Genomic DNA, 288,358 nt, shown 5'->3' on the forward strand with positions numbered 1-288,358 from the left:
AACAAATTCCTCAACTTCACGACAACTACACCGCCGAGAACAGGATCTCATCTGCAAAAAAAACAAATTCTCAACTTCACAACGACAACTACACCGCCTAGAACAGGATCTCATTTCCAAAAAAACCATCCTCTGTGATGAAATAAAAGATGAAGTGACGCGCGATCACGTGATGCGTGGCTCGCACACGAGACAGATAAAACCGAGATGCTGCGCAGTCGGTGGGATTGTCCCTGGGGCATTGTCATTGAATGCGTTGGTTCACTTGGTGTTCGTTGAATGGTGAGAATTGAGAGTATATCGGACTCCGTGCTTTTGCTGGCTAATCGTTGTTATACTTTACGGTGATTGACTGCACATGTATTCCTTTTGTGTTTGTAGAGACGGCTTCAATCAAGTGAAATAAAGCCTTATACTCCGAAGGTTTTTCTCTCACATTCATTTCAATTTATTTCACTTGATTCCTTCGGCTGCCTCAACCGACTACGGACAAGATCTACAAGCCGGAGAGGTTTGATGTGGACCCGAACGCCACCGACTCGGAAATAAAGTGGTCCCATTGGTACCGCTCCTTTTCACACTATCTGACCATCATTGAAGAGGGAGCCAACAAACTGGCCGCACTTGTAAACCATGTCTCGCCAAGTGTATTCAGGCTCTTCTCGGAGTGTAACACTTATGACGCAGCAATCGACGTGCTGCAGGCGCTCTACGTGAAGTGCAAGAACGAGGTATACACAAGATATCTTCTCACCACACGCAGGCAAGAGGCCGGTGAGACAATCGCTCAGTACTTGCAAGCTCTGGACGCAGTTGGGCAAAGACTGCAATTTCCGGGCTGCAACTGCTGAGGAACATCGAGATGAAGCGACCCGAGAGGTTTTCATCCAGGGGCTCAGGTCAGCCCCCATTCGGCAACGCTTACTGGAAAAAGCACAACCCAATCTTGAAACGGTTGCCGACCAGGCCCGAGCTATGGACGCGGCCCAGCAGCAATCTGAGTCATATGGGACACCGGTGTTGCTAATGAATGCTGCTACAGCGGAAACTCAAAGAACTCCCCGGGATACCTCCGACACTGAGGATGGAGATAATCCCGAGGAATCGGACACCCAGACCTCGTTGAACTCCTCGGCAACTACTTCGGTTGGTAAATGTTTCTTTTGTGGGTATAAAAGACACCCCCGTAGCAAATGCCCCGCCAGGGATGCCACATGTATGAACTGTAACAAGAAAGGGCATTATGCCATTATGCCATTATCTACTCTCAAAAGAAAGTAACAGCAGCTTCACCGGGGAATCTATCCAAAGTTATCATCAACGCACGAATTAACGGGCATATGGCTGAGGCGCTGATCGATACCGGAAGCTCTGAAAGTTTCGTAAACAGCTCACTAGCGAAAGACAGAAAATGGAAGATCCACCCGACAGACAATATGGTATGCATGGCCTCCACATCACTACAGTCCAGTGTACGAGGGTACTGTAATGTTGAGCTGGACGTAAATGGCTACACGTATCAGGATGTAAGGGTACTGGTGCTTCGTGACTTATGCGCAGATGTAATTTTGGGTCATAATGTCCTCAAGCAGCACAGGAGTGTCGAAATACCCTTTGGAGGAAAAAAACCTCGTCTAATTCTAAATGCTCTGACCAGAGCGGAGGTATCGTCCCCCCTGCTGTTTGCTAACTTGTCGCCGGACTGCAAACCGATAGCGATCAAATCGCAACGATATAACACCGCCGATATGAACTTCATCGCTTCTGAGACTAAGCGATTACAGGAAAAAGGTATTGTAGAACCGAGCGATTCGCCATGGCGCGCGCGGGTATTGGTGACCACCAGCCAGAACCATAAGAAACGAATGGTTGTCGATTACTCTCAAACGGTCAATCGCTTCACCCACCTCGATGCCTACCCATTGCCACGCATAGATGAGATGGTCGAACGCGTGGCCAACTACAAAATATTCCGAACCATCGATTTGCAAAGCGCCTATCATCAATTTCCCATTCGAGAGGAAGACAAACCATACACCGCGTTCGAGGCAGGTAGGCGCCTCTATCAATTTAAGAGGATCCCGTTCGGTGTCACTAATGAAGTAGCTTGCTACCAACGAGTTATGGATGACATCACTTCGGATGAAAACGTCAAAGACACTTTTGTTTACGTGGACAAAGTCACGGTGTGCGGTCAGGATCGGGGGGAACATGATGTGAATCTGGACAGATTCTTGAGCATTGCCAGAAAATATAATCTGACACCCAACTACGACAAATGCGTATTCTCGGCAAAGTCAATTGATCTTCTCGGCTACACAATAGCCGACGGCGCGATTAAGCCCGATTCTGAACGATTGCGCCCGCTCCGTGAGCTACCCCCACCTCATGACCTGTAATCATTGCGCTGGGTGATTGGCATGTTCGCTTACTACGCCAAATGGATTCCCCAATATTCTGAGAAAATACATCCCCTGGTGCATTGCAAAAGCTTCCCGTGAGATGCCGCTGTTGTAAAAGCTTTCCACAGCCTCAAAGATGATATGAGTAATTCAGTGGTATTATCGATCGACAGCTCGGTGTCGTTTGTGGTGGAAACGGATGCTTCCGATCACGCGATCGCTGCGACGCTCAATCAGTCCGGCAGACCCGTCGCGTTCTTCTCGAGAACTCTCTCTGGAAGCGAGCAGAGACACTCGGCAATAGAGAAGGAAGCGTACGCTATTGTCGAAGCCCTACGTAAAAGGAGACATTATTTACTGGCAACCACTTCACACTCGTCATGGACCAGCGATCCGTTGCCTTCATGTTTGATGGCAAAATTAAGAACGAGGAAATCATGAGATGGCGGATAGAACTATCTTGTTATAGTGACGACATTGTTTATCGGCCCGGGAGGGAAAACCCTGCTGCAGACATCTTCTCTCGGGTCTACTGTTCGGCGACAACCGGTTGGGCTTTGCAAGACCTTCATGTGTCTCTGTGCCACCCAGGGGTAACCAGAATGCCACATTTTGTGCGTAGACAAAACCTTCCCTATTCTATCGAAGATATTAAACAAATGAGTGCTTCTTGCCCTGTTTGGGCTGAACTAAAACCCAGATTCCATGGCGCCGCTCCTGGCAGGTTGATCAAGGCCACTTCACCCTTCGAGAGACTAAATATCGACTTCAAAGGGCCCTTGCCGACTGAGACAGACAACAGATACATACTCACTGTTGTTGATGAATACTCAAGGTTCCCATTTGCATTCCCGTGCAAGGATATGATCTCGGGCACTGTTGTGAAATGTCTCTCTGACCTCTTTGCCATGTTTGGGAAACCTTTGTACATACATTCTGACAGAGGACCGTGTTTCATGTTGGCCGAGCTCAAACAGTTCCCATATGAACACGGCATAAGAACTAGTCGAACGACGGGTTACAACCCACAGGGTAATGGGCAGGTGGAATGGTATAATGGAGTCATTTGGAAAGCCGTAACCCTGGCGCTGAGATCGAGAGGACTGGGGCCCGAGTGGTGGGAGGTTACCCTTCCCGATGCCCTGAATTCCATACGCTCTTTGCTCTGTATGTCCATCAATGCTACTCCGCACAAACGAATGTTTACTCACCAACGACGATATACCGGCGGCCAATCGGTGCCCAACTGGCTAACCTATCCGGGTACAGTGTTCATGAAGCGCCCGGTACGACAAAGCAAGTATGAATCGATGGTGGAGAAGGTCGAACTCATTGATGCTAATCCTGAGTATGCTCATGTTCGACTTCCTGATGACAGGGAGACCACTGTGTCGGTTCGCCATCTGGCTCCCGCAGGTACTCCTCCTGCAGGTACTCCTCCCTCTGGTACTTCTCCCTCTGACATTCCCTCCCCAGGTGTTTCTCCCTCAGGAACTTCTCCACCCGAGAATGGTGACGTCGGGGTTGAGGTAGACGAAGCTACCACATTCCACCCGAGAGCGATCGTGGAGTCATCCCCGGCACGAGTCGAGGCTCCCCAAGGGGATCGGAAGCCTCCCTCAAGTGAAACCACCATTTACTCCCGGAGAGGTCGACGGATAAAACCCCCTCGACGACTCGATCTGTAAAGGGGATTATCGGCATCCCTTGATGACACCTTACTATGCTTCTATAACTCAAAATAATCCTCACTGCTTGAAATGGATGCTTCTGTAGTTTAAATAGTTCTCACTGCTTGAAATGTATGCTCCTATAGCTTTGAAGTAATCATGGTGCGTTAGTTGAACCTCTAGTTACATTTTAAAGACGGGGAGAATGTGATGAAATAAAAGATGAAGTGACGCGTCATCACGTGGCGTGTGGCTCGCACACCAGACAGATAAAACCAAGATGCTGCCCGGTTGGTGGGATTGTCCCTGGGGCATTGTCATTAACTGCGGTGGTTCACTTGGTGTTCCTTGAATGGTTCGAATTGAGAGTATACCTGACTCCGTGCTTATGCTGGCGAATCGTTGTAAAAAAAGCAAAGCAAAAAAAAAAAATACCTCAACTTCACAACGACAACTACACCGCCTAGAACAGGATCTCATCTGCAAAAAAAAAATACCTCAACTTCACAACGACAACTACACTGCCTAGAACATGATCTCATCTAAAAATATAAATATTACCTCAACATTACCTTCACAACAACAACTACACCGCCTAGAACAGGATCTCATCTGCAAAAAAAAAAATACCTCAACTTCACAATGACAACTACACCGCCTAGAACAGGATCTCTTCTGCAAAAAAAAAATCCTCAACTTCACAACGACAACTACACCGCCTAGAACAGGATCTCATCTGCAAAAAAAAAAAAATACCTCAACTTCACGACAACTACACCGCCTAGAACATGATCTCATCTAAAAATATAAATATTACCTCAACATTACCTTCACAACAACAATTACACCGCCTAGAACAGGATCTGTTCTGCAAAAAAAACAAATTCTCAACTTCACGAAAACTACATCGCCTCGAACAGGATCTCCTCTGCAAAAAAACAAATTCCTCAACTTCACAACGACAACTACAACGCCTAGAACCGGATCTGATCTGCAAAAAAATAAATTCCTCAACTTCACAACGACAACTACACCACCTGGAACCGGATCTCATCTGGAACAAAATAAAATCCTCGACTTCACAACGACAACTAAACCGCCTAGAACAGGATCTCATCTGCAAAAAAAAAAATCCTCAACTTCACAATGACAACTACACCACCAAGAACAGGATCTGATCTGCAAAAAAACAAATTCTCAACTTCACGACAACTACACCGCCTAGAACAGGTTCTCCTCTGCAAAAAAAGAAATTCCTCAACTTCACAACGACAACTACACCGCCTAGAACAGGATCTCATCTAAAACAAAAAAATCCTCAACTTCATAACGACAACTACATCGCCTAGAACACGATCTCATCTGCAAAAAAAAAATCCTCAACTTCACAACGACAACTACACCGCCTAGAACAGGATCTCATCTGCAAAAAAAAAATCCTCAACTTCACAACGACAACTACACCGCCTAGAACAGGATCTCATCTGCAGAAAAGAAAAATCCTCAACTTCACAACGACAACTACAACGCCTAGAACAGGATCTGATCTGCAAAAAAAAAATTCTTCAACTTCACAACGACAACTACACCGCCTGGAACAGGATCTCATCTGCAAAAAAAAAAAATCCCTCAACTTCACGACAACTACACCGCCTAGAACAGGATCTCATCTGGAACAAAATAAAATCCTCGACTTCACAACGACAACTACACCGCCTAGAACAGGATCTCATCTGCAGAAAACAAAAATCCTCAACTTCACAACGACAACTACACCACCTAGAACAGGATCTCATCTGCAAAAAAAGCAAATTCCTCAACTTCACAACGACAACGACACCGCCTAGAACAGGATCTCATCTAAAACAAAAAAATCCCTCAACTTCACAACAACAATTACACCGCCTAGAACAGGATCTCATCTGCAAAAAAAAAATCCCTCAACTTCACAACGACAACTACAACGCCTAGAACAGGATCTCATCTGCAAAAAAACAAATTCCTCAACTTCACAACGACAACTACAACGCCTAGAACCGGATCTGATCTGCAAAAAAATAAATTCCTCAACTTCACAACGACAACTACACCACCTGGAACCGGATCTCATCTGGAACAAAATAAAATCCTCGACTTCACAACGACAACTAAACCGCCTAGAACAGGATCTCATCTGCAAAAAAAAAAAAATCCTCAACTTCACAACGACAACTACACCGCCAAGAACAGGATCTGATCTGCAAAAAAACAAATTCTCAACTTCACGACAACTACACCGCCTAGAACAGGTTCTCCTCTGCAAAAAAAGAAATTCCTCAACTTCACAACGACAACTACACCGCCTAGAACAGGATCTCATCTGCAAAAAAAAAATCCTCAACTTCATAACGACAACTACATCGCCTAGAACACGATCTCATCTGCAAAAAAAAAATCCTCAACTTCACAACGACAACTACACCGCCTAGAACAGGATCTCATCTGCAAAAAAAAAATACTCAACTCCACAACGACAACTACACCGTCTAGAACAGGATCTCATCTGCAGAAAACAAAAATCCTCAACTTCACAACGACAACTACAACGCCTAGAACAGGATCTGATCTGCAAAAAAAAAATTCTTCAACTTCACAACGACAACTACACCGCCTGGAACAGGATCTCATCTGCAAAAAAAAAAAAAATCCCTCAACTTCACGACAACTACACCGCCTAGAACAGGATCTCATCTGGAACAAAATAAAATCCTCGACTTCACAACGACAACTACACCGCCGAGAACAGGATCTCATCTGCAAAGAAAAAAAAATCCTCAACTTCACGACAACTACACCGCCAAGAACAGGATCTCATCCAAAAAAACAATTCCTCAACTTCACAGCAACAACTACACCACCTAGAACAGGATCTCATCTGCAAAAAAAAAAAATCCTCAACTGCACAGCAACAACTACACCACCTAGAACAGGATCTCATCTGCAAAAAAAAAAAAAATACCTCAACTTCACAACGACAACTACAACGCCTAGAACAGGATCTCATCTGCAAAAAAAAATACCTCAACTTCACAACGACAACTACACCGCCTAGAACATGATCTCATCTAAAAATATAAATATTACCTCAACATTACCTTCACAACAACAACTACACCGCTTAGAACAGGATCTCATCTGCAAAAACAAAAAATACCTCAACTTCACAACGACAACAACACTGCCTAGAACATGATCTCATCTAAAAATATAAATATTACCTCAACATTACCTTCACAACAACAATTACACCGCCTAGAACAGGATCTGATCTGCAAAAAAAACAAATTCTCAACTTCACGACAACTACACCGCCTCGAACAGGATCTCCTCTACAAAAAAACAAATTCCTCAACTTCACAACGACAACTACAACGCCTAGAACAGGATCTGATCTGCAAAAAAAAAAAATTCCTCAACTTCACAACGACAACTACACCACCTGGAACAGGATCTCATCTGCAAAAAAAAAAATACCTCAACTTCACAACGACAACTACACCGCCTAGAACAGGATCTCATCTGCAAAAAAAAAATACCTCAACTTCACGACAACTACACTGCCTAGAACATGATCTCATCTAAAAATATAAATATTACCTCAACATTACCTTCACAACAACAATTACATCGCCTCGAACAGGATCTGTTCTGCAAAAAACAAATTCCTCAACTTCACAACGACAACTACAACGCCTAGAACAGGATCTGATCTGCAAAAAATAAATTCCTCAACTTCACAACGACAACTACACCACCTGGAACCGGATCTCATCTGGAACAAAATAAAATCCTCGACTTCACAACGACAACTACACCGCCTAGAACAGGATCTCATCTGCAAAAAAATCCTCAACTTCACAACGACAACTACACTGCCTCAAACAGGATCTCATCTAAAAATATAAATATTACCTCAACATTACCTTCACAACAACAACTACACCGCCGAAAACAGGATGTCATCTGCAAAAAAAAATCCTCAACTTCACAACGACAACTACACCGCCAAGAACAGGATCTCATCTAAAAATATAAATATTACCTCAACATTACCTTCACAACAACAACTACGCCGCCGAAAACAGGATCTGATCTGCAAAAAACAAATTCTCAACTTCACGACAACTACACCGCCTAGAACAGGTTCTCCTCTGCAAAAAGAAATTCCTCAACTTCACAACGACAACTACACCGCCTAGAACAGGATCTCATCTGCAAAAAAAAAAATCCTCAACTTCACAACGACAACTACACCGCCTAGAACACGATCTCATTTGCAAAAGAAAATCCTCAACTTCACAACGACAACTACACCGCCTCGAACAGGATCTCATCTAAAAAATAAATCCTAGAAGTGAACATAGTATTCTTCTTACATTCGCTTCTGACTTTACCTCCAACTTGTTCACACCTGTATACGCAATTTCCGGTTCCTTCGCAATTATCGATCAAATAACATAAATCACGATTAAAATTTATTTTTTGATGATGCGGGAGATATCTTGATTAAAATCAGTGAAGGAAATATCCACCATGTCTGATATTATTTGGGTCTTTCATGTCTCCGACGATGCCTTTATCTCCCGGCATGCATCATTCCCCATGACAGAAACCGGAAACAAAACAAAAAAAACAGAGGCAAAAAAAAAACGGAAGCAAAATGGTCATGGCCAACGACACAGATTCACAATTGCCAGGGTATTGTGTTGTTTTTGTTGTTTCCTATTCTCTCATGTGCACGCGTTAAGTAATATTCGCAAGATAGAAATAAATTCCAATCGTGTTTATACACCGCACCGCATTTAACAACAACCTGAAGCAAAAGGTCATAGCTTACGACACGGATTCCAAATCGTCAGGGGCATTGTGTTGTTGTTGTTGTTGTTGTTGTTGTTGTTGTTGTTGTTGTTGTTTCCTATTCTCTCATGTACACACGTTAAGTATGAAGCTCACTGCGTTCGTTATTATGGGCATAATAATGTGCTAAGCAAGTTATCATGGGATACCGATAATCCTCCTTTTACAGATCAAGTCGTCGAGGAGCTATTATCGGTCGCCCTCTCCGAGAGTGAATGGTGGTTTCACTTGAGGGAGATTTCTGAACCCCTTGAGAATCCTCGGTTGGTGTCGGGGATGACTCCACGTTCTCTCTCGGGTAATATGTTGGAGCTTTGTCTGCATCAAGCCCAACATTGCCCTTTTCGGGTGGAGAAGTACCAGAAGAAGAAGCACCTGAGGGAGATGCACCAGCGGGAGCCAGATGGCGAACCGTCGACACAGTGGTCTCCCTGCCATCAGAAAGTCCAACATGAGCATACTCAGGATTAGTATCGATGAGTTCGACCTTATCCACCATTGGTTCATACTTGCTTTGTCGTATGAGGCACTTCATGAATACAGTACCAGGATAAGTTAGCCAGTTGGGCACCGATTGACCGCTGGTGTATCGTCGTTGGTGGGTAAACATTCGATCATGCGGAGTAGTATCGATGGACGTACAGAGCAAAGAGCGTATGGAATTCAGGGCATCGGGGAGGATAATCTCCCACTGATAATCCCCAGTCTTCTCGATTTCAGCGCCAGGGTTATGGCTTCCCAAATAACTCCGCTATACCGTTCCACCAGTCCATTACCTTGTGGGTTGTAACTCGTCGTTTGACTAGTTGCAATGCCATGTTCATGTAGGAACTGTTTGAGTTCATCCGACATGAAACACGGACCTCTGTCAGAATGTATGTACGATGGTTTCCTAAACATGGCAAAGAGTTCAGAGAGACATTTCACGACGGTACTAGAGGTCATATCCGAACACGGGAATGCAAACGGAAACCTTGAGTATTCGTCAACAACAGTGAGTATGTATCTGTTATTCGTCTCAGTCGGCAAGGGCCCTTTGAAGTCGATATTTAGTCTCTCGAAGGGTAAAGTAGCCTTGATCAAGTTGCCTGGAGTGGCGCCATAGAATGTGGGTTTTAGTTCAGCACAAACCGGGCAAGAAGCACTCACTTGTTTAATATCTTCGATAGAATAGGGAAGGTTTTGTCGACGCACAAAGTGTGCCATTCTGGTTACTCCTGGGTGGCATAGAGAGACGTGAAGGTCTTGCAAAGCCCGACCCGATGTCGCCGAACAGTGGATCCGTGAAAAGGTGTCTGCAGCAGGGTTGTCCCACCCAGGCCGATAAACAATGTCATAACTATAACAGCATAGATCGATGCGCCATCTCATTATTTTGTCATTTTTAATTTTTCCGTTATTTTTTCCATCAAACATAAAAGCAACGGATCGCTGGTCCGTGATGAGCGTGAAGTGGTTGTCCAGTAAATAATGTCTCCATTTACGTAGGGCTTCGACAATAGCATACGCTTCCTTCTCTATCGCTGAGTGTCTCTGCTCGCTTCCAGAGAAAGTTCTCGAGAAGAACGCTACGGATCGGCCGGATTGATTGAGCGTCGCGGCGATCACGTGATCGGAAGAGTCTGTTTCCACCATGATTGGTACCGTGCTATCGATTGACAATACCACAGAGTTGCTGATGTCATCTTTGAAGCTGTCGAAAGCATTTAAAACAGCGGCGTCTCGCGGGAAGTTCTTGCAATGCACTAGAGGATGAATTTTCTCAGAATATTGGGGAATCCACTTAGTGTAGTACGCGAACATCCCAATCACCCGACACAATGACTGCAGGTCATGAGGAAGGGGTAGTTCGTGGAGCGGGCGCAAACGTTCAGGATCGGGCTTGATCGCGCCGTCTGCTATCGTGTCTCCGAGTAGATCGATTGACTTTGCTGAGAATACACATTTGTCATAGTTGAGTGTCAGGTTATATTTTCTTGCAATATTCAAGAAACTGTCCAGATTTGCATCATGTTCCTCCCGATTCTTTCTGCACACCGTGACATTATCCACATAAACAAAATTGTCTTTTAGGTTTTCGTCTGAGATCATATTATCCATGACTCGTTGAAAACAAGCTACTCCATTCGTGACACCGAATGGGAGTGTCCTGAATTGATAGAGTCGCCTACCTGCCTCGAATGTGGTGTAAGGTTTGTCTTCCTCTCGAATGGGAATCTGATGATACGCGCTTCGCAAATCCATGGTGCTGAATATTTTTGTAATTGGCCACGCGTTCGACCATCTCGTCTTTTCGCGGCAATGGGTAGGCATCGAGGTGGGTGAAGCGATTGATCGTTTGAGAATAATTAACAACCATTCGTTTCTTATGGTTCTGGTTGGTGGTCGCCAATACTTGCGCGCGCCATGGCAAATCGGTCGGTTATATATTACCTTCTTCCAGTAATCGCTTAGTGTCAGAAGCGATGAAGTTCGTATCGGCAGTGGTATATTGTCACGATTTGATCGCTATCAGTTTGCAGTCCGAAGATAAGTTTGCAAACAGCAAAGGGGGGCGGGGGAGGGGGGATACATCTTCGGTGGTCAGAGCATTCAGAATTAGATGAGGTTTTTCCCCACCAAAGGGTATTTCGACACTAGTGTGTTGCTTGAGGACGTTATGACCCAAGATTACATCTGCACATAAATCACAAAATACCAGTACCTTTACATCATGATATGTGTAGCCTTTTATGTCCAGCTCAACATTACAGTATCCTCGTGCGCGAGACTGGAGTGATGTCGAAGCCATGCATACCGTATTAACGGTCGGGTAGATCTTCCTTTTCTGTCTCACGCTAGTGAGTTGTTGACGAAACTTTCAGAGCTACCGGTATCGATCAGCGCCTCAGCCATATTCCCGTTGATTCGTACTTCAATGATAGCTTTCGAAAGACTACCCGGCGAAGCAGCGGTTACCTTCTTTTGAGAGTAGAGGGCAGCTGAAGTAGGATTATTTCTTTTAAGAGTAGATTTGCATACTTTGACATAATGTCCTTTCTTGTCACAGTTCATACAGGTGGCATCCCTGGCTGAACATTTGCTTTGTGGGTATCTTTTATACCCACAAAAGAAACATTTACCAGCCGAAGTGGTTGCAGAGGAATTTGATGAGGTCGGGGTGTCTGATTTCCCGGAATTATCTCCTTCTTCGGTTTCGGAGGTAACTCGGGGAGTTCCTTGAGTTTCCGTGGTAGCAGCATTCATTGGAAAGACCGGTGACCCATACGACTCAGATTGTTGCTGGGCCACGTCCATAGCTTGGGCTCGGTCCACAGCCATTTCAAAATCTAGTCGTGCATTTTCCAGTAAGCGTTGCCGTATGGGGGCAGACCGTAGCCCCTGTATGAATGCCTCTCGGGTTGCTTCATCTCTTTGTTTCTCGGCAGTTACAGCCTGGAAATTGCAGTCTTTGCCTAACTGTCTCAGAGCTTGCACGTACCGATCGATTGTCTCACCAGCCTCTTGCCTGTGTGTGGTGAGAAGATGTCTTGTGTATACCTCGTTCTTGCATTTCACGTAAAGCGCCCGCAGTACGTCGATCACATCTTCATAAGTGTTACACTCCGAGAAAAGTCTACATAAACTTGGCGAGACATGATTTATAAGTGCGGCCAGTTTGTCCGCTTGATGTTCTTCAATGATCGTCAGATAGTTTGGGAAGGTGTGATACCAATGACACCCCCTCATCTCCGCGTCACTGGCATTTGGGTCCGCATCAAACTTCTCCGGTTTGAAGATCTTGTCCATGGTCGATTGAAGCAATCGAAGGAATCAAGTGAATTAAATTGAAATGAATGAGAGAGAAAGGCCTTCGATGAATTAGGCTTTAATTCGCTTGATTGAAGCCATCTCTACAAACACAACAAAAAGGGTACATGAACAATTGATCACAGCGAAGTATAATAACAATTAACTAGCAAACACACAGAGCTAGGTACACTCTCAACTCTCACCGTTAAAGCCTCAGTGGACTACTCCAGTTAACGACAAGGCCCCAGGGACCATCCTTTCGTCAGATCAGTTTTTCAGTTTTTGCCTCACGCACAAGTCACACATCACGTGGTGCGACTTCGTCTTCTTCTTTTTTAATTTCAGCACAATTACCTGAACATTACCTTCACAACAACAACTACACTGTCTAGAACAAGATATCATCTGAAAAAAAAAAAATCCTCAACATTACCTTCACAACGACAACTACACCGCCTCAAACAGGATCTCATCTGAAAAAAGAAATACTAGAAGCAAACGTAGAATTCTTCTTACAATCGCTTCTGACTTTACCTACAACTTGTTCACAACTGTATACGCAATTTCCGGCGACTTCGGCCTGGATTCGGGATCAGCGATCAAATAACGTAAATCACGATTATAAATTATTTTTTGATGATGCGGGAGATATCTTTATTAAAATCAGTGTCAGTGGAGGAAATATACATCATGTCTGATAATATTTGGGTCTTTCATGTCTCTGACGATTCCTTTATCTCCCGGCATGCATCATTCCCCATGACAAAAACCGGAAACAAAAAAAAAAAAAACGGAAGCAAAGGGGTCATAGCCAATGACACGGATTCCAAATTGCCATGGTATTGTGTTGTTTTTGTTGTTTCCTATTCTCTCATGTACACGCGTTAAGTATGAAGCTCACTGCGTTCGCTATTAATGAGCCATTTGTTTGTGTATTATTTAGTAACACCTTATTAATCAGCCATTTGTTTGTGTATTATTTGTAACACCTTACTTATCAGCCATTTGTTTGTGTATTATTTAGTAACACCTTATTAATCAGCCATTTGTTTGTGTATTATTTGTAACACCTTACTAATCAGCCATTTGTTTGCGTAATCTGAAGGAACACCTCATTAACCAGCCATTTGTTTGTGTAATCTTTAGTAACACCATATTGATCAGGTGTCAGAGATCAGGCTGCGGTGCATCGTTTAGAAATGTCAAGATCTCTGACCTTCATTTCGCAGATGATGCAGTCATCCTAGCAGAGACTCTAGATATCCTTTTGGCGGCCCTCGAGGTGCTGAATGAGGAGTCGGAGCCGCTGGGATTACGGGTTTCCTGGGTCAAAACTAAGATCCAGGCTTTCAATGACATCTTGGATGCAGCTATCCTGTTTGTACCTGTTTGTGGTGAGGATGTTGAGGACAGGTAGAGATTCACTTACCTTGGCAGTGACATTCATGTCTCCCCTGGCTGTGAGCCAGAGGTCAAGAGACGTCTGGGTCAGGCCTGGGTAGTCTTGGATTCATTGGATCATGGGGTGTGGCGCTGCCGGTACCTGTGCAGGAGGACAAAAGCCTGAGTCTTCAAGCCCTTCGTGCTTCCACTCTTGCTCTTCGGATGTGACCGAAGGACCAGAGATCTGAGATGGAGACTTCATTCCTTTGGTACCTGGTTTTTTTCGGATAATCCGTGGCTATCTCTCGTCGGACTTTGTGTCCAACGAGCGGTTGCTGAGAGATACTCAAATGAGATTTGTTACCTGCATAGTCCGTGAGCGTCAGCTGCGGCTGTATGGACATGTGTCTCGTTTTCCTGACACTGATCCTGCTCACCAGATTCTCTCAGTGACGGAGCCACCTGAGTGAAGGACACCAATGGGCCGACCATGTGCCTCGTGGTTGCAGCAAGTTGATCAGCATCTCAGGGAGATGGGGATGGGCCAGGCATCTCCCTGAGGGATGGCCAGATGGAGGCCTGGAGTACCGGAGGAAAGTGGATGCAGCGACGCGCTGCTCCAGCTCATACTCCCATAGCTGACCTGACTTTATTTATTTATTTGCATGCATTCATGTCCTATCATTCTTCTCGGGATTGTCCATTTTTCTCCTTCTGTGCCTACTTCAAATAAATATGTTATCCCCAAAGAACACATTTCTTGTGGTGGTGTGCAGTTATACAATTCTCGTGTGAAAACCTTTTTGGTTCTGTTTGGAGTAAATCCCTGGGGGAATTTAAAATTGACAACATTCGCTTTTAAACGACCAGCAAAATTAGCAAATCTAACCGGGGAGCGCGAGGGACTAATTCCACTCAGATGTCTCATATGATTCGAGCCACCCTGTGGGAAACAAATTTTAATCCCATCTTCGACGGTTCAGCATAAGAAGACCCAACGCGACAATACACACCCCGAGCCTGGCACGCTGTCAGCTGGTAAGCCTTCCCCTAAATCCAGCCCCGTTTGGAAGATATTCTGTAAATCTGTTCATTTCAACAATCACCTCTTAAAGCCCTTTATCTCATGGGCCACTCCTACAGGTGTAAGCGCTTCGGAGCGAAGCGCCAGTGAGAGATGAATGCCTCTTTCCCTTGTCGTAATGTTCTTTTACAACAACAGAATAGTTGTACAAAGGAACACAGAACTAGAAACTCACATCAGTGATTGATGATTAATGCAAGTTTTTTATTTTAAGAACCAATCGTCCAAAAAGCAGATTCTCATCATCAATGAAAAAACAATGACCAACCATCAAGTTCCAGTTATATATTGTAACGAACAATGGAAGATAAAAGGTCATTGTAATATTGGAATTAATATGTAATTTGGGTAAGTTTTTAAAGATTTTATTCAAAGTGTTACATTGAATGAGCTTACAACTCCACAGAATGTTAGGATGGATACATTTTATCCATGATGATGATGATGTTGTTTTTCCAGCTTTTTAATTGGTTGTACTTTCTTTTTTTGTCCCGCCACCCCAGTGTTCACCGTGAATTGGAATTATTTCCTTTTTTGTGTCCCATCCATTTCATCATTAAATTCACTATTGTTTATTTACTTCGCTGTGGTTTTTTTTTGAGATGCAGACATAAATTCAGCATTAATAAATTATTGTTTCAGAATGTTAGCGTGCCAAAAACCTGGTGTGCAAATTAAATTAATAATTGTAATTAACCTCCGCAATCGAAGATGGATGGAGGTTACTGTTTTTACCCCTTTCTGTTTGTTTGTTTCTGAACAGTATTACGGAAAAACTCCTCGACGGATTTCGACGAAACTTGGTGGGGGGATTAGGTATGGTCCAAGGATCATGCCATTAGATTTTGGACTTGGTCCAACGTCCAATATGGCAGCTATGGCGGCCATTTTGAAAAAAATATTTGAATTTTTGTTTTGCATTTCTCCATGTTGTAAGTGATTTCCAACCCCCCCCAAAAAAATTTTGTTGGAGAAAAAAAAAAACAACAAAATTTTGCAACATTTTTTCCAAAAAAAATTCGATTTTTTTGGGGCATTTCTACATGTTATAAGTGATTTCCAACAAAAAAACATGCCAAAACTAGAGGGGGAGCACTCGGGAGAGTGCAAAACCTCCGCCGCCAATACTGCTGGGTCACTCAAGTGAACCTTATATCTTATTCATTAAATATGATGTCAACAGTGCTGAGAGTTATAGTTCTTTTCTCCAACATTTTTTTTTGGGAGGGGGGGGGGGGGTTGGAAATCACTTAAAACATGTAGAAATGCAAAAAAAAAGAAATCAAAATTTTGTTGAAAAAAAGTTTCAAAAATTTTTTTTCTGTAACAATTTTTTTTTGGGGGGGGGGGGGAAAACACTTAAAACATGCAGAAATGCAAAAAAAAAAAAAATCAAATTTTTTTTTAAAAAGGCCCCCAAATTGGATTTTGGACCAAGTCCAAAATTTAATGGCATGATCCTTGGACCATACCTAACCCCCCCCCCCCCGCCCACCAAGTTGCGTCAAAATCCGTCGAGGAGTTTTTCCGTAATACTGTTCACAAACAAACAAACAAACCAATGTCACCCCCAGGGTGACCAGTATCTTGCCAAAATGTGAACATGAGTGACTTATTTATTAGATTAAAGTTAGTCAAAAAATAAGGGTTTCGTCGACCTTGATGCTTGACCTTTTTGTGACCTTGACCTTTGACCTTGACCTTTATATTTTCGTATGGTTAATGGTATCTCTCCAGGACCGTTGTACATGAAATATCAAGAGATTTTGATGAGAACTGAGGAAATAAAATTTTCATGAAAAATCCGTTTTTTCATCATGACAGGTCAGGTTCAATCTGTGACCTGCTACAGGTACCATGTAAACCTGTACTAACCTGTTCCATGGTCGGGTTGTCGGCGACTAAACCATCTCCCCCACCAGGTTTTCTGGTGAGGGGGTGTTTGGATATGGACACCCAGCAGGATTAAAAACAAAACCTGTCAAAGGGCGGAGGAGCTCCTTGTGAGCCAACGGCCATCCATATCTAGTGCCCAACTGTGTCTGCGGACGTCCTCCTGAAGTTGGGTTACTTTTTATCAGGAGGTTGGTGGCAGGATTTGCACTCCGGCCACCGTAAAACCCTTCATTCCGCAAAACGCAAAAACGCAAAAAAAATCTGGAAACCCACTCCGTGGGAGTACCTCCTGCGCAGCTTCCCTTCGCAGGGCAGCTCACCGGATGATGGGATTGGGGCAAAGCCTTCGGGACCCCCAATCTTTGATGATAGGAGGGAAACCACGGGGTAACATCCCTGGGTCAGATTGCGGGAGAGTGTGTCGGAGTGGTGCTGAGGTGTCGTCCACCAGACGGCGGTCTCCTTGGGTTAACCTGAGGCGGTCCCTTCGGGTGGGTGCCTGGAATGTCCTATCCCTAAGAGAGGATGATCACCTGTCTCTGTTATCATCTGAGCTCAAGTGTTTGGACATCGGGATTGGAGCTCTCTCTGAGGTTCGGAGACCGGATTGTGGCGAGATAGTGGTGGGTGGTTACACCTACTATTGGTCTGGTCGCTCTGATGGTTACCATACCCAAGGAGTTGCTGTAGCTGTGTCCAATAAGCTGACCCCAATGATAATTGAGGTAACACCGGTCAACGAGCGTATTATGAGATTAAGGATTCGTCACTCCTTCGTTGTCATTTCCCTGGTCTCTGTTTATGCTCCGACTGAGGCGAGTGATCTCACCGTGAAGGATGCATTCTACGCCACACTCGAGTCTGTGGTTGATCAGTGCCCCAGACGAGATACACTTCTAGTCTTGGGGGATTTCAATGCATCGACTGGAACTGATAGGGATGGTTATGAGGTGTGTGTTGGTCCCCATGGGTCAGGAACTATGAACCAGAATAGCACTAAGTTCCTTGACTTTGCAAGAAGTCATGGACTTAGGGTGGCTGGTTCATGGTTTCAGTGCCCACAAGCTCATCGCTGGACTTGGTATTCCAACGCTGGCGGTGTGGCAAAGGAGATTGACCATGTCCTCATTGATGGTCGTTGGAGGATGATCCAGAACTGCAGGGTCTACCGGAGTGCTCAGTTCCTCAATACTGACCACAGGCTTGTTGTAGCAACTCTAAAGCTGCACCTTAAATTCTGGAGAATGGTACCATCCCAGCGTAGGCTGGATGTTGCCAAGCTCAGGGATGAGAGAGTAGCTGAGGAGTTTGCGAACAGGCTGAGTGGACACTTGGGGGGTCTGGGTGCTTTGGGGGGTCCTGAAGAGTTGTGGAGCGCCTTCAAGACCACCGTCCTTGATGTTGCCAGTGGATGCCTTGGAGCTCACCGCAGGGCAAAGAAGAATTTTGTCTCTCAAGGGACACTGGATACCATTGACCAGAGTCGCAGGGCCAGGCTGAATGGCAGAGCTGAGCTGTTCAGGGAGCTGAGGCGTAAAACTGTACGTGCACTGAGGGTGGACAAGGAGGCCTATGTGCGAGGAATCTTTGAGGGGGTAGAGCATCACCTGTGGACAGGTGATTCTCGTCCCGCTTACAGGGGAATTCGCGCATTACGTTCATCCAAGCCCATCCCTCGGAGCACTGCAGTTCGAGCAGAGAGTGGTAAGCTCTTGACAGAGGAGTCTGAAGTGAAGGCCCGCTGTGCCGGTTACTTTGAGTGGTTGTACCAGGCTGATCCCCCAGCTGTCGAGTTGGACGTCAAGGGTGTTACAATCTCTGTTGCTGACCCTCGAATCAACTGTGGTCCACCTTTGCTTGTGGAAACACGGGCTGTGGTGAACCAGTTGAAACGGGGCAAAGCTCCAGGGATCTGTGGCATCCATGCTGAACTTCTCAAGGCTGGTGGAAATGCTGCACTCGTGTCGTTGCATGCAGTTTTGTGCTCTGCCTGGAACACAGGCATCATCCCAACTGACTGGAAGAGGGGCCTTGTTGTCCCTCTCTGGAAAGGGAAGGGTGATCGCCAAGACTGCAACAACTACCGAGGGGTGACGCTGCTCTCAGTGCTGGGCAAGGTCTTTGCTCGCATAATTCTTGATAGGTCAGGTCAGGTCAGGTATGGGAGCATGTGCCAGAACAGCGCGTCGCTGCGTCCACTTTCCGCCGGTACTCCAGGGGCCTCCGTCTGGCCATCCCCCAGGCAGATGCCAGGCCCATCCCCATCTCCTTGAGATGATGGTCAACCTGCTGCAACCATGAGGCACGTGGTCGGCCCACTGGCCTCCTCCACTCATGAGACTCCCTCGCTGAGAGAATCTGGTGAGCAGGATCAGCGTCAGGAAAACGAGCCACATGTCCATACAGCCGCAGCTGACGCTCACGGACTATGCAGGTAACAAATCTCATCCGAGTCTCTCTCAGCAACCGCTCGTTGGACACAAAATCCGACCAGCGATAGCCAAGGATTCTCCGAAGAGACCTGGTACCAAAGGAATTAAGTCTCCGTCTCAGATCCTTGGTCAAAGTCCAAGTCTCGCACCCATAGAGCAAGACTGGAAGTACCAAGGACCTGAAGACTCGGACTTTCGTCCTCCCGCAGAGGTACCGGCAGCGCCACACCCCATGATCCAGTGAATCCATGACTCCCCAGGCCCGACCCAGACGTCTATTGACCTCCGGCTCACAACCTGCGGAGACATGAATATCACTGCCAAGGTAAGTGAATCTATCCACGACCTCAACATCCTCACCACAAACAGACACAGACAGGACAGCAGCATCCAAGATGTCACCGAAAGCCTGGATCTTTGTTTTGACCCAAGAAATCCGTAATCCCAACGGCTCCGACTCCTCATTCAGCACCTCGAGGGCCCCCAAGAGGATGTCTAAAGTCTCCGCAAAGATGACTGCATCATCTGCAAAATCAAGGTCCGAGATCTTGACATTGCCAAACGATGCACCACAACTTGATCTCTCCGACATCCTCCCAAAAATCCAGTCCATACAAGTGCTGAAAAGTGTGGGGGCAAGTACACACCCCTGACGAACTCCAGTAACAACTGGAAATAAGTCAGAGATGGTACCACCACACTTCACAGCACTCTCAGTACCAGAGTAGAGTTCAGACATCAGATCGATCAGTTTTGGTGGCACCCCACGAAGACCAAGAATCCTCCAGAGGACATCCCGATTCACTGAATCGAACGCTTTGCAGAGATCAACATAGGCTGCAAGCAGCCCCTGCCGAAACTCTCGTCTGCGTTCGGTGAGGACACGAAGTGCAAGGATACGGTCAATCGTTGACCTCTTTGGTGTAAAGCCTGACTGCTCTGGACGCTGGTGCTCAAGCAGATGGTGGCGAACCCTATCAAGAATTATCCGAGCAAAGACCTTGCCCGGCACTGAGAGCAGCGTCACCCCTCGGTAGTTGTTGCAGTCTTGGCGATCACCCTTCCCTTTCCAGAGAGGGACAACAAGGCCCCTCTTCCAGTCAGTTGGGATGATGCCTGTGTTCCAGGCAGAGCACAAAACTGCATGCAACGACGCGAGTGCAGCATTTCCACCAGCCTAGAGAAGTTCGGCATGGATGCCACAGATCCCTGGAGCTTTGCCCCGTTTCAACTGGTTCACCGCAGCCCGTGTTTCCACAAGCGATGGTGGACCACAGTTGATTCGAGGGTCAGCAACAGGGATTGGAACACCCTTGACGTCCAACTCGACAGCTGGGGGATCAGCCTGGTACAACCGCTCAAAGTAACCGGCCCAGCGGGCCTTCACTTCAGACTCCTCTGTCAAGAGCCCCCCACTCTCTGCTCGAACTGCAGTGCTCCGAGGGATGGGCTTGGATGAACGTAATGCGCGAATTCCCCTGTAAGCGGGACGAGAATCACCTGTCCACAGGTGATGCTCTACCCCCTCACAGATTCCTCGCACATAGGCCTCCTTGTCCACCCTCAGTGCACGTACAGTTTTACGCCTCAGCTCCCTGAACAGCTCAGCTCTGCCATTCAGCCTGGCCCTGCGACTCTGGTCAATGGTATCCAGTGTCCCTTGAGAGACAAAATTCTTCTTTGCCCTGCGGTGAACTCCAAGGCATCCACCGGCAACATCAAGGACGGTGGTCTTGAAGGTGCTCCACAACTCTTCAGGATCCCCCAAAGCACCCAGACGTCCAAGTGTCCACTCAGCCTGTTTGCAAACTCCTCAGCTACTCTCTCATCCCTGAGCTTGGCAACATCCAGCCTAGGCTGGGATGGTACCATTCTCCAGGATTTAAGGTGCAGCTTTAGAGTTGCTACAACAAGCCTGTGGTCAGTATTGAGGAACTGAGCACTCCGGTAGACCCTGCAGTTCTGGATCATCCTCCAACGACCGTCAATGAGGACATGGTCAATCTCCTTTGCCACACCGCCAGCGTTGGAATACCAAGTCCAGCGATGAGCTTGCGGGCGCTGAAACCATGAACCAGCCACCCTAAGTCCATGACTTCTTGCAAAGTCAAGGAACTTAGTGCTATTCTGGTTCATAGTTCCTGACCCATGGGGACCAACACACACCTCATAACCATCCCTATCAGTTCCAGTCGATGCATTGAAATCCCCCAAGACTAGAAGTGTATCTCGTCTGGGGCACTGATCAACCACAGACTCGAGTGTGGCGTAGAATGTGTCCTTCACGGTAAGATCACTCGCCTCAGTCGGAGCATAAATAGAGACCAGGGAAATGACACCTAAGGAGTGACGAATCCTTAATCTCATAATACGCTCGTTGACCGGTGTTACCTCAATTATCATTGGGGTCAGCTTATTGGACACAGCTACAGCAACTCCTTGGGTATGGTAACCATCAGAGCGACCAGACCAATAGTAGGTGTAACCACCCACCATTATCTCGCCGCAATCCGGTCTCCGAACCTCAGAGAGAGCTGCAATCCCGATGTCCAAACGCTTGAGCTCAGATGATAACAGAGACAGGTGATCATCCTCTCTTAGGGATAGGACATTCCAGGCACCCACCCGAAGGGACCGCCTCAGGTTAACCCAAGGAGACCGCCGTCTGGTGGACGACACCTCAGCACCACTCCGACACACTCTCCCGCAATCTGACCCAGGGATGTTACCCCGTGGTTTCCCTCCTATCAAAGATTGGGGGTCCCGAAGGCTTTGCCCCAATCCCATCATCCGGTGAGCTGCCCTGCGAAGGGAAGCTGCACAGGAGGTACTCCCACGGAGTGGGTTTTCAGATTTTTTTGCGTTTTTGCGTTTTGCGGAATGAAGCGTTTTACGGTGGCTGGAGTGCAAATCCTGCCACCAACCTCCTAATAAGAAGTAACCCAACTGCAGGAGGACGTCCGCAGACACAGTTGGGCACTAGATATGGATGGCCGTTGGCTCACAAGGAGCTCCTCCACCCTTTGACAGGTTTTGTTTTTAATCCTGCTGGGTGTCCATATCCAAACACCCTCCTCACCAGAAAACCTGGTGGGGGAGACGGTTTAGTCGCCGACAACCCGACCATGGAACAGGTTAGTACAGGTTTACATGGTACCTGTAGCAGGTCACAGATCGAACCTGACCTGACGAGAGGCATCATCCCAACTGACTGGAAGAGGGGCCTTGTTGTCCCTCTCTGGAAAGGGAAGGGTGATCGCCAAGACTGCAACAACTACCGAGGGGTGACGCTGCTCTCAGTGCTGGGCAAGGTCTTTGCTCGCATAATTCTTGATAGGGTTCGCCACCATCTGCTTGAGCACCAGCGTCCAGAGCAGTCAGGCTTTACACCAAAGAGGTCAACGATTGACCGTATCCTTGCACTTCGTGTCCTCACCGAACGCAGACGAGAGTTTCGGCAGGGGCTGCATGCAGCCTATGTTGATCTCTGTAAAGCGTTCGATTCAGTGAATCGGGATGTCCTCTGGAGGATTCTTGGTCTTCGTGGGGTGCCACCAAAACTGATCGATCTGATGTCTGAACTCTACTCTGGTACTGAGAGTGCTGTGAAGTGTGGTGGTACCATCTCTGACTTATTTCCAGTTGTTACTGGAGTTCGTCAGGGATGTGTACTTGCCCCCACACTTTTCAGCACTTGTATGGACTGGATTTTAGGGAGGATGTCAGAGAGATCAAGTTGCGGTGCATCGTTTGGCAATGTCAAGATCTCGGACCTTGATTTTGCAGATGATGCAGTCATCTTTGCGGAGACTTTAGACATCCTCTTGGGGGCCCTCGAGGTGCTGAATGAGGAGTCGGAGCCGTTGGGATTACGGGTTTCTTGGGTCAAAACTAAGATCCAGGCTTTCGGTGACATCTTGGATGCTGCTGTCCTGTCTGTGTCTGTTTGTGGTGAGGATGTTGAGGTCGTGGAGAGATTCACTTACCTTGGCAGTGATATTCATGTCTCTGCTGGCTGCGAGTCAGAGGTCAATAGACGTCTGGGTCAGGCCTGGGGAGTCATAGATTCACTGGATCATGGGGTGTGGCGCTGCCGGTACCTGTGCGGGAGGACGAAAGTCCGAGTCTTCAGGTCCTTGGTACTTCCAGTCTTGCTCTATGGGTGCGAGACTTGTACTCTGACCAAGGATCTGAGACGGAGACTTAATTCCTTTGGTACCAGAGCTCTTCGGAGAATCCTTGGCTATCGCTGGTCGGATTTTGTGTCCAACGAGCGGTTGCTGAGAGAGACTCGGATGAGATTTGTTACCTGCATAGTCCGTGAGCATCAGTTGCGGCTGTATGGACATGTGGCTCGTTTTCCTGACGCTGATCCTGCTCACCAGATTCTCTCAGCGAGGGAGTCCCATGAGTGGAGGAGGCCAGTGGGCTGACCACGTGCCTCATGGTTGCAGCAGGTTGACCATCATCTCAAGGAGATGGGGATGGGCCTGGCATCTGCCTGGGGGATGGCCAGACGGAGGCCCCTGGAGTACCGGCAGAAAGTGGACGCAGCGACGTGCTGTTCTGGCACATGCTCCCATACCTGACCTGACCATCATGACGTCATCAAATGACGTCATAGCATCAAACTTTTGACAGATCTGGAAAGCACTTATCAAGCGCTTTCATATGAGGTATTACTCAATATGGTATCTAATATTTCAAAAATTGACTTTGGGGTCAAAAACTTTCGACCTTCAGCGCTAACCATGAAGGTCAAGGCTGATCGCCACCAAAAATTAAGCAGCTGAGTGCCAGACCATGAACTATATTCCCATGAAGTTTGAAGACGATCCGATCAAAATTACTCAAAAAATAAGGGTTTCATCGATTCTCCTGATTTGCGACAAAGTGACCTTGACCTTTGACCTTGACCTTCAAAATTTTATGCGCTGAAAGGGACCTCTATAGGCCTCTGATATGCGAAGTTACAAAAATTTCCAATGGTAACTGTGCTCTGCAGAGTGATCGATACGTGATTACAGACAAACCAAAAAAAAAAAAAACATCAAAAACATATCAAAAACATTAAACAAAAACATAAGCTGACTAACATATCTTGCAAAAACTTCGTTTTGGCAAGATAACAAACAAACAAACAGAAAGGGGTGAAAACAGTTACCTCCATCCATCTTCGAAGATGGCGGAGGTTAATTATAATTGCGGCTGATTTTGGAACTTCAGGTGGATATACCCACGTAAAATCAATTTCTGTCTCAAGGAATCTAGTTATGACGAATGAATTGAGTATGTAAAAGTTAAAAGTAAAAGGGAAAGTTGAAAACTATAACTCTGTGAGCACTGTTGACATCAAATTGAATGACTAGGATATCAGGTTCACTTGAGTGACCTCGCAGTATTGGCGGCGGAGGTTTTGCACTCTACCGAGTGCTCCCCCTCTAGTTTTCCCATGTTCGCGGCACTCATGCCAGCATTCAATTGCACGTCACGCTTCAGGCCTATCCTGCGAAGTTTATCTCCTGCAAGACCACGTCGAGTCCCTTTGGGCAAGACCGGTCATCTTTACAATATATTGAGTCAAGAGAGATCTGGGCTGAAGACCCGGAGAGCCAAATAGCTTTGTGACCTGGGCGGAAGCAACTTTTACAATGAACCACACGTGATGCCGGATCCCTCATACCATTTTTCTACTGCTTTGTGCCATCTTTATATTCCATAAACCTTACAGTGCCCGAAAGGCCCCAACCCAGATCAAGTACAACCCTGTACTTGGCACATACCCAAAATTCTCTGCAACACTTGTATTGCAATTTTTTTATCCTTCGATGTCCGGGTTCAAATTTGAGATTGAGGAAGAGGGGATTTGATGAATAGTGGAGCTATTTCACAATTGCAGGGAATTTTCACTCAATTTGTGGATATTAGTTACAACTTGTTGGCTTCGGGTAAGCAGTTCAGTGTGAATACATGGACAGGATAGATAGAATCGTGTTGCTGTTTGTGTATTAAAAAAAATTGGGAGGAAAAATTAGATACAGCTTCAAGCCAATTTTGCATTGTATTCAGCAAGCAAATCAGAATGTGTATAGAATGTGTTTGTATGTATATGTATATATTGCAACTTTAATTCAAGGTTGATTAAGTATCAATGAGAATTTTGGTTTATTGGGATTCATGAACATCTGCTATTCGAATGTACATTTTTTACAGTGCATACTGGGTAAATTTAATAATAATAATAATAATAATAATAATAATAATAATACAGTACCATTCTTTTCATTCCGAAAATGCACATAGGGCTGCCGAGGCAGTTTCATTGGTAAGAGTACAGTCCTGGATGGGTCGCCACTCCGATGCAGGTTACCCCACATGGTTATTACCGCAATGCACTTGTACTCATTTTGCCGACCTCAGAAGGATGACAGGCTGAGTCAACCCCACCTGGTGGTAATTCAACGGTACAAAAGGGGCTTGAACTCAGGATCCTAAGTTGTGTGTTTATGTGCACTGTGTGTGAGCTCTCATACGAGCCTCGACAAGGTATACAAAAAAAAATAATTCCAAAGCCAACCACCTTAACACTGGGTAAATTTACACAAGGATAATTACAGTATTTATGATAACTTTGTATGCAAATTTGATAATTGCTTGGTGCATCAGGTTCTTGATCAAATTATTTTCCTGATAATACCTGTGTAGTCGTGGGGTGTCGAAGCCACTTGCCAACTACTCCGACAGACTGACTGTAACCAGGAGTGTCGTATTCCGAGTGGTCTGCATTTGGCTCCAGCATAGTCCCTTCCACCGTTTGCCTACCATTCTACTCTAACATACCAGTGTTGCTCATTCCTCAACATTCCCCCATTTCCCTGCTCCGCATCGCAGGTTCATCCCCTTTCTGTCCACTAGTAGCTGAGGTTTGTTTCACATTTACTTGCCCTAATGATTGGCCCGCTTCCGGGGAAGTCTTTGCCTCTTGGTTGGAGATGGTTGGTGAAAGGGGTAGTACTTGACATAATTTCCCAATTATTGTTTCCTTTCGTGGATTATTCAGGCCAGTTGTGACGAGGGAAAGACTTCCTCTTTGTTTTGCTTTTAAAATGTTCTTTGTTAAAACGACTTGAACACTGTTGATTCTGGAATGAGATTTTATATGTCTCTTACAGTTTGATGACGTAGAAAACGCATTAACACACAGAGGGCACTTATACGGACGTTCATCATTGTGTGTTCTCATGTGCTGCCGAAGGTGTGAAGTTTGCTTAAAACCTTTGCCACAAACAGTGCACTTAAGGCGCTGTTCCTGATGAATTTTCAAGTGCGTGTTATAATTTGAGGACCGAATAAAAGTCTTTCCGCAAATTGTGCATTCGTACTGACATTCACCACTATGGATTCTCTTGTGATCCCGAAAGGATGACGACTGAAAGAATGCCTTCCCACAAACAGTGCACTTATAAGGGGGGTCATCATTATGAACCCTCAAATGAGTACGATGGTGTGATGACTGAATGAAACCTTTTCCACAAGTTGAACACCTGTACGGACGCACACCGCTATGAACCCTCAAATGAATATGATAGTTTGATGACCGAATGAAATCTTTTCCACAAGTTGAACACCTGTACGGACGCTCACCGCTATGAACCCTCAAATGAATATGATAGTGTGATAACTGAGCGAAATCTTTTCCACAGGTTGAACACCTGTACGGACGCTCACCGTTATGAACCCTACAGTGACTACGATAGTGTGATAACTGAATGAAATCTTTTCCACAAGTTGAACACCTGTACGGACGCTCACCGTTATGAATTCTCAAATGAGCATTATAGTGTGATGACTGAATGAAACTTTTCCCACAAGTTGAACACTTGTACGGACGCTCACCGTTATGAATCCTCAAATGAGTACGATAGTGTGATGACTGAATGAAACCTTTCCCACAAGTTGAGCACCTGTACGGACGCTCACCGCTATGAACCCTCATATGAATTCGATAGTGTGATGACTGAATGAATTTTTTTTCACAAGTTGAACACCTGTATGGACACTCGCCGTTATGCATTTTCATGTGAGCTGAACAAGATGATGATTGAGTGAATAACTTTCCACAAATTGTGCACTTAAATGAACGCACACCATCACGGATCTCTGAGGGAATATTCAAACGATGTTTGCTTGAAGCGTCGGGTGTCTGAATGGAATCTCGCTCTTGATCACGCGACCCCACGTCATCCTTGGTAGAGGGAATCGTTACGTGCTCTTCTGATATTTCTGCAAAAATCAAAGCGAAAAAACAAAATAAAAGCAGAAATAAATAACACATTTTGACAATCACCAATTCACCTTGTCAGCACGGATAGTAGACTTTGCCAGGTACGCCAACATTAGGTTTCTGCGTTCAACAAAGAGATCTTCATAAGTCTCACACATTTTGCTCATTTTGTATTGCTGGGCAGAAAGCAAAGTTGCACTTTTCATGGACAGGGAAGAGAAAATTTGAAGAGGGGACAAACCCAAATGCTTCTGCATGTCTGCCAATTGACAGCATCTAATTGTCATTCCACTATCATGTCTGACAGGATGGTGCAACTTAGCATCATAGCAGAAAAGATAAAAGGACATTGATGTCCCCTGGAGTTGCTTTTAGCATGAAAACAACAAACAACAGGAGACAGAAGGGTAATATTAGCAGAAGTATTTAAGAATCTGTAATATTTCTATTACAAGCTCATAAATACTATAAATTACCTGTGGGCAATAAGTGAATTCCCAAAGAATCCCAAATTTAACGAGAAAGCATCCCAAAATGCAAAGCCCGTCCGTGTCTGCTTGTACCTGAACCAATCTTGACAAGAACGACAAATAAATAAACCAATGTCACCCGCAGGGTGACCCGTATCTTGCCAAAAGGTGACCACGTGTGACTTCCTTAAGGTCACACTGAGGTGAACAGAGCTGCTATCCACCAGGAGCGACTCCTTGAGGAATATCTGCCTATGAGAGATTCCGATGAGAATCGTTCTACAGAGTAACCATGAAAAATATGTGTTTGCCTCATAATGTCACCAAATGACGTCATAATGTCTCAAGCTTGACATACCTAGAAAGCACTCATCGAGGTGTTCAATTTGAGGTGCGACACGATATGGTTCCTAAAACTTGAAAATTTGACCTTGGGGTCAAATATGTTTGACCTGAGGCATTAACCATGATGGTCAAGGCCAATCGCCACCAAAAATTAATCAGCTGTGCGCCAGACCATGAACTATATTCCCATGCAGTTTGAAGCCGATCCGATCAAAATTACTAAAAAAAATAAGGGTTTCGTCGACTCCCCTGATTTGCGACAAAGTGACCTTGACCTTCAAAATTTTATACGCTGAAAGGGACCTCTATAGGCCTCTGATATGCGAAGTTACAAAAATTTCCAATGATAACTGTGCTCTGCAGAGTGATTTATACGTGATTACAGACAAAAAAAAAAAAATAAACATATGAAGGTCAAGGCCAATCTCCACCAAAAACGAATCAGCTGAGCGCCAGACCATGAACTATATTCCCATGAAGTTTGAAGACGATCCGATCAAAATTACTCAAAAAATAAGGGTTTCGTCGACTGCCCTGATTTGCGACAAAGTGACCTTGACCTTTGACCTTCAAAATTTTGTGCACTGAAAGGGACCTCTATAGGCCTCTGATATGCGAAGTTACAAAAATTTCCGATGATAACTGTGCTCTGCAGAATTTTTTATACGTGATTACAGACAAACAAAAAACCATACAAGCTGACGAACATATCTTGCAAAAACTTCGTTTTGGCAAGATAAAAATTTATCCATCTTATTGATTTGTGTTCTCCGTATTCTCATCATAGAAAATAGGCGCAATAACCTGGGCGCTCAACTGGAAGAATAATTAACCTGAGGAGGAAAAGAATGTGGGCCGGAATCAGAAAAAGGATCCAATGAACCAATGTTATAGCAAATAGCTATTTTGGGGGGCAATCCCCCCTTAAATCCCCTTCGACCCCAATTTTTTTTAATGCCATGAACAAATTTTGGTCCATCACGGGTGATAAAGGTTGTGATGAAGGTTGTGGTCAAGTTTCATTGAAATTGTGTGTGTAGTTTCTGAGAGGAAAACAAATACATATTTTAGGGGGCAACCCCCCCCCCCCCACCCCCGTGAACTCCCTTAGACCCAGATTTTTTTTAAGTGCCGTGATCAAAATTGAGTACATCACCAGTGATGAAGGTTGTCGTCAGGTTTCATTGGAATTGTGTGTCATTTTTGAGAAGAAAGCATATAACACTTTAGGGGCGGGGGCAAATACATATTTTGAGGGGCAATCCCACTGTAGACCCCTCTAGACTCCAATTTTTTTTTTCTTTAACGGTGTGAACAATCTTTCATACATCACTGGTGATTAAGGCTGTGGTCAACTTTCCTCGAAAATGTGCGTGTTTCTGAGAAGAAAGCAAATACATCTTTTTAGGGGGGGAACTCCCCTTATATCCCCTTCGACCCCAATTATTCCATGCAAACTTTATTACAGCATGGTTGATGAAGGTTGGAGTGATGTTTTATCGGAATTGTGTGTGCAGTTTCTGAGAAGAAAGCAAATACCTCATTTGGGGGGAACCCCCCCTGTAGACCGCCTTAGACCCCAATTTTTTTTTTAACGCGGCATGAACAAACTTTGGTACATCACGGGGTGTTGAAGGTTGTGGTGAAGTTCCATCGAAATTGTGTGTGTAGTTTAAGAGAAGAAAGCAAATATATATTTTGGGGCGCAACCCCCTCTCTTACACCCCATTAGACCGATTTTTCTAATGTCATGAGTAATCTTTGGTAAATCATGGGTGATGAAGGTGATAGTGAAGTTTCATTGGAATTGTGTGTGTGTCGTTTCGGAGAAGAAAGCAAATACCTCTTTTGGGGGGGCGAGGGGGGGGAGGAACCAACCTGTAAACTCCCTCTGTAGATCCCCTCAGACCCTGATTTTTTTGGTGCCGTGAAAAAAAAAAAACTTTGCTACATCTAGGGTGATGATGGTAGTGGTCAAGTTTCATCAGAATTGCATGTTTAGTTTCTGAGAAGAAAGCAAGTACATATTATTTTTTGGTGGTGGAGAGGGGGGGGGACCCCTTTAGACCCCCTTATTGTCACATTTTTTTTAATGCCATGTATAAACTTTGGTATCGACATGGTGATGAACATTTTGGTAAAGTTTAACCAAATCTCATCTGTGGTTTCAGAGAAAAAGTTGCAAGTATTTGTGGATGGACAGATGGACAGACAGACGGATGACGCGCCATCCCATGAGCTCCCCAGAACTACATTCCAGGTGAGCTAAAGAAAAAAAAAAAAACAAGAAGTTTTGATGAATTCCTTATCTTTTGAGATGAGTCACTTGGAGTACAGAGCGTGGCGATCTTCGTCGAGGAACCGGAAGTGCAATTTGGGGTTTGGACAACGACAAAGGATTTTCTTTGGGGCTTTCCAGTATTTGAGACTTTCATGGTTTCCAGAATTTGGGGCTTGGAGATCTATAAAGGCATTAATTCCATCCTTCTTCAGAGAAAAAGCCATACTATGTGCAGTTGATGCCAAAAATATTGGCACCCTTGCACTTTTTTTCAAATAATGCACCATTTCTTCCAGAAAATTGTTGAAATTAAATTATATTTTGGTATCCGCATTTGTACTTCTTTTGCTTGCAGTGGAACAAAACAACAAAAAAATCTGAAAATAATGACTACATTTCAGCTTTATTCCTCACAGAAATCCTAAAATGGCATGGACAACATTATTGGCACCTTTCAGAAGTTGTTAGAAATAATTAGATTTCAAGCAAGTGATTCTCCTTTACTTTGGAATTGAACTCACCTGCGTTGAGTTGCAGGTGCCTACAATATAAAAATCACTCATTCAATCAGTTTGAATGGAGAAAAGGAGTCGTTCTGCTGTTTTGTGTCACTGTGTGTACCACAATGAGAATGGAAAAAAAAAAAAAAAAAAAAAAAAACAGATAATTGTCTGAGGAGGTCAGACACAAGATTGTAGTCAAGCATGAACAATCCCAAGGCTACAAGTCCATCTCCAGGGACCTTGATGCTCCTGTGTCCATCACACACAATGTTATCATGAAGATTAAGGCCCATGGTACTGTAGACAACCTCCCTGGACATGGCCGCAAGATAAAACTTGATCGAAGGATTGTAGCGAAGGATTGTTTGAATGGTGGAGAAATCACCTAAATCAACTGCCAAACAGATTCAAGTTGAGCTTCAGACACAAGGTATGACAGCTTCAAGTCACACCGCCCATCACCAGCTCAAGAAAGGGTGTTCTATGGTAGGAGACCCAGGAGGACCCCACTGCTGAGAGAGAGACATAAAAAAGCCCGACTGGAGTTTGCTAAAACACACCTGCACAAGCCAACTTCCTTCTAGGAGAATGTCCTGTGGACAGATGAAACCAAATTAGAGCTTATTGGTGAAGCACATCATCTCATTGTTGACAGAAAACAAAATGAAGCCTTCAAAGAAAAGAACACCTTCCCGACAGTCAAACATGGACGAGACTCAGCGATGTTTTGTGGTTGCTGTGATGTCTATGGCACTGGGTGCTTTGAATGTGTGCATGGCATCATGAAATCAGGAGATTACCAAGGAATTTTGGAGCGTAATGTTCAACCCAATGTCAGAAAGATGGGTCTCCGTCGAACGCCATGGGTCTGCAGCAGGACAATGACCCCAAACACACTTCAAAGAGCACCCAGGAATGGTTCAAGACAAAACACTGGACTGTTCTGAAGTGGCCAGCAATGAGTTCAGATCTAAACCCCATTGAACACCTGTCGGGAGATCTGTAAACAGCAGCTGGGAGAAGGCACCCTTCAAATCTGGGAGAACTGGAGCAGTTTGCACAAGAAGAGTGGGACAAACTGCCAGTAGAGAGGTGAAGGAAGCTCATTCATGGCGTATGGCACAGGAAGGAAGCACTTGACTGCAGTTATTTTGTCCAAAAGAGTGTGCTACCAAATATTCAATCTCGGGTGTCAATAATTTCTCAATGCCATTTCTTTTTATTTTCTCATTTAAAAGGATATACAGTATTAAGTTCTGAATCAAAAACAAAGGTTCTGTAATATTACCGGTGAAACGAAGAATTGTGGAGACAAAATACATTCGTCAATTTCAACTTATTTTTAGAGAAAATTGTGAGTTATTTGAAAAAAAAAAGTGCAAGGGTGCCAATATTTTTGGCCACGACCGTACGTATATGTTTGTCTCAACAGAGCAAACAGGAAATATCTCCTACCTTTTTTAAATTCCATGCACTCGAAATATCCAGGCTCAATTTTCACTCTTCTCACCACTCCTGAAGAACAATATGAACAGTGATTACAAAGAAGAACCTTATGACCAGACATTAATACATAGAAGTGGAATCCTGCTGGATAAGTGTTGGGAGAAAATGGTTCAAAGAAAGAGGGTCTCAGGGGAAACAGGCAGAGGCAGCATGTAAGAATACAGCAAAACCATAGCACGAAGAGTGGAGTTCCAGGCGAAAGGGGAATACAATCCTAGTGAGTGTACAAAAGCTCAGAGGCATAATGTGAGAGAAAACAAGGTCGTTGTGCACACCATGCTTCAACGTCAAAAAAGAAAAGCAGGAGACAACCAACACAGGAAGACTACTCCATTCGTCAGCGAAGAAGAAGGAATCGAGTTGAATGTTAAGCTTACACTTGCATAGGGTGACAAGATCAGGGTTCATGGGAAAATGTGTGCAACCTGTGATGGAAGGGGTTGTGTAAAGAGGCGAGAGGATGTGAGGAGCATGACCGTAAGAGATCCCGGAAAAAAAAACTAGAAGGGCACTCGGCAGAGCGCATAACTCCGCCACGCAATGACTTATCCGCGAGAACATATCGGGCCCAATACATTTGTGAACTCGAAGGTCACTCGGAAGAGCGCACACCTCCGCCATGTAATGCCTGATCCATGAGAACATATTGGGCCCGATACATTTTAGAAATATCATGCTATACAGTACTATATCATTTTTGGCCCTCTCTCTCAATGATGAAGATTAATTTAATAATAAAATATTTCTCGTATCCAGATTCAGATTCGGATCTTTACGAAAATCGAATCAATTCTCCCTTGCCACACACACTACGTGTCCACCAAGTTTTATTCTAATCCGTCCACAACTTTTTGAGATATCATGCTACATATAGTTTTTGGCCCTATCTCTCAATGGTGAAAAGAATCACTTTAAAAAAATAGTAGTCGGATCCGGATCCGGATCTGGATCTTCACCAAAATCTAATCAGTGTGTCCTTATCACACACTGAACCTGTCCACAAAAGTTCATCCAGATCTGTCCACAACTTTTTGAGATATCCTACACACAGACAGATAGAGGCGAAAACATAACCTCCTTCACCTTCGTCAGGTCAGGCCAGATTAGATCTGTGACTTGCTACAGGTACCATGTAAACCTGCACTAACCTGTTTCATGGTAGAGTTGTCAGCGACTAAACTGTCTCCCTGCCAGGTTTCCTGGTGAGGAGGGTGTTTGATATGGACACCCAGGAGGAATAAAAACAAAACCTGTCAAGGGGCGTTGGAGCTCCTCGTGAGCGAACGGCCATCCATATATAGTGCCCAACTGTGTCTGCGGACGTCCTCCTGCAGTTGGGTTACTTTTTTGTTTTAGGAGGTTGGTGGCAGGATTTGCATGCTGGCCACTGTTAAACACTTCATTTCACAAAACATACCACGAAGAAATTTGAAAACCCACTCCGTGGGAGTACCTCCTGTGCAGGTGCTCTCTGCAGGGCAGCTCACCAGATGACGGGATTGGGGCAAAGCCTTCGGGACCCCCAATCTTTGATGATAGGAGGAAAACCACAGGGTTACCTTCCTGGATCAGATTGTGGTGGTGTGTATCAGAATAATGCTGAGGTGTCGTCCAGCAGACGGCAGTCTCCTTGGGTTAACCTGAGCCAGTCGCTTTGGGTGGGTACCTGGAATACTCTATCCCGAAGAGAGGATGATCACTTGTCTCTGTTATCATCTGAGCTCAAGCGTTTGGACATCGGTATTGCAGCACTCTCTGAGGTTCGGAGACCAGATAGTGGTGAGATCATGGTGGGTGGTTACACCTACTATTGGTGGGCCCGCTCTGATGGTTACCGATGACCGATGTTCAAACACTGGAGTTCAGATGATAGGAGACAGGTGATCATCTTCTCTTAGGGACAGGACATTCCAGGCACCCACCGAAGGGACCACCTCAGGTTAACACCAGGAGACCGCTGTCTGGTGGATGACATCTCAGCACCACTTCGCTACACACCACCACAATCTGACCCTGGATGTTTACCCCATGCTTTTCCTCCTTTCATCAAGGAACGGGGGTGCTGAAGGCTTTGCCCCAATCCCATCATCTAGTGAGCTGCCCTATGAAGGGCAGCAACACAGGAGGTACTACCACGGAATTAGTTTTCAGTTTTCTTTGTGTTTTTTTTTGTGTGTTTTGCAGAAGAAGTGTTTTACGGTGGCCGGAGTGTAAATCCTGCCACCAACCTCCTAAAAAAGTAACCCCACTGCAGGAGGACATCCACAGACACAGGTAGGCACTAAATGTGGATGGCCGTTGGCTCACAAGGAGCTCCTCCACCGTTTGACAGGTTTTGTTTTTAATCCTGCTGGGTGTCCATATCCTTACACCCTCCTCACCAGGAAACCTGGTGGGGTAGATTGTTTAGTTGCCAACAACCCAACCATGAAACAGGTTTGTATATGTTTACAAGGTACCTGTAGCAAGTCACAGATCTAATCTGGCCTGATCTGACAAGGTGACGTGACTTTATCAACAGTTGACTAAGTCCACCATTTTGACACACATCATTAGATCATGTGATCGGCATGACCTCTGTAATTTAACATCATGACCCTGTCTTAATGTTATACCTAAATTTGGTGGCATTCTGACGAGTAGGTCTGGAGAAGAATATTTTTACAGGAATTAATGTGATTTTCCCAAAAGTTGAATAAGTCAGCCATTTTGACATACTTCCGGTAAAGTGATCAGCATGACTTCCAAAGTTTCATTGTCATCCCTACCCTGGCCTAATGTTGCAGTCCAAATTTGGTAGCATTCAAACTAGTGGGTCGAGACAAGAAGATTTTGGAAGGAATTTACGTGACTGCCATTTTGACACACTTCTAGTCATGTGATCGGCATGGCCTCCACAATTTAACATCAGGACCCTGTCCTAATGTCGTATCCCAAATTTGGTAGCATTCTGACTGGTGGATCTGGAGAAGAAGATTTTCAAGGAATTTAAGGGATTTTCCCAAAAATTGACTAAGTCGGCCATTTTGACACACTTCCGGTCATGTGATCGGCATCACCTCCGCAATTTGACATCCCTACCCTGGCCTTATTTCGAAACCCAAATTAGGTAGCATTCTGACTGGTGGGTCTGGAGAAGATGTTTGAAGGAATTTACTAAGCTGGCTATTTTGACCTACTTCAAGTCACGTGACTAGAACAAGCTTTACAATCCCTGTTACCATACTCATCTCTCTTTCTGCTCACATGAATCAACGAACAGCCACTAATCCCAACATGTATGAGTATTTTGAGTGTTTGCTGGCACAAAAACAAACAATCATGACACTGCAAATAAGGATTTCCGAAATTATGGGAGTCTCACCAAATCTCTAAACTGAACCTGGATATCCTCCAAAGGCAAGTCCTCTTTTCTGGACCAAATTATTAGTTTTCCATCCAACTTCTCCAATTCCCAAACTTGGCTATTGATGGTCCTGTTAAAGTTAAAATAATTTTGATTGTTGATGGAGTGCTAACACCATGCAGAAGAGTTGCTATTCACTAAGAGGCAGGCATGATCGGCCATACAGTCTCCTCTTGTATCAATCGACCTTGCATTTCCTGAAACTGCCTCTCAGTAACTGAAATCTGCCCTCTCAAACAATGATGGATCTTCCATCTCCTCGAAATCTGATTTAGACTCTGTCTGGGAAAGCCCTCACCCCCAAGTCTTTTGAACTCACCTCCATGTCTCAACCCCACAAACCTCTCCTCTTCCTTCGCTCCCCTAAACCATTTCTACCCCAAAACATCTTTCCATTCTCTCCCCACTCCGCTAATGTATTTCTCTCTTCTATCCTCACTTTGCTTTTTCAAATATTAATTTCCTCAAATGAACTCTGACCCCCAATTACCACGCGTACGTAATAAATAGATACCCCATTTTGAAAGCAAACACATACAGTATATAAATTGGCTCGACAAGCAAGTGAAAGCCATTCCTTTCCCACAACTTACCATCATCCAGGTGTCTTCCCACCTCTTCAGAAACATCAGAATTCACATTCTCTACTTTGATCCTCAGGATTTCAAATCCTTCCACCTTCTCACTGTCCTTCACAAGATCAGCTGTAACATGGAGTTCATGATCTGCAGGTGTATTACAAAAAAATAGATGTTATGCAGATGTTAAAAACATATATAACTATTTCTTGTGCTACAAACACATTATATAAATCAGGAAAAGAGCAATCAGTGATTGCAGACCCGCACCAGGCCTTGTTTTGTGTGGTGTTTGTGTAGTTTTGTGTGGTGTTTTATGTTTGGTGTTTTTTGCTGGTGTCATCAATTAATTAGAGACATAACTAGAACTGCCACTTTATATATGCTGGCAGTGATGACCGGGTACCAAGAAGTACCGCTTTGATCGGACACCTGACCCTGAACGATGACGTTTACTATTATTCAATTGAATTCACAATGGGATTAAAACAAAATCAATTCAAATCAAATGGAAGACCAAATAGGTAAAGTCCTGCATTGGAGTAATCAGAAGGAACCCGAACAAGCAAAACGCAAAGATGAAGTCATCAGGAAGAACCTGGATAGGATTTGGGTTTCAGCTGCTTCTCCTTCACCCTCAAACCCATCCAGGCACAGCCAAGTGAGCCTCATTCAAAAAAATTTTTTTTTTTAACCAAACCAGATGCAAAGAAAAAAACTACTGGATGCCAGACCATGCATCCAATCAGGTTGAAAGTTAAAATATATATTCCCCATCAGCACGAGATCATAGTTGTGAAGTTTCACGTTGATCGATGAAGCGGTTCAAGAGAAATAATTTATTTTAAAGATTTTCGCTCACCCCAATATGGCTGCCATACCATGTGACCTATCAATTATTAATGAACACCCCGGTATCCCCAAGGCTTGGGGAACATGCGTGTGAAGTTTTCCCACGATCTGTCCAGCCATTCTGGAGAAGGTGTTTATAGGTTTTCGGGTAAATACAATATGGCTCAAACCATGTGACCTATGACATCACAGTTGGGAACGTTTGTTCCTCATAGATAGATGGTCATAAAGGTAAAGTTTCTCCATGATCTGTTCAGCCGTTTCAGAGAAGAAGGTTTTTGAAGGTTTAAATAAAATAAAAATAAAATATATGGCTGTCACGCCACTTGACCGATGACGTCATCGATTTTTTTTTCTGTCCACCAATTTATCCCAGGACGACCCTCAAACAAAACAATTTCAGACTGATCGAATGTAGCATTCTACGTATGCTATCATGTCATCATAACGAAGGCACCGATGACATCATTAAAAAAAATATCGTACTTGTTCCCCATTGTGGAGCAACTTGCCATGTGCCAAATTTTAATATTTTTCATGGTGCGGTTTTGTCCAATTATTTTTCATTTTTTTTTTCCAACATGGCTGCCACACCACGTGACCTACGACTACATAATTATCATTAAAACATTCTACATGAATAGTCGCTCCTATGGTGAAAATTCCATGTCAATCCGAAAAGCGGTTGTGCAGAGAAAAACCGGACTCACGTTTTGGTTGGACAAACAAACAAACAAACAAACAGACAGATGAAAAATCGTGCTTCGCACGACACTTGGCGAATTAGTTGACCTTTCCGTGTGGTGGTCCAAGCTGTAATGTCATGGAATGTGTGGTGTTTATTTGTTCGTCCATTAATAAAATGACGCGACGTCACAAATAACGATTATCAGGCGCGCGTTGTCATGGTAACGGCAGCAGATTGAAAATTTTCACAACTCATTTAAAGCCACCATGTGACGTTCAACAACTTATCATCGGTGCTTGTTGCCTTCATTCTGATCGTAGAAAATATTTGAAAATACCGAGGAACATTGCTTTTCAACCAGCTTTACGATCCCGTTGTCAGGTTTGAAATATCTTGTAAAACAAAAATGTATATTTTATATAAATGTGAGTTTTTCATGTTTTTGGTGACCCTGACCTTGACCTTGGGTCAATTTCGATCAACCTTTGTACACATGTTAATATTAGATGCATAAATAGACAGTATAAGTTTCAATATAATAAGTGCAAAACTGTTTGAGAAATAGCCATGTGTGATTCACAAAATTACCCATTGGTTTATAATTAATGGGCGATAATATAAAGTGATGCAGAATCCAGATCCTGATCTTGAACATCACCAAAAGTCACATATCTTTTTGCGCTGTGGATTTCTATCAGCTGTTAAAATTTCTTCCAAATCGGTTAAGAATTGTGACCTGGAGAACGAATAGAATTTTTTTTTTTAATCACACCAATAGCTAAAAACTTTGACGTCATACGCTTGCGAAAACTGTGCATAATTTGTACTAACATGCATTTCAAAACATTTAGATATTCCATTGAAGTTTGTTTTGGCGTCAACAGGAAGTCGCTACGACTTCCGGTCACTGAGTTATGTCCAAAAATGTGTTTTCCGGTTGTGTGATGTCACGTCGCGACGTTTAGTCTGATTAAGACGGGGTTTGGACGCGGACTGTCTCAGGTGGATTGCCTATCAGGTGTAAAACTTTAAGAACGACTGGTCCATCCGTTTGGGCTGTAGACGACCGGACAAACAAACAAACCAACAAACGGAACAGACCAAAATACTTGACAAAATCGAAGATTTCGCCAAGTAACAAACAGATAGACAAACAGACCCAAATGCAATACCCTTTCCTCTGGCGAGGGTAACAAGATTGACCGCACTGTGGTCACACAAAACAACCTGCGACACAAAACACATATATTTCGTCTCCTCTGTACAATCACCTCCCTCCTTCAAGACCCACGTGTCTACGTGGAAAAAGCTGGCTCTGAGAATAAAAAAAATCATTACCCACAGCTCAGATTGCATTCTCTAATCTGTCTCATTAACCTTGTGCCGTGTCTGTACCGTGTTCCAACGCGAATGAATAAGATTACATAGTGAATGAGTAAGATCAAGTCAGCTCGGGCAGTGCTGCTGATTGATGACCTGAGCGTCCCAAACTGATCAAGATGGTACTAGCTCTGCCAGATGGGCAATGGGTCAGAAGTGAGGTCAGGTGAGGTAGTTTAACTGTGGGATCAATTGGGGGGGGGGTGGAGTCGAGGTGGTGGAGATGATGCAGAGAAGGAGGTTGGAAGTGTGTGTGCAGGAGACCAGATGGAAAGGAGAAAGGGCAAGGATGTTGGTAGGAGGATACAACTTGTTGTATGCAGGTGGGGATGGAATGAGTAATAGCGTGGCAATAATGTATCGGAAGAGATCAGCAAACAGGTGGTCAGAGTGGAAATATGGAGTTAAATCAGGAGGGTTGTGCAGCTGATACGGGTGTAAAGGCCCTGAATCATGAGGGTCTGCAGCTGAGATGGATGTAACGATCCTGTATCAGGAGGGTCTGCCGCTGAAATGGATGTAAAGATCCTGAATGAGGAGGGTTGTACCGCTGAGATGGATGTAAAGACACTGAATCATGAGGGTCTGCAGCTGAGATGGATGTAAAGACCCTGAATCAGGAGGGCCTGCAGCTGAGATGGATGTAACGATCCTGTATCAGGAGGGTCTGCCGCTGAGATGGATGTAAAGATCCTGAATGAGGAGGGTTTGCCGCTGAGATGGAGGTAAAGATCCTGAATCATGAGGGTCTGCAGCTGAGATGGATGTAAAGACCCTGAATCAGGAGGGCCTGCAGCTGAGATGGATGTAAAGACCCTGAATCATGAGGGTCTGCAGCTGAGATGGATGTAAAGATCCTGAATTATGAGGATCTGCAGCTGAGATGGACGTAAAGATCCTATATCAGGAGGGTCTGCAAGTGAGATGGATGTAAAGACCCTAAATCAGGAGGGTCTGCAGCTGAGATGGATGTAAAGATCTTAAATCAGGAGGGTCTGCAAGTGACATGGATGTAAAAACCCTAAATCAGGAGGGTCTGCAGCTGAGATTGATGTAAAGATCCTAAATCAGGGGGGTCTGCCACTGAGATGGATGTAAAGACCCTAAATCAGGGGGGTCTGCAGCTGAGATGGATGTAAAGACCCTAAATCAGGGGGGTCCACAGCTGAGATGGATGTAAAGACCCTAAATCAGGAGGGTCCACAGCTGAGATGGATGTAAAGACCCTAAATCAGGGGGGTCCACAGCTGAGATGGATGTAAAGACCCTAAATCAGGAGGGTCCACAGCTGAGATGGATGTAAAGATCTTAAATCAGGAGGGTCTGCAAGTGAGATGGATGTAAAAACCCTAAATCAGGAGGGTCTGCAGCTGAGATTGATGTAAAGATCCTAAATCAGGAGGGTCTGCAGCTGAGATTGATGTAAAGATCCTAAATCAGGAGGGTCTGCAGCTGAGATGGATGTAAAGATCCTAAATCAGGGGGGTCTGCAGCTGAGATTGATGCAAAGATCCTGAATCAGGAGGGTCTGCCGCTGAGATGGATGTAAAGATCCTGAATCAGGAGGATTGTGCCACTGAGATGGATGTAAAGACCCTGAATCATGAGGGTCTGCAGCTGAGATGGATGTAAAGACCCTAAATCAGGGGGCTCTGCAGCTGAGATGGATGTAAAGATCTTAAATCAGGAGGGTCTGCAAGTGACATGGATGTAAAAACCCTAAATCAGGAGGATCTGCAGCTGAGATTGATGTAAAGCTCCTAAATCAGGGGGGTCTGCCGCTGAGATGGATGTAAAGACCCTAAATCAGGGGGGTCTGCAGCTGAGATGGATGTAAAGACCCTAAATCAGGGGGGTCCACAGCTGAGATGGATGTAAAGACCCTAAATCAGGAGGGTACACAGCTGAGATGGATGTAAAGACCCTAAATCAGGAGGGTCCACAGCTGAGATGGATGTAAAGACCCTAAATCAGGGGGCTCTGCAGCTGAGATGGATGTAAAGATCTTAAATCAGGAGGGTCTGCAAGTGACATGGATGTAAAAACCCTAAATCAGGAGGGTCTGCAGCTGAGATTGATGTAAAGATCCTAAATCAGGGGGGTCTGCCGCTGAGATGGATGTAAAGACCCTAAATCAGGGGGGTCTGCAGCTGAGATGGATGTAAAGACCCTAAATCAGGGGGGTCCACAGCTGAGATGGATGTAAAGACCCTAAATCAGGAGGGTCCACAGCTGAGATGGATGTAAAGACCCTAAATCAGGAGGGTCCACAGCTGAGATGGATGTAAAGACCCTAAATCAGGGGGCTCTGCAGCTGAGATGGATGTAAAGATCTTAAATCAGGAGGGTCTGCAAGTGACATGGATGTAAAAACCCTAAATCAGGAGGGTCTGCAGCTGAGATTGATGTAAAGATCCTAAATCAGGGGGGTCTGCCGCTGAGATGGATGTAAAGACCCTAAATCAGGGGGGTCTGCAGCTGAGATGGATGTAAAGACCCTAAATCAGGGGGGTCCACAGCTGAGATGGATGTAAAGACCCTAAATCAGGAGGGTCCACAGCTGAGATGGATGTAAAGACCCTAAATCAGGAGGGTCCACAGCTGAGATGGATGTAAAGACCCTAAATCAGGGGGGTCCACAGCTGAGATGGATGTAAAGACCCTAAATCAGGGGGGTCTGCCGCTGAGATGGATGTAAAGACCCTAAATCAGGGGGGTCTGCAAGTGAGATGGATGTAAAACAGGCTGATAAGCAAGTAAATAATATCAATCGAATTGCTTTGATTTTATTTGATTTCAGACATTTAAACTCGCCATTGGTTCATCCGACCGACCCTGGAATTCGGCTTGTGATCGGAATGTCAGGAATGCGATTCCTCGGGATCAGAGTGATCATAAAAACCCCATTGAGTCTTGTGGATGTGAATACCGGCGATCAAGAGGAAAAGGTTTATTGTACCTGAACAATACTATAGTTCCAATGGGACAATGGTATGACGTAACACTTCGTACGTCATTACGTCATCACCCCCATGGAGTCAGACAAAGGCTTCAAGCTGTTCGGCATCGAGGTCGTGATTTGAAACAATGATGAAGGACATCCGGGTATTAACACGTGTATGGAGTCTGGTTTGGACCTAAAATCAACATTAAAACACAATGGGAGGAACAATAAGTATTCTACAATAGAATCTGAGTCAGTGCGAGTCAAGAATACCGGGATCCATCGGACAACGACGCAACCAGAGAAAGGAGGAGGAACCCGGAAGTGCTCTGGTAGATGCGTTGTCATGGAGATGTGAAGCGTCGTAGAAACCGCGTCCGGAGACGGCAGAAGCGCCTTTCACCTGAGGTGACCTGAGGTGACGCAACGCTGCGCTCAGGGCTAAGAGCAGCGCGGCGAGAACTCCACGCAACGTTCCGAGGAACCGAGAACGGACGGGGACGCGATCGTGAGAGGTCAAGGGACATCACGTGCTCCCCATCTGAAGTGGCAAGCCTTCCCTGAACAACCGAAACGGCGAAACAATCCTTGTATTCAGCTTGTAGATATTTTACACGATGGAAAACAATGGTCGTGCTGAAATTATTTTCAATGCTTGTAATGTTGCGTGATATTTCTGTTATTGTGATTATACACCGCTCCTTCCCAATTCTATATGTAGGCGATGTGCCGATGCGTGACGTCATATCCGGGCGCCGACGGAAGTGGGTGTTGAGTTTTCATTCCGTTTTCTTGTTTGTCTGTGAGTTTTAAAATCGAAGATTTTTCAACCGATCTTCACGAAACTTCACCACATGGGAGAGTTTGGCGTATCGAAGAAGCCCATTGTTTTTGAGGTCAAAAGGTCAACAGAGACCAAAGGTCAACAACTTAGGTGGTATTTCTAAAATCCTCAATTTTCATCCGATTGACTTGAAATTAGGAGAGGATATATATTTCAGGTCACTGAATTCAAGCAACCATTTATTTTAAGGTCAACATAGACCAAAAGGTCATTATAGGCCGAAGGTCAACAACTAAGGTGGTATTTCTAAAATCCTCAATTTTCATCCGATTGACTTGAAATTAGGAGAGGATTTTTATTTCAGGTCACTGAATTCAAGCAACCAATAATTTTAAGGTCAACATAGACCAGGGGTTCCCAAACGCAGGGTCGTGACCCAAACTTGAAACACTCCCCCCCCCCTCAAAATCTCAGTTTTTGAGGGGGGGGGTTCATGTCAAAAGCATTTTCTCTGACATTTTTTATCATAGGTACACTAGGTACCAGTATCATTTGGGTTGCGAGGCAAATGTGATTTCAAATTTTGGGTCATGGACAAAAAAGTTTGGGAACCACTGACATAGACCAACAGGTCATTATAGGCTAAAGATCAACAACCAAGGTGGTATTGTTGCGAATCTGGAAGCCATGACCACACAATATACAGGTCCTTTAGCTCAGATATCTCAGTAAGTATGTTTTTTATAGATAGCCTGGTCTCATGGGTAAAGAAATGTTCGTGCGCTGTGGAGTTATTTAATAGTCAGGTTTTCTTTTCATTTATTTTTACACCACCGAAATCAACTCCGACGGCACCGCATCACCCTCACCGTCACTTTGCTTCCTTCACCGCGCTCTGGCTGACGTCAGGGGTGGGCGCAGCCCCTGCAGAAACATGTTGCTCGACTTCCCGTGTGAAGGGCGGTCCTTTGGAAGAAGGTGGAGTTTGGGGAGGAGCCACATGGCGGCCCTCGACCAATCGGCGTGCAATGGGTGGGGTGACCGTCGCTCGTCCAATCGGACTTCCCTGACTCTGTGAAGGGCGGTCCAAGTGATGTCACCACGCCACCTGGCCAATTGAGGGGTTTGCCACCCGTTTTGGCCAGTGAGAGGGACGGCGAGGATTTTTGTGTGCCAAAACTGGCCAGTGACAGGGTGACGAGGGAGTCTGCGCAGAAGGCCGTCCAGAGTGGAGAAGCGGGGAGGGCGGAGCCCCCCCCCCCTTTCTGCGGGGAAACGAGATAAAAGCATGGACGGCTGAACCAAAATGAAGAGAGATTTCTTCACCGCCCTCGTTGCCGTCAGCCCTGCTCCTCGTCCTCGTCCTCCGAATGATCGCGAGCCTGGGCGACGACCTCGATTCAGCTCAGTTGGGTTCAGCTGCGCTCATCCGTCCTACGGTGACCGGAGCTCCGGGAAGAAGAGGACGCCCAGCTGCGCGTTCACAGCCAGGTAGCCAGCTACCACTGATCTGCAGCCCGTCTGTCCTCCGGGCTGGATATCCAAAAAAAGACCATTGGGGTCCACTTCTGTCTGTGGGTGTGTGTGTCTGTGTGTGGGCCCCGTCTTTAAGTAGTAAAATTGTAAAAGTGCTTTGTGCTGTATATATTTGCATTGCCTTGCTTTATTCGGTTTAAATCTGCTCTTCTGTGATCCCTAGTTCCCCATTATTGTATAAATAAACCCCGTTTGTTCAAGGTTTTCAGCTCGTTCGTGTCCATTCTTGCATTGACTGAGCGTGTCGCGTGTGAAGGATTAGCTGGCCATTGCCGTTGTCACAGGATAATCGGGACCGACGGTTCTTGGCAATTAAACCGCTTGGAATCACACACGGAACGAGCGTGCTAAGCGGCTCGTTTCCTTACGATTTCTGTCGAGGGTGTGAAGACTCGGTAGATCGCCACGTGGTCTCTCGGTATTTTGAAGATTTGGCAAATAACCCTGTATCACGTGGTGGAACTATTGACCCTTCACGGTCCAAAACAAGGACCCGTCGACTCCGGTCTTATCCGGGGCGACTATCTGAATCCCGGGTGATCGGTCGAGCCGACTCGCGGCTCCAACCTGCGGTCATGCCCGTGGCCGACGTCCCGGCCCCGTAACAGTATTTCTAAAATCCTCAATTTTCATCCGATTGACTTGAAATTTGGAGAGGATTTATATTTCATGTCACTGAATTCAACTTGCCAATCATTTTGGTTGCCAATCAATGAAATTATTAATTACTTAATTGTTATCGATTTATTAATTACTTATTTATTTTAGTTATCATCCTGGCAATATCTCAGGCACTTTTTGAGCTCGGAAGTTCAGATTTGGACCTGACAGTGAAGAAGTGATTTGGCTATAAAGGGTATTTTGATTTATTTATGAATCAATTAATCGATTAATTATTTTCTTTCTTGCTTTCAGGGTGATATCTCCGCCATCCTTTCAGCGAAGAAGCTGAAATTTGGGGGCAAAAGTGAAGATGTGCTTTGGCAAACATGTTAATTTTTTATTTTTTGATTAATCAATTAATAGATTAATTACTTAATTATGTATGTATTTAAGAAGTTGCGTGTTGGTGGTGAAGATGGAAAAGTGTATATAAATAAATAAATAATTTAAATTGTGTTGGTGGTTAAGTTAAAAAAAAAAAACAAGAATAAAAGGTTTTTTTCTCATTTTTTTGTGGATAAATGTGATTCCCAAAGGTTATAAAAAGAGACTAATGTGCTTTTTTTCTTCCGTTTGTCTAACATTGTCCACGACCCCGTCCTGTATCCATGGACGGACACACCCTGAGTTTGGACCCAAACTCTGCATATCCACAGATCAAGATCTCTCGGAACCTCTGGACTGTGACTCTAACCATGACTGTTCAACCGTGCCCGGAACACCCTGATCGTTTTGAAGACTGGGATCAAGTTGTTTCCTCTGAGAGTTTTCCTCGGGCCATCACTACTGGGAGGCTGATGTGAGTTTGAGTAGTTTGTGCGGAATCAGAATCTGTTTAAATTCGATGAGCAGGAAAGGGACAGGGCAAGAGTGTGGGTTGGGAGAAAATACCGAGTCTTTGTGTTTAGAGAAACAGAATAACTCATACTCAGCATTACACAAGCAAGATACCCGCCTGTACGTGCCGCGGGATCCAGAACGATTTGGGTTTTTGTTGGATTGGGAGGTGGGACAGTTGACGTGTTCCGAGGACTAGCAAGTCCTGCAGGTGTTCAACGGGAACTTCATGGACCCCGACAAACCTGCTGTTGGGGTTTACAACTATGTTGGTGATGATTGCACCATCTGTGTTGGTGGTTCTGCTTAGTTTTGCTCATTTTAATGATCTTGTTCATTTTGTCGTTTTCATGATTTCGTTCATTCCGTTCAGTTTGTGATGAAAGTTTATTTCATGAAACGTACAAAGTGAAGGTTATTTTGGGTTCAAATTAATAAAATCATTTACTTGTATATATGACGATGTGATTATTGATTAATATTTATATTATAAAAAAGTTTACATAGTTACATAAGTGCATAGTTTATCTTATTTGATGTGAAATGAACTTTAACCAGAACTCTTCACTCTCCTCGTGATACAATCGGGATTCTTCTACTTTTTTTTTACTCTTTTTCTTGTTCTTCTTCTTCTTGTTACCTCGGCCACCAAAGGTGGGTAGAGATTGTTTTCACACCTGTCTATTTGTGATCAGAATATCTCAAAATCTTGTGGACAGGTTAGGTGTGTGACGATGACGGAATGATTAGATTTTGATTAAGATCCGTATCTAGAGATGAGAAATTTAAATGCTTCTTCACCATTGAAAGATTGCAAAAAAATTATAGCCAGCACAATGATTTCAAAAAGTTGTGGACAAGTTGACAGAACCAGGTGGATGGGTTGTTCATGTGACAAGCTCATTCAATTTTGGTTCAGGTCTGGATCCAGATTTGGCTTATCAGTGGGATATAAACCGTAATACTATTCAGAACATCAATGCGATTTACTCAACCGCCCCCCCCCCCACTCCACATATACCTAACATTACACACTGATATTTGTGCACCCAGCTACCAGTGCAGCTCATGGTACTGATCTCTTAGTTGTATTTATTGAATTTTTTTTTTTAATCTGAGTTAGGTGATCTTTTTTTTTTTACGACACCCCTTCACCACACCTTAAAAGGTTTCTTTCCCATTTCAAGAATTGTACAGCATGAGTCTGTGGGCCTATCACTTCGCCACTGCAGACAGGTCAGTGGTCTTCGTCTTCGACCACCTCCTTTCTGGTGTTGCACCCTCTGCTCTTTCCATGCTTTGTCATCCCCCCCCCACACAAACACACACACACACACACACACACACACACACACACACACACACACACACACACACACACACACACACACACACACACACACACACACACGTGGCTCACCATTAATCCCCTTCTGAGTGAAACTCCCAAAATCCAGAATCTCTGCCCACCTTCACTCATTCGTTTCTCTCTTTTTCCACCTGTGGAATCAACTTCCACATTCTCTTCAATCTCATTCTTCCCTCCAGGTCTTCAAGTCAGCTGTTCACTGTCATCTCAGATCATCTCCATCCAAATCCATGATCTTTTCTACCCCCAAGTCCACCTCCTTCCAAATTTCCAGTTTGTCATTCCTGAGAGTTTGCTTCTGTACCCATTTTATTCACCCCATGCATCCCCCCATACCCCTCTTTCCTCTTCACATCCCTTGTTTGTCCAAGTCTTCCTCTTTTACCCTTCAACCTGCTGCTGGTGTTTACCCCCACCCCTTATTTTGACTTTATTTTGTTCTGTTGCATCCTGATCCATTCTGGCTCTTTCATGAGCCTTGACCTTGCATATATATATATATATATATATATATATATATATATATCTTCTTCTTTCGGCTGCTCCCGATAGGGGTCGCCACAGCGGATCATCCGTATGATCCGCATAGTGATTTGGCACATGTTTTACGCCGGATGCCCTTCCTGACGCAACCCTGGTAGCCATATGTATATATATATATATATATATATATATATATATATATATATATATATATATACATACATACATACATACATACATACATACATACATACATACATACATACATACATACATACATACATACATACATACATACATACATACATACATACATACATATATTTCAATCTTTCAAGGCTGCAATTGAACAACTTGAATTGCTTTACAGATGTGAATTCTTAGATGAACAAGATTCCAACCTCATGTAATACCATGATTACTTTACCCACATGGATGATATATATGGTATTGGTTGGCCTGACACGATGACAACTTTCCTTCGCACATGCCGACCAGCTCAGCAACCACATCTGATTTTGTCCCAGGTTCGCCCAAGAGTTTTCAGTCTTTCATACACCTTATTCAGTGGGAACATTTGGAACTCACCAGGTGGATTTAAGTCCAAAAGTTAAGTTCTGGAATACCGATGTAGGATACCCTTGAGGTATGCACACACCTCTGTGCTGTTTAACCTGGGTTTGAATGACCCAGCTATAAACTGCCATCCTGGTGTTTCACAGGCTGGGTGGCGTTAAGCTGGGTATCCCATATTTTGGCATTAGTTGATGAATATTAAAGATCACACAGTGTTCTTCATGAAAAGAAGGTGAGTTATCACTGGCATCCTCTCTCTTGTAGGATAACAAAAGCCCGATTATATATTCTGAATTCCTGCCCTCACCATCTCAGGGAATGCAAAGGCAAATCAACAAGTACAATCCTTGCGTGGAGATGGGTTGGCATTTGTGAACCTCCTTCAGAACATGAGAAAGATGAAGAACTCTCTTTGCCATTCATCGAGCTTGTCCTCGCTTCCCTTTTCATGGCTTGTACTCACTTCCCCTTTTCATGGTGGTGTGTGCTAATTTACACGTGACCATGATAACATTTTAAAAATTAGTTTCGCCCTGAAGGGGATGTGAGATTATTGCAGTGTGTGTGTGTGTGTGAGTGTGTGTGTGTGTGTGTGTGTGTGTGTGTGTGTGTGTGTGTGTGTGTGTGTGTGTGTGTGTGTGTGTGTGTGTGTGTACGTGTGTCCGTGTGTCCGTGGGCCCGTCTAATAAGTAGGAACTGCTGTTAAGTGCAAGTGACTGTGCATAATAAGTAGACGGTTGTAGTTCTTTTGTCGTGCCTTTGTTGCTTGTATAATTGCATACGTTTTTTGCCTTCTTTAATAGCGTACATGCTTTATTATAATAAATGTCCTTGTGTGAATGTAAACCTGTTCGTTGCGTCCATTCCCTCATTGAACTGCCCCATCTTGCACTCGGAATATAGTTGGTTTTAAAAAAGCTGATAAATTGAATCGGGTCCGGCGAGGTCTGGCGATAATACCCGCTCGGTTATCCCAGAATGGAACGGACCGCTTAAGCGGTTCGTGTCCAAGCAGGCCTTCGCCGAGGTACGGTCCCTCGGTAGGTTACCCGCGCGGGTACTTAGGTATATCGATATTCGGCGATTGACCCTATTTCGCGCGGGTAGAATACGGACTGGGCCGTGGTGGGATTAAAAACCTACCGGTGACTGGTTTCTGGCGTTGTTCCAGAAAGTCACGACTGGATTGTCCGTTCGGTGGGCGAAGCGACTGCTATTGGTTAGACGCGGTTGTTCACATGCCGGGCGCGCACGAATTCTACAGCAATATGTCTGGAAGCATGTATACCTGGTTTTACAAAACTGTTGAAAAATCGGTGGAATGAGACCTTACCTGCTGGAGCTTTTTTAACTCCAGTGTGGAACAAAATGTATAGTTCTCCAACTCTTGTGCGAACTGAAGACCTGAATTGGAGACTAGCACATCAAGCCCTGGTCACACAGACATTACTCCATAAGTTTAATTCTTCTGTTCCAATTTTTTGTCCTTTTTGTGATTCGATTGAAAATGTTGCCCACGTTTTTATTGAATGCAAGAGATTGGTACCCCTCTTTCTCTTCCTTCAACAGCTTTTCTATAAATTTAGTTTTGTTTTTTCCTTTCCAGTCTTTATTTATGGAATCTGGGGGAATTATAAAAGTAAACCAGTTCTCTCGTTTTTTGTCTTTTCTGTTGGGCATTGCTAAACTGGCAATTTATAAAACCAGGAAAGCAAAATGGAAGGGGAAAAATGCAAATGTGCTTTTGTGCTTTAAAGGTATGGTTTCGGCATGGGTAAAAATGGAGCAGGCTTATGTTTTGAGCCTGGATATTGTGGGTTATCAGTGGTGCACTGAAGAGGTTTTGAGTTTCTTTTCATGAGGAATCTGTTTGTAAAAGTGTAAAGTACTTGCACTTACTTTTTGCATACATGTATTATTCTGTGGTGGTTTTGACATGAACAGACACCCTTGTTAACCTCCGCCATCTTCGAAGATGGATGGAGGTTACTGTTTTCACCCCTTTCTGTTTGTTTGTTTGTTAACCTCCGCCATCTTCGAAGATGAATGGAGGTTACTGTTTTCACCCCTTTCTGTTTGTTTGTTTGTTTGTTTGTGAACAGTATTACGGAAAAACTCCTCGACGGATTTCGACGAAACTTGGTGGGGGGGGGGGTTAGGTACGGTCCAAGGATCATGCCATTAAATTTTGGACTTGGTCCCCCCCCCTAAAAAAATTGTTAGAGAAATTTTTTTTCTTTTTTTGCATTTCTACATGTTTCAAGTGATTTCCAACCCCCCCTCCCCCCAATTTTTTTTTACCCCTCCCCCCCAAAAAAAAATAGAGAATTTTTTTTTCATTTCTACATGTTTTAAGTGATTTCCAACCCCTCCAAAAAAATTGTTACCCCCCCCCCCCAAATAAATTGTTAGAGAATTTTTTTTTTTGCATTTATACATGTTTTAAGTGATTTCCACCCCCCCAAATAAATTGTTACCCCCCCCCCCAAAAACGTTAGAGAAAAAAAATTCTTTTTTTGCATTTCTACATGTTTTAGGTGATTTCTAACCCCCCCCAAATTTTTTTTTACCCCTCCCTCAAAAAAAATTTTTTTTTTGCATTTCTACATGTTTTAAGTGATTTCCAACCCCCCAAAAAAATTTCGAGAAAATTTTTTTTTTTACATATTTTAAGTGATTTCCACCCCCGCCCCAAAAAAATTGTTAGAGAAAAAAATTTTTGCAACTTTTTTTTCAACAAAATTTTGATTTTTTTTTTATTTTTATTTTTTTTTTTGCATTTTTACATGTTTTAAGTGATTTCCAACCCCCCCCCTCCCAAAAAAATGTTGGAGAAAAGAACTATAACTCTCAGCACTGTTGACATCATATTTAATGAATAAGATATAAGGTTCACTTGAGTGACCCAGCAGTATTGGCGGCGGAGGTTTTGCACTCTCCCGAGTGCTCCCCGTCTAGTTTGTATTGCTTTTGTTGAATTTATTTTTGCTGTAAAATTGTTAACCTCTGCCATCGAAGATCGGAGGTTACTGTTTTCACCCCTTTCTGTTTGTTTGTTTATTTGTGAACAGTATTACGGAAAAACTTGTCGACGGATTTCGACGAAATTTGGTGGGGGATTAGGTATGGTCCAAGGATCATGCCATTAGATTTTGGACTTGGTCCAAAATCCAATATGGCCGCTATGGCGGCCATTTTTAAAATATATTTGAATTTTTTTTTTTTTGCATTTCTACATGTTTTAAGTGATTTCCACCCCCACCCCAAAAAAAATTGTTAGAGAAAAAAAAAATTTTTGCAACTTTTTTTCAACTAAATTTCGATTTTTTTTTGCATTTCTACATGTTATAAATGATTTCCAACAAAAAAAACATGCCAAAATTATAATTGCGGCTGATTTTGGAACTTCAGGTGGATATACCCATGTAAAATCAATTTCTGTCTCAAGGAATCTAGTTAGGACGAATGAATCGAGTATGTAAAAGTTAAAAGTAAAAGGGAAAGTTGCAAACTATAACTCTGTGAGCACTGTTGACATCAAATTGAATGAATAGGATATCAGGTTCACTTGAGTGACCTCGCAGTATTGGCGGCGGAGGTTTTGCACTCTACCGAGTGCTCCCCCTCGAGTTTGGATTTGTTTTTATGGAGTGTGCTTTTTCTGGTGTGTTTTTATACTTTTATAATAAAAGCATACAAAAGTCTCTCTCTCTCTCTCTCTCTCTCTCTCTCTCTCTCTCTCTCTCTCTCTCTCTCTCTCTCTCTCTCTTTCTCTCTTTCTCTCTTTCTCTCTCTCTCTCTTTCTCTCTTTCTCTCTTTCTCTCTTTCTCTCTTTCTCTCTTTCTCTCTTTCTCTCTTTCTCTCTCTCTCTCTCTCTTTCTCTCTTTCTCTCTTTCTCTCTTTCTCTCTTTCTCTCTTTCTCTCTTTCTCTCTTTCTCTCTTTCTCTCTTTCTCTCTTTCTCTCTTTCTCTCTTTCTCTCTTTCTCTCTTTCTCTCTTTCTCTCTCCCTTGTCCCTCTCTCCCCCTTCCCCTCGTCTCTTTGTATTTCTGTAAGTGAGGCAACAAGTGGTATTTGCAAGTACATCATAAAGTTGGTTATATTTGGTCAGTTTGGCCATGCATCAGTTTGGTTATACTTGATCAACTTCCATCATTTTGTTACGTTATAAATATTATGTCTGCACGTCCTACAGCTCACCTGGATCAGGAGCAACAGTCATTCACTTTAGTCCAGTGGTTGAGCCACCCGGTGTGTTCAGTTTCCAAGCAGTTTGCTAGCGCTTGCCATGCCAGCCGTTCCTTATCACTGGTTTTGAATGGAGTGCTACTTTGGGTGCTTAAGACAATTGGCGAGCTCTCCACAAGAAATGTGGTAACTGAACACACTCCTACAAAGCCTACACCTTGTGGGATATCGTCAGTTCTTAAACTTCCACCACTAAATGCAGACTGGACAGCCGTCTTTATAAATCTAGCCAAAGAACAAAGTGCACCAGAGGCAGCCCCTCACCGCGGGAGTTATCAAGAACATTTAAAGTTTTAAACTAACACGCACTGGAGGGCACGTGACAGTGATGTATGACGTCACGACCGCTGATCCCAAAAGGGGTGGGAGGAGGGAGGAGGGAGGAGGGAGGAGGGAGGAGGGAGGAGGGAGGAGGGAGGAGGGAGGAGTTCGGCTTCACACTCGAGGAACAGGAGGTAAATGTTGGATTGATTACTGAGTGATTGTGATTGAGATTGTGATTATGATTGTGATGTCATGAGTGTTATTAACGATAAGCAGAAGGTATTTAATTTAGTCAGTACAAAATAACAGAAATGGAGTTGGAGTCGTATCAGTGGAGGAGTAAACAGAAACAAGTTATTAAATATATAATTGCGATAAGGATATGCCGAAGAATGTATAACGTCATAACGCGGTATAGTTTAAATACAGGAAAGAGGGCTGAAAAACAGGTGAAGAAGTGTGGACACTTTGAGGAATCGGGCAACGTAAACACAAGGACAGTGTTGGGAGTGACCAGGAAGGACGAGGAGCAGAAGGAATCTGTCTCGTGGAGGAGATGAGGAAGTAGAGAGACTGTTGGGAAAGCAACGGAAAGATTTTCAGGACAACAAAAATACAACCACGAGTATTGATTATCACATCGGTGTCACGTAAACGGAAATATGAGTGTCACGTTATCAGGGTTGGTGAGCGTCGTGTTAACGGGGTAGGTGAGCGTCGTGTTAACGGGGTAGATGAGCGTCGTGTTAACGGGGTAGATGAGCGTCGTGTTAACGGGGTAGATGAGCGTCGTGTTAACGGGGTAGATGAGCGTCGTGTTAACGGGGTAGATGAGCGTCGTGTTAACGGGGTAGATGAGCGTCGTGTTAACGGGGTAGATGAGCGTCGTGTTAACGGGGTAGATGAGCGTCGTGTTAACCGGGTAGGTGAGCGTCGTGTTAACCGGGTAGGTGAGCGTCGTGTTAACCGGGTAGGTGAGCGTCGTGTTAACGGGGTAGGTGAGCGTCATGTTAACGGGGTAGGTGAGCGTCGTGTTAACGGGGTAGATGAGCGTCGTGTTAACGGGGTAGATGAGCGTCGTGTTAACCGGGTTGGTGAGCGTCGTGTTAACGGGGTAGGTGAGCGTCGTGTTAACGGGGTAGATGAGCGTCGTGTTAACGGGGTAGATGAGCATCGTGTTAACGGGGTAGGTGAGCGTCGTGTTAACGGGGTAGGTGAGCGTCGTGTTAACGGGGTAGATGAGCGTCGTGTTAACGGGGTAGATGAGCGTCGTGTTAACGGGGTAGGTGAGCGTCGTGTTAACGGGGTAGGTGAGCGTCGTGTTAACGGGGTAGATGAGCGTCGTGTTAACGGGGTAGGTGAGCGTCGTGTTAACGGGGTAGGTGAGCGTCGTGTTAACGGGGTAGGTGAGCGTCGTGTTAACGGGGTAGGTGAGCGTCGTGTTAACGGGGTAGATGAGCGTCGTGTTAACGGGGTAGATGAGCATCGTGTTAACGGGGTAGGTGAGCGTCGTGTTAACGGGGTAGGTGAGCGTCGTGTTAACGGGGTAGATGAGCGTCGTGTTAACGGGGTAGATGAGCGTCGTGTTAACGGGGTAGGTGAGCGTCGTGTTAACGGGGTAGGTGAGCGTCGTGTTAACGGGGTAGATGAGCGTCGTGTTAACGGGGTAGGTGAGCGTCGTGTTAACGGGGTAGGTGAGCGTCGTGTTAACGGGGTAGGTGAGCGTCGTGTTAACGGGGTAGGTGAGCGTCGTGTTAACGGGGTAGATGAGCGTCGTGTTAACGGGGTAGATGAGCGTCGTGTTAACGGGGTAGATGAGCGTCGTGTTAACGGGGTAGATGAGCGTCGTGTTAACGGGGTAGATGAGCATCGTGTTAACGGGGTAGATGAGCGTCGTGTTAACGGGGTAGATGAGCGTCGTGTTAACGGGGTAGATGAGCGTCGTGTTAACGGGGTAGATGAGCGTCGTGTTAACGGGGTAGATGAGCGTCGTGTTAACGGGGTAGATGAGCGTCGTGTTAACCGGGTAGGTGAGCGTCGTGTTAACCGGGTAGGTGAGCGTCGTGTTAACCGGGTAGGTGAGCGTCGTGTTAACCGGGTAGGTGAGCGTCGTGTTAACGGGGTAGATGAGCGTCCTGTTAACGGGGTAGGTGAGCGTCATGTTAACGGGGTAGGTGAGCGTCGTGTTAACGGGGTAGGTGAGCGTCGTGTTAACCGGGTAAGTGAGCGTCGTGTTAATGGGGTAGATGAGCGTCCTGTTAACGGGGTAGATGAGCGTCGTGGTAACAGGGTAGGTGAGCGTCGTGTTAACGGGGTAGGTGAGCATCGCATTAACAACGAGGTAGGTGAGCATCGTGTAAATGAGGTAGGTGAGCATCGTGTAAATGAGGTAAGTGAGCGTCGTGTAAACGGGGTAGATGAACGTCGCGTAAACTGAGTAGATGAGCGTCACGTTAACATGGTAGGTGAGCATCCTGTAAATGGGGTAGGTGAGCGTCTTGAAAATGGGCTATGTGAGTGTCGCGTAAACGGGATAGGTGAGCGCTGCGTAAACGGGGTCGGTGAGCGCTGTGTCAGTGGGGTCGGTGAGCGTCGCGTAAATGGGTAGGTGAGTGTCGTGTTCATGGGGTAAGTGAGCATCGCGTTAACATGGTAGGTGAGCATCGTGTAAATGGGTAGGTGAGCGTCGCGTAAATGGGGTAGATGAGCATCGCATAAACGGGGTAAATGAGCATCACATAGATGGGGTAGATGAGCGTCCCGTTATCATGGTAGGTGAGCATCGTGTAAACGGGGTAGGTGAGCGTCACGTTGACAGGGTAGGTGAGTGTCACATAAACGGGGTAGGTGAGCGTCACGTAAATGGTGTAGGTGAGCGTCGTATAAACGGGGTAGGTGAGCGTCAAGTCAACAGTGTAGATGAGCGTCGCATTAACGTGGTAGGTGAGCGTCACGCTATTGGGGAAGATGAGCATCGCGTTAATGGGTTAGGTGGGCATCGCGTTATTGGGGAAGATGAGAGTCACATAACCGGGATAGGTGAGCGTCACGTACAGGTGGTAGGTGAGCATCGCATTAACGGGTATGTGAGCATCGCGTAAATGGGGTAGGTGAGCGTCATACAAACGTGGTAGGTGAGCATCGCATTAACAACGGGGTCGGTGAGCGTCGCGTAAACGGGTAGGTGAGCGTCGCATAAATGGGGTGGGTGAGCGTCGTGTAAATGGGGTATATGAGCCCCGTGTAAATGGGGTAGATGAGCGTCGCATAAACGGGGTAGATGAACCTTGTGTAAACGGGGTAGATGAGCGTCGTGTTAACATGGTAGGTGAGCATCGTGTAAACAGGGTAGGTGAGCGTCGTGAAAACGGGGTACTTGAGTGTCGCGTAAACGGGATAGGTGAGCGTCGCGTAAACGGTGTCGGTGAACGCTGCGTCAGTGGGGTCGGTGAGCGTCGCCAAAATGAGGTAGGTGAGCGTCGCGTTAACATGGGAGGGGAGCATCGTGTAAACTGGTAGGTGAGCGTCGCGTAAACGGAATAGGTGAGCGTCGCGTAAACAGGGTAAATGCGCGTCGCGTAAATGGGGTAGATGAGCGTCGCGTTAATAAGGTAGGTGAGCATTGTGTAAACGGGGTAGGTGAGTGTCGTGAAAACGGGGTACGTGAGTGTCGCGTAAACAGGATAGGTCAGCGTCGCGTAAACGGGGTCGGTGAGCGTCGCCTAAATGGGGTAGGTGAGTGTCGCATAAATGGAGTAGGTGAGCGTCGCGTTAACAGGGTAGGTGAGCATCGCTTTCACGCGGTAGGTGAACGTCATGTTAACGGATATTTTTAACAGCTGGGAGTGAGGAGAGGTACTGAAGGATTGGAGAATAGCAAATGAAACACTCTTATTTCAGGACCCAGAGAAGAATAGATGCACTGTCGACCTGTTTGTTTGATTTTATTTGTCGAGAAGGTGTTAGAGATGTTAATTAGGGAAGGGTAAGAAACCATTTGAATAATTTAATACCAGTTAAAGATCATTTTAACGGATTTATCAAAGGGAGTTCTTTGTATTCAACTAAAAATGGCAAAGCCGTAGGGGCTGATGGAATTTTCCCTGAATTCCTTAAAAACCCTGGAGAAAAGGGTCATATCTGGTCGACTGCCATTTTTACTGCCGTCCGTTTTATAGGGGGCAAATTCCTGCATCCTGGAAGAAGACTAATGCTATTGCCATCCGAAAAACTGGTAAGCCAGCAGACTTGCCCTGCAACTACCACCCCATAGCCTGACTACTGTCAGTGACAGGAAAGCTGATGGAGAGGGCCCTACTATCCCATGTAACCCCCACTCTGAAGGCCTTCCAACCTGATGAGCAGGGGGGGCTTTAGGCTCGGCCACAGTACCTGTAATTAGGTTCTTGCCCTCTCCACCATCATCAAGGCTGGCTTCCGGAGAAAACCAAAAGATGGCAAGCACATTGGTGGACCTGTCGTTGGCTTATGACAAGTCTGGCGCTGAGGGCTCCTCAAAATCTCAAATGTCTTCCGCTGTCAGAAGACAAACTGCTGTGGGTATTCCTTGTGTACCAAGAGATCTGCAATAGCCACAACGGAAAAATCAGCCATGTTCGAGCACTAAACGATGGCCTCCCTCAAGGATTTGTTCTAGCCCCCACCTACTTTAACCTGTATGTTAGTGACCTGCCACAGACGATCTCCTTCAAACTCATTTATGCTGATTACCTCGCACTCATCGCGCAGGGACCCAACCTAAAATCTGTTGGGAACCAACTCACCTGAGAGCTGGGCATTCTGGAGGAGGATTTACACAAATGGAAGCTCTGCCAAAACCCCCAACAAAACAGCCATCTGCACCCACCATCTTGACAATCACACAGCAAATGCTGAGGTAGATGTGACATTCTGCGGTGTAAAAGTTGAAAATGTCCGTTATCCCAAAACCCTTGGGGTTACATTTGACTGGACGCTGACCTTCAGAGAACACCTGCAAAGATGCAAGGAGAAGGTCAGGGCATGGGTTAACCTCTTCTGGAAACTGTCTGGAACATCATGGGGAGCCATCGTTAGTAACTTACGCATGGCAACGCTCGCCATCATATACTCGACGGCAGAGTATTGCACGCCAGTCTGGTCGGCGTGTGCCCAAACGAAGACCATCAATGTTCAGTTAAACGCCATGATGAGAACAGTGTCTGGAACCCCTAAGCCAAAAAAGACTGAGTGGCTTCCTATCCTCTGAAACATTGCTCCGCCAGCCATCCATAGGGATATGCTATCATCCCGATACTTCAGCTGTATTTTGGCTACAGAAATTCCAGCCCATTGCCTTCTTACTGAACATCTGTGCTGTCGCCTCAAGTCCCAAAAAACTCCATGGAACCGTGCTGAGCTCCCCACTGGAGCCCATCAAAGTGAAGCCAACTTGTGGAGGGTCAGCTGGGAGGCTGCCACAGCTCCTAATAATCATTTTATACATAATCTAACCATTCCTCCACCTGGATTCACACTCCTACGTGGGCAATGGACAGCCCTAAACAGGCTCTGCACTGGACATGGCCTTTTGGGTAGTACCCTCCACAGATGGAGGATAAGGCCGAATGCATTCTGTGACTGTGGAGGACTTCAGACGATGGAGCACATCATGTTTTACTGTCCCTTGCGGAAGTTATCGGGAGGACTTTTAGCTCTCCAGCAACTCACCCCTGAGGCAGTCAGATGGCTGCAGAACCTGGACATTAAACTTTAGCGCAATCCATATTGGCCATATGCAAGAAGAGGAAGAGCATTGGTGCTGACAAAGAGATTTTTTTGGCCATGGTTATTCTGCATGGTTTACCATTGCCTTCCCAGCAATGATTATCTGTGCTCTATCCTTATAAATGCTGAGCGTCAAGCAAGGAAGCAGTACGTACCATCTTTTGAAGTCTATGGTATAACTTGGCCAGGGTTTAAACCACTGACCTTCCAGACTGAGAGTGGATGTTCTCACCATTATGCCACTGAGTCTGGTTCGGGGAGGGGATGGACAGGTTTAAATGGGTATTGGATAGGTACCTTTATTCAGGAAACTCTTTGGCAAGAGAGGATTGTGGGGATATTGGCAGTTCTTGTAGGTAGGGTCTGTGTGGATGGGTGATGGTGTCTGGTATTGGTGCATTGGAGCCATGATGGGCCAAAAAGCCTGCATTAAATTTCATTGTAACCCCTTGCTTATGACCATTTGGACATTTGTACCCACATGGTTTTGTGCATCGTTAATGCTTGAACAGTTTAAGTTGAGCGATAACTGGGAAACAATGAATCTTCAGCTGGTTCAATATTGTTTGATTGATGTTATGGATCTGATTGTGAATTTTTATTGTTTTTCTTGTCTGTAGTTTTTATAGTTGTTTCCCTTTTATTTCAGACAACCGAATAATTATTCGGCTTCTCTCAGTTTAAACATGGCTGATGATAATGAAACAAACGAGGATACGAATGTGAACCTGTTGGTGGTGAACAGACCAAACATAGTCGAGGCATTGTTGCACGATCCTTCCAAAGCTTTTGATGAAGCGAGGGCAAGAGGAGTTCTCAGCAGAGAAGATTGCGACGCACTCGCAGGTGAAAAATCGAATGCAGACAAGATCCGAAAATGCCTGGATGTTGTGGACGGAAAAGGTGAAGAGTGTGTGCAGATCTTTCTGAATATCCTTTACAACCTTCGAGACTCATACCCTCGTTTGGGACCCTGGATCACGGATGATCCACAAGGGGAAGTATCATCTGTTCATGGTTGGTACCTGAGTTTACATTTCCAAATAAAATGAAACTTTTCAATCACAAAAAAATTCCTAACTGGACTCGTTACACACCAAGTTTGGATTATATGCTGATTTCAACAGGTATTTTTGTTTGTTATTTATTTATTGCAGAGGCAGAAATAATTCTTCAGGGTTTACAAGATGACAAACTTCCCTTCTTTTTGAAAATGGAGAAATCTTCCTTATCGGAGGAGTTGTGGGGAACGTTTCCCGACCTGTGTGATGCGGTTAAAATTGCTCAGTTGTTACCAAAGTGCACGTTGAAGGTAAATAGAAAAGAAAGTCACATTTTGTTACAAAGGAAAACCTTGAAGCTATTAGTTTTAGAGTATTCAATTATTTGCTTCTGGCGTGCAAGCTAAAATGAAGCGAGACGTGTTTGGACGTGAGGCGGACTGTTTAAAGATTATTGGGGAGGGATTACAGGAAGGGAGGTGTTGTTTGTTGTTGAGGTCGAAACCCTGAAGGATATTTAATTGATTGATTTCCAACAAGCAGGTGAGTGAATTCCAAACTTAAGTGTGTTTGAAAGTTGAAGTACAAGTGATGAACAAAGCACTTCACCAAGCACTGTACACTATCGAAGCATTTTTCCCTTCACTCTGATTTTCTCCTCTGATTTACTCTTTATTTCAACTCAGAGCAGGAACACAAGTGAAAGCCACCCCACCCCCTCCCTCTACAATATACTTGTACAACTATCAGAGACGCCACTTCGTGCTGATTGTCGGGGGGGGGGCAAATCTTTCCCCATTCTTCCCACTGCCTGGATTCGTCAGGGCAGCACAGTCATGGTCAGAGTGCCGATTGGTTCCCACGGACCGGCCCATTCTCTCTTTTCTCTCTGTCTTCTCTCTCTCTCATACTCTGTTGTAGCCCTGACTTTGTAAAGGTGGGGGTACCATCCTGGATGTGGGGGTTCTCTGGGTTGCTCCTCAGAGATTGATCGGCTATCTCCATGCTGCTGGCTTGTTCGATAGAACTGTCTGGGGATCCACAACAACAACAACGTACATGTAATACATGACTTTCAAAATGACATGAATGCTAAATGAGGTATTTTACGCATGCATTGTGTGTATGTTTACATTGACTCAGATGATCTTGCTGAAAACTTTTAATCTGCCATTGCTCGCACAAAATCTGTGCTTCAAATCATCTTTTAAACATAATTTACAGGATTTAGATAAAAGAGTGGAAATTTCAAAATGGCTAACCATAATTGTTCTGTTCTTGAATGCAAATTTGACTTGCGGAAATATGGGAATACAGTTTGAGAAATAGCCTTGATTGAGAGCTCATGGGTTTGTACCATGCAATGTTGGTACATTCCAGCACCAGCTGAATGTACTCACAGTAAAAGTGGATATAACGTATAACACACACACACACCCATGTCAAGTGCCGTTGTAATACAGTTTATATGCATACACGCATAAAGTACAATTAAACGACAAACACAAATATTTACCTTTTAACAGAGTTCTTTGAAAGAGGAATTCAAGTGGGAAATTTGAGAAATTCAATAAAAAATATCAAGGCCCTAAACACAAAATGTCGATCTTGGCTCTCTGCTTTCACAGCCAGATCATGGCAAACACCAGGTCGGATGGACCTTATTGGTTTTGTATATGTATCGATGTCGAAGTGAGGGGTGGATTATATTAAAAGGAGATCGCACAAAAAGGTAAAACAAAGTGATGTCCTGTAAAGATATAATTGCACATTTTCAGTGGAGGAGATGCCTCCCGAGGCACCCACCACACGGCACCTCGTGACCCAACACAGGCAGAAATGTGCGTCTAATCGATGTTCCCTTGAAAGCATGGGTACATGTACCAAAACGAACAACCAAGCAGTATGGAGAGCACTCGCCAAGTGGCTTAAACACTCAAGCAAACACTTCAACAAAACGGTTGAAAAGAAACGGCTCACTTGGCACATGATTAGCAATCACCGAACTGTAATATTAAACATACACCTCCCGGAGATGCCCAAAATGTCAAATATGTCCGAATTGGACAAACACTTTTCTAGGAGTCCGAACTGCTAGTACATTCAATTCTGGAGCTGAAATTTTGTAATTCTGCTTGGTTTAAGAGATTCTCACGGTGATTGCATGTGCGGAAACAAAATGAAGCAATGAACGCTGACGTTTCCAGGTGATTATAAGCATTGCAATGTATCCAGCGATTCTTCGCTATGATGAACAGCCATTCAATATTATGAGTGAGGAATTATCATTTATCAGATTTCACAACAGATTTCGACACTTATTTGGTCCAGACGATATCCAATCCTCAAAACTCTTTAACTCTTGCACTTCCTTTGAGTTTTCTTAGTTTGCATTTAAAGTTTCAGGCTGCTAGGTTTCATAGTTTTGGAGTTATGGAGGAGACACACTGACACGCTGACCGGGCGTAGTTGTGTGCGCCTGTAATCTGGCTACTCGGAGGCTTGGGTTGGAGGATCGCTTGAGGACGGGAGCTCTGCATTGGGTCGCGCTATGAGAGGGTGTAGGGCAGCCCGGAATCATGGCAAAACCCAATCCTTATCCCTGTGTCGTAAGAGGCGACCAGGGTTGCGGCAGGAAGGGCATCCTGCGTAAAACCTATGCCAAATCAGTATGCAGATCATAATGGATGATCTGCTGTGGCGACCCCTAATGGGAGCAGCTGAAAAGACGAACAACACACTGACATACTGACATTTATTCGTATAGATAATATACTAGCGGGTTGTGCTTACACATTGTGTTAGTATACGTACCGTGCTTCCCCATTGTCTCGGGTCACTTACCTGCATTCGATTTTATCATTTATTTATTTTCATTTTTTTTTCTTCATTTATTTGTATTTTCATTTATGGATGCTGTCCGATGATTCTGTGACTTTTCCAGGAGTACTGGCTTCAATGTCCATTGGCACGCAAACTTTCAGTTTTCTACGTCACCCGGAAGGTACCAATCTTTAATATCAGTCAGTCAGTCATTCAGTGGTTAGAAGGAGCTTTATAGATCAGATGTTGACAATAATCCCGAATTCTGTTCTTACTGGAGGGATTGCTTGAACAAAATTTTCGCTTGGATGTTGGAGAACAGGACAAATAGTTGAGTTTCTGGCATGCAAGAAGAGTGCAGGTGCAAAATATTTAGCTTAATCTAATGAAAAATGAGATCGCATTATTATTATTATATATTTTTTCCTTTTTAAAAATCATGCTCTTGACATGCACTTTGTATGACATCACCATCATCCAAGTCAAAAATCATCTCTAAGTTAACCCATTAGCTTAAACCATCATATAATGTCACCCTTATGACTATATATACAGATAATATCTGAATGACCAGCATCTCATCAAAGATTTGGAATGTCAAACAACTCATACAGTGGGAAAACTGGAGAAACCCGATTTGATGAAACAAATTTGTTAAATTTAAATACCTGGATGTATTTGTTGTGTGAAGCTCGACTTTTATTTTGTCAACACCCATCACAAAAGCAAGTATAGTGGATTCAGCTTTTCATTAGAAAATAGATAAAGTGGATCCAGAGAGTGAGTGAGATCATTGATGAAGATTAGGAATATAATTGAGCCTGGAACACACTTCCTTGGTCACATTTGCCTTACAGGAAGAGAAGGCAAAATGTTTAAAAGCAACTGCCATACCATATGATCCAGGATACCAAAGGTGGGAAGAAGGGGAGGAAAATTGAAGACGAATTGGGATGAATGTGTGTGTGTGTCTGTGTGTGTGTGTGTGTGTGTGTGTGTGTGTGTGTGTGTGTGTGTGTGTGTGTGTGTGTGTGTGTGTGTGTGTGTGTGTGTGTGTGACGGAGACAGAGAGAATGAGCATGTGTGTGTAGGTTACTGTGGAAGAATTCCCAGGCTCAGTTGATGCCTAAGGCAGTGGATATAAGAGACCAGTCCTGAAGAGAGATGACTGCTTGCAGTCCTTGCCACTTTGCCTGAGTGAACTGCCAGACTCGCCGGTGTTGAGGAGGCTCTCTGAGAATAGCCAGAGACATGTTTTCTTTCACAAGTGTATCAGCAGGTGAAATGGTTCGAGTAAAGAAGAGCACGAGACATTTGCAGGGAAGTTTGTCATCACCATGTCCAGAAGGGAGGATTAACCATTGTTAGAAATCCACGTTGGAAACTTCACAGATTGAGTCAGTCTCATGGAGTCACAGAAATCCCTTGCTGAAGTGCCATGGCTATTGATAAAATATGTAGATCTCCTCCTCTCTGACCTTTAACTGCAGTTGGTGATGAAAAGGTACAAAATACAATTGATTCACTGCAGCTAAATGTTTGAGCAGCTGGTGTGTTTGACTGTCCATGTATATTTATTATTCATATATTCAAACCTCTTGTTTAAATCAGAAAATAGACAGGATTTTCTGATATTTCATTCATGGATATTAAAGATGTGTGGAAATGGCTCTTGTTAATCTGCTTTTGTTCTGGAAAACTCCTGGAATTTTGCTCTCCTGTAGCCATGTGAACCTTGCTGTCCATAAAAGATGCTGTGTGTATGTGTGCAGGATTTTGAAGAGCTCAAAAGGAACAAATCCAACAATCGTGTCGATGTTCTGCTGGATCTCATCATGGAGGAGGGAGCAGAGAGTTTCCGCTCTTTCTGTGAAATATTATTACATGATGAAAGGATGAAGGGCCCGATGTTAAAAAGCATCAACAAGCTGGAAAGAGGTAAGAATACTTCTCCTCACGTTGTGTTTAATCAACATCGAGGGGTAGTCATTGGAGTTCCTGTGGAACTACCATTCTCCACCAACATGTGGGACATGAAACACCTCCAGGTGGTTTATTTGTGGGATTAAGATTAATTTGTTGTAAAAGTTGATGCATTGGATCTGTTTTTGAGGCTAGACGGTCCATAATATGAAAGGAGTTATTGAAGCATATTCTAAATCGAATACTCTTGTTCACATACCTTTGGTGACCTTAGTTGTGATGCAGTATAATTACGTTTTTCTTATTGAGGCATCGACACTCATGTAATAGAATGGCAAGACGAAAACGATCAACAGACATAAAATTCCATGAGGAAAACAGGAGAACTCCATGCGGATCCATCAAAAGGAGGAATTGTATGGGATTCTGGAATAGAGACTCAACTAGTACAGTATAGGTCGAGGTATAAATGAAAGATCCACTGAAGTTGCAGTGGGCACTAGGTATGAAATCTTCGAGAGAATAACTCGAGATTAGACTCAGGAAGACAGTTATACAGGCAGGAGGAGAGGCGGGAGAAGTGATGAGAGGTGACCTTTGTGTTTAGACTTGGGGACGGCAGCAAGGAAAAGGTTTCTGAAAGGAAATGTGAACTGGAGGGCCAAAGGTCTGTGGAGAGGCAAAGGGCCAAGAGTAGAAAAGTAGAATCATGCTCTTCCAAAAAAAATAAAAAAATTGAGATCACCAACCTACTTGTGGTGAGCAAGAAGCAGACTTGTATAAGCTTCCTGTGGCAAGAGCTAATTGCATGGAAAGCCTTAAAGTCAATACATTCATGGGGTTAAAGGTGAGAAGCAGCAGCACCATCAGACAATCATGGGAAGCAATATTCTCTGACTTTCCCTGTGAAGGCCTTGAATGCCATTTTAAGCTGGGTCAGTGTCGATCTATGCTTGATCTTGACCACAACCTTCATCACAGATATATATATATATATATATATATATATATATATATATATATATATATATATATATATATATATATATATATATATATATATATATATTGTTGTGGTTACCAAATTCGCAAACCACCATTCAGGTCCCTTAGGTGAGGTATCTCGGTAAGTATATGTGTAGTTCGGCCCAAACCCGTTGTCTAGTGGGAATACATGTCATTTATGCGTGCTGCGACTCTTCAGGATAGCCGTTTTTCTTTTACTATCTTTAATTTGGATCAACCGCCATTGTTACCACCACCAGTCACAACATCAACTACCACCACCAACCACCGCTTCACCACAACCGCCACGACCTTCACGTCACACCTCGCAACCGTCGCATCGCCACCGTTCTTGCGCCGCCTGTGGGTACTGGTGTTGGACTCGTGCAGGGCGCGCGCCGAACAGCGTGTACAAAATCACGGATTTTGTGCTTCAAAAACGGATCAAAAACGACACACGCCCACTTTTTGCCGTCAAATCGGTGAGCGAGGGGCGAATTGGCCCCGCCCCCAGGGCGTTGGAGGGCGATCGATATATGCAAATTTATGGATCAAAAAGCATTCACGCCCACTTTTTCTCGGGCCAATGGGGAGCGAGGTGAAAGGTCGAAGGGAGGGGGTCAAAGATGAGAGGGCGAAGCCACGGGGCTGATAAAAAGCGACCGTGTTCGTCAGTCCAGTAGAGTAGGAGAGTCGAGAGGGAACAGAGAGTCAAGACTTCGCGGGCGGTGGAGTTGGCAAGAAGGAGCTGGTCGTCGTGTGCGTTGGAGTCGGAACGGAGGGGACGGAGCTGTGGAGAGGCGGCGAGGGCAGACGAGGGGGTGCTCGCGTCATGCAGGGAGCTGCACCCCAGGGAGGCCGACAGCGCGACCTGGCCGAGGTGGAGACGCTCGTCGCGGGACAATAGGAATCCTCTATACCCCGAGCATCAGCAACCCCCTCCTGTTTCCCCCCGCGCTGAGATAGTGCGACCAAGGGGGCCCCTTTCCCACCCCCTACCAGACACTGCCCGCGAGGCCCGCGGAGTTGAGGAACCATCGCCGCTCCGCGTCTCATCACCAGACGGGTAGGCCCGACCCGGTCTCGGCCTCAGGCCCGCCTCATCCTTGAGGGTGTTCTTTTCCTTGGTTTTGGGTATGTGTTGTCGGCGCCGTCTGTGAAGTAAAATTGTATAAGTGTTGCCGTGTGCTCGGTAGTCGGTATTAGCTCTGCATTGTGTCCTCGCTTTTACATTTGCTTTTTGTGTAAATTGCATTGTGTTTCTTCTCCTTTTAAATGTGCTTTTGGTGTAATTGTATATGTGTGCTTTCCGTTCATCGCGAATAAATGTGCTTTTGTGTTGAACTGTTTCCCGCTTCGCTTCGTCATTTCTTTCATTGAATCCTCATCTTGCTTCACGTAAAGGGTTGGTAGTGGGCTGAATACGCCCGATAATTAATCGAACCGTCGAGGTCGACGATAACACCGCTCGGTTATCCCGATAGTACGGAACGGGTCGCTTAAGTGGCCCGTGTCCGAAGTCGACCTGCGGCGAGGTGCGATCGCCCGGTCTACCCTCCGCGTGGGTACTTAGGTAGGTCGAATTTGGCGAGCAACCCTATCCCACGCGGGGGCTGATTGGCTCGATCGCGGTGAGACCGAAAGGTCCACCCGTGACTGGTTCCCGGCGTTAGTCCGAGAGGGTCACGACTGGATTGTCCGTCCGGTGGGCGACGTGCCGCGATTCGAGTTACGTGGCCGTCAGCACGCCGGCGGGCGCGAATCCGCAACAATATATATATATATATATATATATATATATATATATATATATATATATATATATATATATATATACATATATATATATATATATATATATAATATAAGAAACATTGTAACCTGCAAGCAAAAAGGTTTGAGATGTTACAAAGGAAAGGCCAACCTGTAGACCATTTCAACATGGCAACTAGAGTTGGTGACCAGTTTAGAGACATCTGCTCAAGATAGGTTGAAGCTGATTGTGAGGTCCTGAGCTTCAGAGACTGTTTCTCTCCCTGAGGCTGAATACATAAATATATTTGGTGATTTTTCCCAGCCAGTCTTTACAGAAAGTGTGAATACAGGTCCTTGTTGGATGAAATGACATTCTCGGCGATGAGCAGTTGTTTATTTTCTTGAGATTACCTGTGAGAGATGTTATGCAATCTGCCTGGTGGGGGAGTCAGGAACTATTTGGCACGGAGTCTAGTCTTCACTTTTCAGCAAGTAGTACAATTGATTTTTGTGAGGAAGCATCACTGATCAGAACAAGATGGGTCCCAACACACCACGTGAGGGATATCAGCCTATTGAAGTGGATCATTTAATTGAAAGCATTGAACTGACTGTGTAAAACTACCACCTGCACATTAAATCAAAGCCTATCTACAGTGCCTTCAGAAAGTATTCACACCCCTTGACATTTGTCACATTTTGTTGTGTTACAGCCTGAATTTGAAATGGATTAAATTTAAATATTCTGTCACCGATCTACACAAAATAACCCTGAATGATAAATAGAAAACCCGTTTTTAGAAAGTTTTGCAAATTATTTGAAAATGAAAAGCTGAAATGTCTTGTGTCAAAAGTATCCAACTCCCTGAGTCAATACTTCGTAGAAGTGCCATTGTCAGTGATTACAGCTTCGAGTCTTCTTGGGTGTGTTTGTATCAGCTTTGCACATCTGGATTTAGTGATTTTCTCCTCTCCTTCCTTGCAGATTTTCTCCTCTCCTTCCTTGCAGATTTTCTCCTCTCCTTCCTTGCAGATTTTCTCAAGCTCTGCCAAGTTGGATGGCGAGCGTCGGTGAACAGCAATCTTCAAGTCTTTCCACAGATTCTCAATGGGATACAAGTCTGGGCTTTGGGTGGGCTAATCAAGGACTTTCATGTTCTTGTTCTGAAGCCATCCCAGTTTTACTTTGGCTATATGCTTGGAGTCATTGTCCTGTTGGAACATAAATCTTCACCACAGTCTAAGATCTTTGCACTCTGAAGCAGGTTCTCCTCAAGGATTTGCCTGTATTTGGCTCCATTCATTGTTCCCTCTCTCCTTACAAGTCTCCCAGTCCCTGCTTCTGAAAATCATCCCCATAGTATGATACTACCACCACCATGCTTCACGGTAGGGATGGTGTTGGATGCGTGATGAGCTGTGCTCAGTTTCCACTAGATGTCGTGCTTTGCATTCAGGCCAAAGAGTTCAATTTTCATCTCATTAGACCACAGAATCTTTTGTGCCATGCTCTCAGTCTTTCACTTGCCTTTTTGCAAACTTCAGGCGTGCTGTCATGTGCCTTTTTCTCAGGAGTGGCTTCCGTCTGGCCACTCTCCCATAAAGCCTAGATTTATGAAATGCTGCAGATACTGTTGTCCTTCTGGCAGGTTCTTCCATCTCAGCCAAGAAACTCTGTAGTTCTGTCAGTGGTCATTAGGTCCTTGGTCACCTCCCTGACCAATGTCTTTCTTGCCCAGTGTCTCAGTTTGTTCAGATGGACAGCTCTAGAAAGTGTCTGGGTAGGTACATATTCTTTCCATTTCCTAATGATGGAGCTCACTGTTCTCTTGGGAACTTTCAACACTCTAAAAATTGTTTTATACCCTTCCCCAGATCTGTCTCTTCACAATTATATATTGGAGTTCTACAGACAGTTTCTTGGACTTCATGGGAGAGTTTCTGCTCTGACATCTATTGTCAATTGTGATACCTTAAATTGAAAGGTGTGATTCTTTCTACATCATGTTGTATCAAATGAATTGGCCACAGGTGGACTCCAATCAAGTTGTGGAAACATCTCAAGGATGATCAAAGGAAAGTAGATGCACCTGAGCTCAATATGGAGTACTGTAGCAAAGGGGTTGAATACTTATTGACTGAGGACATTTTGGCTTTTAATTTTTTATCTCACATGGACTTTAGTACGGTGAGCTTATACGATCGAGCAGTGTCCATTGATGAGTAAATGTGTCTGTCAGTCAGTCAGTCAGTCAGTTCGTAAACAATTCAGTCATTATCGCTTGAACCAAACATGATTTTGATAAAACTTGGCCACAAGCTTTGCCGAATGAAGGTTTATTCACTGTATCAAAATCTTTACTCATTGAGTAGGTCTCTGCTGCGGGAGTTTTGGGGGGAGGGGGTGGTTTTGACCCTTCAAAATAAGTATTTGCTCTCATCTCTGAAACTACACACACAATTTTCATGAAACTTGACGACAACTTTCATCACCCATGATGTACCAAAGTTTATCGACCGCATCAAAATAATCTACACTCATCAAAGGGGTTTATGAGGGAGGTTTTCACCCCCCCCTTCCAAAAATAGTTATTTGCTCTCTTCTCCAAAACTACATACACAATTTCAATGAAACTTGACCACAATCTTCATCACTCTTGATGGAGATATATATAGAGATATATTATATAGAGAGATATAGAGATATCGAGATTATAGATATATCAAGATTATAGATACGTCAATATTATAGATATATCAAGATGTATATATATATATATATATATATATATATATATATATATATATATATATATATATATATATATATATATATATATATATATATATATATATATATATATATATAGAGAGAGACATAGAGATATAGGTATATATGGATATCGAGATTATAGAAACATCTAGATATAGAGATATCAAGATTATAGATATATCGATATATATATATATATATATATATATATATATATATATATATATATATATATATATATATATATATATATATATATATATATATATATATATATATATATGTGTATATATATATATATATATATATATATGTATATATATATATATATATATATGTATATATATCGAGAGAGATGTAGAGATATAGGATAGAGAGAGATATAGAGATATAGGAGAGAGATATAGGATAGAGAGAGATATAGAGATAGAGATATAGATAGAGAGAGATATAGAGATATAAAAAATAAACAACAACACTGTAACGTGCAAGCAAAACGTTTTGAGATAGGGTTAATGTGGGTCTAAAATATCACAGGTAGGATGTCCGCTAATCGTGTAACACCAGTTTGAAACACTGATAGGGAAGCGTGATTGAATTGCCTCTTACAGGCCGTTCCACCAAGCGGAGAAAAGAGATGTATAAAGAGTGGTGTACAGTAAGTCTGGATTTTGGGAATTTAATGATTATTTGGTCATGAGAAGAATGTATATATCCTGATGGGGTTGGTGAGGGTCATGGGACCTAGACAGTTGAGGTGGTTAAAAATATAAAACAGGTTATTGACTTGTATGTGATGTGAGGATAACAGGCCTTGTGTTTCAGCTTCATCATGGGATATTTCAAGGCTGGGGTTGGCTTCATGGTTAAGGTGGCTGGCTTAACAACTTGGGGTCTTGAGTTTGAGCCCCATTCATACCATTGAAATAACACCAGGTTGGTTGACTCAGCCCGCCATCCTTCCCTGGTCGACAAAATTAATACCAGCTTACTGGTAACAGAGGCACTGTATTAGCAGCACAGCCTTATTTCCAGAAAATGGTGCAACCAAAAGCCGCAGGCTGAATCGGAAAGCAACAACAACAACGTGGGGAATTCCAATAACAAGGAAAGATTCAGATAACGCAAAATCCATGGAGGGACAGATGTTCCTTTATTTCCAACACCATTCACATTCTCCTTAATCACAATTATTTTAACAATCACTCTATTTCATCTCTCCCACTGTGTTAATGTATGACAATATATCACATGTGTGTTTGTTTTCCAGATGACATGAAGAATAAATTGAGAGTTTGGGGTAAGTCCTCCAGATTTCACTGCAATGAAACTTACCTTAAACAATAATAATGATGATAAACTTGATCCAATAATGCCATGGCGATGTTGATGGTGACGATAAATATGAGTTGATGGAGATGATTATGTTGGGGGTGGTGGGTTTTATGAGCAATTGTGTTGATGTCCCATGCTAATTAGGTGGAAATGGTTTGACAATCCATGATTATTCGAGTCCTTTGACCGCAATCCGCAAACCTTGCCTCAATAAATTCATCGTGATAGAGCGAATCCACGAAGGGGAAACTTGTGAACAAATGGCAAGGCCCTTCTGTATGTGAAAGAAGACTGTTTTTCGTCACTATCAGGTCCATGTCTATCTCAGCGTTTTGTGAGATGAACTTTTTCAAAGAAGATATTTCTCAAGTGCCTAGAAAAGAAAGATATTCTGTGCCCTTTCACAACATCCTCTTGTGTCCAAAATCGCATGAGCATTCATATCGATGTAATAACAGGACACAACAGTATCCTCTTCCCTTCTGTTCCTTTTCACAATGTTGGCATTTCTAATTCTACCCCTATCCACTCCTATCCATCCCTATCCACTCCTCCCTTGAGTTCCTACATACTAGGAGTAGCAGCAACTTGCAATTTGAAGCCATTTTGTTTCGATCGAGTGTGGCACACTGAACCTGTGCCCAGTGTGTCCATTTTCTAATCGTACAGGAAGATTATATTACTTGATGCTTGTTTTTTTGTTATTTTTTTATTTTTTTTTGTTCACCAACACATTGGAATAAGCACACAATCAGCCAGAATTTATTTAACCTTAAAACACTTCGGTGAAACTGTGGCAAAATGAAGTGTAATGCACGAGTCAAGGTTCACACTGATGAATGCCTAACTTGAGGTGTACAGAGCAAGTCAGTGGAAGAAACATATAGGTCACTTGATAGAATGCAGATATTTGAAAGAAGTGGCAGAAGGATTGTGAAAGACAGGGCAGGAAAGGAGGCACACCACCCACGACTGATGAACACACTGAAAAACTTCAACATAAGCATTAGCGGACCGTTTTGGGGCCCTTTTCCTTATTAATTACACATTTTGTCATACCTTACACTCCATATTGCCTTGCAATCCACGAACGACTTTATGGGAGGGTTTCTCACTCCGCACATGTGTAAATGGTGTTCAATAGGTTGTTTGTAGTGTATTGTAGTTGTACTATATATTTTAAATCTGATGAAAATATTTTTTTTGTGATGTCCAATTCCAAAAAGAAAATCTCGTTTCCTTCCATTGGAATCACTATAATTGCTTCAGCCATTATTATGCTCGGCTGGACGACATTATCAGCAATTCAATGGATGAACAAATTGGCGATTTTGCGATCCCTCATTCTTTTATTCTGGCATCTTTTTCATTCTTGTTAGTTATGAAAATGTTTGAGAATTTGATGGTATGGCTTTTAAAGGCTTATGACTACTCCTACAGTAGATTTTCAGCATATAATTTTGTACACATTTGATGTGGTGGCCATTTTTGTTCCATGCCATCCATACATATTGAGTACTACTGTACTCAATGATAACATTGTAGAAATGTGTGCCAAGACTTGTATTCTTTATCTATCCTGACAGGATTGTATAGATGGAGAGCCTTTACCTTTGAATTTGAACTCTAGTCTGCGTTCGATTCTCATCCCACATATTAACCATTTAATTGATGTTTCACAGGCAAGGTGCTTCATCAATGAGAACTTCCTTGGTTTCATGGGAAGATAGGGACACATCTGTTAGGATGAACATATTATGGTCGTCAGATCCCACAGTATCTTTAGACAGAGTATCCATATCATCAGCACTCTTGTCAAATTACAAATTCCTCTAATATAACTTGTTTGTTTCATTTCATCACAGAACATCAGTGTTCCCCGGAAATGGCACACTTGCGTATGAAGTATCAATCAACTCTCAATCCAATACTCACACATCCATGAGTGAATAAACACAACATGTAGTAAAGCGTTCTATAAGTGACTGTACATGGTCCCCAATCTCTCGTCGAGGTGGAGTAATTATGCATGACCAAGTCATTGGTAAAATATATTCTAATGGTTATACTAGTCAGCATGGCATTGGCTCATTGAAACACAGAATACTTCACAGAAAAGTAGTTGGGCTCGATTCGGGGATCCCTTCCAGTCCAATTGTGCCTCTTGCGAGTTTGGTGTAGTCCATTTCTGAATGTGTTTCACGATGGTTCAACATCTGGGATATCCATGATTGGTGACACCTGAATGTTGTACAGTGTGGATTGGTTTTAAATGTACATGATAACACTCTGTATGAAATGAAGTTTTTTTTTTTTCTAACTTATTCTCACATTGTTTATATTTTCTTCCCAAACAGGGAAAGCTCAAGAAGACTTGAAGAAGGAGTTGAAGAACTTCATGATAATCAAAGATTACAATAGCTCATTGGGAGAGTGCGCAAGACTTGAAGATCGGTTTGTGGAACCTGTAATTGTGAAGAGCAAACCAGAAATTGAAGTTGAATATCAAGAGCACGAGATGATAAAACCTCGGAGAAAGAACAATGTCAAGAAGATTAAAGAAGACAGAGTCTCCATGGAAGACTTGTTTAAGCAAAACGGGTCTTCGCTGCAGCACGTGACGAAGGTGCTGATGTTTGGTAGTCCTGGGATAGGAAAAAGCATGCTTTGTAGAAAGCTAGTTGTTGATTGGGCAGAAAATGATGAAAAGATCAAAAACCAGTTTGATTTTGTGATTCTCTTGAAATGTAGGAACTTGAACCACATTTCAACTGAAACCACTCTGAAGGAGATTATCCTGAATGAGTATCCCTCCCTGAATGAGGTTGTTGTTTATTTGATGGAAAATGCTTTCCGGCTCCTCCTGGTTCTTGATGCTCTGGATGAGATGAAACACCCTTTAGATTTTAACAAGGTTTGTACATCACCACAAGAAGCAAACGATGTCGGATCCATCATTGCAGGACTTTTGCAGGGAACTCTTCTGAGTCATGGAACTGTACTAGTGACCACAAGATTAATGGGTCTACAATGGCTACACCATGTACATTACGATCCCAAATCGACTTGCATGGCTGAGATTGTAGGATTCTCTCATGAGAAAACTGATAATTTTTTTCAGAGGTTTTTCAAAAATGAGGAAAAAGCAAAGCAGGTTCTCCAACATGTATCAGAAAATGAGGTTTTATCATCTCTTTGCTTCAATCCAGTTTTCTGTTGGATCACTGCAACCTGTCTCGGCAGGTACTTTGATTCAAATGAAAGGAGCACACGTGACCCTGTACCCAAAACAATGACTGAACTTTTCTCTCTATACCTTCACTTGCATTTGGAGCACCATGGAGGGAAATCCATTACCAGCTCCCCAAATTCACTTCTTAGTCTCTGCCGTTTGGCATTTCATGGAGTGAAGGAAAGAAAAATTTTGTTCAGTGATGAAGATTTGATAAGTGACAGCATCAGAAAACCAGCACTGCTACACTTCCTGGAAAGGATACTATCCAGAGCCATGGTCAGCAGATGGCTGATAGGAGAAGGAATCTCAAAAGCACTCCCAGCCTTTCTCTCTGAAGTTTTCCTGAAGACAGAAGTTGAAAGTGTTTGCCATTATGAATTCTTCCACCTGACTGTGCAGGAGTTTTTTGCAGCACTCTACTTCCTCTTGCCTGAATGTGAAGAGTCTGTGGATGAAGTGTTTGTGAAGTCCAAGAACAGAGATAATCGTTTTCAAATTGTTCAGCAGTTCCTTTCTGGCTTGTTTGCAAATAAACCCAGAGATACCCTTGGGAGACATTTTGAATTGTCAACAAAACCAAAAGACAAAATCCATTCCTGGCTCAAAGAACACAAAAATAAAGATTTGAATTGTTTCCACTGTGTGTACGAGCTCCAGGATGTGGAATTTACCAAAACCATGATGGAGGATGTGAAGTTTGAAGAACTTACACAAAACATGACCTCTCCTTTGGACTGCACCGTGGTGGTTTACGCTCTTCAAACAGCAAACAAACCTGTGGATTTTTGGAGGGTCAATCTCGGTCGAACGGATCGCGCACAAAGGATGAATATTCTGGCTCCAGCCTTCCCCCTGTGTGAAAAGCTTGAGTGAGTCATTTATTTCTTGTTTCTACCAAGCTGTCCCTTCTCCCAATCTCCAAATGAGTTTTTCACTCTTTAAAACCCACACTTCCTTATGCTTTTTTGCATTGTCATCATCGGCACCATCAGTACCCTTAAGTGGACTTCCTTATGCGTTTTTGCATTGTCATCATTGGCACCATCAGTACCCTTAAGTGTCCTCACTGGAAGCCTACAAGCCCCAAGGAAGCAGTCACTCAAACAGGATTCCCCCAGAGTTCGAGTCGAGATGAAATGTTAAATAGTTATCTGTACTGAGCGAGTTGAGAGGAAGTGGTGATGAATTGTTGTACAGTGTCAGGTTCAAAGTTACAGCGCAGGTAGAATGGGTCCTGAATTAGGTCGAGTTTGGGTTGATAGGTTTTATGTGCTTGGATGGTCCCCGGAACGAAGTGTAACTAATGTTACCCTGGAGGAGCATGGGAGTGTTTGCACAGATGGATGGATCATGTGGTGTGGTTCGTTGAGTGTTTTGCTTTTCTTAATAATAACATAGTGGAACATCATTCCACGCCATTACGAATTAGAGGAAATGTAAAGCAAGCTCGCTCATGTACTTGCACTCTTTTAAGTATAATTTTATAGATTTTATTGTGTAGAATACCTCCTTTTATGAATTGTACTAGCTGGAAGTCCATGGTAAAAATACCACGATATAAAAGGGCAAAAACAGTAAGCCTTTTATTATCATGCTGAAAGAGCTCATAAATAATATAAAATCGTATTTATTAACAGTAAAGATATCTCGGCACATCCTCGGTTAAAATTGCTACGTTGGTTCATATTACACAATGAAATTACTGATCCTGGGTTCAAATTGATACCTTGATTCATTTTACATCACAAAAGTATTGTTACGGATCTGGAAACCATTTGCGTTCAACATACAGATGTCCCAAAAGTCAGTTATGTCGTTAAGTATGTGTGTAGTCAGATCCCCTTTCTTTTCTCGAGTGGGAGAATCAAAGGCGTGCATTGCGATTTCTTTTTAGTTAGGTTATTAAATCTTTACATCCAACAAACCCTCCAACAAGCCATCTACAACCATCCCATCTACGTGACCCCTCGGCCCATTACGATCCACGGTACCATTGTGCTTGCAGCCCTCGGTTCGTGGGCCGCAGCGCGCCTTTGCCTGAGACGGATTCCCGAGGATGTTCGAGGCAGTTTCACCACCACGACCTTTCATGAACCCGCGTGGAAGAGTGGCTGGGGTTTCCCGGCAGGGGCCAAGGCCCCGCCCTGGAAATGTATGCCGTGGGACCTTGTCCAATCAAAGGCGGACAGCGAGGTGTGTTCACCAAGGCCCCTCCCCGCTGAGGGAGGTCCATAAATTCCCGAGCACTCTCTGAGGCAGGAGTCTTTTTGGGGTCTTGGGGTCTTTTTGGGGGTCTTGGAGAGTTTTTGGTGGGTCTTTTTGGAGTGTTTTGGAGGGTTTTTGCTGTCACAAAAGGGGTGTTTGCTGTTACGAAGGTCGTCAAGGCGGCGAACATGTCTCTGCTGGCCCTCTACAAGGAAGGAAAGAACGACCCTGACCCCCCCCTCCGTGGACCCCGCTACTCACCGCCTGAGCTCCGCCACGAACCTCGAGTCCCACACGTGCGACTGGGGACCAAACCAGCGACCATTGTTAGGTGCCACAGCACAGAGTACCCCCTTTCTCCGATGGCAAGGTACCCAACCGAACTCTGACCCCCAGCTTGTCTCTCTCCTCGGCTGCGAGGGTCCAATAAAGAACTCTGGGTTTCTTTTCATTTGTATGTGTGTGTGTGTCTGTGTGTGGGCCCGTCTTTAAGTAGAACTGAATAAGTGTTTTTGGATCATTGTAAATACTTCTTGCATATTTGTGTTAAGTCTTGCTTTGTGTCTTCATTTACTGTAAATAAAACTTGTTAGAAATGTTCCCAGTTCGTTTCCGGCCCTTCTTGAATTGGTCCAGCATGGTTCGGATCTGAGTTTATCCGGGGTTTTATACCCGATAATCCGTTCATTCCAGCCGGCACGGCTATGGCAGTTTCCGCTCGGCTGCACCCGAACCGGAGTTGGTAGTCGGTAGTTGGAACTCTACCGCTGTCTGTAGAGTGACCCACTTCGAGCAAGACGTGCCGAGGGTGTGGTTTCTCCGGTAGTCGAAATCGCGTAGTTAATTAGGTAAATTGGTTATAGACAAATAGACCCTATGCTACGCGGTTGAAATATTGGCGACCACGGTCAGTTAAATGACCCACAGGCTCGCAGAGTTATCCGAGCGACTGCCTGCAATTCCGGGGAGTATTGTGGGAGACGACGCAAGCTTTCCCCACCTCGTGGTCGTTCTCGCCACCGACCCCCGGCCCAGAACAGTATCTATCCTCCATAAGTTGTCCGTACTTCTTTCTGTGCATTCAGTCAGTCCACTGTCATTTAAATTTTTCTTTGTTGTGAACAATTTGTCATTGAGTTAAGTTTTCTCTCTTCTCTGTTGCCTTGTCTTCTTACTTTTTACTTTTGTTAAGGGACTGTCTTTCTGTGAATATTTGTGTGATGATCAATTTTGTTAATGATTACAAAAATAAGTGAAAAATTCAGGGATTATAATCAGAGATTTTTTTTGATTAATTTCATTTTGTACAATAAATTGAAAGCACAGAATGGGGTCGGAGGTTTTTGTTGTGAAGGAGCTGGTCAATCACACTCCACACTCCTTCGATGCTGATGATTATCTTGTATATAATTACGAGTGGGATCAGACTGACTCGGTGAGATGATTCAACATGTAAGATGAAAGAACAACAAAGCAATGGAGGTAACCAAGTGTTCATGGATGACTTGTTTAAACTGTCGAGTTCAAAGAACATCTTACCCCACACAGTCTGGAGAAAAAGGACATGGATATGGTCTTTAAAACTCTTGCTTTGCATTTCTGAGCATTATCTAAATTTCCTACGAGCCGTAATTTTGTCTGCATCTTGATATTCTCCAACACTGAGAGCGAACAGCAAATTTGATTGGTTGAGTTCAATGGCGTAAATTTTTTTTCCAAGTACTGCTAAACACAAGGTTTTTCAAACTGCCAAGAAGGCAATTTGTGTTCTACATTGTTCAAGTATATAGAATAATTTGATTGAAATATAAAAATGCTTTTAAAGGTTGTAGAAATAAAAAATTCGGAAGTTTGCCGCCATTGACGCACTGTCTTATCCAACGCCTTATCGAACACATTAAATTACCTATGCCTGTTGTTTGTGTCCAAAATAACATCCCCAAAACCAGTAAATTTCCTGTTGTACACCACTCCTTCCCAATTCCATTTCTCGGTGATGTATGACGTCATAGCGGGATGCCGAATGAAGAGAGTACTCAGTTTTCACTCCGTTTTCTTGTTTGTTTGCTTGTTTTCTTGTTTGTGCGGGTGACATCTCAGCCATCCTTTGAGCTAGGAAGCTGACATTTGGGGACAAAAGTGAAGATGTGCTTTGGCAAAAACTATTTTATTTTTTGATTAATCAATTAATTGATTAATTACTGAATTATTATCGATTTATTATTTCCTTATTTATTTTCTTTCTCATCTGGGCAATATCTCGGGCACCCTATGAGCTTGGAAATTGATATTTGGACAAAACAATGAACATGTAATTTGGCTATAAGGGGTATTTTTGATTTATTGATAAATCAATTAATTGATGAATTATTCACTTTTCGATGAATTACTTGATTTTCAAAGAGTTACAGATTTGAATGAAACAGTGGTAGTGTAGGTATGATATTCGGCAATTGATTGAGAAATCAATTATTTTACTTCTATTATTTATTTTAATTGTGCAAATAATCACTGAATCAATCAATTTTTGCACACCACTCACTCCAAATTCGTCTCCATATGCTGCATGGTGAGTAAGTATAATTTGTGCAAACACTATGTGTACACCTGCTAGTTCAACATCTCATTCCAAAATCATGGGCATAAATATGGAGTTGGTCCCCCTTTTGCTGCTGCGACAGCCTCCACTCTTCTGGGAAGGCTTTCCACTAGATGTTGGAACATTGCTGCAGGGATTTGCTTTCATTCAGCCACAAGAGCATTAGTGAGGTCAGGCACTGATGTTGGGTGATTAGGTCTGGCTTGTAGTCAGCATTTCAATTAACCCCAAAGGTGTTCGATGCGGTTGAGGTCAGGGCTCTGTGCAGGCCAGTCCAGTTCTTCCACACCCATCTCGACAAACCATTTCTGTATGATCTCACTTTGTGCACGGGGGCATTGTCATGCTGAAACAGGAAAGTGCCTTCCCCAAACTGTTGCCACAAATTTGGAAGCACAGAATCATCTAGAATGTCATTGTATGCTGTAGCGTAAAGATTTTATCCTTCACTGGAACTAAGGGGTCTCGTCCGAACCATGAAAAACAGCCCCAGACCATTATTTCACCTCCACCAAACGTTACAGGTGGCACTATGCATTCAGGCAGGTAGCGTTCTCCTGCCATCCGTCAAACTTAGATTCGTCCATCAGACTGCCAGATTGGAAGCGTGATTCATCACTCCAGAGAACACGTTTCCACTGGTCCAGAGTCCAATGGTGGTGAGCTTTACACCACTCCAGCTGACGCTTGGCATTGCAAATGGTGATCTTAGGCTTGTATGCAGCTGCTCGACCATGGAAACCCATTTCATGAAGCTCTCAAAAAACAGTGTTTGTGCTGACATCGCTTCCAGAGTCAGTTTGGTACTCGGTAGTGAGTGTTGCAATGACGACGGATGATTTTTCTGCACTATGTGCTTCATCACTCGGCGGTCCCGTTCTGTGAGCTTGCGTGGCCTACCACATTGCGGCTGAGCTGTTGTTGTTCCTAGACGTTTCCACTTCACAATAACAGCACTCACAGTTGACCGAGGCAGCTCTAGCAGGGCAGTAATTTGGCAAACTGACTTGTTGGAAAGATGGCATCTGATGACGGTCCCACATTGAAAGTCACTGAGTTCTTCAATATGACCCATTCTACTGCCAATGGTTGTCTATGGACATTGCATGGCTGTGTGCTTGATTTTATACTTATTTCCTTATTTATTTTCTTTCTTTTCTTTATCTATATTTTTGTTATCCAGTCAACAATGTGTGTGGCTGGGTCTCTGCATAATTTTGGCCATGTAGTGTTTGTGTGTGTGTGTGTATGTGTGTATGTATATATATATATATATATATATATATATATATATATATATATATATATATATATATATATATGACACTTCCACACTCCTCTTGCCGAGGAGTGTGGGAGGTGTCAATGTGGGTCTTTTTTTATTTATATATTGACTGCGTTTGATGTTTGCACACGGTACATGCTTGGGAGCCTTATTGGTATGCATTGCTGTCTGTGCTATCGCTAATGATTTGCCAATTAGCGATGAAACCAGTCCAGTAGCTGAGTGGGTGTACAGCATCAGGATTCTCATGTGTGTACTGTGTGTGAACGTCTTTGTCGTTGTGGAGGAACTCTGGGAAGGGTTTGAAACAGCACAGCGCTTTCCTTGTGTCGGCCTTCTTTGGTTGCTTTGTGCAACTTCTTCCGGCAAAAAAACAACAAATACAACAGCAATGTGGGAGCTGTCAATTATATTTATATAACCCTAGCCACCTGGGTTTAGTTGATTAGGTCAGAGCTAATCGGCTATTCTCTCCATTCACAGGTGATAGAAGTGGGTGGGTCTTTCTATATCAATATATATATATAAAAATAATTTGGTGCCTTCAGAAAGTATTCACACCCCTTGAGTTCTGTCACATTTTGTTTTGTTACAGCCTGAATTTAAAATGGATTAAATTTAAATATTTTGACACCAATCGACACAAAATACCCTATCATGACAAAGAGAAAACCTGTTTTGAGTAATTTTTACATATTAATTGAAAATAAACAGCTGAAATGTCTTCTGTCTAAAAGTATCCAACTCCCTGAGTCAATACTTTGTGGAAGTGCCTTTGTCAGTGATTACAGCTTTGAGTCTTCTTGGGTATGTCTGTATCAGCTTTGCACATCTGGATTTGGGAATATTCTCCCATTCTTCCTTGTAGATTTGCTCAAGCTCTGTCAAGTTGGATGTGGAGTGTCGGTGAACAGCAATCTTAGAGTATTTCCACAGATCTCGAGCTCTCGATAGTTTGGAAACTTGCCTTGCTCTCCAAGCTTTCTGCCTATGGCATCCAAAGCCAACTCCACACATGGTTCACTGACTTCTTCGACTCTCATCGCTATTATATGGCTCTCAATGGAATCCTTTCATCTCCACTCCTTGTTAAGGCTGGAGGGCCATAGGGCAGTGTTCTAGGCCTCACTATATTCCTAAGCTGCATCAGTGATCTCTCTGACTCTCTGGAAAATCCTCTTTATCTATTTGCTGATGATTACATCCTCTGCCTTGACATCTCAATCACCTCTCTCAGCCTCTTCCCTTTTTTTCAGGCAGCAGGCTCTTCCCTCATTTCATACCTTGATAAAATCACAAGCTGGTCAAACACCTGGAATATGTCTTTCAATCCTGAACTCTCTCTCTCTCTCTCTCTCTCTCTCTCTCTCTCTCTCTCTCTCTCTCTCTCTCTCTCTCTCTCTCTCTCTCTCTCTCTCTCTCTCTCTCTCTCTCTCTCTCTCTCTCTCTCTCTCTCTCTCTCTCTCTCTCTCTCTCTCGCTCGTTCAGTCACTTAAACTCTTGTGCCTCACTATAAGCTATGATAGCTCTTTGGCAAATCACATTTCAAAGTTGGCCTCCGAAGTCCGACTGGGCATCCACCATCATTTCAAGTCCTTCCTTGACACACTTGAATTCTTATCCACTGACACTGCCGTCCCTGCCTCGCGCCTTGCTCATCTTGACACCGAGGAAACCGTGGCCTTCAACATTATTGGAATCTCCTTAACATTGAAGCTGATTCTGTGGGTCTATTGCTTACCCAACAGAGACAGGTTGGTGTTCTCTCCATCTCCTGCCACCTTTTTTCTATTCTTGCAAACCTCTTCTCTTTTCCGTGCTTTTGCCCCCCCTCCCCCCACCCCTTCACCCCTCCAGGTATCTGCAGGACGCATGGTGGTTCACCATCAACCTCCTACTAGTGAAAACTAATTTTTACTCTCTCTTCCCACCTGTGGAACCAACTTCCATATTCTCTTCAGTCTTATTATTTCCTCCAGGTCTTCAAGCTGTTCATCACCATCGCAGATCATCACCCATCCAAAACCATGATTGTTTCTACCCCCGTAAACTTTCTGCAACCCCACATTTTTGGGGGTTTCGTTCCATGTATAGTCCAGAGGGATGTGCATTGCACTCATCTCTCAATGTGTAGCTTGGGTTCGAATCTGTTTTGGCAACACAGCTGCACCCCCAACAAATGATACCTGCAACATGAAAGAAGAAGAACAATCATTTTGGGCACATTTTAATTGTTCCAAACTGCAGTCGCAGTTCACTCTTTGCCTCCTCTTTCTGCAGGTTTAATGGGCAGTCTATTGGTGATGAAGGTTTGGAGATTCTAATAAAGTCACTGGTGAGCAAACCAAATCGACTGAAAGAACTCAAGTGAGTACCTGTGCGTCCTTCAGATAAGTATCTGTGTATGGATCAAATGGATGTTTGAACATCAATGTTTTCCCTTTTTAATTAATTTTGTGATTTCAATAATTACTTTATGTAAAGTTTCTCTGATTGTACAGTGCCTAAAGAAAGTCTTCACCCCCTTTGAAATTTTACACCATTTCTTGCTTTATAGCCTGGAATTAAATTCCATTAAATGGAAGGTTTCCATTCCGTGTGTGTTGCGTGTTCGTGTTGGCTCTCATACGAGCCTCAACAGTGTGTACAAAAAATATATATATATATATATATATATATATATATATATATATATATATATATATATATGTATGTAATACACAGAAACTGACTTCCAATCAGATTTAAGATGGTCTCGGCCACTCGGGCAAATTATAAGGGAATAGAGAACTAGGACATTAACCTTAGGCTTTTTACCAAAGTTTTAATAACCCATTTATTTATTTATTTATTTTATTTACATCATCCTGGAGTTATCAGGCGGTTGAATCATGCTAATAATTTGTAAAGCGAACTCTTGGAAGGTTGTAATAGATGATGTAATGACTGCTGTACATGGGAACTGATTCAAAAAAACAACATAAAAATATCAATGAAACAGAAAGTGAAAGCTCTGGTGTCTTGTGTAATGCCGGTCTACTTTCCCAGTCTGGAGATGGTGGCACTGACACATAACAGAGGCTGTATGTCTGCGAGAATAACTGGGTCAGGGGGGATTATGGGAGTGAAGAGAATGGATCAACTGAGGGAGGAGGTTGGTGTGCAAGTAAGCTTGACGGGGAACTTGGGAATAAGCCGGCTGAAGTTTTGTTTTTTTGTATACCTTGTCGAGGCTCGAATGAAAGCTAACACACAACGCACAGCAAGGGGGGGGGGGGCATGAAACAAGAGGGGCAGGAATGGGGAGGACAAAACAGTGGGGAACAGAGACATTAGGAGATCTGTGGAAGGGAGAGGGATGTGGCGGGTAACATGATGAATAAAAGATAGACATTACAGGGACTTTCAGGAAGGAAAGCAGAGAATTTGAAGGAAGTGGGTTTAGGGTGCATTAACAGGGGTAGAAAAGATCGAGGATTTGGATGGGGGATGGTAAGAGGTGGTGGTGAACAGCTGTTTTGAAGGCCTGGAGGGAAGAATGGGATTGGACAGAGTGAGGGAGTTTATTCCAAAGGCGGGAAAAAAGAGGAATGAAAGTGTGAAGGTGAGCAGTGATTCATGATTTTGGTAGCTTTACCAGAAGGGGGTTGTTGGCGGACCTTGAGCGTCCTGCGGAAGTATGGTGGGGACATATTGCAGACAGAGCAGGGGGGGCAGGACCAGAGAGGAGACGGTAAAAGCCAGAAAGACCGCCGACCTGCCTGTGGTGAGAGAGTGAGAGGCCCAAAGACAGCCTTGTCGTAGGAGATGCCAATGATCCGAAATGCCTTGGTTTCCACAGCGTAAAGCCGAGAAAGGTTGGAGGCAGGAGCACCAGCCCAGAGGGGAGAGCATTACTCCATCAGGCTGCGGACGAAAGTTTTGTATGTGGTCAGGAGCTCAGGTGGGCCGAGGAAGGACTTTGCACAACGGAGGATTCCCAGTCGGCAACTGGCTTTGGAGGCGAGGTTGGAAATGTGGCTTTTCCAGGAAAGATCATGGCAGATAGTGAGACCCAGAAGCTTGAAAGAAAGGACTTCTTCCAGAGGATTGTTGAGAAAGTAGATAGGGGGGTATATGTTGGCTGGATACTTGGTGTGGATGGGGGAAGATAGAATGAAGATGGATGGGTGAAGACTGCAACTTTCTACTGATGGTGCTTTGTTTCACTCCTTGGAGTTTTTATCTCTTCACAGGTTGAGCTCCTGCAAACTGAGCACGAAGTCTCTGCCTGTGCTGAGGGACCTGAAGAACTTGGAGGTTCTTGAGTGAGTCCAGAACTGTATTGAGTTTTCTGTTGTTGTTGTTTTTCTCTTTCACTTGACACGGATTTGTGAATTTCCATCACAGGTAAACTAGAATGACACTCGGGAGAGTGCATCCTAGTCCCAGACAAATTTTGAAAAAAAGGCTTTAAAAACGTAGTTGGAAACATTTCTTGTTAATGGTTGGCATTCAGGCTCATTTGATTTTTTTTAGGATAAGTTCAATTTGATTAAAATGTTTGCCACATTCGATTCTCAGTTTTAACCCTTTAATGTCTGACTCAAAATAACGACCATATTCTATTTTGTTTTCATAAAATATGCTGTCATAGCTTTAACAGTCTTCATTTTAACAAGCTCTTTCAGTTTTCTAAGGTTTTGTTGGTTCGAGAATTCAACTACAACACACAACAGGCTGTGAGATGTTTAGAATATGTATATTATGTACATGTGTATGTGATATATATATATATATATATATATATATATATATATATATATATATATATATATATATATATATTTATATATATATATATACATACACAATGTTGATGCTCTTATAAGAGCTAACACACAGAATGTATTACAAGGATCGCAGGAGACGAGAGGTGGGAGATGGAAACACAAAACAGTGGGGAACACAGGCATAAGCAGATCTGTGGAAGGGAGAGGGATTGTGCAGAGTACAAGGGTAAAACAAGATGGACACTACATGTACTTTCAGGAAAGAAAGCAGGGAATTGTAGAATAAATAGAGGTGAGTTTTGGGGTACATTAACAGGGATAGGAAAGATCATGGTTTTGGATGGGGGAAGATAAGAGATGGTGGTGAACAGCTGTTTTGAAGACCTGGGGGAAGAGTGGGATTGAAGAGACTGTGGGAGCTTGTTCAAAAGGTGGAAAAAAAGAGGAATGACAAAGAATGAAGGTGAGCAGTGATTCTTGCTTGGGTGGTTTAACCAGAAGGGGGTTGCTTGCAGACCTTGAACACCCTATGGAAATATGGGGGGGGGGGCGTTGGACAGATCACAGACAGAGCAAGGCGGGGGGGGGCAGAGAGATGGTGGAAGTCGGAAAAACCACCGACCTGCCTGCAGTTAGAGAGTGAGAGATCCAAAGACTCGGCCTCATCGCGTGAGATAACAATACTCCTGAATGTCTTTGTTTCCACATTGTAAAGCCGAGAAAGGTGAGAGGAGCACCAGCCCAGAGGGTAGAGCAGTATTCCATCAGGCTGTGGATGAAAGCTTTGTACATGGTCAGGAGCTCATGTGTGCCCAGGAAGTACTTTGCACGATGCAGGATGCCCAGTTGGTGACTGGCTTTAGTGGCCAGCCAGAATTAACCCCCATGCCCGCTAGAATTCAAAATGATTACTGATGCAGTACTTAATGATTGGCAATAATAAAACCACAAGAAGGATTTTTGTTTCAATTTCTCAATTGCAGACAGGATAAAAGTAATTAAGCCTCCGACATTTCCCCAAATAATAAGTTAATTTACCCCTTTCAGATCACCAGAAGACACCGTTCCTCCCGCCACCCCCAAACACCAAACAAATGAAGTATACAGCAATGCTATATTTCAGAAGTCCCACGAAGACTGGTATTGAATTTCAGATACGTTTTGTATCACATCCGTCTTCCAAAATGTCCTGACACATGCTCTCTTGGCTATGACACCTGCAACCTTCGGTATATGGTAATCTCAGTCATCTGCAGCTGCAACACATTGTGAGGCAGCCATTGGTGTACACACATGACATGATCTCCGAACAAGCTTGAGGAATCTGAGGGATGGAGAGTAAGCATGGCATCAGCTTCTCACCTTTGTGGGTCCAACCCATTAATGTAACACATGGGAGACATGAAGGGAGAGCATGGGATTAGTTCCACACACTTGCTTGGAAGTGAGAACGCATAATGTGGAATCATGCTGCATCAGATGTTGGAGGTAGAGTTTCGTGAGACCACCCAATGCAGAATAACTTGACTCTTGCCTTGTCGTGACTATCCACATCTGGTACTCCGTACACTTTACAGATGAAAACCCTGGCTGATTTGATGACGTCATCGGTAATTTCACCTTTGTCGAGACTGTCTAACAGGTCACGGTGCTCCTTGAACACTGGTCAAGCAGTCCACTTGCTGTGACCAAATAATTGAGACACACTGTCACACCCTGTTAAAGAGTGAAAGCCAAATATTGTGTCAACTTGAGGGGCTGTCAAGTGCTTTTGAACATCATGCACTGGAATCCATTTGGGGGTCTTGGCAGTGCAGATTGCATCCACAAATATGAACATGCCATTTTGCCATAATAGGCCAGCAATCGCACCAGTGTATTAGTGTGGTGAACTGACATAAATGTCAAGTCCACATTGGCATGAAGGCAGTGGAGTACAAGACAGGTATCGGCCTCCTCGTGACCCACTTCATGTACCGTTACATCAAGCTCCGCATCTGAAGTCTTCATCGTTGAAGGTTCTGCAAATCCTCCAGAGACGACACCAATTTTGTATGTAGAGCTGCACACAATAATGTGATCAGAAGGAAACAAAGCAAGATCCTCTTTGTTTTCTTCCAGTGCCATAAAGTTTGACCAGTTTGCGGGTTGCAGAACTCTGCGACATTCTACACAACCTCTCACGGGTTGTAAGCCATGTTTGCCTTTCGTTCTTGTTCCCGTTTTGATGGAGTCTTTCCAATAGCTATGTAATGCTACCTCAATCATGTCATAGGCTTCTTCCATGTTATATTGTTGTTTAATCAGCGGCGCTTAACAGCACTGCCGTCTCAGGGGTTATAACGCCGGCTAGTTCGGCACAGGTATCAGGTCACGTGCCTCAGATCACAATACCAAAGTACCCCTGTGCCTTGCCAGTTGGGGATATACACCCCGGCTACAGACTGGGTTTGATCAGAGACCGAGCGAAGTCTGCCGCAGTCCGTATCCAGTTTGGTTTTAAATACAAATCGAGCGATTGTTCTTCAGTGCGACACAAATAAATTCAAGGTGGCAAATTTCGTATAAATCAGCCAGATTTATTGGGGGAACATCGGGGAACATGACAAGCAAAGCATTCACAATAACGTTATCATTCATCTATAATCCGTCCTTATCTAGCGAGCTACGGATACGGGTTTCGCAGGAGGCCCTAGCAAAATAATCCTTAGGCCTGGACCACATGCATACAAGACACGGAGTACATGGCGGTGCCTCATGGACGAGAGGAAAGGTGTCGAAGGCACGAATGCAGCTCGTGACAAGCCGATGTCGTCGGATTCGAGCGCCCAGACCGAGCACGCAGCGTGGCAAAATGGCGGCGACGTCCTCCTATCGGCACCGCTCACGCACGCAGCGTCGGTGCATCCAGCCCCTCGGAGGTCGACGGCACAAGAGAGAAAGATCTATGGTGTGTTCCAGCTGGTTCTTCACAAGGTCCAGTATGCAAATCCAGGCCTGGCCTGTACACCAGACTAGGCCTAATCTGGGTGTTGGACTCTGCAGGTGGATCGATGGGATGAAAAGACATGGTTGCGCCGTGCAGGGAGTCAGGACAGTCAGAGGCTTTGTGGTTGGACCCAGGACGAACCTGGGGACGACCTGCATGCTGGATCCATGGCCAAGGAGGAACCGCTGGTCAGGTCACTCCTCACAAAGCACATCGCAGACAGGAAAAAGCAGTTCCTCTTGCCTTCTGAGGCGGGCTTTTTCGAACCACCTCCGGGGACACGTGATTGGTCTATCGTTCGAGTTTGCAACAGCTCTCCGCCAATAGGTTGCCGGCACGTCCTGCCGACTGGCTCTGCCAGGGCGCCGGTTGGGGGCTGGCCAAGGGTGGGGGGGGTGGGGGGAGGAGGAAAAAAGAAGGTGCCTCTCGGTACACCACCACTGTATGAACACTGGACTGCCTGCTGCCTCTTGTATTGTACATTTGAATTGTATCTAATTTGGTATCATGCATTTCTTATGGTCAAACGGTGAGCTTTGTCTGCAGGCGGAGCTTTTCTGAAGCAGCATTGGAAGTTGCTGCCAGAAACGGCAGACAGCCAAATACATAAACGCATGGACAGACGCCACACTTCACATTATATAATAGATGGAGAGGGACTGCGTTATAATGCCATAATTATATGATGTTGATGTGATTTACAAATATTACTATTTAAATAGTGAAAGTATTCCCGAAGTTCTCTTTGTTGTCAATAAAATGATAACCTCAGGGTTTTTTTTCCTCTTTCTCTCCTTTACCATCAGTTTGAGTTTGAATTCCATTGGTGATGAGGGACTGGAGGGGTTGATGGAAGTTTTGAAAACTCAAACAAAGTTACGAACCCTTGGGTGAGTGGGAAGGGGATTTGTTTTGGGGAATAAAACCATGTTGACGTCACAATCCCTGACTGTGTACCTGAAGGGTGACCTGACCTGGGTAGTGTATGGGTGGTATGATATGTCTTCCACTTCTTAATGATGCATTTCACCATACTCAAAGGGATAATGAGTGATGTTCAAATCTTTTTATAACCCTCTCCTGAACTGTGATTCTCCACCATTTTATGTCTGACTTATTTGGAAAGCTCCTTGGTCTTCATGTTTGCGTTGTTGGTTGACCGAGTCAGTTGCACCTTAAAACTCCTTAGATAAGTGGGGAAGCTTAATTTTTAAGTGAAACCACTGATTACATACAGGTGAAACATACTACACTTGTTTTGTTAACTTTTAAACAAACAAGTCTGAAGACGACGATGGTTCACGAGCGGTATTTAGCAATGCAGATTGTTTCAGAAGTCAAGGATGAGACAATGTGATAATTTTTGACCAAGTTATAAAAATGATCAACAGGACGTGGTACGGGTGACAGGTTATGAGCTGCAAAATGTCGAAAACCCGGTTTCGTTCAACAACTTTCAAAATTTGACCTTTGCATAACCTTTAAAGGTCACAAAACAATGTTGTGGACATTAAAATAAGGAAACAGGATACGTGCTATAGCTTATTGGAGTTAGTTTGTCGAAGAAGGTCGAAAACCCGGTTCGATTCCCACAACTTTGAAAATTTGACCTTTGTGGCCTTTAAAGGTCAAAGGTCAAGGATTATGATCTTTGGTGCAAAACTTACTCTGGAAAATTCCAGGAACAATATAACGACATATAGGCTACATGGCATTTCGCACTCCTCGGATTATCCATACTTTGATGAAATCAGCGTAAAAACAAAATAGAAGGGGGCACCACGGGCAAGGTGTCCGAGATAGAGCAAAATGGTTTCAAGACTTTAGGTGGGTAATGACCTCAAGATTATGCATAAAAAATATTGTCATCCTAGCTCTCAAAGTTTGGGCGGTCGTATGATTTTTATGGCCAAACTCGCAATTTTCTAAGTTTTTGACCTTGTGACCTTGACCTTGGGATGAAAATGAGAAATCGGCAATGACAAGTTTTAGATAATTCATTTTGCTCTTCAAATACCGAAGAACCCATTCCATTCAGTCAATTCCCTAGGAGAAGATAGATTTTTAATCCGACTTCCCCCCTAAAAATGGCTATTTTTTGGGCGTGGCTCCACTCACAATGGGCGTAGCCACGCCCTCATCCAGGAAAACACAACGAGACATTGATATCGAACACATAACCAAGTTTCATCAAGATCGGATCAAAGTCCACGGAGCTATGCTCTGGACAGACAGACACACAGACAGACAGACACACAGACATAACGAATATAGTGGTCACTGGCTGGTGCTCGTGAACCAATAATTTGTTGCTGAGGTGATTTAGGGTTAATTAGGCAAAGGGTTTGAATACTTATGTAACTGAGAATCATCTTATTTTCTCTGCTATCTAACTTATTCACATTTCAGCTGCATTTTTGTTTAGCTTTCTCACTTTGGAGAAGTTTGTGAAGACCCTATATATACATGAAGTTTGATTTGAAAACATCATGAAATTAGCTCAGATGGCATCAAAATGTGAAAACTTTAGAGAGGGTGAATAATTTTGCAAGCTTCTGTACTTTTTTAACAACCCTCTCGAAGATCAGTCACTCAAACGCTTCGGTGTCACTCTCTGCCATGATCATTTTTGGGCAAACCACATTTCAAAGTTGGCCTCCATAGCCAGTCGCAGACTGGGCATCCTTCGTCATGTAAAGTTGTTCCTTGGTATACCTGAGCTCCTATCCACCTACTTGGCCTTCATCTGCAGCTTGATGGAATACAGCTCTCCCCTCTGGGCTGGCACCCCTGTTCACACTGTACTCAGCATGATTCGGTGAAATCCAATGCCTTCAAGACCATTGGAACCTCCCATGATGGAGCCGAGCCGATTTGCATCACTTTGCCCTTACCGATAGGTTGGTGGTCTGTCTTCTTCTGCCTCCTTTCTGTTGTTGTACCCTCTGCCCTTTCCATACATTGTCCCCCCATGTGTCTGCAGGTGAATTTGGTCCACCAGCAACCCACTTCTTTTGACACTCCCCATATCCAGCATCACTGCTCACCTCCACTCACTTGCTCCTCTTTTTTTTTTTTCTGCCTGTGGAACTGTTCAATTCTCTTCAATCTTATTTTTTCCTCCAGGTCTTCAAGCCAGCTGTTCACCACCATCTCAAATCATACATCATCCAAAACCATGATCTTTTATTTACAGCTGTTAAACCCCTTCCTCCACTCCCATCCACAAAATATTTTGCTTCTGTAACCACCTTGTCCACCCCATGCAATCACCACTACTCCTCATCATTATCCGCATCCCTTTTTTTTGACTGTCTCCATTTTTTTCCCTCCCTCGGCCCTGCTGTTGACATTTCCCCCTTCTATTTCTGCTGTTGCTTTTGTTATGTTGCGTCCTGATCCCTTCTGTGTTCTAGCTCTTATACAAGCCTTGACTCTTCAAAATAAATAAATAAATAAACGTTGCTTCATTGAGGGAGATGGTCATCGGATGCAAGTTTAGATAGCTGACAGATGAAATGATCTGGGAGCAACCAGTCGAGAAACCAAATTTGCCTCACATTGGAGAACGGTTACTGCTATAAACGGACTGATATTACAGAAAGCTAGAACCATAGCGAGCCAGACTGCATCAGTAATGGCGGAGGCTTAAACAATCGGCCAAGGGACTGCTAGTATCATCCACGCCTTACACCCTGCTCAAACACAGGATTTGCAGGGCAGCAAGAGACCCTATGTGCCTGCCGTGAGAGGGATTTCAGATCAGCCATTTTTAACTGGCTCAAGAGAAAAGATACTCCAGATGAAGATCTGCAAACCACACGGCCAATTACAACAGATATCCAGCAAAGGATGCTCAGTGTAACATCTACAAAAAGAGAACACTTTGCTAAGGCATGTCGGGACATTAAGCGGGTTCACAAACTGACTGTGCTGGGGTGAATGTGTTGAATGTAGACAATCGGGATCGAGAGTATAGGTATAGGGATCGATAAGATAATGTACGCTGTAGAAGTTACTGTTGTCGGGGGGGGGGGGGGATGCAGAATGGATGCAGAAGACACTTTGGGTGAAAGAATGAGAAATTTAATACTGAGGGGTTCCTTGTCATCATTGATCAGCTAATCAGTGCCTCGAAAAACACTGTCTTGAAACAAACAAAGAAATCAATGATAAGTTTGGATGGTCAAGTAAGCCTTTTTCTCTTTCTCAACTCGTGAGATCAAGCAAGCCTCTTCAAACGTCGACTCCCCCTCAACTCCCTCTCCCTAGTATCCAAACGATCTGGAACTTGCAAATGAAAGTGTATTTATCCGGATTTCTAACTTACTGGCTTCTTCAATAAAGCTTCAAACCTCATACAAACAATGCCAGCAGAACTACTCCCCCCTCCCCCGACCACCCCCCCCCGACCACCCCCCCCCCGTTAATATAACTCAAACCTGTTTATTGAGATGCTTTATTTATTTATGTCTGTTTCCACATATCAGGGGGTAATGTCTCATGAAAAGAATTTGTACTATTATTGGTCATGTGACCTTCAACCTGTTCATTATGGGTTTTTTTATTATTATCTCATAACCTGGAACAAAGGAACCTTCTAAATCTCTAATTTATATTCAACTTTCTACTGACGGTTCTTTGTTTCACTCCTTGGATTTTTCTTTTTAATCTCTTCACAGGTTAGGGGGGTGTAACCTGACCACCAAGTCTGGGCCAATTCTGAGGGACCTGAAGAACATCATCAATTTGGAGGAACTTCAGTGAGTACTGAGTTCTTATTGAGGTTTTTGTTCTTCTTCTCTTTCACGAGACATGGATTTGTGAATTTCCATCACAAGGTTTGTAAATAAACTCCATTTTCATCTGCGACATGTCGCAGGTCTACAACAGCTCTGCATTATTGTTGTTTTTGTTGGGGGTCGATTTTTGAAATGTGCACCCATTGGTTGTAAAGCTGCTGGACCATACCCACATTGGTCGCTTGACTCTGCTCACCACAGCACCCAGACAAAATGACATGACCACCATCTTGGCTTTCTGATTGGCCTAACACATTCAGTCTGTAGGTCTCTGCCAATTATACACTGTCTGGGTTTGTTGCATCAGATTTCCAATGGCTTTGTTTTGGGTCAAGGTATTAATCACGATGAGGGACCACGAAAAATCGAATTATATGTGGCTAAGCGCATGTAAGTGGTTACCACCCCTATTTTAGGGCATACCCTGACTTGAGTGGCATTTTTGAAAGTCACAAAGACTAATACTGGTCATGAAATTTGGTTCATTGCACAGACAGTGTTCCATAGGACCTCAAAATATATAGGTTCATGGGTCTATGATGTATATTACTGAATCTACAGGATTTTTATTGAATATACATGCCCAGTATTGGCCTTTTTTCTTGTTTCACCTTAAAATATGACATATATTAGACCATGCAAAAATACAACATATAAAACATTCTATATGAAATTTCTCATCTAATCAAAAGGTTGTCACCCACCATCTGAGAAAATCAGCATTTGTGTCGGTCAGTGGTGGATTCGCATGATATATGCACATTCTGGCATATTTTTATTTTTTATTGTTTTATTGCCCTTTTAGAGCCTGGGACTATGAAATCCCCTAACAAAATGACGAGTTTATCAATAACTCATATTTACGTGTCTTACATTATTCAACTTATTACCAATAATCAATGTAAAAACAATTGAGATTATCCGGGTGGATACTTAATTACAGCGGCTTGATCAAACTTTCCAACCCAAATGTCCAACTGCAAGTCACGTTTTAAAAAAAAATGTTTTTATTCTTCTGTGCATCAGATTATTTTCACTAAAATTTATTTACAAATGGGGCACAGTGATATAGATATAATAGTATAAAAAAATTGAAAACATGCATGGCTTTGGTTAAGAGTAATTTTGCATTTTGTCCGACTGCACGTCACACTTTTTTGAATTTGATTAAAAAATTAATTTTCTTAAAAAAAATTTAAAATATTTTATTAATATATAAGGCAGTTAAAACAGTTTTGGAGAAGTTAGAGAGCTTTTTGTTACTCCCAGAATTGATTGAATTGAAAAATTACGTCCAAGAATTTGTTTGATAAATCTTCTCTCTTTTAGTGCTTTTCAGCATCTGACAGTCACTGAATAGAGCAGTAATAATAATAATAATAATAATAATAATAATAATAATAATAATAATAATTAAATGACCGTTTTAACAGCCATTTTTCCCTGCTGTGCAGGGGTTGGGCTTTTTCTTGAGGCAATGTTTTATGGCCGGATGCCCTTCCTGACGCCAACCCTGGTCACCTCTTACGACACACAGGGATATGGTACACCTATTCTAACCGGGGCATACACCAGGACCAGTACACTGGTACTCATTTTGCCGACCTTGGAAGGATGACAGGCTGAGTCAACCCCCTGGTGTTAATTCAGCAGCCAACGGGGCTTGAACTCAGGACCCTGGGATCCCAAGCCGCCACCCTAACCACGAAGCCAACACCAGGCTTCAGTAATAAAAAAAATAGGTATGTATTATTTCTTAATAATCCCAGAAATTGGTATTTTGATTCTTAGATTAGTTGCTAGAATAAGTTACATACTATGACCTTCATTTATTTTGCCGAAAAAGAAAAAAAATAAAAATTAGGTAATTTAATTGAAAACTTGCAAAACCATCAGAATAGGTACCCCCTCTTCAAAGTATCATATTTCGGTATATATATATATATATATATATATATATATATATATATATATATATATATATATATATTTAAGCTCAATGGTTTTTTGTTCTGAACTCAGTTAGAATTACACTTTCAGGAAAATGTAGTGAGAAGGCAATGGAACACACTTCATTTTTTGACATTTTTGAAACAGAGTGGTAACCACTTACATGCGCTTAGCCATGTCAAATAATAGTAAGGTTTAATGAAGCCTGTCAGAACGAACAGTATTCAAGCATTGTTATATTACTTAATCGAGCATTATGTTACGTAAATTGCTAAAAAACAAAATAGCATTAACAAAGTTTTTAAATGTCCCCATATTAGGGTTAAACAATCCCTGACCATGTGATGTGACGAATCGGCTCGTTCTGATATAACCGTGGCGGAGGTTGGCATGGATGTCAGGTGTTGGGTTAATCTTTTACTAGCACATTAAATGTGTGTTTCACTTTCCCAATCGTGCGGCTCATCTTTTGAGTGCTTTAAATGCGCGTTTCCCAGTTGGCCCTGACCGGATTTTGTCACAGGTTGTGACCATAGTGCGGTCTTTCTTGTTAATACAATTAGAGATTTCATGCTAACAAATTCACATTTCCTGTTTTCATATATGAATAATAATGTTGTTTCTGGAGGACTGGGTTATAATGCCTTCATTATTTGTTGTTGATGTGATTTGCAAACATAACTTTTGAAAATGATGAAAGTATTACCAAAGTTCTTCATGTTAATAAAATGATAACCTCAGGATTTTTCTCTTTCGCAACTTTTCCATCAGATTGAGTCGGAATCCCATTGGTGATGAGGGACTGGAGGGGTTGATGGAAGGTCTGAAATCCCAAACAAAGTTGCGAATCCTCGGGTGAGTGGGAAGGGGATTTGTTTAGGGAAATAGAAACATATTTACATCATAATCCCTGATCGTACACCTGACATTCCCCAGGTGACCCTGGACCTCCAGTATACACATCTGGTTGAACTTTGTGCTTTTTATCTAAATCCTCTCCTCTCAAACCTCCCAACCGATTTCCACAAAACATTAAATTTCTCATTGACTAATGATGGGGATTAAAGTTTGACAACTTGGCAGCCATCATCAGGCACATGGTCTGGTAGCCATATTGGATGAAAGAAAAACATTTTTTAATTTTTTCTCAAACCACTTAACCTGTCGATGTGATACTTTGCAGACACGATTGACTATCCTTGTGGCATATTTTGTGATAATGTCATCAGTGAAGTGGTGTGGCAGCCAAATTGGATATAAAAGCTGACCTTATCCGATGATTTGCTGCAGGTACCATGAAAACCTGCACTAACCTCTTTCATTGTCGGTTTGTCGGCAACTAAACCGTCTCCCCCATCCTAGATGTCTTTCTCTCCAGGAAACCAGATGGCCAAATAGGCTAAACAGTTTTATGCAAGCCCCCACACACGGACAACATACTGGACTACAACAATGACCACCCATTGTGTCACAAGATGAGCTGTGCAAAAACACTACTGGACCGAGCTCAGTCCCATTGTTGTCGTTGGGCAGATCGACACAGCAAAATCCAAAGAGTCTGACAAATGCTGCTATTCAATCATCTTCCCCGACAGATAATCACAAAATGCCAGCGAAAAACAAGACAAGGGAAGGACATAACAACAAAGCCCACAAAGACAGTCACAGTACCCTACATCAAAACAGCATCTGAAGTTTCCAGTCATCTGCTCCAGCCCCACGGTGTCTGCATCGCTCACAAACCCAACGCTACTCTTTGAACATTGCTTCCAAAACCGAAAGATAAAATAGACAGATTTCAGACTGTTTATGATATCCCTGTCATGAGTGCACCACACGCTATGTCGCCCCGAGCGAGTGGTTCGCGTTCCGTCACCCCAAGCGAGTGATTCGCGCTCTTTCGCCTATTTGCTGAGATGTTTTATTTATTTATTCCTCTTTTGTGCAAACTTCTGTTTCCACAATCTAGGTTTGGCGGTTTTCTCATGGAAAAGTGGTTTGTACTGTTATGGATCATGTGACCTTCACCCCGTTCATTTTGAGGTTATTTAATTATCTCTTAACCTGGAACAAAGAACTTGTTTATCTTCAACTTTCTAATGATGATTCTTTGTTTCACTCTTTGGAGTTTGTTTTTGCCTCCAAGGTTGGTGATGTGCAACCTGAGCACCAAGTCTGGACGTGGCCTGGGGGACCTGAAGAACATCATCAACTTGGAGGATCTCGAGTGAGTTTTGAACTGTTATTGAGATTTTTGTTGTTATTCTCTTTCACGAGACATGGATTTGTGAATTCCCATCACGGGGTTTATAATTAAACTTCATTATTTATTCAAATAGTTAAGAAATTTAATGGAAGTAAATCCAAAACTTCCTGTGTCCATACAATCATATCGTTGTTTATAGAGAGGGACTTGGTTATAATGCCAAATTAATGTGGTGTTGATGTCATTTATAAACATAACTATTGAAATGATGGAGGTATTACCAAAATTCTTCATGTTAATACAATGATAACCTCATGGTTTTTCTCTATCCTTCCTTTCCCATCAGTTTGAGTTTGAATCCCATCGGTGATGAGGGATTGCAGGGGTTGATGGAAGGTCTGAAATCCCGAACAAAGTTACGAACTCTCTCGTGAGTGTGAAGGGGATTTATTTTGGGAAAATCAAAATATATTGATGTCATAATGCCTGATTGTGTACTTGACATTCTCCAGGTGACCCTTGTCCTTCTTTAGACACCTTTGGTTGAACTTTGTACTTTGCTTGGTTGAACCATCAGAGATGGGCATGAAAGGCAGCCAGCCCTGTGTAAGGGGATTTTTGGGGTGATTGAAGAGGTAATGAGGAGCGTCGATTGACAAATCACTTTATATGAAAGATAAACGGCTTGATATAAATCATTCTGAGCATTAATTGTTTCATTATTTTGTAGTGAAGGGTGTAAATGTGAAAAGGAATGAAGAATCTAAACTCAGATTCAGTGATCGATAAGTTTGTCGGCCATGGTAAAAATCTTCATAAAGTGAAGCTGTGGCTGTGAATAAGAAGAATCCATCATGGTGCTTGAAAACCATCAAGCTAATGTTTTTAGATCCATTTGGATTCAAACCCCGAATTATCCATCCGTAACACCATTTCAACACCAATGTTGAACCCATTGTGTCAAACTGTGGGATTGTACCACGTGGTACTGATGGTGCACCTGCAGAGAGAGAGAGAAGGGGGCTGTAATTGGGGGGTTTGTGGGGAATTGAGCTTCGTTGAAAAAAGAAGAAACTTCGACTCATGAGTGTTTTGACTGTCGTGCTTGTCACACCCTCAACAACACAAATCCTAAAAAAGAAAAATCAAGATACAAACTTATAAAGTACCTACCAGTCTGTGGACGATTTCACTTCCAACAACAATAATTAAAGTTTTGGACAACATCGTTAAAATACATAATTGACAGACCCAAAAAGCTGTTTTCTAAGTCTTGTTTTTAGAGAGCCGGACTCAAATTTGGGTTAAGCTCAGGACCTGGTTTAAACGCAAATCTACTGCATTTTATAGTGCGAAGATCCATGACTACCCAAATTTTTCACAACTTGAAAGGATTCCATGAAAAGTAAGCAAAACTGTATTTCTATGCCGAGTCATAGGAAGGGAAACGAGAGTGGGCGAGGCCACACCTGCCAATCAAAATTATGGGGAGAGGGCTGTGACGACGTGTGTCCATCCATCAATCCATCGGGACCATACTCTGTGCAGAGCGTTGGTGCTGCCTAAGCAGTCTCCTGGGCTATTGGGCACAATCCTGGACAGGTCACCACTCAAACACAGGATACCAGCAAGCTGGTACTCATTTTGACAGGCAGACCTCAGAAGGATGACAGGCAGATTCAACCCCACCTGGTATTAATTCAACAGCAAAGCAGGATTTGAACTCAGGATCCTGGGATCCTAAGCCCACCACTCTAACCATTAAGTCAACACCAGGTATACACCTAAATGGTTGTTGTTGATAGCGTAATATTATGTATGGTGCAACAGTAGCGCCAAGAGAAAACCACTTTTATCGAAAGACAGGTGTGCTGGAGCCAGCCAAAAATGTAGCTAGTCAGTTTGGAGCTCACAAGTGCTAGAATTCCATGTGGTAGCAAGCGTCGTCTCTCCAATGGTGAAGAGGGATGGAATCCTTGGTGCTGAAACCGCCACCTGAAGATGGCGTCCAATGCAAAAGGAAGAGAGTGCTCATTCCTTTTCGTCGTGGTTGCTCAGCCAAGCAAATTAAATCCACTTCACTCAATGGTCATGGTGATGCGGAATAAAAGTCACCATTAAATATTGACTCGAGATAAACGAAGAAATAAAGATAAAGAAATCTTCAAGCTCAAAACATGTCACAAGAGGAGCTCCCGAGGGCCTCTGTTATCCGCAGCGCCCATTCGCTCTCTGATAGGACTCCACCGGTTGGCCAATAATATTTACACGAGTTTCTTTTTTTATCATGAACCAATTTCCGCGATTGGGAAATGTACTCCCCCAGGCAAAGTACACAACCTTTCCTCCTCCACCCCCCCTACGAGTTGGATGATGATGATTATTATTTCCCTCACCGAAGGAGAGGGTATTGCACTTGGGTCCGTTTGTTTGTTTGTCTGCACAGAACTTTCGTGTTTTTCTCCGCAACCGCTTGTCAGCTTGAGACGAAATTTTCACCATTGGTGCGACTTCTCATGTAGATTGTTTTAATGATAACAATGACGTCATAGGTCATGTGATGTGGCAATCAAGTTGGAAAAATGGAAAAAAAAACCGCACCAAGGAAAAAATTGGAACTTGGCAAATAGCAAGTACACCTCATGGGGAATAATTGTGATTTTTTTTTATGACATCATAGGTGCCTTCATTATGACATAATTGCAGATGTAGAACACTAAATATGATCAGTATGAACATTTTTGAGGGTCATCGTGGGATAAAATGGTGCAGAATTTTTTGTTGTTGATGTCATCAGTCACATGATTTGGCAGCCATGTTGTTTAAAATAAAAAAATTTAAACCTTCAAAAATCTTTTTCTCTGAAATGGCTGAAAGAGTCATCACTACCAGCATTTATAAAGTGGCAGTTCTAATTATGTCTTATTTATTACGTAACACACCAGTGCACAGACGCCACACAAAACTACACAAACACCATACAACACATCACACAAAACAAGTCCTGGCAAGGGTCTGTCATCTCTTATTGCTCTTTTTCTTATTCTTCCTTTACCCCATGCCCACCCGTCCCTGAGCTGAGTTATTACATAAGGAGTGTTGTTTCCTCCCCCCCCCGCCCCCCTCATTTGAAATACATTTCGAAGAGAGGAGATTGGTAATTGATGATAAAACTGGACGAACATGATTTCAAATGACAAAATAGATTCAATCAAGGGAACTGAACCTGCTTGGAAAGCACCATTTTGGTCAAACTCTCATCAATCACCCCTCATCCTCTCACCTCCTCATTCACTTCAAACACCATCCACAACCCCCTTTTCCACCTGTTAATGTAACTGGAGTGTGTACGTTGAGATGTTTTATTTATTTATTCCTCTTTTGTACAAACTTCTGTTTCCTCGATCCAGGAGACGATGTCTCATGGAAAGGGAGTTTGTACTATTATCGGTCATGTGACCTTCAACCTGTTTATTTTGAGGTTATTTAATTATTTCTTAACCTGGAACAATTAACCTTTTAATATAACTTGTTTATCTTCAACTTTCTTCTGATGTATCTTTGTTTCATTCCTTGGAATGTTTGCCTTTTCACAGCTTAAGGGTATGTAACCTGAGCACCAAGTCTGGGCCTATCCTGAGGGACCTGAAAAAAATCATCAACTTGGAGGCACTTGAGTGAGTCCTGGACTGTTATTGAGGTTTTTGTTGTTCTTTTTTTTTTACTGGACTCGAATTTGTGAATTTCCTTGTTGCAGGGTTTATAAATGAACTCCATTATTAATACAATGGGTTAGAGATTTCATGGAAACAAATCTAACACTTCCTGTGTTCAGATTGTCACGTCAGACAACCTCTGTTAACACAAGCCATCTGCACCAGCTTGTTTTATCCCACAAACTGCTGAAAGGTTTGTAACTGCTGTGTTCAATTTAACTTCCAACTTTACCAAAATGAACCAAATTTGGTTGTGGCACAGACAAGAGACAGAAGCATAGAAAATGTTTCTTACCTTGATAAGGGTTTATTAATAAGGAGTTCGGGGATAAGGGTGGACAGGATATGCAAAACTGAACAGACCAAGTGAGTCGTCACAAATGAGAAGGGAGAAGGGAATATGCAACTTGTGTACAGTGATGAATAAATAACAATCATAACCCAACTCGGTGTCACAGATCACACTTGCAAAACAATGGGGTGTTGCAGAATTTTGTTGTTGACGTGGAATTTTATATTTAACGTTTTAGCCGACTCGATGTAAATCCTGTTACTCAAAATCTGACACCGATTATTCACTATTCACTGTCCACAACAGAAAGTACTTTCCTTCTGAGAATTTTATTTTAACTTGGTACCAAGGAGTTCAAAAACACTCAGATGTAAGCATCCACAATGATTTTCACTCTCGCAGCTTACATTTTCCTGATATATATTTATTTTGAAGGCAGCAGAGAGGGTCTGATAAGCATAAAGGTAAAAGAACACAAAATGTAATACTGTCCACTAACTGGACAGTGCATGACATAATTATGGCAAAAGTTGCAGTGTTATCAAGCAGGTCACCTTGTATCATCCTTGGAGAGAATTAAACAAAAGTCCAGAAGCGGGACAAAGGAATACAGGATAGGACATTAGGTTATAGGTTTACCAAAAATGAATATAGTAGGCAGTGAGTACATGGGTGAAACCAGTGAGACAAACAGCAAAGGGCAACTTATCTAAAGAGGAATATTCCCCATCAGGGGTAAGCAGGCGAGGATGTCTCAATGGCACGATGAGCAGTGTGAAGGGCAGTGGTGCAGCTCAGGAATATGAAGGTTGCAGGAGTGATGCAGTGGAGGCGAGGGATTGTGAGGTAGCATCCACATTTCCAGAGAGGAGTCCTCCCTATCCCAATGGCGAAGCATAACAGAAGATAGAGAGCAGGAGACTAAGAGATAGAGAATGATCTTCTCTCCAATGGTTCCACTTCAACTCTGTTTTGTGTGCACGTCCATCCCCAGCCCTTATGGACTCTGTTTTTTCCATGAAGCTTTTGTACAGTGGTTCCACCACCTCTTATCATCCCCCATCCAAATCCTCGATCTTTTTTACCCCCGATAATCCACCCAAGCCTACCTCCTTCAAATTCCCTGCTTTCCTTCCTGAAAGTCCCTGTAATGTCCATCTTCCATTGCCCATGTTCCCCGTCCCATCCCTCTCCTTTCCACAGATCTCCTAATGTCCCTGTTCCCCACTGTTTTGTCCCTCCCACTCCCTCCCCTCCCCTCATGCCCCCCTTGCTGTGCGTTGTGTGTTAGCTCTTACACGAGCCTCGACAAGGTATACAAACAAAAGAAAAAGAGAGAGCGAGAGAGAGACAGACATACAGACATACAGACAGACAGACAGACAGACAGACCATGAGACTAAGATAGAGAATGATCTTCTCTCCAATGGTTCCACTTCAACTCTGTTTTGTGTGCATGTCCAGCCCCCAGCCCTTATGGACTCTGTATTTTTCCATGAAGCTTTTGTACAGTGGTTCCTCTGTCCTACCCTCCATACTCGAGGACTGCCTTCGCCTGCAGTAGGTCCCGTGATTGGCTGCCATCTGCTTGTGGGAAGTGCCATCCTCCAGGCTGACCCGCCCATGGGGCGGCCCCAATAAATAGAAGTCTATCCCATCTTCTGAGCCCTACAGCGTATATTGCCACCATGGCTTGTGGTGCATCGGGCAGACAGATTGCGATCGGACCTTTTTATCCATTGTCCCTCGTTTCCGAAAGACTTCACCTGGCCACGCCTGATAACAAAATGTTTTTGCACAAACAATCTTCTCCGAGTAACATTGTCGATAAATTACATATGCTGCCTCATTGTTACATGTAACAAGACTACTTACTCTGCTGATAGGTCCCTGATACAAAGGCAATATAATCTACTCGAAGTACACGGTGCATGTAACACTTTCCACAGTCTAGCTACGGACCTCCCCCCCCCCCCAGGTCCTTCCACGTAACATTATAATTCTATCATTGTTTATATAGAGAGACTGGGTTATAATCCCATAATTGTATGGTGTTGCGTTTTACAAACATGACTATTGAAAATGGTGAAAGTATTCCCGAAGTTATTCATGTTAATAAAATGAGAACCTCAGTGTTTTTCTCTTTCCCTCCTTTTCCATCAGACTAAGTCAGAATCCCATTGGTGATGAAGGACTGGAGGGGTTGATAGAAGGGCTGAAGTCCCAAACAAAGTTGCGAACCCTCGGGTGAGTGAGAAGGGGATTTGTTTTGGGAAATAAAAACACATCGACATCATAATCCCTTTATTTATTTGTTTGTATGCAGCCTGTTGTTGATTGGCTGCATCATTGTCTGGGGGCACAGTTGTGCTGCTGATGCAATGCCCCTGTAACCAGTAAGCTGGTACTCATTTTGCCAACCTTGGAAGGATGACACGTTGAATGAACCTTACCTGGTATGAATTGAATGGCCCAACAGGGGCTTGAACTCAAGACACCATAACCATAAAGCCAACACCAGGTCTTCATCATCTCAGATTGTGTACATGACGTTCTCCAGGTGAACCTGGACCTCCATTATTAACCTTTGGTTGAAATTTATGCTTTGCTTGTGTTCCGAAATGGGAATGGAATGCTCATCCAGCCCTGTGTTGGAGGTCATTGGGGGGGGATGAAGAGGGAATGAGGAATAATGAATGATAAATTACTTCGTATGAACGATAAACGACTTCACACAAATCGACATGAACTATTAATTTTGTTTCATTATTTTGTAGTGAAGTTTAGTATACGTGGAAAGGATTAAAGAATCTAAACTCAAATCTGGTGATCGATATGTTTGTGGATCATGGTAAATGAGTTGAAGTGAAAAGTGAAGTTGTAAGGGTGAAGAGGTAGAATGCATCATGCTGGATACTGTTGGTGGACCTGCAGAGAAGTGTGTGTGTGTGTGTGTGTGTGTGTGTGTGTGTGTGTGTGTGTGTGTGTGTGTGTGTGTGTGTGTGTGTGTGTGTGTGTGTGTGTGTGTGTGTGTGTGTGTGTGTGTAATGACTGTCATGTTTGTGTCACACCCTCAACGTTTTATTTACTCTGAGCATGACCATTCCAAATAGATTCTTTGAACTGTTATGATTAAGGTTCTCATTGCTTATTAATTTTATTGTCCGATATTATTTAATAATCATTTGTTTTTATCTGCTGTTTGTAAGGGTGGTGTAGATATTGTTGAAACCTTATTATCTTTTCTTGGAAATTGTTTCCTGAGAAACAAAATAAGTAAAATAAAAGCACATTGCCCACCTCAGGTGGACCAAGAAGAGTACTTGGGTCCAGTGAGTACCCGCTAGTGAAAATGATGTCTATCTGTCCAGGCCGTAACTTTTTCACCATTTGATCTTTTGTGATCAAATTTTCAACAAACCTTTATTATGAGAATGGGGAGAAGAGTAATTGATAAATGGATCAAAACGTCAAAGGGTAAAATCATAGTGAGTACAAATAGTCCTTCATAGCCACCCACAGCATGTCAAGTGTGAGACGCAACATTTGTGTTTTTTTTTAATCGCTTCCACATTTCTTTATTTACTAAATAAAAAAAAATGACCGTTTTTACAGCCATTTTTCCCTGCTGTGCAGGGGTTAGGCTTTTTCTTGAGGCAATGTTTTATGGCCGGATGCCCTTCCTGACGCCAACCCTGGTCGCCTCTTACCACACACAGGGATATGGTACACCTATTCTAACCGGGGCATACACCGGGACCAGTACACTGGTACTCACTTCGCCGACCTCAGATGGATGAGGCTGAGTCAACCCCCTGGTGTTAATTCAGTGACCAATGGGGCTTGAACTCAGGACCCTGGGATCCCAAGCCGCCACCCTAACCACTAAGCCAACACCAGGCTTCAACATTTCTTTATTTACAATAGAGCTTAAATGTGTTTGTCCAGGACTTAACATTTTTACAAACTCAGCTTTTGTCATCTAATGTTCAACAAACCTTTATTATGAGAAGATCCAAAGAACACAAATTGATAAAAAGTATTATTTTTAAAATAATTATTGTTTTAATTAAGTTTCATTTGAGTACAAAGTACAAAGTGGACATGGACAGGTTTTGCATTTTGCGATGCTTTCTCATTATTATTGTTGTTATTTTAACCTCTTTCCTGCCCCCCACCCCCCAGGTGTAAATATATTTTGAAGAGAAGAGATTGATAATGCTAAAAATGGACGAATGTGACGTTAATTGACAAAATAAAGATTCCATCAGCCAAACTTGATCGGAGTGTGCCATTTGATACAAACTTTTTCATGAATCATCCCCCAGGCCCTCCTCCACTCATCTCCTCACCCTTCCCACTCCCCGACACTCCTTCCTCATTCACCTCCTACACCATCTACAAACCATCACGCACATCCCACAGGCATTTGCCCCTCCAAGGAAAAACTGAACAGATCAATCAGTTGGTGTTTTGGACCATTTTGTTTTTCTTTCACAACGTTTTACCAATTATCTCACCTTTTGTCATGCTATCATTTACATTTTATTAATTCAGCGAAGGCATCCCCCCCTTTTTTTCTGGGAGTTAATAAACACTGTGCCATTTGAGTACACCCCTTCCCACCCCCACCAACTTCCACACCTCCTTTCTCCACCCCAAGCCCTTACCCCCATTATGGTGCAGCACCAAAAGGTAACTAGATATCTGTGATCACAAAGCAATCGCCAAGGGTATGCCTTCCCCGTCGCCCGCAATCCAATGATTGCCATATTTCTTTCGGACTGCCACATGACCTTGACTTTCAACATATAAGCATCGAGAGCAAATTAATAAAATGTGTCCCCATTTAATTGACAATCTATTCAAAAAACTCGACATCATGAAAATCGGAGGACAATTATTTAAGCTATGATCAAAAAGTTTTTTTTGTAAGGCCACAATCTGAAAAAAAAGTAGATCAAGGAGACTAACCAAATATCAGGTGAACAACTTCAGTGCAGGTACACGATTATGATGCAAGAACATCTGGGATGCGCAAAAAAAGGATTTTTTTTTTTTAAGAACGACATTTGACCTTGACCTTTAACTCGGAGGGGCATGATATACATTAGGCATAAATACACCTTTCTGTAGCGCTAGGCTATCTAGAGATGGCACCTTTGTTCCGATTGGAATTTTTTTTAAAATAATGTTGTGGTTAAAGAATTCTATAATTAGGTCATGACAAAAATAGGTCATGGTCAAAAAGTCAACCCCACATGCTCTTTATTCGCATTGTTGATGTACACTTTCATTCCAAAAGTCCTAACCAGCTCCGAGATACAGCTCGGACAAAAAAAAGTGAATAAAAACAACCTAAATAGTCCTTAGTACTCCAAGGGGTCAAATAAGTTCTGAGGTACCATTAAAATTTGGGGCACTAATTATAGAAACAAACCCAACAACAGGAACAATTGTCCCCTTATCCTATATTGGCGGTTGGTTTACTTATTTTAATTAAACATAAAGAGTAAACTGAAGATCAGTCTTACTGTCCATTACCCCCTTCCCCCCATTTAGTATAACTCAAATCTGTTCGTTGAGATGTCATATCTATTCATTTCTCTTTTGTACAAACTTCTGTTTCCATGATGCAGCCCAGGTGATGTCTCATGGAAAGGGAGTTTGTACTATTATAGGTCATGTGACCTTCACCGTGTTCATTTTGAGGTTATCTAATAATTATTGCTCAACCTGGGACAAAGAACCTTCTAATATAACTCGTTTATCATCAACTTTCTTCTGATGATTCTTTGTTTCACTGTTTGGAGTTTTTATCTCTTCACAGGTTATGGGGATGCAAACTGAGCACCAAGTCTGGACCTGTCCTGAGGGACCTGAAGAACATCATCAACTTGGAGGATCTTGAGTGAGTCCTGAACTGTTATTGAGGTTTTTGTTGTTCTTCTCTTTCACAAGACATGGAGTTGTGAATTCCCATCACAGGGTTTATAAATAAACTCTATTTTTAAGAGAATTAGTGAGAGGTTTCATGGAAACAAATCCAACAAGTGCTGTTCATATAATTATATAATTATTTATAGAGACACATTTGGTATGGGTGATGTTGGATCATCGAGGTATGTTAACACCGTGGATAAACAATATAACCACTGTCTGAAGCAAGTAAAATCTGACTTTTCAAGCATTAACCTTCCCTCCAGAGTAAAAGAGGGGTGAAGATCTGAAATGTCTGTTTCTCTTTCCTTCATTCCTGTGGTTAACATACCTCAATCAACGTTCTGTTGATTCCATCTATTTTGATAAATACATGAAATGTATTCATCCATTTCCTTCATTCACACTTTTATTGTATTCTTTAATTTTAATCCTTTCTCTTCTTCAGTGTGAGATGCAATGATCCAAGCCTCGATGATCCCATAACCAAGTGAAAATGGTTCAGACGCAGTGAGTGGGAAGTGGAGGGGTGGTGTATGTTTTGTGCAATTAAAACAAGTGAGAATGAGAAATTTCTAAACTGGGAAATGAAAGTATATTGCAAAGTGTGGTGGGTTTTGATGAAATAATTTTGATTTCTCTTTGGGGGAGGGATGTTGTTTATTTAGTTATTAATTTTGTTATTTTTAAACATAAATAATAATACCGTAAAAGCTTTGTTATCCAGCACTTTACAAACTGGCACATTCTACCAACCGGCACACTAGAAATCTCAATCGAGCTGTTTCTACATGACCACAAAGCTCACTCACCGAGAGTAGTTCCTGATGCTCTCGGTAGGCGCTCATTGTGGTGTTGCTGCTTGTCAACAACCTTTACCTGTCGATTACCAAGCTACAATGACCATATTGTTTGTCACGAGTAGGCCTGAGTGGTTCTCTGTATGTGAAATCCATTCAATTCTCAGTTGTTATCTCAATTTCATGACTAATCGATTGATCACATTAAGTTTACAAAATAATGCAAGTACTGAAGTGTTAGTTTATTAACTGAGTGATATATTTTCAGGAAAGTGGAGTGTTTTAACACTTTAGTATGTTATACCTGTCGTAAGCTTAGAGAAATTTCAGTTTGAAGAAAAGAGAATAAAAGTTTGATATCACTTAACAGTTCATCGGTGTCGTCAATTATTACCCCATCAAAAGAGAAAAAATAAGCTCAAATGAGCGAAGATCCTCGTTCTCTTTATGATGACGTCATAAAAACGAACATGACGTCATTGTGATGTATCAGGTTTGTGATAAATTATCTGTGCTAATGCCCGGCTTGATTCCCGCAAACAAAAATCAAACAGCTTGCCGAGTTTCGGAGATGATGGTATAGGCGATTTCCATTCGCGGCGATATTATGACGTCAACTTTTTTTCTAGGAAGAATTTCCAAAATCGGAGATGGTTACTGCCTGCGTGTGGGCTTTCTGCATATACATGGCAAGTTTCACGAAGATCCGATGAAAACTCTGGGTTGTGAAACAAAAAATGTCAAAAAATAGGAATGACGTCATAAAAATTGATATGACATCATAGTGATGCATCATATGTGCGATAATTCATCTCTGCTAATGCCCTGTTTGATTCCCGCAAACAGAATTCAAAAAGCTTGCCTAGTTTCGGAGATAATTTTTTATGCGATTTCCATTAGCGGAGATATTTTGACATCATAACTTTTTTTTTCTAGGAGGAATTTTCAAAATCGGAGATAGTTACTGTCTGCGCAGGGTATTTTTACATATATATGCCAAGTTTCAGGAAGTTACGATAAAAAACTGTAGACTGTGAAACAAAAACGTCCACAAGAAGAAGATGAAGAACAACAACGTGAGAAACACTTAGAGATCCTCCATGAGGATCTAAAAACACTCGATAGTCAACCCAGCCTCAGCTGTGGAAACGAGGCTTTTCTCTCGACAACCTTACGTTGCAGCCTCATGGTTCAAGAACCGCATCCATCCATCATAAATCTTCACCATCACCATGAGGTGCCACGGAAACCTCTGCTTCTCAAAACGTCAGGCATTCACTTCCTTCCTTTTGAAAACCCTTCATAGTCCAGCGGAAATGTGAAAAAGCATGTTGTGGCATCATTATGAAGTTTTTTTTTTGGTTGATTCATCATCTCTGAGCTATCCTGAATCAGAATCAGCCAGGTGCCAGACACGCACCCTTGAGGAATTTTTTTTAGAGGCGAAAAACAAAATGGCCACCACCGACTTTCGATAAATTCTGTTTTGGGCTATATCTTCACTTCTAATGCACTTACAAACACAATTTTGGTGTCTACTACTATGTTTTCATGGTCAAGGAATCCGATGATGATACAATTGAAGGTGTATATGTATATATATATATATATATATATATATATATATATATATATATATATATATATATATATATATATTTGAGGGTTCATCACTATATCTTCTTATTCTTCTTCTACTTCTTTCGGCTGCTCCCGTTAGGGGTCGCCACAGCGGATCATCCATATGATCCGCACAATGATTTGGCACAGGTTTTACGCCGGATGCCCTTCCTGACGCAACCCTGGTCGCCTCTTACGACACAGGGCTATGGTACACCTATTTTAACCGGGGTATACACCGGGCCCAGTACACTGGTACTCATTTCGCCGACCTCGGAAGGATGACAGGCTGAGTCAACCCCCTGGTGTATTAATTCAGTGGTGCAACGGGGCTTGAACTCAAGATATTTTGGATCCCAAGCCGCTGCCCTAACCACTGCACCAACACCAGGCTACATATACATGTAAATAAATATATATATATATATATGTATATATATATATATATATATATATATATATGTATATGTATATGTATATGTATATATATGTATATGTATATGTATATGTATATATATGTATATGTATATGTATATATATGTATATGTATGTATATGTACATATATGTATATGTACATATATATATATATATGTATGTATATATATATATATATATATATATATATATGTATATGTATGTATGAATATGTATATGTATATATATATATATATATATATATATATATATATATATATATATATATATATGTATATATATGTATATATATATATATATATATATATATATATATATATATATATATATATATATATATATATATATATATATATATATATATATATATATATATATATATATATATATATATATATATATATATATATGTATATGTGTATATATATATGTATATGTATATGTGTATATATATATATATGTATATGTATATGTGTATATATATATATATATATATGTATATGTATATGTGTATATATATATATATATATATATATGTATATGTATATATATATATATATATATATATATATATATGTATATGTATATATATATATATATATATATATATATATATATATATATGTATATGTATATATATATATATAATATATAAGACCTGTCTCATATTTTCAAGATTGCCACCATTTTAATATGAAAAATGGCTATTTTGCAGTTCCACTGATCACTTCGAGTAAGAAATTGAATTTGATGAACCCTCAAATATTAATACTACGTACAATAATATTAAATGACAGCTGAAGTAACTTACTTGCAATGATCAATGAATTGATGATTATATTGGAATACGATTTTTACACAAATATATCCTGATACATGTGGATAGTTGACTATGACCTTGGCTAATGTCTAAAAGTAAGTATGTACATGTATATGATTTTGAAATTACCTTTTATTTTTAGGCAAACAAATATTAACTTTGTTAAGGATGCAATCAATGTTCTACATTATGTTCAATCTTCGTCATCATCGTCGTGATTAGCAGCTGCTACCCTTGTCTGTTCGTTACAACAGTCTGATCCAGCATTACAACTGCAAAACATCGAACATGACATCTGTGCTGCCACACAACCACACCTCCCGGTGGAACATGGCCGGCTGGTGGAGCATCCACACTCGATCAGCTGAAAAATGGTGACTTGTGCAGCAGACACATCAGGTGGAAGTGTGGTTGGACACAACGTCACACCGTCCTCACCTTCTTGCCATCCATACTTGATGGGATCCAAGTTCGGAGGGTCTGACAGAGTGGCCAATTTCCATATAATGACTTGATGATGAGTGTGATGTACATGTTGAACAATGGCATCATGCGATGGGGCAACGACTTCAAATTCGGAGCAGAGGTAATCTTGGAGTTGGCCATCTTAGACTTCCACAACTGATACCGGTGTGTGGACATATCACCTTCGACTTTGGAACCATAACGGGCAGCAATGAAGGTACTTGCCTCAGATATCATCTTTTCCTAGTCTGCTTCCAGCTGACCAAATAAGGTGGGATTATGTCCACCCATTAGTACCTTCACCGCTGTGACCTTTCCAATGCCAAACAAATAAGACACAGTATCGCATCCGGTCAGAGCATGTTTAGCAGGCAGATATTTGGCGATGCTTTTGTGTTTCAGTGCTGTTTGGCGAATGTCTACGTTCGCCCTCCCAGCACACGGACTCTCCATGCTGACATCCACAGTCATCTTTTCCTCAAGGTAGAAATGAATCAACAGGACAAAGACATCTGTATCGTCGCAGACCACTTTGATGTGTGAGTCACCACTGACACCTGACACAATTCTAACTAAGTGATGGATGATGATGACATCTGCTTCTTCATGGTGTGTTTTCAGATCCTGTCTCTGGAGAGTGGAATTGTTCCATACTTGAACTGGTGTAGGATCTTTTCCGGTGATCACCAGTTTGGTCTGGTTGTCCACAATGTGGGTCGTGAGATACTGACAGATCAAATCGATCAGTTGTACTTTGTTGTCGGCTACATTTAGGACCACTTTTTGCACTGGAAGTGTTGTGTGTAAGTTGAGTTGATGTTTTCGACTTGAATCATGACCTGCGCGACTGGATCTCGTCATTTGTTTCGTGCTGATTTTCATGTACCTGTCAAAAATCAGGTATCCGTCAACACTCCAGGTGGTATTTGATGGTTCCCATGAAGTTGATCACATAATCCTCAACTATACCATTTGTGGGCCAATGTACAGTCCATAATATGGCGCATCCATCGATGATGACAGCATCTAGAACACCTTGGATTCGACTTGATTGCTCAACTTGGAGTTTCGTCTTCAGGATTGCTTTCGACTGAGCCCGCATCGCACCGCTCTCATCAAACAAGGAGGCTGGGACAGGGGACAGTTCGTAAGAGAGGACATCCTTGATATCAATATCCCTGTATTGTTGGAGACATAAGACTCAGGTGTAGATCAATTCAGTATCATATACTGGCCTTCCATCCAGCTTGATGCTGTTTTTGGTCAGTCATCAGGGTCACTTTTTTGGTTAGTGTCTTGTTGAAGCTTGTTGGCCATCCAGATTCAAATTCCGCCATCTGTTGTCGTCCAATCTTGAGAGAATCATCAATGTTTACTTTGTCTGTCGCATGAAACATAGTAGTAGACACCAAAATTGTGTGTGTAAGTGCATTAGAAGTGAAGATATAGCCCAAAACAGAATTTATCGAAAGTCGGTGGTGGCCATTTTGTTTTTCGCCTCTAAAAAAAATTCCTCAAGGCTGCGAGTCTGGCACCTGGCTGATTCTGATTCAGGATAGCTCAGAGATGATGAATCAACCAAAAAAACTTCATAATGACGCTAAAGCACACTTTGCCCTGAAATGACTATTTGGCATCAAGACTGTCGGTGACGTTTCCTGAGTCAACCACAGGATCCCAAATCTTGGGTAGAACATGTACGTGACACTCGTGGAAAGAAGAAGACATTCTCCTTTCAAAGCATCATGGCTTCGGTTACCCATCGAGCAGCACTGGTGGGAAGAGGAAGAGGATTGTTCTTGCAATCAACCAGAAGATTGACAAATGCATGAGGCTGGAGAAGGGAGAAAACAGAAATGTGTTTATGTGCGAATACAATGTCGAATTGTCAACCATTCCTGACATCAAGGTCCAGAAGGACAAGTTACTGGAATTTTACACCAAGTCGGAGACTGACAAAGCTGCTGCTAAGTGCCGTACTCGACACAAGCCAAAGATGGAGCAGAAAGATAAAGTTTTGAATGAATGGTTTTCTCTCAAGCATTCGGAGGGAGCGCCAATCTCACGACCGATGTTAATGAAGAAGGCAAAGTATTTTTTATGATTAGATGGGATTGACTGATCAATGTGCCTTTTCTGATGCCTGGCTGGCTTGCTTCAAGCTGTGAAATGGGATACGGCAGCTTGATATCCCAAGACAGCAAAACTCTGCAGATCATGATCCAATACATTTTCAGTATGGTGAGGCAAGCAAGTGATGAAAATCCACTTCAAAGTTTGACTGAAGTAAAAATTGAAGAGTGATGTTAAGTGAACCGGATGCTGAAGTGACCCGTGTTATGAATGACTCTGAAATCATCGACAGTGTTGATTCACAAAAGGAAGTACAACACCAAGAAGACTAATCAGAAGAAGACTTTTCAACTGAACATATCACTTGGGCTAATGCTGGGGTGTGTTCCATTACAATGAACTTGTTGGTCAGGTAAGGTCAGGTATAGGAGCACACGCTGGAGCAGTACTTCACTGCGTCCACTTTCCACTAGTACTCCAGGGGCCTCCGTCTGGCCACCCCGAAGCAGATGCCAGGCTCATCTCCATTTTCTGCTGAACAACCTGCAGCAACCACAAGGCACGTAGTCGGCCCATTGGCCTCCTCCACTCACGAGGCTCCCTCGCTGAGAGAATCTGATGAGCACGATCAGCATCAGGAAAACGAGCTGCATGTCCATACAGCCGCAGATGATGCTCACAGATTATGCAGGTAACAAATCTCATTTGAGTCTGTCTCAGCAACCGCTCATTGGACATAAAGTCTGACCAGCGAGAGCCAAGGATTCTCAGAAGAGACCTGGTACCAAAGGAATGAAGTCTCCATCTCAGATCCCTGGTCAGAGTCCAAGTCACATCCGCCGAACAAGCCTGGAAGCACAAAGGACCTGAAGACTCAGACTTTCGTCCTCCTGCACAGGTACAGACAGCACCGCACTCCATGATCCAGTGAATCCAGGACTCCCCAGGCCAGATCCAGATGTCTATTCACCTCTGGCTCACAGCCAGCAGACATGAATATCACTGCCAAGGTAAGTGAATCTCAATGTGACCTCAACATACGCATCGCAAACAGATACAGACAAGATAGAACCATCCAATATGTCATTGAAAGGCTGGATGTTAGTTTTTACCCAGGAAACCTGTAATCCCAGCAGCTTTGACTCCTTATGCTTCAGTCACATTTGGCTCGGCGGCCGTAAGGTCTAAAAAATCTACGGCCACTAGCAATTATAGGGCGGCCACAGTATTTCCATGGTCACACAATGGAGCAGTCACATACGTTTTATTTTTCGGGTAGCCGCACGGGGTATTTAGAAATTGTGGAGACCGAAAATGTGGGGGTTCCGTACGGTCTTTGATTTGATGTCGCACGGTGAACTTAGGGTGTCCCTGCGGCGGCCATAGAATTTTCAAGGCAGGCGCAAGGTAGCCTCAAGGTGGCCGCAAGGCGACCGCAGGGGGGCCCTAAGGCGAACGTGGAAATAGTGCGGCCGCCGTAATTTTTTTGGGCTTGGCAAAATTCATTTTTCATTGACAAGAGCCTACAGAAAACGCACGAAAAACGCAAGCCCACCGTACGCCCTATGTACGGTCTACGTGGAACACATCTACATCATGGCTATGGCTTATCGAATTGCTATGGCCAACCGAGAAATGAAAAAAAGTTATAACTCCGCGCTTTAATTCCACGGAGACCCCTACGGCCTGTAAAAGATAGCCATACGACGTAGGGCCACCCTGAGGCCACCTCAGAAACTCTGCGGCCGTCGCACGTTTCTGTCAATTCAGGGGGGGGTGGGGTACGGCCGCCGTATCCTAGCCGTAGAGCAAATGTGACTCATGCTTTATTCAACACCTCAAGGGCCCCAAAAAGGATATCTTGAGTCTCCTAAAAAATAACTGCATCGCTTGCGAAATCAAGGTCAGATATCTTGACATTCCCAAATGATGCACTGCAATTTGATCTCTCTGACATCCTCCCCAGAATCCAGTCCATACAAGTGCTGAAAAGTGTGGGGGCCAGTACATCCATCCATCCATTGTGACCATACTCTGTGCAGAGCGTTGGTGCTGCCTAAGCAGTCTCTTTGTCCAACGGGCACAATCCTGGACGGGTCGCCACTCCGACGCAGGATACAAGCAAGCTGACACTCATTTTGCTCACCTCAGAAGGATGACAGGCAGAGTCAACCCCACCTGGTATTAATTGAACGGCAAAGTGGGATTTGAACTCAGGATCCTAGGATCCCAAGCCCACCACCCTAACTATAGTAACAACTGGAAATAAGTTAGAGATGGTATCACCACATCTCACAGCACTCTCAGTTCCAGAGTGTAGCTCAGACATCAGATTGATCAGTTTTGGTGACACCCCACGAAGACTAAGAATCCTCCAGAGGGCATCCCAATTCACTGAATTGAACGCTTTGTAGAGATCAACATAGGCTGGAAGCAGCCCCTGCCGAAACTCTCATCTGCATTTGGTGAGGACCTGAGGGCAAGGATACGGTGAATCGTTGACCTCTTTGTTGTAAAGCCTGAGTGCTCTGAGTGCTGGTGCTCAAGCAGATGGTGGCAAACCCCATTGAGAATTATCCGAGCAAAGACCTTGCCTGGCACTGAGAGCAGCGTCACCCCTTGGAAGTTGTTGCATTCCCGGCGATCACCCCTCCCTTTCCAGAGAGGGAAAACAAGGCTGCTCTTCTGGTCAGTTGGGATGATGCCTGTGTTCCAGGCAGAGCACAGAAATGCATGCAATGACATGAGTGCAGCATTTCCACCAGCCTTGAGAAGTTCAGCATGGATGCCACAGATCCCAGGAGCTCGACCCCATTTCAACCGTTTCACCACAGTCTGTGGTTCCACAAACAATGGTGGATCTCAGTTGATTGGAGTGTCAGATATTGGGATAGTAACTCCCCTGAAATCCAACACAATAGCTGGTGTGTCAGCCTGGTACAGCCTCTCAAAGTAACCGGCTCAGCCGGTCTTCACTTCGGACTCCTCTGTCAAGAGCCCTCCACCCTCCACCCTCCGCTCTAACCGCAGTACACTGAGAGATGGACTTGGAGGAACACAATGTGTGAATTCCCCATCAAGCAGGATGAGAGTCTCTTAACCACAGGTGATGTTCTACCCCTCTCTCAGATTCCTTGCACATAGGCCTCCTTGTCTTCCCTCAGCGCATGCACAGTTTTAAACCTCAACTCCCTGAACAGCTCAGCTCTGCCATTAAGCCTAGCCCTGCGAGTCTGATCAATGGTATCCAGTATACCGAGTGATACAAAATTCTTCTTCCCCATTCGGTGAGTTCCAAGACATCAACCGGCAACATCGATGATGATGGTCTTGAAGACACTCCACAACTCTTCAGGATTTCCCAAAGCACCGAGACACCCCCCCCCCCCAAATTCACACGCGGCCTGTTCACAAACTCCTCAGCTAGCCTCTCATAATTGAGCTTGCCAATATCCTGCCTCGGCTGGGATGGTATCATTCTGGATTTAAGCTGAAACTTCAGAGTTGCTATCACAAGCTTGTGGTCAGTATTGAGGAACTCCGGAAGACCCTGTAGTTCTGGATCATCCTCCAGAGACCATCAACGAGCACATGGTCAATCTCCTTGGCCTCACCACCAACGTTGGAATGCCAAGTCCAGCGATAAGCCTGTGGGCACTGAAACCATGAACCAGCCACCCTAAGTCCTCAACTTCTTGCAAAATCAAGGAACTTAGTGCTGTTCTGGGTCACAGTTCCAGGCCCATGGGGACCAACACATGTCTTATAACCATCCCTATCAGGGCCAGTCGATGCATTTAAATCCCCTAACACTAGAAGAGTATCTCACCTGGGGCACTGATCAACCACACTCAAGCGTGGCATAAAATGCGTCCTTCACGGTGAGATCACTCACCTCAGTCGGAGCATATACATAGACCAAGGAAATAACACCCAAGGAGTGACGAATCCTGAGTCTCATAATACGCTCGTTGACAGGTGTTACCTCAATTATCATTGGAGTCAGCTTATTGTACACAGCTTCAGCAAGTCAGCTTATTGGGCACAGCTACTGCAACTCCTTGGGCATGGTAACTGTCAGAGGGACCAGACCAATAGTAAGTGTAACCACCCACCATGATCTCACCACTATCCAGTCTCCGAACCCCATAGAGTGCTGCAATACCGATGTTCAAACGCTTGAGCTCAGATGATAAGAAAGACAGATGATTATCCTCTCTGAGTTATGGGACATTCCATGCACTCAGCTTAATCCAAGGAGACTGCCGTCTGTTGGTCGACACATCAGCACCACTCCGCCACACACCACCGCAATCTGACCCAGAAAGTTTACCCCATGCTTTTCCTCCTATCATCAAGGAATGGGGGTCCTGAAGGCTTTGCCCTAATCCTGTCACCTGGTGAGCTGCCCTGTGAAGTGCAGCAGCACAGGAAGTACTCCCACGGAGTGGGTTTTCAGTTTTCTTTGCATTTATGGGTTTTGTGGAATGAAGGGTTTTACGGTGGACAGAGTGCGAATCCTGCCACCAACCTTCTAATAAGAAGTAACCCAACTGCAGGAGGACATTCACAGCTTGGTTGGGCACTGGATATGGATGGCCGTTGGCTCATAAGGAGCTCCTCTGCCCTTTGAGCTTGTGGAGCCATCACATCGTGGCTTAAGCACTTGAGCAAGCACTCTAACGAAATGGTCGATAAGGAATGGCTGGCTTGTTGAGCGATAGCAAGCTGATTGGTAATGGAACACACTCCTGCTAAAGGTCTTGACATGCTTGTGAAGTTTGCTGAAAGCCAAAAGCCTACACCACCCAGGAAGTGAGGCAGTTGCACCTCGTACAAAAACAATTCATTAGGAAGAGGCAAGAAACAACGCAGCACTCCGTCATAAGGAAATGGTTCAAGAAAGCCTCTGGAGTTCGATAAGATGATGAGCCCAATGAGTCTGAGAAAGCAGAGAGTCTGAGAAAGTGATGGAAGATCTAAAGTTGACACTTTAGAACGTCCATCAACTTGAAAAGACTAGTTTATGTTTTATAATACAGGTGTGGTACTGTTTTGCATTATTCATTCGTAATTCTCTTTATACTATTCTGTCATGTTAATATTTTCTCCCGTTGGACTTGTTCCGAAATGGGGGCTGATGCATTTGGTCTCGATTTTCGTGAGCATGCGTCCGCAACCATATTTCAGACATGTATGGACCATTTTTATTCGTGCTTTGCACAGACAACACATGATGGTGTACATATGCACGTCATTCTTTTTTCCACTGGCGGCCATTTTAGTTGTAAAAAATAAAAAACGATGTTGAACACATCCTCAACCATTTCTCGCACATGCATTTACTGGTGTTGTTTAAGCTTGGCACACAGATAATGAATGATGGTTCACATATACACGTCATTTTTTAAAAAAGACATCAGATCCAATATGGCCAACTGGTGGCCATTTTAGTTGGACATAAATATGGGCTAGCCCTTTAACTCCACACAGCAAAATTACTAAAACAACGGGGGCGATGACATTTTATGTCTATTTTACTTGTTTATTCGATTTTTCACAGGCAAAGTTTAATAAGTTGCTCTTTTGTATCATTGGATATAACATTTAGATAACCGGCATATTTGATTAACCGGCAGGGGCGAAGTCCCGTAGGTACTGGATAACACAGCTTTTACAGTAATATTGTTGTTTGTATTTTTGAACTGTTTAAAATAAATACAAAGGTTTGTATTTTTTGTTTTTCATGCAGAAACCATGAATTGAATGCATTCACTCCTTGCCTCTCATGTTGAACATGGACATCTCTTGTGTTAATCCAGCCAAAGAAACAAAATTAATGTTGATTTTTACGGACATTTTGTTTATTTTTATATTTTTAATCTTTGAGTAATGAAATTTGTTTCGACTGAACATTTAATTCCATGGAGATGTTGTACATTACTTTAACTTCAATCGCTCATACTTCTTGGGGATATGTGGAGTATATATTAAAAAAAAAACACATTCCGTCAGTAAATAATGTTGAGTAAGTGTTTGTTTCAGATGTTTTGTTTACACATATCAAACTTTTAGCAATCCTTAAATACCTGCGTCATGTAACTTTACTGGCATTGGGATACTCTTCGGGAGTGCAGGTGGCATTGATCATGAACGCAAATGGTGCCGTGTAACTGGTATCTCTAATTTATACAGTCTCGTTGTTCATAATCAGCTTTGTTCTTGTAACAGTTACTGTTTTGTAACACATCCCTGATAATGAATGATGTCATTTGTCCCTTTCATCCTCTCATGACTTCATCGTGTGGAAATTATTATTTTCCCAACATGTATACCACTCTGGCTCAGGAGGGTGTTTGTGTACATGACTCTTTTAGAGCGTCACCCAAATTTTTTTTGTTCTATATGCCAAGACCTTCAAAAAAGGTTTGGGTAACACCTCCAGATCAAGTACGTTTTTTTTTTTCTGTAGGGTCCATCTTGGATTCGGAGTTGGCTACCAGCATACCATAATTGAACCAAAATGCCCGTATTGCGTTTAGATGGAATAAATCATTATTGAGCATTGCATAAATTATTAATTTTGATTTACTTCAATTACTTATGCATTGCTAAACACATTTTAGCATGATTTATTCACTTAAAACTTGGTTCACAGTAGAAAATGACCATATTTTATGTAATTTTAGTCAAAAATAGCTTTCAACTTGAAAGTAGCTCAAAGTTTGATGGTCTCTGAATGACTTAATATTGTAAGTAGAGCTATAAAATTTGGCCAAAAGTTTCATTATTATATTAAGTTCTCTGAGCAATTCAATTTTCATATTCTCACAATGGGGCTATGTGTGATGACCACGGAGCTCATTGTAAACCTCTACCCCCAAATGGCCACTTTTGCGGTATTTCATCAAATGATGATATCTCCTTAATTAAATGCCATGGAAAGTTGATTTTTTATACTAAATATAAGTTATTGACCCCAAGGAATTCATTGGTAACATTTTTGTATTTTTTTTAGCTGATCTAATTAACATAATCCCAAGATTTTCCTCAAAATGACTGCCAAAATAATGAAAAGTAGACATGATTTAACATTGAAGCTTTAATTAATGGTCTAAAACAGTGATGTGCATATGCTTCAATCCTACAGAGACTATATTGAGACACTCATCTTAATTAGATGTAGGGGAACTTGGGGCACAACCACATACAACCACATACCGGGATCAAAGAAGGCAGCTTTGCAGGTAGAGCCAGAAAGGTTTCTCAAACACTTTGGGAGATCACCAACCCTCTCTCCATCATTAATTCACAAATGCTGAGCATTACTTGGTGAAGGTGCTGAAAAGTGGAAGTGATGCTCCAAATTTCGATGATCTCCAAGCAGAGATGTTCCATTTCAACAAAAGTAGTTCTCTTCATAACCTGTCTCCAACCAGCCAGGCACTTCTACCTCATATCCTACGTGGATTCTTTAATGCTTACACTACCATGCATACCTTGGACAGCCATACTGATCCTGAAACTATTGAGTCACTGAAGCCAGAGGATTGTGGCTATGCGTATGAGCAGGGTCAGCTAATACCTGCAACATTGTGGAAAATCCTTCCTGCCCATTGGTCTGTATTCTGTACTTGTGATAAGTGTGCTAGGTCAACTTGCTCTTGCAGGATGGCTGGGGTCAGATGTTGCAGATTCTGTCGGTGCAAAAAAACATCACCCGACTGCAAAAATCCAATTGCTTAATGTGATTCTCGGGAATTCTGCAACTTTATGTGGAGATGACTGTTTGAGCTTTACATTATATTCTTACAGTTGATTTATGTGTATTATGTATTCTATGTAGCCATATTAGTTCTAGCAGTATGTAGCGTAGGTAGTGTAGTACTTAGAACATGTTATAAATCTTGAATGTTGGATGAGTGATAATTCAAGAAAATGTATGAACAAAACATTAGAACAATTTTACCTGGACTTTATGAGCTAGTTTGTAGTAATGTACATGTAACTAGTATTAGAATGCAGTGTGTTTACTGTAGTTTTCTAGAAAACTATCCAGGTACATGTATGTATGTAGTAAATTATGTAGTGTGTGTAATAACATTAGTACTAGCGGTATGTAGCATATGTAATGCATCATTTAGAACAAGTTATCTTGAATGCTGGATGAGTGATAATTCAAGAAAATATATCAACAACAAGTCAGGAACATATTGAGATATTTGGCAGCAATGTGTATGTAACTAATAGTATTGATGTTTGTGCACCACTGTATTAAAGGTTGTGCATAAACCAGAACTTATTTCAATGTGTAAACATTAAAATTCTTAAATTAATATTGCTTTTGACTTGTTTTAATAGATAGGCTTGAGGGAGTGGGAAGGATATTAAGTTAGAGTTTCATCTTGAATATTGTTCTGCATTCCGAATTTTCAATATTTTGGCAGCAATTTTGGAATTATTAATAAGTAGATCAACTACAAAACTACAAAAATTTTATCAATGAATTCTTTGGGGTCAATAACCTATATTTAGTACAAAAAAATCAACTTCCCATGCCATTTAGTTGAGGAGATATCATCATTTGATGAAGTGCTGTAAAAGTGGCCATTTGGGGGTAGGGGTGACTTTGGTTTGCAATGAGCTCTATGGTCATCACACATAGCCCCATTGTGATAATATGAAAATTGAATTGCTCAGAGAACTTAGTAATGAAACTTTTGGCCAAATTTTATAGCTCTACTTACAATATTAAGTCATTCAGAGACCATAAAACTTTGAGCTACTTTCAAGTTGAAAGCTATTTTTGACTATTTTTGACTAAAATTATGTAAAATATGGTAATTTTCTACTGTGAACCAAGTTTTAAGAGAATAAATCATGCTAAAATGTGTTAAGCAATTCATAAGTAATTGAAGTAAATCAAAATTAATAATTTATGGGTGTTTACTAATGATTTATTCTATCTCAACCCAATATGGGCATTTTGGTTCAATTATAGTTTGCTGGTAGCCAACTGCAAATCCAAGATGGACCCTACAGAGAAAATGTACTTGATCTGGAGGTGTTACCCAAACTTTTTTTGAAGGTCTTGGCAGAGAGAACAAAAAAAAAAAAATAGGGTAACGCTCTAAAAGAGTCATGTACACAAACACCCCCCCCCCCCGAGCCTATACAATACCGTTTCTACCTTGTACTTGTTTTGTTTAACGGTTTTTACTACAATCTACTGAACTTGGTGTATCATCTGCAAATGTCACCAATGAACTAGAGATGGCAATGTGAAAGCAATACACAGTGTTTGTGTTTGTGTGTTTAACAGGTTTTATCACTTGTCATATCTGGGTTCAAAGGATTTGTAAGATACCCAAGTGTTAGTCTCATAATGGATCTCAATATATTGACAACGCATTCCTTTATCAATCGGTTCATATTCTGTTTAACGATCCAGGAGGTTTAACGTTTATCAAAAACTACTATAAAAATAAAATAAAAGTTCAACAATTCCCTCTTCATGAGAAAATGTTTAGAAAATGTTTTGGGGGTTGGCAAAATTCATTTTTCATTGATAAGAGCCTACGGCAGCCGCACGGATAATGCAAGCCCACCGTACGCCCTATGTACGGTCGACGTGGAACATCTATATGTCATGGCTACGGCTTGTCGAATTGCTACGACCAACGTAGAAATTAAAAAAGTTATAACTCCGCGCTATTATTCCAGGGCGACCCCTACGGCCTGTAAAAGATAGCCAAACGGCATAGGGCCACCATGAGGCCACCTCAGAAACTCTGCGGCCACCACACGTTTCTGTCAATTCAGGAGGGTATGGCCACCGTATCCTAGCCGTGGAGCAAATGTGACTTTGGCTTTATCCGGAACAATACCATTGTTTGTCAATTGCCTACAAGTCACAATTCTAAACCGATCATCATGAAACTTTACCAAGCTGTCGAGGTCATCTCAACTGAGAAGCGTATTGATTTTTAGGTCAAAGGTCAATGGTCATCTTGAGGCCGAATTTCTAAAATCGTCATTTTTCATCCGATTAACTTGAAAGTTGAACAGGATTTGCATCGTCCGTCACTGAAGTTGGAAAGCAACTATTTTTGTGGTCAAAGATCAACTCAAAGTCAAACTTCTAAAATCATCAATTTCAATCATAAAAATCCATTTTCATCCGATTGACCAAAGCTTTGATTAAGATTGTCAATTTTAATGTTAACTAGATGACCCGTGAACCCGTTGGGTTCCCGTTGTGACAGTGGTTGATAAAAAAAAATCATTTCCAAAAAAAAAAGATAGCTCCAGCGAACTATACTGCTGAGGTTGTTTGCATTAATGAGATTCTCCCAAAGAGTAGTTGATTGAATCGGGAATTGATTTTTTAATAATTTTTTTTCGTTGCCCGATTTGAACGAATCGTGATATTGCGCGTCAATGTCAAAAAAAATAAAAAAAATAAAAAAAAGAAAGTCGAAGAAATTATTGTGTGTAATCTTCTAAATACAATTTTATTTATTCATGAACTCGGAAGTATTAGATCAAAATGGCGATGTTTATTTCATGCTTAAAAATAAATCGTTCTTTGTCAATGATAAATGTTTCAGATTTTAAAATAAATCATTTCAAGAAAAAAAAAAGATAGCTCCAGCGAACTATACTGCTGAGGTTGTTTGCATTGATCAAATTCTCCCGAAGAGTACTTGACTGAATCGAGAATTGATTTTTTCATAATTTTTCCGTTGCCCGATTTGAACGAAACTTGATACTGCACACTGAAGGAGAATGGTGAGTAAGGTGGCCCTAAAATTTTTGCGCTACCATGTACTGTTTTGGCTGTATTTCGGAAATACATACATACATACATACATACATACAAGATGAGAGTTTTAGTAATATATGGATTAAATGGACAATTTGATGTATCCACGGCAACCTTTGGAGAGGGGGGTTAATTTTGCAAGTACAGGTAGTCGTCGACTTACGACTGCAATTGGTTCTGACCAATCGGTCGTAAGTCGACTTGGTCGTAAGTCGAACAACATATATTTTACATACAAAAAAAAAAAAAAAACGTGGTCATAAAGTCGAACAGTCATAAGTCGCATAGGTCGTAAGTCGACGACTACCTGTATCATGTTCTGCACAATGTCTTTTTCTTGTTTATTTGTGAACAAAATATCTCAAAAAGTTGTGGATGGATTTCGATGAAATATGGTGGAGAGCTTGGGTATGTGGCAAGGATAAAATGATCACATTTTGGTGAAGATCCAAATCCTGATCTGGATCCAAGAATTTTTAAAGTGATTTTTCAACATAGTGAGAATGGGCTGGTGGTCGTATGGCAGCTTAGCTGCCGGGGTAGCTATCATTTTTTGAAGCGCGACTGTGTCGCTGATGCAGTGCCCCTCTACCAGTACAGAGAATGGGCTAAGATGACAGCCCAATATCTCAAAAAGTTGTGGACAGATTCTGTCAACTTTGTGGATGAATTGGTTTGGTGACGAGAACAAGCCAATTAAATTTTAGTTCAGGTTAAAATCCAGATCTGGCCTGTCAGTGGGATACAAAACTTGAACTAATCAGTCTGGTGGAGGTATGCGCTCTACCTAGTGCCTTTCTAGTTAAACTTGGCTTCATTCCGTATGCTGCTCTGTTTACTACAATTAACAGTGCGAAAGAAACAAGAAAAGGTTCATAATGGGAGGTAATCACACATGCGGTCGCAAACAATGACTCATCTCAGCTGATAAACCAGGATTGACCGAAATGAAATACCGTGATAACTAAATTCGAACACAATAGGTTGCCCGTGATTGGTCAAAACCCATAATATTTGAGTTGGTACGCAGTTGCTCAGAGCATCAACGTGACTGCACCAGTTACCTGGAGGGGTAACATGGTAGAAAAGCTTTACGGACAATATATGTCCCATCTATTGTTTAACGGGTGAAACCACCATACAGCATGAAACGGAAGGATATTTAATAAGTAATTTATTAAACCCTACTATCTATCTTTAAAACATTAATACCATCTGAAAGCATCCCATAACAATGATTTTAAAACTCCCAAAAGTAACATATGCATCACTGGTTTCAATGCAGTTTTGAATTAATTCTTGACTTTCAAGTCGGCAAATTATCTCCAGTTCTTATAAATAAAACTTCAGAAGAATATGAATTGATGTCGAAGTCCATTGTGGACATGATCGAAGCAGCCTTTCGTCATTGAGCGTACACAGGTTGAAGTCCGACAGGACAGTCGTGTTGCCAAGTCCCCAGAGGGTGATGTTGGTATCACCGAAGCAAGCAGATGGACCCAAGTCCATGACTCGCCTTGAAGCATCACAACAGATCGATGCAACCAGCGAGGAAATTCCTTCTTGGATGTGGTCTTTGAGACACCAGCAAAGCAGTAGATTCGTCGAGCAGCAATGCACCAGCAGATAACACCAACCAGCATCCACAGGGGTGCAGCTTGTTCTTGAGCCAGGGATTTGGAGTTGCTACACTAGCCATGGTTGGCATGCTACATTCTCAATATCTTCTTTGCTATTTGAGCCCGTTTTTAAAATGAAATCAGCCACAGGACCTACTGCAGCACATAGCTGTTCCTTCTCACACCGGTCACAAATAGTCCTGAATTTTGGACATGTGTTGGCTATTTTATGGTGATGTGGCACAAGGTCAACAACAGCGGTGTTGCTCATCTGGTGCCGAAGAGGAAAGCTATTTTCATTCCCAAAGGCTCAAATAACCCAGATCAAAAAAATAAAATAATTCTGGCTGCCAGACCATGTATCCGATCAAGTTAAAATTTAAAACATATATTCCCCCATCACTACTGGATCATAATTTTGAAGTTTCATGTCGATTAATGAAGCGGTTGCAGAGAAAACATTATTTAATATTTTTCTTCAATGTGGCTGCAAAAGCATGTAACCTGTCAATTATTCCTAAACAAACTTGTACACCCAAGGCTTGAGGAACAGTAATGTGAAGTTTCCCCTCGATCTGTCCAGCATTCTGGAGAAGATTTTATAGGTTTCAAGGTAAATCCAATATGGTTGCCAAACCATGTGACCTATGACATCTCATGTGTGAACCCTTTGTTACCTTCGCAAACTTTGTTGCGAAGGTTATGTTTTGATCACTGTGTATTCATTTATTTATTTATTTGTGAATATGTGTGTTTGTTTGTTTGTTATTCGCATAACTCCAAAAGTATTGAACTGAATCGCAGCAAATTTGGTGGGATGATTGGTTATTATCCGAGGACCATTTGATTAGATTTTGGGAGCGATCGGGTCAAAGGTCAAGGTCATGAAAAGGTCAAAATCGTCTTTTTACCATAGCGCGGTCAATTTGTATCCAATTTGCATGCAACTTATGCCAAAATGTTCAGAATTCAATGCCCCAGCTTGTGATATGTGACATGACACAATGACGTAATAACCCTTATTAGCGGGTTGGGAGTCAAAGGTTAGGGGGGGTCACGACATTGCAAAATGTGCGGTTTTAGTCATAACACGGTCAATTCTTATCCGATTTTCATGAAACCAACACCAAAATGTTGACTGTTCTTTTCCCCACACTCTAATACCAATTACAAAATTAAGAGTACAAAGGTCAAGGTCGAGGTCATGAAAAGGTCAAAATCGTCATTTTTGTACAATGAATGTTTGTTTGTTCACAATAAATAACTTATTTAGAAAAACAGAAACTAAATGACCCTAAAATGCCAGAAAATAATATCTTATAATGTGACCAGTTGTCATCGGATTGACTTGACACCGACACCCAAAAAGGTCAGGGAGTTCATAAAGAAATTGTACAATGTACGTGAATCAGTGTCAAACAGCAGGAAATTTAATGTTTTTAAGCCATCATAACACATGAGATGGCAGATGTGGTATGGGATTAAATACCCTCACAATCAACGGTTTCTGGGGGGGTGGTGGTGAATGTAGCGTTGGCGAAGGTATGCGCTCTACTGAGTGCCCATTCTAGTTCCTCATGGATCGGCGGTCATACGTGTAAAGTTTTTGCCTTGATCTGCTGAGCCACTTCAGATAAGAAGATTTTGAAGGTTTGGATTCGGATCTTCACCAAAATTTAATAGATTCGTCCTCGTCACACACGCAACCTGTCCACCAAGTTTTGTCTGAATCCATCCATAACCTTTTGAGATATTGTGCTGTATATCGTTTTTGGCCCTATCTCTCAATAGTGAAGAATCCACACCTGTCATCTCTCATGTTTTTGCCGTGAGACTCACGACTTTCTGTTGAAAGTCACGTTGTCACGTTCTCGCGATAAATTCTCACTCTTTTTAAAAATTTATCTGCACCAAAAAATATTTCCAACATTATTGTATTGCGACTGGTTTAATTGATGTTATAGCCTTGAATACTGACTGAAATTCGATTGCTTCGCATCGTTCCGCACTTTCTATATGAGAGATGGTGTATGATTGGTCAATTATTGACGACCATCCTGATCCAATGAAATGTCTTGTTACTGGGGGGTTCATTTTTCACATGAAATCGCCACGAAATACGAGGAAATACCATCAATATGCTGAAATAATACATCTTAATTACAAGGATGATGATTGTTCTAATTCCTGTATCACATTTTATCTGTCGATGAAAATAAAATATATATATGTCTTATTTGTTCATGTTGTTCGTTCATTTCTTTTAGTCCACAGAGTGGACTAAACAGTAACAACTTGACAAAAAAACCGATCTTCTGACTGAAAAAGTTATGGATGAATTTGGCATGAGAATGCAGGAAAGTGCATCTTAGACACACCAGAAATCAAACATTTTCTGGGGGGGGGGCATGCCCCCCAGATATCCCTAAGATTTTGTTGGACATTTTGCACCCTCAATTCTTTGTCACTTTGCAACCTCGCTGGACACATTTTATATTCTCATGCTTTTTTCATAATTTGGGGTTGACAGGTCTGAGAATCACTGAAAAAAAATTGAAGATCCGGATCCGGATAAATATGGAGACCATTGTCATCTTGCTGGTAAATATACTGTAGAAGACCTGCTCATAAAAGTTGGAATCTCAACAAGAAATTTCAGCAGTATTGACAGGTTTCTAACCATGTGACGGATGACATCATAGTTATCAATAAAATAATTCCTTCAAGACATGCACTACCTATGTACCAAATTTCAAAGCAATCTGTTGAGCAGTTGTGAAGAAGATCTTTAAAGGTTTATGATGTCATACCTTTAATGCTAGTTTTAAAGGTTTATGACACCATACCATTCATATGAATGATGTCATACCTTTAATGCTAGTTTTAAAGGTTTATGACACCATACCATTCATATGAATGATGTCACAACATTGAGCTCCACAAATTTTAACAGCATTGACATGTACTTCCTGCATACCAAATTTCAAAAGGATCAGTTGAGCGGTTCCGAAGAAGACTTTTAAAGGTTTATGATGTCATAAGTATAAAAGTTAGAGAGAAATTCGAAGAGTTGTTCTGGAGAAGATGTTTAAAATTTATGATGTTATCGGCAATGTCAAAATTGCAAAAACAAAATTTGTCATGACAGATTTTCTCAGGCAACAACCATGCACTGCATCATGTGGCTGTCTGCAAAGGTGTTTTCGGTATGACAGGTACAACTCGAGTAATTTGACTGCACGCAATCGACAGGTATGCCTCTGCTCTCCCACACAAACACTTGAGTATTGACATATTTGACCCTTGACCTTTATCATATCTGGCCCAAAAATCTAATCAGTTAATTGCCCCATCTTACTTTACCTTTTTACCAAGTTTGATGAAATTCTGTCCAATATTTGAGTTAGGGCGTAAACACTAAAATTTCAGAGTTTGACCTTGACCTTTGACCCTTGACCTTTATCACATCCGGCCCAAAATCTAATCACTTAATTGCCCTGTCTTACTTTACCTTTTTACCAAGTTTGATGAAATTCTACAATTTGCTTCTTGAGTTATCGCGTAAACGAAAATCTGGACGGATGGATGGACAACCCGGAAACATAATGCCTCCGGCACCCTTGATGTGGAAGCATAAAAAAGTCGGACAACTAGAATAACAAGTTGAGCTACATTCAAAGTACACCGTCCCCATGTCAAATAAATAAATAACAGATCCTCCAGCACGCGACATTGTCGGGGCGCCTGACGATGCTGCCGTGCAGCACATGGAGACAGAATTGGGAGGGAGCGATGTGCAATAATTGATTCATTGCATCATTAAAATAAATAAAATCGTAAAATAATTAATTTCTTAATTGGCTAATAGCATACCTAAACCGCACACTGTGTTTCATTAGCATCTGTAACTTTTTGAAAATTAAGTAATTAATTGAAAAATTAATTGATTAATCAATAAATCAAAAATACCCTTTATAGCCAAATCACTTGTGCACAGTCATATCCAAATATCAGATTACGAGGTCAAAAAAAATTCCTTCAAGACATGTACTACCTCTGTCCCAAATTTAAAAGCACTCCGTTGAGCATTTCCGATGAAGAAGACTTTAAAATGTGTTTGATATCATCGACCATGGTAACCACGGTAAATTATCTGCAAAAACAAAATTAATCATGCCAAAGATTTTGATCTCAGGCTACAACCATGTGCTGTATCATGTGGTTGTCTGCAACGGGGGTTTTTTTTTTTGGTACAGTAGGTACAAAAAAGTTTTAAAACTGGAATAATTAAATAGTAATAAAAAAAAATGTATTTGATATGCAATAAGACAGTTTGTTGTTGGTATCCTTTTATGGAGCAATTGTTTATTTAGAACTTCAAATATATTATTGCAATTAAGTACAGTTGTGGCCAAAAATATTGGCACCCTTGCACTATTTTCAAATAACTCACAATTTTCTCTAAAAAATAAGTTGAAATTGACAAATGTATTTGGTCTCCACAATTCTTTATTTCACTGTTAATATTACAGAACCTTTGTTTTTGATTCAGAACTTAATATATCCTTTTAAATCAGAAAATATAAAGAAATGGCATTGACAAAATTATTGACACCAAAGATTGAATATTTGGTAGCACAACCTTTGGACAAAATAACTGCAGTCAAGTGTTTCCTATAGCCATGTATGAGCTTCCTCCACCTCTATATGGACAGTTTGTCCCACTCTTCGTGTGCAAACTGTTCCAGTTCTCCCAGGTTTGAAGGGTGCCTTCTCCAAACTGCTGTTTTCAGATCTCCCCACAGGTGTTCAATGGGATTTAAATCTGGACTCATTGCTGGTAACTTCAGAACAGTCCGGCGTTTTGTGTTGAACCATTGCCCGGTGCTTTTTGAAGTGTGTTTGGGGTCATTGTCCTGCTGCAATACCCATGACCTTCGACGGAGACCCAGCTTTCTGACACTGGGTTGAACATTGCATTCCAAAATTCCTTGGTAATCTGATTTCATGACGCCATGCACACATTCAAGGCACTCAGTTCCAGAGGCAGCACAGCAACCCCAAAACATCAGCAGAGAACGTCATCGTCAGTGACTTCAACCAGGACATTCTCCAGAGACAGTCGACCATCCAGAGGCAAATGGCTGACAAAAGATGTACACAGATCGTAAAGGAACCAACCTCTGAAAGAGGGACACTCATTGATCATGTATATGTTCGCTCTTCCAGACAGATAGAGATTAAAGTGTTACCTACTTATTTCAGTTTTCATGAAGCGGTCCACATCAGATTATATGCCAACAGAAATCATCAAAAGTGTGATCACCAGCAAACTCTGATTCTTCACATTTACAGTTGTGGTCAAAAATATTGGCACCCTTGACCTTTTTTCAAATAATGCATTATTTTTTCCAGAAAATTGTTGAAATTAAAATATATTTTGGTATCCACATATGTTGTTCTTTGGTATGCAGTGGAACAAAACAAAAAAGGTGAAAAAATTACTAAATGTTCGCTTATTCCACGCACAAATCCTAAACTGGCCGGACAATATTATCGGCACCTTTTAGAAGTTGTTTGAAATAATTAGTTTTCAAGCAGGTGATTCTCCTTTACTTTGAAATTGAATTCACCTGTGGTGAGTTGCAGGTGCCTGCAATATAAAAATCACTCATTCAACCAGTTTGAATGGAGAAAAGGAGTCGTTCTGCTGTTTTGTGTCACTCTGTACCGCAATGAGAATGGAGAAAAGAAAGAAAACCACAGAATTGTCTGAGGAGGTCAGACACAAGATTGTAGCCAATCATGGATAATCTCAGGGCTACAAGTCCATCTCCAGAGACCTTGATATTCCTGGGTCCACCGCACGCAATGTTATCAGGAAGTTTAAGGACTATGGCACTGTAGCCAACCTCCCTGGACGTGGCTGCAAGAGAAAACTTGATCGAAGGATTGTATGAATGGTGGAGAAAGCACTTCGATCAATTGCCAAAACAGATTCAAGCTGACCTCCAGACACAAGGTACGACAGTTTCAACTCGCACCATCCTTTGCCAACTCAATGAAAGAGATATGCCACCAGTACACTGATTATGTAACGAAGAAGTACGGAGATGCCATAGTCGTGTTTGATGGTTATGAGAGTACTAACAAGAAGAACGTGACACACCAGAGACTGTCTAAAGGGAATGCTGGCACTACTGTGACATTTACAGCTGACATGCGTCTCACAATGAAGAAGGAACAGTTTCTTGCCAATAGGCAGAATAAACAGTGATTCATTTTTATGTTGAGTGAAGAGCTTCAGAAGAAGAACTGTGAGACACACCATTCCTCAGGGGATGCTGATCTCCTGATTGTACTGAAGGCCGTGCAGTCTGCTGCAGCCGTGCAGTAACTGTGTTAGTTGGTGATGACACAGACCTCCTCGTCCTCCTATGCTACCATGCAAGCTTAGAATCCCATGACCTCTTCTTTTGTCCCGAGCCAAAGAAGAACACGAAGAAGCCTCGCATCTGGAACATCAAGGCTACAAAGAAAATGATTGGTACAGACATATGCAAGCACATGCTGTTTCTACATGCAGTTCTTGGGTGCGACATGACATCTGGTCTTCATGGTATTGGAAAGAGAGCTTCCCTCAAAAAGTTCAAAGCAAACAACACATTCCGTGAGCAGGCCAAGGTTTTGATACATATCCAGCTTCCGTATGTGATGTGGCAGATGCAGGAGAAAAAACATTGGTGATAAGCTACAATGGAAAGTCAACTGACACCCTGGACACCCTGCGGTATCAGCGGTACTGGGACAAGGTGGCTTGGAGCTCCGCTCACGTGCAACCACAGACGTTACCACCAACATCAGAAGCAGCAAAGTATCACAGCCTGCACGTGTATCTGCAAGTCCAAGAATGGAAGGGATGTGCAGATGAACTTCTTCCGACAGACTGGGGTTGGCAGAAGTGTGACGAGGGTTTTGTGCCACTTCAGACATCAATAGCTCCAGCTCCTGAAAAGATGTTACGTGTCATTAGGTGCAACTGCCAGGCTGAATGTAGCACCATGAGATGCATATGCAAGAAGCACAACATTGAGTGTACTCCAGCTTGTGGAAACTGCAGGGGCTCTGACTGCACAAACACTCCATGTGACAATGATGAGGATGATGACGACATTGTCGAGTTCTAACTATAATACGCTTGATTTTTCTCAACATGTATAGTAAGTTTATAATGGATGTAGTTTCTGAGTTTAATGCGAATTTTCATTTTCATTTTCATTTCGAAACCTTCGTCAGGCAGATGTGATTGCCCCGAGTGGAATTGTGAATTTTGTCATGTTTCAATGATTTACATAATTATATTGCATTGCCATAGACTTGATTTCATCTTGTGTCTTCAATGTTTCTAATTTTTTTTTTTTGTCCAGGAGCCAAAATCAGAATCAGGTAAATATTATTTTTTCGGGACAAAAAATTGACATTTTTGGACAAAAAAGCTATAATTTTTTATTTTACCCTCAATACATCTCACTTTTTTATAATTATTCTTGTATATCAATATACTGACCATAACTAGAAACAATTAGAATGCAGAAAAACATATTTACATATTAAAATATCAATCTACAATTTTCTCATTTTCCCCAAAGCCGGATGGCGGCCATATTAGATTTCCATGATTTCAGGACTCCCCCCTCCCCCCCCCCCCCCGGAGGATCCCTTAGGACTTTTTTTCTGTCACTGAGGACATATCCAGGAATCAAAATCTGTTGAGTTTGCTTTTGTTGCAATTTGTGGGAGGTCATCCGACATTTTGACTGTACTAAGTTCCACAAAAAGGGCTTTGCCTTTTACTGGTGGTCGCTGATAGAAGTCACCAACAGCAAGGATACATACTTTTCCAAATGGGGAATAGCCATGGATCTTTTATTTGATGCAATCCGCTATGCATGTAAACCAGCATTTTGTAGTCAACCATGGATATTTCATCGATGATCAGGATTTGTAAGCTGTCTAGTTTGATTCGAAGAGAAGTAATTTTGTCTCATTTAAGGGCTGATATGGAAGCTTCGCATCGGTACAGATCGCAAACGTGCTGTGAAGAGTTGAGGCAACGATATTAAATGCTGCCACACCCGTTGAGGTTGTGAGGATAACCGAAGTGTCATCCAGACTGGGCATTACTGGAGCCAAGATTCTGGTAGCTTCGTAGAACACACTTAAGTGACTCTTCCCAGTACCTGCACCTCCAGTTACAAACAGATGGAATGGATCTGGTTTCTGTCGTTTGCTTTCTCCAAAGACCATTGTCTGATTTTGAAGAAAATTGCACACTGTTTTGAGTTCAAAGATCACAACAATGGTATGCCTTCTTCTCTTGTTCTAGCAGATTAATTTACCTCTTTAATGAAGGAATCCTTGAAATTCATCATCAAGTCTGGGATATTGAAATCGTCATTTTTCACCGATGGAGTCAGAAATGATATTCATTCGTACACTTTCACATTCCATTCGTTCGGCCTCTGTTTCAGGGCAAATTTGAGGCCAGACATCCTGTAATGGAACAATTTCTTCAAAAACTGCTTGTGCCCTGTCATCGCCATCAGCCTCTATTTCAAACAGCGAGAGATTTCTATCAACAACTCGTTTCATCAGTTCCAGTGTCCCACATTTCACAGCACCCCAAACAAAAAAATCTTCACATCGCCTGAAATTGTTTGGTTTCAATTGATCATGAGATGGATGTGGCAGGAAGAGTTGAAGTATGCTATGATAATACTTTTCTGGTGTCCGTGTTGCTGAAAATCTGGTATATCGCACAACAGCAGGACTGCTTCGAGAGCGTTTCTGGATGAAACCGAGATCATTTAGAAGTTTGTACGCTGTGCTTTGATTCTCGGAGGCTTGAGCTTATCTTCTGCAAAACGTCGAATAGCAAACTCATTTCATCGGGTCCTCTCCAACCGGGATGAACACCACCTTACGAGAACATTCTTTCAACCCAATACGCAGCTTCTTGGGCACGCACTTCTCGATTGTGGAGATATACAGTTCCGAGTTTTTTTTTTTTTTTTTTTTTTTTTTTTTGTTCATTGCAGATCTGGCATCTGTATTGCCACCTTTCAGCATTTCTCTCTGAGTGTGATCACGTAGGCAACTAATTTTCTTTTCAGCTTTGGTCACGTATGAGACAACATGAAAAACACAGGAATATCTTATGTGAATCGCGTAAATGTTGTGAATAATATATGATTACTATGACCACTCAAACTCAAATTACAAAAAATAATAATAATAAAAAATAAATAAATAAATCTTTGAATAATAAAAGTCCGTATTGTATTGTGAGGAGAGTGAAGAGTCCAAGTTGAAGTTCATTTCACATCAAATAAGATAAACAATGTACTTATTTCATTTTATAAACTTTATTTAAATATAAACATAAATCAATAATCGCATCGTCGTGCACAAGTAAATGATTTTATCCCAAAAATAACCTTCAATTTGTACATTTTGTGAAATAAACTTTCATCACGAACTGAATGGAATGAACAAAATCAAAATGAGCAAAACCGAACGGAACCAACACCAACATATCCGTAAATCCCAATAGCAGGTTTAATGGGCTCCATGAAGTTCCCCCTGAACACGTGCAGGACCTGCGAGTCCCCGAAACACGTCAACTCTCCCGCTTCACAATCCAAGAAGAACCCAAACCGTTCAGGACCTCCCGACACAGACAGTGGGGTCTGTTTGTTGTGCCACGCCGAGTATTCCTTATTCCATTTCTGTAAACACCAAGACTCAGGATTCTCTCCCAACCTGCGCTCTTTCCCTCCCCCTTTCCTCCCCATAGAGTTTAAACAGATTCCGATTCTGTACCGCCGACTCAAACTCACATCGACCTCCCAGTAGTGACGACCCGAAGAGAAACTCTCAGAGGAAACAACTTGTGGATAATCAAACCGATCTGGGTGTTCCGGGTACATTTGTTTGGTCCCAGTTTGAGTCGCCGTTCTGAGGTCCTGGGAGATCATGATCCACGGACTTGCAGAGTTTGGATCCAGACTCGGGGTCCGTCCATCTGCAGACACAACGAGAAGGGTCGAGGATATTATTCGACAAACAGACAGAAGCACAAACATATTTATCTCTTAATAACTGTTGTTTTTAATTTTTTTTTAACTGAACTTCAGATTTTTCTCACGCTTGCTCTTCCATGAGCTTCGATCTTGTAGAAAATAAAAACATCATCTTTAGTATCTAAAACAGAATCAATCCCAAAGAGCAAGCATGTAAATTATCTTTTTCTCTTAAACTCATTTAATGGTCACCACATGGAGCATAAAATGTCTTTTGGAGATGTTTGTTATACAAATTAGAGACACTCGTTCATATTTTTACAATTGAATTACGACTAATGGGAAACAAGAAATAAATTCACTTGTATCTTCTCAAAAAGCCATTTAGTTCAAATTTCAACATTGTGTTTTGAACATCTCCCTTCCTGACATGTGAGTAATATCAATTCTCACTCAGCTATTGATCAACTCTTACTTGCAGGTGTTTATCATCTCTCACTCATCGGTATTTGTTAACACTTGGTTATTCATAATTATTTATACACAGGAGTTTCACTGATAGTTTTGCATCTGTGTTCAAGTTGAGCAACGGATTGTTTTATGAATTTAGACAATCATCTGATCATCCATCCACAGTTAACTACCATGGGAAGTGAGGTGTGGAACACGTTTGTACTGTTCTTTTATTTGTCTACAGAGTTGAGGCTCATGGAGGAGCGAGACCAAAGAACAGACAGAATGCAACAGAACAAAACCAACAGCAGAATGAGAGAGGGTTACATACAATGGGAAGAAAGAGGGAGACAGAGAAAGAGACAGAGAGACAGAGATCACAATCAACGATAAGGGACTTGAAGAATGAGAGTTAAGGGAGGACAAGATGGGTGCAGAAGGAAACTTTCAGGAATGAAAAACAGGAAATTTGGAAAAGGTGAGCTGGGAGGGTTAACAGGGAGAGAACAGCTCATGCTTTTTGATAAGCTATGATCTGAGATGGTGGTGAACAGCTGGCTTGAAAACATGGAGGGAAGAATGAGATTGAAGAAAATGTGGAAGTTGGTCCTACAGATGGGAGAAAAGATGAATGAATGAATTAATGAGTGGAGGTGAGCAGTCTTCTTTGTTCATATGTAACACAAGTCTGTGGGGTAGCAGCATTGGCTGAGGGCAGCAGCTGCTGTAATCCCCTCTGCTGGTTCGGGCAGGAATTTGTAATTTGTTCATGGTGCTGGCGATAGCTATCCTACTCTTCGCGAAAGGCACCATGGTATCTTTGATATACACCAATGAATGCTGGAAGATGGGATTCCCTTTTAACGTCCATCCGAGGGACGGCACACACATTGATCATCCTTGCGAAGAAAAATAATATGAATGGTTTGTGATGAAGAAGAACACATACCTGATTGTGATTCAATTTGTAATCGTTTATTTTATCCACATCTGTATCTATAGATACAGGAAGTGCCTGGTGGACAAAAAAAAAATGGAAACACCTGGGTAAATGACGGACACCAAAGATATTGAAAGCAACGGCTTCCACACAGGTATGGCCCATGAGATAATTCAGCAAATAACATCTGAGCATGCTTAGGGTCATGCATCAAAATGGTGCACAGGCCTGGTTGCCTATAATTATGGCTAGCATGGCTGCAAGAGGACACCTCAGGGACTGAAAGAGGGGTGATTGTTGGGGGGCGTTTGGCAGGAGCTTCACTAAAACAGCTCAGCTTGCCGATGTCTCACGAGAAATGGTGTCTGAGGTGATGTCAGCATGGAACTCTGATGGAAAGACATCAGCAAAGAGCAACAGCGGGGGGGAAGGGCATACTCCAGGATCGTGATATCTGTGCATTGATTTGAAATGCAAGGTAAAGCAGGTGAGTAACTGCAAATCAATTGACTCTAAATTTCACACTGGGGCACGACCAGCCAGTTTCATCAAAAATGGACTGCTGAGAACTCCACAGAGCGGGATACCATAGTCGGGTTGAAATGCCCAAACCGCTCATCACACCTGGCAATACACGTTGGCGAGTCCAGTGGTGCAAAGAGCACAGACAATGGATTACTGAGCAGTGGAGAAATGAGATACGATCGGATGAATGATCCTTCACCATAGTTCATGGTTCGGTCTGTTTTTAGCAACTCGAACGAAGAAAAGAAAAAAAAATCTCACCGGAAATAGTTTTTGACAACTTTAACTTTCTTGTGCAACAGTCATGTCGCATCCCAAGATACAATAGGGGGAAATCAACTGTCTATTAATGACGTACTAGTGAAATGGACCTTTGACGTTTACACCCTTCCAACCTGTTTTAGACCTTTTATATCCTGTCCACCCTTTTCAGAAATTTAATATGCAAACTCCACCCACCCTCAGGGTCGGGACAAGGGAACGGGGTGAAGCCTCAGTCTATTTAAAGCCTCAGTCGACCCATGTAAGTGTGTCTTAATTGTGTAATGTTTGAATGTGACTTGGACTGAGTATACGTACATTAATTCCATACTATTCTATTGAAATGTACTTTTTAGATGTTTAGAGCATTTTAGACCCCATAGACCCTTACACTCCTTCAGACCCTTCAGACTCCTTATACCTTTACACACCGTAGACCCTTTTGACCAAGCTTAAATTTGCAAACTCGATCCACCCTAAGGGTGGGGACAGGGAAGGGAGGGTAAGGGAATGAAGCCTTGATGGACCCACGTGAGTATGTCCATTAATTGCATACTGTTTGAACAAGATTTGGACCGTGACGACATCTTAATTTCATTACATACTATTGGAACGTAACTTTTAGACCTTCAGACACCACAGACTCTTTAAACCCCTTACTCTTCTTTCAACTCCTTTGAGCCTTTACACAGTTTAAACCCCTTCAATGCCCATTTAAGACTCTTTAGACCCCTTACACCCTGAGGAACTTTAAACCTTTAACAATCCCGAGACCCTTTCGACCCCTTCATACCCATTAGATCTTTCGATACAAATTTCGACCATCTTTGACCCTTTAGACATTTTATATTTCATAGACCTTTACACCCTTTAGACCTCTTAGAAAATCAAGATAATAAAAAAAATCCCCCCAAAAATCATTTTTCATCACAAATTGCAATGATTAATCAAAACTGATATCCCAAAGCGAAACTGATGTTGGGAAGTGAAACAAACTACAGTAAACCCTCAAATGTCATGGAGGCTAGGTTCATGGAAATGCCACGATAGTGAAAACCAAGGGCCAATGCGAAAATGGGGATTCGGTTCCTGGGCTTCGAGGAAATATGGAGGAAGATCGACAGAATCCATGGTTCGGTCCATGTTTTTAGCCACTCGAACAAAGAAAAGAAAAGAAAAAACTCACCGGAAATAGTTTTTGACAACTTTAACTTTCTTGTGCAACATTCATGTCGCATCCCAAGATGCAATAGGGGGAAATCAACTGTCTATTAATTACGTACTAGTGAAATGGACCTTTGACGTTTACACCCTTCCAACCTGTTTTAGACCTTTTATATCCTGTCCACCCTTTTCAGAAATTTAATATGCAAGCTCCACCCACCCTCAGGGTGGGGACAAGGGAATGGGGTGAAGCCCCGTTTGTGATATATGATATGTGATATATGATGTGATACATGATATGATGATATATGATATGATGATATGTAATATATGATATGATGATATATGAGATATGATATGAGATATGATATGAGATATGATATGAGATATGATGAGATATGATGAGATATGATGATATATGAGATATGAGATATGAGATATGATGATATATGATATATGAGATATAAAAAGCATGGTGACGTTGAAATAAACATATAAATACAGAATAAAATAAACAAACACAAGACTTTTAAATTCATTCCAAAACAACGAGGTGGGTGAGGGTAAAGATATTACAAACTCGTTCGTACTGTACTCTGCTGTAAATTGAAAACACAAGGATGATGATGATGAGATGATGTGATGATAGATGATATGATATGTGATATATGATATGTGATATATGATATGATGATATATGATATATAATATGATGATATATGATATGATATGTGATATATGATATATGCTGATATATGATGATATATGATATGAGTTATGGTGATATATGAGATATGATGATATATGATAAATGAGATATGACATATGATTTGATGATATATGATATGGTGATATTTGATATGATATGACATGTGATATATGATATACGATGTGGTATATGATATGTGATATATAATATGTAATATGAGATATGATGATGTATGATATGATGATATATGATATATTATTATATATATGATGATATATGATATGATATCTGATATGATAATATATGATATAATGATATATGAGATATGATGATATATGATGATTTATGATAAATGAGATATGATATATGATATGATGCTATGTGAGATATGATATGATGATATGTGATATATGATATGATGAGATGTTGATATATGAGATATGATGATATATGATATGATGATATGAGATATGATGATATATGATGATATATGAGATATGATATTTGAGATATGATGAGACATGAGATATGATGAGACATGAGATATGATGATATGTGAGATATGATATATGATGAGATATGAGATATGATATATGAGATATGATATATGAGATATGATGAGATATGATGAGATATGAGATATGATGAGATATGATGAGATATGATATATGAGATGTGATGATATATGATATATGAGATATGATGAGATATATGATATATGGGATATGATGGTATATGATGAGATATGATATATGATGAGATAGGATGATATATGAGATATGATGATATATGATGACATATGATGATATATGAGACATGATGATATATGAGATATGATATATGATGACATACGAGATATGATGATATATGAGATATGATGATAGATATGATGACATATGATGACATACGAGATATGATATATATATATATATATATATATATATATATATATATATGATATGTGATGAGATATGATAAGATATGATGATGTGATTAGAAAGATGTGGATGCAGATATGTGATATATGATGCGCTATATGATATGATGATATGTGATATATGATGTGATATATGATATATGATATGTGATGATATTTGATATATGATGATATATGATGTGCTCTATGATATGATGATATATGATATGTGATATGATATATGAGATAAGATGATATATGATATGAGATATGATGAGATATGATGAGATATGATATGAGATATGAGATGTGTTGATATACGAGATATGATGATATATGATGATATATGAGACATGATGATATATGAGATATGATATATGATGACATATGAGATATGATGATATATGAGATATGATGATAGATATGATGATATATGATGACATACGAGATATGATGATATATATATATATATATATATATATATATATATATATATATGTGATGAGATATGATGATATATGAGGATATATGAGATATGATAAGATATGATAAGATATGATGATGTGATGTGATTAGAAAGATGTGGATGCAGATATGTGATATATGATATATCATATGATGATATATGAGATATGATGATATATGATGATGTGATATATGAGATATGATGATATATGATAAATGAGATATGATATAAGAGATATGATGATATATGATATGTGATACATGATGAGATATGAGTAGGGTAAGAATACTGATTCTGGCTCACTTTTCCCCATGTAAATGAATGGGGGATTTTCAGCGATTCATATTTTTTTTCCCTAAAAATAAATCCCCTTTTTATCCCAAGGTATATTTATTTGTCTCCCCTTTTAACTTGGAGGTTGAACCTCATTGAATTGAACACCTGGGGGTTGAACAGCTCACTCATTGAACCTATAAAGATTTGTTCATTCTCAAATTCCTTCAATAGTTTAATTTTCTTTGCACAATAATCCCCATCTAAAATATTGACAAACAAAACATTTGAATCTTTATATTTTTTAAGATACCCCATTTGTGCCATTACGAAATGATAAACTTCTCTTAATGCTCTTGTTTGACCACCTCCTGAGCCACAGGTTATTTTTTGTTAAGCCCCGCCCACTTTTCTTTAAGCCCCGCCCACTTTTGTTAAGCCCCGCCCACTTTCCACAAGGTATTCAATAAGCCCCGCCCACTTTTCTTTAAGCCCCGCCCACTTTTGTTAAGCTCTGCCCACTTTTCATAAGGTATTTTCTTTAAGCCCCGCCCACTTTTGCTAAGCCCCGCCCACTTTTGTTAAGCTCCGCCCACTTTTCACAAGGTATTTTTTCTAAGCCCCGCCCACTTTTGCTAAGCTCCGCCCACTTTTCATGAGGTATTTTTTTCTAAGCCACGCCCACTTTTCCTAAGCCCCGCCCACTTTTGCTAAGCTCCGCCCACTTTTCATAAGGAATTTTTCTAAACCCCGCCCACTTTTCCTAAGCCCCGCCCACTTTTGCTAAGCCCCGCCCACTCTTACATCATTTCCAGTTCATCTCTGACTCACAAAGAAATCACTAGAAAATTACAGGATGTTATGGTTTTGAAAAATTTCCCAATGAAGGCTTGCCTAGGCTTGCCCAGGGAATTTCCAAAGGAAACCACACCCACCAGTCTTTCTCTATAAAAGCTTCAAACCCAGGCTCCATTTTAAACATTTGTTTTTGCTGGCAATGGTGTTTTGTGTGCTTGTCTCGAACTCTCTGTCTTCTATGGAACTAAACCTTCAAGTTGATGAACTGGATTCAAACCTCTTATCTATTGAGGTAAGAATTTTTATTTTCCTATTTTCAAACTTTGATTGAAGCATACTCATTTAATAATTAAATAACTTAATTAATACATTATTATTTTCTCTCACAGGAAATTGTGACTGAAATACGAAATGAAAATACTGCTTTTGCTACAACTTGGGGGGAAATTGTTGGCTTGGTTGAAGACCTTATGAGCGACCAAGACCTTGAGTGGGATGACTTTGGTGTTCCTTGGAACTCTCTGTCTTGTATGGAACTAAACCTTCAAGTTGATGAACTGGATTCAAACCTCTTATCTATTGAGGTAAGATTTTTTATTTTCCTATTTTCAAACTTTGATTGAAGCATACTCATTTAATAATTAAATAACTTAATTAATACATTATTATTTTCTCTCACAGGAAATTGTGTCTGAAATACGAAATGAAAATACTGCTTTTGCTACAACTTGGGGCGAAATTGTTGGCTTGGTTGAAGACCTTATGAGCGACCAAGACCCACAGAACGAGTTCGTCCTTGATGACCCAACCAAAGAGTTATACCTTGGAGACCAGCAAAATCCTGAAAAAGAGTTTTACAGCAATAGTACTCATTGTGAGTTATCAAGACAATACCCACTGAACAAGTTATACCTTGATGAGCCAGAATACAAGTTTTACCTTGGAGACTCACAAATTTTGAAAAAATCAAGAAATGAGTTCTGCCTTGATGGTTTAAATAACTACCTTGGAGACTCAGGAAAAGGGTTCTGCCAAGATGGTTCTAAATATGGGGCCTACCTTGGAGACTCACAAATTTTGAAAAAATCAGTAAATGAGTTCTGCCTTGATGGTTTAAATAACTACCTTGGAGACTCAGGAAAAGGGTTCTGCCAAGATGGTTCTAAATATGGGTCCTACCTTGGAGACTCACAAATTTTGAAAAAATCAGTAAATGAGTTATCCTTAAGAGACTTTGTAAGTTGGTTTTACTTTGAATACTTGAAATGTGGGTTCTGGATTGATAACTCACAATGTGATACATATCTTGGAAACTCAACGGGAATGTGGTTATACCTTGAAGACTTGGAAAGTTGGGTTTATGTTGGACACTTGAAACTTTTTTGGGGGCTTTTATTTATTTATTTATTTATTTATTATTATTATTATTTTATTTATTTATATTTTGGAGACTTTTGGAGTTGCTATCACTCTTTGGGATCTAAACCTATCGATGTAATTCTTTGTCGGATGGTGCTTGATGGGAGCAAGATCAAGAAAGTTCTGGGAAGAAAGTGCAGGCTTACTCCCCCTTTCTACGTCATCAAACCTGAAAGCCTTAAAAGACAGAATTGGAAGAAGAAAAAAAAAACGTAAAAATATATATATATATATAGGTGGAAATCTCATTTTGAAAAAGACATTGTGTTGGGCGAGGATTGAGTTAGGGTTGAGATTTTGAATGTGAGGGTTGGGACACACACACATACACATCAACAAACAAAAGTTAAGCCTTGACTATTCAGTTGAGGATTCTGTGTTTGGGGTTCACAGATCTAAGAACGTCCACCCCTTGACACACATTATATACTGTTATACACCTCGGACTTGGCCCTCGAGTGTCCACAACGGTGTATAGTAGGAGGGAGTGAAGCGCCAACCTATTGCTCCCATTGCACACACACACACACACAAACAAAAGTTAAGCCTTGACTATTCAGTTGAGGATTCTGTGTTTGGGGTTCACAGATCTAAGAACGTCCCCCTTGACACACATTATATACTGTTATACACCTCGGACTTGGCCCTCGAGTGTCCACAAAGGTGTATTATCTGCTTAGTTTTGTCTTTTGTAATTCCTGTGAATAAAATGAACCTAAAATCTCTTCCCCTTCCAAATCATATATTTTATAAGTCCAAGGAACTGTATCTATTACATCAACAATTTTAAAAAGTTCTTTCGTCCATCGTTCAGTAAAACCCTTTTCAAAATGAGATTTCCACCTATATATTCTTACGATATCACCAACTTTGAACTTAGGTTTTCTGACATTAATCTCTTTTTCATATTTTAATTTTGTAAATGTTTCTGATGGCTTCATATTCGTTGACGTGTGAATCGTGTCATTATACTTATCCACAATATCCTGAATAAAAGATGACCATTGTTGTGAACCGAGTTGTGTGAATTTTTTATATAGTCTCTCTTTTAAGGTACGATTAAAACGTTCAACAACAACTGCCTTCCCTTCATTAAAGGTACTGTATAATGTAATACTGTTATTTTTTAGAAAATTCATAAATGTCTTGTTATAAAACTCTCTACCCTCATCAGTCCACAATTTCGTAGGTTTTCTCTTACTTTTATTAAATATCTGTTGAAAAGCTAACATAAGAGTATTACCTGTTTTGTTTTTTAAAGGGACAACCCACGCATATCTACTCCTCAAATCAATAACGGTTAAAGCATACTTGTACCCCTTATCATTATTGAGTTCAATCAAATCAGCAGACCAGATATAATCAACTTCCTTGGAATAAACTTTCCTTCTCTGAAACTTTGTGAATATTGGTTTATGTAATTCATCAGCTAATTGCTCTTCAGTCTTAATGGCATCATTAGAGCCTATAAGTTTTTTGAATTTCCAAGTCCAAGTTTCAATTTAGCACTAATCATCTTCTTCAGGATGAACCTATCAACTTTTTCTCTCAAGGTTGGATTTTGTATCAGAGACAAATTATACAACATTTCTCTATCGGCTTCATGCTTTTCTTCCAACGTTGTGGTATTCCCATAATCAATATCGTGTCTCATGCACACTTCATCAACTCTATTGATTGGTTTACTCCAGGATTTAGGATTGTTTGCCTCATCTAATCTTTTATCCAAGTTTGTGCCTGGACCACAGAAAGAATACCCTGGAAGATGTAATTCCCCTGGTATTCCAGTAGTTGTAAATTTACTTCCTGATAAAAACTTTTGTATATCTCCTCCGAGTTTGTGTTTGGAGATAAATTGATTTTTTTGAACCACACACCGAACATATACCTTTTTGTATAACCCTGTTATTTTTACTTTTAATATATGAAATATTTTTAGTATTAGTTTTCTTTTTACATTTGAGACAATAACTCATTTATTTATGAGAAAAATTTCTGCAGAGTGCAAAAACCTTTTTAGTTTCCAACATGCACATTTGAATCTTAATTTTTAAAACATAAAGAATCCTTAGAAATGCCTTCACTCTCTCCTCCATTTATTTAAGAAAAAACTTGAATTAAAATGAATAGCTTGACGATGCTAATAGTTTTGTTGAAAGTATTGCAAATAGACTTGTTAATTCTTTGTATTCCTTCCTGGTGGGATAAGTTATTTTCTTTAATACCTCTATTCTTTTTTGAATCTCACTGGTTTCCATATTTTGATATTTATTCATTCTCTCTCTTTCCTCCCTCTCTCTCTTCTCTCTTTCCTCCCTCTCTCTATTCTCTCTTTCCTCCTTCTCTCTCTTCTCCTTTTCCTCCTTCTCTCTCTTCTCTCTTTCCTCCCTCTCTCTATTCTCCCTCTCTCTATTCTCTCTTTCCTCCTTCTCTCTCTCCTCCTCCTCCTTTTCCTCAACTCCTTCCTCATCCCTTACTATACTTGAATCGTTTACACCCCATAGAATATTATACATATATTCATCAGGATTTCTTGTTATTCCTGTATCCAAAATAATTTTTTTACAACAGGAAACCAATAAAATTTCTTTTGAATTTCTAAAAGAGCCTTACCTTTTCTTAACCTTATAATTTTTTCATTATTTAACATTCTAATTAAATCTAAAGTTGTTGGTTTATCAACATCAGCATAATGCCAATCTTTTATTGAAAATACCTCATTCTTATGTTGTAGAACATATTTATTAAAATACCGAATACCCTTTTCTTGAAGGTATGCTTGGACACAGAAATGATAATTTTCTTGAAGCCTTCTTGCTGTCATTTATGTATTAGAAATATATGTTAGAATAATATTATGGCACGAAACACCTCCCCATCTTCCCATAGTTAAATCATTTTGTATTTCCTTACTTATTATATATAATCCTGTTTTTCTGTTTTCATGAGATAAACAAGGGCAAAACCATTATTATATTTACCCTTATTAAATTCTTTTATTTGTTGTTTACTAATCGTGGCTCCACAAAACTCATTCTCGATACCAAGTGGATAATATTCTTCCTTACGAGACTGATTTAATTGTTCCAGGTCTTCGAGGTTAATTTTAAATGACCAATTATACCCTAAATCATTCATATCATACCCCCATTGTTCTATTCTCATACAAACGATACGCCCTTCTTTATAAAAATTTATTTTAATTCGAACTGTGAATTCTGTATGACCTGGAGATAATATCAACACTTCTGTATCTTTAGAATACACAGCCGTTTTATTTAAGTATATATATTGTGATAAATCGCTTAATCTCACCAAGTCATTCGCGTCAGTCGGGCTTGGATAATTTTTTAATTTATAAGCATTTTTCATGTTAATATTTTTGTTTATATTATATTTATATCGTTCAGCCTGTGCCTTTGTATAATAATTTGATAAATCAATATCCAGTTCTTGAGATACACCAAAGATAGAACCATCTTTACCAACATAAGTCATTTATATTAGATTAAAAATAATATCATAAAATTTTTTATTTTTGTTGAGTTGAAATAACACATATAGACATAATTGACCACAACACTTGGAATTTAATTATTGGACTTGAAATGTTTGATAAACACCATTCTGTAAGAATTTTATGACTTCAACAGGTGGTGGAAGACCAAAACTATCAAAATAATATTTGTCTTGACTATTAAAAATACAAACCCAATGAGAACCGTTCCCATCATTATCTTCTAAGTTCATAATAATATTCTTTGTATGTTTCGACACATTTGTTAATTCATCTCTCATACAAATAACCACATTATGAATTTTTAATTTCTTACAATATTTGGCAAGTTGTAAATTTGATGTTGTATTCTTTCCAAATTCTTTCAACCACTCATCAATGCTCATTTATTTATTAGAAAGATATAATCCATTACCTCTTTTCGTTAATTTTACACCTGCTTGTGCTATAGAAGAAAGCATATCTCCAACTAACAATCTCGCTTTATCAGGCAGACCTTCAAGTTTTTCAGCAAAATCTACAATTACACCACTTCCACTAATTTGTTTCTCCAACTCTTTGTTATGTCTTTCCAATTCTTTTGAGCCTGGAGTTGAGCCTTCCTTTCGTTGGCAGTTTTGACCGCTGTTGAAATACCACCCGTCAATGCTCCAACCGCACTTAAACCAGCAAATAAAGGAATTAGAAATGGGAGAAATCCTCCACTCGTCTCTCTTATTGAATATTTTTTCAACATTGGTTTTGTCATTTTAATTTTAAGTGAGCCAGTGTCATTCAAGATTTTAACCTGTTCTCTTGTGAGCAAAACATCAATTCTTACTGCTCCTTTTCTCTGAATTGTATTAACGTTAATCGTACAAGGCTTTTGATTTTGAACACAAGATGATAGTTTATGAAGATTGATTTGATTAACATATACCCCAGTTGGTACTTTGTCACTCATTTATTTAACAAAAAAATTATGTGAGACTAATCATCACACCATTATCTGTATTAATCTGTAATTCTGTTTCTTCCAAAAGCAAACAATATGTATCAACTTCTTCACTCTCTCCTCTTTCAATGTATAGGGAAGTATCCACTCGATTAGACTTTATAGTTTCTTTTTGAGCGCTCAGGTCAAACGTATAGATTGTATACAAACTTTTAAATGCTGTCATATCCAAAATAGGTTCTTTATTTCCATTACTTTCACACACCTTTTGGTAAGACTTGTATGCTTCAGCAAAATCATTTTTTTCCCAATTAATTTCCAATCTATCTCGTGGATAAAATGTTCCATCTAGAGAAACGCGAAGTTGTTTCACCTTAGCATTATCACTCAATGCATTATTCTTATCAGTCGCAGTATCACCATCTGGCTTTTTAAAAATCATCCACAGATATCGTGGCTTTCCTTCCAGAACACCCAAATTCCACGTGTAAGTAGTTTGATTGAGTTTAACGTGTTGACATCTTCTTTTGAGGTATGATACACTGAGTGGTTTCTTTGAGTTAAGTCTTCGATTCAACATCTCTTCTGTTTTAAGATTAGGAGTATATTCACTGATATACCAACTCATCTCCTCAATTACAAATTTATTCTGATCACCAAAAGCATTACCAACACCAAAAAGCAATCTATTTTCATTATCATTCCTTTGTAGTTGAAATCTAATTTTAAGACCATACAGAACTTTATCATAATCACAAAATCCAAATATACCTTTAAGAGGAACTGCCACAGTAAAACTATTTTATGCTTTTGTATCATCATTATACATTCCTTTCCTTTGAATATATCCAGGGTCTGTGTTTGTTCCCGTTGACATATCAGGAATAAAACCTTCGACAGACCCCTTTCCCATTCTATCACTGAATGTATAGAGTGTAAATTTCATCATTTCAGATACAGCAGAGACATAATCAACCGCTTCAACTTCTTGTGTTCCAATATACAATCGCACACTATCAAACATTTTCCAGAAGAAATCATTTACAAGTGTAGCGTTTGTGTTATTCCCAGCCTTAGTGAATTTAAATTTACACAACAAGAAACTTTCGGAGAGATTCAAATAGGTTTGTTGATTATTTATTTCAAAACTTTTTGTACCATTTGTATTCCAGTCTGTTCCAGTTATTGCATTTACCTTGAAGTAATCTTCTTTTTAGTGGAGTTTGAGATAATAATAGTATCATCCAAATCATAGATACTATCAATTGCTTCCATACTTGTATTTATTTAGGAAAAAAGATGTTAAAACTTTTGAAACCCTGATCCAAGTATTTGAATTATTTTCTGTCGTTCTTGGGGGACAACTGAGTTTTACCTTTCTTAATTTCTTTTATTGCTTGTAATTTATGAGATTCTTTCTGAGCATCTTTTATACTCTTTACAGCACCTGCTACATTTCCCACAGCAGAAGCAGTTGAACCAATTAGGTCTTTATGTTTAAGAATAGTTGAACCAATACCCATGAGAGTATCAATTATCCCATCTCCTCTAAATTGATGTCCAACACCCCTTTGTCTCTTAGGTTTATAGTATCCTCTACCAAGATACATACCTTCACCCTTGTAGTACGGGAAAGGAACATCCCATCCCCTGTAATTATTTTATATTTTCCCAACTCGTGCTTCCTCACAATAACCATCGTATTTATTTATTGAAAAACTTCACGTAGGTGAATTCTGATGGATATAACTTCTCCATTAAAAGAGATCACACGATTATCTTGGTTGGTTATCCTAAAATTTACTCTGTGTATGGTTTTTCCTGACACAGGTAGATAAACCAAATTTTTAGGCTCCATATTGAATTTATAACCAATTGGGGTTGAGTATGCGCTGAATGAAAATATTGTATTTGTTTTTAATCCATCATTATAAGCACCATCAATCAAATCACAGTGAATTAACACCGAATTTATTCCTGAGGATATTTGAATGACATTATCACTGTAAAACGTCCCATTAGTTTCAATCTTTTTTGAGGAGAAACCTAATAACTCTCTAAATGAATTATCAATTGTGAAATCAACCTTGTAGTTATTTTTAACTTTAATCGTTGATTTTGAAGTATGTTTTTGAATGTTTATAATAATATTTTTTGGTTCATCACCCTGTTCTTTCATAAGACGAGCAATTTCGGAAGATATTTGAGAAATCTCGTATGCTCCGGTGAGACTGTTATCGTTTTGTATCCACTTCCCGGATTATAACTAAACTTGTCATTTTTCTCGGTTATATTAAATAAGGTATTATAAGTCTCCATGGACAATAAAGATGCCTCATATTCTTTTGTTGTGTCAAGTTGTAGTGGGTATGGGAATGAAGATGTGTGGTCGCTTGTTGTGAAATTAAAACTCAGGATTGTGCTTCTCATCTTATTTAATATGAGATAAAATGTCTTTATATTGAGATTTATTAATTATTTTCATGTTCATCAACTGGTCTAAAATGGCTGATGCTTCATTAAAACAATTGTTATTTCCAGCCTTCTTACTGCCGAACAACAATAACAGTCTATTAACTAATTGCGATGGGTCATTTGGAAGAAAACTAATACCTGAACCAAGGATACTTAAAGCCTGAATAATGTGTTTCTCCTTCTCATTCTTCCTACTTTTACCAGAAAGAATAACCTTATAATTTAGAGTGTTCAGCAAATCAATATATACTCTATCATCATTATTTTCCATATCCAATGGTTTATCAATATACTTTGATTCATCCCTCACAGTTGAACCTTGCCTTCCATCTTTTGTGAGAAGAAACATTAATCTCGGAGTTAGTTTAACAGGGGGTTGAGCAGAACTTAAGAACCTTAATTCATCATTAAATATCAATACCTTTTCTTGAACAAGATGAATTATTGCTGGTTGTTCTGTTGGAATGAGTCCTGCTTTGGTTTTTGAATCTGCTGAATATTCATTGTTTTGAACAGCATTCACAATATAATCAGGGGGTTGATTAATCTCTTCCAGTTGTTGAAATAAACCTTCATCATGTTCTAATTCTCCAATATGCTCTAATTCTTCCTCCGTCATTTGACTGAAATCTTTTAACATTTGGAGCTTTCTGGGAGTATATTCTACTGTGGGAACTGTGGAAACATCTTTCATTTTTCTTGGGAAGTTTTTAAAAGTGGTTTAAAAAATTTCTCTTGTTTTTTTTTCAAATGCTTCTTCGCCCGTTAGTTTCTGTCTGCGTTTCTTCTTTATGTCTTCCTGTTGTTTTACAACTTTTGAAACCAACTCTTGATGTTCCTTAAATCTTCTTGCTCTTTCTTTTGTATCCATTTATTTATTGTAAAATATCATTTAATGAATTGTAAAGATCAACAGGGAAATTTTCCTTTTCTTCATCATTCAAGTAGATGTGTTCAAATAAATCCTTTTCTTTAAATATTTCATCAAATTCTTTATTAACATTAATGCGAGTTGTAATTTCTTCTTCACTAATCCTTGCATCTCTGCTTTTCATACGTTTGTGTTGAGTTTCTTCATCAACATCAAAACCGAATGATAAAATCTTCACTCCGCTCAGATATTTAATAATTTGTCTCGTTCCTTCTGGATTAGTTTCTAATATCCCAACACCACCAGATTTTAGTTTCTTTAACTCACTCTTACAATGTGAATATTTTGTTGTACCAAGAGAAACCTCCTCAAATATTTGTCCTTCATTCCTCAATCGCATATGTTCCTCCACTGAAATATAGTGATAATCTTCACCTTTTACTTCTCCAGGTCTTATTGCTCTAGTTGTTGTTGATACAATGCGTATCACGGGGTGTTTTTAAGTAAATTTACAATATTCTCATTTGTACTACACAAGAACCTTGATTTATGAAAGTTTTTTCCAGAAGCAGATTTACCCACAAGATTTATAATAATAGTTGTCATTTATATATGTAATTGTTTATAAAACAAAAAATATATCCCTTAATATCTCATCTTGTTTCACAACAATATATTTATATTTTTCAGTCGTGTGCTTCATATAATCCTCAAATTTCTTTTTACTACATAATGTAGAACAATTATCTCTCCAAAAATTATTGATATCTATTGAATTTAACTTGAATAAAATAAAAGTATTAGCATTGTTTCTGATGGAACGACGAGGAAGTTGAAAGTACGATTGACTAAGATAAATACAATTACAAGAAGAATGTCTCCCTCTTGTGTAGTAGCTGTCCATTACCGTTTGGTTTCTCTCATTAACACAATCATCAAAGATAACGAGGTTCTTTTTGATTTATCCAAATCTTGGGGAGACGGTATATCATCCGTATTATCACTAAGAATACAAGTTATAAGATTTGATTTCTTTTTACATCTCTGTGTATCACAAAATAGTTGAATTATATCTTCAATGTTATAATCATTTAGGTTTTTTTGACGTTTAAATAAACCTATTATATCTTCTTTTTGAAGACCAGCATTAAAACCTTGTGAGAGTAGTTGATACTCTGGTTGAAAACTCGACTTTGTGAAAATTATTAAATTATCATAATCTAAAAAGTTGGGAGTGAGGAGCATTTTTAAAAGTAAGCAGGTTTTTCCACATCCACTTGAACCAACTATGAGACATCTTAATGAATTTGGGAGATTTTTATGGTTGTTAAATTTTATCTTATTTTCCCAAATAGGTAAAAAATCATTCATTTATATATTTGAAAAACAGATTATTTAATTTATTATTGGCTTTTTTAGAAACTCTATATTTTATCCTAAGTTCAGGTTTAATTTCAAGATAATCCATTATTTTATTTATACAATATCTTGTGTTGATATTTCCCTGAAAATTACATCCATGAATAATATACAACAACAATCCTTTGAACATTTCTCTTATACGTTCAGTTTCTTCCCTTGTAAGGAAAGGTGTGTTATCATCCTCATACTTTACATTCATTTCTCTAATCAATCTTGTAAAGTAATTCATTTTTGGTGTAAATCTAAAAGAATTATTTTCCTTTTTATATTTTTTATTATCATTAATTAGAAGATAATCACAGAATATACATTGTTTATAGGCTTTTGACTCTGTGTTTAATCCCCGTCTTTCACACGCAGGACAATTCTCAAATTTGTCATATGGAGAATCAGGAAAGTCTAGCATATTTATAAAGTAAAACTTTACTTAAACTGAAATTCATCTATACTTTCAGTTGTATATTACCATCGATATCGATATACTTTTTTTCATTATCAGATTCAACGACAACATTTTTTATATTAAAGGTAATTTTAAAATTATCGTTAACTACTATTGAACGAAATGTCATTTCACCTGATATATTAACATCCTTTATTTCATCAAGATTTACATCTTTAGGGTTGTTGAAAAAAATACAAATTTCTCCTTGCATATTACAGATGGTCTTATCTTTTCTTTCTAAAGCTTCATCCATAAGGTTTTTGTTCTTTGATACTTTTTCTTGTTTCATTGCTTTTTCTAGTTTTGAATATATTACTAGAAGGAGAGGAGAAACTTTTGTTAGAGATACTTTAATTGATGTTCTACCAGGTATACTAAAAGCCCTTCCACTGAAGGAAATTGAAGAACTCATATTATTTACCATAATAGTTTTTATCCAATAGTTGTTATATTTATCTTTGTTCAATTTTACATCCTTGACATATTTCTCAGTATCTTTAACAGATGAAGAGATTGATTGAAACTTGTCTTTTGTGTCTTGAAACATTGTATTTATTAAGTGAAAAAGTTGGAGGATAAAATGTTTTTAAGCACAGATTCACCTATAAATTAAACGAAATTTTCATCAAGAAAATTTTAGTTTAAGCAAAGTTTTATTCTATAAATATGGTGAATACAACGTACTGCGATGTTTGTAATCACGAATATAAACATTATAGAAAACACCTCCGAACCAACAAACACACATTTAATCTATTTCATCAAATATCTCCTCTTGAGTTGGAAAGAAAACATTGTGATATCTGTTCAAAGGATGTTTTGAAGAGTAGTTATAATCAACATCTTCAATCACAAAAACACAAGAAAAATGAGTTTAAAGTAAAGGGAGACTATTATATTAAAAACACTGATGAGGCATTTAAAGGGCATATAAAAATAAGGATTTTTCAATTTGGAGAACCCGGTCCATCATCAATAGCTGAATCAATTGAAATAGTGAAACCCGATGTTGAAAAATTTATTAAAAAGACATTAAAAGAAATGAAAACTTTAAAGTTTTATATGGGAGTGAAAATGAATATGAAAAGACAAGATGAAGAACAAACTCCTTATATGAGAACAGATCTTCATTTTATAACATCATTTCAAGATTTTTTGAATAGTGGGGTTTATGAAGAACTATCAAGACAAGAGGAGGATGTTGATAATACAGTGGTAGGAAGTGGATTCAATATTAAAAAAATCATCTTTTTAGATATACACATTCTAAAAATCAAACCCTCTTAAAGCTTCTTCTTATATTGAATTACCAAAAGAAATAAAACTAAAGAAGGCAGTTGTTAATATTAAGAACAATGATAATAAATGTTTTCTCTGGTCTGTTCTTGCTCACTTACATCCACCAAAATGTAATTCAGAAAGAGTAAAACAATATATGAAATATGAGAATACCTTGGACATTAAAGATTTTAAATTCCCAATGCCATTAACAGATATTCCTAAATTTGAGAAAAAGAATAATCTTTCTATTAATGTATATGGATTAACGGATACAAACAAAGTTCAAATATTAAAAATTTCAAACAACTATAAAAATGAAGAAACACACATTGACCTTTTATATTTTAGTGTTGAAAAGAATTCACATTACACATACATCAATAATTTATCAAGATTAATCTCTTCTCAGGTATTCAGAACAGCAAACAAAATATATCCTTGTAAGCGATGTCTTAATTCATTTCATACAAAAGAACGATTAGAACAACATTCAAAATATTGTAGTAATCATAAATCAGCTGTAATTACAATGCCTAAACCTGGTGAAAAGATTTATTTTGAAGATTATAATAAATCTATCATGCACCCATTTGTGATATACGCTGATTTTGAATGTATCCTTAAAAAGATAAATACTGCTTCTCCTAATCCAAAAGAACCATATACAAATAAATATCAAAAACATATTCCTTGTGGTTTCTGTTATTATATCAAATCATCTGTTGGAGAAAAGTATAATAAACTTGAACATTATCGTGGAAAAAATGCTTCACAAGAGTTTGTAAAACGATTAGAAAAGGATTGTATAAGACTCACTAAATTAATGAAAGAAACAAATGAACCGATGAAATTAACCAAAGAAGAAAAATTAGAATTTAGAATGAACAATATCTGTCATATTTGTGAGGGGGAAATTAAGGAGTCTAAAGTTAGAGACCATTGTCATCTTACTGGTAAATATAGAGGTCCCGCTCATTCCTGTTGTAATCTTAATTATAAATTACCTTCTTTTATTCCAGTCTTTCTTCACAACAGCGCCAACTATGATACACATCTATTTATAAATGAACTTTCAAAAACACCAGGGAATATTTCTGCCATAACAAACACAAGTCAAAAGTATATTTCATTTTCAAAAATGATATTCACAAAACCTATTACTCGTATTAGGTTTTTAGATTCTTACAAGTTTATGGGAACACCACTAGCCTACCTCGCATCAAATCTAAGCTCCACGGACTCTTTTCCAAATCTTAATTCATTCTTTCCAAAAGAGGAAATTCTCACTCAAGAGGAAATTCAGATTAAAGAGAGAATTCAAAGTAAAGAGGAAACTCTAATTAATGAAGAAATTCTAACTGAAGATGAAATTCTAATTATAAAGAAAATTCGAACTAAAGAGGAAATTCAGATTAAAGATGAAATTCTGATTAAAGAAGGAATTCTTACGAGAGAGGAAATTCAAACAAGGAATGAAATTCAAAGTAAAGAGAAAATTCTTACAAGTAAGGGAATTTATCCTTATGATTATATGGATTCATTTATGAGATTTAAAGAAACACAACTTCCTTCAAAAGAAAGTTTCTATAATAACCTTTATGAAGAAGAGATAAGTGATAAGGAATATAAACACGCACAAGAAATATGGAAAATATTTAAGATAAAGAACCTTGGAGAATATCACGATTTATATCTAAAAACAGATGTTTTATTGTTAGCTGATGTGAGTAGGGAAAGAATACTGGTTCTGGCTCACTTTTCCCCATGTAAATGAATGGGGGATTTTCAGCCATGAAATTTTTCTTTTTTTTCCCTGAAAAAATAAATCCCCTTTTTAGCCCAAGGTATATTTATTTGTCTCCCCTTTTAACCTGGAGCCTGGTGTTGGCTTAGTTGTTAGGGTGGTGGCTTGGGATCCCAGGGTCCTGAGTTCAAATCCCGTTGGCTGCTGAATTAACACCAGGGGGTTGACTCAGCCTGCCATCCTTCCGAGGTCGGCGAAATGAGTGCCAGTGTACTGGTCCCGGTGTATGCCCCGGTTAGAATAGGTGTACCATATCCCTGTGTGTCGTAAGAGGCGACCAGGGTTGGTGTCAGGAAGGGCATCTGGCCATAAAACATTGCCTCAAGAAAAAGCCAAACCCCTGCACAGCAGGGAAAAATGGCTGTAAAAACGGTCATTTTTTTATTTCCCCTTTTAACCTAGGGGCTCTCTATTCAAATAGCCCATACAACAAGATAAAGATTTGTTAAAGGTGATTCTAAAGAAATATCTGAAACGTCTAAGCCTCGGGGCACTCTTTATCAAATAACCAATGCATATTGTTTAGCTCACTCATTGAACCTATAAACATTTGTTCATTTTCAAATTCCTTCAATAGTTTAATTTTCTTTGCACAATAATCCCCATCTAAAATATTGAAAAACAAAACATTTGAATCTTTATATTTTTTAAGATACCCCTTTTGTGCCATTACGAAATGATAAACTTCTCTTAATGATCTCATCTGACCACCTCCTGAGTTGCATATCATTTTGATATTGTAGTAAATTATTTTTCCATTGTTCAATTGATAACCATCAAATTTTTCAGTCCATTCAAACATATTTATTATTTTCTTTACATCCTCTAACTTATTGGTTTTTAAATTGATTCGCATATTTGTTTTATTTACCTTTGTTTTAGATATTTTTTCAATAAGACTTATTTGATATTTTTCACATTCATTATGTTTTCCATTTATATACCAAGACTGAGATTTTCTCCACTCTTTAGTTTGACTAATACTTGGTTCGACCATTTATATATTGTGAAAAACGCGGCGGAAGCCCTTAAAAACCCTAACCCATCTTCCCATCGTTAAAACTTGTGTCCATATGGAACACAATCTATTCTATTCACTCTATCATACAATACCCATATGGAACACAATCTATTTTTTACACTCTATCATACAATATCCATATGGAACACAATCTATTCCATTATCTAAAATAAATCTCTTATCATCAAAGGCCCCTAATGCCTTTTTATTTACTTCTTCACTATATATCTTATGTTTATAACTTCTTATTGTATTCATTTTCCTATATTCTTCTTTCTTATTCATCAAACAATTATAATAATTTCTAAAAGTTATTGATTTCTTTATTACATATTTCTTTATTCCCTTTAACCTTTTATCAATCTGATCACCATACTTATAAGCATATGCCTTTGCTCTCAATCCAATAAACTCACTCATTACTTTTCCACCCAACTCATCCTTAAACTTGCCAATAACCTTTTCATTCTTTTTTGAAAATAACTCACTCTTCTTACTAAAATTACTTGTATCATATACTCCAATGTTTTTCTTCATATCCTTATAAACATCGTCAGTTTTTATATCTAGAATAAAACTATCGGTGTCCATATACAACAATGAAGCATTTTCACCATACTCTTTCTTTAAATCATTATACAAATAATCATACATCAATATCTTTGATAAATCAAGAACTGCTGTTCCAATATAAATTGGTTTATCCATGACAATACTTTCCTTTTTCATATGAATAGCAGAAAAGTTCTCTGAAAAAACCTCTTCTCTCTCAAAACTTGGTTTATTTATCAATCTAGAAGCTTCTTTCCAAGATGTTGCAAATCTAATGTTTTGCCTGTTTCTAACATTCTCCATTGTCTTTCCAAAGACAGCATTATTCATCAATTTATAGAATTCCCCTTCAAATTTTACTTTTGTATTTGTTCTCATATCTGTATTGAATTTAATATACTTTTTCATCCAAGGACTTTGTTTAAATTTTAAAACTCTATGAATTTTAGCTACTCTCAACCCAGCAGATAAATATTGTCTCAAGTTCCTTTGATGCAAAACATATCCCTCTTTATCATAGAATGTTGTTAATAACTTTTCTGTTGATTTGCCTTTAATATTAAAACTTTTATGATAATCACTGAACCATTCTTTCTTTGGGGTTTCTTTCTCACATGCAAAAGGAAGGTCTTTATGCTTATTATGAAGATCACTCGGGTACTTCAAATCAACTTCAAAATAATAACCTTCTTCTTTGTCATTCAATTTCTCTTGAGAAGAAATAACAATATTCATCAAAGCCTTTTCATAATCCTTTTCTTCCACCCACTCTAATTTACCATAAGGCAGAGATTGAGACATTGCCCATCCATACAAATTATTAGCATCAAAGTACATCAAATAATTACTATCTTTTTCACTCTCATAATTTGGAAGATATTTATTATTTGCTTTAGCATATCTTTTTGAACATACTTGTGATATTCCACCTCTCTTAGACTTCTCAATCATCAAAAGCATATCTACATCACTGACTAAATCTATATCTTGTTTTGTCATTTTCAACATTGCACTCCAAGCTAAACCAGGAGCTGTGAAATAGTGGGCAGGATCTAATCCATAACAATTTTTATTATGACAGAGTGATCTAAAAGCTTCAAACACATCAGCTAACAATAAAACATCTGTTTTTAGATACAAATCATGATATTCTCCAAGGTTCTTTATCTTAAATATTTTCCAAATTTCTTGTGCGTGTTTATATTCCTTATCACTTATCTCTTCTTCATAAAGGTTATTATAGAAACTTTCTTTTGAAGGAAGTTGTGTTTCTTTAAATCTCATAAATGAATCCATATAACCATAAGGATAAATTCCCTTACTTGTAAGAATTTTCTCTTTACTTTGAATTTCATTCCTTGTTTCAATTTCCTCTCTAGTTAGAATTCCCTCTTTAATCAGAATTTCATCTATAATCAGAATTTCCTCTTTAGTTAGAATTTCATTCTTTGTTCGAATTTTCTGTATAATTAGAATTTCATCTTCAGTAAGAATTTCTTCATTCATTTCCTCATTAATTAGAATTTCCTCTTTACTTTGAATTCTCTCTTTAATCTGAATTTCCTCTTTAGTTAGAATTTCCTCTTTTGGAAAGAATGAATTAAGATTTGGAAAAGAGCCCGTGGAGCTTAGATTTGATGCGAGGTTGGCTAGTGGCGTTCCCATAAACTTGTAAGAATCAAGAAACCTTATACGAGTTATAGGTTTTGTGAATATCATTTTTGTAAATGAAATATACTTTTGACTTGTGTTTGTTATGGCAGAAATATTTCCTGGTGTTTTTGAAAGTTCATTTATAAATAGATGTGTATCATAGTTGGCGCTGTTGTGAAGAAAGACTGGAATAAAAGGAGGTAATTTATAATTAAGATTACAACAGGAATGAGCGGGACCTCTATATTTACCAGTAAGATGACAATGATCCCTAACTTTAGACTCCTCAATTTCCTCCTCACAAATATGACAGATATTGTTCTTTCTAAATTCTAATTTTTCTTCTATGGTTAATTTCATCGGTTCATTTGTTTCTTTCATTAATTTACTTAGTCTTATACAATCCTTTTCTAATCGTTTTACAAACTCTTGTGAAGCATTTTTTCCACTATACTGTTCAAGTTTATTATACTTTTCTCCAACAGATGATTTGATATAATAACAGAAACCACAAGGAATATGTTTTTGATATTTATTTGTATATGGTTCTTTTGGATTAGGAGAAGCAGTATTTATCTTTTTAAGGATACATTCAAAATCAGCGTATATCACAAATGGGTGCATGATAGATTTATTATAATCTTCAAAAGAAATCTTTTCACCAGGTTTAGGCATTGTAATTACAGCTGATTTATGATTACTACAATATTTTGAATGTTGTTCTAATCGTTCTTTTGTATGAAATGAATTAAGACATCGCTTACAAGGATATATTTTGTTTGCTGTTCTGAATACCTGAGAAGAGATTAATCTTGATAAATTATTGATGTATGTGTAATGTGAATTATTTCCAACACTAAAATATAAAAGATCAATGTGTGTTTCTTCATTTTTAAAGTTGTTTGAAATTTTTAATATTTGAACTTTGTTTGTATCCGTTAATCCATATACATTAATAGAAAGATTATTCTTTTTCTCAAATTTAGGAATATCTGTTAGTGGCATTGGGAAATTAAAATCTTTAATGTCCAAGGTATTCTCATATTTCATATATTGTTTTACTCTTTCTGAATTACATTTTGGTGGATGTAAGTGAGCAAGAACAGACCAGAGAAAACATTTATTATCATTATTCTTAATATTAACAACTGCCTTCTTTCGTTTTATTTCTTTTGGTAATTCAATATAAGAAGAAGCTTTAAGAGGGTTTGATTTTAGAATGTGTACATCTAAAAAGATGATTTTTTTAATATTGAATCCACTTCCTACCACTGTATTATCAACATCCTCCTCTTGTCTTGATAGTTCTTCATAAACCCCACTATTCAAAAAATCTTGAAATGATGTTATAAAATGAAGATCTGTCCTCATATAAGGAGTTTGTTCTTCATCTTGTCTTTTCATATTCATTTTCACTCCCATATAAAACTTTAAAGTTTTCATTTCTTTTAATGTTTTTTAATAAATTTTTCAACATCAGGTTTCACTATTTCAATTGATTCAATTATTGATGATGGACCGGGTTCTCCAAATTGAAAAATCCTTATTTTTATATGCCCTTTAAATGCCCCATCAGTGTTTTCAATATAATAGTCTCCCTTTACTTTAAACTCATTTTTCTTGTGTTTTTGTGATTGAAGATGCCTATTATAACTACTCTTCAAAACATCCTTTGAGCAGGTATCACAATGTTTTCTTTCCAACTCAAGAGGGGATATTTTGTGAAATAGATTAAATGTGTGTTTGTTGGTTCGGAGGTGTTTTCTATAATGTTTATATTCGTGATTACAAACATCGCAGTATGTTGTATTCACCATATTTATATAATAAAACTTTGCTTGAACTAAAAATTTCTTGATGAAAATTTCGTTTATTTTACAGGTGAATCTGTGCTTAAACTAAAATTTTCTTGATGAAAATTTCGTTTATTTTACAGGTGAATCTGTGCTTAAACTAAAATTTTCTTGGTGAAAATTTCGTTTATTTTACAGGTGAATCTGTGCTTAAACTAAAATTTTCTTGATGAAAATTTCGTTTATTTTACAGGTGAATCTGTGCTTAAACTAAATTTTTCTTGATGAAAATTTCGTTTATTTTACAGGTGAATCTGTGCTTAAACTAAAATTTTCTTGATGAAAATTTCGTTTATTTTACAGGTGAATCTGTGCTTAAAACCATTTTATCCTCCAACTTTTTCACTTAATAAATACAATGTTTCAAGACACAAAAGACAAGTTTCAATCAATCTCTTCATTTGTTAAAGATGCTGAGAAATATGTCAAGGATGTAAAATTGAACAAAGATAAATATAACAACTATTGGATAAAAACAATTATGGTGGATATGATGAGTTCTTCAATTAACTTCAGTGGAAGGGCTTTTAGTATACCTGGAAGAACATCAATTAAGGTATCTCTAACAAAAGTTTCTCCTCTCCTTCTGGCAATATATTCAAAACTAGAAAAAGCAATGAAACAAGAAAAGGTATCAAAAAATAAAAACCTTATGGATGAAGCTTTAGAAAGAAAAGATAAGACCATCTGTAATATGCAAGGAGAAATTTGTATTTTTTCAACAACCCTAAAGATATAAATCCTGATGAAATAAAGGATGTTAATATATCAGGTGAAATGACATTTCGTTCAATTGTAGTTAAGGATCATTTTAAAATTACCTTTAATATAAAAAATGTAGCAGTTGAATCTGTTAATGAAAAAATGTATATCGATATCGATGGTAATGTTTTTTCTACTAATTAAATGAGCCAATATTCAACTGAAGATTTTGAAGATTATGAGAGTGATTATGATACCGAGAGTTTGCATTCAAACGATAGTTATGACACCGAGAGTTTGTGTTCAAATGATAGTTATGAAAGTATAGATGATTCTGAAAGTATCGAAGATGATATCGAAGATGAATTTCAGTTTAAGTAAAGTTTTACTTTATAAATATGAATAGTTTACTCGATTTTGAGCCTCTTGAATTCCATGATTCTCCATATGACAAATTTGAGAATTGTCCTGCGTGTGAAAGACGGGGATTAAACACAGAGTCAAAAGCCTATAAACAATGTATATTCTGTGATTATCTTCTAATTAATGATAATCAAAAATATAAAAAGGAAAATAATTCTTTTAGATTTACACCAAAAATGAATTACTTTACAAGATTGATTCGAGAAATGAATGTAAAGTACGAGGGTGAGAACACACCTTTCCTTACAAGGGAAGAAACTGAACGTATTAGAGAAATGTTCAAAGGATTGTTGTCATATCTTATTCATGGATGTGATTTTCAGGGAAATATCAACACAAGATATTGCATAAATAAAATAATGGATTATCTTGAAATTAAACCTGAACTTAGGATAAAATATAGAATTTCGAAAAAAGCCAAGAATAAATTAAATAACCTGTTTTCCAAATATATAAATGAATGATTTTTTACCTATTTGGGAAAATAAGATAAAATTTGACAACCATAAAAATCTCCCAAATTCATTAAGATGCCTCATAGTTGGTTCAAGTGGATGTGGAAAAACCTGCTTACTTTTAAAGATGCTCCTCACTCCCAACTTTTTAGATTATGATAATTTAATAATTTTCACAAAGTCGAGTTTTCAACCAGAGTATCAACTACTCTCACAAGGTTTTAATGCTGGTCTTCAAAAAGAAGATATAATCGGTTTATTTAAACTTCAAAAAAACCTAAATGATTTTAACATTGAAGATATAATACAACTATTTTGTGATACACAGAGATGTAAAAAGAAATCAAAACCGATAACTTGTATTCTGAGTGATAATACGGATGATATACCGTCTCCCCAAGATTTGGATAAATCCAAAAAGAACCTCGTTATCTTTGATGATTGTGTTAATGAGAGAAACCAAACGGTAATGGACAGCTACTACACAAGAGGGAGACATTCTTCTTGTAATTGTATTTATCTTAGTCAATCGTACTTTCAGCTTCCTCGTCGTTCCATCAGAAACAATGCTAATACTTTTATTTTATTCAAGTTAAATTCAATAGATATAAACAATTTTTGGAGAGACAATTGTTCTACATTATGTAGTAAAAAGGAATTTGGGGATTACATGAAACACACGACTGAAAAATATAAATATATTGTTGTGAAACAAGATGAGATATTAAATGATATTTTTCAATAAATAAATGGATGCGAAAGAAAGAGCAAGAAGATTTAGGGAACATCAAGAGTTGGTTTCAAAAGTTGTAAAACAGCAGGAAGACATAAAGAAGAAACGCAGACAGAAACTAACGGGCGAAGAAGCATTTGAAAGAAAACAAGAGAAATTTTTTAAACCACTTTTAAAAACTTCCCAAGGAAAAATGAAAGATGTTTCCACATTTCCCACAGTAGAATATACTCCTAAAAAACTTCAAATGTTAAAAGATTTCAGTCAAATGACGGAGGAAGAATTAGAGCATTTAGGAGAATTAGAATATGATGATGAAGGTTTATTTCAACAACTGGAAGAGATTAATCGACCCCCTGATTATATTGTGAATGCTCTTCAAAACAATGAATATTCAGCGGATTCAAAAACCAAAGCAGGACTCATTCCAACAGAACAATCAGCAATATTTCATCTTGTTCAAGAAAAGGTATTGATATTTAATGATGAATTAAGGTTCTTGGGTTCTGCTCAACCCCTGTTAAACTAACTCCAAGATTAATGTTTCTTCTCACAAAAGATGGAAGACAAGGTTCAACTGTGAGGGATGAATCAAAGTATATTGATAAACCATTGGATATGGAAAATAATGATGATAGAGTATATATTGATCTGCTGAACACTCTAAATTATAAGGTTATTCTTTCTGGTAAAAGTAGGAAGAATGAGAAGGAGAAACACATTATTCAGGCTTTAAGTATCCTTGGTTCAGGTGTTAGTTTTCTTCCAAATGACCCATCGCAATTAGTTAATAGACTGTTATTGTTGTTAGGCAGTAAGAAGGCTGGAAATAACAATTGTTTTAATGAAGCATCAGCCATTTTAGACCAGTTGATGAACATGAAAATAATTAATAAATATCAATATAAAGACATTTTATCTCATATTAAATAAGATGAGAAGCACAATCCTTAGTTTCAATTTCACAACAAGCGACCACACATCTTCATTCCCATACCCACTACAACTTGACACAACAAAAGAATATGAGGCATCTTTATTGTCCATGGAAACTTATAATACCTTATTTAATATAACCGAGAAAAATGACAAGTTTAGTTATAATCCAGGAAGTGGATACAAAACGATAACAGTCTCACCCGGAGCATATGAGATTTCTCAAATATCTTCCGAAATTGCTCGTCTTATGAAAGAACAGGGTGATGAACCAAAAAATATTGTTATAAACATTCAAAAACATACTTCAAAATCAACGATTAAAGTTAAAAATAACTACAAGGTTGATTTCACAATTGATAATTCATTCAGAGAGTTATTGGGTTTCTCCTCAAAAAAGATTGAAACTAATGGGATGTTTTACAGTGATAATGTCATTCAAATATCCTCAGGAATAAATTCAGTGTTAATTCACTGTGATTTGATTGATGGTGCTTATAATGATGGAAAAAAACAAATACAATATTTTCATTCAGCGCATACTCAACCCCAATTGGTTATAAATTCAATATGGAACCTAAAAATTTGGTTTATCTCCCTGTGTCAGGAAAAACCATACACAGAGTAAATTTTAGGATAACCGACCAAGATAATCGTGTGATTTCTTTTAATGGAGAAGTTATATCTATCAGAATTCACCTACGTGAAGTTTTCCAATAAATAAATACGATGGTTATTGTGAGGAAACACGAGTTGGGAAAATATAAAATAATTACAGGGGATGGGATGTTCCTTTCCCCATACTACAAGGGTGAAGGTATGTATCTTGGTAGAGGATACTATAAACCTAAGAGACAAAGGGTTGTTGGGCATCAATTTAGAGGAGATGGGATAATTGATACTCTCATGGGTATTGGTTCAACTATTCTTAAACATAAAGATCTAATTGGTTCAACTGCTTCTGCTGTGGGAAATGTTGCAGGTTCTGTAAAGAGTATAAAAGATGCCCAGAAGGAATCTCATAAATTACAAGCAATAAAAGAAATTAAGAAAGGCAAAACTCAGTTGTCCCCCCAAGAACGACAGAAAATAATTCAAATACTTGGATCAGGGTTTCAAAAGTTTTAACATCTTTTTTTCCTAAATAAATACAAGTATGGAAGCAATTGATAGTATCTATGATTTGGATGATACTATTATTATCTCAAACTCCACTAAAAAAGAAGATTACTTCAAGGTAAATGCAATAACTGGAACAGACTGGAATACGAATGGTACAAAAAGTTTTGAAATAAATAATCAACAAACCTATTTGAATCTCTCCGAAAGTTTCTTGTTGTGTAAATTTAAATTCACTAAGGCTGGGAATAACACAAACGCTACACTTGTAAATGATTTCTTCTGGAAAATGTTTGATAGTGTGCGTTTGTATATTGGAACACAAGAAGTTGAAGCGGTTGATTATGTCTCTGCTGTATCTGAAATGATAAAATGTACACTCTATACATTCAGTGATAGAATGGGAAAGGGGTCTGTCGAAGGTTTTATTCCTGATATGTCAACGGGAACAAACACAGACCCTGGGTATACTCAAAGGAAAGGAATGTATAATGATGATACAAAAGCAGAAAATAGTTTTACTGTGGCAGTTCCTCTTAAAGGTATATTTGGATTTTGTGATCATGATAAAGTTCTGTATGGCCTTAAAATTAGATTTCAACTACAAAGGAATGATAATGAAAATCGATTGCTTTTTGGTGTTGGTAGTGCTTTTGGTGATCAGAATAAATTTGTAATTGAGGAAATGAGTTGGTATATCAGTGAATATACTCCTAATCTTAAAACAGAAGAGATGTTGAATCGAAGACTTAACTCAAAGAAACCACTCAGTGTATCATACCTCAAAAGAAGATGTCAACACGTTAAACTCAATCAAACTACTTACACGTGGAATTTGGGTGTTCTGGAAGGAAAGCCACGATATCTGTGGATCATTTTTAAAAAGCCAGATGGTGATACTGCGACTGATAAGAATAATGCATTGAGTGATAATGCTAAGGTGAAACAACTTCGCGTTTCTCTAGATGGAACATTTTACCCACGAGATAGATTGGAAATTAATTGGGAAAAAATGATTTTGCTGAAGCATACAAGTCTTACCAAAAGGTGTGTGAAAGTAATGGAAATAAAGAACCTATTTTGGATATGACAGCATTTAAAAGTTTGTATACAATCTATGCGTTTGACCTGAGCGCTCAAAAGGAAACTATAAAGTCTAATCGAGTGGATACTTCCCTATACATTGAAAGAGGAGAGAGTGAAGAAGTTGATACATATTGTTTGCTTTTGGAAGAAACAGAATTGCAGATTAATACAGATAATGGTGTGATGATTAGTCTCACATAATTTTTTGTTAAATAAATGAGTGGCAAAGTACCAACTGGGGTATATGTTAATCAAATCAATCTTCATAAACTATCATCTTGTGTTCAAAATCAAAAGCCTTGTACGATTAACGTTAATACAATTCAGAGAAAAGGAGCAGTAAGAATTGATGTTTTTCTCACAAGAGAACAGGTTAAAATCTTGAATGACACTGGCTCACTTAAAATTAAAATGACAAAACCAATGTTGAAAAAATATTCAATAAGAGAGACGAGTGGAGGATTTCTCCCATTTCTAATTCCTTTATTTGCTGGTTTAAGTGCGGTTGGAGCATTGACGGGTGGTATTTCAACAGCAGTGAAAACTGCCAACGAAAGGAAGGCTCAACTCCAGGCTCAAAAAGAATTGGAAAGACATAACAAAGAGTTGGAGAAACAAATTAGTGGAAGTGGTGTAATTGTCGATTTTGCTGAAAAACTTGAAGGTCTGCCTGATAAAGCGAGATTGCTAGTTGGAGATATGCTTTCTTCTATAGCACAAGCAGGTGTAAAATTAACGAAAAGAGGTAATGGATTATATCTTTCTAATAAATAAATGAGCATTGATGAGTGGTTGAAAGAATTTGGAAAGAATACAACATCAAATTTACAACTTGTCAAATATTGTAAGAAATTAAAAATTCATAATGTGGTTATTTGTATGAGAGATGAATTAACAAATGTGCCGAAACATACAAAGAATATTATTATAAACTTAGAAGATAATAATGGGAACGGTTCTCATTGGGTTTGTATTTTTAATAGTCAAGACAAATATTATTTTGATAGTTTTGGTCTTCCACCACCTGTTGAAGTCATAAAATTCTTACAGAATGGTGTTTATCAAACATTTCAAGTCCAAGAATTAAATTCCAAGTGTTGTGGCCAATTATGCCTATATGTGTTATTTCAACTCAACAAAAATAAAAAATTTTATGATATTATTTTTAATCTAATATAAATGACTTATGTTGGTAAAGATGGTTCTATCTTTGGTGTATCTCAAGAACTGGATATTGATTTATCAAATTATTACACAAAGGCACAGGCTGAACGACATAAATATAATATAACCAAAAATATTAACATGAAAAATGCTTATAAATTAAAAAATTATCCAAGCCCGACTGACGCGAATGACTTGGTGAGATTAAGCGATTTATCACAATATATATCCTTAAATAAAACAGCCGTGTATTCCAAAGATACAGAAGTGTTGATATTATCTCCAGGTCATACAGAATTCACAGTTCGAATTAAAATAAATTTTTATAAAGAAGGGCGTATCGTTTGTATGAGAATAGAACAATGGGGGTATGATATGAATGATTTAGGGTATAATTGGTCATTTAAAATTAACCTCGAAGACCTGGAACAATTAAATCAGTCTCGTAAGGAAGAATATTATCCACTTGGTATCGAGAATGAGTTTTGTGGGGCTACGATTAGTAAACAACAAATAAAAGAATTTAATAAGGGTAAATATAATAATGGTTTTGCCCTTGTTTATCTCATGAAAACAGAAAAAACAGGATTATATATAATAAGTAAGGAAATACAAAATGATTTAACTATGGGAAGGTGGGGAGGTGTTTCGTGCCATAATATTGTTCTAACATATATTTCTAATACATAAATGACAGCAAGAAGGCTTCAAGAAAATTATCATTTCTGTGTCCAAGCATACCTTCAAGAAAAGGGTATTCGGTATTTTAATAAATATGTTCTACAACATAAGAATGAGGTATTTTCAATAAAAGATTGGCATTATGCTGATGTTGATAAACCGACAACTTTAGATTTAATTAGAATGTTAAATAATGAAAAAATTATAAAGTTAAGAAAAGGTAAGGCTCTTTTAGAAATTCAAAAGAAATTTTATTGGTTTCCTGTTGTAAAAAATTATTTTGGATACAGGAATAACAAGAAATCCTGATGAATATATGTATAATATTCTATGGGGTGTAAGCGATTCAAGGATAGTAAGGGATGAGGAAGGAGTTGAAGAAGAGAGGGAAGAGGAGGAAAAGGAGAAGAGGGAGAAGAAAGAGAAGGAGGAAAAAGAGAAGAGAGAGAAGGAGGAGAGGGAGGAAAGAGAGAAGAGAGAGAGGGAGGAGAGAGAGAAGAGAGAGAGGGAGGAGAGGGAGAAGAAAGAGAGGGAGGAGAGGGAGAAGAAAGAGAATGAGGAAAAAGAGAAGAGAGAGAGGGAGGAGAGGGAGGAAAGAGCGAGACAAAATAAATATCAAAAAATGGAAACCAGTGAGATTAAAAAAGATTAAGGGTATTACAGAAAATAACTCAACCCACCGAGGAGGAAAACAAAGAATTGGTAAGTCTATTTGCAATACTTTCGACAAGACTATTGACATCGACAAGATATGGATTTTAATTCAAGTTTTTCATTTTTTTTTTTCTTAAATAAATGGGGGAGAGAGTGAAGGCATTTCTAAGGATTCTTTATGTTTTAAAAATCAAGATTCAAATGTGCATGTTGGAAACTAAAAAGGTTTTTGCACTCTGCAGGAATTTTTCTCATAAATAAATGAGTTATTGTCTCAAATGTAAAAAGAAAACTAATACTAAAAATATTTCATATATTAAAAGTAAAAATAACAGGGTTATACAAAAAGGTATATGTTCGGTGTGTGGTTCAAAAAAAAATCAATTTATCTCCCAACACAAACTAGGAGGAGATATCCAAAAGTTTTTATCAGGAAGTAAATTTACAACTACTGGAATACCAGGGGAATTACATCTTCCAGGGTATTCTTTCTGTGGCCCAGGCACAAACTTGGATAAAAGATTAGATGAGGCAGACAATCCTAAATCCTGGAGTCGGCCTATCAATAGAGTTGATGAAGTGTGCATGAGACACGATATTGATTATGGGAATACCACAACGTTGGAAGAAAAGCATGAAGCCGATAGAGAAATGTTGTATAATTTGTCTCTGATACAAAATCCAACCTTGAGAGAAAAAGTTGATCGGTTCATTGTGAAGAAGATGATCAGTGCTAAATTGAAACTTGGACTTGGAAATTCAAAACACTTATAGGCTCTAATGATGCCATTAAGACTGAAGAGCAATTAGCTGATGAATTACATAAACCAATATTCACAAAGTTTCAGAGAAGGAAAGTTTATTCCAAGGAAGTAGATTATATCTGGTCTGCTGATTTGATTGAACTCAATAATGATAAGGGGTACAAGTATGCTTTAACCGTTATTGATTTGAGGAGTAGATATGCGTGGGTTGTACCATTAAAAACAAAACAGGTAATACTCTTATGTTAGCCTTCCAACAGATATTTAATAAAAGTAAGAGAAAACCTAAAAAATTGTGGACTGATGAGGGTAGGGAGTTTTATAACAAGACATTTATGAATTTTCTAAAAAATAACAGTATTACATTATACAGTACCTTTAATGAAGGGAAGGCAGTTGTTGTTGAACGTTTTAATCGTACCTTAAAAGAGAGACTGTATAAAAAATTCACACAACTCGGTTCACAACAATGGTCATCTTTTATTCAAGATATTGTGGATAAGTACAATGACACGATTCACACGTCAACAAATATGAAGCCATCAGAAACATTTACAAAATTAAAATATGAAAAAGAGATTAATGTCAGAAAACCTAAGTTCAAAGTTGGTGATATCGTAAGAATATATAGGTGGAAATCTCATTTTGAAAAAGGTTATACGAAAAGATGGACCAACGAGCTTTTTAAAATTGTTGATGTAATAGATACGGTTCCTTGGACTTATAAGATATATGATTTGGAAGGGGAAGAGATTTTAGGTTCATTTTATTCACAGGAATTACAAAAGACAAAGATAAATTGAAATTTTTTGACTCCGCCCTTTTTGGCTCCACCCACACAAGCCCCCGCCCACACAAGCCCCGCCCACACAAACCCCACACAAACCCCACCACACACCCCCCACAAGCTCCAATAAATTGAAATTTTTGACTCCGCCCCTTTTTGACTCCGCCCACACACGCCCCTCCCACCGAAGCCCCGCCCACACAAACCCCACACAAACCCCACACAAGCTCCACACAACCTCCACACAAAAACTCCACACAAGCTCCACACACACAAACCCCACACAAGCTCCACCCATATTCATCATATTCACATAATTAGTGATTAGTTAATTAGTTCCCCACACACACAACATGTTTATTTAATTAAAAAATTATCCACCCATCCACACAAGCTCCACTCATCCACCCATCCCCCCATCTCTCCACCCATCCATTTATCCACACAAACCTCATCCACAGAAGCCTCATCCACATTCACCCCTCCCACACAAGCTCCACCCACATAAACCCCTGCCCATATAAACCCTGCCCACATAAACCCCTCCCACATAAGCCCTGCCTACACAAGCTCCACACAAAAACTCTACACACATAAACCCCTCCCACACAAGCTCCACCCACATAAACCCCCGCCCACACAAGCCCCACCCACACAAGCCCCACCCACACACACACCCCGCCCACACAAGCCCCTCCCACACACACCCCACCCACACAAGCCCCCACCTAAGCCCCGCCCACACAAGCCCCGCCCACACAAGCCCCACCCCCCTCATCCCCCTGTGCGCCCCCACCTTTGACCCACCACCTCCCTCATCCCACCCCCACCCTTCCCCACACACACACATGGGGAGGGGAGGGATGGGATGAGGGGTGATGGGTCATTGGGGGAGCGCACCTACCCCCTACCCCCCCAACCCCCCCCTCTCTTTACATCTCTTTTATTCTTTTCTTGTAATTCAGAATCAAGTAATTGTAAACAAAACAAATATAATTTATTAATATTGAAAATATTAAATATTCATTTGCGAGAATGTACAATCTTTCCCAGCAATCTTCTTCAGATGCCTTGTGATTTCGAAACTCAGACACCATATTCTGTTTTGAAACAAAAAGTGGATAATAATTAGGTTCTATAAAGATAATTACATGGTAATATGAATAAGCCTCGTTGACCACTGAATTAACACACCAGGAGCCTGTCATCCTTTCAAGGTCAATAAAATGAATTCCAGTGTACTGACAAAACCACGTCCAAACTAATGATGCAACCAACATAAGGCGACATTCTAAAGAGAGAGTGATATTAATAATAATTCAGAAATATTTACCTCCAGAAAATCATGTGTTGTACGAGTGATATTAATAATAATTCAGAAATATTTACCTCCAGAAAATCATGTGTTGTACAAGATTGCTTCAACAGCTGATGTTGTGCGATAGTGCTGAAAAAAAAAAAAAAAAAAGTCAAGGGTATAGATGAAGAGACAGACAGGGAAAGCAACACACACACACACACGCACACACACACATACACACACACATAGACACACACACACGTGCCTCACCATTGGTTTAATTCATTCGAGATCAGAGACCAGTCATTATAAATCATTGGCCTCTTCAATAAGAGCAGAGAGAGGTAGGTAGAAAGACAGACAGAGAGAGAGGCACACACACGTGTCTCACCATTGGTTTAATTCCTTCGAGATGAGAGGACGTGATAAGACTTCATGCCACTCATTGAAAATGTCTTTCAATTCTCTTCTAAAATCATTGATCTCTTCAATAAGAGTATTAATTTCATGAACCACGTCGTGATATGTGAACTCAATTTCTTCCAATGCCCTGTCAGGGAAAAAATATATATATATCAGAATTATCATGATTTAATTAATAATCATTTGCTTCATCGTTCAAAGAGAAAAGCATACACAAACTTACCAACTCTGTAGTGGGCTGTTGGCTTCATCGGAAGAAATATCGTCCATGCCTCAGTTGTAAAAATGAAAATCCCGTCTGGCAGAAACTTTGTCTGGCGAACCGCTTATAAAGCAACGATGAGGAAATTGCTTAATCATTGGGTGTGGGCACAGGAAATGACAAGCTTCTCTTAATGATCTCATCTGGCCACCGCCCGAGTTGCAAATCGTTTTTGGGCATAAACCACGCCATAAAAGTTTTGATTCAAATGTTTTCAGTTCGTGTTCTGAGATAAAATATAAACACGAGACCTTGTCTCACAGAATAGTTCCTATTTTTTCACAGCATGACAGTCCAAAACCACTTCCTCATTCACACAGCACGGCCGTGTCAAAAAACACTTCCTCATTTTCACGGCATGAACTGAAAACATTTGAAACAAAACTTTTTTTCTGGCATGGTTTATGTACAAAAATGATTTGCAACTCGGGCGGTGGCCAGATGAGATCATTAAGAGAAGTTTATCATTTCGTAATGGCACAAAAGGGGTATCTTAAAAAATATAAAGATTCAAATGTTTTGTTTTTCAATATTTTAGATGGGGATTATTGTGCAAAGAAAATTAAACTATTGAAGGAATTTGAAAATGAACAAATGTTTATAGGTTCAATGAGTGAGCTAAACAATATGCATTGGTTATTTGATAAAGAGTGCCCCGAGGCTTAGACGTTTCAGATATTTCTTTAGAATCACCTTTAACAAATCTTTATCTTGTTGTATGGGCTATTTGAATAGAGAGCCCCTAGGTTAAAAGGGAAATAAAAAAATGACCGTTTTTACAGCCATTTTTCCCTGCTGTGCAGGGGTTTGGCCTTTTCTTGAGGCAATGTTTTATGGCCAGATGCCCTTCCTGACACCAACCCTGGTCGCCTCTTACGACACACAGGGATATGGTACACCTATTCTAACCGGGGCATACACCGGGACCAGTACACTGGCACTCATTTCGCCGACCTCGGAAGGATGGCAGGCTGAGTCAACCCCCTGGTGTTAATTCAGCAGCCAACGGGATTTGAACTCAGGACCCTGGGATCCCAAGCCACCACCCTAACAACTAAGCCAACACCAGGCTCCAGGTTAAAAGGGGAGACAAATAAATATACCTTGGGCTAAAAAGGGGATTTATTTTTTCAGGGAAAAAAAAGAAAAATTTCATGGCTGAAAATCCCCCATTCATTTACATGGGGAAAAGTGAGCCAGAACCAGTATTCTTTCCCTACTGATGTGTTTGAAGCTTTTAGATCACTCTGTCATAATAAAAATTGTTATGGATTAGATCCTGCCCACTATTTCACAGCTCCTGGTTTAGCTTGGAGTGCAATGTTGAAAATGACAAAACAAGATATAGATTTAATCAGTGATGTGGATATGCTTTTGATGATTGAGAAGTCCAAGAGAGGTGGAATATCACAAGTATGTTCAAAAAGATATGCTAAAGCAAATAATAAATATCTTCCAAATTATGATAGTGAAAAAGATAGTAATTATTTGATGTATTTTGATGCTAATAATTTGTATGGATGGGCAATGTCTCAATCTCTGCCTTATGGTAAATTAGAGTGGGTGGAAGAAAAGGATTATGAAAAGGCTTTGATGAATATTGTTATTTCTTCTCAAGAGGAATTGAATGACGAAGAAGAAGGTTATTATTTTGAAGTTGATTTGAGGTACCCGAGTGATCTTCATAATAAGCATAAATATCTTCCTTTTGCATGTGAGAAAGAAACTCCAAAGAAAGAATGGTTAAGTGATTATCATAAAAGTTTTAATATTAAAGGCAAATCAACAGAAAAGTTATTAACAACATTCTATGATAAAGAGGGATATGTTTTACATCAGAGAAGCTTAAAACAGTTTTTGAGAGAAGGATTGAGAGTAGCTAAAATTCATAGAGTTTTAAAATTTAAACAAAGTCCTTGGGTGAAAAAGTATATTCAATTTAATACAGATATGAGAGCAAATACAAAAGTAAAATTTGAAGGGGACTTTTATAAATTAATGAATAATGCTGTATTTGGAAAGACTATGGAAAATGTTAGAAACAGACAAAACATTAGATTCGCAACATCTTGGAAAGAAGCTTCGAGATTGATAAATAAACCAAGTTTTGAGAGAGAAGAGGTTTTTTCAGAGAACTTTTCTGCAATTCATATGAAAAAGGAAAGTATTGTAATGGATAAACCAATTTATATTGGAACAGCAGTTCTTGATTTATCAAAGATATTGATGTATGATTATTTGTATAATGACTTAAAGAAAGAGTATGGTGAAAATGTTTCATTGTTGTATATGGATACTGATAGTTTTATCCTAGATATAAAAACTGATGATGTTTATGAAGATATGAAGAAAAATATTGGAGTATATGATACAAGTAATTTCAGCAAGAAGTGAGTTATTTTCCAAAAAGAATGAAAAGGTTATTGGTAAGTTTAAGGATGAGTTGGGTGGAAAAGTAATGAGTGAGTTTATTGGATTGAGAGCAAAGGCATATGCTTATAAGTATGGTGAACAGATTGATAAGAGGTTAAAGGGAATAAAGAAATATGTAATAAAGAAATCAATAACTTTTAGAAATTATTATAATTGTTTGATGAATAAGAAAGAAGAATATAGGAAAATGAATACAATAAGAAGTTATAAACATAACATATATAGTGAAGAAGTAAATAAAAAGGCATTAGGAGCCTTTGATGATAAGAGATTTATTTTAGATAATGGAATAGATTGTGTTCCATATGGATATTGTATGATAGAGTGTATAAAATAGATTATGTTTTAACGATGGGAAGATGGGTTAGGGTTTTTCAAGGGCTACACTTGTGGTTTTTCACAATATATAAATGGTTAAACCAAGTATTAATCAAACTAAAGAGTGGAGAAAATCTCAGTCTTGGTATATAAATGGAAAACATAATGAATGTGAAAAATATCAAATAAGTCTTATTGAAAAAATAACTAAAACAAAGGTAAATAAAACAAATAAGCGAATTAATTTAAAAACTAGTAAGTTAGAGGATGTAAAGAAAAAAATGAATATCCTTGAATGGACTGTAAACTTTGATGGTTATCAATTGAACAATGAAAAAACAATTTACTATAATCTCAAAATGATATGTGGCTCAGGAGGTGGTCAGATGAGAGCATTAAGAGAAGTTTATCATTTCGTAATGGCACAAATGGGGTATCTTAAAAAATATAAAGATTCAAATGTTTTGTTTATCAATATTTTAGATGGGGATTATTGTGCAAAGAAAATTAAACTATTGAAGGAATTTGAGAATGAACAAATCTTTATAGGTTCAATGAGTGAGCTGTTCAACCCCCAGGTGTTCAATTCAATGAGGTTCAACCTCCAAGTTAAAAGGGGAGACAAATAAATATACCTTGGGATAAAAAGGGGATTTATTTTTAGGGAAAAAAAAATATGAATCGCTGAAAATCCCCCATTCATTTACATGGGGAAAAGTGAGCCAGAATCAGTATTCTTACCCTACTGATATGATATGATATATGATGCGCTATATGATATGATGATATATGATATGTGATACATGATGTGATATATGATATGTTGATATATGATGAGATATGATATGATATATGATGCGCTATATGATATGATGATATATATGTGATATATGAGATATGATGATATATGAGATGTGATGATATTTGATATATGATGATATATGATGTGCTCTATGATATGATATATGATTTGTGATATATGATATGTGATATGATGATATATGATATGAGATATGATGAGATATGATGATATATGAGATATGAGATGTGTTGATATATGAGATGTGTTGATATACGAGATACGAGATATGATGATATATGAGATATGGTGATAAGATATGATGTGATGTGATTAGAAAGATGTGGATGCAGATATGTGATATATGATATGATGATATATCATATGATGAGATATGATGATATATGATGATATGAGATATGATGATGTATGATATGATATGTGATATATGATATGTGATATATGATATGATGATATGCGATATGATGTGATATATGATATGTTGATATATGAAATCGTGCTATATGATATGTGATATATGATATATGATGATATATGAGATATGATCTATGATATATGAGCTATGATGATATCTGATATACGAGATATGACGATATATGATGATATAAGATTATGTGTGAGGTATGATGATATATGATGAGATGTGATGATATATGATGATATGAGATATGATGATACATGAGATATGATGATATGATATATATTTGTATGATGATATATGATGATATATGAGATTATATGAGATATATGATGATAAGATATGATGATGTGATGTGATGTGATGAGAAAGATGTGGATGCAGATTTTGCGATGGTTGTTGGATCAGCTCAGTCCTGGTCGCTCATGGAATTGTTGGTAAATCTCCAATGATTTCTTCGGTATCACCGGTCCACTCAAAAGGGTAAATCCGCATTGGTTTCTCCCATACAATGGTTCACTCAAAAGCATTTTTTTCTGTTGTTTGGTCCTCGATCCAAACTTCAAGAACTCTTTCCATCCTTTGAATAAGGGGATCACAGGTCTGGAACGACACTTTTGCACATTGCTGGCAGGAACACTTGCATGGATATTTGACTCACGTTTACCGCACAGTCAATTAATTGATCCGTAATGGCGGCCCACAGATGCCGCACTTTCACCTCTTGTCAACGTATCGAACAACTCGGTTTTTCTTCTTTTTTTCCCCACACAATGTCATAACCTTTCTCAGCCTTTTGGCACGATAAATTTTGTCCATCCTTTTTACATTTGGGCACCATTATTAACTGTTATGTATCCAACGGATCTTTTCGATCTAGCATTTCAGGATCTCAGTTATGTCACTTCCTGTTCGATAATGATTCATTATTGAACATAACTTTGTTCCTGTGTGCCGGTCTGATTACTCCAATTAACAGGAGGTGAGAAACAAGAAAAGGCTCGTAATGGGAGGTAATCATACACGTGGATGCAAACAATGACTCATTTTAGCTCAAAAACAAACCACGTTTGGCCAAAATGAAATACCGCAATAACTAAATCTGAACACAATAGGTTGCCCGTGATTGGTCAAAATCGGCGAAATTAGAACCTTAGATTTTTTAGGGTTAACTGTACTGATGTACTGCTCTAATGAATCATTGAATTAGAAAACCAGAATCAAATGCTGTGAGAAATACCGAATGGAAATTGCCAAAAGCAAAGTTATGTGGAGTACAGAGAGAGGGTTGCAGGTTGAGGCTGAAGAAGTGAGCTGGAGAGGGATAGGTGCCTGGGGGCGGTCGGTTGGCATGGAAAGAACTTTAGTGATCTTCGGTCATCCCAAAAAGTTCTGAAATCCTTTTTCCCAGCCTAGCTTCCATAATTTCACCCTCGCTCTCAAGCAGTACTCCGGAGGTACAATGAGCATGGATTGCAAATCTTAGCTGGTGGAATGGAATGAGATTGCCAAGGTTACTGGCTCCACCTGCTGCAATATCTGCTCAATTAATTTTTCAGTTGAATTCCCCATTCGACCAATACACACTCCAAATTTTGCTCATTTGAGGTGAGACATTTACTAACCCATCGGAGATGGGTACCCTGCTAGTACTGTATATGCATGAAATGTTTACGCGAGAGAGATTGGGAAATTGCTGATTCCCTTTGGATTGTGAACCATCTTGGATAAACAAGCACTTTTTACTGGCTTCTGTTGATATAACAACCTTGTAATTGTCTTAATGTTATTGTCTGATTATCAGAGAGAGAGCGAGAGAAAGCCATCCCCCACTTGTTTTATTGTGTACAATGCTGTACTGTATGTACTGTGTTTATCGCTTGTGCTTTGCATCTGTAATAAATTCAACTTTGGACTCGACCCACCTTATGGTTGGACATTGTCTAATTAAGGAACCTTCGGGTCTTGTGACACTTGACAAGAGAGCAAATAGAGTTGGAAAATAATTAAAGTGGAACAGAGTGAAAGAAATATAAAGAGGAAATTAAATAAAAGAAAAAGGAAAGAATGAAAAGGGAGAAATATGGAATTTGAAATAATCTGAAAATGGGGGAGGGGGAGGGGGAGGAGGGGGAAGAACTCCCTCCACATTTCCCTTCACTTACAAAGACTTCTCAACTTGTTTTGATCCAGCTCCACCATATCCAGATTCGCCACCAGCCCTTCTGGGGAAATTAGTGAAGATGAACAAAAATTATAAGATGTGAAATCAAATTGTTTTTGTGTTTATAAAGACTGTTTGCCTTTTAGCTAAATATCTAAACACAAACAACATGAGGGGAGGGAGAAAAGGGGGTGAAGGGGAGGGGGGGAAACAAAAATGGAACCTCCATTTTGTATTAAAATAAAATTCAGTTTTCATTGATGCATGAAGCTAATTTCACAGCATCGTTCTTGCAACACGATCCTCCACTGCACTGAAATTGAGTGTTTGCTTGTTGTTTTGTTGCCCGTGAATCAACACCAACGTAGCGTGTAGTGGGGTAGTGCATGTCACTGAACCGCGTACGTAATACCGAGGCATTCACTTCACCTTCCCGCGTCGCTTACTTTGATACATCACGCGTGATGAGGGTTGTGGTCGAAGTTTCATCAGACTTGAGCATGTAATTTCTGAGAAAGCAAATACAAATTTTGGGGGACAACCCCCCTGTAGACCACCTCAGACCTCGATTTTTTTTCTTTTTTAAGGGCACGATAAACTTTAGCACATAGCGGGTGATGAAGGTTGTGGTTAAGTTTCAATAAAATCGAATGTATAGTTTCAGAGAAGAGGTTGCAAATGTTTGTGGATGGACGGATGGACTGACCATCACACAAACTGCACGGGGGGGGGGGGGAATTAGGGGAGGAAGGGAGGGAGTTGAAGGGTGTGGAGTAAAATACTTCGGCCTTGACTTGATTGATTTGAGAGGGGGAATTTAGTCCAAATATTAAATTTATTACGTGCAAAGTTTTTCTAAGTATTGTTCAATCATATAGTTGGAAAAGGGTCAACTCACCTGAAATAAACTCTTTATGTATATAACCTGGAAGCCTGGTGTTGGCTTAGTGGTTAGGGTGGTGGCTTGGGATCCCAGGGTCCTGAGTTCAAGCCCCGTTGGGACACTGAATTAATACACCAGGGGGTTGACTCAGCCTGTCATCCTTCCGAGGTCGGAGAAATGAGTACCAGTGTACTGGTCCCGGTGTATGCCCCGGTTAGAATAGGTGTACCATATCCCTGTGTGTCGTAAGAGGCGACCAGGGTTGGCGTCAGGAAGGGCATCCGGCCATAAAAAAAAACATTGCCTCAAGAAAAAGCCCAACCCCTGCACAGCAGGGAAAAATGGCTGTAAAAACGGTCATTTATATATATATATATATACCCTGGGAACATGAAAAAAAAAATTGATTACAGTAGAGATAACATGTATAGTGTATAGATGAGACAAAGAACCAAAATAAATGATCTCGCTCTCAACGTCACCGTATTTTGAAATTGGAAATTGTGTCGACTCCGTCACCATATGGAGGCTGCTAAATTTATTCACATTGCATTGTGGGTCTATTCAATGCCAAAATAAAAGGAAATTTTTTTTTTTATTATTCACCGATATCTTTGGTAGACGAGCAACCAATAAAGACAACTTGGATAACAAACCGGAGAAAAAAAATTAGTTTGCGTTTAACACATGCTCGAGCCGTTACCGCAAACCAATGACGATCACCACAGAGGTGTTTGTCTGATTCTTTGAATAACTCATGATAAGCATGGTGTTGGCTCAGTGGTTAGGGTGGTGGCTTGGGATCCTCGGGTCCTGAGTTCAAGCCCTGTCAACTGCTGAATTAATACACCAGGGGGTTGACTCAGCCTGTCATCCTTCCGAGGTCGGTGAAATGAGTACCAGTTCCAGTGTGTGTACTGGTAGAGGGGCACTGCATCAGCGACACAGTCGCGCTTCAAGAAATGATAGCTACCCCGGCAGCTAAGCTGCCATATGACCACAATACCTCATGATGACAGTACAGTAGCGCCAAATTCAAACGAAGAACTTCAGTGTAAATCAAGTGGTGGTGTTTGAGATTTCTTCAAGTAGTTGTATTTATAGTGTTGACACAATTTCGTGATTTCAATTTTTAAAAAACGTATTTTTGAGTTATTTAGTTTTCTCAAGTTCTTCATTCGTTCTTTTCGAGGCATTGCCAATTTCATATTACATGATGAGGGCACTCGGTAGAACGCATACCTCCACCACACAATTCCTGATCCACAAGAACATATCGGGCCCAATACATTTTTGAGATATCATGCTATGTATCGTTTTTGGCCCGATCTGTCAATGGTGAAGAATCACTTTTATAATTAAATAATTCTCGTATCCAGATACAGATTCGGATCTTCACCAAAATCGAATTATTCTTCATTGTTACACACCCAACCTGCCCACCAAATTTCATCCAGATCCGTCCACAACTCTTTGAGATATCCTGCACACAAACAAACAAATGAAATTGCTCGTTGAGCAAGGAATTGCCGGAATAACTTTGTCATATCTCCATGATCTCTGAAAAAACAAAAACCTGGAGTTTGATCTTTCAAGGTCGCCAGATTTGCCTTGACCTTGTGACTTCAAATAGTGGCAAGCTATGCATGCGTGAGATCAAACCTCCCTGGAATGAAACCAATAACAACGAATTTAAAACACTTTCAATATTTCCCCATTATGAACATAAGACATGTTTTTTTTAATCCAATTTTTTCTAAACTTTGAACAATCTTGATGGATCTTGCCGAAAGAGGGTCCAGACCAATTATGAAGTCATTCTGGCTGATGGTTTCTGAGATGATTGAACAATGTGCTGAAATAAATCTAAAAATCATAAATATTTAGCTTGTTACATCAATCGAGAAATTATCAAAAATAATATTTATTTATTGATAAATAAGTATTATTATTGATCACAAAAATGAACATATGGAGTAGATCTATTTAGTACAAGTACCTGTATTCGTGAATCTTATATAGTCTGCTGTATGCTGAAAATAGATTTAATTCATAAATCCTATTAGATCGAATAATATTATTTTTTATTTCAAAAAAATCACATTATATTTGAGAAAAAGAATAAATACATCAAATACAGCAGAAACTATAGCCGTAAGAAATAAATATTTGAAAATAATTAACACCAAGACCGACTTTGAGTATTCGTCTAACGAAAGCGGCTAGAACGAACTACTCAGTTTGCTGTTGACTTTGTTGATGGTGCGATTCTCAAATTTGTGTTGAACAAACTTCTTCTGTAAAATGTGTTGGTTATTGCCATGGTAGCCAGAAGTGGCTGAACCAAATTTCATCATTTTTGGCATATAATAGGACACTCATACCAAGATACCACATGCCTAATTGGAAGTCAATCGGGATCGAAATTTGAAATTTTTGACCCGACCCCCCCCCCGACATTCGACCCCCGACCGCTAAGAAGGGTGTTGGTGTGACACCCCAATGAGACATAGGGTTGGATGCAGAATTGGAAGAAGCAAATTTTGGATCTGGTTTGAAGTCGATACGACCATTTTAGCGGACGTTATTGCGAAAATAAGAATTTCGGTTTTTCAGTGACCTTGACCTTGACCTTTGACCTAGATTCACCAAAAACGACAATTGTCTAAGTTGGACCATGGCTGACGTCTGTACCCAGTTTGGTCATGATCGCTGAAACGGTGTGGCTGCTACAGGGTAAACAAACACACAAACAAACAGACAGACAGGGGTGAAAACATAACGTGAGGTAATTACGAGGAATAACCTGAGGAATTACCGGGAGGTAATGATGAGTATACACAACAGGGGAATACCTCTGCACATTTCATTGGTTGAATCCGAATACGGGGGGGGGGCATTTTTGCGAAAGTGAAGCACCTCTCAATCGCTTGTTCCGTTTGCCAGGCGGCAAGGCGAGCGGATTGCAAAGCATTTGATACGGAACGACTGGCTTGCAAAGCGATAGCAAGCCGCTTGCAAAGCGGTCAATACGGAACTGCTGGCTTGGAAAATTATAGTAAGCCGCTTGGTAAAGGAACACATAATTTGTCCCAGTTTTTTTTTTTTTTTTAGTCTGACGGATATTTTTAAAAGTGAGGCGGCACGCAGCGCAGGCGCGTACGCCTCCATCATGGCAACAGTATACCGTCAAGATGTTCAAGCAACCGTCGGAAACTCTGCAATGACGTCATGTGACTCATCACACGGAAGTGACGCAACCCTTACTAAATAAGTTAAAATCCTTTCATTCTTTATCTATCTATAATTCCAGCAATGTGTGTGTGTGTGTGTGTGTGTGTGTGTGTGTGTGTGTGTGTGTGTGTGTGTGTGTGTGTGTGTGTGTGTGTGTGTGTGTGTGTGTGTGTGTGTGTGTGACCGCTGTATCTCGACAACTACTGCTCCGGTCTAATTGAAATTTGCCAGGTATATTGCTGGGGCCCTGAGTATGTACCTTTTCAAGGTTTGATATTAATCGGACAAGTGGTTCCCAAGTTATGGCCATTTATTTACCAAACCAATGACAGGACACGGTGCAATGACGTCACGATTGACGTCACTTTTTTTTTCTTTTTGCACGTACGGGCACGCACTAGTTATTAACCTCCGCCATCGAAGATCGGAGGTTACTGTTTTCACCCCTTTCTGTTTGTTTGTTTGCTTGTGAACAGTATTACGGAAGAACTCCTCGACGGATTTCGACGAAACTTGGTGGGGGGGGGGGTGAGGCATGGTCCAAGGATCATGCCATTAGATTTTGGATTTTGGACCCCCCCCCCCAAAAAAAAATTTAGAGAAAAAAGAATCTTTTTTTGCATTTCTACATGTTTTAAGTGATTTCCAACGCCCCCCCCAAAAAAAAATTGTTCGAGAAAATTTTTTGGGGGGCATTTCTACATGTTTTAAGTGATTTCCAACTCCCCCCCAAAAAATTGAGAAAAATATTTTTTTTTTTGCATTTCTACATGTTTTCAGTGATTTCCAACCCCACCCCCCAAAAAAAAATTGTTCGAGAAAAAAATTTTGCAATTTTTTTTTCAAAATTTCGATTTCTTTTTTTTGCATTTCCACATGTTTTAAGTGATTTCCAACCTCCCCCCCCCCCCCAAAAAAAAAATGTTGGAGAAAAGAACTATAACTGTCAGCACTGTTGACATTTCATGAATAAGATACAAGGTTCACTTGAGTGACCCAGCAGTATTGGCGGCGGAGGTTTTGCACTCTACCGAGTGCTCCCCCTCTAGTTAACAAATGAGATTATACGTTTGTGGAGAAAGTTAATGATGGAATGAAGTCTTCAAAATTGCACTTATTAAACAATAATTTTGTACTTTAGTATTTTACATTGAAAAATCCCACAACTTAATGGATACATTATTATGCACAAAATAAAACGAACCGGTACAAATCATCACATTACCCACAATACATTTACATTCACAATGAGGCCTACACCCGCACAATGACAAATGGGACCAACACGCAGCCCACGTGACCCGTATATCTTAACCACAGAGTGACGTACTTGGCCACACGTGTTTTCCCCATCGCACCTTCTACAGTCTCCGCCCTCCTTCATGATCAGAGTGAAACAAACACGAACCGCAGGACAACATGTCCGATTAAAACTTGATAATTCCTTCACCCGGTCACGGGTACAGAAACGTTACCTCTCCCGCTGATGACAAGGTTGATAAACGTGCAGCACTTGGACGATTGATCTCAGAGGGAGGAGCTTCCTCGGATGACGTCATGAACGACGCGATGACGCAGTCGCGCAAGACGTGTACGTCATCTCCCGCGCTTTCAAATCCTACAGCACGTCACATTAACCTACACATCCTGCTGTAGTTGTTTTTCGCGCTCCTCCTACAGTCCTGGGCCAATTACATCCAGACTTGCGAAATGGGATCAGCACGACCCCAATTAATGTAGAGGGGGTGTTTTTTTAATCTTTGCTGGTGGTCTTGGGGGTATTCCTGTAATCATCCCGGTCTTCTCCACAATACCTGGGAATACTTTCCATAACATTTGTGTATGCGTTAAGGACTGTCGGTCAGGAACATATGCTTCCACCAATTAAAGTCCAGTGTGACCTTCAAAGTTTGAATCGATTTTCCTTCAACCACACTTTCATGGAGATTGTTCCAATCCTCTGAGTAAAGAACTTGCTTCTGATATCCAGTCTCGACCTGTGTCTATGCAGATTGAATGTGGGTCCTCAGGTACTTTGGTGGATTGCCCTTGTGAAGAACATCTCTCCTGGTATTCTAACTTCACCTACCATGATCGTGTGAACTGTGATCACGTTACTTCTTCGTCTGTGATGAAGAGAGTGGAGGTTGAGGTCTTGTCATCGATGTTCAGTTGTCACACCACGTAGCTCTGGAACCAATCTTGTTGTTCTTCACTGCACCCTCTCCATTTTGTATCTCATATTCCAAAGGATATTGCTATAATCAAGGTGTGGTCTATCCAGGTTGAGTGGACTACAGGGAGAATATCTTTTATCAAATTTGTCAATGTCCTTTTGATAATTCCAAGTACCTGGTTTGTTTTTGGTGCAGGTGCTGAAACATGTTTGTGGAATTTGAGCTCTGAATCCATCACCATCCCCAAGTCCTTCTCTTCATGTACTTCCTGGAAGTCTATTCCAATCATCTGAGAAGCAGTCAATGTATTTGATCTTCTGACATGAAGTACTTTGCATTTGTTTGAGTGGAAAGGGAATTGCCATTTATCAGACCATTTGTTTGCTTCGTTCAAATAGTCTTACATCGAGATTTTAGTGTCATCAGTAAAAAATATCCACAGATTTTATGAGCCCATCTGGTACATCATTGAAAAACAGCATGAACATAGAAGGTCCCAGTAAACTCCCTTGGGAGACTCCACCTCCAACTGATTTCCATTCGGATTTCACCACATTGATGTCCACTCGTGTTCTGCCGGGCAGGAATGCCTCAATCCATGTGTGTAGCTTCCCTTCAATTCCACATGCTGCCACTTTTTCAAGGAGCCTTCTGTGTGGTTCAGCATCGAATGCTTTATGTAAATCCAAGTACATGATTTCCACAGGATCTCCGGGGTCAATCGAGTCAGTTCCTCAAAGACGCAAAGTAGTTGAGTCATCCATGATCTGCTGGGAGTTAGTCCGTGCTGGCTGTCCGCAAACAGATCATGTGTTGTCATGTGCTTCACCACAGCATCCCTCACAACACTCTCCATGATTTTTCCTGCCACCAAAGTGACGCTTACAGGGCAGTAGTTTTGAGCAAGGTTTTTTTTTACTCCCTTTCTTACGGATCAGGGTGACATTTGCAATCCTCCAATCTTAAAGTAAAACACCCTCATCAAAAGATTTCTGGAATATCAGTCTCAAGGGACCTGTGCTGGTGTTAGCCATTTCCTTGAGACATCAAGGGTATAAACAACCTGGTCCTTCTGACTTGCTGTCATTTAGATTCAGGAGCTTCTTCCTTACTTCCTCCTCAGTCATGTTGACATCTACCAGTGCGGGTCCAATGTAGCATCATTCCAGTTTCAGCACATTTACTAAATTCTCCTCTGTGAAGACCCCACTAAAATAGTCATTTGGTGTGTTTCCCTTTTCTCTATCATTCTCTCTAACTTTTCCATCAGATTGTATTAAATCACCGACTCCAATCCTTGTTTTGAATTTGCTGTTTACATATTTCCAAAATCCTTTTGGGTTTGTACTTATGCTTTCAGGTAAACTCTCCTCGAAGTCCTTTGAGTTTGTCGTGTCATCCGGTGGAGTTTATTTCTCTCCGTGACGTATTTGTCATGATCAAGATCACTCTCCATCTCATTGTACTTTCTCCAAACCTTCCCTTTCTGAGGAGACTGAGCCATTGTTTCGGGGTTGTTGTTTGGCTGTTTCCACCTATTCCGGCTCAGTACACTTTTAGGAATACAATTGTCTACGTTGCTTCCATTTTATCTCGAAAGATGCTAAAGGGGCACCATGCCCCTACACAGTTTAACACTGCCAGCTCCTCGTCCCATTTTACCTCCAGAAGTTTCTGGTTCATCTTCTCATCATCCCCTTTATCAAAATATGTGCACAGAAAACACAGAGAGACACAGAGACGGAGACAGTCTAACCAGGGTTGAGTTGAGGAATATTCCTGTAATCAACCCAGTCTTCTCCACAATACCTGGTTATACTTTCCATCCCATTTGTGCATGTGTTTAGGACTGTCGGTCAGGGTTGGAGGTGGGGGGGGGAATAAAAGGACCCACAAAACAGTTCAGGAATATCTGATTCCAGAACATGTGACGACCGGTTTAACGGCACACATTGATGAATCACCCTGCCTGTGAACACCGGAATGACAGTTTATAGCTGGGTCAAGATTGAAACCCAGGCAAGACAGCTTAGAGCAAGCATGCATACCCCTCAGCTTTTCTGCTGTGATGTGGCGATTCATTACTTCATAAACTGAAAACATTTTTTCCTCATTGTGATCATACAATTTATTCTGCCATCCTCCCTCCGGTATCGAACCGCAGTATCACCACTGAAGCTTGAAAAACGAAAAAAAACGGTTGAAGAAACTTTTGAAAGAGAAACGTTAAATTTTTATTTCTATTTATCTCTGCCGAAGTGACGGGTCGTATAATGGAAGATCGTACATAAAGGGGAAATGTGTAAAATAAAATTTCACATTTTCAGTGAGCCAGCCACCACAGGTGAGTGGCCCCTGACCTTTGTTCAAGTCGATCGACGTACAGTATTCAGTGACGGTGCAAATATTGTGGAGCACTCACAATGTGGCTGAAAGAGCAGGTTTTGGGTCGCTGATGACTTCACGTGCTTTGAAGGTTGTAATCACATTAATAATAGTTGGGCAATTATTTTCTTACATTTGAAACTCAAAATATGCTAAAATTAACTTTTGAGTCAAAACTTTTGTCATCGATCGAAAAACAGACCGGAATTTACCGAAGATGCTATGACGTCACGTTCTCCGAAAACTTCGTGAACATTCGGAAACAGCGTGTGAACAATGGCGAGATGCGAATCAGAGAGTGATTTCAGCGGCGATGAAATTGAGTGTGTTCATTCCGATATTGCCGATGACGAGTCGGAGGATGATGGTATGGGAATTTATACTATGGAGTTTCTGGCCCTGAGCCATATAAATTTGAGCTACTTGCAAGTGCCAGAAAATGGGCTATTTCGTGTACAAGTGGCAGGACTGACTGCCCAGCAGTTCACACTGACAGACTCCACCAGACAGATTGGTTTGTAGATTTTTATTTTCTTGTTCGATGCAGAAAATAATGTAAAGTTTGATGCGTCTGTGACTTGATATAATAATTTTTAACCCTCTAGTCCAGGGGTCGGGAACGTTTTTGACTCAGAGAGCCATGAAAGCAAAATATTTGGAAATCTATTTCAGTGAGAGCCATATAATATATTTTAAGACTGTTTGTTTTTTAATGGTACAACCCACGCATATCTACTCCTCAAATCAATAACGGTTAAAGCATACTTGTACCCCTTATCATTATTGAGTTCAATCAAATCAGCAGACCAGATATAATCTACTTCCTTGGAATAAACTTTCCTTCTCTGAAACTTTGTGAATATTGGTTTATGTAATTCATCAGCTAATTGCTCTTCAGTCTTAATAACATCATTGGAGCCTATAAGTTTTTTGAATTTCCAAGACCAAGTTTCAATTTAGCACTGATCATCTTCTTCACAATGAACCGATCAACTTTTTCTCTCAAGGTTGGATTTTGTATCAGAGACAAATTATACAACATTTCTCTATCGGCTTCATGCTTTTCTTGCAACGTTGTGGTATTCCCATAATCAATATCGTGTCTCATGCACACTTCATCAACTCTATTGATAGGCTTACTCCAGGATTTAGGATTGTCTGCCTCATCTAATCTTTTATCCAAGTTTGTGCCTGGGCCACAGAAAGAATACCCTGGAAGATGTAATTCCCCTGGTATTCCAGTAGTTGTAAATTTACTTCCTGATAAAAACTTTTGGATATCTCCTCCTAGTTTGTGTTGGGAGATAAATTGATTTTTTTTTGAACCACACACCGAACATATACCTTTTTGTATAACCCTGTTATTTTTACTTTTAATATATGAAATATTTTTAGTATTAGTTTTCTTTTACATTTGAGACAATAACTCATTTATTTATGAGAAAAATTCCTGCAGAGTGCAAAAACCTTTTTAGTTTCCAACATGCACATTTGAATCTTGATTTTTAAAACATAAAGAATCCTTAGAAATGCCTTCACTCTCTCCCCCATTTATTTAAGAAAAAAAAAATGAAAAACTTGAATTAAAATACATGTCTTCTCGATGTCAATAGTCTTGTCGAAAGTATTGTAAATAGACTTATCAATTCTTTGTTTTCCTCCTCGGTGGGTTGAGTTATTTTCTGTAATACCCCTAATCTTTTTTAATCTCACTGGTTTCCATATTTTGATATTTATTTTGTCTCGCTTCTTTCCTCCCTCTCCTCCTTCTCTCTCTTTTCTTTTTCCTCCTTCTCTTTCTTCTCCCTCTCCTCCCTCTCCTTCTCTTTCTTCTCCCTCTCCTCCCTCTCTCTCTTCTCTCTCTCCTCCCTCTCTCTCTTCTCTCTTTCCTCCCTCTCTCTCTTCTCCCTCTCCTCCTTCTCTCTCTTCTCTTTTTCCTCCTTCTCTTTCTTCTCCCTCTTCTCCTTTTCCTCCTCTTCCCTCTCTTCTTCAACTCCTTCCTCATCCCTTACTATCCTTGAATCGCTTACACCCCATAGAATATTATACATATATTCATCAGGATTTCTTGTTATTCCTGTATCCAAAATAATTTTTTTTACAACAGGAAACCAATAAAATTTCTTTTGAATTTCTAAAAGAGCCTTACCTTTTCTTAACTTTATAATTTTTTCATTATTTAACATTCTAATTAAATCTAAAGTTGTCGGTTTATCAACATCAGCATAATGCCAATCTTTTATTGAAAATACCTCATTCTTATGTTGTAGAACATATTTATTAAAATACCGAATACCCTTTTCTTGAAGGTATGCTTGGACACAGAAATGATAATTTTCTTGAAGCCTTCTTGCTGTCATTTATGTATTAGAAATATATGTTAGAATAATATTATGGCACGAAACACCTCCCCATCTTCCCATAGTTAAATCATTTTGTATTTCCTTACTTATTATATATAATCCTGTTTTTTCTGTTTTCATGAGATAAACAAGGGCAAAACCATTATTATATTTACCCTTATTAAATTCTTTTATTTGTTGTTTACTAATCGTAGCCCCACAAAACTCATTCTCGATACCAAGTGGATAATATTCTTCCTTACGAGACTGATTTAATTGTTCCAGGTCTTCGAGGTTAATTTTAAATGACCAATTATACCCTAAATCATTCATATCATACCCCCATTGTTCTATTCTCATACAAACGATACGCCCTTCTTTATAAAAATTTATTTTAATTCGAACTGTGAATTCTGTATGACCTGGAGATAATATCAACACTTCTGTATCTTTGGAATACACGGCTGTTTTATTTAAGGATATATATTGTGATAAATCGCTTAATCTCACCAAGTCATTCGCGTCAGTCGGGCTTGGATAATTTTTTAATTTATAAGCATTTTTCATGTTAATATTTTTGGTTATATTATATTTATGTCGCTCAGCCTGTGCCTTTGTGTAATAATTTGATAAATCAATATCCAGTTCTTGAGATACACCAAAGATAGAACCATCTTTACCAACATAAGTCATTTATATTAGATTAAAAATAATATCATAAAATTTTTTATTTTTGTTGAGTTGAAATAACACATATAGGCATAATTGGCCACAACACTTGGAATTTAATTCTTGGACTTGAAATGTTTGATAAACACCATTCTGTAAGAATTTTATGACTTCAACAGGTGGTGGAAGACCAAAACTATCAAAATAATATTTGTCTTGACTATTAAAAATACAAACCCAATGAGAACCGTTCCCATTATTATCTTCTAAGTTCATAATAATATTCTTTGTATGTTTCGGCACATTTGTTAATTCATCTCTCATACAAATAACCACATTATGAATTTTTAATTTCTTACAATATTTGACAAGTTGTAAATTTGATGTTGTATTCTTTCCAAATTCTTTCAACCACTCATCAATGCTCATTTATTTATTAGAAAGATATAATCCATTACCTCTTTTCGTTAATTTTACACCTGCTTGTGCTATAGAAGAAAGCATATCTCCAACTAGCAATCTCGCTTTATCAGGCAGACCTTCAAGTTTTTCAGCAAAATCGACAATTACACCACTTCCACTAATTTGTTTCTCCAACTCTTTGTTATGTCTTTCCAATTCTTTTTGAGCCTGGAGTTGAGCCTTCCTTTCGTTGGCAGTTTTCACCGCTGTTGAAATACCACCCGTCAATGCTCCAACCGCACTTAAACCAGCAAATAAAGGAATTAGAAATGGGAGAAATCCTCCACTCGTCTCTCTTATTGAATATTTTTTCAACATTGGTTTTGTCATTTTAATTTTAAGTGAGCCAGTGTCATTCAAGATTTTAACCTGTTCTCTTGTGAGAAAAACATCAATTATTACTGCTCCTTTTCTCTGAATTGTATTAACGTTAATCGTACAAGGCTTTTGATTTTGAACACAAGATGATAGTTTATGAAGATTGATTTGATTAACATATACGCCAGTTGGTACTTTGCCACTCATTTATTTAACAAAAAATTATGTGAGACTAATCATCACACCATTATCTGTATTAATCTGCAATTCTGTTTCTTCCAAAAGCAAACAATATGTATCAACTTCTTCACTCTCTCCTCTTTCAATGTATAGGGAAGTATCCACTCGATTAGACTTTATAGTTTCCTTTTGAGCGCTCAGGTCAAACGCATAGATTGTATACAAACTTTTAAATGCTGTCATATCCAAAATAGGTTCTTTATTTCCATTACTTTCACACACCTTTTGGTAAGACTTGTATGCTTCAGCAAAATCATTTTTTCCCAATTAATTTCCAATCTATCTCGTGGGTAAAATGTTCCATCTAGAGAAACGCGAAGTTGTTTCACCTTAGCATTATCACTCAATGCATTATTCTTATCAGTCGCAGTATCACCATTTGGCTTTTTAAAAATGATCCACAGATATCGTGGCTTTCCTTCCAGAACACCCAAATTCCACGTGTAAGTTGTTTGATTGAGTTTAACGTGTTGACATCTTCTTTTGAGGTATGATACACTGAGTGGTTTCTTTGAGTTAAGTCTTCGATTCAACATCTCTTCTGTTTTAAGATTAGGAGTATATTCACTGATATACCAACTCATTTCCTCAATTACAAATTTATTCTGATCACCAAAAGCACTACCAACACCAAAAAGCAATCGATTTTCATTATCATTCCTTTGTAGTTGAAATCTAATTTTAAGGCCATACAGAACTTTATCATGATCACAAAATCCAAATATACCTTTAAGAGGAACTGCCACAGTAAAACTATTTTCTGCTTTTGTATCATCATTATACATTCCTTTCCTTTGAGTATACCCAGGGTCTGTGTTTGTTCCCGTTGACATATCAGGAATAAAACCTTCGACAGACCCCTTTCCCATTCTATCACTGAATGTATAGAGTGTAAATTTTATCATTTCAGATACAGCAGAGACATAATCAACCGCTTCAACTTCTTGTGTTCCAATATACAAACGCACACTATCAAACATTTTCCAGAAGAAATCATTTACAAGTGTAGCGTTTGTGTTATTCCCAGCCTTAGTGAATTTAAATTTACACAACAAGAAACTTTCGGAGAGATTCAAATAGGTTTGTTGATTATTTATTTCAAAACTTTTTGTACCATTCGTATTCCAGTCTGTTCCAGTTATTGCATTTACCTTGAAGTAATCTTCTTTTTTAGTGGAGTTTGAGATAATAATAGTATCATCCAAATCATAGATACTATCAATTGCTTCCATACTTGTATTTATTTAGGAAAAAAGATGTTAAAACTTTTGAAACCCTGATCCAAGTATTTGAATTATTTTCTGTCGTTCTTGGGGGGACAACTGAGTTTTGCCTTTCTTAATTTCTTTTATTGCTTGTAATTTATGAGATTCCTTCTGGGCATCTTTTATACTCTTTACAGCACCTGCTACATTTCCCACAGCAGAAGCAGTTGAACCAATTAGATCTTTGTTTAAGAATAGTTGAACCAATACCCATGAGAGTATCAATTATCCCAACTCCTCTAAATTGATGTCCAACACCCCTTTGTCTCTTAGGTTTATAGTGTCCTCTACCAAGATACATACCTTCACCCTTGTAGTATGGGGAAAGGAACATCCCATCCCCTGTAATTATTTTATATTTTCCCAACTCGTGTTTCCTCAAAATAACCATCGTATTTATTTATTGGAAAACTTCACGTAGGTGAATTCTGATGGATATAACTTCTCCATTAAAAGAAATCACACGATTATCTTGGTCGGTTATCCTAAAATTTACTCTGTGTATGGTTTTTCCTGACACAGGTAGATAAACCAAATTTTTGGGTTCCATATTGAATTTATAACCAATTGGGGTTGAGTATGCGCTGAATGAAAATATTGTATTTGTTTTTTTCCCATCATTATAAGCACCATCAATCAAATCACAGTGAATTAACACCGAATTTATTCCTGAGGATATTTGAATGACATTATCACTGTAAAACGTCCCATTAGTTTCAATCTTTTTTGAGGAGAAACCCAATAACTCTCTAAATGAATTATCAATTGTGAAATCAACCTTGTAGTTATTTTTAACTTTAATCGTTGATTTTGAAGTATGTTTTTGAATGTTTATAACAATATTTTTTGGTTCATCACCCTGTTCTTTCATAAGACGAGCAATTTCGGAAGATATTTGAGAAATCTCATATGCTCCGGGTGAGACTGTTATCGTTTTGTATCCACTTCCTGGATTATAACTAAACTTGTCATTTTTCTCGGTTATATTAAATAAGGTATTATAAGTTTCCATGGACAATAAAGATGCCTCATATTCTTTTGTTGGGTAAAGTTGTAGTGGGTATGGGAATGAAGATGTGTGGTCGCTTGTTGTGAAATTGAAACTAAGGATTGTGCTTCTCATCTTATTTAATATGAGATAAAATGTCTTTATATTGATATTTATTAATTATTTTCATGTTCATCAACTGGTCTAAAATGGCTGATGCTTCATTAAAACAATTGTTATTTCCAGCCTTCTGGAACAATAACAGTCTATTAACTAATTGCCTAACAATAACAGTCTATTAACTAATTGCGATGGGTCATTTGGAAGAAAACTAACACCTGAACCAAGGATACTTAAAGCCTGAATAATGTGTTTCTCCTTCTCATTCTTCCTACTTTTACCAGAAAGAATAACCTTATAATTTAGAGTGTTCAGCAGATCAATATATACTCTATCATCATTATTTTCCATATCCAATGGTTTATCAATATACTTTGATTCATCCCTCACAGTTGAACCTTGTCTTCCATCTTTTGTGAGAAGAAACATTAATCTCGGAGTTAGTTTAACAGGGGGTTGATCAGAACCCAAGAACCTTAATTCATCATTAAATATCAATACCTTTTCTTGAACAAGATGAAATATTGCTGATTGTTCTGTTGGAATGAGTCCTGCTTTGGTTTTTGAATCCGCTGAATATTCATTGTTTTGAAGAGCATTCACAATATAATCAGGGGTCGATTAATCTCTTCCAGTTGTTGAAATAAACCTTCATCATCATATTCTAATTCTCCTAAATGCTCTAATTCTTCCTCCGTCATTTGACTGAAATCTTTTAACATTTGAAGTTTTTTAGGAGTATATTCTACCGTGGGAACTGTGGAAACATCTTTCATTTTTCCTTGGGAAGTTTTTAAAAGTGGTTTAAAAAATTTCTCTTGTTTTCTTTCAAATGCTTCTTCGCCCGTTAGTTTCTGTCTGCGTTTCTTCTTTATGTCTTCCTGCTGTTTTACAACTTTTGAAACCAACTCTTGATGTTCCCTAAATCTTCTTGCTCTTTCTTTCGCATCCATTTATTTATTGAAAAATATCATTTAATATCTCATCTTGTTTCACAACAATATATTTATATTTTTCAGTCGTGTGTTTCATGTAATCCCCAAATTCCTTTTTACTACATAATGTAGAACAATTGTCTCTCCAAAAATTGTTTATATCTATTGAATTTAACTTGAATAAAATAAAAGTATTAGCATTGTTTCTGATGGAACGACGAGGAAGCTGAAAGTACGATTGACTAAGATAAATACAATTACAAGAAGAATGTCTCCCTCTTGTGTAGTAGCTGTCCATTACCGTTTGGTTTCTCTCATTAACACAATCATCAAAGATAACGAGGTTCTTTTTGGATTTATCCAAATCTTGGGGAGACGGTATATCATCCGTATTATCACTCAGAATACAAGTTATCGGTTTTGATTTCTTTTACATCTCTGTGTATCACAAAATAGTTGTATTATATCTTCAATGTTAAAATCATTTAGGTTTTTTTGAAGTTTAAATAAACCGATTATATCTTCTTTTTGAAGACCAGCATTAAAACCTTGTGAGAGTAGTTGATACTCTGGTTGAAAACTCGACTTTGTGAAAATTATTAAATTATCATAATCTAAAAAGTTGGGAGTGAGGAGCATCTTTAAAAGTAAGCAGGTTTTTCCACATCCACTTGAACCAACTATGAGGCATCTTAATGAATTTGGGAGATTTTTATGGTTGTCAAATTTTATCTTATTTTCCCAAATGGGTAAAAAAATCATTCATTTATATATTTGGAAAACAGGTTATTTAATTTATTATTGGCTTTTTTCGAAATTCTATATTTTATCCTAAGTTCAGGTTTAATTTCAAGATAATCCATTATTTTATTTATGCAATATCTTGTGTTGATATTTCCCTGAAAATCACATCCATGAATAATATATAACAACAATCCTTTGAACATTTCTCTAATACGTTCAGTTTCTTCCCTTGTAAGGAAAGGTGTGTTCTCACCCTCGTACTTTACATTCATTTCTCTAATCAATCTTGTAAAGTAATTCATTTTTGGTGTAAATCTAAAAGAATTATTTTCCTTTTTATATTTTGGATTATCATTAATTAGAAGATAATCACAGAATATACATTGTTTATAGGCTTTTGACTCTGTGTTTAATCCCCGTCTTTCACACGCAGGACAATTCTCAAATTTGTCATATGGAGAATCATGGAATTCAAGAGGCTCAAAATCGAGTAAACTATTCATATTTATAAAGTAAAACTTTACTTAAACTGAAATTCATCTTCGATATCATCTTCGATACTTTCAGAATCATCTATACTTTCATAACTATCATAATCACTCTCATAATCTTCAAAATCTTCAGTTGAATATTGGCTCATTTAATTAGTAGAAAAAACATTACCATCGATATCGATATACATTTTTTCATTAACAGATTCAACTGCTACATTTTTTATATTAAAGGTAATTTTAAAATGATCCTTAACTACAATTGAACGAAATGTCATTTCACCTGATATATTAACATCCTTTATTTCATCAGGATTTATATCTTTGGGGTTGTTGAAAAAAATACAAATTTCTCCTTGCATATTACAGATGGTCTTATCTTTTCTTTCTAAAGCTTCATCCATAAGGTTTTTATTTTTTGATACCTTTTCTTGTTTCATTGCTTTTTCTAGTTTTGAATATATTGCCAGAAGGAGAGGAGAAACTTTTGTTAGAGATACCTTAATTGATGTTCTTCCAGGTATACTAAAAGCCCTTCCACTGAAGTAAATTGAAGAACTCATCATATCCACCATAATTGTTTTTATCCAATAGTTGTTATATTTATCTTTGTTCAATTTTACATCCTTGACATATTTCTCAGCATCTTTAACAAATGAAGAGATTGATTGAAACTTGTCTTTTGTGTCTTGAAACATTGTATTTATTAAGTGAAAAAGTTGGAGGATAAAATGGTTTTAAGCACAGATTCACCTGTAAAATAAACGAAATTTTCATCAAGAAAATTTTAGTTTAAGCACAGATTCACCTGTAAAATAAACGAAATTTTCCTCAAGAAAATTTTAGTTTAAGCACAGATTCACCTGTAAAATAAACGAAATTTTCATCAAGAAAATTTTAGTTTAAGCACAGATTCACCTGTAAAATAAACGAAATTTTCATCAAGAAAATTTTAGTTTAAGCACAGATTCACCTGTAAAATAAACGAAATTTTCATCAAGAAAATTTTAGTTTAAGCACAGATTCACCTGTAAAATAAACGAAATTTTCATCAAGAAAATTTTAGTTTAAGCAAAGTTTTATTATATAAATATGGTGAATACAACATACTGCGATGTTTGTAATCACGAATATAAACATTATAGAAAACACCTCCGAACCAACAAACACACATTTAATCTATTTCACAAAATATCCCCTCTTGAGTTGGAAAGAAAACATTGTGATACCTGCTCAAAGGATGTTTTGAAGAGTAGTTATAATAGGCATCTTCAATCACAAAAACACAAGAAAAATGAGTTTAAAGTAAAGGGAGACTATTATATTGAAAACACTGATGGGGCATTTAAAGGGCATATAAAAATAAGGATTTTTCAATTTGGAGAACCCGGTCCATCATCAATAGTTGAATCAATTGAAATAGTGAAACCTGATGTTGAAAAATTTATTAAAAAAAAACATTAAAAGAAATGAAAACTTTAAAGTTTTATATGGGAGTGAAAATGAATATGAAAAGACAAGATGAAGAACAAACTCCTTATATGAGGACAGATCTTCATTTTATAACATCATTTCAAGATTTTTTGAATAGTGGGGTTTATGAAGAACTATCAAGACAAGAGGAGGATGTTGATAATACAGTGGTAGGAAGTGGATTCAATATTAAAAAAATCATCTTTTTAGATGTACACATTCTAAAATCAAACCCTCTTAAAGCTTCTTCTTATATTGAATTACCAAAAGAAATAAAACGAAAGAAGGCAGTTGTTAATATTAAGAATAATGATAATAAATGTTTTCTCTGGTCTGTTCTTGCTCACTTACATCCACCAAAATGTAATTCAGAAAGAGTAAAACAATATATGAAATATGAGAATACCTTGGACATTAAAGATTTTAATTTCCCAATGCCACTAACAGATATTCCTAAATTTGAGAAAAAGAATAATCTTTCTATTAATGTATATGGATTAACGGATACAAACAAAGTTCAAATATTAAAAATTTCAAACAACTATAAAAATGAAGAAACACACATTGATCTTTTATATTTTAGTGTTGGAAATAATTCACATTACACATACATCAATAATTTATCAAGATTAATCTCTTCTCAGGTATTCAGAACAGCAAACAAAATATATCCTTGTAAGCGATGTCTTAATTCATTTCATACAAAAGAACGATTAGAACATTCAAAATATTGCAGTAATCATAAATCAGCTGTAATTACAATGCCTAAACCTGGTGAAAAGATTTCTTTTGAAGATTATAATAAATCTATCATGCACCCATTTGTGATATACGCTGATTTTGAATGTATCCTTAAAAAGATAAATACTGCTTCTCCTAATCCAAAAGAACCATATACAAATAAATATCAAAAACATATTCCTTGTGGTTTCTGTTATTATATCAAATCATCTGTTGGAGAAAAGTATAATAAACTTGAACAGTATAGTGGAAAAAATGCTTCACAAGAGTTTGTAAAACGATTAGAAAAGGATTGTATAAGACTAAGTAAATTAATGAAAGAAACAAATGAACCGATGAAATTAACCATAGAAGAAAAATTAGAATTTAGAAAGAACAATATCTGTCATATTTGTGAGGAGGAAATTGAGGAGTCTAAAGTTAGAGACCATTGTCATCTTACTGGTAAATATAGAGGCCCCGCTCATTCCTGTTGTAATCTTAATTATAAATTACCTTCTTTTATTCCAGTCTTTCTTCACAACAGCGCCAACTATGACACACATCTATTTATAAATGAACTTTCAAAAACACCAGGGAATATTTCTGCCATAACAAACACAAGTCAAAAGTATATTTCATTTACAAAAATGATATTCACAAAACCTATAACTCGTATAAGGTTTCTTGATTCTTACAAGTTTATGGGAACACCACTAGCCAACCTCGCATCAAATCTAAGCTCCACGGGCTCTTTTCCAAATCTTAATTCATTCTTTCCAAAAGAGGAAATTCTAACTAAAGAGGAAATTCAGATTAAAGAGAGAATTCAAAGTAAAGAGGAAATTCTAATTAATGAGGAAATGAATGAAGAAATTCTTACTGAAGATGAAATTCTAATTATACAGAAAATTCGAACAAAGAATGAAATTCTAACTAAAGAGGAAATTCTGATTATAGATGAAATTCTGATTAAAGAGGGAATTCTACCTCGAGAGGAAATTGAAACAAGGAATGAAATTCAAAGTAAAGAGAAAATTCTTACAAGTAAGGGAATTTATCCTTATGGTTATATGGATTCATTTATGAGATTTAAAGAAACACAACTTCCTTCAAAAGAAAGTTTCTATAATAACCTTTATGAAGAAGAGATAAGTGATAAGGAATATAAACACGCACAAGAAATTTGGAAATTATTTAAGATAAAGAACCTTGGAGAATATCATGATTTGTATCTAAAAACAGATGTTTTATTGTTAGCTGATGTGTTTGAAGCTTTTAGATCACTCTGTCATAATAAAAATTGTTATGGATTAGATCCTGCCCACTATTTCACAGCTCCTGGTTTAGCTTGGAGTGCAATGTTGAAAATGACAAAACAAGATATAGATTTAGTCAGTGATGTAGATATGCTTTTGATGATTGAGAAGTCTAAGAGAGGTGGAATATCACAAGTATGTTCAAAAAGATATGCTAAAGCAAATAGTAAATATCTTCCAAATTATGAGAGTGAAAAAGATAGTAATTATTTGATGTACTTTGATGCTAATAATTTGTATGGATGGGCAATGTCTCAATCTCTGCCTTATGATAAATTAGAGTGGGTGGAAGAAAAGGATTATGAAAAGGCTTTGATGAATATTGTTATTTCTTCTCAAGAGAAATTGAATGGCAAAGAAGAAGGTTATTATTTTGAAGTTGATTTGAAGTACCCGAGTGATCTTCATAATAAGCATAAAGACCTTCCTTTTGCATGTGAGAAAGAAACCCCAAAGAAAGAATGGTTCAGTGATTATCATAAAAGTTTTAATATTAAAGGCAAATCAACAGAAAAGTTATTAACAACATTCTATGATAAAGAGGGATATGTTTTGCATCAAAGGAACTTGAGACAATATTTATCTGCTGGGTTGAGAGTAGCTAAAATTCATAGAGTTTTAAAATTTAAACAAAGTCCTTGGATGAAAAAGTATATTAAATTCAATACAGATATGAGAACAAATACAAAAGTAAAATTTGAAGGGGAATTCTATAAATTGATGAATAATGCTGTCTTTGGAAAGACAATGGAGAATGTTAGAAACAGGCAAAACATTAGATTTGCAACATCTTGGAAAGAAGCTTCTATATTGATAAATAAACCAAGTTTTGAGAGAGAAGAGGTTTTTTCAGAGAACTTTTCTGCTATTCATATGAAAAAGGAAAGTATTGTCATGGATAAACCAATTTATATTGGAACAGCAGTTCTTGATTTATCAAAGATATTGATGTATGATTATTTGTATAATGATTTAAAGAAAGAGTATGGTGAAAATGCTTCATTGTTGTATATGGACACCGATAGTTTTATTCTAGATATAAAAACTGACGATGTTTATAAGGATATGAAGAAAAACATTGGAGTATATGATACAAGTAATTTTAGTAAGAAGAGTGAGTTATTTTCAAAAAAGAATGAAAAGGTTATTGGCAAGTTTAAGGATGAGTTGGGTGGAAAAGTAATGAGTGAGTTTATTGGATTGAGAGCAAAGGCATATGCTTATAAGTGTGGTGATCAGATTGATAAAAGGTTAAAGGGAATAAAGAAATATGTAATAAAGAAATCAATAACTTTTAGAAATTATTTTAATTGTTTGATGAATAAGAAAGAAGAATATAGGAAAATGAATACAATAAGAAGTTATAAACATAAGATATATAGTGAAGAAGTAAATAAAAAGGCATTAGGAGCCTTTGATGATAAGAGATTTATTTTAGATAATGGAATAGATTGTGTTCCATATGGATATTGTATGATAGAGTGTATAAAATAGATTGTGTTCCATATGGGTATTGTATGATAGAGTGAATAGAATAGATTGTGTTCCATATGGACACAAGTTTTAACGATGGGAAGATGGGTTAGGGTTTTTAAGGGCTTCCGCCGCGTTTTTCACAATATATAAATGGTCGAACCAAGTATTAGTCAAACTAAAGAGTGGAGAAAATCTCAGTCTTGGTATATAAATGGAAAACATAATGAGTGAAAAATATCAAATAAGTCTTATTGAAAAAATATCTAAAACAAAGGTAAATAAAACAAATATGCGAATCAATTTAAAAACCAATAAGTTAGAGGATGTAAAGAAAATAATAAATATGTTTGAATGGACTGAAAAATTTGATGGTTATCAATTGAACAATGGAAAAATAATTTACTACAATATCAAAATGATATGCAACTCAGGAGGTGGTCAGATGAGATCATTAAGAGAAGTTTATCATTTCGTAATGGCACAAAAGGGGTATCTTAAAAAATATAAAGATTCAAATGTTTTGTTTTTCAATATTTTAGATGGGGATTATTGTGCAAAGAAAATTAAACTATTGAAGGAATTTGAGAATGAACAAATGTTTATAGGTTCAATGAGTGAGCTAAACAATATGCATTGGTTATTTGATAAAGAGTGCCCCGAGGCTTAGACGTTTCAGATATTTCTTTCGAATCACCTTTAACAAATCTTTATCTTGTTGTATGGGTTATTTGATAAAGAGTGTCCCGGGGCTTAGGCGTTTCAGATATTTCTTTAGAATCACCTTTAACAAATCTTTGTCTTGTTGTATGGGCTATTTGAATAGAGAGCCCCTAGGTTAAAAGGGGAAATAAAAAAATGGCCATTTTTACAGCCATTTTTCCCTGCTGTGCAGGGGTTTGGCTTTTTCTTGAGGCAATGTTTTATGGCCGGATGCCCTTCCTGACACCAACCCTGGTCGCCTCTTACGACACACAGGGATATGGTACACCTATTCTAACCGGGGCATACACCGGGACCAGTACACTGGCACTCATTTCGCCGACCTCGGAAGGATGGCAGGCTGAGTCAACCCCCTGGTGTTAATTCAGCAGCCAACGGGATTTGAACTCAGGACCCTGGGATCCCAAGCCGCCACCCTAACCACTAAGCCAACACCAGGCTCCAGGTTAAAAGGGGAGACAAATAAATATACCTTGGGCTAAAAAGGGGATTTATTTTTTAGGGGAAAAAAAAGAAAAATTTCATGGCTGAAAATCCCCCATTCATTTACATGGGGAAAAGTGAGCCAGAACCAGTATTCTTACCCTACTCACGCTCTCCACCCGGGCGGCTGTGGGCCGAACTGCACGACCTCTGTCGGGTGCCGCACCACGGAGCCTCCCTTTCCTCGGAACGTTCAGGTACCAAAATAACTGCGACCTCAGCTCCCTCCCTCCCTGGCTGGCTGCAAAAGTCCTTTGCCATTCAACTGGGTTTATTTTGTGTGAGTGTGCATCTGAGTGTGTGGCACTTGTCCTTTAAGTAGAATTGTATAAGTTTTTGATCATTGTAATTCTTGCCTGTATTATTCTCGCGACAAGTCTGCTCTGTGTCTTCTTTTATAAGTGGCTGTAAAATTGTCGCACTACATCTCTCTTCTGTCCCCTGCATAACACACCAATAAACCTGTTCCTGTACCACATGTTTTTCCTCACGTAATGTAAATAAATGATTGTAGAAATGCTCCCAGTTCGTTTTTGTCTTTTCCTTCATTGGTCCAGCATGGTTCGGATCTGAGTTTAGCCAGGTCTTTATCCCCGATAATCTGTACATTCTAACAGGTACGTCCTTGGCAGTTCCGCTCGGCTGCATTCGATCCGTAGGTGGTATTTGGTACTCTACCATAGTTGGTAGAGTGATCCGGTTCAGGCAAGGCGTACCGAGGGCGTGGTTCCCCGGTAGTCGAAACCGCGTGGGTAATTAGGTAAACTGATTACACCTGGCAGGAAGACCCTACGCTGCGCGGTTGAGGTATTGGTGTACACGGTCAGTTAAGCGACCCGCCGCGTCATGGAATTATCCGTGAGCGACGGCCTAAAATTCTGGGAGCCTGGTGGGAGACGTAACTTCCCCCACCTAGTGGTCGTTCTCGCCACCGGACCTCAACAATATATATATGCGCAAAGTTTCAGGCTGCTCGGTTTCATGGTTTTGGAGGAGACACTGACATTTATTATTGATAAACAATCAGTAGTTACACAGTCATGTACAAGTCAATCATTTTATTAATTTAAACAAAAAATAACTCACTTTGTTAAAAGTAAACTTTCATCACAAACTGAGCAAAATCATCAAAACGAGCAAAACTGGACGGAACCAACATCACAAAGCCCAATAGAGGGTTTAACGGGATGCATGAAGTTCCCCTTGAACACGTGCAGGACCCACGAGTCCCCAAAACACCTCAACTCTCCCGCCTCACAATCCAGGAAGAACCCAAACCGTTCAGGATCCCACGGCACGGACAGGGAGGTCCCTTGATAGTTGTGACACGCTGAGTATTCGTTATTACATTTCTGCAAGCACCAAGACTTGGGATTCCCTCCAAAATTGCACTCTCCACGTCTCCCTTTCCTCCTCATGGAGATTAAACAGATTCCGATTCTGCATGAACGACTTGAACTCACGTCGACCTCCCAGTAGTGACGGCCCGAAGAGAAACTCTCAGAGGAAAGAACTTGCGGATAATGATCAAACCGATCAGGGTGTTCCGGGTACGGATGTTTGATCCTGGTTCGAGTCGCCGTCTTGAGGTCCTGGGAGATCGCGATCTGTGGATTTGCAGAGTTTGGGTCCAGACTCGGGGTCTGTCCATCTGCAGACACAACGGGACAGGGTTGTGGACTTTGCTGGACAAACGGACAGAAACAAACACATATCTCTTTTTATAATCTTTGGGAATCACATTTATCCACAAAAAAAAAACCTGTGAAATACAAAAATTAATAAACAAATGAATAAATAATAATTAAAAAAACATGTTATTCCAACAATTTATCTTTTCTTTTTACTAGTGGGCCTGTTGGTCCATGAGACCAAATTTTCATTGGTCTTCACATCCTTGTAGCATACCTGCCTGCTGTACTGCTTGGGCATCAGCTTGCCCTTCACAAAGACAAGATGTGCTTGGGCCAACATGAGGATTATACATTCATTTTCATTATTGCCAAAAGATACTACGATTATTATTGTTGCTAATATTAGAATTCATTAACATATGCTTTGTTGCAATGTTATAATTGTTTTTGTTATTTATTTTATAATTAAAATGCCATGTGTATTATTAAGATGGATTAAGCTGCTTAATATACCTTAACAAGGCATCTCCACAACTTGAGTCCTTTTTTCTTCTTTCTTTGTAAAATGGAAATGCTTCATTTGAAGGTGCAGTTTTTTTTTTTTTTGGGGGGGGGTGGGTGGGGGTGTTGTCCTCAATGACAACTTGCATCCTTGTTATACAAGATGGAAGAGCAAGGTGTCTGAGCGTAAAAAAGGGAATGAACAGACACAAGCAATGCGGCTATGTTTGGACTCAAAAAACAAGGGAACGAACGAACAGGAAAAGGACAGATGGGAAAAGGGGAAACACGTTGACTTGTAATAGGGTTCAGTTTGGTCAGGTTAATGTTGGTAGTGGGTAGTGAAGATCGAGATCGCAAGCAGGTCTCAGGATGGGAAGAGATGATGGTGCACTCCTTCATTGAAGTTCTGGAGGGAAAAGTGTGATTGAACAGCCTCGGTATGGCGGTTATATAAACGTGAGCAAAGTGAAACAAAGGTGTTGAGGTGTGCAGCGAGGAAGGTATTTGGAAGTCCAACCAGTTTAACCAGGATGAGGTTCCTGGAAGAACACAAGCATCCTCGAGCAGGGGCAGTTGCTGCGACTGACACTGTAATGTTTTGTTTTTAAGAGTACTTTTCATGGCTAAACTACTTGTAAAGTTTATCAACATCAGAAGAAGTTGATGCGATAATGGTGTTTCAGAAATGCTTTTCTCCAGAGAGGATCAAAAACAACACCCAGGCTTTCCTGAGATTGCACATTTCAGTTCTTTCCCCATCTTGTATGTCCTGGTGGTAACTGGTTAATAGTCAGGAAGATGTACTTCCCAAGTCCCTTCCCACATCAAGGAAAGAGTCAAGATGGACACAGCTCATGATGAGGCAGAATGCTAATATCACATCTTTGCTTCAAAGGCTGGACTTCCCATTCCCTCTTCCCGTTCTATCTGCACCACCGCCCCGCTCCCCCCACCCCCCCCCAACCTTGCAGGCACTAAGTGACAAGCAAAATGACGTATGAATGCTCGACAAGGCCTTTTGCACATACGGTGTGTGTGTGTGTTTGTGTGTGCGTGTGTCATTTTTTATTTTTACAGTGATTCAGTTTGTGTCGATAGGCGATTTCACCTTGCCGTTACAGGAGTGAAATCTGTAATTCAAAGTGTTTTTAACATAATTTTCAGCATTTAGACGAAAGAACGGCAATTTAAAAAAAAAAAAAATCAATCAATCAATAAAAAGTTCTTGATTGCAAAGCAGACTCATGCAAGTATAGGAAATGCGAGACATATCCATAGGTGAGAGGATTCAGGTTTGCACCATTTCATGTTAGTAAAAGCTTGCGGAGGCAGTGGTTATAACAAGTGGACGGACACTTTTCCTTTTACCAATAGATGCCAAAATTTAGTGCAATTTAGTCTTGTGGCCCAAGAACCAAACCAACATAACAGCACTCGCAGCCCACACACCTCCCACTCACAAACATGATTGATAGTAACCATCATCATTTTAAACTTACCCTGTACATTCACAAGCCCCAGTTATGACATTTTCCCTCTTGGAAGTATACCTGAATGTTGGTAATGATGGTATCGGCTTTCCAATCAAAGACGACCATTAAATAAAATCACCAAGCCTGCCACTTTCACGCGAGGTTTAAGAACCTGTTTCACACGTCATCCACAGGCCGTGCACGGTCCACGTCGCCAAGGGTTTATGCAGCATAGTCTGCAAGGTAACTTTTTGGGCGAGTTCATCAGAAAGTTATGCAAATCTTTTGTTGTGCAGAGGCATGTTCTTCCCAAGTCTTTATCACAGTTGCATTTCCAAGTATCTTCAGCTTCTGGCTTTTTTGGGGGTTTTTTTTTTAAAGAGCTTCGTGAGCTATTTTATGCAACAATCCTCATCTGGTACTTGTGACATACATTTGGCCACCCTGATGAACCAGATCACCCTGATTAACCTGGGTTTCTGCACCTGCACACAGAGCATTCTGGGGTAGTGTAAATCATTTCAAATGTCGCATATTCTCTGGAGCACGTGAGCTGCTCACCTGTAAATGTACAGTTCATCTCATTGGCAGGTAAACTTTCTTCATGTTCACAAGGAACGTGCACCGCTTGATGGGGTTATACCTCCCCGTCCTTTCTTTCAAGGATGATCATCCCTTGAAGCAGTGCAATGGGATCTATCTATATCTCTCTCTGCTGGATAATATCAAGGATCCCATTTTTCTTTGGAAAAACCTGTAGATCACTTTGCAGATCATTCACTACTATTTGTGACCCTCCAGTACAAAACCAGTCAGAAGTCACAAAAATTCAATAATGAGTTATTGGGTTTATTTGAAAGCCCATAAAATAAGCTTCACAATGGTGTATCATACATGGTGGTCCATCACAAACTGACCGAGATGTCTTACGATGAAGTTTTACAACATCCGTTATTGGGAAAATCGAAATAACCGGATATTAGCTTCTGGCGTTTGAGAAACAAAGTCCTTAGCAACGTATATATACTTAATCGTAAGATATATCGGTCAGTTTGTGATGGACCACCATGTATGATACACCGTTGTAAAGCTTTGTGAATTTTATATGCTTTCAAATAAACCCAATAACTCGATATTGAATTTTTGCAACTTCTGACTGGTTTTGTACTGGAGGGTCACATTTGTCGGATGGTCTCGCCTTCATGCAATAAAATTTCATGTGTGGTATACAGTCTTTAACGGGGAAGGAGAGGGTGCCCAGAAACTTTCTGCCCACCCTGTAGGATGTTGTCTGCCAAAGCCATAGACAACCCACTGCTGGCTTTGACAAGCCTTAAACGTCTCTCTCAATCTTTTTCATCTTCGAAGCTGTCGACAGCATCACCCACTCTGGCTGGACCTCATACTACTTTGTCACAAAATCTTTAAAATAAATAAAAAGATAGAAAATATAAAAATCAGGAGGAAAAAAGGCAATAGTAGCTTCCGAAACAGGAAGCGTTTTCTATGTTGTTCATGTGTACATGGCTACTGTAAAGCCAAGCATTGGGGTTCCAAGCCGATCCACAGGATGGTAATCAGAATGTATCGTGTGAAAAGGCAATTAAATACCCTGAGTAAGCCCAGCTCTGGTTAAGCAAACCATAGCATTAGCAAAACCGGTGCGAAGGAGATGGAGGAGTGAAGAACTGCGGAGTAAGACAATTTTGAAAATAGAATGGATAAATGCGACCTCAAGTCACTTCCGCATCCACCGTTTTGAGCTTAGAGCAAACAATTGAGGGGGCAAGCTATATTATTGCTGTTGTGATCTTTCATTTTGCATCAATACGTTGTACGATTAAAATCAGGGAGTTGAGGCTGTCGGACAAGCGGATGGTGATGGTAACAAATGAATGGAAGTGCCGGAAGCAGAAGTTAGGTTGGTAGAAAGGAGGTACAAAGGAATGAAGGGAAGAGTTTGGGTTGGTGCCAGGATGTCAGAGCTCAGCAGAACATCACTTTGAGGCAGGGAAGCTCTCCCAGCCCAATCGTGTTTATCAGGGTGATGGAGCTGGTAAGCAGGAAGGGTAAAAACAAAAGTTATTCTGGAGAGGATGTTTTAAGTGCCGGGGGGAGGAGGGGTAAATGTATTTTGAGCCGTGGTTAATAATCCCCGTCTGTAGCAGTGGTCAGAAAACCACTTGTACTGTGGAACGTGTAAGGCCAACAAGCAAACAAGAAGTCATAGACTGGTACTTACGAAATCGTCAACTTGACCTCTGACCTTGTCTAATAAAAGCTGTCTCTAGAGAAGGTAGCGACGCAAACCAGAAGTTTATACGATGATTCTGTACCAAACCATCAAAAAAATCGAATGTTTTGGATGTTTGACCTCAATGTGACCTTGACCTTTGACCGATTTTGACCAAAATCTAATCAGTGCGAGCCACCAGCCTCCTGAATCACGTGGTGTAATTTGACATTGGTAGCTTCTTCCGTTCGAGTTATCGTGCCCACAAACAAACAAACAAACAAACACACAAACAGAAACGGAAGTCATCAATATACTTACGAAATATAACTTACGAAAATATATAACTTAAGAAATAACTTACGAAAAAAATCGTTTCTCCCCACTCCTCACAAGGGGTTGGGGGTGGGATATTTTTTGGGGCGGGGCCTATTACCTGACCTTGGGCACTACCAACATGTTTGCAAAATTTGATACAGATTGGCCCAGCCCTGTTTTTTTTTTTTTCTTTCTTTTTTCTATAATTTTCAGACTACACACGCACACTCATTCAGGACATATACATATACACGATAGCTTCATTACAGGAAGATACGGTATACACAAATCACTGACAATCATAATCACCCTTCACTTACAAAAACTTCTCATGACGATCCGATCCAGTTCAACCATCACCAGATCTTCTGTAAAATCAATGAAAATGAAGAAATATCACGAGCTGTGTCATTTCATCGTCCGATTTTTAGCATAATTATGCAAAAAAAACAAAAAAAAAAAAAACATGTGCGGAACAAAAACAGATCTATTGGTACAACTGTCACTCCACTAATGCGTTGAACAAAAATCCATGCATTTCACTGTAGCACAATAGAACTATCTATTCTCCAAAAGTTTCTACTTTTTTTTGTTTTGTTTTTTTTCCACAAAAGTTTTCAGTTTCAAACTTTTCTGAGCTGAAACCAGGCAGAGGTAGAACTACGGCTCCTGCGAATGTTGGATACAGGAAAGAAAAAAAAGTGGCGGGATGCAGCACTGGGTATTCAGTTCAGCGAGTTCACTTCGTACAATGAACCTTCATCGTTGTTGATGTACCAGGAATACTCTTCTGAAAACACTTTCAGAAAATCGTCCTGCATCATCGGACGATCTTTATTCCTTGATGTGTACAATTAGAAACCCAACGGATAATTAATGGTGTCGATAAACTGTCAGGTTTTCTCATACCACCAAGCTCATGGCAGATTTATTTGCAGTTTGAATTCATGGCCTTTCATGATGTATGGGTGATTGTTTCTTATAATAAATGCAGAGTGTAAATCTGGGTAATATTTTCTGTAAATATTATTTCAAGTATTGGCATGGGTACGGATTAATTGGAACGTTTAGTTAGTATGGTCCGTGCGTTTGTGTAGGTTAGAGCATTTTCTGTAACCAGGGATCCATTAGAGTGAAGTTGTTTTCTGGTCACCTGGAGAGGCAGTTGAGTTGACATAGGTATTAGACAGGAAGGTGTAATATGTATGTGTAATCTCTCTAAACCAGATAAGTCATGAAGCAAGGTGAGGACAGAGTGGGAACAGAATATATTTGGCTGTGTCTACATGCCACATGTGGCTATATAAAAACCTCTCGGTGACCCACGATAGTTTGAGGGGTGCCGTGACACCAGAGGGATCGCATGATGCAACCATGGCGGCAAGTACCGCATGATTGGCTGGAGCCGATCTGGGAACGAGAGACGCTTGGGCCCTGTGAGAAGTGATAAAAGGTGCCAAGAATGGGGGCAGCGAGTTGGAGAAGAAGAATGCAGCCCATTTGAGTCAGTGCAGAGCTGAGGGCTCACTTGCTTTCTGTTTCGTAGCAGTCTTGGTCTCTCTCTGGTGTTGAGTTGTGGGAGATCGTCATTGGCAGTGCTGAACCGTGCCTCCCTTAATTTCCATGCTGCGTGGGGCCTGTTCACACCCCGTATCCTTTGGAAAACCTTGCCCCCCCCTCCCCCAACCCCATTGTGAGTGAATGTGGTTTGATTCTGGCATCCCAGTTTTATATTCCTGTGGTCACGTGCGTATCGATGTAATTCAATATGTTGTTACGTTTGTGGTGGGGGGTTAGATAGAGCAGATAGGAATGTATAGTGTTGCATGGTCCATGTGCGAGGAGATAGTCATCTCGATGGAAAAGTCAGTTTAAGCAAATGTCTTGGATGCCTGTATACCATACAGGGGATGGTGGTGGTAAATAATTAGTTAGGGGTTATGGCAATGTTTTCCATCCATAGGGCTCATTTGGGCGGCCGCCTAAGTCAATTTCTGGCCGCCCAACTGTTTTTAAATTTTAAAAAAGATTAAAAAAAAAAAAGATTAAAAAAAAAAAAAGATTTTAAATATTTATGGTGAAGATACATACATGCTAAATAAAAGATATGTTGTAAGTGAGAATTTTTTTTACAAAATTGATGATGCCAAGATACTAATTTGTGTCTCTACTTGCATGCTCAGAATGCACCTACGAGTATCTAAAATTGTTAAATTTCCTGGGGGAGAACCCCCAGATCCCCTGACAGCGAAAGGGGGGAGACCCCCGTCTCCCCCACGAAACGTGGCCGCCGCGGGCCGCAAAATTATACATGTTGGCAGTTTTACCCAAGTCATTTTAAAACCCAGGGAAAACCCTGTTATGGTTTGGGAAATTGTGTGTAAAACCCCTATGTAAACCTCCGCTGAGGGTGGGGGGGGCTGGGAAGCTTGGCACGAAAGAGGCGGGGGCAGAGTGGAGCGGTGGATCGCCTCCCCAAAAGGGTGGAGCGTGGCCAAGAAAAAAAAAGGAGGGAAAGGCAAAAATCGGCAGGAGAGAGAGGATTCAAGAAGCAGTTGAGAGCGCGAGCGTGGGAGACGGTTGAGGAAAACGTCGAGGTCTGGTCTGCGGAGAATGGGGCAGTTGATTGGAGGGGAACAGAGAACTGAGAAGTTTGTGAGGAGAGGTCATTGTCCTGCCTGCCTGCCTCTGTTTGTCGCCCGGAGCCTGTGTGTGGTGATCTGCTGATCTCATCATCCTGCGATGCGATTTATTGATGGCCCCCATTTGCCCTGTGCTCGCATGTATGATTGCCCCCCCCCCCCTTTTCATCTCCCACCCCTAGGGTGGTCATGCAGCACTGCAGAACAGGCCATGTGTAAAACTGAGGTCCAATGGGGGAGGAGGACCCCATGAGCTTCTAAAGCATGGATGCTTGTGATTTATTTCTCTCTCTTTTTGTTTTGCTCCTGCTTGGGATGGACGGACTGCTCTTCTGATTGCACCATTCCCTCTCCCTCGCCTGCCCACACATTCATAACAGTGGAAGATCCTGGCCTGTGTGCCAGACAGCTCCAGGTACCAATGCCAATGTCATGAAAACCTGGTCCGGTTCATTGTGTGAAAATGAATGCATGCGGCACATTATCGGTTTACTTAATTCTCTTTTCTTAAGTTTTTGTTTATCGTAAACGTCCCAAGGTCCGCTCCTTTTACATCCTCCTGTCTGAATATATTTTTCCTATCTCTTAAGCCTGTATCTCACTGGGCTGCGACAGCTCGCGACAAAATGCAAACGGGATTCTCCAAAATGTCTGGAAACGTTTGCGGTGGTTCTCAATTTCCTCACGCGAGTTGCAGGACGTTGCTCTGGTGTCGCAGGAATTTTGAACATGTTCAAAAAATGTGCGACAAATTTTATCTCAAAATAGTCACAGAGTCATCGCGGTTGTCTCGAACCCTTCTCAATTTAGTTTCCGTGAGTCAGAAGGTGCGACAAATGTGAGACAACTTTGTGAGGGATTGGCGACTTATGAAACTAAATTGTGACTGATTGGAGAAAAAAATGATAATCTGTCCTGGGACCCCTGAGAGCGCGACAAAACTGCGATTCAATAGAGGATATTTTCGGAAGAAATTATTCTGAAATTTGCACAATGTATTGTCTACTCAATTTAATATATACATAGAAATCCACATGTTATCCATGCAATGTAATGTAGATACATAGATTCACAATAGTTCAATCCAGAAATGACAAAAAAAAAAAAATCAGTCCAAATTGGAAAACCAGCATTGTCTGTCCTCTTTCTCTCCTGTTCTGAGTAATGGCCTTCAATGCAAACTTTTCACTATCCCATCATTCCTTTATCACATCACATATTTTTACATAAATTAGGTCACACACAAAATATGGTAACACCCACAATCCCCCATCAAGGCAGATGAACAATTGGGTCACACACAATGTTTGTGAGTAAAACGTTGACAAGTCACAGAACACTTTGAACAATCAGGCTTAGTCAGCATTCTCCTGTAATCCCACCATCCTGTTCTGCCAGGGCACAGCTCCCACACCATTGTAGTACTCACTCAGGTACTCTCTTACTCGTTTCCCAATTGACAATATGATTGCTGGAAGGGAGAGGCCATGTATATATATATATATATATATATATATATATATATATATATATATATATATATATATATATATATATATATATATATATATATATATATATATATATATATATATATATATATAGTCCTGATTTCTCAATTGTCACGCACAGTTACACGACATTTGCATGTGCCAAAAAAATCTGTTTTGTCACCTGAACGTCGCGCGAATGTCGTGCGACATGTATGCGAACTCCAGCCGAAGTTCATTCCAAATTTCGCCAGGAGTTAGTGGGACATACGCAAATGTGTTTTAGTATAAATTCAGTGCGATTCCAAGTGAAAATTATCGCCGTTTTATCGCAATTTGGTGTCTCCAACTAGTCGCGAGCTGTCGCAGCCCAGTGAGATACAGGCTTTAATATCAAGTGTCCACTTCGTTCCCTACTTGTAAAACTTTTGGACACTTCCATGGAGAGAATGATATTGGTTAATCGGATTTCACAGGTTGCTGAAGGCAGACCGATAGACGCACTGATATGGGTTTCTCATTTAAATTGACCTCATGGCCATTCATGGAGCAAATCTCCAGCTTTTGTGACCTCACACCAAATTATGTAATCGGTGTGTGTGGTTGGAGGGCCCATGGTTACAACAATATTTAATGCCAAAAAAAAAAAATAATTACCTTTCACCTTCACTTCCCGCACAACCACAGCCCTCCCTCCCCCAAACCTCACCCCCCCCCCCACCACCAACTGTTTCCTGAATGCATACCAGGATCATAACATGAAGGAAAGGAAAGACTTAAAGAAGGGTGTAAAACATTGTTCGCATCTTGTCTTCACTTTTATTTTCTCCTTTCAGACAATATTTATTTAATATTTACAAATGTGGCCCACCTGATGATGTGGCCTACTCAAGCACACATGAAGGCACCTAATGAGATGTATAAAAATAAATAAACAAATAAATAAATTAGCCGTCACGACGTCGATCAATATGCCTCCGCCCACATCAAGTCATTGCTTACTCTAATGTTGACCTAAAATCTCAATATCTAATCTGTACATATACTTAGCTTAGTTCAAATCCCATAGCCAATGGCACCACATGAACAAGAGTTTTAATGTGACCTCTGACCCTTTGACCTCTAACTAACACATAGTCTATCATGGACAGACGCACGAACCAACTTTATACACACTTGTACCAAGTTTGATTGAAATCCTTTAATCTGTTCTCAAGTGTCACATTCTTACCTGACATGGCCTCCAACCTTTAACCTCTTGATGCCAAAAATCGAAACTTCATCCTTGCATCACAATATATACTCTTAACCAAGGTTGGTCAAAATCCCATGATTGGTTCACAAGTTAGCACTGTAATAGAATTTTGTACCTGACAGAACCTCTGACCTTTGACCTAATCAGTTTATCTTTACATCATTATACACACACTTATCCCAAGCTTGATTGAGATCCCTTCACTCACTCAAGTTATCGCGGTAACGAAAACCCATCACGGACTCAGACCTTTGACCTGTTGCTGCCGAAGTCTAATCAGTTCATCTTTATATCATAATACTGTCGGACCCCAACATTCACGGGGGATACGTTCCTAAAAAAAATGACATAAATATCGGTTCATTTTATTTTTTAAACATGGTCTCGGCTCTTGGAAGAGCGATTACACAGAACTAATCAGGACACAACAAAACAAAGGGAACAGCAGGAGAAATGGGAAACACCAACAGCAGGGCAGACAAACAAGGGATGCAGGTAACAATGAGGGGTGAAGGAGAACACAGAGGGTGGACAGGTTGGACACATAAGCAAAATTGTGTTTGAGCAATTTGTGATAATGTCAAGGTCTGAGAAGAGGGAAGAGGCTGCTGCCTGTCTGCCTGTTAGAAGCATGAGAGATGTCAACTCAGAGTGTGGAGTCATCAGCAGAGATAAAAAGGATTTTCAAGAGATCATTGATGATGATTAGGAATAACATGGGGCCGAGAACACTGCCTTGGGGTACACCAGCCTTGACAGGGAAAGGAGATGAAAGGGTTCCATTGAGAGCCACATGTCTACTAGAGTAGAGGAAGTCAGGAATCCAAGCATGGAGTTGGCCTCGGATTCCATAGGCAGACAGTTTGGAGAGCAAGGCAGGATGCCAGACTATCAAAAGCTCGAGATATGTCCAGGGAGACGGCCCTGATCTCACGAGCCATATTGAGGGCCTCCACCATTGTTGGGAGAGTAGAAGCAGCATGTTCAAGGTGGAGTGACCAGATCTGAATACGACTTGATGATCCGAGATGAATTGGCTGTTGGAGAAATGGAATGATTTTATTTCAACTGCAATAATGGATTCCATAACCTTGCTGATGATTGGAAGCAAGCTAATCGGTATGTAGTCAAGAGGATCTGTTTTTGCACCTTTTTAACGGAACGCTGTGATGTTGGCTGATTTCCAAGCAGATGGAAGATGACCTCTGGTAAATTACAGGGTGTAAAGGGCAGAGAGGTAGTACAAGAGCAGCAGAGCACGTTTTTAGGACACACGAGCTGATGCCGTCTGGTCCAGTTACAGAGACAGTTGCCAGAAACTTTTCCCCCTTTTCAGGTACAAGAGAGACAATTCAGGAGCAATTGGGTACGACTGGGAATAATGGCTACAGAGAGGGAGGGGTTAGGGACATAATATTTGGAAGCAAACACAGAAATGAAGCATTCAGCCTTCTCACGAGCGGAGTCAGCTGTGGTGCCATTTGAAGTGTGGAAAGGGATGGAAGGGGAGCATACTCCAGAGACCGACTTGACAAGGCGCCACAAGATTTTAGAGGAGGGAGACAAGTTTGAAAGTTCTTTCCTGAGATTGCACTAATGTTTTCTGGTTCTCTCGAGGGAAGATACAGACTGCTGATAAATCTTCAAAGCAATCCGACAGCAAATATTTATACCAAGTTTGGCAAAAATCCCATTACTGGTTTACAAATCAGCGTGGTAAAATAATTTTTACTGAATGGGACCTCTGACCTTTGACCTCATAATCTAATCTGTTTATCTTTACATCATTATACATACTTGCACCCATTGACCAATTCTTAAATTATCGCCGTAATGAAAATCTATCATGGACGGGTGAACCGCCAACACACAAACATAATGCCTCTGGTGAGGCATTTATTATAAAATAAAATAAAATATATTTAAAAAACATTAAATCAGTAAATTAGCACCAATGATGACCAAAAACTGTTCATCAAGTCAATTCCAGAACAGGTATCCTCAAATTTACAATGCAGAGATGATGGCATCTGGCGACAAAGGAATCTGGAACTGGAAACTACTTCATTGTTTGTCTTTTGTTTCTCTTCCCTGATTAAATACGAGCAAATACCACTCATCACTTAGCTCACGGGACGAGAAAGGGGGGGGGAGAGAAAAAGAGAGGGGGAAAGACGAGGGAGGGAGGTTGAGGAAAGGAGGGGGAAGGGAAGGAAGGGCAGATGTGCTGTGGAGCGATGATTACAGTTAGTGTCTCATCAAAATGATTCTGCATAGAAAAACAGTGAAGATGGAAACAAAATAATGTCTGAAATCCATTTTCTGCCGGTAATTCTATAAAACACCGTCTGGACAGGGACAGATGCTGCACTGCATTAGGAGGGGGTTGAGTGAGGATGCGACAAGGAGAGAATATGTTACACACACAACACAACACACACACACGACAATTTTTCAGGGAAATCGGCAGCTAACCGACGACAGTACTGTATACAACCCAAAAACCTTGAGTTGCCTTCACCCTTGTTTTGGGGGAGTTTCAATAAACATTTTTTTTTGGGGGGGGGGGGGAGAAAAAAATTTGGCTCCAATTTAGAAAACGTTATTACGGCAAACAGCTTGGAAATCGGGTGTCATCAAATGTATTTCACTTTGAAATTAACAAAAAATAAACCATATAACCTTTGTAAAGCACACCAAATCATATAAAATAACCAATTACTTTAGAAACAGTCACAAGGACAAAGGAAAAAGTGATCGCTTGTACGCTGATGAAGTTTAAGGTTACAACCTCAACCACACATCATATGATGCGGGATGAAACTTTGCCACCAAGGTAACGAAACATGCAGGCATGCACACACATCCGCGGAAAGTCCCTTTACAGATCCAAATCTACCCGTATGCACTTAAACTTTGTCGCAACTGCCGATTGTAGATCACAATCGGGACACAAACTGTCCCGCTAATTAATGTAGGACTAATTACTCGGCAAGTGGCTAAAGCAATCACTCCAATTAAATGGTTGAGAAGGAACGGCTAGCTTGGCAAGCTGATTGGTAGGGGCAATACCCCTGGGCGCTCACATGGTAGCGGCTGGATAAGGTAACTAGGGAACTGGTAGGCGTGGATGATCCACAGAATATGTTATGGAGAACAAAGTAAATACCTATGGATTTTCTTTTGTTTTAATTCCGTGAACAAACTGTGGTACACGGTGAGGAAGGTTGTGGTGAAGTTTCATAGAAATTGTGTGAGTAGTTTCGGAGAAGAAGGCAAATACATATGTTGGGGGGCAACCCCCTTACACCCCTTCAGAGCCTGATTATTATAATGTCATAAACAAACTTTGGTATGCCATGGGTGTTGAAGTTTCATTGGAATTGTGCATGTTGTTTCTGAGAAGAAAGCAGATATCTCTTTGGAAGGGGGGGGGGGGAGGTGACCCAAGTAGACCCCCTCAGGGACCAATTTTTTTCAATGCCATGAACAAACTTTGGTACATACACGGTGATGAATGTAGTGGTAAAGTTTCAGAGAAGAATTTGAAAGTATTTGTGGATGGATGGACGGACGGACGATGTGCCATCCCATAATCTCACCGGAACTACGTTCCAGATGAGCTAAGAAAAAAAAAAATCATCATCGATTTAACATTTCCGTATTTACTTCAGACTTCGAGTTATTTAATCCACAGTATCCGATCCTCCAAACTCAAATTACATTTCTATTATATACTTGAATTAATCCGATAGAGTAGATTGTGGAAAAATCATATCATGTGATGCATTAAATCGCTCCAAGCTCCTAATTTGAAAACTATAGCACTTACAAAAGCAATTTGTAGGTCTGTAGATGAAGCATTTGATGATGGCATCAATGAGGAAAGTGAATAAAAAAATATTTTGAGCGCTTTAGTTATACTAATAAGTGTGTCGGTGAGAGTGTCGGTGAGAGTGTAATCAGGCGCATCCTCGGTCACCGCTCTCCCTCTCTCTGGGGTCAAAAAGCGTATCCTAGGTCACCTCGCTGGGGTCTGAAGCCATGTATTTTTGGCTTGCTAAACCTTGCCTTGACTTGACTTGGAACAGGCCACAACAATTTCATAACGAGTCTTTTTTTTTTTTGTGATCTTCCGTTTTTGATCTTCCATTATACGACCTGTCACTTCGGCATAAATAAATACAAATAAAAATTAAACGTTTCGCTTTTAAATGTTTCCTCAAACGTTTCGTGCATTGCGTGGTAATGTCTCTCGGATGGACGATAAACTGGGCATCACATCTGCCAGAATCCCTCACACCTCCCTCCCACCTCCCTCCCACCCCTATCCCTCTTTCTGACCTCTTTCTATCTTTCTCTGTTTGGTGAGGCACAACTCTCCCCATCTCCCACCCCCCTTCCTCACTTCCCTTACCTCCAGCCTACTCTCCCCCCCCCCCCCACAATCAGCGAAGCGACGGATTGTATTTGTTAGTCATTGATAAACCGTTGTGGCCTGTTCCAACTCAAGGTATGGTTGAGTAGGCCAAACAAAATGGTGAATCAAGTCCTCAGCGAAGTAACCGAGTACACCTTAAAACGCCAGCAAGGTGGCCGAGGATGCACCCGATGAAGGATAAGATTAAATAAGGCCATTAATTACCTTCAAAACAGGTGTTTTAATCAACCCAAATACCCAGGTTTCACTCATGCACGCCCTTGTGTAGTTATCTTAGTTTGGATGGAAAATTTCAGGCTGCTAGGTTTCATGCTTTTGGCATTATGGAGGAGACACACTGACTGACTGACTGACTGACGCACACTGACATATTATTGTAGATTCTTCGTTTGTCACTCACTCTGCATCTCCTTCAGAATGTTCTTGTTGAGTTTGATAAGCAAGTCCAGATTCTTCTCCTCCTGAGAGATTTCCAACAATGTGAATGGTGTCATCCTCACATATTGAAACTGTGATGACTCAAATCTGAGCAAGAAAAGAAAAAAAAAAAAAAAACAAACACAAAAAAAAACAAACAAAAAAAAAAACACGATTTAAAGGATGGATGCATTTGATCAAAATTTATTTTCTTCAAGATTCAACAACTTCCTCACTCTCAAGTAATCTCACACAATATATGAAATCAAATCACCATTTGGGGAGGGAGGGGCCACATAGTTTGTGAATTCCATTAAAAAAAAAAATTGTTGGGGGGGGGGGGGAAGAGGAGGAGGAATCAATAATTTAAGAAAAGGAATTAGAATATCAAAAAAATTTGGAAGTTTGAAATGAGTAAAAACATCACGATGTACCAGACATGTACGTGATGGACACAATCACCGCCCTACCTTTTTACAAGATCCGTGTGACCCTAAAGAGCAAAAAATAAATCAATAAATAAAGGGTTACCTCAATTTTTGAATCACTTAATGTTTAATTTCATTGAAATGAAGAATGCAAGCAATGTTTAATTTGCAGTTCGAAGGATAAATGCAATTGTGTTTAGTCAAGTCAGTACATGAGAGCCATTCTGTGTTCGTCCTTCCATGTCCCAATTAACAATCCAAGGAGAAAATAAGTACAGGTACAAAGTACACCGCACCATGCCAAATAAATAAATAAATAAATAATCCTCGAGCGTGTGACATCACTGCAGTAAAATAATTGATCGATTAATTGCATAATTAAAATAAATAAATAATAATGATTAAATAATTAATTTCTTAACCGACTTACGAGTAGCAGACCTAAACCACCACAGTTTCATCTGAATATAACTTTTTGAAAATCAACTTATCAAAAAAAGTTAAATAATTCATTAATCCATCCATCCATCCATCGGGATCATATTCTGTGCAGAGCGTTGGTGCTGCCTCAGCAGTCTCCTTGGCTCTTGGGCACAATCCTGGATTCGCCACTCCGACATAGGATACCAGCAAGCTGGCACTCATTTTGCCAACCTCGGAAGGATGACAGGCGGAGTCAACCCCACCTGCTATTAATTCAACAGCTGAGCGGGATTTGAACTCAGGACCCTCGGATCCCAAGCCCACCACCCGAACCATTAAGCCAACACCAGGCATACAATTGATCAATAAATCAAAAATACTTTGTAACCAAATCACTTGTTCACCGTCGTGTCCAAACATCAGCTTCCTCGCTCAAAAAGGTGCCCGAGATATTGCCAGGATGAGAAATAAAATAAATACATAATTACTTAATTATAATAGATTTATAATCAATTAATTGATTAATCAAATAGTAAATTTTTTTTTTTTTTTTGCCAAAGCACATCTTCACTTTTGTCCCAAATTTCAGCTTCCGAGCTCAAAGGATGGCAGAGATATCGCTCGGACAAACAAACAAGAAAACAGACAGAGAAAAATCTGAATCCTAACTTTGTCACTCGGAGATGATGTCATGCACCGCATGGATATGGAATTTGGAAGGAGCGGTGTAAAATTATTTAGTGCAATGTTTGGGAACCATAACCAGTTGTGTAACAGGGGTTTATCGTTGATGGAGCTCATGGTAAAAGGTGACTGTGATCACTAACCAGCAGTACGATGAAAACAATCTGGGTCGGACTTCATCTTCACAGTTTTCACTCATTCACCAAGCATTGCAAATTACACTTTGCCATTAATTCACTGCACATACATCTTAAACCTTCACATGGAAGACGCCCTCAAGTCGAGTCGGTTAAAGATTAAATACTGACATATTCCTACCGAACCGTAACAATCAAACATTGCAACTTTTGTACTACATTTGCAAGAAAACACACCTGTAGAAAAGAAATGTCCTCCAGCTGCTGGAGCGCTTTGTGTAGAGAGGATTTTGCTTCTCGGAGAGATGCAATCTGCTTCTCGAGCAGAGAAAGCTTCTCGTTTTGCCTTTTAATGACACGGCTCTTCACCACATCCACGGCTTCATCCACAAATTGGTACATTTGCATTCTCTTCGCCTCTAGCCTGTCCACAGTATGTTTGTCTGAATGCTGGGAGGAATTATTGTTTGAAATGAGTTTTAAAGTCAGAATAAAAGTTTCAGAGAAAACCAATTAATGCTGGCAGACGTGACGCCCAGTTCAACTTTCGTCCAAGGGATGGGACACACATTCATGAATCACTCTGCCTGCAAAAAGCTGGGATGAGTTTCTAGCTGGGTCGAGATTCAAATCCAGGCTACACAGCTTCGGAGCGAGCGTGCGTACCTCTAAGCCATCCTGCCAGCCCAAGTGCCACTTATCAAAGAGATAAATTATTTAAACAATAACAAAAAGCACTTTAAGACGAAAACCAAAACATTTCTACATTTGGATAAAATAAAATTAGACTAAAATGGTGATGGAGTGCAATAGTCACGGATGGAGGCGGTTGGTGGCCAGTGTGGTAATGGGCAGAGGTGGTGTAAGATGCTCACAAACATTATCCTTCTCCAAAAGGTTGGTTAAACATTATGTTTAATTGTTAAATGTTTAACCAAAGGTTAAACATTATCCTTCTCCAAAAAATAAAAATAAAAATAAAATTGATAGCCATTCCATGGTGCTTCCCACCTGTGTTTGCTCGAACTCCTGCTGCAGCTCCTGGAGTTCGGATACAAGTTCCTCCATCGGGTTTGGTACTTGAGGATACTTTGCAGCCAACACGCTCTGCACAGGATGAGGAAGCACCAGCAGGGAGTTAGACTTTTTTTTTTTGGTGAAACGATTCGCCAAACTCTGTTGGACGTTAATCACGTGGAGTGTGGAATGTTTGCCTGGTGACACACCTCTGGGGGTGTAACACCCAAACATAACAAAGAAAATATTTCTATCCAACAAAAGTAACAAAAAATTATTTTGTGAAGCTTTCAGTGACTGGGATTGGATTGCTCCAGGAAAACATGATTATGGGACTTTGGTCTTTCATGCAAAATCAGACGGTTGTCTTTCGTATGAGCAGGATTCATACCGAATAAAAGAACAGATGAGGTGGATGTATTGTGTAAGGAATACATTTGAAATAAGGCAATCGCCCCACAATGCATCGCCGCATAAGCGCAAAACCCCTACGCAACAGTGGCCACTGGGGCAAAATATATCCCGTTTCATTTTGGTTCATAAAGAGATAAACTCCGTCCCCATAAATATGTTGGTGGGATCATCCCGGAACATCGATAAACTTATCTTTAAATTTTTTTTTTTTTTAAAACAAGACACAGGTTCCAAACAATTACATATTCATCTGACGTACACATCATCGACATGGTAAAAAATGACCGTTTTTACAGCCATTTTTCCCTGCTGTGCAGGGGTTTTGGCTTTTTCTTGAGGCAATGTTTTATGGCCGGATGCCCTTCCTGACGCCAACCCTGGTCGCCTCTTATGATACACAGGGATATGGTACACCTATTCTAACCGGGGCATACACCGGGACCAGTACACTGGTACTCATTTTGCCGACCTTGGAAGGATGACAGGCTGAGTCAACCCCCTGGTGTTAATTCAGCAGCCAACGGGGCTTGAACTCAGGACCCTGGGATCACAAGCCGCCACCCTAACCACTAAGCCAATCGACACGGTAAATGACGGCATAAATCATGCACTCGATCTTTACAAATTAAAGGTAATATTTTTTTCGTACGTTAGATATTTTGGTTCATAAAGGGAGTAAAAAGGGGTTCAGTTTTATACTTCACTTACTCTTTCTTGCAGGGTTTTCTAAAGACAATAATCAATGACCATTCATCGTACGTAGTTGACGGGTGCTCGGCGAGCTAGCTCAGCAAGTATTGCCATCGCACTATAGAACTCCAGCGATCACACAGGATTTTTTACGTTGGCAGGGTGTGTAAAACAAACACACACATCACACACGTTGGTGTCGATAATTGGCACAGGCCTTCTGAAGCACACCCGATTCATATAACAATTGCTTTTCAATACATGACAATACATTTTCAATACTGCTGTGACATCTTAAATAACCCGATGTACATGCGTGACCAAGGCCCTTCTGGAGGTTCAACCTTCGCTGCAAACACGAAGATGTCCTGCCCAAACCACTCCACTTTAAACAACCTCCACCAAGCTTCGAAACACGGTGGATCGTGCAGGCCACAGGTCGAAGGCTTTTGCGGCCGCGTGTATCGATCTGCCGTAAGAGCCTGACAAAAACGTACCGCTCGAACACAACGGACTGTTGATGGGATCCGTTCGGCCTTACCAATGGTAGTATGGGCTCGGGTGGAACAGAGAGCTCCAAACTTTGCCATTGCCGCCAGAGAGTCAGTGAAGAAGCACAACAAGGTTTGCTGCACTGCAAGACAAACCAGTGCATGATAGAAACGCCAGCCATTCGCTCAAGGAGCGATAGGTGGTCAACGTCTCACAGATGCACAGATAAGCGTATTAAAAATAATAATGATTTAAAAAAATAAAAATAATTTAAAACTCGAGTAATTAGACTGCGCGCAGTCGACGGGTATGCCTCCGCTCTCCGCACAAACACTTGAGTAGTGACATATTTGACCCTTGACCTTTATCATATCTGGGCCAAAATCTAATCAGTTAATTGCCTTGTCTAACTTTACCTTTGTACCAAGTTTGATGAAATTCTGTCCAATATTTGAGTCAGGGCGTAAACAGTAAAATTTCAGAGTTTGACCTTGACCTTTATCACATCTGGCCCAAAATCGAATCACTTAATTGCCCTGTCTTACTTTACCTTTTACCAAGTTTGATGAAATTCTACAATTTGCTTATTGAGTTATCGCGTAAACGAAAATCCGGACGGACGGACAACCCGGAAACATAATGCCTCCGGCACCCTTGGTGCGGAGGCATAAAAAAGACAACTTCGCAGTCACTCCTAAAGAGATACCGACAGATGTGATCGTATCACGAAATGAGACTGCAATCACAGAACTATTGGACAACACCAAGAACGAGGTTAAGTCACGTGTGGCGGTAGTCTTATTGCACGCACTCAGTCTCAGCTGAAATGATTTCAACCTGAATTCTGTGCAAAGACGAGCCTTGCAAGAGCTGCATATAATGGACGAGATTGCGGTTGCCCCGGCAGTCAAAGGCCGTGCAACAGTTATTGGACTGCTCCACGTACAAGGACAAAATGGAGGGGTTACTGTACGATGCCAACACCGATGAACGTCTAACGAAGGATCGAACCAACAAGGAAGAACACATGTTAAACGTGCTGCTTGCAAGGATAAAATAAATAAATAAAAAACAGGAAGATTGTTGAACACCAATGACCAGCATATATGTAGTAGCAACGGCGTCACTCCCAGAGTGTATGGGTTATGCAAAATTCATCAAGATGACGTTCCATTACAGATCATAGTGTCATGTATCAATGAGTCATCATATGCATTGTCCAAGTTTGTGGCAAATATATAGGTACCTTGTGGGAGGTGGTGGGGGGGGGGAGAGAAAATAAAATAACATAAAATAAAAACCCGACCGAGGATTTCACAACAGCTTCGACCGACAAGTTTCATCAGAATTGTGTGTCCTTTCTAGGGAGCAACTCCTCAAAAGAGGGGGGAGATTTTTTTGGGGGAGCAACTCCTCAAAAGACCTCCTTAGACCTCAATTTTTTTTAAAGCTGTCAACAAACTTGTGTGTGGTTTTAGAGAAGAAGAAAAAAAAGTAAATACCTATTATTTTTTTCTTTAGGTGAGGGGGGGGGGGGTCAAACCTGAACCTACTTTGACCCCCAGTAGAGCCCCTTAAACCCAATATTTTTATGCCGTTAACAAACGAGTTACAACATACCAAATTTATTATATATGCCTGGTGTTTGGCTTAATGGTTCGGGTGGTGGGCTTGGGATCACACTCGGCTGTTGAATTAATACCAGGTGGGGTTGATTCTGCCAGTCACCCTTCTAAGGTTGGCAAAATTAGTGCCAGCTTGCTGGTATCCTGTGTCGGAGTGGGGACCCGTCCAGGATTGTTCCCAATAGCTGAAAGAGGCCGCTTGAGCAGCACCAACGCTCTCTGCACAGAGTATGGTTCCAATGGATGGATGGATGGATGGATGGATGCCAAATATCATTTTAGCCAAGTTTGGTCACAATCCCATCAGCAGTTTTGGAGGAGTTTACAAACGGGACAGAAGGATGTGCCATCCCACAAGCTCCCCGGAACTACGTCCCAGGTGAACTAAACATTGAGGGAGGGGGGGGCAGCAATTGCAGAAACAAATCACAACAGCAATAAGCGTTCCCCTCTGCTATTCGAGGAGGCTTAACGAGGACGGCAGTCGAGCAAAGACCTCCACCATACTGAACAGTTTACGTTTTGTATTCACCGATGGGGTAGATCTAGATCCGAATCTTCATCAAAATATTTTCGGCTTGTTTTTGGCACATCACCAACTCGTCCACAATTTTTGAAATATCGAGCTATATATAATTTTCAGTTCCATTTGTCAAAGGTGAAGAATCACTTAAAAAAAAATTAAAAAAAAAAAAACATAAAATTATAGTTTCTGGATCTTGATCCAGATCTTCACCAAAATCAAATCAATTGGTCCTCGTCACACACCAAACACCTCCACCAAGTTTAATCCCAATCCGTCCACAATTTTTAGCAGTGGCTCGCATAGCGAACGCTGCTCAGAGAGCTCGGCGTTGTTGTTGTTGTTGTTCTTCTTGTGAAGACAAAACCTTAATCTCTAGGACTCGGCTCTTGTACATACAAGATCTGGATCTCCTTAAATACCGAGCACATGTACACATCCTCACATAGACGGTGCCTTTTGAGAGCGTCTATCATGAACTTTTAAATATATTCGGACATTTGCTTTAAAGTTTCGAAAAGTTCACGTTACTACTTAAAGATTATTCCATTTATCGTATTGTAATTTCGTAAATACATTATATATTTGGTAAATACACGATATATCGTAAATACGTATATACATTATGACGGGCTTCGCTATTGGCTTAATCAAGGCACGTGACGAAATATCGGAAGTTGTTTTTTTTTTTTAACCGACAAAACCTTTAGAACGCTGCTCTTGGACACATTTGTCCTTGTTTTGAGATATCGTGCCATATAATCGGTTTAACCCCATCACTCAATGGTGACGATTCATTAAAAAAAATTAAATAATCCTATGTGGATCGCCATGGCAACGGCAAGTCCAAAGTTCCCGCGTCACTGAAAACACACAAACTGCGCATGCGCGAAACGCCGCGTCAGCATTCATACGTCATTTCGAAAGCCCCGGATTGGAGGGAAAGATTCGGGGGGGGGGAGGGGGTCGTGACGTCACGGATTCGGAAGAGTGCAAGCACGTTCCTTGGAGCATCAACTTTCAACACTCACATCGATGCAATGCAGACAATAAAACCAAACACGAGCAGTTTTAACGACACTTTTCACTCCACGGAGAACACAGAACGAGCACCTTACCCCGCGTGTCCTTGAGGAGACGGGAAGGCTCTTTGCAATGATTCCTTTGCGTTTGCGAGCACGATTGATGGCGTATTTGTTGGTGAAGCTCGCGAAGCAGGCGTGGTGGTAACCGTACGGAGCGGACGGATCGAACGGAACAGTCCAGAGCTGACGATGCTGCGACGAGACGCGTTTTTTGTCACCTTCGAGGTTTAGCCACTCGTTCGCGCAATCACAAACCTTCTGCCAACTCGTCTCGGAGAAACGGACGATCCGAGTACGATCTTTGAGGAAAAGATGCACTAAACATGAGACAGATTTCTTTCTGGCCGAATTTAGCAAGGACTTCTCATGACCGGCCGTTGCCATCTTATTTGAATCGGCTTTGTTCTCCCCGCCCCAGAGCGCGAGCGGCGAATCTGATTGGTTGAAACGGCGTACCGTTTTGAAGGAGTTTGGAAGCGCAACAAAGGCGATTTATGTTCTGGCGTTGAAAATATATAATTAAATTTAAATAAAACGAAGGTTTTTAAAGGCTGTAGAAAAAAAAAAAACATTGAATCGGAAATTCACCGCCGTTGATGGACCGTCTTCTACACCGCCTAATTTAACACAAATTCGTTTTTCATCATGTGTGTTTATGTCCGTTATGGCGTACCTAAAAACAGTAACTCTCTTGTTTGGAATTGTCGTCATCACCCGGAGACAGAAACCGACGTGACTCCGGATCACCACCATGACACCACCTCCCCCCACTTGAATCATTTAACATAATTAGGAACTCAAAACTCCCCAATCACAAATTCACAACATTAAATCTAAAATCATAGTTCAACATTCTCCCTTTTTGCTGCAATTTTAAATGTGTTCCTCCTGAAAAGAGGGTTTTCAGGGGTTTCCCAGAATGCCGTGCGCGCCGCCATGTTGGTTGTATTTCACTTCCCAAGCAACGATAGCATCATTTTCTCTAAAATCTCGCACGTCTATCTCGTTACTCTGACTTACTGCAATGGAAGGTTATGCTCATTATTTGACCTTGTTGGATCTTGTTTACCTTTTCTCGCTTGTTTAGCTTGACAACCAATATGGCGCCCGCGCACTGCATCATGGGTACTGAAAACCATCGCCGTGGAAACGTCACAAGATGTTGGCGTTCTCTCATCACGATGTGCTTTGCATGGAGCGTGAGGGAGCAACGTTGTATCTTACTGACTTGTATAACTATGTTGATTTGACGATATCTCTGTTTATCGAGGTTTACTACCATGTGAAGTTTCCCTCACCCTTGGTAAAATGTCATGATCATGGATTGTATTGAGTGCAGCAGCAGCAGCAGCAACAGAAGAAGAAGCAGCAGCAGCAGAAGAAACAGCAGCAGAAAAAGAAGAAACATCAGCAGCAGAAACAGCAGCAGCAGAAAAAGAAGAAACAGCAGCAGCAACAGAAGAAGAAGAAACAGCAGCAGCAGCAGAAGAAACAACAGCAGCAGCAGCAGCAGCAGAAGAAACAGCAGCAGAAAAAAGAAGAAACAGCAGCAGAAGAAACAGCAGCAGCAGCAGAAGAAACAACAGCAGCAGCAGCAGCAGCAGCAGAAGAAACAACAGCAGCAGCAGCAGCAGCAGAAGAAACAGCAGCAGAAAAAAGAAGAAACAGCAGCAGAAGAAACAGCAGCAGCAAAAAAAGAAGAAACAGCAGCAGCAGCAGAAAAGGAAGAAACAGCAGCAGAAGAAACAGCAGCAGCAGAAAAAGAAGAAACAGCAGCAGAAGAAACAGCAGCAGCAGAAGAAACAGCAGCAGCAGCAGCAGCAGCAGCAGCAGAAGAAGAAACAGCAGCAGCAGCAGCAGAAGAAGAAACAGCAGCAGCAGCAGAAAAAGAAGAAACAGCAGCAGCAGCAGCAGCAGCAGCAGCAGAAAAAGAAGAAACAGCAGCAGCAGCAGCAGAAGAAGAAACAGCAGCAGCAGCAGCAGAAAAAGAAGAAACAGCAGCAGCAGCAGCAGCAACAGCAACAGCAACAACACCCATCACCACCACCTAAGGTGGGTGATTAAACCTAAAACGAATAACGACAACGAATTCCTCTTCTTGCTGTGTTTCATTCACCTTGTATGAGGCTGTGTCCTCCCTCCCCCCCTTTCCTGTGTCCATTCACCCCCACGTGTCCTTCTCCCCCACCCCTTTATCTCACTCTCACTTATACTCTGCTTGTTGGTGCTTCCCTCCCTTTCCATCGTCTTCCCTTCCCTTCTGCTACAGCATGTAGCGGCATCATTTTGCCTTGGATTTAGTAATACCAGTGCGTGCCCGTACGTGCGTTCCCGTACGTGCGTGCCCGTACGTGCGTGGCCGTACGTGCAAAAAAAAAATACTAACTTTCAAACTGCGTGCCAGAAACAACAACCACGCAGGCCGTTCCTTCGCTCTAGCGTGTCCGTACGTGCATGGCCGTACGTGCAAAAAAAAAAAATTCAAACTGCGTTCCAGAATCAACAACCACACAGGCCGTTCCTTCACTCTCACGTGCCCGTATGTGCAAAATAAAAAAAAACTTTCAAGCAACCACACAGGCCGTTCCTTCGCTCTCGTAAACAACGACTGGATTGGGGCATTGTGTTTATCTATAAATGCGCATAAGAAATCAAGAAATTATTAGAATACAGTAAGTCATCACTATCCGGAAGTCTGTACGTTGTAACCCGTAATGGGGAATGTAGCTGAGGATCTCTTCCCCAACGGCCACACCTACGTAGCAACGTGTCCTGTCATTGGTAACTAAATGGCGCCCTTTCCTCATCGGCCATGCCTACACAGCAACGTGTCCCTTCATTGGTTTGGGAAATAAGTGGCCATAACTTGGGAACCACTTGTCCAATTAATATCAAACCTTGAAAAGGCACATACTCAGGTCCCCAGCAATATACCTGGCAAGTTTCAATTAGGCCAAAAAAAAAAAAAAATGTTGCATTGGCGTAACGGGTCACTGAAAAATAGGGTAGGTCGGTCGGGTTCTTTTTTTTTTTTTTTTCCTAATAAATCCCTCCCAAAATCTCCCCCGGCTCGAGTACCACCCTTTTTGTCGGCGGGTTCTGTCCGAAACACTTCCGGGTTTTTGCGATCGCGATCGCAATCAACAAGATACTTGAAAACGATAGCAAAACAACAAAAATAGCAATAAAATAGGGTCGGCAAAATTTTTTGATAGCAAAAAAACAAAAAAAAAAACGTAGGGTCGGCGGAATTTTTAGGGTCGGGCGGGTTACGCCAATGCAACATTTTTTTTTTTTTGGCCTTAGATCGGACCAGTGGTTGTCGAGAAACAGCGGTCACAGACACACACACACACACACACACACACACACACACACACACACACACACACACACACACACACACACACACACAGATTGCTGGATTATAGATAGACTATTACGTGCCCGTAAAAAAAAATAATAATAAATAAATATTCCAACCACGAGCAACAAACAACAATCACACAGGCCGTTTCTTCGCTCTCCCGTGCCCGTTCGTGCGTGGCGCGGAAGTTCGCATATCACAGTTACCATGATTCGCAATTTAGGTTTTAATGGCCAATTATTCAATTAGCGCCAACGTATTTTGCCTTTTCGCAATGTCATCGCAAGGAAAAACAAAAAGAGAAGAGAGAGAAAAAAAATTACTTCCTGGTTCGGAGCATACCAGCACTCTGATGTTACTGAAATTTATGCACCGTCTAATATGAAAACGATCATAACTTGCAGCATTGTGTTGATGTATAAATGCGCATAAGAAATCGAGAAATTGTGAGAATACACGGTCATCACTCTCCGGAAGTCCGTGCGTTGTAACCTGTAACGGGGAACGCAGCTGAGCTTCCCTTCCCCATCGGCCACGCCCACGCAACAACGTGTCTTCCCATTGGTTTGGTAAATAAATGGCCATAACTTGGGAAGCACTTGTCCGATTAATATCAAACCTTGAAAAGGCACATACTCACGTCCCCAGCAATATACCTGGCAAGTTTCAATTAGATCGGACCAGTGGTTGTCGAGAAACAGCGGTCACAGACACACACACACACACACACACACACACACACACACACACACACACACACACACACACACGGATTGCTGGAATTATAGATAGATGTAAATTTCTAAATATGTTTGAGCTCTGGTTTATTGGGGGATTTCCGGTCACAGTTGTCCTGGAAGAAGTATGAGGGGGTTGAACGGTGGTGGTTTGATCAAAGAGAACTGACTCGGAATCAGGACGTCTTTACTTCTAGGAACCTCAATCATGGATACCAATAAATAGTTCCAAGTGGGACAGACGCTCGTCTCCCGATGGAGGATGGTCGTAGTCAGGAGATGCATTCGGTAATAAAGTGGGTATTAGAGGTCTTCAGGTTCTAATGGGTTTTGAGGGGTCTTGCAGGTGGTGGTCTTGCAGGTCTTTCCTTAAAGAGTCTTAGGGTTAAGAGGTTTAAATTAAATAAAAAAAACGAAACATCTCGAGAGATGACAGAATCTCCCGAAATATGATGCACATACAAACATAGATTACATTTTGAGTTGATTATCTCACCGCCTGGGTGGACATTTAAAAAGGGCTCCATTACTTTTTGCGCATTGATGTCATGAATCATCATGCGGAGTTTCAAAACAATCCTTTGAGCAGCCTCGGAGGAGTAGGAAAAAAACCAAAAAATGTTCATGGGTCCATTGACTGATGGAAGGAAGAACTGACTGATTGAAACACATCACATCATTATGGCTTTAACAGCTCATCTCCACCCTGTTATAGATTAACTAAAAATCCACAAGCTATGGTTGTGATCCCACTAATCTCTACCGATCTGCGATCTCCACTGATCTTCACTGACGTCTCCACTCTGATCTCAGCAATCTGTTCTGTAATCATGATGGTTTCTTTGTGTCTGAGGGATTACAACGTTGACAGGAATAATTTTCAGGTGTTTTTATTTTTATTTCGCCAGACAGACAAACACTGAAGCACTTGCTTTACCTCTCTATGTGCATGCTCGTGCAGGACAAGACTCAGTCCAATTTTACCAAATTCAGAGCCAAAGTATTGCCAAATGGCAGCCCATTTGTGTTCTACAATGTTCAAAATATGAAATTCAATTGAAATTAGAACAGCACTCTATGGAGCGTATACCTCCACCATGCTGAATAGTTTATGTTTTGTATCCCACGGATAGGCCGGATCTGGATCCAGACCTTAACCAAAATGGAATTGGCTTGTTCTTGTCACCTAACCAATTCATCCACCAAGTTTTGTCATAACTCGTCCACAGCTTTTTGAGACATTCTATACTGTATATCGTTTTGGCCCGATCTCTTAATGGCGAAGAATCGCTTAAAAATTATTGTATCTGTATCCTGATTCGAATCTTCACCAAAATTGAATTAATCCTTCCTTGTCACACCGCACACCGTATCTCTGAAACCGCACCAAGGGTAATATTGAAACTTAGCACATAGGAAGTACTCCTCATGGAGAATGAGGATGTTTTTTTTTATGACATCACACCTGCCCTCGTTATGACGTCATAATTGCATATGTATAATTAAGGGCGTAGCCAGGCTGAGGCAGACGAGGCAGTTTCCTCGTCGCTCATTTCCTGAAATATGATCTGGCCTGAGCCCTCTGGTCATCTGAGCTCCCTGGGGAGTAAACTATCAAACCAACCGGTAGTGCTCTGAATACTCTTATCTCCACTCCTATCACAATACCAAAATAGGACAATACCCCCCCCCCCCTTGACAGTGACTGAACAACCCTCCTCCCAGTACACTGATCTCATGAGGCACCAGCTCGTGCACTTGGCTCTGTTGAATAATGTTTTTGTAGAGAGTCTTTTATATATAATAGGGGGCAACCATTTGCTATCCGGAGAGGGGGGAGGGTGAGGGTGTGGGGTGGGTTTACCATGGAGGGCTAAAATGTTTTGACACAAACAAAATTTACTGTTTGACTGTATGGATATATATATATATATATATATATATATATATATATATATATATATATATATATTCATGATTAATGTGGATGAAATGAACATTAACATTTTTTTTTAATTTTGAGCATTGAAATTGGCCAAGAATAGGTTTCTGGGTATCAAAAATGCATTGGCGTCTGGGGGCCTTGAGCAGCCCCCAGACCCCTCGCCGCAATGGCTTGGCGCCGTTGGCGCTCGCAACGCTGCGCTACACGCACCGTCACATCAACCAAGTTCACGTCTTTTCACCTCATCGCTTTTGGACCTCTGGCTATGCCCTTGAGAATGCCACATCCAATCAGTAGGAAAATTTTTGAGCGTCATCTAGGGATAAAACGGTCCAGAGAAAATAAAATTAATGACATCAGCGGTCATGTGATTCAGCAGCCATATTGTTTTTGTTTTTGTTACCTTCGCATTCTGCGAAAGGTTATGTTTTGGTCGGCGTGTATTTATTACCTTCGCATTCTGCGAAAGGTTATGTTTTGGTCGGCGTGTATTTATTTATTTATTTATTTATTTATTTGTAATCTTGTGATTCGTATAACTCAAAAAGTATTAAACCGAATTGCATGCAATTTGGTGGGATGATTGGTTATTAGCCAGGAAGCATTCGATTAGATTTTGGGATCGTTCGGGTCAAAGGTCAAGGTCAAGGTCACGAAAAGGTCAAAATCGTCTTTTTATGATAACACGGTCAATTTTTATTCAATTTGCATGCAACTAACGCCAAAATGTTCAGAATTCAACGCCTCATCTTGTGATATGCAATATGACACAATGACGCCCATACTCTTGTTACCGGTTAGGGGTCAAAGGTCAGGGGGGTCACGACCTTGAAAAATATGCGGTTTTTGTCATAACGCGGTCAATTCTTGTCCGCTTTACATGAGCCCAGCACCAAAATGTTCAGAATTTAATGCCCAATCTTGTGACACAATGACGTCATAGCACATGTCACCGGTTGGGGTAAAATGTCGGGGGGGGGGTCACGCCCTTGAAAAATATGCGGTTTTCGGCATACCTCAGTCAATTCTTATTCGATTTGCATGAAACCAGCATCAAACGAGATTACCTTCTCTTGTTGAAACGTTGTATTCACCGAGCTTGCGAGTGAAGACTCGCCAAAGCGACGTGAGTTGATTGTTGTTTAGTCCGTATCCCCCGAAAGTCGGGGGGGGGGTCATGACATTATAGATATGTGGTTTGTGTCATAAGACCATTCATATGAAACCAGTTCCCCACACTCATACCAAGAACAAAAAAAGTAGTGGCGGTGAAGGTATGCGCTCTATGAGTGCCCATTCTAGTTTTTTTTAAACCTTCAAAAATCTTCTTCTCTGAAGTGGCTGAACAGATCAAAGTGAAACTTTACACATATGACCACCTGTCCATGAGGAATAAAAAGGTTCACACATATGATGTCATTGGTCACATGATTTGGCAGCCATATTGGATTTACCTTAAAAACCTACATAAAATCTTCTCCAGAACGGCTGGACAAATCGAGGGGAAACTTGTGCAAAGTTTCCAATTGTTCCCCAAGCCATGGGTGTACAAGTGACACATAGCAAGCACTCCTCAATGGGAATGAGTGTGGTATTTTATGATGTCATAAGTGCTTGCCTTCATCATGACGTCATAATTGCATATGGAGAATGCTACATCCGATCAGTATAAAAAATTTTGAGGGTCATCTTGGGATAAAATCGTCCACCAAAATTTTTGATGACGTCATCAATCACGTGATTCGGCAGCCATATTGTTTTTTTGTTTTTTAAACCTTCAAAAATCTTCTCTGAAATGGCTGAAAAGATCGAGGCAAAACTTTACACATATGACCGCCTATCCATGAGGAACAAAAAGAGTCACACATTTGATGTCATAGGTCACATGGTTTGGCAGCCATATTGGATTTACCTGAAAAACTATAACAATACACCACTCAAAAGAAGTCCTGGTGAGGGTTTGCAATCTCTGATTGCTCTTTTTCTTGCTGTTGCGATATTGCTGTTTCATTACATTAAGTTTTTCTAATCTTCAATCTCCATTTTCAGGTTTCAATTCAACTGTGCTTCACACTCTTCTCTGACCCCAAGGAGATGGCTTCTTCTTCCTCTGATATTGTAGATACTTTGGATGAACTCACACATGCCCGGTGTGCTTTGAACTCTACAAGGAGCCCATTGCTTTGTCATGCAGCCACTCGTTTTGTTTTTTTTTTTCTGTTTTGAGAAATGCTGGGAGCACAGGGAAGAAGACAGGTTGTTTTTGTCCAAATTGCCGTGAGGTTTTTACACAAAAACCAAAACTCAAAAAAGAAACGTGATCATTGCAAATTTGGTAGAAAAGATGAAGTTGATAAAGAGAGAGGTTAGTTTGGGGGTTGAGGTCTGAGAAGCAGAACGTGGTTATGTGAATGTTAAGAAAGGAGTGAAATCAAAGGGGGGCACTGTGAGATATTGTGAAGTTTCTAATAGAGAGGCAGCCAAGAGATGTGTACCTCGTGAGCTTCTCTGCATTGAGCAACACGTGTGGCCTCATCAAAAGAAAGGACACAAACTGGTGGATTCTGGAGTGAAGCTTGAGGAAATAAGATGCACTGAGCACAAAAAGGTAATCCAACTCTATTGCAAGGATGATGAGAGCTTGATGTGCACGACGGGAGAACAAGGTTGATGGTGTGGAGAATGCTCATGCTGAACTAAAGGTGAGTAGATCAGTGATAAAACTGGATACTGTATTGCATGTATTTTATTCATTTTTATTTTTTACCTACGCCAATGAAGGTGGACGTTGGTTAAGTTTCCACCCCTATCTGTCTGTCTTTCTGTCTGAGAGCAGAATGTCTCAAAAAGTTATGGAAAGATTTGGATGAAATTTTCTGGACAGGTTGGCTGTTCTCACGGATTAATTTGTAAGATTTTGGTGAAGATCTGGATCTGGAGAGTCAGAGTTTTTAAAATGTGACTTCACCATTGATGGATGGTGCCCAAAATGATCTATAGCAAGATATCTCAAAAAGTTGTTTACGGATTCGGATGATAGTTGGTGGACACGGGTACATGACAAAGATGAATCAATTCAATTTGGGTTCAGTTCCGGATCCGGATCTGGCCTATCAGTGGGATGCAAAACTTAAACTGTTCAACCTGGCGGAGGTATGCGCTCTACCGAGTGCCGTTCTGGTTGGATCTGACAGTGATCTGACTCCTCTGTTTAACTTCATCTTATATTATATGCTCTTACTATAACCTAGTAAAATTATTCACTTTCATTGTGCTTTTGAAAGTATTTTGTTCCTTGTTGAAAAGTCGTTTTGAGTGATGGTCAGATAACCTAGAGGTACAGTATGTGCACTTGCATCTGTGACGTTGAGCCTGGGTTTGAATCCTGGCCGAGCTCTCAACTGTAATTCTGATTTTTTTTTTTCCCCAGACAAGATGATTTATCACTCTGTGCACCCTCCCTTGCAAGGGCATTAAACTGGGAGTTCACAAGACCATGTGTATCATATCTTGGAGAAGCCACAAAGGTATTCAAACCGTGAGAAAGGCTAAATGATCCATCGGTCATCCAGACCCCAATCGAAGGTTTTTTTCATCTTCTTCCCAATAAGAAAAATCCCTTGGATCTAATTATTATGTTTCTACCAAAGTAGCACACAGTATGAAAATCGCATTTGTACAACATTCTGAAAATAGTTCAATAGCAGAGAAAACTCACAAAATATTTTGATGTTTCTAGTTGGACAAGTTAGGTTTTCAAACATCTTCCAGCAATTTGAATTACAAAATATACCTATCTTTACCTTTATACCAACATGTTGCAATAACATCATATCTATGCTTGTGTGTGTGTGTGTGTGTGTGTGTGTGTGTGTGTGTGTGTGTGTGTGTGTGTGTGTGTGTGTGTGTGTGTGTGTGTGTGTGTGTGTGTCCTCCATAACAAAAAAGCCAGGAAAGCTCGCAGCCTGAAACTTTACATGCATAATAAGGGAAGTGCAAGAGTGAAAATTGGGTGTTTGGGTTAATTAAAACACCCCTTTTGAAGATAATTAAAGGCCTTATTTAATTATATCCTTCATCAGGCAAACCTCGGCCACCTCGCTCGACATGGGGTCTTAAGGCATTTCCTGGGTTACCTTACAGGGGCCTGAAGCTCCCACGTTTTTTGGCCTGTTCAACCTTGCCTTGACTTGGAAGAGGCCACAACGAATTCTTAACGATAAAGTTTATTTTTTTTTCATTTTCCTCCCTCATATTATCGCATGCATGTTCATCATCGCTACAAATCGCTGGCTACATTGCAATGCATATAAACGCCTGGAGACGCCAGTGTTTGTGGCTTTATTTCATTTCCGCCCATGTCATAACCTCGAGAATCTCTTAAACTAGGTAGAATTACAAAATTTAAGCTACAGAATCGAACTCAGCAGCAGTTCCGACTCCTACAAGATTGTTCATTTGTCCAATTATTTCTTTCATTTAAGGACATTGCTTTCCGGGTGCAGTTTTATTGACGGCAATTGGTCATCGCTTGATAATCCAGGTATTCCGTTAAAGTGCTTGCTTGAGTGCTTAAGCCACTTACCGAGTGTCCGAAAGTCTTGCGGTACAGTTCGTGTCCCGATCGGGATGTACATTTGACAGTTACTACAAGGTAGAGGTACGTATACAGCACCCACGGACGTGGGACAAATGGGTATATTTTGATCTGTCTCTCCGCCGGTATGTGGTCATGCCATGCCTGTTACAGGTACCGTGTTGGCAAAGTTTCATCCCGTATCTTATGGAGGTTTTATCAGGCTTTCTTTTGTCCTTGCAACTGTTTCTCAAGCATTCGGTTATCGGGTTTGCTTCACAAAGGATATATATTTCTCTTTGTGAGTTTCAAAGCAAAATGTATTTCACAACACCCGATTTCTGAGCCATTTGCCGTGTGAGCATGTTTTCTAAATTACCAAGCCAAATTTTTTTCCACCCATCACACACAGCTGATTCGAAAGATTAATGTCTATGCACATCTCACTGAAACATCAATATAAATGCAACAGAATTTTTCAGTGAAAGCGACAAGGTTTCTGGGCTGTATACAGTACGTAGTGTGGCCAGTAATCACACCGACTTCAACCTGCCGATCCCCAAAAAATTGCTGACATTGTGTGTGTGTGTGTGTGTGTGTGTGTGTGTGTGTGTGTGTGTGTGTGTGTGTGTGTGTGTGTGTGTGTGTGTGTGTGTGTGTGTATGTGTGTGTGTGTTTTCATAAAGCGCAACATATTCTCTCTGTTAACTCCTCTACCCCCACCCCTCTATCTCTTTGTCCCATCCTGACTCTACGCTCTCCCAATACAGTACAGCACCCTCCTCCCACACCTCTCTCACTCTCTCCCCCCCCACCCCAACACACACCTTCTCTCTCTCTCTCACTCTCACTTTCTCTCTCTCACTCTCCCCCCCCCCACCCCCACACACACCTTCTCTCTCTCTCTCTCTGACTCTCTCGCTCTCTCTCGCTCTCTCTCTCTCTGACTCTCTCTCTCTCTCTGACTCTCTCTCTCTCTCTGACTCTCTCTCTCTCTCTCTCTCTCTCTCTCTCTCTCTCTCTCTCTCTCTCTCTCTCTCTCTCTCTCTCTCTCTCTCTCTCTCTCTCTCTCTCTCTCTCTCTCTCTCTCTCTCTCTCTCTCTCTCTCTCTCTCTCTCTAATTTGACCTCAAAAATAATTGATGGTTGAATTCAGTGACCCGAAATGCAACTTCCCTTCAAATTACAAGTCAATGGGATGAAAATTGATAATTTTAGAAATTCCAACTTACTTGGTGACTTTGGGCCTATGTTGATCTTTTGGTCAATGATGATCTCAAAAAAGAATTCACCGGTTGAATTCAGTGTCCTGAAATATATATCCTCTTCAAATTTCAAGTCAATCATCCTCATCATGAAAATTGACGATTTAACAAATTACATTTTCATTGTTGACCTTGGGCTGATGTTGACCTTTTAGTCTAAGTCTATGTTGACCTCAAAAATAATTGGCTGCTTGAATTCAGTGTCCTGAAATATAAATAATCTTCAAATATCAAGTAAATCAGATGAAAATTGAGGATTTTAAAAATACCACCTTTAGTTGATGACCTTGGACCTATGTTGACCTTTTAATCGATGTTGACCTCAAAAACAATTGGCTAATTGAATTCAGTGATCTGAAATATAAATCATCTACAAATTTCAAGTCAATCGGATGGAAATTGAGGATTTTAGACATCTCACCAAAGTTGTTGACCTTTTCACCTGAAAAACAATCATCTCAGCTCCAGCGCTTAAACATCAGTATTGCAGCACTCTCTGAGGTTCATAGACCAGATAGCGGCGAGATCATGGTGGGTGGTTACACCTACTACTCGTCTGGTCGTTCTCATGGTTACCATACCAAAGGGGTTGCTGCAGCTGTGTCCAATAAACTGACGACAATGATAATCGAGGTAACAACGATCAACAAGCGTATGATGAGACTGAGGATTTGTCACTCCACGGGTGTTGTTTCCCTGGTCTGTATATATGCTCCGACTGAGGTGAGTGATCTCACTGTGAAGGAGGAATTCTCTGCCATGCTCAAGTCTGTGGTTGATCATTGCTCCAGGCACGATGCTCTTCTGGTCTTGAGGAATTTCAGTACATCCACTGGCACTGATAGGGATGTTATGAGAAAGGTGTTGGTCCCCATGGGTCTGGAACTGTGAACCAGAGCGGCGTCTCCTTGAGGTTGCAGAGCCTAGTGGTTGCAGCAGGTTGACCGGCATCTCCAGGAGATGAGGATGGGCCAGGCATCTGCCTGGGGGATGGCCAGATGGAGGCCACTGGAGTACTGGTGGAGAGTGGTCGCAGCAACACGCTGCTCTGGCATATGCTCCCAAACCTGACCTGACCTGACCTATTATCCACCATGGCTCCCTCAACTCTTTTATTCCTCACTTCTCCTGTCTATGGAAACTCCTTCCAGAGTCAGTTCTATCTCACTCTCTTCCCTCCAGGACTTCAAGCTGGCAGTGCACTTCCATCTCTGATTATCTCCAATTCTGTGGCATGATCTTTATTACCCCCATTAACCTTTCCTGTGTTATTCAAATTGTAATGCTATTATCTCCATTGTTGATCACAATCTCCCTGTGAACAGTGTAAACAAACCCACCCTGAGTCCATGACAGTTCTGGTCACACCCAAACTGGAAATAACACAACACACCACAGGTTCTGTATTCATCTCTTCTTTATCTCCCTCACTCGACTTTGTTCAACCTCAATATTCACACCTGGACTTTCAGATTGATTATTAAATGGACCAGAAGAGTACTTTGTAAACTTTAACAATAACAAAGTTGAAGTCCTGTTGTCTGAATGACTGTGAAGGTTGAGGTGAAGATAAATTCATAAAAAATAAAGATTCATAAAGATAAAGATTTATCTGTGATTCATAAAAGATAAAGAAACTTTATGTAATATTTTTGTGATGATAATTATTTATACATCATTGTGACAATGTGAAGTGAAGAAGTTCTAAGTGTTGTGGACTTTCCAGAAAATCAGGTGGAAACAAACGATGGTGAATTTGTTGCTAGACATGCCAACAGTAACAGCAAAGTCAAATTGGCTGAAGTCGATGCCGTCATTACATTCTTGTGTGACGTCATGAAACTGACACACCTGTATTGATTCCTTGAAGGATTTCTTATCCGTGCAGTTTGAAATCAGCTTCATCAGGACAGGTAATGTAAATATGATTTAGTTACTGGTTTGTGGAATAACAGATTATTATATGATTTTATTTCCAAGGATTGATAAACATCTTCAGAACAACAAATGAGAATAAATCCATACTATAATATAAGAGGTGTGTGTGTGTTTTGTCGGTGTGTTTGTGTGTGTCACCATTGTTCTCAGAGATGTCTGAACGGATCTTCATCAAACTTTCAGCGGTTCATCAGTGAGTGCTCAGGAGTGTTTAAAGGAACAGTTTAGAAAAAGAAGTTTGATTTAAAAAAAAAATCTCTCCATCGTGCCTAAGCTTTGTGGCTCTGACGTCATATTAAATGATCCCCGGTCGCATTCCATTGTGGGTGTCGGGAAGTGTTTGAGGTCCCCACAAAAAAAGACGGGACAATGCTGCGGGTACCCCTCTGCTAGTATTCCAATAAACGTGATTTCTTTCATGTGGTTCACACTTGTGTTTAGTCCTGTTGTTTTTGTGTACCTGTTTGATATATTTTTTGTACCTGAAATATACCTTATTTTATACTTACCTTTTTTTGTTAATCAACTTTGTAACCTGTATGGGGAGGTGTGCATACATACAAGTTTTTCCTTTTTTCAACAAGATTTAGAACTAGAAACGTGACTTCTGTTCAAGGCTTTATTAGAATCATCCGGTACTGGGAATAAGTAGACACTGCTTAAAAACTGCACAGAAAAGGATGAACATCTGTGTTGAGTTTGTTGGTGTAGGGTCGTTAGTTGTGGTTAAGGGGTTGGGAATTGGGGATGAGGGGGGTAAATGGATTGACGACATTGACCGAACAAGACGTCACTTAAAAAAAATCATCTAAAATCATATTGTGACCACTTCAACTTTTGACAATTTTGAACCAATACAACGTTGGTGTGCTAGCTGGGGAGCCGCAAACTCCAAGGAGGTACCTTGTTCATGTTGTTCCAACTGTATACCAATGATATTCTGTGTAAGAGTGCTCAGAGAGTGGAGTGAAGCGGTGTGAATGAAAAACCATTTTATCTGGTTTTCCTTGTTTTGAGAGATAGGGCCAAAAACGATTTCTAGCACGATATCTCAAAAAAGTTGTGGACAGATTCAGATGACACTTGGTGGACAGGCTGGTTGCTTGACAAGGACAAATAGATCTGAATCCTGATATGATAACTTTTGAAAAAAATTTCAGCGATTCTTCACAATTTAGAGACGGAGCGAAAACAATGATGAGACCAAATCAGTGAGAAACAAAATGTAAACTGTTCAGCCTGGCAGAGGTATGTACTCCACCAAGTGCCATTCTCAGTTTATGTTAATATACTTATTTCAAATTTTAAGTTTTTCTCATTTTCAATCTCCATTTGCAGGTTTAAGTTCAACTCTGCTTCACACTCTTCTGTGACCCCCAAAAAAGGCTGCTTCGTCTCCTTCTCCTGATATGGAAGATACTTTGGATGAATTCACATGCCATGTGTGCTTTGAACTCTACAAGGAGCCCATCACTTTGCCATGCAGCCACACGTTTTGCCATGTGTGTATAGAGAAATGCTGGGAGAGCAGGAGAAAAGGCACAGACTGTGTTTGTCCAAATTGTCATGAGGTTTTTCAAGAAAAACCAAAATTTAAGAAAAATATCATCATTGCCAACTTCGTAGAAAAGTTAAAGTTGAAAAAGAGAGAGGTTGGATTCGGGGTTGGGGTTCAAGATGCAGAGCATGGTGGTGTGAAATCAGGAGGCACTACGAGTCACTGCGAGCTTTGTCATGAATCAGCAGCCAAGAGGTGTGTACCTTGTGAGATCCTCTGCTGTGAACAACACCTGAAGCCTCATCAACAGAAAGGGCACAGACTGATAGATCCAGGAGAGAATATTGAGGAACTAAGATGCATCAATCACAGAAAGCCAATCCTACTCTTTTGCAAAGACGATGGGAGCTTGATGTGCTCGAAATGTACAGTTGGACAACATCAGGACCACATAGTTCTTCCTGTGGAGGTTGCTCATGCTGAATTAAAGGTGAGTAAATCAGTGACAAAAATGGTTGTTAACCCCACGCTTTTTGAACAAAGCGGGGGGATATTGTGATCGGCTCCGTCTGTCTGTCTCTTTGTCCGTCACATTGTCTCCTTCTAAACAGTTGGGCAGAAATTTACCAAACGTGGTAGTTATGATCACCACATGGCAAGAAGGTGCAAGAGCACTATCACCGTTGGCCCTGCCTCCAAGGTTGGGGTCTAAAGTTTAAATACCAAAAAATGCAATTACATGCACCTTTTTAGCTCATCGAGAATTTAAATTCCAGATAAGGTATTGTCATCACACACTGTCCATCCATCCATCCATCTCCATTATTGACATCTTCAGCCAAACCGCTGGGCCGATGCGGCTGAAATTTGACAAAAACGTTCCGCTTCTGACTCGTAACAGGAATTGCTAAGCTCGTTCCAGTCACGTGGCTTTAAGTAGGTCAAAATGGCCGACATGGTAAAGTTCTTCAAAAATCTTCTCCAGACCCACCAGTCAGAATGCCACCAAATTCAGGTTACAATATTAGGACAGGATCCTGATGTTAAATTGTGGAGGCCATGCTGATCACATGACCGGAAGTGTATCAAAATAGCGGTCCCACAAATTCCTTCCAGAATCTTCTCCTGATCCACCAGTCAGAATGCTACCAAATTTGGGTTGCAACATTAGGCCTGGATAGGGATATTAAATTGCCAAAGTGATTCTGATCACGTGACCAGAACTGTGTCAAAATGGCCGACTTTGTTAGTTTTTGTGAAAATCACGTAAATTCCTTCAAAAATTTTCTTCTCTAAACCAACCAGTCTGAGTGCCACCAAGTTTGGGTTACAACATTATGATAGGAACCTGATGTTAAATCGCAGATGTCATGCAGATCACTGACCAGATATGAGTCAAAATGGCCGACTTACTCAACTTTTGGGAAAATCGCATTAATTATTTTTTTTAATCTTCTTCTCCAGACCCACGAGTCAGAATTTTACCAAATTTGGGTTTCATCATCCAGATAGGGACATGCTGTTAAATTGATGATGCCAATCACATGACCAGAAGTGTGTGAAAATGGCGGACTTCATAAATTTTTTGGGAAATCACATAAATTCCTTCAAAAATCTTCCTCTCCAGACCCACAAGTCAAAACACTATCAAATTTGGTTTACATCATTAGGCCAGGGCCCAGATAAATTGCAAGTCCAGTGGTCCTATTTTTTAACATCTTTAAATGCAACATTGTACAGTATATGCAAGCAATATGGAACGATTTTTTGGATTTGAACTCCTGTTCATGTTCCAGGAGGTGGGGACTTGCGGTCACATGGATCAAAACAGAAAACAAAATGAACTCAAAATTAACATTGCTTTAACATTTTGTTGTCAACATGACACAGGCAATGTAATTGTGTTTCTTAAGGTTAAGATGCCCTGATTACCTTCACAAAATGGCGTGAGAACGCCCCACCTCGGTATTAAAGTATCAAATATTTGTATCAAAGCAGCATACAGCATTAAAATTCCATTAAAACCACATCGTGAAAATAGTACAACACCAGAAAAAAATTCAAAATGTTTTGATGTTTGTAGTTGGACATTTTAGGTTTTGAAACATTTTCTAGAAATTTAAATGACAAAATATATCTAACTTTACCTTTATGCCAACATGTTGCAATGCCATTATATAATCTCAGTTCAGCTACCTCTCACATAATTATCTAATTATTTAAATAAAGAGGGATGTAAGCATGGCAGCCTCACCAACCATCGTCATAAAGATCAAGACAACTGACAATATGCAAGAGCAGTGGCATTTTTGACCCTGCCCCCTGTGGTTGGACTCCTCCTCCCTCCTCCTTCATGTGCAGCACAAGGCTGCAGGTAGCATCAGTGGCTGAGGGCACAACTGTGCTGCTGATTCAATGCCCCTTTTACCAGTACAGTGGTACTCATTTGCTAACCACAGAAGGATAACAAGCTGAGTCAACCCCACCTGGGGTTAATTAAACAGAGAAGCAGGATTTGAACTTAGGACCCTAGGATTCCCAAGCTCACCACCCTAACAACAAAGGCAACACCAGGCTTAGGCAGGATCAAATGGTCAGATCTCCCCAAAAATGCAGTTACAGGCACATTTTAAACCATTTTAAGGGAAATTGTGTATGCAATCAACATTGGGAAATGCATGAAATATGTAACGATTTTTTTTTAATTTTATCTTTTATTCTTTTTTCTTCTTCTTCATGCCCCAGGGGATGGGGGATTTGGTGTTATAGGGGTCAAAATGGGGGAAAATTTTTAACTCAAAATTTGATATTAGGTCATTCCTGTTGAAACTTTTGTGACATATCTTTCAACTTTGCTTGAAGTGAGAAGCATAGGGATTTGCGATGGCATGCCATCAACTTCACTCGAGTTCTACAATTTGAAACAAATTCCCACCATTTTCAATTTGTCTTTTTCACAAATATATACATATTATTATTTTTTTGTGCAGGATGTTCCTTTTTAATCCACCACAGAGGTTCATGATTCTTCACTTCTGTTGTTTCTTTATTCTGTGCAGGGTGTTTTGGCTGCAAAGTGTTCTCATGTGTCAGAGTCAATGCAGAGCCTTGAATCCCAACTACTGCAGGTTCAGGATGAGAAAAAGCAAACAGAGGTGGGAATTACTAAAGAATGGGTGTTCTTGGAAAAGGGTATGCCCCCACCCCTTCCCTATTAAAATAAATGGAATGCACTCGAGGGACGTGTTCACTCATGCCGTTATGTTTGTCTTCTAAAATATGTTCTGGTTATTTTGTGATGGGTTGTACGATAACAATTTTTTTTTTTAGAAGTGAAGTAATTCTGCAAAACCAAATGAAGCAAATAACAATTAATGAGTTAGTTAATGAAATAAATTAATAAATAAACAATCTGACAATTGTATGAATGTATGCATGTTTGTATGTGTACGTCTGAGCCAACAACTTAGCCAATGTGTTACTGCGGCAAATTTTCGCACACATTCTCAGAATACCCATGGGCAGATCATGTGCGAGAAAATAATTTCCCCAGCATTCTTCTCCACCGACAACCACACCCTGACGATCAGGGACAATACCTAAGTTAGACTGCATATTATTATTTGTTTAGCTTTGTTGGTACCTTTGTAAATACGGTCACTTCTGGCAAAAAAAAAAAAATACGTCCTGTAATAACCAACCAAAAGAGAAAGATGTCATTTGATGTGGTTGGTGAAACTGTAAATCTGACCTTGGTGAGGCAGTTTCCAGCTCTACAGTCTCCTCATTTGCCCCCCCCCTGCCTTTTACCCTCTCGCTCTGCAGCGGTGTGTGTGTCTGTCTGTTTGTCTGTCTGTCCAGGCCATAACCTTTTTTTTTTTTTTAACTATTTGAGCTTTTGTCACCAAATTTTCAACAAACCTTTTTCATAAGAAAGTGGTACTTTGCGAACTTGTATGGAGAACACAAATTAATAATTTGGTGAAAATATCAATGGGCAGAGTCACGGTAAGTACAAGTTTGTCTGAGCACATCTGCCATGTAGTGCAAGACGACAGGTTATTTTTTTAAATCACTTCCGTGTTTCTTTACTTTGTCCGCTTCCATTTTGAGATTCTATCGAGTTCAACATTAGAATTACTGTCAGGTAATGATCAACAAACCTTTATCATGAGAATATTCTGATTTTGATGTATCATACTCTTTACACACCATTGGTTCTGCTGAAACAAATTATTGGCAAGTGTTTAAATTGGGTGGTTTGCCATGCCATTGCCTTCTCGTCTTTGTGTCCATGATGTCATCTTTTAAATGCTGAGCATCCAGCAAGGAAACAGCACGTACCCTTCTTGAGGCCGATGAACTGATTTAATTTTTTGGATCAGCAGGTCAAAGGTCACCTGTTCTTTTAGGATAATTTTATAGATCGTAAGTCAAGTTAGAAACATCAAATGTTGTCACTCTTTTAATTTTCTCTTTTCAATATCTCTCTCTGTTCTGTGACCTTCTTTGACCTCCCCCTACAGAATAAGCTTATACCTGTTGTAGGGTTTGTTTCTACAATTGGTGTCCCCATCTTAAGAGTACCTCAGAGTTTTTTTAGACTCCTTGGAGTACTAAACCACCATTTAGGTTTGTTTGTTTTTTTCTTCCTTTGTTTTTTTCTGCCTATGTCCGAGCTGTATCTCAAATCTGGCTGGGAATTTCGGAATGAAATGTTGCATCAATAATGGGAATAAAAACTATACAGGGTTCACAATTTTTTTGACCATGACATAACTTTTAACCCAATTATAGACATTTTTACGTTTATCACCATAACTCAACTAAGAACGAAATTGCCATCTCCAGATAGCCGAGACAGAGCAAGAGGCATTTGCGCTTAATTTTCATCATACCCCTCCAGGTTAAAGGTCAACATCTTACACACCTAGGAGTATGAAACCACAATTTAGGTTCTTCTCCCTTCTTTTCTGCCAATATCTGAGGACTTTCAGAATGAAATTTTGCATCAATAATGGCAATAAAAAGTATACACGGTTGACACAATTTTTTTTGACCATGACCTAATTTTAAGGTCATGACCAAAATATAGACATGTTATCATTTTTCACCAAAACTCGTGTAAAGTTCATCTGATTAGAATGAAATCGCCCTCTCTAGATAGCGTAGAGCAAGGCACATTTTTGATGATGTACATCACACCCAAGTCAAGGTCAAATTGCGGTCCTCAGATAAAAAACGCATTTTTTTGCCAACATAGAATCTCAAAGACTGTTTTGCCTTCCAAGATGTTCTTGTATCATAATAGTGTACTTGCACTGATGTTGTGCACCTGATACTTGATTATTGTCCTTGACCGACTTTTTTCGGATTGTGACATAATTACCAAAAAACACCTTTTTGATGATCAATTGAAGAATTTTTTTCGATTTTCTTGATGTTGAGTTTTCGGGATAGATTGTGGATGAAGACACATTTTATTAATTCACACTCTATCCCTAAATGTTGAAGATCAAAGTCAGATGGCAGTGAAAAAAAAATTGGCCATCATTGGGTCGCAGGGAAGGTTTTCCCTTGGTGATCACTTTGTGATCACAAATATCTAGTTACCTCCACTACCGAAGGTGAAGGAGGTTATGTTTTCACCCCTTTCTGTCTGTTTGTCTGTTTGTGTACAGGATATCTCAAAAAAAGTGGTGGACTGATCCGGAAGAAATTTTGTAGAGAGGTTCAATGTGTGACAAGGATGAACGGATTAAATTTTGGTGAAGATCCTGATCCGGATCCGGATCCGATTATTGAAATTTTTTTAAGTGATTCTTCACCATTGAGAGATTGTGCTAACTCGATATATCGCACGATATCTCAAAAAGTTGTGGACGGATTCGGACGAAACTTCGTGGACATGTTAGGTGTGTGGCAAGGAAGAATTAATTCGATTTTGGTGAAGGTCCAAATCCAGATATAATACGAGAATTATTTAATTTTTAAAGTAATTCTTCACCATTGAGAGATCGGGCCAAAAACGATATAGTACTGTGCAGCATGATATTTCAAAAATGTATTGGTCCAGATATGTTCTCGTGGATCAGGCATTACGTGGTGGAGGTATGCACTCTACCGCGTGGCCTTCCAGTTTTCTATGCAACCTTTGAGATCAAACATAACAGCGGGCTTACATCTATCATGGACAGAGGTATATCCCCAAACACATTTGCTTCAAATTATATTTTCTAATTTCACTTTGTGCTTCCATGTGCATCAAGTAAAAAAATAATAATTAATTGAAATCCTTAAATGTTAATTTGGACTGGTTGGAGGTTGAAATCTCCCATTGGATTCCTGGATTCAACAAGGTTTGCAGATAAGAGTGCCCACTTCATTATACCTTCAAAACCCACTTCTAGAGTCAATGATCTGATCCTATCCAGCCATAATCTAATGTACCTTTTGTTAGTTTATACATTTTCTCTGAAAGTTTATTCTTGATTTTTCAATAATTCAATCAATGATTCTTCCCAGCAATCAGGCAGAGATGCTGAGGACAAGTTGGAGGAGAAGCGAAGGGAGGTGTGCCAACTTGTGAATGAATATGTAGATCTGATGAAGAGTCAAATCAACAATAGGAAAATGGAGAAGCTTTCTCTTCTTGAGAAGCAGAGAGAGAAACTGGAGCAGCAGATGGAGGCTCTACGTCAAGGAAAATCTGCAATGGAAACAGCACTACAAGACCTGGAGGCCATTTCTTTTTTGCAGGTGTGGCTCACTGTAAACATTTTACAAAAGTTGTAATTTTTAAAATATATCGTTCAGGGGTAGTCTGTCACTGTTTAAATATAAGCCTTCATGACAAGTCATTATCGATGCCAAAGGTGCAGTGTACGTCACAATGCTTCAAAAATGAATAATGCAATGGATTAGAAAGGTAAGTGAATGCATTTCCATGGGTGTTTATGTCATGCATGATGTGATGTATATGTATGTATTTGTATATATATGTGTGTGTGTGTGTGTGTGTGTGTGTATATATATATATATATATATATATATATATATATATACACACACACACACACACACACACACACACACACACACACACACACACACACACACACACACACACACACACACACACACACACATATATACAAATACATTTGTATATATGTGTGTGTGTGTGTGTATATATATATGTATGTATATATATATATATATATATATATATATATATATATATATATATATGTATGTATATACATATATATGTATGTATATACATATGTATATATATATATATATATATATATATATATATATATATATATATATATATATATATATATATATATATATATATATATATATATATATATATATATATATATATATATATATATATATATATACACTTCACTAGAGGACCTGAGTTCTGAGGACCTCTGGTACACTTCACCAGCGGACCTGACTTCAATTCCTGATCTGGCTATGTAATTTTTCCCACATATATATTATGTACGTTTGTCTGTTCATTTATGCAATTGTATTTAATAAATGTGAAGAAACATTCATTCATTAAAATATCTTGATATTGTGCTTTGTTCTCTGCCTTTTCAGAGTTCCAAGGACCTGCTTAAAAGGTTGGACTGCAATAGCGTCCAACACATTATCAGGAGTATCCATGATGTTTTTGACCCAATCATGCTTTAAACATTTGAAGATATTTATAATCGTTTTCACTTCACAAAAAAGATATTCACAAAAATGCCAAATTTAGTCCCCATGATGTTTTTGTCCCACTTTATGTGAGTGTACCTGGAATAGTCACTGGAACATGAAGGAAAGTAAGGTTATTCTGATCTTCCCGTTTGCACCCATTCACTATTAATATATTTATTACCTTCGCAAACTTTGTTGCGAAGGTTATGTTTTGATCGCTGTGTATTTATTTATTTATTTGTGAATATGTGTGTTTGTTTGTTTGTTTGTTATTCGCATAACTCCAAAAGTATTGAACTGAATCGCAGCAAATTTGGTGGGATGATTGGTTATTATCCGAGGACCATTTGATTAGATTTTGGGAGCGATCGGGTCAAAGGCCAAGGTCAAGGTCATGAAAAGGTCAAAATCGTCTTTTTACCATAGCGCGGTCAATTTGTATCCAATTTGCATGCAACTAATCCCAAAATGTTCAGAATTCAATGCCCCATCTTGTGATATGTGACATGACACAATGACGTAATAACCCTTATTAGCGGTTGGGAGTCAAAAGTCGGGGGGGGTCACGACATTGCAAAATGTGCGGTTTTAGTCATAACACGGTCAATTCTTATCCGATTTGCATGAAACCAACACCAAAATGTTGACTGTTCTTTTCCCCACACTCTAATACCAATTACAAAATTAAGAGTACAAAGGTCAAGGTCGAGGTCATGAAAAGGTCAAAATCGTCATTTTGCCAGAGTGCGGTCGATTTTTATCCAATTTGCATGCAACCAATGCCAAAATGTTGTGAATTCAATGCCCAGTCTTGTGATATACGATATGACACAGGAAATTTAATGTTTTTAAGCCATCATAACACATATGAGATGGCAGATGTGGTATGGGATTAAATACCCTCACAATCAACGGTTTCTGGGGGGGGGGGGTAGCGTTGACGAAGGTATGCGCTCTACTGAGTGCCCGTTCTAGTTTAATATATACATTCTCCATGAAAGAGCTTTCAGTTCTGGCTTCTCACAAGGCTTGCTTTGCTCCTGCAAGGCTAAAAGATTGACTTCAGATTACACTCAGTCCATTTGTTGTTGGTGTTGCTGCTGTTGCTGGATTTTTAATTTTTTTAAACTTCATGTCATGTTCATTGCTCTGATTGTGAGTCCTGAATGACTTCATATATTTGTTTTTATTTTGAATTAGCAGAGTACCCACACACTGGGTGGGTCGAGTTTGCGTATTATCTGCTGAAAAAGTGTAGTCTGTATTTTGCAAGAAGACAAAATATGTTTGCGTGGTGTATGCATCAAAGGTTTGAGATGTTCTCATACTCTAAAGGGTATCTTCCAATAGTAGTTACGGTTTAAGGGGTCGTAAGGGTCCAATTTCTCAAGCATCTAAGTAGGTCTAAAGCTCGAAATGGTTAAGGGACCAAGCTGTCTGACCTGTGTAAAGGGTGTAAGGGATCTAAATGGTGTTAAGGTCTAAATGGTGAAGGAGTGTAAATGTGTCTAAAGTGTCAAAAGGGCCTTAAAAGGTAAAAGGTGTCTTAGGGGGTCTTGAAGGTCTTGGGAGGGCTTCGGGTCTTAGGGCGACTTAGAGGATCTTAAGAGTCTTGGGTGTGTAAAGGGTTATGGGGGTCTTAAGGGTCATGAGGGGGTCTTTGGATCATGGGAGTCTTAAGCATCTTAAGGGGTCTTGGTGGTCTTCATGGATCTTTGGGGAATTATGGGGTCTTAGGGGTATTTGAGGGTCTTTAAGGATCTTATGGTTATTGGGGGTCTTTATGGGTCTCTCGGGTCTTCGGGGTATTAAAGGGTATTGGGGTCTTGGTGGTCTTTGGGGGTTTTAGGCATCTTAGGGTACTTAAGGGTCGTAGGGTTAAGGGGTCTTAAAGGGTCTTGAGTTCTTAATGGTCGTGAGTGTCTTCAAAGGTCTTGGTTCGGGGCGTTAAGGTTTTAGAGGGCTTTAGTGGGTCTCAAGGTATCGAGGGGTTAAAGGGGTCTAAATGGTGTAAATGTCTAACTGTGTCTTCAAGGGTCTAAGCCCTAAGGGGTCTCATCAGTCTAAGAGGTCAAAAGGGTTAAAATGTGCATTCAAATAGTACGTAATTAATAGACGTACGTGTAGTCATGGTGAAACAAAATGTTCCATATTCAGTTTACTCAGTTGCCCTCGTGTGCTTGACTCCTCTCCTCCCTCGATTTCCTTCTCCATTTCTGACATATAAATGAACAGTTTTGGGTTGAGGGAGGAGGGTCATTATAAATGTCCTTTGTATTTTTAATTGGGCACAAAGTTAAATCTTTACAAATTCTGTTTTGTTCATCGTTCTTGTTCCTCATGGTCTGTTTCCTTTCTCCAGATCTCAAATCTCAATCTTTGTTCCTTTTAAATTTTCTTCATCGTTTCTCAAGCAGCCTTACACCTCACTGCCTCACCCCTCCACATTTTGTTCCCTCCTTTGTGATCCTCATTTGAGTTTATCTTGTTGAGTTCATTCCTTCCTGTCCTTATCCTTGCTCTTTCCCATACTCCTCACCCTAAAACGCTCTCTCTCTTCCTCATCTCCTCCTCCTCCTCCTCCTCCTCCTCCTCACCTCTCTCCCATCTTCCTCACCCTCATATTCCCTTCAAAACCATTTCAAACTAAAACAGCACTCGTTGGAGCACATACCTCTGCCAGGTTGAACAGTTTAACTTTTGTATCTCACCGATAAGCTGGATCTGGATCTGGACCTAAACCAAAATCGAATCAAGTTGTTCTTATCACCAAAGCAACCCATCCACCTAGGTTTGTCACAACCCGTCCACAACTTTTTGAGATATCATGCAATATATCGCTTTTGGCCCCATTTCTCAATGGTAAAGAATCATTTTTAAAATTCTCGTATCCAGATCCGGATCTTCACCAAAATCGAACCAATTTGTCCTCGTGACACACACAACCTGCTCATCAAGTTTCGTCTGAATCCATCTGTAACTTTTTGAGATATCTGACTCACATACAGAGACAAAGGGGGGCTGAGTCTTGGGTCTCCTTTCTGTCCACTGTAAACAAGTTGTTAGATCATTCTCACCCATGTCTTGCACACTGCAGACAGACAGTTTTTTTTTTTAAATCACATATCTTCTGAACTTGCCCTTTCTTCTGTCCATCTCCTGTCAGGAAGCCGAATCCGGGACCAACTGACCCACAGTGTCCGTTGTTTGCCTCGTGCTCTTCATCTCATCTTTCAATCATGTCATTCTTCATTGACTTGTTCTTTCTCCAAAGCACACCTCATTCTCTTAAACCCTCACTGACCCACTCTTTCCAAACTGTCCATAAGTTATTGTCTTTCTATTTCCTTTATACCCATTGATTGAGCTCCTCTAGAATCTAGACTTCTGAATAAAAATACAAAAATACACTCAATTTATTTTATGGTTTTAATTATTTACCACTCTTTTACAGATGATTTGTTTTTGATATGTAAAAAATGTATTATTTTAACAATATTTTCTTCTCCAAAAATTTATTAAACTGATGTTTTTACATTTTATTCCAAGGATCAAGACCATGTCAGACTTTAATTCCATGAAGGCGACACCGCTCACAGTTCTGGACTTCTCGAAGGAGGAGAATAATTTGGACGCGCTCATCAAGCTCAACAAGAACGTCCTGGAGAATATACAGAGTGAGTGACACAAACTAGACAGTTTATAAAGACTAGCAGTCCTGTTCGTCCGAAGGACCAAATTATCATTGGTCTTCACATCCTTGTTGCATACCTGCCTGCTGCACTGCTTAAGCATGAGCTTGCCTTTCACCAAGCCCAGATCTGATTGGGGCCAGTGCGGGGATTATACGTTTGCTATTATTATTTTCAAACGATACTACTAATCTTATTATTGTTGTAAATATTATCTATCTATAATTCCAACAATCTCTGTGTGTCTGTGTGTGTGTCTGTGACCGCTGTTTCTCGACAACCACTGGTCCAATCGAATTGAAACTTGCCAGGTTTGCTGGGGACCTGAGGATGTGCCTTATCAAGGTTTGATATTAATTGGACAAGTGGTTCCCAAGTTATGGCCATTTATTTACCAAACCAATGACAGGACACAGTGCTATGACGTCACAATTCTTCTTCTTTTTTCTTCTTTTTTGCACGTACGGCCACGCACATACGGGCATGCACGTACGGGCCCACACTAGTTATTATTAATTAATATATGCTTTGTGGCAATGTTATCGTTGTTTTTGTTATTTATTTTGAAATTAGAATGTCATGCGGTGGTAGAAGGACGCATTAAGCTGCTTTATATACCTTAACATGGCGTGCCTTTAAAACATGGCAATTGGAACGGAATTTTTGTAATTAGCCGAATCAACTCAGGAGGTGATGATAATTATTTTGGTGTGTCACATTCCACATCAGAATGCTGTAGTATAACTCTACCAAAATCATGCCTCACACACACACACACACACACACACACACACACACACACACACACACACACACACACACACACACACACACACACACACACACACACACACACACACCTCATCCATTTATAGGAGAGTCTTAAAGGGTCTACAAGGTATTTTGGGTCTTTGAGGTCCTCTGGGTCTTTGGAGTCTTTTGGTTCTTTGGGAACTTTTCTATCTTCTGGGTCCTCAGGGACTTTTGCATCCTTGGGAACGTTTGGGTCCACTGGGTCTTCTGGTTCTTTTGGTTCTTCTGCATCTTTTGGGTCTTTGGGGTCCTCAGAGTCTTTTGCATCTTCTGGATGTTTTGGGTCTTTTGGATCCTCAGGGTATTTTGAGTCCGATAGGTATTAAGGGTCTTTAGGGGTCTTAAGGATATTGGGGGTCTCAAAGGGTCTTCGAAGGTCGGAGGGGTCTCAGCAGGCGAAAGGGTCAAAAGGTAAATTCCAATAGTGCATAATTAATGAATAGACGAACGTAATTAATACACAAAAAGTATGCCTCACACACACACACACACACACACACACACACACACACACACACACACACACACACACACACACACACACACACACACACACACACACACACACACACACACACACCCATTTATAGTAGAAAATTATAAGGAACACAAAACGTGACAAATATGGGAGGGAAACAGGAAGAGAAATTTTTAGAAAAGAAGCGAATGGCAATGTTTTTTATATATCACAAATCATGTATCAGGGAAGAGTGAGGTTACAGAGAGCAAAAATCCAACATGCTTTCCATGGTGCAACAGGTGTACACAACAGGTGGATGCAAAAAACAAGGGAACACTTCAACAAGTTTTGTGTTTGCTTGCGTCATCCATCTTGCTCATGTCAAGGGGGGAGCCTGGGACTTCATTGGGCAGCCGGCTACCATCTTGCTCATATAAAGGGGGAAGCCTGGGACTGCATTGGGCAGCCGGCTACCATCTTGCTCATATAAAGGGGGGAGCCTGGGACTTCATTGGGCAGCCGGCTACCATCTTGCTCATATAAAGGGGGAAGCCTGGGACTGCATTGGGCAGCCGGCTCCCTTCTTGATCCTGCGCAGGGAGCCAGAGACTACATTTGGGCAGCCTGGCTACCCTCTTCAAATGGCCTGTGGGATGGCATATGGCATGCCGGGTTTGGGTGAGTTGCTTCCAACAGCTGAAGACAAAGCAGAAGGTTCAGTGACAGACTACGGGGCCTTTTGAACAGGCCCCGAAGACATCCGACCTTCAGCTGCAGAGCCCCCACCCTCATATATATATATATATATATATATATATATATATATATATATATATATATATATATATACTGACTAACTTTGCCATGCCCTTGTTCCCACAGAGTCCATCAGTACTGGGCCATGGTGTAGTGTAAATTTATAAGCTAAGGTGAATAGTGTGTAAATATGTGGACCCTCACCTGCACGTGTGTTTTAGCGCCGGCAATTTAGATAAGTTGTCCGAATGAGTCTGTGTGAGTTGCTTCGGTAGTTACGCAGCGCAGTAGGTTATTTATTTTTGGGACACGTATACACAAAATGTCGCACTCAGGGATCCGAAGGTAAAATGTATTAGGGGAGAACTTGCACATGAAGGCACACAAAAATTTGACGACTCAGGACGAGTCTGTAAAAAGGGGAGGGGGTAGTGTTGTGGATTTGGAAAGCTATCGCACTCAACGTTAAGGTCCTTTAGCTCAGTTATATCGGTAAGTACTTGTTGCCAGTTAGGATCCCGACCCTAGTCTAATGGGTAATTAAATTTTCCTGTGCTGTGAAGTTGTTTTAATAGTCAGGTTTTCTTTTAGTCATTTTTTACACCACCAACTACATCATTGACTCCACCGCCGACCGCACCGCATTGCCCTTGCCTTCGCTTCACTCCTGTCACCACACCACCTGGTCAATAGGGGGGTTTGCTGCCCGTTTTGGCGAATGGGAGGATTGACGAGGGCGCATGCGCAGAAGGTCGTCCGGTGTGGAGAAGGCAGGGTTCAGGGAGGAGCCACGCGGTGGCCCTCGACCAATCGGCGTGCAGCGGGTGGGGTGACCGTGACTCAGCCAATCCGGGCCCGCAACGGGAGAGGACGGAGTTGCGAGGAGGCGCCCCTCTCCTCCCCCCCCCCCCCTTTGAGGCGAGGGAGATAAAAAAGATAGTGCAGTCTGTGCGCAAAAAGGAGTCCAGCTGTTCGTTCGTTCTGTACTGGGATCGGCACGTTGAAAGTTCGCTGTTCAGTGATCAGCACGGTCTGCGCACGTGCTGAGGGTTCATCTTGCTGGAGCGCTCGCCTTGCTGGGCTCGTCGTGCTGGTCTTGGTGGTTATCAAGCTGTTCTGGAGACGTCATCCTGTTGGGTCTTCGTCGCGTCGAGGACAGGTCCAAGATAGACCCTGGCTTTCAGCTCGCCTGTCCCTCTGAGCTGAAAGTAATATTAAAGGCAATAGCCACCATTTCTGTCTGGGTGTGCGTGTGTCTGTTTGTGGCGCCCGTCTTGTAAGTAGTAAAATTGCATAAGTGCCTGTGCTGTATATTATTTGCATTTCTTTTATTCGGTATAAATCTTCCCTTGTGTGCTCCCTAACAATTCCCTCATTATTTGTAATAAAAACTCCAATTGTTAAATGTACTCAGCTCGTCGTGTCATTTCCTTCATTGGCTGAGCATGTCGTGCGTGTGAGGGATTAGTCGACCATTGCCAGGGTCACAAGATAATCGGGCCGGCGGAATTCGGCAATATCACCGCACGGCTACGCACACGGAATGGGCTGCTTAAGCGGCTCGCTTCCGTATGAGTTCCGCTGAGGGTGAAGTATCCCGGTAGCTGGATCACGTGGGTACTTAGGTAAGTTGAAGTTGGCAATTAACCCTACCCCACGTGATCTCCCCATTGGCGTATTTCGGTCCAAAATAACCAGGACCCGTCGAATCGGACTTACCCGGGCCGGCGATCTGTAAATTCCGGGCGATCGAGCCGAGACGGCCCCACTGCTTCATCGAGGGTCGTGCTCATGGCGACGTGCCGGCGGGAAACCTCAACAATATATATATATATATATATATATATATATATATATATATATATATATATATATATATATATATTTGTATGTTCATATGCCTAGTGTTGGTTTAATGGTTCGGGAGGTGGGCTTGGGATCTTAGGATCCTCAGTTCAAATCCCACTCGGCTGTTGAATTAATACCTGGTGGGGTTGATTCTGCCTGTCATTCTTCCTAGGTCAGCAAAATGAGTGCCAGCTTGCTTTTATCCTGTGTCGGAGTGGCGACCCTTCAGGATTGTGTCCAATAGCCAAGGAGACTGCTTAGGCAGCACCAACGCTCTGCACAGAGAATGGCCCCACTGGTTGGATGTTTGTGTATATATATATACATATATATATGTATATGTATATATATATATATATATATATATATATATATGTATATGTATATGTATATGTATATATATATATATGTATATGTATATATATATATATATATGTATATATATATATGTATATGTATATATATATATATATGTATATATATGTATATGTATATATATATATATATGTATATATATGTATATGTATATATATATATATATGTATATATATGTATATGTATATATATATATATATATATATATATCTTCTTCTTCTTCTTTCGGCTGCTCCCGTTAGGGGTCGCCACAGCGGATCATCCGTATGATCCACATAGTGATTTGGCACATGTTTTACGCCGGATGCCCTTCCTGACGCAACCCTGGTCGCCTCTTACGACACAGGGATATGGTACACCTATTTTAACTGGGGTATACACCGGCCCAGTACACTGGTACTCATTTCGCCGACCTCGGAAGGATGACAGGCTGAGTCAACCCCCTGGTGTATTAATTCAGTGGCCCAACGGGGCTTGAACTCAGGACCTTTTGGATCCCAAGCCGCTGCCCTAACCACTGCGCCAACACCAGGCTCATATATATATATATATATATATATATATATATATATATATATATATATATATATATATATATATATTGTTGCGGATTTCGCGCCCGCCGGCGTGCGACGGCCACGTAACTCGAATCGCGGCACGTCGCCCACCGGACGGACAATCCAGTCGTGACCCTCTCGGACTAACGCCGGGAACCAGTCACGGGTGGACCTTTCGGTCTCACCGCGGTCGAGGCCAATCAGCCCCCGCGTGGGATAGGGTTGCTCGCCAAATTCGACTACCTAAGTACCCACGCGGAGGTAGACGGGCGATCGCACCTCGCCGCAGGTCGACTTCGGACACGGGCCACTTAAGCGACCCGTTCCGTACTATCAGAATAACCGGCGGTGTTATCGTCGACCTCGACGGTTCGATTAATTATCGGGCGTATTCAGCCCACTACCAGCCCTTTACGTGAAGCAAGATGGGGGTTCAATGGGGAAAAGACGAAGCGAAGCGGGAAACAGTTCAACAATAAAGCACATTTATTCGCGACGAACGGAAAGCACACAAATACAATTCCACCAAATGCACACACAAAAAAGAAAACACAATTCCATTTTACACAAAAAGCAAACATAAAAGTGAAAACACAGTGCAGAGCTAATTCCGACTACCGAGCACACGGCAACACTTATACAATTCTACTTCACAGACGGCGCCGACAACACATACCCAAAACCAAGGAAAAGAAATACCCTCAAGAATGAGGTAGGCCTGGGGCCGAGACCAGGTCGGGCCTACCCGTCTGGTGATGAGACGCGGAGCGCGCGATGGCCCGCAACCCGCGGGCCTCGTGGACAGTGCCTGGCAGGGGGTGGGAACGGGGCCCCCTTGGTCGCACTATCTCAGCGCGGGGGGAAACAGGAGGGGGGTTGCTGATGCTCGGGGTATAGAGGATCTTTATTATGTGCGACGAGCGTCTCCACCTCGGCCCGGTCGCGCTGCCGGCCTCCCTCGGGCGCGCAGCTCCTTGCACGACGCGAGCACCCTTCGTCCGACTCGCCGCCTCTCCACAGCTCGTCCCCTCCGTTCCGACTCTCCTTCGCCTCGTTCCGACCTTTACGACTCCCTTCTTCCTCGTTCCGACTTCTTACTACTCCTTTCTTCCTCGTTCCGACTTCTTACTACCCCCTTCTTCCTCGTTCCGACTTCTTACTACTCCTTTTTACTGACGAACACCGTCCTTTTATCCCCCCCGTAACTTCGCCTTTGACCCCCTCCCTTTGACCTTTCACCTCGCTCCCCATTGGCCCGACAAAAAGTGGGCGTGAAGGCTTTTTGATCCACAAATTTGCATATATCGATCGCCCTGGGGGCGGGGCCAATTCGCCCCTCGCTCACCGATTGGACGGCAAAAAGTGGGCGTGTGTCGTTTTGGATCCGTTTTTGAAGCAGAAAATCCGTGATTTTGTACACGCTGTTCAACGTGCGCCCTACACGAGTCCAGCATCGGTGCCCATGAGTGGCGCGAGGCAGCCGGCGTGCGATGGTGGCGAGTTGTGGCGGTAAAGGTCGTGGCGGTTGTGGTGAAGCGGTGGTTGTGGTCGGTGGTTGATGTTGTGGTTGTGATGGTGGCGATTGGTCCAAAATAAAGATAGTAAAGAAAAACGGCTATCCTGAAGAGTCGCAGCACGTATAAATGACATGTATTCCCACTAGACAACGGGTTTGGGCCTAACTACACATGCACTTACCGAGATACCTCACCTAAGGGACCTGAATGGTGGTTTGCGAATCTGGTAACCACAACACTCCCCCCCCTCCCTTTTTACAGACTCGTCCCGAGTCATCAAATTTTCGTGTGCCATCCATGTGTAGTTTTCCCCTAGTACATTTTACCTACGGATCCCTAGGTGCGACATTCATGGTATTCGTGTCCCCAAAATAAATAACCTGAGGGCTGCGTAACTATCTAAACAAACTCACTCATACGGACGACTTAAATAAAATTGCAGGCGCTAAGACAAACATGCCGAGAGGGCACTCATATGTACAGTACATCTTACCTTAACTTACAAATCTTACACTAAACCATGGCCCAGGATCACTGAACTCTGCAAAAGAAAAGCAGTTAGCAGGGAGCCAGGCTGCCCGCATGCAGTCTCTGGCTCAAACAATGCAGGTGACAGGGAACGTGGCTGGCTGCTCACACGCAGTCCAAGGCCTTCCCTTTTGAACTGAACTCAGTGAACCACAACGGTGCTTGGGCTGCACAACGCAGTCTCCGTGCCAGCTCAAGTGGCACACGCAATGAGCACAACGAATGGATGCATGAACACAAACACGGTGCACGGGCCGCCACTGCAGGCCCGTGTTGTAGCTGCCAACAGGGCAGTTCTCGCAGCTTGCAAACTGTTGCCTTGCGGATCCTGGCGCACATGGAAATGAACAGGGGGGGGGGGCAAAGCAAAAATTGAACGGGGCTGGTGAACAGGGGCAGTGGGCATGGCATGGCAAAGGCAGCAGGCAAACGCAGCCCGCAGAAGAAGGCCGCTGCAGGCAAACACAGCCGGCAGATGAACTGGCCGGCACAGGCCTTGAAGAAAAACAGCCAGCAGATGAACTGGCCGGCACAGGCCCTGCAGCAAAACAACAGCTGCCGATGAAGTTGGCCGGCCTCCGCCTTGAAGCAAAACACGGCCAGCCGATGAAGTTGGCCAGCCTTTGCCGTCAGTGGAAGTTGGTGGAGGGAGTGCGGTGGTGCTGGCCACTTGGAAGGCGGGCTCGGACCTACCTACCCGTCTCCCTCCCAACCTATCGCCTTTGCCTGTCACTGTACATACCCACTCCCTTAATTTGTCAAACCCCAATTTAGCCCCAACTTATTTTTTTTGTTGTTTATTTTTACTTCCCCACTATAAATCGTCCCCTAACCCCTTTATCGTCCTTGTTCGGCTAACCTATTCTGTCACCTAGCCTACTCCCAACCCCTACGTTCCCTTCCCGGAGGGGAACAAGGGAGAGCTAACGTCCTGTGTCGAGGCCCAACTCAAGCCTCAGAATGGCCTCCCCAGAGTTCAGCGATCTAACCCAAAGTGGGTCCAGCGGCCCACAACGAGAGCGAGGGGATGGATGGTGCGGAGGGGTACATCTCCTAATCTACCCTAACCATTTAACCGTTAAACTACCCCGGGGCTTTCAACAAGCGCCTCTCGCTTAAACTATTGGTTCTAACAACCCAGATTCCCGTCGCCTGTGTTGGTGTCCTCACAATTTCGGGCCTCACCCCCCAATTTTCTCTCCGTGCCCTCACACGGTCTCCTGGCTGGGACACGTGGCTCCCTTTGGCAGGCACGACCCTCTGCCGATTCTCCCGCTATGGCACCCCCGGGCACTACACTGCCTCCGAGCCTACCAGCTCCCTAACACCAGGGAGTGCCCCCCATGGCACCTCCCCTGAAACGCACACGGGCCAGGCCGGCCTCCCGGGCCCCTTTCCGAGGTCACCCGTGCCCACTGCACTGCCCACGCGGCTAATGGCGCCCGGGCCCCCCGCACCAAGCAGGCGCACCCGTGACGCCTACTCTATCCCGGCCCCCCATGGGCCCATGGCCTACCGCGACCGACTAGCCTGGTGCCCGGGGTACCCACTCAGCGATACTCACCTTTCGCAGCCACGCTCCCAAGCCCGTCAACAGGGCTCCTGCACCCCTCCAAATGGGTCTCGAGCCTACTTTCCCACCAACAACAAAACGACCTCCATTTTTCAATTTGACTAACCCAGCTAACTCACTCTACACTGACCCCGGGGGTCCCTTGGGCGGGAGTCACTCCTCCCCCCAATCACTCATCGCACCATGCATTCCCCATTCGCTCCATTCACACAGACCCGCTGGCCTCACTCACTCACCAAGCACATGCTTCCAATTCACTCACCAACAACTCAACACACACACCACTGAACTCTGCCATCCTCCTAACTACATCCCCTAACTAACTCGTGCTCCCACGTCGTCCCTTAAACTAGTAGCACGTTCCTTTTAACACTACGTAGCTAAACTACGTCCCCTCTACACATCCACAAGTCTGTCACTGTTCCCAAATAAATCATTTTATTTCCCATTTTCCCATCCTAAATCTGGCTACAATCCCTCTAACTAATCCATTCCACGGACTCCATGAGGACTTACCCCTGCCCCATGAAGTCGGTCTAGCTAAGCTAACCCTTCCCCCTAACTAGTTTCCATCCTGTGCCCAGGATAAGGGGGTCTTCCACCCCTTTCCCAGGAATCCTGTACACCCGAAAGTGAGGCTTGCTTTTTCTTTTGTTTTTTTTTTCCATGCGCAGCACCTGCGCGGCAACTCGCGCTCTTTGCACCTTGCAACTGCCCGTGACGTCATGCAGCTGCACGTGTTCCTCGTCCCTCCTTGGACGGGACCATCCGGCAGAGATACCCCTCCTGCCGGATTCCAACCCCACGTGCAGCCATGACGTCACCGTGCGCAGAAAAAAAAAAAAGCCCCACGTCTCGAGGGGTTCCCCACGCGAACACATGTGCTTTGCCCGTTGGAGCTTAACACACACGATCGCGTGGAGAACCCGTCCGGTCCAAATCCGTTTACCTGCCTAAACTTTGTCCGTCCGCGGGATCGGCAAATCCACCGCGTGCGTTTCCGGACCGGGACTTCACTCTCGCAAGCGAGCACGTGGTGGTCTCGTGCGTTGCACAGCACGAACCCGCGTGCTCACTGCTGGGTGAACCCGGCACGCTCCTCGAAACAACTACAGCCGCTACTCCGCTTTCTTTCCTCTGTCGCCGTCTCCGTCGCCATTCCACCCCCGCATACCTGCCTGTCACGACCCCCACAGTCCACACCCTCACACTCACCCCGGGAGACGCGGCTGCGTGCTCCCGCATGCCAACGACATCTCCCTCTCATACCCGCTCTCTCACACACACGGTCTCCCTGGCACACAGCGACCTTGCACACGGCCGTTCACTCACGCGTGCCTCACTACTCACACAAACCATACTACTCACACGTGGTGCTCCATTCACTCGCGCGGGGGCACTCACCCGCGGTGCCTCATCCACACTGGCCGTTTCACTCACACACACGGCCTCTCTCACACACACGGTGCCTCATCCACACACGGCGTGCTGGGAAGCACGTACTCCGGCACCATCGCCACCACACCACTCACACGTGGTGCCTCATTCATACTGGCCGTTTCATCCACACACACGGCCTCTCACACCCTGCACGGTGCCTCATCCACACCCGGCGTGCTGGGAAGCACGTCCTCTGCCACCATCGCCACCACACCACTCACACACGGGGTCGCTTCCACACACGGGGACGCACTCACGCCTTGCACCACACACACAGGGACAACCATACTGGGGATTCGTGTCCCCACAAGGGTCTCCGGGGCCTCCATACCCCCCAAGCTCTCCGTGCACCCGTCCACCGCACTCGTCCCCTCAACCTCGCAAAACACGACCGAACTCACCTGGTCGTGACTGCGCCTCAGGGGCATACTCCCTCCCCTCGTTCCTGGAGGAGGCCATCCCGCTGCTCGCACCGGGTCCCTACACGCTCCCGCGAGCTCACCCCCATTGTCCTCCACTACCTCCGTGTGTGCGTGCGCGTCACTTACCCCGTCTTCATCGTGTAGTCTTCCCTCTATCGTTCCCATCTCCCGTGTCTCTGCCAACTCTTCACCCTTTACCTCCCTTGTCTCAACTATTATTTCTGTTGTCGTCACCTCGTGTCTCGTCTCACACGTTTTGGTCTCCCCATTTACTTTTTCCCTTTCGTTCATCGTCACGACCCTCGCCCAACACGTTCCACGGGTATTTTTTCACCCGCCTCCCACCGCGCGGGCCTGTCAGCCGTTGCACCCCCCACCCAGCTCGTTTGCTCCCACACCGTGGAGTCGCCATTCCCAGCTCCCTGGTCACGGCCTTCATGCCCGCCTGCAGGCATCGGCCCATGTTCTGCGTCTCACCCCGTAGTTCTTTCATTTCTTTTCTCATTTGCTGTGTATTCGCATCCATCGTTTCGTTCATGCCTTTCATTTCGTTTTTTATTTCATTTGTATTTGTATCCATCGTCGTTTCACTTCATTCATTTGTTTGTTCATTGCCGCCAGCATGGCTGCCATAGCTAGACCATGTTGGATGCACTCAGCTGAGCCGTTTCGGCAAGGGTTGAGGAAGGGTCTTGGTGGAGAGGGGGGGAAGTGTCATACACCGCGGCCGCTGCCGCCTCGGGCCCTGGGTTCAGTTGGGCGAGTCCGTGTTCCTGCACAATCAACATTTCCTGCTCGAGGGATTCCATCCTGGACCATGGATCCTACACATTCTACATCCATTTCTAATACCCCCGGCTCCCGCTCGCCTTGAGACGCCATCTTGCTTCTCGTGAAGGGTTAATTTGCTCGCTCGTAATTTGGAGGGAATCGGGGGGTCGCTTCTCTCACCCCTGGACCGATTCCCGTGAATTTAGCCGGAGACAGGAGAGCCTGTTTTCCTGTTCTCCGATACCAGTGCCGCGAGGAGGCGATGAATTTGTATCCCACTCCTGACACCAGTGTTGCGGATTTCGCGCCCGCCGGCGTGCGGCCGGCCACGTAACTCGAATCGCGGCACGTCGCCCACCGGACGGACAATCAGTCGTGACCCTCTCGGACTAACGCCGGGAACCAGTCACGGGGTGGACCTTTCGATCTCACCGCGATCGAGCCAGTCAGCCCGCGCGTGGGATAGGGATGCTCGCCAAATTCAGACTACCTAAGTACCGAGGCGGAGGGTAGACCGGGCGATCGCACCTCGCCGCAGGTGGACTTCGGACACGGGCCGCTTAAGCGACCCGTTCCGTACTATCAGAATAACCGAGCGGTGTTATCGTCGACCTCGACGGTTCGATTAATTATCAGCGTATTCAGCCCACTACCAACCCTTTACGTGAAGCAAGATGGGGGTTCAATGGGGGAAAAGACGAAGCGAAGCGGGAAACAGTTCAACAATAAAGCACATTTATTCGCGACGAACGGAAAGCACACAAATACAATTCCACCAAATGCACACAAAAAGAAAACACAATTCCATTTACACAAAAGCAAACATAAAAGTGAAAACACAGTGCACAGCTAATTCCGACTACCGAGCACACGGCAACACTTATACAATTCTACTTCACAGACGGCGCCGACAACACATACCCAAAACCAAGGAAAAGAAATACCCTCAAGAATGAGGTAGGCCTGAGGCCGAGACCAGGTCGGGCCTACCCGTCTGGTGATGAGACGCGGAGCGGCGATGGCCCCGCAACCCGCGGGCCTCGTGGACAGTGCCTGGCAGGGGGTGGGAACGGGGCCCCCTTGGTCGCACTATCTCAGCGCGGGGGGGAAACGGGAGGGGGTTGCTGATGCTCGGGGTATAGAGGATCTTTATTATGTGCGACGAGCGTCTCCACCTCGGCCAGGTCGCGCTGCCGGCCTCCCTCGGGCGCGCAGCTCCTTGCACGACGCGAGCACCCTTCGTCCGACTCGCCGCCTCTCCACAGCTCGTCCCCTCCGTTCCGACTCTCCTTCGCCTCGTTCCGACCTTTACGACTCCCTTCTTCCTCGTTCCGACTTCTTACTACTCCTTTCTTCCTCGTTCCGACTTCTTACTACCCCCTTCTTCCTCGTTCCGACTTCTTACTACCCTTTTTACTGACGAACACCGTCCTTTTATCCCCCCGTAACTTCGCCTTTGACCCCCTCCCTTTGACCTTTCACCTCGCTCCCCATTGGCCCGACAAAAAGTGGGCGTGAAGGCTTTTTGATCCACAAATTTGCATATATCGATCGCCCTGGGGGCGGGGCCAATTCGCCCCTCGCTCACCGATTGGACGGCAAAAAGTGGGCGTGTGTCGTTTTGGATCCGTTTTTGAAGCAGAAAATCCGTGATTTTGTACACGCTGTTCAACGTGCGCCCTACACGAGTCCAGCATCGGTGCCCATGAGTGGCGCGAGACGACGGCGATGCGATGGTGGCGGTGTGACGGTAAAGGTCGTGGCGGTTGTGGTGAAGCGGTGGTTGTGGTTGTGATCCTGGCGGTTGGTGTGGTTGTGATGGTGGCGATTGGTCCAAAATAAAGATAGTAAAGGAAAAAGGGCTATCCTGAAGAGTCGCAGCACGTATAAATGACATGTATTCCCACTAGACAACGGGTTTGGGCCTAACTACACATGCACTTACCGAGATACCTCACCTAAGGGACCTGAATGGTGGTTTGCGAATCTGGTAACCACAACAATATATATATATATGTATGTATATATATATGTATGTATGTATGTATATATATATGTATGTATGTATGTATGTATGTATGTATGTATGTATGTATGTATGTATGTATGTATATTTATATATATATATATATATATATATATATATATATAGATTTATATATATATATATATATATATATATATATATATCTTCTTCTTCTTCTTCTTTCGGCTGCTCCCGTTCGGAGTTGCCACAGCGGATCATCTGTATGATCCGCATAGTGATTTGGCACATGTTTTACGCCGGATGCCCTTCCTGACGCAACCCTGGTCGCCTCTTACGACACAGGGATAATATATATATATATATATATATATATATATATATATATATATATATATATATATATATATATATAAATAAATATATAGTGTTGCGGCCCAGGAGTCTGGCGGAGAATGACCACAAGGTGGGGGAAGTAACGACCGTGGATACGACCGTGAAGTAACGGATATTTCCGTGACGCGGCGTTTCGCTTAACCGACCGTGGACGCCAATACCTCAACCACGTGGCATAGGCTCCTCCTGTCAAGAAACAAGTTACTTAATTAACCACGCGGTTTCAACTACCGGGGAACCACGCCCTTGGTACACCTTGCCCGAACCGGATCACTCTACCAACTACCGTCTACCTTTCCGGATCGGATGCAGTCGAGCGGCACTGCCCTGGACGTACCAGCTAGAAGGAACAGATTATCGGGAATTAAGACCCGGCTAAACTCAGATTCTCACCATGCTGGACCAATGGAGGAAAAGACAAAGACCAGCTGGGAACATTTCTACAATTATTTATTTACAATAAGCGGGGAAAAGCATGTGGCACAACAAAAAGGTTTATTGGGTGTTTTACGCAGGGGAAGATGAGAGAGGTGTGGTGCGACAATTTACAAGCAACTTACAAAAGCGGACACAGAGCAGACTTAACGCGGGACAATGAAAGCAATAACAATCACAACAATAAAAATCTTAAACAGGCTCATCGAACGGACAGGCGCCAACACACTCTGACACACACTCGGACAAAATAAACCCAATGAAAAGAAAAAGGTCTTCTGCAGCCAGTGTGGGAGGGAGTTGGGGTCACAGTTTAGAGTACCTGAGCATTCTGGGGAAAGGGATGCTCCTTGGTGCGGCACCCGACAAAGTTTGTGTACTTTGGTCCACAGCCGCACGTGTGGAGATCATGTCCGTGAAGGAGCTCGAGTTGAGAAGAGCGTAGTCCAAGGTGAGGATCAACAGTAGCGGGACCAGGCAGAGGCTTGGTCGAGGTCCTTCGCATCTACCAACTCCGACTTCTCCCTTTCAAAACCAACTGCGACCTTTCAAATCCAACCACAACCTTCCCTCGCATCCAACTCAACTTTGAGGATTGCCCCGTACCTTATAGATCACGGAGTTTGGGGTGGAGCTATGGCAAAGCCGACGTCATTGTCTGTCCCGATTGGACCGGGCCTTCACGTGGTCCGCCTTTCTGGGTTGGGTTTCGGCCAGACACTGGTAAGGACCGCCCACACCGCCCTGTCTGGGTTTGGGAATGTGAATGGTGGCGCAGCTACTATAACGAACCTTGGGATTCTGCCTCAGAAAGCGAGTCTCTGTTGACAGCGGGTAGACGGTGGAAGCGCTTGTCCATCCCAAAGTGCCCGTCAGGATTTGGGCTCAGGAGACGAGACGAGGGTAGCAAGCGAGATGTAGGTACCATGGATCAAATAAAAGGGGAAATAAAATAAAAGGGGAAAAAATGATTTATAATCCTAACTAAAAGCCCATCGCAACGTACCCCCGTGTCTTCCCACTACACACAAGGACGGGATCCATCTGCACGTATACTAATCGAAAAACTGACTTGGGACACCTGTATGTTATATGCATATGTTTGCGAGAACTGTAACAATATATATATATATATATATATATATATATATATATATATATATATATATATATATATATATATATATATATATATATATATATATATATATATATGACCCCCCCCACACACACACTTTCTGATGCTGGCCTGCCACTGTTGCCCTTGCTCTGGTTGTGCACTGTACCCTTGTGCTCAAAATTTTTCAAAATATGTTGAATTGCATAATTTGTGGTTCCGTCACGTGTTCTGAGATCATATTGCTGGCAGAACCTCTGGCGTGTGTCTACACATGATTTCGTCTCATTCCACTGAGCCACTACTTTTGTCTTCTTCATCACTGTCAATGGCATAGTTGAGCTACGGAGCTTAAATTCCCAGGGAGCAAATACCACAATTACACCACCAAACACTGAAAAGGAAAATGGTATAGGTCAAAAAAAAAAAGAAATGGCAGGAAGTCAAAGTTGTATCAATCTTTCTGAAACACCCTGTATGAAAGATATCGAGTTGATGAAGGGAATTTTAAAATGTATTTTTTTTCACTGGTGCACTGACTTAACCTGTAGCGACAAACACATTAATATCACCAAGAACGATCTCAGATCCACATAACACATTGTCATGTTCTGAGAATCATGTTGTTCAATTCATTTGTTTGTGTTTTCTTTTGGATTCAAACTTAACAGGAACTTGAGTTTTATCTCTGGTTACAGTTAAGAAAGGTTCTTGACTATCTTGTGGAGAAAACAAACCAGAGATCACTCAATTTCAGTGCAGTAAAGGGTAGTGTAAGAATAATGATACTAAAATACGCAATTTGGGATTTATCTGACTGTCTTTTTCACCACGATACATTTGGTTATTACTTAATCCAATCTCAACCATTCTTGACAGGAGAACTAAGGGTCACATGATGGAGGTTGTGGCAACTTCACACCCCCCCCCCCCTCTTCTCAAGGGGCTTTTCCACACTGAGTGAAATCCGTATCTAGGTAAATAGCTTATCGTGGCATTTTTTCTGAGGTTGCTTGCAATAACAAAATTAATAACAACAATAATAATAATAATCATATAAATCATCATAATATTGACATGCTGGCATCCATACATCATGTGAAGAAGAAGAATAAGAAGCAGGACATCAAGCATTTAATCTTCGGAGGACATTTTCCCATTCAAAATGGTACTTCAGCAATAAAATGATAAGAGCAAAATAATAATAATATCAGCGTTATTCCAAAATAACAATATTATTCATAATAATATCAACAAAAATATTAGTCAGGATAATAACAACCCCCTTATCAATCCCCGGCTCAGTCTAAAGCGTCATTTTCACACATCATAGTGTGAGAAAATGTATAATTAAGGTAAAATGACTGAAAACACACAACTTACCCTGTCGCTCTGAATGAGCGTGTTTCCAATGCAGTTAAATTTGATTAATGCATGAATGAAAATAAAATTTTACTTTAATACAAAATGGAGATTCCATTTTTGTCCCCCCACCCCTCCCCCTAATGTTTATTGCAGATTTTTTCACTAAAAGGCAAAAAAGTCTTTATAAACATAGAAACAAGGGAATTTCACATGTAATTTGTGTTTATCATTATTCATTTCCACAGAAGGGCTGGAGGAGCAACCGGCGATGGTTGAGTTGGATCCTAACAACTTGAGAAGTCTTTGTAAGTGAAGTAAAGGGAAATGGGGAGGAAGTTCTTCTCCCTATTTTCAGATCATTTCAAATTCCGTATTACTTCTTTTTTACTCTTTCCTTTTCTTCTATTTTATTTCCTTCTTTATATTTTCTTTTCACTCCATTCCACTTAATTATTTTCCAACTCCATTTGCCCTCTTATCAAGTATCACAAGACCCAAAGGATATTTAATTGAACGATGTCCAATCTGGAGGTGGTTCAAACTTGTGTTTATTTCAAGAGTAAAGTGAAAGCGATAAACACAGCACTGTGGTTCGGCATTGTACAAAATAAAACAAATAAAACAACTAAGGAATGGCTTTTCTTCTCCCCCCCCCTTTCCACTCGGTCATCCCCTCTCGCTCTGTCAAAGGACAACCAGACCAACAACTTTCATGACTATTAAAACATTGTTCTACAAACAAAAGCCGGTCAAAATTGCTCGTTTATCCGAGATAGTTCACAATCCAGAAGGAACAAGATATTTCCCAGTCTCTCACATAAAAAAAATCTCGCCTTGACAAACATTTCAGTCATATACAGTATATAATAAATAAAAAAATCATTGCAAATCGAATCACAATCAGGTGTGTATTAACTATGCACTGAACTCATACATTGCCAAACCATCACCCAGAAATAAATTTATTGGTTTTGTCTTCTGTCAACTTTGATTCCTCGTACACAGCTCGTATTAGGTACACATATTTATTTGCACTATATTTTTGCTTTTCACCTTTGTATTTTTAATGTAGTGAAGTAGTTGAAAGTGAAAAAATTCAAAATTTCTATACTATGAATCTGTATCAGACTCATTGGCATAATGGTAAGAGCATCCACTCTGAGTCTGAGGGGTCTGGAAGAATACAAAGTGAATTGGAAACCATCTTAAAATGCAAAGTCCCTTCATGTCTACTTTGGAGTCGAACTAAACTTGACGAAAACACCAGTTTTTAAAAAAAATTATATATTTTATTTATTTGTGTTCTCCAAATTCACAAAATACAGGTTTATTGAAGATTTGATGATAAATGCTGAAATGTTAAAAAAGGTTATTGTCTGGACAGACAGACAGACACATGACTCCAAGACCCAGTCTCGTGATGCGCTGGCAGACGGGAAATTTATTTATTATAATAACAAGCAGACACTCCCGCCCTCTGGGTGTGAATATCCTTCTTGGCCCACCTTCGGTGAGCAATGTGCTGTGGACATGTCATGGAGATTCATTTTATATTTGTCATTTTTGCTACCACCAAAGGTGGCACTGTTTCCACCATATGTCAATTTTGGAGTTTCGGTGACATCCATGTTTGCTCCATTATCGTAAGATTTGAATACAAGATATTTCCTTGTTGGTTTTCAGTGATATCATCAAAATTCACCCTTCGATCCCTCACGGTTCCTCCCCCTTGGTTTGATTAATCTCCCATCATGAGTGATCTTTAACCTCAGAACATACACCCCCCTCCAAAAAAAAAAAATCATGTTTAACACCACCTCCCCCCCCCTCCCCACATCCTTATAACCCACACCATCTTCATTCGTAAGTTTTATTTCTTCACCCATTCCTTGTTTGATCTCTTGGAGTGTTTTGGTTTTTGTTTTATCAAAGTGGAGAGAAAATCAGTTTCACTTCAACATCTTCATTTTAAACTAAACTGTCCCATCACTTGTTACACAATGGTTCATATTTGTAAACCTCTCCAGAAGAGAGTTATCCACATGGTGATCAATGGAGGGGTTGAAGAGAAAAAGTTCATTTGCATGTTTACTCTGCTGGAATGATTATGATTTTGAGTACTTAAGCCGCATGTTTATATTTTCTATAACATCGAAGCTCGTAGAAGAGCAAGCTCGAGAATAATGGGAAGTTCAATAAGAAACAAAAAGGTAATAAAAAGACTTGAATGGGTTTGTGTTTCTGTCCATTTGTCTAATAATGTCCACGACCCCGTCTCGTTCTGACCGCAGTTGGACGGAACCTGAATCTGGACCAAAACTCTGCAAATCCATGGATCATGATCTCCAAGGACCTCAGGACTGCGACTCTTACTGAGACCAAGCAACCATACCAGGAACACCCTGATCGGTTTGATTGTTACCCACAAGTTGTTTCCTCTGAGAGTTTCTCTTCGGGCCGTCACTACTGGGAGGTCGATGCGAGTTTGAGTCGTTTGTGCAGAATCGGAATCTCGTTAAACCCAATGGGGAGGAAAGGGAGAGAAAAAGAGTGTGGTTTGGGAAGGAATCCTCAGTCTTGGTGTTTATGGAAATATAATAATAAATACACAGCATTGCACAACAATGAAGAGATCCCCCTGCCCATGTCAGGCGACCCTAAACGGTTTGGATTCTTCTTGGATTGTGAGGCGGGAGAGTTGATGTGTTTTGGGGACTCACGGGTCCTGCACGTGTTCAGGGGGAACTTCACGGACCCAGTTAAACCCGCTATTGGGGTTTATGATGTTCATAATTCCGTTGGATTTTGCTCGTTTTGATGATTTTGTTCTTTCCATTCAGTTCGTGATGAAAGTTTATTTCACGAAACGTACAAAGTGAAGGTAACTTTGGGTTCAAATCAATAAAATCATTTACTTGTGCATGACAATGTTTATTACTGATGAATGTTTATCTATTGGGTGTCACATCTGCTGGAATCCTCCCCCCCCCCCAACCCTCTCATCTCCCTGTCTGCACTCTCCCCACCCTTCTCCCTCCCAAACTAACCCCTGTCACCCATTCCTATCCCCCTCTCTCCCTCCCATCCCTCTTTCTACCCCTTCATATACCTATCAGCAAAGTGACAGGTTGCATTTGCGAGTCTATAATAATAATAATAGAGGTCTGTGTGTCTCCTCCAAATCTCCAACCTAGCAGCAAAACCGTGAAACATAGCAGCCCGAAACTTTGCTTGCATACTAAGTGAACTCCAAGGGAGCGCATGCAATAGAATTGGGTGTTTGGGTAAATTTAAACACCCCTTTTGAAGATAATTTAGGGGAGCTCATCACAAAAAAAATCAACAAAAGAAGCCTTATGAAGATTGCGGCACGCCATTTTGGTCAGCTCGTTGGGGGGTCTTCAGCCGCCATTTTGTTCAGCCTGCTCAACAATGCCAGGACCAAGAACAACTGGCAACAGTTTCTTAACGATAAAGTGCTCAATGTTTTTTTCACTTTCCTCACTCATATCCATTGAATGCCTGAGCTACATAACTATGAATTGCTGGATACATCACTTTTGTAGGTGCTATCATTTTCAAATTAGGAGCTTGGAGCAATTTCATGCATTTATATGATGTCATTTTCCACAACGGACTGCCATGGACTAATTAAAGTGGATTATCAAAATATGATTTCAGCTTTGAGAATCGGATCTCGTGGACTAAATAAGTGTCAAAATCTGGAGTGAAATCTGAGAATGTTATCCAATTAGTGATGTTTTTGTTTTTGCCGGTGTGTCTCATTTCCTATCACCTTGCTATCGCTTGCCAAGCCAGATGTTCCAAGCCAAACAAAGGTGTATTGATCGCATCAAAATCTGTGCTCATTACCGAGTTGAAATCTGGCCTAAAACACTGATTGGCTGTGTGAGGAGGCTCGGTGCAATTTTATTGTCTCCTGGCAAGATTGAAATTTTTTTTTAAAAATCGGACTGCTGGTCCTGAAGCTCACCTGGATCAGGAGCAACAGTCACTCAAACCCCCCGCAGACCTCTTAGACCCTGAATTCTTTAATGCCGTGAGCAAACTTTGGTACCGCACGGGTGATGAAGGTTGTGGTCAAGTTTCATTGAAATTGTGTGTGTAGTTTTGGAGAATAAAGCAAACTCCTATTTTAGGGGGTCAACTCCTCCTCCTGCCCACACCACGTAGACCCCTTTAAGGAGTGCAGACAAGATGCAGATTTTGATGTGGTCGATACACTTTGGTACGTCATGGGTGATAAAGGTTGTGGTCACTGTTCGATCGCATAAGCTCACCTGACTAAATGTATCGTCCAGTTGAGCTAATAATGTATCGTATCAGCTTATTAAAAACTGTTATTTGAAATCTGATTCCATATTTGATGATCAGAACTCATGGCCTAAATGATTATATCGAAACCTAGAGAAAGGGAAATAGGTTTGAGTATCTGAGAGGGACAGTGACCGGGGATGGTAAGTCTGAGGCAGAGGTGCGAATAGGCCATGGGCCAGATATGGCCACCGTGCACTCCCCCACCCCACCTCCCAGCAAACCTATGTTTTTCTGAATCCCCTGGATATACTGAACACGAATATGAATGTTAACATTGAAAATTTTGGGATGCACTACCTGTTTTTTGACCTTTTGAATAGGGGCACCATAAAATTATACTTTTATCGATTTATGTCGAATTCAAGTTATGGATGGAATCAAAATGGCATGCAGAAGGCCCAAATCATATCCAATATACATGTATCCATATCCGATGTTTTCAATCAACCACATTTTGACAAATACACATTTGTGGTCACTTTTATGGAAGAAGATGAATGGTCCGGGCCTCTCCGACATCTTGCTGGAAGCAGGGTTGATATCTTCAGGTTCTCTTCAAGGAGTGCTCTCTGGTAAGCACTATGATAGAGCAATGCACTGTCATAAGATCTTAGTGGAATGTCTTGAGAGACTTCTACTCTCACAGAACCTTGTGAGCATCGTTGAAGACGAGGTATTAACGTCATTACCAGATGAATCAAATAAGATTCTGCTGGATGTAGAGGATTCTCCTTCGAAAGATTCCCTGGAAACAGCCCAGTCTGATCCTGCAATACAGAATTACCTTGATGGCGATCAGAAGTATTGAGAGAGCGTGAAGTCCGGGCATCTAGGCAAGACTGGTCAACTGTGGATATCGTACATGGACCATGTACGGTTAGTGATGTCTCTCATCCATGCAATTAAACACAACAACTTCCTCCTATACGCGCACTGCATGCAACAGATGACGAGCCTCTTCTTCAGTTTCGGGGGTCACAATTATGCCAGATATCTGACTACCTTCTCTACATTCCTTGCCAACATCGAGTTGTCACATCCTGGCGCAACGGAGCTCTTGAAGAGAGGGGCTATTGGTGTTGCTCGATCATTCATTCCTGGTAAACGATGTGCGGTTGACAAAACCATGGAAGAAACTTTTATGTATCATGCCAAGTCCCATGGAGTAGCTGGTGGCAGTGCCACAGGTGTCTCAGGCCTCCTGACGAATCATGATGCATACCAACGCTGGGTTCGAACAACCCATGCTCGATCCCAGGATGTCAATACCACCCTGAGCATGGCCGGCATGTTATCTGGAACGACAGCAGGAACCAAGCACCATGATCTTCGTCCATCCGAGATCCTGAAGGGAGAGAAGCTGGTGGAAAGAACACGAGAAGCAGTTGAAAGCTTCATGAATCCTTTCGAGGTCGAAAGCAAAAATCAGCTAATGATCCTCACGTCGGACACCACAGCATCTGAATAAGTCCAGAAAGATGTCTTGAGAGCCGAGCAGGCAGGCAAAGATGCTAATGAAGCCTTCATTACCACACGTTTGGAAGCAGGATGGGACTTCTTCGAGCCAGTCAAGCGTCTCAACTTGAAAACTCTCGCTGATATGAACAAGAACATCAAAGTTACAACCACTAAGAAGAAAGTTGTAATGTACCACCAACAGGGAAACGTCACTTTCCAGCTGTTCATGAAATCACAAAACCAAGGCATACAACTGGACCTGAGAGAACTTCTCACCTACCCACTCACTCCTGTACCATACACTATTGGCACTGCTGATGGTTTCATAGCCAAAACAGATAAATCAAAGTCCTTCACTCTCCTGACGAAAGACCAAGAGGATGCTGCCCAACCTCCGAATGATGAAACACTTGTCATTTTCGATGGCAATGCCTGTTTCTACTTCCTAAAAGAGATACCAGGTAACTTAGCATTCTGGCTTCGGCGTGGGAAGAACAAATTTAACACCATTTTAAAGTCTATCCTTTTTAATGGGGTGTGGGGGTTTTATTCATTTTTTTGTTTTTAAAAATCTTTTTTAAAAACAAATGCATGAAACCAAGATGGCAGTTCTGAACCACCTTTTATTTTTGAGATCAATACTGGCCAAAACGTCAACATTATTAAACCATCTACACAACTAATAATTCATCAACCAGCTGTTCTATCAACCAGTCAGACTGAGCAGTTCCAAGTTATTAATTAAACACGAAGGTTGCGTTGCACTCGACGTTTTGCCAATCCCCCCAAAAATGGAGGAGAACACTGTTCTTGATGCCCCACTGGGCATAAGGGGCTCTGGAAAACAATCTGGTCTTCTTGACTCAGGAAGTATACAACTGTGCCACTTTTAACCAATGACATATCCTGGCCCACTTCAAAACCATTAAACTGAATGGCAAAAAGACGCTGCAATTCAAGAGACAAGCAACAAGCAACAACAATTTATATTCCAGCATCACCTCATTCCCTTCCCAAAACAAAGCAACAGCTTCTTTAATCTAAATTTGAAATCTTCCCACCAGTCGCAAATTTTCCCACATTCTGGGATTCGTTTAAACCACAAGGAAATTTTGTCCTTCATAATGTTATCAGACCAAGAGACATTAAACAACATATTGTTACGGTTGTGGAAATTCGCATTACACCATAAAGAGTCCTCAGGTGAGATATCTCGATAAGTCCATGTGTAGTTAGCCCAAACCCGTTGTATAGAGGGAATTTATGTGATTCATCCGGGCTGCGACGCTTTGAGTTAGCCATTTTTCTGTTCTATCTTTTATTTCAAACAAACAGCATCTCAACAACCACGCCATTCCCACCACAGCGCCAACCACACTACAACCATGCCACCTCCACCACCTTCGCCTTTCTCCTTCACAACCAACAACCGCACCACCTGTGAACACTGAACGTCAGGCTGTCTTGGGCCCGTTCGGCGATTGGTGCCAAACGCACCGAGCCGCGAGCGCGAATGGCGGCCTTTCCAGGGGAAAATCCGGATCCAAAATGCTTCACGCCCACTTCCCCTCCGTCCAATGGGTGAACGCGAGGCGGCTTGGCCCCGCCTCCAAGCGCGTGTATGTGAAGTCCGTTTATGCAAATATGCGGATCAAGGGAGGTTCACACCCCTTTTTGCCCGACCAATGGCTGAACAGAGGGTGGCGTGGCCCCGCCTTCAATCGCGTTTTGATCCGCATATTTGCATATCGGCTCCTGCTGAGACCTATAAAGATACGAGCGCAAGGCGACTTGCACGTGAGTTGAGGGCGGGAGTTGAGAGAGTGAATAGAGCTTGGAGAAAAGTTGCGGAGGAGTTGCAAGGAAGACGGCGGACGGCGACGAGGTTGCGGTGTGGGGTTTGCTTGACCCGTCGTGAGATCCAGGCCAGCCAGCCATACCCCTCTCCCTGAGCATCAACGATTCCCCCTCCCCACTCGTGCTGAGATAGTGTCAAGGGGGGCTCCGTTCCCCCCCACCCCAAACGTGGTGCCAACGGGACCGCTCTTACGGAGCACACCGGAGAGGACTCGCCAACCATGCCATGGCACGGAGTCGGGGCACAGCGGCGCGAACATTGCGGCTTGCCCGCCATCGCGTCACGAGGATGCGGGTAAGACCTCCCTGGTCTCGTGGACCTGGCCGATCCTCCCAGGATCCATGTACATTTGGTCTACGGACCTGTCTGCCTCCTCGCCTATGAGGGTGGCTTTCTTTTTCCTTTGCTTTTTGTGTAAATGCTTGTGGTGGCGCCGTCTGTTAAGTGAAACTGCGTAAGTGTTGCCGTGTGTCGGTCATAGTCGGTAGTATCTCTTATTTTACTGTTTCTTTCTGTGCTTGAATACGTGCCTTTTATTATTTTACTGTGCTTGAATATACGTGCTTGCTTTGTGTCCGTGTGTCGCGCAATAAAATGCTTGCTTGTTGAACTGTTCCCGCTTTGCTTCGTCTCCTTTCTTTTTATTGACTCTCCATCCTGCATCGCGTAAGAGATTGGTTGTGGGTGTAAGTTCCCGGTAACTAATCTGAACCGTCGAGGTCGACGATAACTCCGCTCGGTTATCTCTGCAGTACAGAACGAACCGCTAAAGCGGTTCGTGTCCGAAGTCGACCTGCGGCGAGGTACGATCGCCCGATTAACCATCCGCGTAGGAACTTAGGTAGGTCGAGTTTGGCGAACAACCCTATCCTACACGGGTGGCCGATTGGCACGATTATGGTGAGGTCGAAAGACCCACCCATGACTAGCTCCCGGCGTTGGTCCGAGAGGGTCACGACTGAATTGTCCGTCTGGTGGGCGAAGTGCCGCGATTCGAGTTACGTGGCCGATCACATGCCGGCGGGCGCGAATTCGCAACAATATTATGACCTTTCCATTGACCTTCGACCAAAGGAACTTAAATTGGCAATGAAACGTCGACCTCAATACCACAATGATCTGAGAAGTGGTCCCAGATCCTCCAGAAGCCCTAAATCCCAACATTTCTCGAAATAAAGAAATAATCAATACATGATTGCACGTAATTTTCGTGACCCACCGATGTGTGGCCAGGACCATACAGATGTAGCTCCAGATGTGGATCCCTCAGATCAAAAAGAAAGCAACATACAAGGCAAATCATACAAGGCAAATCATACAAGGCAAATCATACAAGTCAACGTCCGTCGCACATATTCTACCAGGAAATACATCGACAACACTCTTAATGACCGGAGGGAACTTGTGGCTAAGAAGTACAGCCATTCCATCTTTCTTGCAGACATTGCTACCAGAAAAATGTGAGGGACCTGACCAATTGTTGTGTCGTAAAGTACTCCAATAATGAGGAATCCAAAAATCTCCAACGGTTTTATTTGACCGAACATCGGAACATAACAAGCTTTGTACTGCACACCTCCTGACCGCTCACCCCGAACTCCTTCCTCCCCACACCCTCTCGCATCCAGTCTATGCACAACACCACATATCCCCCTTCCTTTAACCACATGCATCATACCGTATCTCAATGGAAAACAATAATATCAATTAACTAGAAGTTGAAATGTAGTTATTGCTACAGCATGGATTAACCATAAAACAAGTAGTAATCAACATGGTGAACAGTTTATATTGGCCTCATTTTCTTATTCTCAAAGGACTTTGCATTACTTCATCACTTAATCTTGAGTCCAGACTGGAGGTTTGCGAATTCTGGCATCCCATGTTCTGATGTGTTTTGCGTTGGTGGTGCGGTGATGTCAGGAAGGAGTGGGAGCTCGGCATCGCCTCTTGCATTCCTTTGACAGGCAGATGCTACATGAGACGTGTTCCAGATCCGTCCATCGGACAGTTTGTATGTGTGAGATCCTCTTTGCTCCATAACTTGGAGAGGTGCTGAAAATTTGGATTGTCCTTTTCGGAGGATGTCAGGTTTCCCTCACTTGGACGAAGGAACCACATTCAAAAAGTTCACATCCTTTGCTCCACGGCGTTTGTCAGTGTACCCCTTTTGCTTGTTCTGGTCCTCTTGTACTCCGAGCGCCGTGTCTTTGTGTGACGGTGTGTTGGGCTTTAGCATCTGCAAACCAGACACATATAGCTTGGTGTGCATCTCTCTCCCATGAAGCAGTTCATCAGGTGATCGCTGTGTTGTGGCATGTCGAGTTGCCCGGTATGTTTGAAAAAAGACCGTTATAAATGTTTTCCAGTCTTTCCCTTCAATGTTAGCAGTGAGCAAGCTTTCCTTTAAGCTTTTATTGAATCGCTCAATTTCCTCATCCGCTTGTGGGTAGTACACTTCTGACTTCCTGTGGGTAGTGTCTCTGTCTTTCAGAAAGGTTTCAAATTCCTGAGATGTGAATTGTGAACCATTGTCAGACATCAACTCTTTTGGGTTACCTTCTCTGCTAAAGACAGTTGACAGGAACTTGATCACTGTAGTGGAAGTGACCTGGTAGATTAAGGCAATTTCTGGCCAATTGCTAAAGTAATCAATGAGCGTGATAGGGAAACGACAATCCAGTGGCGCATAATCGAAGGGCTCCACTCTCTCGATTGCCAATTTCTCCCAAGCAGCATCGTGATAAGGAACCGCCTGTCGTGGTGATGGGTGTGTCACAGCTGTCTTGTCGTGATGCTGGCAAGTAATGCAAGCTTTGATTGCGGACTCGACGTGCGTGTCCATTCCTGGCCACCAATACAGATCTCTTAACCGCTGCGTTGTCCTCACTATGCCCTGGTGCGTAACATGTGCTAATTTGATGAAATGTGGTTGTAACGCCTCCGGGACAAGAAGGCGGTGAGTACCTCTCATCACGCAGTCCTCTTGTAGTGACAGTTCAATTTGCAATCTGAAGTAAGGAAGGAAATCAGGATCCAGGCCTTTAAAGTTTTAGGCCAGCGTTTTTTAAGCAATTTACGCAATTTTGTTTGAATGGGGGCAGGAAATACAGGCAGTGTTTAATTCTTCAGCTGTCACCGCAGTGAGGGTCGACGTGAGCATGACAACCTCAACATCATCCTCCAGACTGGGCTCTGAAGTAGGTAGTGGAAGGCAGGCAAGACAAACAATCAGCTGTAACGTTTTCAGACTGAATGTCATAATTAAATGACAGAAGCCGCGTGGTCCATCTGGCCACATGCATTCCAGCTCTTCCCAATCCTTTCGTGGAAAGCAGTGCAGTGAGAGGACCGTGGTCAGTGCGTAAAGTGAAATGTCCACCCCAGAGATAAGTTCTTCACTTCTCTGTTGCCCACACGCATCCAAGTGCTTCCTTTTCCCCAGTGGAATATTTTCTTTCCGTGGAGCAGAGCAAGGTGTGAGGCAGGGGCGCCAGCCCAGAGGGGAGAGATGTATTCCATCAACCTGCAGATGAAGGCCTTGTAAGAGGATAGTAATTCTGATGTGTGAAGGAAGGACCTTGTTGGATGGAACATGCTCATCGGTGACGTAGAATTAGGCTGGGGAAGTGTACAAGGTCACTCGCTGTTCCATGGCGTTTTAGCAGTTGAAGTTCCGGCTGAAATGCCTTGATGCTGTCATTCGGCCGGTTGATGAGTTGCCCATTTCCTTGCAGTTGCAAATTCAGATTATTGCGCTGAACAGTGATCTCGACAAGAAAAATGAGGTCAGAGCCATTTATCAAAAATGTTTGAGCACTTTCCCTCGACTCAGCCAACGAACCTCCTGGTGGTTCAACACGTCCCCATGTTGTGCATTCATTTCTTCCAACATTGATCTGAACTGTCAATGATTTAGTGTTTTTAATTAATCAAGTTTAACCTTTTAATCATGTCACCTCTCAAAAACTGGATGATGTTGCATGTAGCTGTTCCTGTATTTTGCAGTGTTATTTTAAAACTTTCCCTTCGCTCTCTTCCGTTTTATGATGACATAATCCATCCATCCATTGGGACCATACTCTGTGCAGAGCGTTGGTGCTGCCTAAGCAGTCTCCTTGGATATTGGGCACAATCCTGAACGGGTCGCCACTCCGACACAGGATACAAGCAAGCTGGCACTCATTTTGCAGACCTCGGAATGATGACAGGCAGAGTCAACCCCAGCTGGTATTAATTGAACAACCAAGTGGCATTTGAACTTGGGATCCTAAGATCCCAAACCCACCAGCCTAACCATTAAGCCAACACCAGGCATATTTCATAATGTCGTCAGCCCATGTCTGCATCCAACCAGTGGCGATTCCCTGTTGGTTGTAATTCGTGTTGTGCCACTTTCTCCCAAGGTAACCTGCACCGATTCAACACCTCAGTTAAACATTCAAACATATCAGCCCCATTATTATCTTAAGTGACTTCATGCCACCAATTGTTGTCACTTCAAATTTTTCACTGAACCCCTTCGGAAAATCAAATGCTTCACAGAATCTGACGTATGTCAAACACCGTCAAACACTTTAGCTTTTGTACACACCTGCCCAGAAATGTCCTGAGACATGTCTTCAATGCGACATGGTATTGTATTTCGATAGAGACTGATGCTGGAGAACAGATCCTTCAGAAATGTCCTGATACAGAAATTTCTTGAGAAAATGTGTGAATGGCATACGTTGGCAAACATTTCCAGCGGTCTTTCACATCTTCATTGATTGGAAACGGTTTTCCACTCATACCGATGACTTCGGTGATGCTGGAGCTCATGCGGAGCCGTGACGCTTTCTTGAACAGTTGAGCTTCTTACAAGTCATGTTGGCACCTTGTCAAGTCTCCCACTGGTGTATGCTCCCCCAAAATCCCATCCCTCAACTCAAACTGTGTTACTACGACTCTGCCAAAGACAAGGCAGAATCTCTAAACTCTGTGTTTGCCTCTCATATACCCAAACCATCCCACTCTGTTCTTAAAGTACCCTCATCTCACTGCAAGAATGAGAACAGCTGTACTTCCCTTTGCTGATCTGGAAACTATTACACAATGGTTTGGTACATGGAACATGTCCTTTAATCATGTAAAGTCTCACATTCTCACCCAATTGCTGTTGAAGGATTGTCAAACTAGCTCAGCTCTCTATTTCCATGGCCATCCATTGTAAGAGGTTCAACGTGTTGAACTTCTCAAATTCACCATAAGCCATGCCCTGTCCTCGGCTGACTACGCAGCACAGTTGGCCTCCAAAGCTACAAATTGGGCATCCTCCGTCGATCCAAGTCTTTCTTTGGAAAATCAGAGCTAATCACAGTGTACAAGGCCTTTGTCCATCAACCAGTAGAGTAATGCTCTCGGCTAAGACTTGCCCAACCACGCCGACCACACGTCCTGCCCCCCCCACGCCCCCCCTCCCAAATTATATTTGTCTCCTTTGCATTCTGTGGAATCTCAAATACTCAACATTATTGGAATCCTCCATGATGATGTCAAAGCACGAAGTTTCATCCTGTCACATCACAGGCGGATTGGTGGTCATTCTGTTTTCTCCCATCTATTCTCCAACATGGCTCCCTCTGCTTTCTCAATCCTCCTATTCTCCACAGCAACTCCCGGATGCACGTGTTTCTCTAATAACCATCTCCCGGTTCATCTCCCAAAATCCAGGCTTACTGTGCACCTCAACTCTTTTATTCCTCACTTCTCCTGTCTATGGAAACACCTTCCAGATTCTGTTCGGTCTCACTCTCTTCCCTCCCGGACTTCAAGCTAACAGTGCACCTCCATCTCTTATCAACTCAAATTATATATCATGATCTTTATTACCCCCATTAACCTTTCCTGTGTTATTCAAATGTTGATGATATTATCTCCCATCGATGAACACATCACTTCCCTGTAAATGATGTGAACAAACCCACCCTGAGTCCATGACAGTTCTGTTCACACCCAAACTGGAAATAATACAATACACTACAGGTTTTATGTTCACCTCTTCTTTATCCCCTCACTCGACTTTGTTCAACCTCAATATTCACACCTGGACTTTCACATTGATTATTATCAAATGGACCAGAAGAGTGCTTTGTAAACTTTAACAACAACAAGGTTGAAGTCCTGTGGTCTGAATGTGACTGGTCAGGGTGAGTTGAAGGTTTGATTCATAAAAGATAAAGAAACTTTATGTAATATTTTTGTGATGATAATAATTTATACATCATTGCTACAATGTGGAGTGAAGAAGATCTAAAAGTGCTGTGGACTTTCCAGAAAATCAGGTAAAAACAAAGGATGGAGAATTTGTTGCTGGATATGACAACAGAAACAACAAGGTGAAATTGGCACAGCAAGTCTGACGTCATGACATTCCTGTGTGATGTCATGAAACTGACACACCTGTATTATTACTTCCTTGAAGGGCCCAATATCCGTGCAGTTTGAAAACACCTTCATCGGAAGAGGTAATGCCAGTCACTGGTTGTCGGATAACAGATTATTATGTGATTTTATTACAAGAATTGACATTACAACATCTTCACAATAACAAAGGAGGATAAATATTCAATAAATGTGACGTTTATATTATGTGGTCAACACGAGGCTTCAGAAGATCACGTGAAAACAAGGGAAGGTGAGTTTGTCACAGGATGTGGCAACAGTAACAACAAAGTCGATTCAGCACAGCAAGACAAACCTACCTACCTTCCCACCTTCCCACCTTCCTACCTTCCTTCCTACCTTCCTTCCTTCCTTCCTTCCTCCTTCCTCCTTCCTCCTTCCTCCTTCCTCCTTCCTTCTTCCTTCTTCCTTCTTCCTTCCTTGCTCCTTCCTTCCTACCTTCCTTCCTTCCTCCTTCCTCCTTCCTCCTTCCTCCTTCCTTCTTCCTTCCTTGCTCCTTCCTTCCTACCTTCCTTCCTTCCTCCTTCCTCCTTCCTCCTTCCTTCTTCCTTCCTTGCTCCTTCCTTCCTACCTTCCTTCTTTCCTCCTTCCTTCCTCCTTCCTTCCTCCTTCCTTCCTCCTTCCTTCCTCCTTCCTTCCTTCTCTCCTTCCTTCTCTCCTTCCTTCTTTCCTTCCTTCTTTCCTTCCTTCTTTCCATATAAGTGCTGATTCATCAGTATTACTTCAATGAAGGATCTAATATCCGTGCAGTTTGAAAACAGTTTCATCAGGAGAGGTAATGTAAAGATGATTCAGTTACTGGTTGTGGGATAATAGATTATTACATTATTTTATTACAAGGATTGATATGAAAACATCTTAAGAATAACAAAGGAGGATAAATATTAAATAAATGTGACGGTTACATGTAGTTCACACTTGTGTTTGGTCCCGAAGTGTTTGTGTACCAATGTTTGATATCAACCTTATTTTACAATAAGTTTACATTTACCTGTTTTTACCAAGTTTTAACCCGTACAGATGTATGACGGCAAGTTAAAAGGTTTTTCCTCTTTCAACTCGTTGGATGGCGGTCACGTGATTTGGCGGAGAGGGGGGGGTGCTTTCAAGTACTTCCGGTTTTTTGGTATCACCTCTGGTTCTGAGTTCTTGTATTTTTGGTATTGATCGGTAAGGTCCTTATTTTCACTCTTGGGGATCCCCAGGGGATGAGAGTATATGGAGGGGGTACCGGGTGAGGATGATTGGGCGCCCTCGTCAAGAAGTGTTAGAACTTCTCGAGTGTCGGCCATGAGGAGGGGCAGGCCCGGTGAGGGAAGTCGTGAGGAGTCGGAGGTGCGGGAAGGGGTGAAGGATAAAGAGGAGCCGGGGGATAAATTCCCGATTATAATTTCGGCTGTGGAAGGGTCCAAGTCGTTAATTTTCAATAACCCGATAAAATTGGCTACCGTAATTGGAAAATAATTTGGTGACGTACATTGTGCAAGGAAACGTCGATCGGGTGACCTTCTGATCCAGTGCAAATCAGTGTCCCAGCGGGAAAAGATTCTGAGAGTCTCTCTTTTCGGGGATATTCGAATATCTGCTCACATCCCCAGGTCTTTAAGGGAATGCCGGGGGTAATTTACGGGATTGACCTGGAAATTGATATGGAGGTTATCAAGAGGCATTTGGCTGACATGGGAGTAGGTGATGCCCGTCGTCTTACGTCGGTGAGGGATGGTGTGAAGGTCGATACCACATGTGTGGTGTTGTCCTTCTCCATCCCGGTCCTTCCCCCTAAAGTGTTCCTGGGCTACCAAGCCTTTCCTGTTCGGGAGTATATCCCTCCCCCTTTAAGATGTTACAAATGCCAAAGATTCGGTCATACTGCAGCATCCTGTCGGTGTAAACGGCGTTGCAGCAAGTGTAATGGGGATCATGAGTATGAGAGTTGTACGTGCGTTAAGATATGCTGTGCCAATTGCGGTTGGGAGCACAATGCAGCCTACAGAGGTTGTCTGGAATTTCAAAGAGTGGCCCAGATCCAGCAAGTGAAAACCACTGGGAAGTTATCGTATGCGGAGGCGGTGCTCAAGGTCTCCAAAATTGTGTTGCCAGTCAAAGAAACAAATAGGATTACTAAAACTCCAGCTCTGGTTAAGATACAAACAGTTTCGGTTGGTTGCCAGACGGAGACAATAGATCAGGATTGCCAAACTGAGGATTCAAGTGCAATGGTGGTTTTGAACATTTCTAAATTGGGGTTCATTGGATTTATTACTGAGGTGGTAAATTGCACAGCTGTTGTACAAATGAGATCGGAGAAGATTAGCATTATTACTTCAGCAGCCTGCAAACATTTGGGTTGGGATGGTATTTCTACCAAGGATATTAATAAGATATTTAACAAGACGGGCAATAAAAAAGAGAGAGAAACCAGTCCTGATGCCAAACAGTCTCAGGACCTAATGTAATTTATGTTAATAATCCAATGGAATGCTAAAAGTCTAGTGGCGCACGGGTCCGAATTTGAAAAATACATCTCTGAGTTGTTAACTAAACCGGATATTATTTGTTTTCAAGAAACATGGCTCAAGGAGCATCATCGATTCCATATGCCGGGGTATACCCTTATTCGGAGGGATAGAGCTCGAGGTAAAGGGGGTGGGTGTGGCATTATGGTGAAATTTGGTGTTCCCTTCACGGAAACGGAAGACATTACGGAGCTGGAGTGTATTCTTATCAAGGTCCATGGCTCAAGGGGGAGGGTTACAATTATAAACTTCTATAATCCTTGCCAACCATTGATGCACAAGAGTCTTCAGGAGGTTTTTGGAAGGTGTGAGGGGGTGGTACTTGTCTGTGGCGATTTCAACAGCCATAATATTCTCTGGGGCTCCAAAAACACTGATAGGAACGGTGATATTATTGAGGATTTGATCGATGAATTCGATATGGTGATATTAAATGACGGACATGGAACATGTATAAATCCATCCACAGGGAAGATGTCTCCTCTGGATCTCACTCTTATTTCTTCAATAGAAGCTGCGAGATGCGATTGGGAAGTCCATGATGACAACCTAGGGAGTGATCACTTTCCTTTGATCACAAATCTCCAATGTGAAAGGGGTTCTGTGGACTCACTCGGTCCGGCTTCTTGGAACTTTTCTAAGGCGAATTGGGGTCAGTTTTCAGATCGATGTGTCAGGGAAGTGAAGGAAGAGATTGGTGTTCACAACATAGCATCAATAAGAATATTGTTCAAATTATGTATAACATTGCTTGGGAAACAATCCCAACCTCAATTCCTTCAGGGGGTAGGAAAATTAAGGTCCCCTGGTGGAATGAGGATTGCAAATTGGCAATCCAGGGAAGATGGGTGGCTCTAAAGAGACTTAGGAAAACCCTCAGGTTGGAGGACGTTATAGAGTATAAGAGGAAAAGGGCGATAGCCCAAAGAACTATAAAACGGGCCAAGTCTGCCTCTTGGAAATCATTTTGTTCATCAGTTAATCTGGATACCACCGGGCGCAGTGGCGTGCGCCTGTAATCCGGCTACTCGGAGGTTTGGGTTGGAGGATCGCTTGAGGACGGGAGCTCTGCGCTGGGCCGCGCTAGGAGAGGGTGTACAACAGCCCGGAATCATGGCGAAACCCAATCCTTATCCCTGGGTCGGAAGAGGCGACCGGGGTTGCGTCAGGAAGGGCATCCGGCGTAAAACCTGTGCCAAATCAGTATGCGGATCATAACGGATG

The 288,358-nt window shown here is 40.9% G+C and overlaps 7 protein-coding genes, 1 long non-coding RNA gene and 2 pseudogenes across 34 annotated transcripts in view; 5 read left to right on the forward strand and 5 right to left on the reverse strand.

Moving 5' to 3' along the window:
• Positions 1 to 9,131: 9,131 nt before the first annotated feature.
• On the reverse strand, positions 9,132 to 12,757 carry LOC147033503 (uncharacterized; annotated as a pseudogene).
• Positions 12,758 to 25,008: 12,251 nt separating this feature from the next.
• On the reverse strand, positions 25,009 to 43,316 carry LOC147033504 (uncharacterized). Of its 2 annotated transcripts, none has more exons than XM_085855582.1 (4): positions 43,066 to 43,316; positions 36,944 to 37,075; positions 32,894 to 32,953; positions 25,009 to 27,838 (listed from the first exon to the last, which is right to left on the reverse strand). In XM_085855582.1, exons 1-4 carry the CDS (start codon positions 43,073 to 43,075, stop codon positions 26,412 to 26,414), a joined length of 1,629 nt encoding a protein of 542 aa, XP_085711708.1. In that variant the 5' UTR covers positions 43,076 to 43,316; the 3' UTR covers positions 25,009 to 26,411. The 2 variants fall into 2 exon arrangements, with proteins under 2 accessions (XP_085711708.1, XP_085711719.1); XM_085855593.1 differs by having other exon boundaries at positions 42,808 to 43,306.
• A 23-nt stretch (positions 43,317 to 43,339) lies between these two features.
• Positions 43,340 to 128,810, forward strand: LOC147033505 (NACHT, LRR and PYD domains-containing protein 12-like). 10 transcript variants are annotated; one of them, XR_015051254.1, is made up of 20 exons: positions 43,340 to 46,574; positions 59,966 to 60,333; positions 60,474 to 60,628; positions 63,262 to 63,321; positions 64,913 to 65,078; positions 71,867 to 71,896; positions 74,289 to 76,035; positions 83,536 to 83,622; positions 85,491 to 85,562; positions 89,823 to 89,906; positions 93,699 to 93,779; positions 96,540 to 96,623; positions 97,915 to 97,995; positions 98,321 to 98,404; positions 101,571 to 101,651; positions 104,146 to 104,229; positions 107,813 to 107,893; positions 108,371 to 108,432; positions 111,853 to 112,280; positions 112,466 to 119,873. XR_015051254.1 is itself a non-coding variant. In XM_085854976.1 (19 exons), exons 1-18 carry the CDS (start codon positions 46,384 to 46,386, stop codon positions 108,414 to 108,416), a joined length of 3,582 nt encoding a protein of 1,193 aa, XP_085711102.1. In that variant the 5' UTR covers positions 43,340 to 46,383; the 3' UTR covers positions 108,417 to 108,432; positions 119,889 to 128,810. The 10 variants fall into 10 exon arrangements, 8 of the variants coding, with proteins under 8 accessions (XP_085711102.1, XP_085711126.1, XP_085711094.1 ...); XM_085854976.1 differs by lacking the exons at positions 111,853 to 112,280; positions 112,466 to 119,873 and adding an exon at positions 119,889 to 128,810; XM_085855000.1 differs by lacking the exons at positions 111,853 to 112,280; positions 112,466 to 119,873 and having other exon boundaries at positions 43,340 to 46,079; positions 46,432 to 46,574; positions 108,371 to 109,094.
• LOC147033506 (vespryn-like) lies at positions 104,225 to 185,802 on the reverse strand. Of its 8 annotated transcripts, none has more exons than XM_085856364.1 (4): positions 185,504 to 185,657; positions 180,058 to 180,117; positions 136,480 to 136,664; positions 104,225 to 104,628 (listed from the first exon to the last, which is right to left on the reverse strand). In XM_085856364.1, exons 2-4 carry the CDS (start codon positions 180,092 to 180,094, stop codon positions 104,581 to 104,583), a joined length of 270 nt encoding a protein of 89 aa, XP_085712490.1. In that variant the 5' UTR covers positions 180,095 to 180,117; positions 185,504 to 185,657; the 3' UTR covers positions 104,225 to 104,580. The 8 variants fall into 8 exon arrangements, with proteins under 8 accessions (XP_085712490.1, XP_085712486.1, XP_085712483.1 ...); XM_085856360.1 differs by lacking the exon at positions 104,225 to 104,628 and adding an exon at positions 131,018 to 131,724; XM_085856357.1 differs by lacking the exon at positions 104,225 to 104,628 and adding an exon at positions 135,987 to 136,368.
• On the forward strand, positions 143,103 to 145,600 carry LOC147033507 (uncharacterized). The gene is made up of 3 exons (XM_085855751.1): positions 143,103 to 143,459; positions 143,557 to 143,751; positions 143,849 to 145,600. Exons 1-3 carry the CDS (start codon positions 143,367 to 143,369, stop codon positions 144,800 to 144,802), a joined length of 1,242 nt encoding a protein of 413 aa, XP_085711877.1. The 5' UTR covers positions 143,103 to 143,366; the 3' UTR covers positions 144,803 to 145,600.
• LOC147033508 (uncharacterized) lies at positions 172,850 to 174,604 on the reverse strand. Its single transcript, XR_015051565.1, has 3 exons — positions 173,610 to 174,604; positions 173,308 to 173,365; positions 172,850 to 173,018 (listed from the first exon to the last, which is right to left on the reverse strand). It is a non-coding gene; the product is annotated as an uncharacterized LOC147033508 (long non-coding RNA).
• An 18,675-nt stretch (positions 185,803 to 204,477) lies between the features above and the next one.
• LOC147033509 (E3 ubiquitin-protein ligase TRIM7-like) overlaps positions 204,478 to 288,358 on the reverse strand; it is a 1,095,521-nt gene continuing 1,011,640 nt past the window's right edge. Inside the window, exons 1-7 of one of the 2 annotated variants that reach the window (XM_085855523.1) lie at positions 227,458 to 227,852; positions 222,590 to 222,685; positions 221,816 to 222,028; positions 220,377 to 220,399; positions 219,890 to 220,014; positions 209,982 to 210,029; positions 204,478 to 205,151 (exon numbers count right to left, since the gene is read on the reverse strand). In XM_085855523.1, coding sequence (XP_085711649.1) covers positions 204,628 to 205,151; positions 209,982 to 210,029; positions 219,890 to 220,014; positions 220,377 to 220,399; positions 221,816 to 222,028; positions 222,590 to 222,685; positions 227,458 to 227,808 — 1,380 coding nt within the window. In that variant the 5' untranslated portion in view covers positions 227,809 to 227,852 and the 3' untranslated portion in view covers positions 204,478 to 204,627. Of the gene's footprint in view, positions 205,152 to 209,981; positions 210,030 to 219,889; positions 220,015 to 220,376; positions 220,400 to 221,815; positions 222,029 to 222,589; positions 222,686 to 227,457; positions 227,853 to 288,358 lie in introns of those variants that run through there. The other variant, XM_085855517.1, reaches the window with a different exon arrangement.
• LOC147033510 (E3 ubiquitin/ISG15 ligase TRIM25-like) lies at positions 235,529 to 274,475 on the forward strand. Of its 5 annotated transcripts, XM_085855544.1 has the most exons (9): positions 235,719 to 236,175; positions 236,904 to 237,000; positions 242,590 to 243,239; positions 245,809 to 245,904; positions 249,275 to 249,508; positions 250,370 to 250,392; positions 254,021 to 254,148; positions 270,766 to 270,825; positions 272,812 to 274,475. In XM_085855544.1, exons 3-9 carry the CDS (start codon positions 242,661 to 242,663, stop codon positions 273,336 to 273,338), a joined length of 1,647 nt encoding a protein of 548 aa, XP_085711670.1. In that variant the 5' UTR covers positions 235,719 to 236,175; positions 236,904 to 237,000; positions 242,590 to 242,660; the 3' UTR covers positions 273,339 to 274,475. The 5 variants fall into 5 exon arrangements, with proteins under 5 accessions (XP_085711695.1, XP_085711670.1, XP_085711677.1 ...); XM_085855569.1 differs by lacking the exons at positions 235,719 to 236,175; positions 236,904 to 237,000 and adding an exon at positions 235,529 to 235,591 and having other exon boundaries at positions 242,637 to 243,239; XM_085855551.1 differs by lacking the exon at positions 236,904 to 237,000.
• The window catches only part of LOC147033511 (E3 ubiquitin-protein ligase TRIM21-like), a 61,390-nt gene continuing 57,546 nt past the window's right edge, over positions 284,515 to 288,358 (forward strand). The window contains exon 1 of one of the 5 annotated variants that reach the window (XM_085855487.1): positions 284,515 to 284,680. The gene's annotated coding sequence lies outside the window, so the exon portion shown is untranslated. Of the gene's footprint in view, positions 284,681 to 284,733; positions 284,851 to 285,304; positions 285,394 to 285,710; positions 285,789 to 288,358 lie in introns of those variants that run through there. The other 4 variants (XM_085855444.1, XM_085855479.1, XM_085855461.1 and 1 more) reach the window with 4 other exon arrangements.
• LOC147033512 (signal recognition particle RNA) lies at positions 288,127 to 288,267 on the forward strand (annotated as a pseudogene).

This window comes from Eptatretus burgeri, chromosome 2, assembly GCF_056783735.1.
Source record: "Eptatretus burgeri isolate ZD-2024b chromosome 2, Ebu_testis_v1, whole genome shotgun sequence".
In the NCBI taxonomy this organism is placed as follows: domain Eukaryota; kingdom Metazoa; phylum Chordata; class Myxini; order Myxiniformes; family Myxinidae; genus Eptatretus; species Eptatretus burgeri.

Bases quoted from the DNA above. Each gene is read 5' to 3' on its own strand.
- LOC147033504 (XM_085855582.1), bottom strand. The intron at 32,954-36,943 runs GTAAGTTGTGGG...ATTGTTCTTCAG, and splicing joins GGGAAGACACCTGGATGATG to GAGTGGTGAGAAGAGTGAAA. The intron at 27,839-32,893 runs GTAGGAGATATT...TGATTTTTGCAG, and splicing joins GTGCATGGAATTTAAAAAAG to AAATATCAGAAGAGCACGTA.
- LOC147033505 (XM_085854976.1), top strand. From the start codon at position 46,384: ATGGACGGACACACCCTGAGTTTGGACCCAAACTCTGCATATCCACAG. The intron at 71,897-74,288 runs GTAAGTCCTCCA...CTTCCCAAACAG, and splicing joins GAATAAATTGAGAGTTTGGG to GGAAAGCTCAAGAAGACTTG. The intron at 107,894-108,370 runs GTGAGTCCTGAA...TCTCTTCTTCAG, and splicing joins ATCAACTTGGAGGATCTTGA to TGTGAGATGCAATGATCCAA.
- LOC147033507 (XM_085855751.1), top strand. From the start codon at position 143,367: ATGGTGTTTTGTGTGCTTGTCTCGAACTCTCTGTCTTCTATGGAACTA. The intron at 143,460-143,556 runs GTAAGAATTTTT...TTTCTCTCACAG, and splicing joins CAAACCTCTTATCTATTGAG to GAAATTGTGACTGAAATACG. The intron at 143,752-143,848 runs GTAAGATTTTTT...TTTCTCTCACAG, and splicing joins CAAACCTCTTATCTATTGAG to GAAATTGTGTCTGAAATACG.
- LOC147033506 (XM_085856331.1), bottom strand. From the start codon at position 180,094: ATGGTGGAGCTGGATCAAAACAAGTTGAGAAGTCTTT. The intron at 136,665-180,057 runs GTAAGTGAAGGG...TTGTGTCTGCAG, and splicing joins AAACAAGTTGAGAAGTCTTT to ATGGACGGACCCCGAGTCTG.
- LOC147033510 (XM_085855569.1), top strand. From the start codon at position 235,568: ATGGCTTCTTCTTCCTCTGATATT. The intron at 245,905-249,274 runs GTGGGAATTACT...GATTCTTCCCAG, and splicing joins ATGAGAAAAAGCAAACAGAG to CAATCAGGCAGAGATGCTGA. The intron at 249,509-250,369 runs GTGTGGCTCACT...CTGCCTTTTCAG, and splicing joins AGGCCATTTCTTTTTTGCAG to AGTTCCAAGGACCTGCTTAA.